The sequence below is a fragment of the Schistocerca gregaria genome, chromosome 8, assembly GCF_023897955.1.
Source record: "Schistocerca gregaria isolate iqSchGreg1 chromosome 8, iqSchGreg1.2, whole genome shotgun sequence".
Classification (NCBI taxonomy): Eukaryota; Metazoa; Arthropoda; class Insecta; order Orthoptera; family Acrididae; genus Schistocerca; species Schistocerca gregaria.
Window position 1 is genome coordinate 60,793,188 of NC_064927.1, and position 288,358 is coordinate 61,081,545.

Here is a 288,358-nt window from a genome sequence, read left to right on the forward strand (position 1 = left end):
GACTTAACGGCTGTCCGTGTGTCATAATCTACTACGAGTCTGTTCTTGATACAACGCCTGCTACGATGCGAGTCCTGGGTAAGGAACGGTTCCCTGTTGGTCAGACATTCATCACGGAGGCCACTCGGAACGACTCATCGAAGTAGAAATGGAAGCGGTTCACACGATGCTGTTCTCCACCCGCATATGTCACATCAATTAAGGCATCCGCAGACTGTAGTTGGGGATTGGACAAGGCCCTGTTATCCGTTTGCATAAAACCAAATGTCACACGTCGGTTCCCCAGAATAGATTAGCAACATGCCGGAACTTATGATGGATATTATTACTGTACTGTACAGGCAACAGAAGCACAGACATTTACCACGTGCCCTTCACTGCCTCACCATTACGCTTCTCGCCGGAAATCATACCATGACACCGCCTCTACACTTGTCTACTAGAGCTGTCACGTGATAATGGTACTCACAGAGCAGATAGCGCAAATACTCTTAACGTTGCTGCTGCTGGTACCTTAATTTCTGAGACTCTACAATTTGAGTGAAAATTAAATTTAAATTATATTACAAAGTAATTTAGCGACTTCGTTTGATGAGACCAGGGACACTCGATTATAATACGGTATAGATACAGGACCATACCAAAGGTAATAATGACAAGAGGATGATGACGAACAGTATATGCAAAGACTAATTACGACACAATGATGTTATTATTGCTGAATCAACGAACTGAAACGGCCTTTTAAAAATTAAATCATCCCGTCAGTTTTAAACGCAGCGGTGTAGGTGGCGTCGGATGATGATCGCCTTCACCAGATCAACGGCTTCCCATGTACACCTCTTTCGTTCGATGCAATAGGCCAGAGGTTGATTCTGCCTTCGTGGAACTGTTGTTATATAGATTCTGGCTCGCTTCGGCGCATGGACATGCCTTATATCGCTAATATTGTCTGACTCTAGCACCAATTATGACCTCCACCACAAGAATCTCCGAATTCCTCGGCTGTCCTCTTCCATGTCTGAGAGTGTATCCACCGATAATTAAAACCCGTGCCTTCCCGCGAATGTCCCCTCATCAAATTCCACATTCAGTCACAGCTTAACATAGCAACACTTATTTTCTGCAACTTTCGTTGAAATATACTGTCCTCCTGAGACAAGCGCTGCATTCTGCTTGGAAGAAATATTTCCTGTTTAATTTTTAATTTGGTTTATGCGAAATCGAGTTCTTTAAACACAAACACTCCCGTGTCTCACATTCTAAAAACGTTTCAAAGCGTTCTCAACTGTCTCTGTGCCTGCTTTAAATTGGTAGAGTACTTCCCGTCGAGTAATATTCTTACTCCTCAACTCGAACTTATTCGCCTAAGTACCAGACCAGTGCCCTTCAATGTCGACAACTACAGCCTACATATAATAATCAAATTTGTCCATACCTTCTTTTGACGCTAGTGAATAATAGGTCAGTGTGCAGGTGTACAATGGATGAGCGCTTTTTACTAGTAGTGTAATATTTTCTCCATTTTATATTGCGACTACAAGTTAAAAGCTAATGCAGCGTAAAATTATTTTATGTTTCTCTCCTCGAGGCTAGAGTCCCGACAGAATTGACAGATTATGAGCTAGTTCTTTGGACATTTAGGAATATTGAATATTATACGAAATGCAGACGAATATGTTGTCTTTACAGTGATGCGAAATTTACCCCAATGGCAATTGTTATAGACACAGGTCTGATGAGAGAGACACTGCAGTTTCCAAAATTCGGCTATTCTGTTGCCTGGTCTATATTTACGGCTTCACTGTGGTTTCGTTTTCGTATCTCAGAGGCAAGTCGTGTCAAAATGGTTTTTGGAAATTCCTCGAATTACTTATTATGACAATAAGATCCTTATCAATTACAGAGTGTTGCAGTTCTGTACCACTCCAGTCAACATTCAAAGCTGTCGGACTAGTAAGCTGAATCACTATATTCACAAGACACTTTCCTCTATCGACCTAACATACACTGTCTTATCACCCAACAATTCTTGTAATACATCATCAAAGTAATGCGGCTGAGCCAAATGCTGACTTACGAGTAGTAAAACTCAGTGAATCTACAAAAATTACGTAAACACTGATCAGACCAGCGATTCAGTGAAACGAGCAGGTTTAGTTTTGTTAGATAACTATACATCGTCGTAACGCACTACCTCAGAACATTGTACCAGCAGAAGCCGAACTAGTACCCGCATGACGTGTGTCCTCGCTGAATCAGATGACACGCAGCACACGCATTATCCTATGGTACACGCAACAATCAAAGACAGCCGACGGTCGATACGTTCATTCCCGAGGAAACGATCCCTGGCAGTTGGTTCATGATGGCCAACGCGATACGATGTGTTCCCAGTGCGGATCGATTGCGAACGTTGGAGAAATACTTCCTCCGCTGGAGGCAGTACGCTAAGGTATGCCACATTTCCAGTGATGCTCAGAATTACGTCCATGACAACTACTTACGTCTGCACGTTGAGTTATGCGAGAACAACATTTGATTCTGTAGCGAATGACATGACAATGTCGGTAGAGGCGTATACAGCAGTTGCTTGGCATTTAGCACATCGGAATACGATATGAAAAACGTTTTTCGCTTATCATCCAACGATATTACACATTTTCCAGAGACATACACCGACTCATTAACTATATTTATTTTTTAATTTATTTGACGTTAGTTGTTTGTGAAGGCTGTTATTGTACTGCGTTTACGGGAGTTTGTGGCACATAAAAGGAAGATGTTGATGTTCTGAATTTGCATCTCATGAAGCGAAGTACGAACGCCGGTAACTACTTAATGAGAGGCAGGAAATTTAAGTTCGTTTTATTATTCAAGTGTCCCATGAATCCTCGTATTTAGAAGTGAACGGTCATGAAGATCATTAGTGGGTTTTAATAGTTGCATTCGGTATGTGTTAACAACAGCTACAGAGAGGTCTCATGTGAGTATTTATATCGTTATGCGCCTAAAGTCATGTAGAGAAATATTCGTATATATTTAGACAGTTAAATTTTGCACCTACGTTGTACACCTCTCTTTCTCGATCGGTATATCTGTTACCTCTTCACTCATGTTCACAACCTATATCTCTTCCATTTCCCACTGTTTTAGATTGGATTAATATATTATTTATTTGTTGCAGTCCCGGTAACAGTGTCTCATAAGATTACAAGTTTTTCGATTCACGTTACAGTGGCCTGTACTCAGGTATGACCGTTGCTGAGATATTAGTTCCTAATTCACTATCTTCGAACGTATGCATTAAATCAGTCTGAATGTTTGGTATCTTCTTCAAAATTCATCATCAGTATTTGTGTTGTCTCAATAATGTTTGCTATTCTGGGTGCATTCGTGTCGCAAATAGTGCTTCAGGAGAACATACCTAGACCTGAAAATAATTCTGCCATTTTACTGACGTTGCTGAAGTTTGAATTGTATTGAATCTGACATGTTTAATTGTTTTGTAGACAGGAGGTGGACTGGTGGAGTGTCCGGTTGTACCTCTAGTACACACTTACTCCCGTGAGGAGCTGGAAGCATATCTCAGCTCATTTCGCTGCTCCAGTGGCGACCCCTGTCCTGTGGAAGAGGATTAGAATCCCTGGGATGGAGACTAGCCAGGTTGGCCAGAATATTACCGTAAGTACCCTCAGCTCCACAAGAGCACAACTTTTATCTTAACTGAATTGTAGTGGTGCTAAATAATTGAAAACTGTACAATGTCATCTAATATTTCATACGTCGTGTATAGTTTAGAAATTTTTTATTTGATTGTAAAGAGTAAGCTTAAACTGTGATGTACCGGGTGAACAAAAAGTCAGTATAAATTTGAAAACTAAATAAACCACGGAATAACGTAGATAGAGAGGTAAAAATTGACATGGGGTTTTATTAGAACAAAAAAAAAACACCCCTTATTGCTAGACGCGTGAAAGATCTCTTGCGCGCGTCGTTTGGTGATGATCGTGTGCTCACCAGCCACTTTCGTCATGCTTGGCCTCCCAGGTCCCCAGACCTCTGTAAGGTGTCAGGCAAATCCAACACCTTACATGAAAACCCCGACATGATAAGCAAATCCAGTAGTATGTCACATAGCTCGGAATAAATCGTGACATTAAATTAACCAAAGTAATACGAGTAACGAGTGAGCAAATGGAATACCACAGACTAACACAAGAATGCCTAAATGCATGTCGTACCTTCCCACCGTGAGGCAGACGCAGTTCCGAGGGGAGAAACGAGGACAGAAGCCGAGAGCAGAACCGTGTTAAGCTAGATAAGGGAGGGGCTGGGCACCCACGCCGCGAGCCTACCTGTACGACTATACAACCTGCAAGTTTTAGCGTGAGGCTTTTTCGCGTCTCAGGTACGTCAAGGATCACCCACAGCCCATGTTAAAAGCTAGAGCCCTCCAGAAAAGCAATATAGATCTTACGATAACACAAAAAGGGCCACTACCACCCACAAGTTTTAGCGTGAGACTTTTTCGCGTGTCTGTTACATTAGGATCACTCCCCAGCCCATGTTAAAAGATAGAGTCCTCCAGAAGAGCAGTATAGATCTTACGATAACGCTAAAAGGACCACACTAGCTGCAGGTTTTAGCGTGAGACTTTTTAGCGTCTCTGTTACGTTGCAAACTTTAAAAACATTGCCCCACCACGAAAAGTATAACGTTTCTCATTGGATAGACAGAATTTTTGTAGGCGGAGCTTAAGGTTAACATTGAGACCCTGATTGGTCAGATGAAAACATAGCCAGATAGTTTTTTTTAACTAAATTCGGTAAATTGTAGTAAGGAAAAGTTAGAGAGTTGGTTCCGAGACGCCGAGCTGGATGGCTGCTGCGCCGGCCGCTGCCGCCCTGACGCTGCTTAAACACCGACAATGTAATGAATGCACGCGATGCCGCATTTTTGAGTGCATAAGGCTTCACTCAGAACTGCAGAAGTCTCATCTGTTACACCTCCTTTTTGCGTAATACTAGTGTCGATCGTTAATTAAAACTCATGGTGTTCACATTTGCCACTTGAAGAACAGATCTGAAACGCGATGATTTTTCTTTTATATAGTTATTGAGAAGCCATATCAGCCACTGTAATTTACGACAAGTTAGATAAGTTATTAAAGATAATTGAGGGTCACTGTAGACCATTTTGATAGTTTTCTCTTTTGTGAAACTTAAATTAAACCTAGATTATAGATGTGATATGGCATAGGTCATCCTTCGATCGATTGTAGAACTTGGAAACCCATTCAGGGAATATTCGTTCACATTTTTGTTGAACGCAGTTGGTTTTTACCATCCTGTATTAAAACATTTCCTTTTATCAATAGTGCAATTTATAAACGATGTTTTGTGAGTAGAATAAAATTTCCAATGGTAAACTTAACTGCTTTTTCGACGTTATTTTACCAGCTAACTAAAAATAGGAAAGCCTTGAACCCTTTCCACTAAATTTAGTTAGTATTAAGATTCTTTTACAGGGAGTGCAGTGGAGCTGACGTTGAGATCATTTAGTATTTGGTCATATCATCGCTAGTCTCACTGAACTCTTCTGAATTCTACATGTCATGTGTGGTCTGGCGTCTCCTTACCAGCAACAGGTCCCAGGTTCAAACTAGTTAATTCCCTAAAAAACACACTCAGAGCGTCGTTGCGCGAAAGTGGTAGGGAGACACGATATAGAACAATCAGACACCACCATCAATGTTTAGACCTCAGTCCGTGCGATTATTGGCTTTGGGGTTACCTGAAGTCGCAAGTGTATCGTGATCGACCGACATCTCTAGGGATGCTGAAAGACAACATCCGACGCCAACGCCTCACCATAACTCCGGACATGCTTTACAGTGCTGTTCACAATATTATTCTTCGACTACGGCTATTGTTGAGGAATGATGGTGGACATATTGAGCATTTCCTGTAAAGAAAACCATCTTTGCTTTGTCTTACGTTGTTATGCTAATTATTGCTATTCTGATCACATGAAGCGCCATCTGTCGGACATTTTTTGAACGTTTGTATTTTTTTGGTTCTAATGTGTGTCAATTTGTACCTCCCTATCTACATTATTCCGTGATTTATTCAGTTTTCAAATTTATGCTGACTTTTTGATCACCCGGTATTTAGAGACATATTTGAGTTGTGGAAGTGAGCGATGCCTTTACCTAATATCTGGAGGTATATTATCCCTACACTAGCTAGAGGACTCTGAAGGAGGCAGAATATTGAGTTTTCCGAATGCGGACAGAGAAGGCGTTGTTCGTAATTGTGGCGCATCTCAAAACTTTCTTTCTTTGTCTCCATTCTGAGGATAGTACAAAGATAATTATTCCTTCATTTCTTAGTGAACGGGTTATATATGTTGTTTAATGTGATTTGATTAACTATAACAGAAATGCCGCAGCTGATATATGGCCATGAGGACATTAAGTTGCGTAATAACGTCAGACAACTATAAAACTGTCCCATCATTAGTGTGATATACCAGGCAAATGACTACCTAGCACCTACACTATTGTCATGTGATACTGTAATTCTGTGAGACCGCTAACGTGAGAAAAAATATTAACACTCTAGTAGAAATGATATAATTAACTATATCACACGTATCTACAATTCAAAGAGAAATAACTTGTCATAAATTTGTGTAATTTTATTATTGTTCCTGAGGAAGATATAGCTTTTGAGATACACTCTGTGGGAAAAAGTAGGTAGGAATTGTGTATAAACAGTATCTCCGTGTCACTGTGGCAGAAAGCAGGGTAGTCTAAAGCTCCTTGATCAATGATTCTGTGAAGTAACTTAACTGTAGTTAAAGCGAGACAGAGGATTGTTGGTCAGTCCCAAACGTGCTCGTGTACGTCTCTAGTGTCTGTTTAGGATGTCAGACCATTAAGATTCGCATGTATTTACACTACTGGCGATTAAAATTGCTACACCAAGAAGAAATGCAGATGATAAACGGGTATTCATTGGACAAATATATTATACTACAACTGACATGTGATTACATTTTCACGCAGTTTGGGTGCATAAATCCTGAGAAATCAGTACCCAGAACAACCACCTCTGGCCGTAATAACGGCGTTGATACACCTGGGCATCGAGTTAAACAGAGCTTGGATGGCGCGTACAGGTACAGCTGCCCATGCAGCTTCAACACGATACCACTGTTCATCAAGAGTAGTGACTGGCGTATTGTGATGAGCCAGTTGCTCGGCCACCATTGACCAGACGTTTTCCATTGGTGAGAGATCTGGAGAATGTGCTGGCCAGGGTAGCAGTCGAACATTTTCTGTATCGAGAAAGGCCCTACAGGACCTGCAACATGCGGTCGTGCATTATCCTGCTGATATGTAGAGTTTCGCAGGGATCGAATGAAGGATAGAGCCACAGGTCGTAACACATCTGAAATGCAACGCCCACTGTTCAAAGTGCCGTCAATGCGAACAAGAGGTGACCGAGACGTGTAACTGGAGATTAGAGTTTAACGTCTCGTCGACAACGAGGGAGACGTGTAACCAATGGCTGAAGCGGCCCTCAACGACCTTCTTACACAGCTCCCCCAGCCATTCATTATTTGTGGTGATTTTAATGCCCACAATGTGCTTTGGGGCTCTGGAATTACCTGCCCCAGGGGTAGAGCAATTGAGAGGCTTCTTCTGTCATCCTGTGCCTACTTGCTCAATGGAGGACAGAGTACTCATTTCTGCACGGCGACTGGATCGTTCTATGCCATTGATCTCTCACTTTGCTCTCCTGCTCTTGCTGCCAGTGCTCACTGGGAAGTGGTCGCTGACTTGCACGGCAGTGATCATTTCCCAATCTGGATTCACCTGCCAGATGACGTGGCCCCCGAAAGGAGACCACCACGATGGGTGCTCAATGGAGCTGACTGGACAGTTGGCCCAATTCGAACACTGTGTGATTGCTGAGGTGTGGGTGGATCATATTACCGAAACGGTCCACCACGCCGCTGCAGCATCCGTTCCACAGTCCACAGGCCACCGGAAGAGGCCATCTGTGCCTTGATGGAGTGCCGAATGCCGCTCTGCAATCAGGACCAGGCGTGCGGCTCTGCGTCGGTTCAAGTCTCGGCCGACTGCTGAGAATCTTGCAGCCTTTCGTGTGGCGAGGGCAAGATGTCGCCGTATTATTCGTGAGAGCAAGAAGAGGTCGTGGCAAAAGTTCCTGAACACCATTAACCGTTCCATCAAAAGTTCCATCGTGTGGGAGACCATCAGGAGACTTTCTGGCAGAGGAGGGAGGTGCCCCATAGCTGCTGTAATGAATAACGCACTCTCCACACAGATCCGCGAGACATTGCCCAGACTACGGCAGCGTATTTTGCCACAGTTACTGCAACAACCAGTCAGGATCCAGGTTTCCAGCGCCATAGAGCCGTTGCTGAGAGATGTAATCTGGACTTCCAGTCCACCTGTCATGAAGTTTACAACTGGCCATTTTCTATGTGGGAGCTGGATTCTGCATTGTCTGGAGCTCGTGACACATCCCCTGGTCACGACAGGATCAATTACAGTATGCTATGGCACCTCACAATGCGCAACAAAGAAATCCTCCTCGCACTTTTTAATGCCATTTGGGCGTCGGGTAACTTTCCTGACGCGTGGCGTGAGGCAGTTTTAATCCCTTTTTTAAAACCTGGGAAAGACCGCACGAGTCCAAGTAGCTACCGTAGTGTTGCCCTCACTAGTTGCATAGGGAAGACCGTGGAGTGGATGGTCAACCGCCGCCTTGTCTGGATGTTAGAATCCCGGCAACTCCTTAGTCGCTTTCAGTGTGGGTTCAGGAGGTTTCGTTCCACCTTCGATAACCTTGCCCTCCTGGAGGCGGCTATACAACAAGCTTTCCTACGCCATCATCACCTTCTAGGTGTATTTTTCGACGTCGAGAAGGCCTACGATACTACTTGGAGGCGTCTCATCCTGGAGCAGCTCCACGAATGGGGTTTTCGTGGTTGTCTTCCTCTTTTTATTCAGTGTTTCCTCTCGCCACGATATTTTCGATACCGAATTGGTGACGTCCTGTCTGATCGCTTTGAGCAGGAGAACGGTGTCCCTCAGGGTAGCGTTTTAAGTGTGACTCTCTTTGCCATCGCTATTAATAGCATTACGTCCATAGTGAAAAGTCTTGTCCAGTGTTCTTTGTTTGTGGATGATTTCTCTTTGTTTTGCTCTTCTTCAAGCCTTGCAACGACAACTCGTCAGTTGCAACTTACGATTAGGCGTTTGGATGCCTGGGCGCGGAAGAGTGGTTTTAAGTTTTCCACCGAGAAGTCGGTATGTGTTCTTTTTAACCGTTCTCGTTCGATTTTAACCTTTCCTGAGTTGCGGATGAGGGACACTACTCTCACTTTTAAGGACACTGTGAGGTTTCTGGGGCTCATTTTAGACTCGAAGCTCACGTGGTTACCTCATCTTAAAAACCTGAAACGGCGGTCACTTAAGGCTTTAAGTATTTTAAAATGTCTTAGCCACAGTACATGAGGAGCTGACAGGACTTGTCTGCTCCAGTTTTACAGGGCGATTGTGTGATCTCGGCTCGATTATGGGTGCACGGTGTATGGGTCTGCGAGGCCTTCTTACTTAAAGATGTTGGACGTTGTGCACCATGAAGGGCTTCGGTTCGCCACTGGGGCATTCCGAACTAGCCCCATACCAAGCCTCTGTGCAGAGGCTGGTGAACAGCCACTTCCTATGCGGCGACGGCTACTTACAGAGCGCCAGGCGTATAAAACTTTGTCCACGCCATACACCCCTGCATACCATACGGTTGCTCAGCCTCCTCTGGCACAGTTATTTCATAACCGGCAACGGGCGACGCAGCCCTATGGGATTCGCGCACAGGATTGCCTCGGCTGCGATGTCTATGGCTGGTCTTCGTGTTTTGCGTCGCGGTTGGAGCAGATCCCCACCTTGGCTCCTCCGGAGACCCAAACTTATTTTAGATTTGACTAATTTTAAGAAAGATCGCACACCAGATTTTACATTCCCATCTCTGTTTTTTAACATTTTAGATGTGCATCACGGTTTCACTGTCGTGTACACCGATGGCTACAAACAGGAGAATTTCCTTGGCTGTTCTGTAGTGTTCCCTGATAAAGTTACCCGGATTCGCCTTCCTGCTGAATATACCGTTTCCGCAGCGGAGCTCCACCCGATCCTGAAGGCACTGGAGCAGATGAATCGCGTTCCGGGCGATCGATTTCTTCTCTGCTCCGATTCTCTTAGTGCCTTACAATCACTGCAGAACCTGTACCCGACTGAGGCGATGGTCCAGCTGATACACAACCAACTGTACTTATTCCAACGGCGGGGTACAGAAGTATCCTTCTGCTGGGTGCCTGGTCATGTCGGCATCTGGGGCAATGAACAGGCCAATCGGGCTGCCAAGGAGGCCTGTAGAGAGCAGGATGTGGTCCAGTGTCCTGTTCCCTTGCAGTCAGTAATCGCTGCACTCCACAGGAAGTGCATGGGGTTGTGGGAGGCGGTGACGGCCAATAAACTGCGGTTGATAAAGTCAACCACTCGACCGTGGCGTTCCTCCTGCCGGTTGCTCATGCGAGAGGAGGCCCTCACACGTCTTCGGATCGGGCACTGTCCTCTCACACATAGCTTTTTATTACGGCGGGACGATCCACCGTTTTGTGATGCTTGTGGTGTGCACATCTCTGTCCGGCACATTTTAACAAACTGCATTTTATACCGTGATGCACGGGCAGAAGCACAAGTTGATGGGGATCTGCCTTCTGTTTGAGCTAATGATGAGACGTGTGTGTCTAGGGTTTTTAAGTTTTGTGATGTGTCTGGACTCTGGCCTAAAATTTTAGGCTGGAGGTTTTAGTACATTGCAGAGTGGCTGAGTCCTCCCCTTTTTTCCTTGCGGTCAGCCAGCCACTTCCATCTGCTACATTGTTTTAGCTTCCTCTATCATTTTCTTCCTGTGTTGTCCATGTTTTACTGCTGACGCTCTGCTTCATCCCACGCTTTGGTGTGGGTGAGCACATGTTTTTCAACGATTGTTACCCATGTTTTCTGTTCCGTTTTATATTCCTGTTCTGGGATTTTTCTTGACACCCGTCTCACTATGTTACTGAACGGGCGCTGAAGACCTTGCTGTCGTGCGCCCAAAACCCCTCTACTACTACTACTACTATTATACCATCACGTCGGTTGATACGCCAGTATGGCGATGACGAATACACGTTTCCATTGTGCGTTCACCGCAATGTCGCCAAACACGGATGCGACCATCGTGATGCTGTAAACAGAACCTGGATTCATCCGAAAAAATGACGTTTTACCATTCGTGCACTAATGTTCGTCGTTGAGTACACCATCGCAGGCGCTCCTGTCTGTGATGCAGCATCAGGGGTAACCCATGGTCTCCGAGCTGATAGTCCATGCTGCTGCAAACGTCGTCGAACTGTTCGTGCAGTGGTTGTTGTCTTCCAAACGTTCCCATCTGTTGACTCAGGGATCGAGGCGTGGCTGCACGATCCGTTACAGCCCGTGCGGATAAGATCCCTGTCATCTCGACTGATAGTGATACGAGGCCGTTGGGATCCAGCACGGTGTTCCGTATTAGCCTCCTGAACCCACCGATTCCATATTTCCATATTCTGTTAACAGTCACTGGATCTCGACCAATGCGAGCAGCAATGTCGCGATACGAAAAATTGCAATCGCGGTAGGCTACAATCCGATCTTTATCAAAGTCGGAAACGTGATGGTATGCATTTCTCCTCCTTACACGAGGCATCACAACAACGTTTCATCAAGCAACGCCGGTCAACTGCTGTTTGTGTATGAGAAATCGGTTGGAAACTTTCCTCATGTGAGCACGTTGTAGGTGTCGCCATCGGCGCCAACCTTGTGTGAATGCTCTGAAACGCTAATCGTTTGCATATGACAGTATCTTCTTCCTGTCGGTTAAATTTCGCGTCTGTAGCACGTCATCTTGGTGGTGTAGCAATTTTAATGGCCAGTAGTGTAGATGCGTGAAATTCAAAATATTAGAAGAGTAAATCACTTGTGATTTGTTAGTTTCTTTAAGTGGCACACTTCTTGTTGTACAGGTGCGGGGTTCGAGCAACAGCCTCCACAGGAGGGAGCAGCGGCTTTGGCGCCCAGACGCAGCCGGCTGCTGGAGGTGGTGGCAGGGAGGACGAGTCTGAAGAAGACTGCGAGGAAGGACAGAAGGTGTACTGGGCACGATGTCCTTCTGGCCATGTGCGCTGCCAGAAGAGCTGGTGGTGGGCGAAAGCTATGTACAGGGCGAGGCTGATGATGTAAGACGTCGTTCAGGTCTTGGTCTCTGGTAGCCGCTAGAAAGCCTGGCAATAAACGAAAGTGACGAAGCAGAAAAAAACTGATCAGTGCCAACCTAGGAATTATTTAATACAAGCCATGTGCGAAATTACCTTTGTGAATAGTGTCATTTCAAATGAAGGTGCTTTCGTGTAACGTAAACGCATAAAACAGCCAGAGAATGAGACCTCATTCTCATTATTGTTCAAATGTGTGTGAAATCTTATGGGACTTAACTGCTAAGGCCATCAGTCCCTAAGCTTACACACTACTTAGCCTAATTTAATCCTAAGGACAAACACAGACACACACACCCATCCCCGAGGGAGGACTCGAACCTCCGCCGGGATCAGCCGCACAGTCCATGACTGCAGCGCCCCAGACCGCTCGGCTAATCCCGCGCGACCTCATTATTAATACGTGAAACGTTATTCTAAGCATTTAGCAAAAATTAACATTAGCAATGAGTTCTCACCCGTCCGGATAGCCGAGAGCATTAAAGTGCCAGCTTCCGTGCACGGGGAGGCGAGCGAGCCCCGGATCGATTCTACCTCAATGGTTAAGGACGAGAGCTGGTGAGCCGGCCAGCAGGGGTGTGATTTTAGGCGGTTCTACACATCGAACTAGGTGGATGTCGGGCTGGTACCCAGGTCTCGCCTCATTTACACGCTACACAAACACTCTGAATACGTCGTCTCACTTGAACACGTTTTCTACACTAGATACAGACAAATTGAGTACACAGATTTCTTTCCAGGTTGAGTAATGGTGTCAGTGATTGCACCCAGATACCAATAGTCGTTGACGCTTCCAAATCCGATATAGCAACGTGTATCCTGTAGCTAAAGAGGGAAAGGCAATAGGTGAAGATTAACAGGCTATTTCTTCAATAAAATCTGCACTTCACAGTCAGTTTTATTCCTTATCATAATTACTCACTGCGATTAAGCATAGGTTTGAATTTTAATAAGATGAGACACATCGTTAAGATAATGACGAGGTTAATCTCAGAGTCATTTCGTCTACTGTGCGTACAAACTATCGGTTTCAAAGACAGAAAATGAGACTCAACCCAAGCAGCCTTAACAGTTTCAGCAATATATTGCTTTTGTTGTGTTTATTCTGATATCTGATGTGATACAGCTCTCCATATTACTATCCTGTGCAAGCCTCTCTCAGTAACTACTGTAACCTATATCCATTTGAACCTTCTTATTGTATTCAAGCCTTGGTCTCACTCTACAATGTTTACTCCACATAAGTCTCTCAATTATCCAGTTTTTGATACCTTCGTGCCTCAAGATGCGTTGTATCAACCGGTTGTTTCCTTTACTCAGGTTGTGCTGTTCAGTTTTTGCCCCACTTCGATTCCATGCCTCTCCATCAGTTACTCGAATTATCTGTCTAATCTTCAGCACTCTCCTCATGCATGCAGCAAGCTTTCAAAAGCATGAACTCTCGTCTTGTTTGAACTGCTTATCGTCTATATTTCTCATTTCCGTATCAACCTACACTCCAGACAAATACTTTCACAAAAGACTTTATAATAGTTAAATTTATATCAGATGTTAAGAGATCCTTTTCCTGTCGTGCTATCACCAGTCTGCATTTCATATTGTCACTATTTTGGCCATAATTAATTATTTTCTTGCCCAAACTGGAAAAGACATCCATATCTTTTAGTGTCTCATTTGCCCTTCTTACTGCTTCAGCCTCACGTGATTTAATTCGACTGCGGTCCACCACGCTTAACTTCAATTTTTTTCATCTTCCTACTTCTTTCCAAGTAACAATTCATTCCACAAGTGCTCTTCTATGCACCTAACTGTCTCTGATAGAATTAACTTGCCACTGGCAAAACAATTTCTTCTCCCTGAACTTATATTCCTTTTCTAAATTTCTCATAGGTCTTCTTTACTGGCTACTCAGTATACAGAATGAATAACATATGGAGATAGGCTACAACACTGTCTCATTCCCTGTTCAACCGCTGCTTTCCTTTCATATCGTTCGGCTGCACCTTTGGTTCTGCAAAAGTTATAGATAACCGTTCGCTCGCTGTGTTTTGGCCCATTTATCTTTCCTTTAAGTATGCACGCTCCTAAATCCTTGCGTTACTCTTATAGACGTTCCTGCTTCGATATTTTGCACTTTCTACCAAATGTATTTTGTTAGACGTCTCTATTTCCCTTTGCCCACTTCATTTGCTTATTTTCACCTTTTGTCGATTAGATTCAGTATCTCGTTCGTTATACATGGATTTATACTGGGGTATACCTTTGGCCCATTTATTCGCTGCTTTCAATACATCGTCTCTCAACTCTACACATTCGTCTTTTAGTTTGTTCTTTACTCCTTCTTTAGCCAATCATTAGCTAATGTAGGCATTGTTCCACTTAACAACCGTTCAGTCTCTTTAATATCCTAAATTTCTGCAACTTCTTCAGTTTGAATCCGCTGTCTATAAACAATAAATTGTGGTCAGAGTCCCCATCTGTACATGTTTTAGAATTTAAAATGTGATTTCGAAAAGTCTGTTTTACTATTATGTCTTCAGTTCGAAACTTTACTGTGTTTGCATGTCTCTGCCACGTTCACAAACTGCTTTCATGATTTTAAACATTACTCATTACATTGTTACACACATTACATATTGCATTATTAAAAGGTAATGCATAAACAATTTTAAATACGCTACAGTACATCACAAAAATTTTCATTTATTGTCCTTACTGCTTCTTACTTACATTAAACATTAACTCTGTAATCGAAAAAAATATCCTTTTTTCAATTTTTATTAAAAATTTTCTGTTACTCAAGTTCTAAATTGCTATTTACATATTTCAGTTGGCTTTCGGACCACACTCTAGCCCACGTGTACCTATTATTTATTTCATACGATGTGTCGATATACAAAGCCATCTCAAAGCAAGTGTTAATAATAACCCCTTGAGTATCTTACGTTACGGATCATGTGGGTCCACTATCTGGGTGGAAATGGCTTAATAAATTGTTTTCCTTACCCTTTGAGTGAGGTGATGCGGAATGTGCATTCCTGTTGTGAGACTTTTATGTGTTAAATTCGAAATTTGCGCATCAATCAACGGAAAATCGGATGGAAAAGAGTGAAGAACATACCAGAAGATCCAGGGAGAACGTTTTTGATATTCTAATGTCAGCAAACGTCGATTATTTCATTCCGTAATGGATCATCACGTCGTTCGAGGCGCACACGTGTTTGTACACTTCAAATACTTCACAAATACAGTATAATAGGAGACGAGTGAAGATGGAGCTTCTTATCTATCAGCATTATAAAACAATTTTACACATGAAACGAAATAAATTTAAAATATGTTTTAAAATTAATACCGTAACAATGGCTAACGAAATATTTTAATGAAAAAGAACATGAATTACTCAGGTAATGGCTAAACCGCAGTGCAAGGCCCAGATTGACCAACAGTAATCTGAGAAACTTCATCATACACACTAAGAAGTCAAATGACTCAGTAGACCTAAACAACATTGAACAGTTTGACTCAGGAAAAATACAAATAAAGTCACCCACAAGGAATTAAGGAACTATAAAGGAAATCACAAAGCTGTTTCTAAGAGGCAAAGATTTTAAAAAGTTCAAATGTGAAACTCAATAATGCCATGATTGTGTGAGCTGACTAAGGAAAACATAACACATAGACATCTCTCAGATATTAGGGATAAGACGTGTTCTGACTCGCAGAATGATACATACAAGAGAGTGCAAAGAACGATCTATGTTTATGGGACATGTGATCAGTATGTCGTCAGTCTTTCCAGTAGATTAATCCTGATACCGCTGGTTCTTCAATCAAGCAACTCCTCACTTGGCATCAAGAGACACCTCACTCCCTCAGAAAGCGTACCAGGAAGCTAACACAGGTCTTTCTGCACCGAAGAGAGTGAAGCTTACCATTCAGTTGTGGAAGTGGTTCTAGTTAGTAATTATGTAGTAATTATGAAAAATCGTGGATATATTACTTTCACATTGACTTCCTCTTTTAAACAGCAGCGTAACTGATCTTAAATAAGATCCAAAACTAAAATCAGAATGCTTGATAAGTGCTATTTTCTGTTCAAATAATGAAAAGTAAGAACTTGTATTATAATGAGCCCGAGTAGCTCAAGAGTGAGAGTTCAACCCAAAATCAGTAGACTTGTTTATCCAGTAAGACCTACTGTTAAGCACATAAACTCATCTTTCTACATATTACTGAGTGAAATTCTGAAACAATAATAAACTTTAAATGAGTCATACTCTGTAAAGACCACAAATGACTGTCGCATTAAAATTCAAAAGTAGAACTTCCTGTAGGTAATACGTTTGCTTCTGTTGATGTAACTACCAGATCTTCTAAGACAAGGACAAAAAAATCGACGCACCATCAAGGAATTATGCGAATAGGACAGAAATCAATATATGTGACTTAAATTTACAGACAAGCAAATGATTACAATGCCAGAAACATTGGATGATTTATTCAAGAGAAAGTGCCTCAAAATTGACCAAATGAATAACACGATAATCCACATCCCGCCCTTATGCAAGAAGAAGTTACTCGGTTCGTTATTGAGTGACAGAGCTGTTGGATGTCCACCTTGGAATATCATCCCAAATTCTCTCCAACTGATGCATTAATCTTCAAAATCCCGAGGTGGTTAGAGGGCACTTATCATTATGTTCCATGTGTTTACTGCTTGCGTTAATGCTTGTCAAACCCATTAAACCCCCAGATTCTCTCTCCTATTGAGGGCCCTCCAAACAGTATGTGATTTTCACAATTTAACCCACCAAGTAAACCGAAATTGCCATGATATCCATTAGGACAACCAACAACTCTATCATTCAATGCCAAACGAATAACTGCTATCACGAGGGCCAGAGGTGGAACAGTGCATTATTGACTTCCTCAATATAAGAACTTAGGGCAGAAACAGGAGAATATATGAATGTGTCACTAAAAATGAGATTTCTTAACCTGTCAAGTGACCGATACATTACCTGACTGGTCTTGACCAGCATGCTGTGTATCTGTAGAAAATGGAAAGACAAATGAATGATTGTTGCACATACACAGCAATGTGGACACTCCAGAGCACACACTGCACAGTGGCTGTACTCAGGTATGGTGGGTAATGGTCATCTAATGTTAAGGATACCAGAACACAAAGCACCACTGAGGAATGCGTCAACTAGGGCTTCCTAGATGATGCTATAGCTGTTGCGGTATCCAGGAATGGCTAGGAAGCCTTCATTAGGCACTCAACTACAAACTAGCATGCTGCCATTCCGGTTAGACAGCATACTCTACAGGTGGAAAGAAGGCAGCTGAGGTCAGCAAGAACTGAACGAAATGGTTTTTCAAGAATGTACATTGTGTTACTGCAAATGATCACAAAAGTATGGATTCTACGATGTTATAGAGAATCATGGAATCACTTGTTATAGTGGGAACACTATTAATGTACTGCCTTATGCCCAAGGAATCTAGCAGACAATGGCTGTTGACATGTGTCATATGAAGGCAGATCCAGTAGCGGAAACAACCACTACTGATAATGTAGATGGATCATAATAATTGAACAGAAAGAGAACATATTCTGTAGTACTAACAGTTGTATTAGTAGTTGTGGAATTGGCTAAGGGGTTTTCTTGTAGTTTTGTAGTGGTAGAAAGTAGTTGCAATATTAGCATTTTCTTTAAAATAAGCTGTAATTGTGAAGAATGAATAAGGTCTTCACATGAACAGGTTTAGAAGAGTTTTTGATGTTGCTGAGCAACAGTCATACAATAGTTTTTAAATGAACACACTGCCACTTGACTGTATTGTTGTTTATAAAATTATGACCCAGGTTTTGCCCTTTTTGCCATTTTCAAGTGACTGAATTTATGTCAGTAACATATATCTCATTATCCTGTACTGATGCCAGACGTAAAATAATTGTCTTATACTGACCTTTTTACAAGACAATAATTTTACAACTGGCATTTCGTGAGGAGACAATATTTTTCTTAATTTATGACCGATTTTGAGCTTGATGTTCTGCAATATATCTTACTGACAAACTTAGTCACTTGAAACTGGCATAAAAGGCTGAAACTGGGGTCGTAATTAAATAAACAACAGTACAGTAAAATGGCGGTGTGTGAATAAAAAAAAGTTTAGAAGAGGCAGTATATGAGGACTCCTGCTGTGTACACCCTAGTTAAGTTGGTTGGTCAGCTGAATGGGGGGGGGGGGGGGGTCTAAACAGTGAGGTCATCAGTCCCATGACCTAAGATGGCAGAAATCAAGAGCAGAACAACACAAACAGCATAGTCCAGTCAAGGGAAAAGAATAACACCAAACAAAGACGGAAAAGAAATGTCAGGGCAGCAGCAAGAGGAAAGAAAAAGAGGGGAATGGGTGGGAACGGGAAGGGCAGGAGTGCTCCAGAAATGCTACACATGTTGGGGCACCAGCAGCACCACAGACCTGTCCTGACACCCACACCATAGCATTCTCATGATAGAACAGGGCCAACTCCAGGAGAAGAAGATACGCGACGAGGAGAAACAAAACTGCACAACACACCAGACAAAATGTAGGGAAATGCAGGGAGAACTTGGCCAATGTGGAAGCAAGGCCAAGGCATCTATAACCAACACCTATACTAACTGAGGGATTCAAATTCAAGGACTAAAAGCGCTCGGCCACCCCGGCCGGCTGGTGGGAGTCTCCTTGATTGTGCGAAGTTTATTAGACAGGAGCGTAGCAGCGTCGGCTGACGATTAAGCCAAAAGGGATTTGATGTGAAGCCGCAAATCTCTCCCCAGAGGGGTCATGAAGAATCGAAGGGAGGTCACAACCCCACTACCCTCAAGCCAGATAATCAGCTAGTTCATTCCCAGGATACTGGGCCAGGAACCCAAAGGAAATAAACTAAAGAAGCAGCATCACCATGATCAGTGAGAAGGCTGTGGACGGCAGAAAACAAGGGGTGGTGAGAAAAACTCTGAACAATAGCCTGAAGGCCACTCATTGACTCTCTACACAACAAAGAAACGTGTGAGTGAGGACCGTTTAATGAAACAAGGGGGCCTACAGATGCCCATTAATTCCGCAGTGATAGGCAAGAGATGGCATTTCATGCCAATAGATGTGAAGACATCACATAATCATTGAATTTTGAGCTACTAACGATAGTAATGATATTCCCAGCAGGAAACTGTGAAATGGCTTGATGATGTGTGAAATAATTCAAATGAAGCTCGTCTTTTCCTGGTCACTTCCATTTTTCTGGAACATTGTAATAAATGTCTAACACACTGCATCTCGCCAGACCTCACACTATATGTATAACAGTCACATATTAAATAGCAAGCCCGAATTTCTGCTGTCGTGATACGGTAAAATCGATATGTTGTGATAGTCAACACGTACAGTATTCCCGTGCGAATTCTAGCAAACAAATAGCGGACGCCTGTGCATATCTTTTGTGGTTGAAAGGACATGCCCACGTTTACTCTGTATATAGGTTGTCTAGGGTTTCATATCACTACATAATAAAACAAGAGTTAATGATAAGTTCGTGTTTATTACTAAATTCATGGACAACGCTTTAAACGCGGAACAGGTAAAGCAAAAAACTATCATGTTTGTGAGGTTACAAATGAATTACACAATAATACATTGGCAAAGGTTGATCGACCTGGAATGGAAGTGATGGTAATAGAAGACTGGTTGGTTTATTGTGGGAAGCGACCAGAGAGCGAGGTATCGGTTGCAGTAGTGAAGGAAATACCACAAAACCTGTTAGTGATTGCTGAGTTAATTATTGAGTTGAACTTGCTGAGTGCGTGAATGAATTAAGAATACTGCAGCATGATTCTTATAAATGATATTTGCCGCTGCCTCGAAATACATGCTTACCATGCTTTTCACAATAAGAGCCAGAAACTGACTGTGGTGTTAAAAATCTGAGTGTGCCTCGTCATCTGTAAACATGGCACTGGTGGATGTGGAAACAAATGTTCTCCTCATTAGAACATTCCTTTTCTCCTCATTTTCATACCTTATAAGAAACGTATCAGATTCCCAGTCAAGAAACGTTGTCTTCCATTTTCCGTTAAATCCGTAAACCATTTTAGGCCCTTCAAGACCACGCAATCGTGGTTTTCTGGTAGCTGTGTACATCAAAATAGTCAGTAGTTGGGTAACATGGTCCAACAGGAACTATTCTCTAGTCATGGTGTTAAATCATTAGAAACGGTTGTAGATTCAGACATATATTATCAGCTTCCTGTGTTATTTGTGCTCACTGGATGTTCTGCTTTTGTTCTGACGATTAAATTAGCATCTACGATAAATGCGGATATTGGGTTTGGAAAACATGCAAACTTCTACTCTTCCAACTCAATTCCACAAAAAATAGTGGCAATATGAGGTAGAAAAGCTCTCATAAAAGAATAATTGAGAAGCGTGGTATACAATGATTAATTATTGTTGTTGATGCAGCTCTCTGTGCTACTCTATCCTGTACAAGCTTTTTCATCTCCCAGTACCCACTGCAACCTACATCCTTCTGAATCTGTTTAGTGTATTCATCTCTTGGTCTCTTACTCTACGATTTTTACTCTCCATGCTGCCCTCCAATACTAAATTTGATGCCTCAGAATACGTCCTACCAAGCGATCCCTTCTTCTAGTCAAGATGTGCCACAAATTTCTCTTCTCACCAATTCTATTCAAGACCTCCTCATAAGTTATGCGATCTACCCATCTAATCTTCAGCATTCTTCTGTAGCACCACATTTTGAAAGCTTCTATTTTCTTCTTGTCTAAACTATTTATCGACCACGTTTCACTTCCATACATGGCTACACTCCATACAAATACTTTCAGAAACGACTTCCTGACACTTAAATCTATACCCAATGTTAACAAATTTCTCGTCTTCTCAAAAGCTTTCCTTGCCATTGCCAGTCTACATTTTATATCCTCTCTTCTTCTACAATCATCAATAATTTAGCTCCCCAAATAGCAAAAGTCATTTACTACTTTAAGTGTCTCATTTCCTAATCTAATTTCCTCAGCATCACCCAATTTAATTCCACTATATTCCATTATCCACATTTTGCTTTTGTTGATGTTCATCTTATACCCTGCATTCAAGATTCTGTCCATTCCGTTCAGCTGCTCTTCCAGGTCTTTTGCTGTCTCTGACAGAATTACAATGTCATCGGCGAACCTCGCAGTTTTTGTTTCTTCTCCATGGATTTTAATACCTACTCGCAATTTTTCTTTTGTTTCCTTTACTGCTTGCTCAATATACAGATTGAATAACATCGCAGATAGCCTACAACCGTGTCTCACTCCTTTCCCAACCACTGCTTTCCTTCATGCCCCTCGACTCTTTTAACTGCCATCTGGTTTCTGTACAAATTGTAAATAGCCTTTCGCTCCCTGTATTTTATCCCTGCCACCTTCAGAATGTGAAAGAGAGTATTCCAGTCAACATTGTCAAAAGCTTACTATAAGTCTACAAATGCTAGAAATGTACGTTTGCCTTTCCTTGATCTATTTTCTAAGATACGCCTTAAGGTCAGTATTGCCTCACATGTTACAACATTTTTACGGAATCCAAACTGATCTTCCCATAGGTCAGCTTCTACCAGTTTTCCCATTCGTCTGTAAAGAATACGTGTTAGTATTTTGCAGCCGTGGCTTATTAAATTGATAGTTCGGAAATTTTCAAATCTGTCAGCACCTGCTTTCTTTGGGATTGGAATTATTATATTGTCCTTGAAGTCTGAGGGTATTTCTCCTGTCTCATACAGCTTGCTCACCAGATGATAGAGTTTTGTCAGGGCTGGGTCTCCCAAGGCTATCAGTAGTTCTAACAGAATGTTATCTACTCCTGGGTCTTTGTTTCGACTTAGGTCTTTCAGTGCTCTGTCAAACTCTTCACGCAGTATCATTTCCACCATTTCATCTTCATCATCTACATCCTTTCCCATTTTCATAATATTGTCCTCAAGAACATCATCCTTGTATAGACCCTCTATATACTCCTTCCACCTTTCTGCTTTCCCTTATTTGCTTATAACTGGGTTTCCATCTGAGCTCTTGATATTCATGCAAGTGGTTCTCTTTTCTCCAAAGGTCTCTTTAATTTTCCTGATGGTGGTATATATCTTACCTAAAACCTATCAGTACGTTCCAATGTTAAAAACTGTGGTAGTTTAGCTGCACAAATAAACAACACTTTTAGATTCTACACACGTTGCAAGAGCTACTGCCCATATGTACCGTCGCCATCTGTGCCTCATGTAGTGAGGTATCATTCTGTATTGCATACAAGTCAGATTGACACTTGTGACCATGACACTGAGCTACTACAGTAAGCAAGGTGTATACGCTCCTGGACAACCAGGAAAACCCTGGAATTTTCATCCGGGAGAAAGTCGGGAAAACCCCCTAATTTTTTGGAATTCCGGGAAGTAGTTGTAGTTTTCAGTTAAATTTTTATAATTTTGACTGGTAAGGACTGACACTCTAACAAAGAATATTACTGTATCCCGCTACTGCAGAATAATACCGCTACTGCAGCAATAAGACAAACGAGAGAAAAAAAAATAAAATACAAGTGTCTGCCAACAGCAAAGTGTGTCAAAGGCATTAGGACTGTACTTCATAACAGACGGCTTCCGATGAGCGTGACGTCAAACTGTTTACGTTAGGTTCGTCTGAGCAGTTGGCAGCGGGCTCGTGCGCTGGCGCAGTTGAGCCACGTATGAGCAGTAGCCATCTTCTCCCGCTTCTGGGTTCCTGGCTACGTGAAGTGCGGCTTTTACCAGTTTCGGCAGTAGCGGCAAGCAGCCAGAAGCAAATGGAAAAGTTTTCTGGAGCGCCCAAGCTGCCAGATTGGCGCATTCGCAGAGCAATCTGAGCTGTATTGGGGAGGAGAGTAGTCTCCACGTGATCCGTGTTTATGTTTAGTGACTGCTGTTTCCTCTTCGTTTATAGCTTTCACATCAAATGGAAATAGTACGGGTTTCTTTGGCCGGGAACTATCAAGTGAACTAAAATACATTCGCGTAATTACGGAATGCTAAAATATGTTTCTAGTTTCCGTTTACTGATTTTATTTCAACGTTTTCGGCAGTGAAGCATTAATCGTCTTGCAAAACTGTGAAGTTATTTTTGTCGTTTTGCTAAAGAAATTTGGTTTTTATTAATCTTTTCCATTGAGGCAGTCAGTTTATTTGAAACGAAATGTTCCATTCCACACTATTGGCTAGTTTCAACAGTTCACTGAATTTCAAGTGCTCGTTTTCATCTACTGGTACGTATGGCATTAGGCCACAATAAAGAACCAAACATGAGATTATACAGTACTGGTACACGAAGGAAATTTACATCCTGTAAACAACCCTGGAAAGCTTAACATCAAGTTGGGGGCCTACTACATTGTGAATCTCGACATACGAATCTTGTCTGTGCTAATCTAGCAGAGAATACCTGGGGAACCGGCGTCTGACATATGGTGTTATGCACACAGATAACAGAACCAAGTCTGATTTCCAGCTGTAGCCTGGGTATACCTTAACTGTGGGAATAACGGCGTCACATTTCACTGTGCTCTTACTGTTAAATCTATGTGACATGTGTGGGTGGAGAACAGCACCATGTGTGCCGATTCCCATTTATAACTAGATGACTTGTTCAGAGTGGCAACCACGATTGATGTCTGACCAATAGCGAACCGTTCAATATACACAGGAATCCTGTCATAGCAGGTGTTGTATCAAGAACACACTCGAAGTAGATTATGATACACGGACAGCAGTTAAGTCTTCGACCAATGCTCGCTCTGTGAGTTATTAATGTATTTTCCAGTCGAAGTACAAAGCAGCATCTTTCGGTATGTGGAACTATACCTGACTGATATATAGGTGTGACATCCTCGACGCTTACATACGCCCTTTTATAGGTTCAGTAGGAGAGTGTTTGTCTTGTTGACGAATATCTGCAGTAGTGTACGAATCATCCATCATCTGCGCTCCCTGCCTAAATCTCAGACGGCGTAGCAAGTAAGTTCTGATGAGGTCAATTGAGACCCGGAGTTCCCTTCATGTACTGATTAATAGTGTGTGACAGAATCACCGGGTGCAAAGCTGTCACTAAACCCCAAGCACGTGGCAGTCTTCGATGAGGTGGCCGTCCTTCCAGACTTGAGTGAGGTATATTTGGTTGATAAAATACATCCTTCACGTGATCGATAGATCGTAGGTTGTAACATATATCTTGGGAAACATCCTACATAAATTTTGTGGCACATTTCTCTTCATTTTTCAAGAAAAACTTTTGTTTTGTTTCGGTATAACGTCAACCGTTTTAGAATACAACAGCGTGAAAACTACGCTGTTTGTCTTCGTCTTGTGATCACATTTCTCTAAATGTTTTTTTTTTTCTTTCTCCATAAAAATATTTCTGCAGCTCGCACTGTGCCTCTTAATATTTGATATGCTTTTAGTAAAACGATCCGTTAGTATCTGTACGAAATCAGTAGAATACGTCTTTCGGTCCAAAAATGTTATTGAATGTAGTCTGTTGCGTATATGTTTCTAAATAAAAAAATTAATTCCTGGGACTTATTGATATTAAGTGAGCATTTAAGTGAACTGCAATAAAATCTACAATATATTTACTATTATAAAATAAAAAAATATATTTCTGGTATTAATAGGAAGTAATTCCTATTTTCGCAAACGGTTTCCAAATGTCTGCAATGCAGAATTCAAGGACATATGATATGCTAATGCATTTGACCTCTTGATATGCTTCTTACCTGGAAAATGAGCGATGATACTCACTCGGTTTCAGAGGAGTGCGCTATATTTTTAACTTCCTGCACATCAGAGGATTCTAAGAAGAACATCGGTAAGGATTAAAATCAGATGTGATTTATCTAATGAAGCCACCAGTGCCCTCGTCCAGCGCTAACTAATGTTCTTCCCGCCTCCACTGGGAATCTAATTAGCGATTGTGATGGCTTCCCAAAGACGGATTTAAACGGCGTTAACAATGGACTCCCAGTCACGCAAATGTGTGATCGACAGTGTGCTCACTGTACTCTGACACTTGCAGTGATAGACAATCCTGTCTTCAGTGTCTCTGCACACGCAGAGCTCTAATGTTTGTGTTTTTGACTGAGGCACGTACGTCAAAAACGTTGTTGCATACCACTGCTTTTACCGTAATTCTTCCAGGTGACACACGCTGTGACGACGACAGTATGTGATACCGGATGTGCTATGTCGCTTTCTATACAGTTGCTTTCAGATCCATCGTCTCATATTGCCCAATGAAAACTGATAGAAAAATTTCTCTGTCTCGCTTCTTTTACTGCCACCACGTAGTACGTTATATATCACGTCTCCATAATACATGAATGTTTATCGTCTCATGTGATAAGTTTGAGCCTCAGATGCAGACAAAACGTGAATCTTTCGTGCTGCTGATTTAAAAAGGTGACTTCCATTCGTGCAAAATGTTGCAATTTATTAATTATTGAATAGGCTTTTCAGTCACTTAATAACGAGAATTTGTAGAGGTGACAAACAAGTGTATCACACTGTCACACATTCCCTCTGACCTTCCCCTACCACAAACACTCCTCCTCCCAATCTTCACCGAGCGAGGTGGCGCAGTGGCTAGCACACTGGACTCGCATTCGGGAGGACGGCTCAATCTCACGTCTGGCCACCTTGATTTAGGTTTGCCGTCATTTCCCCAAATCGGTCCAGGCAAATGCCTGGATGGTTCCTTTTAAGGGGCACAGCTGACTGCCTTCCCCGTCCTTTCCTAATCAGATGAGACCGATGGACCGATGACCTCGCTGTCTGGTTCAAATGGCTCTGAGCACTATGGGACTCAACTGCTGTGGTCATTAGTCCCCTAGAACTTAGAACTACTTAAACCTAACTAACCTAAGGACATCACACACATCCATGCCCGAGGCAGGATTAGAACCTGCGACCGTAGCAGACGCACGGTTCCGGACTGCGCGCCTAGAATCGCGAGACCACCGCGGCCAGCCCTCGCTGTCTGGTCTCCTCCCCCAAAACAACCCAACTCCCACACTTCATCCCTCACTCATCATGAATTATAACCCATGACGCAATATAATATTCCATTATCTAAATATGAATCTCCGCCTGAAGTAAACCTCTTTGGTGAATAGGCTAACCACTGCTAGATAATAGGAGATCTTCATTCTTGAAGAGTTCAACATGCCCCAAAACAGTTAAAAAGCCTGCAGGTTGTTCTAGGTCACACTCACTTTTCTCCCAATATTATTAAACACCAGCACTTGTTTAAATTAAAAATTTCGGGACGCACAAACAGTGAACAACCTTGACAACTCAGTAAGAAATCGAAAAATAGTCAAACAAGCAACTTTGATTAAGAAAAAGTTAAATATTTCTGTACAAAAACAAAACGCATTAGTTCTATAAGTTTTCCCATGTTGACCTGCACCTAGATGACGCATTTACCGCTAAGGCCAACTTAATAGCTGATGTCCTCTTCGAGACTTACCAGGGCGTATACGCTGACAAGGAAAAAAAATCCCGGATTTCCCTGTTAAGAATATATTTTTCCCGGGTGAAAATACATTTTTTCCGTGTTAAATGATAGTATACTTTCCCTTGGAACTGTAACACTTATCAGTCCTTTGCTTGGTTAATGTTTTATACACAGGCGTAGAACTTTCCAGCATTGTAGAAAACGAAACAAAAAAAAAAAAAAACACGTTTTGGAAAGACCTTTGATGTGCAGTAGCATATACAGAAGTCAATCCTAGCTCATGTCATGTGATCCCGACAGCCAATGACAGCAGACATTCACAGCATAGGACACGCGATGTAGTCAGCCACTAGCAACGTCATAGTTCAGTAGCGCGAACAGGCAAACAGAAAAACTTAATGGTTTCAATTAACGTGCATAGTGTAGCTATAAGACAAGCCAAGCTTTCACATATGATATTGATCACGAAGATTAATGAGCTACAAGAGAAGCTACGTTTTCACAAATAATATTGGTCCTTTTGCGTGTGTTACACAAATATGCCAGTAAAATTTAAAATAATGATATAAATTTCTGGGCTCGAAATTCTTCTAACACGGGTTGTCCTCAAAGTGACTATTAAGTTTTAAACTAGAGTCAAACACACTGTGATTTAAGAAATTCATTGCGCATTCTCACCGATAACATAATTCATCTTGGGTAAAAGAAAATCTGCTTTAAAAGTAACGCTTTTCAAACCACCTTTCGCAATATTGTCCCACGACCTCTTGGAAATAGCAGTTGCCAGAAAACAGGCGTTACTGCGCGTGCGCAGCTACGATGGCGTAGGAGCACGTATATTCATATGTGTAAAGCATTAAGTATGAAGAGGATACTCCAAGAGCATTGCAATTTCGTAAACCATAATAAAATCCATAATTCGGCTGAAAGTCCTTTGTCATATGTCCAGATTCACAATGAAGTAGACCCCCAACTTGATGTTAAGTTTACCAGGGTTGTTTACAGGATGTAAATTTCCTTCGTGTACCAGTACTGTATAATATCATGTTTGGTTCTTTTTTGTGGCCTAATGCCATACGTACCAGTAGATGAAAACGAGCACTTGAAATTCAGTGAACTGTTGAAACTAGCCAATAGTGTGGAATGGTATAAGGTATGAAAATGAGGAGAAAAGGAATGTTCTAATGAGGAGAACATTTGTTTCCACATCCACCAGTGCCACGTTTACAGATGATGAGGCACACTCAGATTTTTAACACCACAGTCATTCTCTGGCTCTTATATTGAAAAGCATGGTAAGCATGTGCAGCACTGGTGAACTATATTTCGAGGCAGCAGCAAATACCATTTATAAGAATTATGCTGCAGTATTCTTAACTCATTCACGGACTCAGCAAGTTCAACTCAATAATTAACTCAGCAATCACTGACAGGTTATGGGGTATTCCCTTCACACTGGAACCGATGACCTCACTCTCTGGTCCCTTCCCACAATCAACCAAACAATCATCCATTACTATCACTTCCATTCCAGGTCGATCAACCTTTGCCAAAGTATTATTGTGTAATTCATTTGTAACCTCGCAAACAAATTGCTTTACCTATTCCACATTTAAAAGCGTCGTCCACGAATTCAGCTGACCAACCAACTTACTTAGGGTGTACACAGCAGGAGTCTCTCATATACTGCCTCTTCCACAGTTTTTTTTTCTTTTCTTCCACACACCGCGGTTTGACTGTACTGTTGTTTATTTAAGTAGACCCCAGTTTCAGCATTTTATGCCATTTTCAAGTTTGTCAGTAATATAGGATGCAGAACATCAAGCTCAAAATAGGCCATAAATTAAGAAAAATATTGGCTCCCCACGAAATCCCAGATGTAAAATTATTGTCATGTAAAAAGATCAGTATAAGACAAGATTTTACATCTGACATCAGTACAAGATGATGATACATATGTTGCTGACATAAATTCAATCACTTGAAAATGGCGAAAAGGGCAAAACCTGGGTCATAATTTTATAAACAACAATACAGTCAAGTGGCAGTGTGTTCATTTAAAAACTATTGTATGACTGTTGTTCAACAACATCAAAAACTCTTCTAAACCTGTTCTTGTGAAGACCTTATTCATTCTTCACAATTACAGCCTATTTTAAAGAACATGCTAATATTGCAACTACTTTCTACCACTACAAAACTACAATAAAACCCCTTAGCCAATTCCACAACTACTAATACAACTGTTAATACTACAGAATATGTTCTCTTTCTGTTCAATTATTATGATCCATCTACATTATCAGTAGTGGTTGTTTCTGCTACTGGATCTGCCTTCATATGACACAGGTCAACAGCCATTGTCTGCTAGATTCCGTGGGAATAAGGCAGTACATCAATAGTGTTCCCACTATAACAAGTGATTCCATGATTCTCTATAACATCGTAGAATCCATACTTTTGTGATCATTTGCAGTAACACAATGTACATTCTTGAAAAACCATTTCGTTCAGTTCTTGCTGACCTCAGCTGCCTTCTTTCCACCTGTAGAGTATGCTGTCTAACCGGAATGGCAGCATGCTAGTTTGTAGTTGAGTGCCTAATGAAGGCTTCCTAGCCATTCCTGGATACCGCAACAGCTACAGCATCATCTAGGAAGCCCTAGGTTGACGCATTCCTCAGTGGTGCTTTGTGTTCTGGTATCCTTGACATTAGATGACCATTACCCACCATACCTGAGTACAGCGCACTGTGCAGTGTGTGCTCTGGAGTGTCAACATTGCTGTGTATGTGCAACAATCATTCATTTGTCTTTCCATTTTCTACAGATACACAGCATGCTGGTCAAGACCAGTCAGGTAATGTATCGGTCACTTGACAGGTTAAAAAAAAATCATGTTTAGTGTTTTCCTGGTGTAAGAGACACATTCATATATTCTCCTGTTTGTACCCTAAGTGTCTCACTCATTTTGCCACAGTTGTAATATGTAATATCATATTAACTCTTTTGTACGGGCTTCAATTCTAAGTATCCTTCATACACTCATTTGACTGCCTTTCTTTAATCAATAAAAGGCTCCCCCGTTCTCAGTGTTCAAGTCCAGTGGACATATTCTTGTTGTTGTTGTTGTCTTCAGTCCTGAGACTGGTTTGATGCAGCTCTCCATGCTACTCTATCCTGCGCAAGCTGCTTCATCTCCCAGTACCTACTGCAACCTACATCCTTCTGAATCTGCTTAGTGTACTCATCTCTCGGTCTCCCTCTACGATTTTTACCCTCCACGCTGCCCTCCAATGCTAAATTTGTGATCCCTTGATGCCTCAAAACATGTCCTACCAACCGATCCCTTCTTCTAGTCAAGTTGTGCCACAAACTTCTCTTCTCCCCAATCCTATTCAATACCTCCTCATTAGATACGTGATCTATCCACCTTATCTTCAGTATTCTTCTGTAACACCACATTTCGAAAGCTTCTATTCTCTTCCTGTCCAAACTAGTTATCGTCCATGTTTCACTTCCATACATGGCTACACTCCAAACAAATACTTTCAGAAACGACTTCCTGATACATAAATTTATATTCGATGTTAACAAATTTCTCTTCTTCAGAAACGCTTTCCTTGCCATTGCCAGTCTACATTTTATATCCTCTCTACTTCGACCATCATCAGTTATTTTACTTCCTAAATAGCAAAACTCCTTTACTACTTTAAGTGTCTCATTTCCTAATCTAATTCCCTCAGCATCACCCGATTTAATTTGACTACATTCCATTATCCTCGTTTTGCTTTTGTTAATGTTCATCTTATATCCTCCTTTCAAGAAACTGTCCATTCCGTTCAACTGCTCTTCCAAGTCCTTTGCCGTCTCTGACAGAATTACAATGTCATCGGCGAATCTCAAAGTTTTTACTTCGTCTCCATGAATTTTAATACCTACTCCAAATTTTTCTTTTGTTTCCTTTACTGCTTGCTCAATATACAGATTGAATAACATTGGGGAGAGGCTACAACCCTGTCTCACTCCTTTCCCAACCACTGCTTCCCTTTCATGCCCCTCGACTCTTATTACTGCCATCTGGTTTCTGTACAAATTATAAATAGCCTTTCGCTCCCTGTATTTTACCCCTGCCACCTTTAGAATTTGAAAAAGAGTATTCCAGTCAACATTGTCAAAAGCTTTCTCTAAGTCTACAAATGCTAGAAACGTAGGTTTGCCTTTTCTTAATCTTTCTTCTAAGATAAGTCGTAAGGTCAGTATTGCCTCACATGTTCCAACATTTCGACGGAATCCAAACTGATCCTCCCCGAGGTCTGCATCTACCAGTTTTTCCATTCGTCTGTAAAGAATTCGCGTTAGTATTTTGCAGCCGTGGCTTATTAAACTGATAGTTCGGTAATTTTCACATCTGTCAGCACCTGCTTTCTTTGGGATTGGAATTATTATATTCTTCTTGAAGTCTGAGGGTATTTCGCCTGTCTGATACATCTTGCTCACCAGCTCACTAAAAGTGCATCGGTCAGGGTAGTGCAATTGGCGTCCATTAATATTAGCAGGACTTTTCATTGAACTCTTGTGACTACTGAAGCTAACTTCACAAGCTGCTATCTACAAGCCCAAACGCTCGCACTATATCATATGACTGATGCTACTATAATCAATCTTATTTTATTTGGCAACTAGTTTCAGCACTTTACTACACCATCTTCAGGCCCCTGACTGACGTAGGAAGAATCTGCCTCGGTCGTGATCAAAACAGGGGCCAGCAATGCTGGTATTAGTAGATATTTGGTGCAGTGATCACTTCAACCATCACCTGCCAACTGAATAGAAAGCTAACTTTCTGACAGTCTTTTTGTTGTGCCTTTCTGTGACTCAGCATCTCGGCTATATGGTGAGTAGCAACTATCCTCTTCATAATACTGTCACATTCCATCCTGGATTTTCCATTGTTTGGGTAGATTACAGATTATTTCATCTTGATTTATTCTACAGTGTTATATCTTTATAACTTTCCTTGATTCACAGTGTTACTAGAGTAGTGTCTTCGTACAGCTAAATGTACTGCTGCAGAATTGTCTCTCTATATGTACCTACACTTTTACTCTCTTATGTATGGTTAGTGTCAATTCTTGCAATTTAAAATAAACATCACCACCCAAAAATTGATTTTCCAAGCTATGAAACACTCCTCATTTCTTCCAGAATGTAATACCATAGGAAACAATAGAGTCAAGATAATCAAATTTGCCTCTCTAGCTGGGAACCCGAGTAGGCACTAGTACACTGTCAGCATCTGAATTGGTGGTAATCCAACCGTGCAGTCACCACATTGTGCTGCAGGCAATGGGAAATACTACTCTGTCACAAAAACTTATGGATATATGTGCTGCCACATTGTTAAGAACTTTGTAGGGACGTGATATAGTTGAAAGGAATCAGGAATGACAACATTTTCTCACACACAGGAAAAAAGATGTGAAAATATTTAAGGTCTCTAATATTTTGATGTTATTGTTGTTCTAGATGGTGTGACCTACAGTCTGATGACTGGCTCACTGCCGCTCTCTGAATTAGCCAAAACTGTGACAGCCTCTTCACCTCTGCATAACTACTGCAACCCACATCCATTTGAACCTGCTTACTGAAGTCAGCTTTTGTCTCCCTGTACAATTGTTACTCTCCAAACTTTTCTCCATTATCAAATTGACAATTAGCTGTGAGAAGACAAAGGAAAACGCCACTGAGTTTCTCCTGACAGAATAGAAGGAAATTCTTGGGAAGAGACTGCGTTCTAGGGGTCCGCCTCCAAGACTACTTCAAAATACATGTGGTCATGTAAGTTTAAAGTGTAATAAAGGTCTGTTGTTTACAGTTCCTGGAAACTTCCTTAATTGCAGACAAATTAGGAAAAACAATTTAAATAAAACACTGCATCATTTTATGCACTGGTCATGTAAACTGTTGCCAGTAGGTTAGGAGGCAGCAGGGGAACTACCAGCTTGAAGCAGTAAACACATCAATGTCAGCAACAGCAGAGATTATCTCTGTAGTGAATAGAGCAGCATTTTGTTTTTATGAATGTTCTTGAACATGATGTTTTCAAGAAAGCTTCCCATTCATCTTCAGTCCAAGAAATTTATAAAATATTTGACTTAACTCACAAATGATCATATAATGTTTATAAATGTTATGCGTTAAAAATTGTATGCACTGTGTTTTGTCACCATTATGTGATAATGTTTTCATATCATTCATGTGCTTAGCCACTAAACCTGCTAATTATACCAATTACATTACATTCCACATCTTACGAAATGATACTTGTGCACTGCAAATAAAAACCTGTTTTCACTTGTTAGTGATTATGATGGCAGATACATAAATAAGAATGATGTGCCATAATTAGAAATGAAATGTTCACCTACTTTTAAACACTGTATATCAACTGGCGAAGAATTCTCGGGCTTCAAAACGTCACAGTTTGAAGACACCACCACCCATCTGGAAGCCCAAGAACTCTTCGCCAGCTGTATACGTGGTGAAAGCATACGTTCACATTTACTGTATATCAATTTTTCCATTTTCTACACATCATAGAACCATTAACACTTTTTTCTCTAATTCCATGATGTTGCAACTTACATGATATATTGTTATCCAAAGTATGAGTGCTTTAATACTTTATTGTATTATTTTCAACCAAATATGTTTATTTTCAATAAGATATAAAATTGGACAAATCAAAACAAGCTTTCTGGAACCAATTGTTCTTTCACAGGAAATGGGGATAATCATAATAAATGAGGGAGACAATAGCTGATTAAATGTTGCACTCTAACAAAAAATAGTGGTGGATGAAAAAGTGCAAATAAAACTAAATTTTAAGAGAGCTCAAATACTGATAAGAGAACTATAGTGGTGAGGCTGTGAAGTGTTAGGTATTCTCCTGAGAACTATGTGGCATTTTAGTAAAGCACTTGCTCCTGACTGCTGTTAGAACATCCATAAGAATGTTAACTGTCATGCAGAAACAGTATTTCACGTACGCTAAAGCAGAATGTCATATATCTGCTAAATCAAAAGGTGCTGCTAAGCAGTGGCTTTTTAGTTTGTTTGTTGTGTCATCATCCACAGTTTCCTTGATTTTAGTACATTCAGTACCGGAGCCCTCTTCTTTACCCTGTTCTAATTTTCTTTGGTATTGACAGCTATGACGGAAGTAGTAGGGTGAAGCTGATGATGAAAGCCATTTCTATACAAGACCTGAACTGCCACCACTGCAACATGTCCCGCTTGCACTATGCTGGAGTTTCAGGCAACTAGCTGTCCTGTCTGATTGTTAGTTGTGCTCCGAGATATATGTTTGTTTGTTTTCATCTCTTACATTTCAGGGTTAATATTTTCTCCAATATTACTATTGTTTCTTGTGCAATGCTGAACAATATTGGGAGCAAGGTTGTCAAATGTTATTCAGTGGCAAAACCTATGTCACTTCTCGGCCAGGGGACTGCCGTATACAAAGTCAGTACAGAGAAACGGTTTACACCCACACTGTCAACATCGGTTCTTGATAATGCTACCAATCATTAAGTTGTTAAGATGCCTACAGTGGCAAAGTGGAAGGAGGAGACGGTAGGGCTCAGTACTGAAATATCAAAGTGATAAATTTAAACAGGCATGTTAAGGATTTAATAACTCTCCACAAACCGCAGTTCCCCATGCACGAAATTGATGAGCTGCCAAAAATAAATGGGCTTACAGTCCCTAGGGTGCCACCTTGTTACTGCCATATCAAACCCAGTAAAACTGACATGGTCTGATATCAAAGGCTTTTGATAACAATTTTAAAATAATTTCACTATTTGTGGAGTCACCGCCAGACACCACACTTGCTAGGTGGTAGCCTTTAAATCGGCCGCAGTCTGTTAGTATACGTCAGACCCACATGTCGCCACTATCAGTGATTGCAGACCGAGCGCCGCCGCACGGTAGGTCTAGTCTAGAGAGACTCCCTAGCACTCGCCCCAGTCGTACAGCCGACTTTGCTAGCGATGTTTCACTGTCTACATACCCTCTCATTTCCAGAGATGACAGTTTAGCATGGCCTTCAGCTACATCATTTGCTACAACCTAGCAAGGCGCCATATTCTTCAAGAATGTCTTCTGAACAGATAATATTGTGAATCATGTATCGTTAAGAGCGACGTTCATTATTAATGGATTAAAGTTAAGTATCAAACTAATTATGTCCGCTTTCTGAACTCTCATTCTCTGTCATGTTCCAGACCTCACATCAGTATAGTTCTACCCTCCTCATGCCAGCCTGCGTGAGCTAAAATGCATGCATTTCGGCCTCCAGTTGTAACACGGTGTTGGCTCTTCAGCCAACACAACACTATTCACAGTTGAGGCAATCTGTATTCAAGCCACTAGGAAAGTCACCTCCAATGACTGGAAGAAATGAAAGAATCATACACAGCACATTATGGAACAAAGCATGGCAGAGTGAAAGCTATGTTGATAAAATTCGTCATAGAAAATTATCACATTATTTAATAATGACAGGGACAGAGCTACTTCCGGCATTTGTGATAACGACAACAGTAATATCAGTCAAGTTTTTACATAATCATCACAAAAAAGATGTACAGGTGGATTCAGCAGAATGTAGGTGGTTTAAATACCTGCATAGCAAAATTATGTTTCTATAAGTTTTGACTCCCCCCATTAACCATGGAGCTTTCCACTGGTGGGGCGGCTTGCGTGCCTCAGCGATACAGATAACCGTACCGTAGGTGCAACCACAACAGAGAGGTACCTGTTAAGAGGCCAGTCAAACTTGTGGTTCCTGGAGAGGGGCAGCACCCTTTTCAGTAGTTGCAGGGGCAACAGTCTGGATGATTGACTGATCTGGACTTGTAACATTAACCAAAATGGCCTTGCTGTGTTGGTACTGTGAAGGTATGCAACTTTACTGTATGGTTAAATGATAATGACATCCTCTTGGGTAAAATATACCGGAGGTAAAATAGTCCCCCTTTCAGCTCTCCAGGAGGGGACTACTCAGGAGGACATCTTTATCAAGAGAAACAAAACTGGTGTTCTATGGATCGGAGTGTGGAATGTCAGATCCCTTAATCGGTAGGTTAAAGTTAGATATAGTGGGAATTAGTGAAGCTTGGTGGAAGGAGGAACAGGACCTTTGGTCAGGTGAATAAAGGGTTATAAACACAAAATCAAATAGGGGTAATGGAGGAGTAGGTTTAATAATGAATAAAAAAAAAAATAGGAGCACAGCTAAGTTACTACTAACAGCAAAGTGAACGCATTATTGTAGCCAAGATAGACACTAAGCTCACGCCTACCACTGTAGTACAAGTTTATATGCCAACTAGCTCTGCAGATGACAGAGAGATTGAAGAAATGTATGATGAGATAAAAGAAATCATTCAGATAGTGAAGGGAGACGAAAATTTAATAGTCATGGGTGACTGGAATTCAATAGTAAGAAAGGAAGAGAATGAAAAGTAGTAACTGAATATGGAATGGGGGTAAGGAATGCAAGAGGAAGCCACCTGGTGGAATTATGTACAGAGCATAACTTAATCATAGCTAACACTTGGTTTAAGAACCATGAAAGAAGGTTGTATACGTGGAAGAGGCCTGGATACACTGGAAGGTTTCAGATAGATTATGTAATGGTAAGACAGATTTAGGAGCCGGGTTTTAAATTGTAAGACATTTCCAGGGGCAGATGTTGACTCTGACTACAATCTGTTGATTATGAACTGTAGATTAAAACTAAAGAAACTACAAAAAGGTGGGAATTTAAGAAGATGGGGCCTGAATAAACTGGAAGAACCAGAGGTTGTAGAGAGTTTCAGAGAGAGCATTAGGGAATGATGTACAAGAGTGGGGGAAAGAAATACAGTAGAAGAAGAATGGATAGCTTTGAGAGCTGAAATAGCGAGGACAGCAGAGGATCCAGTAGGTAAAAAGATGAGGGCTAATAGAAATCCTTGGTTAACAAAAGAAATATTGAATTTAATTGATGAAAGAAGAGAATACACTCCTGGAAATGGAAAAAAGAACACATTGACACCGGTGTGTCAGACCCACCATACTTGCTCCGGACACTGCGAGAGGGCTGTACGAGCAATGATCACACGCACGGCACAGCGGACACACCAGGAATCGCGGTGTTGGCCGTCGAATGGCGCTAGCTGCGCAGCATTTGTGCACCATCGCAGTCTTTAACACTGGTAGCATGCCGCGACAGCGTGGACGTGAACCGTATGTGCAGTTGACGGACTTAGAGCGAGGACGTATAGTGGGCATGCGGGAGGCCGGGTGGACGTAACGCCGAATTGCTCAACACGTGGGGCATGAGGTCTCCACACTACATCGATGTTGTCACCAGTGGTTGGCAGAAGGTGCACTTGCCCGTCGACCTGGGACCGGACCGCAGCGACGCACGGATGCACGCCAAGACCGTAGGATCCTCCGCAGTGCCGTAGGGGACCACACCGCCACTTAACAGCAAATTAGGGACACTGTTGCTCCTGGGGTATCGGCGAGGACCATTCGCAACCGTCTCCATGAAGCTGGGCTACGGTCCCGCACACCGTTAGGCCGTCTTCCACTCACGCCCCAACATCGTGCAGCCCGCCTCCAGTGGTGTCGCAACAGGCGTGAATGGAGGGACGAATGGAGACGTGTCATCTTCAGCGATGAGAGTCGCTTCTGCCTTGGTGCCAATGATGGTCGTATGCGTGTTTGGCACCGTGCAGGTGAGCGCCACAATCAGGACTGCATACGACCGAGGCACACAGGGCCAACACCCGGCATCATGGTGTGGGGAGCGATCTCCTACACTGGCCGTACACCTCTGGTGATCGTCGAGGGGACACTGAATAGTGCACGGTACATCCAAACCATCATCAAACCCATCGTTCTACCATTCCTAGACCGGCAAGGGAACTTGCTGTTCCAACAGGACAATGCACGTCCGCATGTATCCCGTGCCACCCAATGTGCTCTAGAAGGTGTAAGTCAACTACCCTGGCCAGCAAGATCTCCGGATCTGTCCCCCATTGAGCATGTTTGGGACTGGATGAAGCGTCGTCTCACGCGGTCTGCACGTCCAGCACGAATGCTGGTCCAACTGAGGCGCCAGGTGGAAATGGCATGGCAAGCCGTTCCACAGGACTACATCCAGCATCTCTACGATCGTCTACATGGAAGAATAGCAGCCTGCATTGCTGCGAAAGGTGTATATATACTGTACTAGTGCCTTGGGAGAGCCAGCACTGACAAACCTTTACCATTTGGGGAGCAAGATGTATTAAATACCCTCAGACTTCAAGAACAATGTAATAATTTCAATCCCAGAGAAAGCAGGTGTTAGCAGGTGTGAAAGTTACCGAACTATCAGTTTAATAAGTCCCGGCTGCAAAATACTAACACAAATTGTTCACAGACTAAAGGAAAAACTGGTAGAAGCCGACCTTGGGTAAGATCAGTTTGGATTCCATAGAAATGTTGCAACAGGTGAGGCGATTCTGACCCTATGACTTATCTTTGAAGACAGATTAAGAAAAGGCAAACCTATATTTCTAGCATTTGTAGACTTAGAGAAAGCTTTTGATATATTCTCTTTCAAATTTTGAGGGTGGTGGGGGTCAAATTCATGGTACGAAAGGCTATTTACAATTTGTACAGAAACCAGATGGCAGTTATGAGGCGAGGGGCATGAAAAGGAAGCAGTGGTTGCGAACGTGACGAAGCAAGCTGGGACAATTTTTCTTCCCCTCTTGTTCTGCCATCTGCTTCCTTAGAATTCACTTTTTCACTTTTAATTAATTACCATTAACATATGTGAATATAATCTGCATTTTCATAAAAGAGAAAAGTTGGCCCCCAGTTTTAAAGACCATAACAACAGATCCAACTTTGTGCTTAGTTTTATGTATGTAATTGATTTTCTAATTTATTTTGATTATTCTTAGCTAGTATCTATTGTTATAGGGTGAACTCAGTGACTGTTTTGTAACAAATTCTATTCTTGACTTATAAACAAATATAAACATTTGGAGGAACAACTAATACTATTCTTAAAGGATTTATTTGGCTCTATTCGAAAACGTTAGCAAAGCCAGCCTTTAATTAATTCCAAAGTAATTAACAGTTTTGCCAAAAGTATTGTTTGCATAACTATATATGTTAATATCATGATTTAAACAAATAATTCGACTTAAGTCTTGCAGTAGAGGAAACTGTTAAAAAGAACCAATTTTTCGATGTATTCAGTTAATCTAATGAGCTAAGTTTTAATTGTAATTTCTGTAAATTTAACTTCAAACAACGTGTAGTTTCAGTACCTACAATTGTGACAATATATAAGGACCCAATTTTTGGTCCTAAGACACTCAGTCCATGGTCAAGTTTCAGGTGAGACATCTGTGTTGGTTAGAACAAGAACAAACTGTTGTAGCAGTATGTGGATGTTTGCCTGCAACCTGTTAATGAGGCTTATCGAAGGTTAAACAATAATACTCTGGCCTTATAACTGTGTATTATTGGGTGTTGTGAACAGTGACAGTAAATTATTGAGAAATGCAAATGTGGATCTGTTGGCTACATCATTCAAAGTAATCAGTGTTGTACTTCCACAACCTATTTTTCAGCCAGTGTAGCAACACAGTTAGTCGACACCAAGGACAATCAGCGAAGAAATAAAGCACATTTGGTACCCCAGGTGAGGACTGTTGTATGGGGGCATAATAAACGACGACTCATTAACTTTGACATTGAAATCAAGTGTGGTTTACAATGCAGTGATGCAACTGCCAATTAACGCTTGGGTTTCATGGCCACAGTAGGACAGCAGCCAGTCAGCGAATGGGTTCTACGGAAGCAGCCACTGAGTACAGGAGCAGCCAATCAGCACACAGGTGGACGCAGCTTACTGGGATAAACAAGACGCTTCATCGAGAGAATTGCAACTAGCTGCACTGTGCAGAGGATGGACCAATATGACAACCACAGCAGCAGCAACAACAGCAGCAGGAGACGAGTGACTGAAAAATAAGGTATTTCATAGCAAAAGCCATTCTATATTAAGTGATACATAATGAGTGATCTTAACGAACAAGAAAGTGTGATTTAAAACAAAGCTGTAGAGGTTAAGTTTTTAGATAAACAGAATGACTTAATAGTGGTTACAGAAAATTGGAAGAGATGTTAAGGCAAATTATGAGTAGTATATGTACGAAAAGAGACATTAATAGGTTGGAAAAGGACATCAGGAAGTTGGGAAATAGTATACAGAAAGTAGTCCATAATACTATTGAGAAATTAACATTAATTAAATGAGTAGGAGGGAGAGAGAGAGAGAGAGAGAGAGAGAGAGAGAGAGAGAGAGAGAGAGAGAGAGAGAGAGAGAGAGAGAGAGAAGCTTTGCAATGACTGTAGTAGGAGGGTGGAGGCTTCCGAGAAATTTTGTGCTGAAAGTAGAGTTAAACTTGAGAACCAAATTGATCACATTAAAAGTGATTCGAAACTGAGGTAGAAATCAAGTGTGCAGTAGTGGTAGAGGTAAAACCGGTAAAAGTAAATGAAAATGTAGATTCAAAGTTGACTGAAGTGGAGAAAAAGATGGAATAGGTACAAAATCTAAAGCATCTAGAAAGTGAAAGTGGATATGAATCTGACAGCAGTTGTAACGAGGATAGCAATGACGAATCCAGTAGTGGTGAGGACGAGGTACTTGAATTTATGATTGATAACGAGAACAATGTGTTAAGTAAAGAAGGAATAAAGGAGGATAATGTTGGGCCTAACGAAGAGTTATAGTTTGAGAGTGGTACTGAGTTAGAGGACTCTGCTATCTGTCATTTGACTGTGTTCAAATGGTTCAAATGGCTCTGAGCACTATGGGACTTAACATCTGAGGTTATCAGTCCCCTAGAACTTAGAACTACTTAAACCTAACTAACCTAAGGACAGCACACACATCCATGCCCGAGGCAGGATTCCAACCTGCGATCGTACCGATCATGTGGTTCCAGACTGAAGCGCCTAAAATTGCTCAGCCACATCGGCCGGCTATTTGACTGACTGATAATCAATTTGATAAGTAGGATGATAGTTTTTCCAGAGAAAGGATTAATGAGGATTTGTTGTATGAAGAAGATCACATGGTGAGGAAAAAGTAAGTGTGGCACCCTGTAATAACAGCAAGTGTACAAGGTATACATGTTAAGTGTTTACTGGATTTTTTGAATCTATTCAGAACACAGAGGGTATAGTAGTCATGCACATTCCTGGAATAAAAATTATTGATGCTACTGGTAAATTATCAAAGAGTGTGGAACTAGAGGTACTATTAACTGTGGAATTGGCTGGACAGTTGTTGGAGTACAATATATTGGTGATTCAAAATCTCCACTTGATGTTAGATTTGAGACTTAATTTCCTGTGCAAATAGCAAGTAGGGGGTTCAACATTCTGTGTTGGATTCATTATGTGGCTATAATGCTTACCCCAGCTGTCTGTCTCATTTTTCGTGTTTCCTGAGTCAGTCAAACTCTTCTCCTATCCTATCTGTAGTTTATAAGTGAATCACAAGCACTCTATCTTCGACTTTACTGTAGTTTTGTACAGTAGGATGCTTTAGTATAGGAATATTTTAGAAAAAGTTTCTCCAGAGAGAGAGAGAGTGTGTGTGTGTGTGTGTGTGTGTGTGTGTGTGTGTGTGTGTGTGTGTGTGTGTGTGTGTGTGTGCGTGTGCGTGTGCGTGTGGAAGGGGGGGGGGGGGGGGGGGCGGTGGAGTCATAAGAGCATGGAAGAAAGTAAAGTGGTACAATGATTAAAGATTTTCTGTCAAAGAGGTAAAGTAAACAGAAAATGAAAGGTGTCAGCATATGTGGAGGACAATTACCATCTGAAATAACCAGCTCATGGGTGTAGCAGCAGCAGTAAAATGCAGTATAAACCATCTTGAATCTTTGGTATTAATATTAATTGGGGTATAATATAAGTGTGTGTGTTCAGTGCAAAAAGTATATGGCGATAACTATCTACTTATAGAAGAGCGTCATGGTACAGCCTTTTCTAACATTAAGGAATTACAACTTTAAACATAGTTGCCTGGGGTAATGTGTGGAAAGAACAAGCAAGATTTGTATGTATATCGCCGTTCAAGCAATTGAAGTGATAATTTTGTCTGATCGGTACTGAGAGTTACGCTTGCCTTAGCAGGAGGAGGAGGAGATTAGTGTTTAACGTCCCGTCGACAACGAGGTCATTAGAGACGGAGCGCAAGCTCGGGTAAGGGGAGGATTGGGAAGGAAATCGGCCGTGCCCTTTCAAAGGAACCATCCCGGCATTTGCCTGAAGCGATTTAGGGAAATCACGGAAAACCTAAATCAGGATGGCCGGAGACGGGATTGAACCGTCGTCCTCCCGAATGCGAGTCCAGTGTGCTAACCACTGCGCCACCTCGCTCGGTTTTTCCTTAGCATAAGGATCTGTTACTGTGGAGTGTTTTTCTGTAGAGTCAATTTTGCATTAGACAAGCAGAGCAGGTGTTTGTTTATTAGATACTGAAACAATACTGGAACAATGAATGAATAATGTTACAGTCTTAATGGTTAGGAAGCCTGTCTCTGCAGTAGGGATTATTTTCGAGAATGCACTCCACTAGCTAAAGAGGTAAGAAAGGTAAGTAAAATAATGGCACTGACAGACATGATTGAGTAATAAAAAAACTGTATACAAACAAATGTGATGTAACTGTATTGATGATCTATTTTTGAACTAGGCAACATTGGGTACTGTTTATATTGTACAATTCATGACACTGCAGCTGGGAATGAGACCTTAGCAGAACAAACAATATTTTAATGAGGTACAAGTCGTATAACTGCATTATCGGATCTATAGCTTATCTGAAATCTTCTATTTGTGTTCTGATGTTCTGAGGAATTATGAGCTTAAAGTGGCAATTCTGGAATGAAGAACAACAATTCCGCTGATTAACTGATAACTGTGGTGCAAGAGTGATGTGAATATTCGGACAGGTCAACTATTTGTGATTTAATTTTCTGGTTGGATGAGAGTAGTGCTCAGAGTTGAGTAGACAAGTGGGGCTATGATTTGGTAAAACTTCAATCCCCTGAATTCTGATTTGAGTAATAATTAAGTTATGTGACGGTGATTCTATTCTTTTTTCATAACGTAATGATTAGTAAATCTATGCTACTGCACATCTTTAGTTTTTGCTATTTTGCAAATGGGAAAGAAACAAAAGTCTTTCAAGTTTAACCTGTTTTGGACACTTATGACTTAGAGTAAGGTTTTGTAGTGTAATGTGCATTTTGACTTTAAATTTTTACTAGTCCACACCTTTCGTATTATATTCAGATTTAGTGCTAATTGTTGTAATGTTAGGAGAACTATGTAATCTATTTATTTATGATATAATGACTACCATTTGGCATTAGTGTTAGTTAGAAGTAAAAGTAAGTGTACTAAAGTAGGGTACTTCATCTGATTTTTTTCCTGTACTGTGGCAGAGGAGAACCACCTCCAGCAGAACTGATAGCAGTGCATTTCCTTACTAACTGCCACTTGGACCTGTTGAAGGCATGACAACTTGGTGAGAAAATGTGAAAAGCTCATTAAAAGTGTGAAAGTGCTTGTGAAAACCACTAAACATTGAGCAAGTGAAACTTTGTCAGAAACAAGAGAACTGCAATTCCCAGTGTAATTGAACTTACTGCAACCAATGAGGATTTCTTTTTTTTAAGCAAGACAGGACTTGTATAAAATGATATGTATTTTTTAATTTAATCCTTGTTTATCCAAAAAGGACATCACTTATGGTGAAGATACATAATTTTTGTTAAAAGTATAATTTGTGGATACTTTGTGCGATTGTACAGTACACTGTATGTAAATATTTTATATGGGCATTTTCATATGGCCAGTTCATACACAAGTATAAATTTGAAAAAAAAGAAAAAAACGTATGTACTGTAGTTTTGATAATATTTCATACATAATATTTTTTGTGTGTGTGTAGATTTTTAACCAATAGCCTGAGGTCATTTGTGGTCATTAAATTGCCCAGTTAGCTATTTGCAACATCTATCTGATCAATCCAATGAAGGGGTGATATGATGAAGCAAGCTGGGATAATTTTACTTCCCCTCTTGTTTTACCATCTGCCTCCTTAGAATTCACTTTTTCACTTTTAACGAATTGACATACGTGAACATAATCTGCATTTTCATAAAAGAGAAAACTTGCCCTCCGTTTTAAAGAATATCTCAACAGATTCAGTTTTGTGCTTAGTTTTACGTATGTAATTGATTTTCTAATTTATTTCTATTGTTCCTAGTTAGTATCTTTTGTTATAGGGTGAAATCAGTGATCGTTTCGTAACTTAAATTCTGTTGTTGATGTATAAACAAATATAAATTCTGTACTAATTACAAACATTTGGAGGAACAACTAATACTATTCTTAAAGGATCTATTTGGCTCTATTCGAAAACATGTTAGCAAAGCCAGTTCTTAATTAATTCCAAAGTAATTAATAGTTTTTCCAAAAGTATTGTTTACATAACTATATATGTTAATATCATGGTTTAAACAAATAATTCGGCTTAACTCTTGTAGCAGAAGAAACTGTTAAAAAGAACCAATTTTTTGATGTACTCAGTTAATCTAATGAGCTAAGTTTTAATTGTAATTTCTGTAAATTTAACTTCGAACAGTACCTATTATTGTGAGAATATATAAGGGCCCGATTTTTGGTCATGAGAGAGTCAGTCCAAGGCCGAGTTTCATGCGAGAAACCTGTGTTGGTTAAAACACGAGAAACCTGTGTTGGTTAGAACAACAATAACAACAACAACAACAACAACAACAACAACGCTTCAACTTAACTGTGAAATAAGTGTAACACAATTAGGTGTGTTAAAAACAATGACAGTGTCTGTTCCATACGTACCTTGTTATTCTTCAATAACTGTGTGGTAATGTTTTATCTGCTCGATGTTCAACAAGAAATTAATGTAGCAGTATGTGGATGTTTGCCTGAAACCTATTAATGAGGCTTATCGAAGGCTAAACAATAGTGGCCATATAACTGTATTATTGGGGGGGTTGTGAACAGTGACAGTAAAGTATTGTGAAATGCAAATGTGGACATGTTGGCTACATCATTTATAGTAGTCAGTGTTGTACTTCCACACCCCATTTTTCAGCCAGTGTAGCGATGCATCAACGAAGAAATAAAGCAGGGAACATCATCACAAAGAGAGTGAGGCAAGGATGTCCCTATACCCGATGTTATTCAATCTGTATATTGAGCAAGCAGTAAAGGAAACAAAAGAAAAATTTGAAGTAGGAATTAAAATCCATGGAGAAGAAATTAAAACTTTGAGGTTTGCCAATGTCATTGTAATTCTGTCGGAGACAGCAAAGAACCTGGAAGAGCTGTTGAACAGAATGGTCTGTGTCTTGAAAGGAGGATGTAAGGTAAATATCAGCAAAAGCAAAACGAGGATAATGAAATGTAGTCGAATGAAATCAGGTGACGCTGAGGGAATTAGATTAGAAAATGAGACATTTAAAGCAGTAGATGAGTTTTGGGGAGCAAAATAACTGATGATGGTCGTAGTAAAGAGGATATAAAATGTAGACTGGCTATGGCAAGGAAAGTGTTTCTGAAGAGAAATTTGTTAACATCAGGTATAGGTTTAAGTGTCAGGAAGTCTTTTTCAGAAAGTATTTGTGTGGAGTGCAGCCATGTATGGAAGTGAAACATGGACAATAAATAGTTTACCCAAGAAGAGAATAGAGGGTTTCAAAATGTGGTGCTACAGAAGAATGCTGAAGATTAGATGGACAGGTCACGTAACTAATGAGGAGGTATTGAATAAAATTGGGGAGAAGGGGAATTTGTGGCACAACTTCACTAGAAGAAGGGATCAGTTGGTAAGACATGTTCTGAGGCATCAAGGGATCACCAATTTAGTACTCTAGGGATACCAAGAGATGAATACACTAAGCAGATTCAGAAGGACTGCAGTAGGTATTTCGAGAAGAAGCAGCTTGCCCAGGATAGGGTAGCATGGAGAGCTGCATCAAACCAGTATCTGGACTGAAGGCCACAACACACAAGTTTTGACTACCGATAAGAAGGCTATTATCAGCAACTGAGTTTGAATTAACTTCAACACAGGAACTAAGTCTTAGCTGCACAAAAGAAACCCCTCTCACTGCATGCACTACAGTTGTTGCAATACTGAAATAGTGTATTTTGTATCACTACTCTTTTCTGTTCTATATTGACAGTTTCTTCACCTCTATTAACACACAATTTTTTAATGTTACAAACAAGCACACAGTCTGATCAGAAACACAACAATGCATTAATTATAATCAAAGTGCTCTGTTTCTCACAATGGCATCTAACAGGCAAATTCTGAGGTTTTAATATGAGGACAACTTCATGTTTAACTTGAATTTTTATATGTGAGTGATATCTGACATAGTTCAGTTTCGAGCAAATGAAAATACGGTGTATTTTTTAAGATTCTGTTTGCATAATGTGTTCATCTAAATTCAATAACATAAAACTTTCCCCACATGTTGAAACTCAGTAACACCATCAGGAAATGCATATTTGTAAACTTTCTATGTATCATCTTAAGAATTGTTCATGCAGATAAAACTGACAAGAAACATAGTGCAGCTCTTCCAGGAGAGAGCGACGCTATTTTGATCTCTTTACATAAAGTAGTTTGTGAGTGCAAATGAGTTGAACGAAATTTAAGGTTACATGCGTGTGCTGTGTGGATGTGGCAACTCAGCTATGCGTTTCCATGTATTCCTCCCCAGCAGTCAACCATGAAGTAATTCTAAACAGACTTTTCTAAGCTTTAGTGGATTCAGGCAACATGTTTGATAGCGAAGCTGCAGCAAGGCTGGCTGATTACAAAAGCACCAAGACCATTTCTTCAGATTTGGCAGTAAACTTTGTTTATTTTCACAGCTTTTCTTCAGATTGCACTTTTTTGTGGGATGAAGAAACAGTGAGCATGGCTCCAAAGATCTCAGGTTCATTCCCAAGTCAGTCCTAAGATTTCTATCACGTATCACTTTTGGCAATGTTTGTTAATGTGAAAAATGAGAAGTTCCACCATTGTTCAGAGTCTAAATTAAACTACAAGTTCTTCTGTAACTGGCTGGGTGAACCAGTTCAAAGATCAAAGGAAAGCAATAGCATAGCACCTTGCACAGTAAAGCACTATGATGTTCACATCAACCTTCTAGTTGTTATACTTTTACGGCACATGCAAACTCATGTTCTGCCACAACAGCCGTCTGCCATAACAGCCAACATTAAGATGAATTTGATGATCAGGTGCTTCATTCAGATACTTCTATTTTAGTCTTAGTGACAACATATGACATAATACTCGAGATCCTCTGCAACAGTTATTTATATATACATAACAAGTATTGTACAACACAGTGCACAAGACTAGGCTAGAAATGAATATATTGAGGTAAGGTATGTAACACAGACTAATGTAAATGTCAGACCATGTTCTCACAAGTTCACCTCAAGACTACATCATTGTCTTGGCATCAATGTCAAAATGGCATTTCACTTTCTAGGTATGGAAATTTCCCTTACCAATTTAAAATTCAAGACAACAGAATCACACTGTTAACTTTCGAATATTAAGCTGTTACCCATACCTCAAATACTCAGTTAAGTATACAAAGGTTTGGATTACAGGACATGTATATCTCTGTCTAAATAATATCTTTTTCACTATACTTTAACCAAAAAGGAACAAAATGATCAAGTAACACCAAGAATTGTTTAAAATTTATGAATTTTATCTGTGGTCATTACATAATATTAATATTAAAATTACAACAAGTAACAAGAACTTTCTTTGTCAATAGCAATCTTAAACAAGTCTATTACTAGTGCATGCACAAAGCTGTATGCAAAACATACAAATACAATACAGGCTCAAATACATTTTTCAACAATGTTTCTCTTAAAAATGCATGTCTAGAGATCACTGGATCCAGATAAAGTCTTTCATTTTATTTAAAAAATTAAAGCTAGTTTATTATGAGCTTATTGCATTTTTAACATTTTAATATTATCTTAACTGCCATTCCAAAATCTATGGAAAAATTCTCATAACACTGGTATCAAATGAAAGTTTGTCACTAGTACATTAATCCTAAAAATTTATCTGAAGATACTGAGTGACAAATCATTTCACAATCATAAGTGAATAAGAAAAAAAGGAAAATCACTGAGGTACTAAATTAGAAACAAAATAATTCTGATAAATAGAACAATAAATGCTTTACTGAGTCATCAACCGACATACTTCTTGTGGCATTGGCACATGGCAAAATAATGAACCAAGTGATTTTAAAACAAACTACTTCAAACTATGGAATAGCCACAACACATTCAGAAAATTACAATAATAAGCAGATGTATATAATATTGGTCAACGTATGATCTCAAGGTCCCATAATTGAGAAGAGCACGTTACAAGTACTGACAATTTCATTATGTATGATATAGAATGGTTTATGGCTCTACAGCCAGTCAGGTTTATAGGAATACCATATGTTAGTCACTTTTCTGCCAGCACTTTTTAATACGAAAATAAAGGCAACAAAATCCAACAACTTGGGCAAGAACAATCTCATGAATGTCATTCCAAGTAATTTAGTTTTAGACAACAAAAGAAATGCCGCAAGTTGATAATATTTTATTGCAGAACATTATCTGGTAATCTTCGCAATGTTTAAATCCATATTATTAGACTTATGTAGTATAAGTGTGTATAAAATAAAGTTTCCACAGAAATGGCAGTGACTCAGGCTGGCTATTATCAACATTTGCAATGACAACTTTACAGCCAATGGGAAATATGATTCGATGCTTTTTTGAGGCACTTCTGTGGGGGAAAAATAGGTAACTCAGAGCATTACACACAGATTTCAAGTGGTAGAAAACTCTTCTATTCTAAGTTACAAAAGCATACAATTTGGATCAAGCATGAATAATTCGTATCCTTATCGACCACATGTATGTTGTATACAAGAGAGATACTGTCACTTATTACAATCTCACTCTCTTGTAACCAACAGTCTTATCAGGCTCCAAAGCCCTTGTGAAAAGAATGATTGAAAGGTGATGAAAGAATGCAGCATTAAAAGAAGGAAAATACTATTTGAAGAATGGAATGAAGCACAGAAAAACAGCATTTTGAATACCATAAAATACATGCACAAACATGAATCAGCAGTAAGTAGCAACAGGAAATAAATGGAAAACATGTTTGTATACAAAAACATGTTTCTATACAAAATAGAGCAGTTTGCTCTTGCAATGAAAGTGTGCGCAAAATACTAGACATATTAGAAAGAACAGTCAATTTGAAATTGTACTTTCATTGCATGATGCAATATTAATCTTATTGCCTGCTGAAATGCTGCATATATCTTAACAATTCTAAAACCTCAATCTTTTCTTGAATAGAGCAACTGAATAAATCCCTGGGGAAAAGCTACCACAATAATTATTCTCCTTTACTTAGTCTGGGGAGGCAGGGTGGGGGAGAGGAAAGCAGGAGGGAAGGGAGGGGAGAGGAGAGGAGACCATGCTTTCTGCCATACAATGGTATAATGTAGTGTATCAAACAGTACAAGATCCACCTTAGCAGGGATATACAGAGCACTGTGGAAGTTGTATGCGGCAAGGCATAATATAGTCTTCCCTGGTGTATCAAATATGTCTACAATTCCTTCCAATAGTCTCACAGGACTACCACAAAATTCACTGATCTCTTTTTACAGTGTCAGTAATTTAACAGGCAAAATTTGGAAGAAAAATCACAAAAGTGTTATAATACAATTACGTTAAAGTACCAAATCATCTTTGAAAATATCAGCTGTCTTAGAATTTTTGTTTAAACAAGGAAGGGGCCTTAAGCAGTAGGTTAACAGTCTCAACTAATAATATTTATACTATTAGTTTTCCACAAAGTTTCTTCAGTTTTCTGAAATTCTAAACACTGCTTCAGTGAATTTTAACCCTTTCATTTCTACAATCGAAATGAAATTTCATTACTAAATATTTATTATCAATAACAAATTTCAATCTCAAGTTAATCTAGTCTCATTCATGCAGTCCAGGTAAAAACTATTACTGCCAACACTATATCACATATGGAAAGACTAATGAATGAAACTGGTTATGTTTCGCAAATGTGGGAATATCAAACAGATTATGCAGTCCGTCACATACTCTACACGTTACAAATCTGAGGTACCTTAGTTATCACAACAGAGATTCACAACCTACAATATGTATTTCTGTTTAGAAAATTCTTGTTTTTGTTCTGAGAAATACAAGTTCAAAGCAATTTTCATATTCATATGCAAGTAAGCTGTAATACACATTAAAGGCTCTCATCTGCAATGCCTCTGCAAGTATAAGACTAAATGCCAAAGGCTGAATAATTTTAAAGCTTTCTGATCTCTAACAAACCCTTGGTCAAATAAAAGCAAACATTACTTATGTACAACACAATGGGTGGTGCAAGTTCCTGAGTTTTCAATATAAGCTATAATGTGGGAAACACAGTCAGTGTGCTGCTTCATAAAGTATTTCATGCTATCCTTTAATTCAAACATTTTCTCATGAACTAGCAGGCTTTTTAAAATGGCACAAATGACTAGAATAAGAATATTAGCAAATATTTTTAGTGTAATTAGCAACAGTAGAGCACAGGAGCTTGTAAGTTTATTTCCTTTGACACTGATAGTGACATGGAATCGAAGATGGGGATAATACCATCCACACAACAACATACATTAGATGTAAATACACGTACACCCATCTTTTAACAAAAATCAACGAGGAATTGCATAAAGTCTTTCACAATGAACTCTAATACCTCCTTGTCAACCAGTAATATCTATCAGTAATAATAATTTTTCCTTCTTATTGAAGACAATAATAATACTTAAAAATGGCAATAATATGTTAAATGTGATGCCTCTCATGGGAAACGTTAAATAACAACACAGTTACAGCAAGCAATGAACATAGAGGTGGAAAAAAATTACATAATAACCATTCTTGCACGAAGAAATGTGCCTTTCTACAGTAATAAATTATGCTTAAATAGGTAAAATACTGATGGTGTGGAACAAATATGGCCATAATTGGGGATAATGCTAAAATAGTAACACAAATGACATCAGCCAGAATCCAGCATGGAAGCAAGTCTCCTTATCTGATTATGGATATCTGAAATGTCTTCTCTGTTGCACAGTGTCATCATTGCAGAAGGTACACCATTTTCCACTAAATGCTTCTTTATCAGCTCTAAAAGAAAAGAAATCACAAACTAAGTTCAGAAGTTGCATTAACAAGATGAGCTACTTACTTCAGTCAACTTCACTGATAAACAACCATGGTGGTTTCAGAAAAACATAGTGTTTCTACTGTGTTCTTTTTCCAGTCACAAGATTACAAATTTCACAATGTGGGAAAACAGGAATAAGTCAGGAAAAAGTTAGTACTAAGCCACGGATAAAGGAAAAATAACAAACTAAAATACAAGGAGTCAATTATTACATCAGGATAAGACGTTACAATTGTTAAGGTACTGCCATAAAAACATCATTATCCCAGTTGCAGTGAGAAATGAAAATTAATTTGTAAGAAATATCACAAATATAGTAAATTTGGATAACCATATTGACCACAGAGTACGTGAAGAAAGATAAAGAGGAAAACTATGCAATTTTTTCTAGAAAAATGGGGAACATCGAAGTTTACTTGAAGAAAAGAAACACAAATTTCTGTACATATCAGTCTGTAGCGGCAGATGAAATTATTATAAAACCATAATATTCAAGAGATATACATTAATCAGACAAGTCACAGGTAAGATCAAAAGGAAAATGTGAATCTGAAGGAGAAAATAGGTGGGAAAAGGATATCAAAATGACAAAAGAAGATCACTTGAAAGAGGATACAGACAGATGGTGAATGATGGTACGGGCAAGTAGTTACAAGTAAGAGAGCTGAAACACAGAACTGAAATAACTGTACCATATGGCTACTATAACACACTTACGTGTCACTGTGGGCTATTTGTGTAAACCACATTTCTTACATGAGATTTTGCTTATGGAAATAATTTATAGTGGAATCATTGGAAGTCTCAGAGTTAAAGCAAACCATATGGAAATTGTTCCTAGATCATAAATTTTATGTATTCACTGAGGTACGTTATATCTTTTTTTGTTTTTGGTTTTGCCACGGGCTAAATTCATAATTATGACTATAAAACAGTAACTGAGGATCAAAGTTTAACAAAATTAGTGATTTTGCCATTTATTAGTATACTTTTATTTTTATAAGCAGGACTGGAAATGTTTCAAAACTGCTGAATGTTAAAAACTGAACCCAAAAGTTAAAACAAGATAGAACAAAAAATGTAACAGAAGACAAAGGACACTACCTGACACAGAAAGCTGCTCCAACAGTGTCATAAGATTCAGAATGACTTCTCGTGCCAGGGAGCTGCCGCTGCCAGTGAGTAAGCGTGCCACAGCAGGACCGATGCCTGCACTTTCTATGCGCTCTGCTGCTTCTGATATGTGCCTCACTGACGAGGCCACCAATGCCAGTGCCAGAAGTGCCTCATTCTGCATAACAGTGTGTTCTGCAGTCACCATAGCAATAAGGCAAGGCAAAGCACCTGCTGCAACCATAGTCTGCAATACTTTCTGATCCCTGCAGAAAGTGACACCAACTGTAATAACATACAGTACAACTAAAAACTACAAATAATACTAAAAAACTAAATCCAGGGTCCTGCTGGGCACAGTCTTCTGTAGCCATCAAAAAATTGAAAGTTCTGGACAGAGTAACAACAATATTACGAAAAGGACAGATTTCTACTCACCACTTATGGGAAGCACAGAATTGCAAACATGCACATGCTCACTGCCTCCAGTCACTATGGACCCTACTTTAGCAGTCTTTTCATTGTGACTGACTGTGACTCAATGTCTCCTCTCTGTGCTAATGTAGCCATCTAATTCATCATATATTACGAGACAGAAATCATATGGTAACCAGTAATTTAAGTGAGCCACCTTTTAGGTTTTTACAAATGACTATTAATAGGAGCTATTGCAATGTGAGAGACAGCTTTGTAAAATTTTCACTCATTATTGTTAAAACAATGGCACCTCACAAATGGTCAAATAATTCATTTAGTGTGTGCGTTTCAAGAAACAGTTGTGAAATAACTGAAATTTCAAATGTACTTTTCACTGGATTTACAATTTTCGTAACAGCCTATCAACAACAATGCCTCTTATTGCTTCATTCATCTTTAGGTAATTGTATAATTGCTTCATTCAACTTTTATCAATGAATCACATACTGAAAAATCTATTTCCAATTGGTTTCCAGAATTTCATTGTGGACATTTCATCGGTGATTAATTTCGTGACTAAATCAGTTTTAAATTTAAAAAAAATATATCTATAAGTAGCTAATTGAAGGGCATTGGTGTGCCTTACTACAAGGCAGAAGCATCCTACAGAAGACAGTAACACATTCAATATTGCACGAACTCCGTGAATATTTACCTTTGATCTGTCTGTATGTTTGCTCCTCAAAGGTAAAGTGGTTGTTTGCATGCATAAAACTGATTAAGGTGAGCGAGATGGTTGTCATAGGTTTGGAATCAGGTGGGTGCTGGTTGAGGTAACGTTCAGTAGCAAACAAACTGTGTATATGGGATGTATGGGGTATGTTAGTATAGTGGGAGTTGGCATCAATTTTGACAAGCAAGTTGTGCAATGATAGTATTGACAGGTACAGATTTCAGACGATCTAGGAAATGGCTTGTGTCTTTTATGTAAGAGGGGGTCGTTGTACTACACCTTACAAGTGCTGATCGACTAAGGCAAATATATGTTCAGGGGCACAGCCATTAGAACCAAGATGGCTCCTTCCTGTGCTCACCTTTTCATGGGTTACGTGGAGGGAGCATTCCTGGGATCCATTAGCCTTCACCCTTAGTTTGGTTTAAATACAATGATTACACCTTTGCCATATTGAGTGATGGTGAGACTGACCTCTTAAAATTTTTGGAATCTCTAAACACATTCTCCCAATTCAGTTTCATGGTCCTAGTCCAAATCCCATGTCACTTTCCTTGATGTTTACCTATCGTCATTGAGGATTAGCTACATACTTCTATTCACATTAGATCTACTAACAACTAACAGCACTTACATTTTGACAGTTGCCATAAGTCCATATCAAATGTTCCCTCCCATACAGCCTCAGTATTCAAGGCAAATGTATTTGTTCAGATGCAGACTCTTTACAGCAATACACCACCATTCTCACCCCATCTTAGTCCAGAAGCAGATTTCCTGGGCCATCACATCCAATCCTCATCTGCTGAGCCCTCCAAAAAACAACTTAGGCGTACAATTCTCATCATCAATACCATACTGGTTCTGAATTTTTTAATCAGGTACTTCAACAAAGCTATAACTTACTAAAATCTTGTCCTGAGATGACATTTTTTTTTGCACCCTCCCCCCCAAAATCTTTTTTCAAAATGTCACAACAGAATGACCTTAGAACTTTGTACTGTATAGTAATTTCCCCATTTTCGAGATATGTATTCTAGGTACTCAACAAGTTGACCACTGGATACTGTGCTGTCACAACTCTGTATAACACTGTGAAATCCAACATCACAAATACAGAGTTGCAGTAAAAGCATTTTGCAGGGTTTCAGTTAAAACTTTTCCTGCAGCAGGAGGCTTTAGTATTGTTTCACACGAGTACTGGAACCATTTAATTTTGGTTTTAAGATAGGAACCTTTTATCACTGGCTTTTTGTTTTTCCTTTCCCTTTTCTCTACAGTTTGCTAGGGAAAATAAAGGCTGCAAGACTGGCATGGCTATGTGGATCATTCACTATGAATTTGAGGGCAGAAACTAAATCTCCAATGTCACTTGTAATAGAATGTGTAGTGATTATTAATTGCTTTACATTAAACTTTTTATCTTTTTCTTCCCCTGTCTTTTGAAAGAGATGACACAATGGGATCTCTAGGAATTCATATCTGATAAACATAAAAACTGTGATTTTGTTGTGACGGATTCAACTGTTAGCCTCTTTTCACAGTCGTACTTCCAGGTAGAGCACTCAACTGGGTCGATCTCTACTGAGTCAACATCATCGATCACTGGAGTTTGCAATTCTCTAACAAGGATGTCGGAAAGATCAGAGACTGTGTTGGCCTGAATTGCTTCTTTGCTTCATCACGACGTATATACCTTACAACTTTAATTTATTGGTTCCTCCTTTTCTCTAGCAACAATGGTTATTGTTATGTCCAAGTTGGATGGTTATTTGGGTAAAAATTATATTCTTCTGGGAATGTTCAGACAGAGGAGAGATGGAAGATTAGGGTCCTGTCATTCACAACAAGCTTGGAATCGGGGGAATATGAGCAAAAAAATTCAGCATTTTCTTTCTGAAGGAACTATCACAACATTTGTCTCAAATGGTTTAAGAAAATATGCAAGTTCAAGCAGTATCTGGCTCATGAACACCCACGCTTCACTTTTACCAAGTCACTTGAACATTGCATTTGAAAGGAGTTTTCCCAAATTTCTAGCACTTTTAGCATATTGGCTATGGGACACATGGTCACATGGTGAGGCATATAAAACTTGCCTCTCTATACTACTACTACTACTACTACTACGGTAGGTAGCTAAGAAGAGAGCCTGTGAGATGTGAGGCAGAAAGCAGGGAAACAGGGAAACAGTCCTTCCCCTTGCTCCCATCCATTCTATGGCTGCCCATGGCCTATATTACTGGTCACCCTGAAAATATAGCTTATATGTTCATTGTCTGCTTTCTTGAGCTTCGTTGGTCTTTTTGGTTTGCCTGTCTGTTTCAGTTTTTATGTACAGCTCCAGTGAGAAAGAAGAAAATTCTGGTGGACGTGAATGCAAACAAAATCTGCACTGTGAGCATGAAACAAAGGAGAAAACTCTACCACTGGTGATGTTTGAACCAATTAATATAAACCATGTGTAGTGTGGAAATTATGCATTTCAGCAGCTGCATGCAAATTAGCAGTATTAATTATTGTTCCAGCAGCCGTACACATAAACAGATGTGAGCTCTACCATCCAGCAGGCTTAACAGCCTACCTGAATCACTGAGGGTGTTTTAAGGGTCAATATATGGGTCATATTTATGTCCCACAATAACCCAGGTGGAGCCCTGTGCAATTGGATACGTCTAATAGAATGGATAAGCCTAATGCAACTAGGGTTCAGTAGGTACTTTAGAGAATGCCTGACAGTAACTTTTTTTGCTTCAACAGTCATACATCTCTGAGCTTGCAAGTCATCTCAAGTTTTGTGCAATATTCAGCAACAATGAGGTCGAGATCAGTAGCCACAAATTTTTTTCTGTTATATGTGTGTGGTAATCAGCTGTGTTCTAAATAAAAAAACTTATACCATTTACCATGATTAAAACTGTTGGGGAAAAAATGCAATTACGAGGCTCACTCCAAAAGAAATGCTCACTATTTTTTGTAAAAATACAGTTTTCATACTGCATGTGTGAAAGTTTTAGTTTTTTTTTTGTGGTTTTAGGGCGCACAACTACAATGGTCATTAGCGCCCTGACTAATTTAGGAACAAGGTTAAAACAGCAACTAAAAGGGACAACACTATAAAAGACGTGTTAACAGACATAGGATAAAAAAAAAAACTACAGCATAATCAAACGTCCTTAGACAGGTGTGTCAAGTTGATAAAACGAAGAATGCGAGCAGCAGCTCCTGGGTCATCCGCTATAATGGCATCCAGAGTACATGGCAGGCCAAGATCAAGACGCAGCGTAGTAAAATCCAGACAGGACGTTAAAATGTGGCGGACCGTCAGCAATTGCCCACATGGACAAAATGGCGCAGGCACTGCCGTCAGCAGATGGCGATGGCTGACCTGGCAGTGTCCAATTCGTAGCCGGGCCAAAACGACCTCCTCCCGCTGGGAAGGACGTGAGGAGGACATCCAAGCTACGGGAAGAGGTTTCAAGGCCCGAAGCTTGTTGTCCCTAAGTGCAGCCCAATCGGCATGCCACAGCGATAAAATGCACCGACAAATGATCGTGCTACAATCTGATGAAGGGACACAACAAGAAGCCGTCCGAGGCTGGAGGACCGCGGCCTTGGCTGCGGCATCTGCAGCTTCGTTCCCAGGGATACCGACATGGCCAGGAACCCACATAAAGCTAACTGGAGACCCAGCATCCACCAGCTGCTGAAGAGAGCGTTGGATCCGGTGCACGAAAGGGTGAACCGGATACGGATCACTGAGGCTCTGGATGGCGCTCAGAATCGGATCAGATGACATAAGCAGAATGTCGGTGGCGGCAGACGTAAAGAACAGCCTGGTAGAGGGCAAAGATCTCAGCTGTGAAGACCGAACAATGGCCATGTAGCCGGTATTTGAAACTTTGTGCACCAACAATAAAAGAACACCCGACCCCGTCATTGGTCTTAGAGCCATCTGTATAAATGAAGGTCATATTAATGAACTTCGAACGAAGTTTGACAAAACGGGAAAGGTATACTGAACCGGGGGGAACCTGCTTTGGGAGCGAGCGGAGGTCAAGGTGAACATGAACCTGAGCCTGGAGCCAAGGTGGCGTGTGGCTCTCGCCCACTCTAAAGATTGCAGGGAGTGAAAAATCAAGGTGTTAAAGGAGGCGATGAAAGCGAACTCCAGGGGGTAGCAGGGCAGAGACATACAACGCGTATTGACGATCGAGAGAGTCGTCAAAAATGGAACGAGTGACAGAAGCCGACAGGCATAACGACAAAGCAGCATATCGCGCCGGTAGGTGAGTGGCAATTCACCGGCTTCAGCATGAAGAATCTCGACGGGACTAGTATAAAACGCTTCGATCGCAAGCCGTAAACCCCGACGTTGTATGGAGTTGAGGCGGCGTAAGATGGACGGCCGTGCAGAGGAGTATACAAAGCACCCATAATCCAGCTTTGAGTGGACGATCGACCGATATAGGCGAAGTAGGACTGTTCGATCCGCTCCCCACAATGTGCCAGTGAGAACACGGAGGACATTTAGAGAACGGGTACAACGGGCGGCCAAATATGGCACATATGGAGACCAACTAAGTTTCCTGTCAAATGTAAGACCTAAAAATTTTGTTGTCTCCACGAATGGGAGAGCAACGGGGGCCGAGTCGTAAGGACGGTGGGAGAAACTCTTTGTAGCGCCATAAGTTAATACAGACCGTTTTCTCGGCAGAAAAACGGAAGCCATTGGCGAGACGGTCAAGAGAACGCTGAAGAAAGCGCTCCAGGAAACATGTACGCTGCACGCTGCAATAGATGGTAAAATCGTCCACGAAAAGTGAGCCTGATACATCATCTGGGAGGCAATCCATTATTGGATTGATCGCTATGGCGAAGAGGGCGATGCTCAAAACGGAGCCCTGTGGCACCCCATTTTCCTGGCGAAAGGTGTCTGACAAGACAGAACCCACACGTACCCTGAACTGTCGATCCATTAAAAAGGAACGAATAAAAAGAGGGAAGCGACTGCGAAAGCCCCATGTATGCATGGTGCGGAGAATGCCCGCCCTCCAACAGGTGTCGTAAGCCTTCTCCAAATCAAAGAACACAGCCGCGGTCGGGCGCTTCCGCAAGAAGTTAATCATAATGAAGGTCGACAGGGTAACCAGATGGTCAACAGCAGAGCGGCGCCTACGAAATCCACATTGTACATTGGTAAGTAGGCGTCGAGATTCGAGCAGCCAAACCAACCGAGAGTTAACCATTCGCTCCATCACCTTACAGACACAGCTGGTAAGTGAGATGGGTCGATAACTGGAAGGCAAGTGCTTGTCCTTCCCCGGCTTAGGAATCGGTACAACAATAGACTCGCGCCAGCATGCGAGAACATGTCCCTCAATCCAGATGCGATTGTAAGTACGAAGAAGGAAACCTTTACCAGCAGGAGAAAGGTATTTCAGCATCTGAATATGAGAAAATGAATAGAATCAGGCCCCGGAGCAGAGGACCGTGACCGGGCAAGTGCATTTTCGAGTTCCCGCATGGTGAATGGGGCATTGTAGTTTTCACAATTCGAGGAGTGGAAATTAGGTGGCCGAGCCTCCTCTGCCTGCTTTCGGGGAGGAAGGCAGGGGGGTAATGAGTGGAGCTCGAAACCTCTGCGAAAAAGTGGCCGAAGGCAATGGAGACATCCTCAGGGGCCACAAGGACGTCATTCGCGACCGTCAAGCCAGAAGCTGGTGAGTGGACCTTAGTGCCAGATAGACGGCGCAGGCTACCCCAGACAACAGGAGGAGGAGTAAAACTGTTGAAGGTGCTTGTGAAAGCAGCCCAGCTGGCTTTCTTGCTTTCTTTAAAAATATGACGACACTGTGCACGTAATCGTTTGTAATTGATACAATTCGCCACTGTAGGGTGGCGTTTAAAGGTGCGTAAAGCACGTCGACGAGCACGTAAGGCGTCTCTACATGCTGCGGTCCACCAGGGGACCGGTACGCGTCGTGGAGAAGAAGTAGTGTGAGGGATGGAATATTCGGCAGAAGTGAGAATGACTTCCGTGAGGTGTGCGGCCTGACTATTGCACCTTGTGAAGGTTTGATCCTGAAAGGTCGCCCTGGAAGTGAAGAGCCCCCAGTCTGCTTTGGAGATGTTCCAACTAGTTGAGCACGGAGAGGAGGTATGATGCAGGAGATGGATAACACACGGGAAGTGGTCGCTCAAATATTTATCAGAAAGCACATACTACTCAAACCGGCGTGCAAGTTGGGTAGTACAGACAGAGAGATCCAAATGGGAATAGGTGTGAGAGGTGTCTGAAAGAAAAGTAGGGGTGCCAGTATTGAGGCAGACTAGATTGAGCTGGTTGAAAACGTCTGCTAACAGGGAGCCCCTCGGACAGGATGCTGGAGAGCCCCAAAGAGGATGGTGAGCATTGAAGTCTCCAGTTAACAAAAATGGTGTAGGGAGCTGAGCAATAATTTGCAGCATGTCTGCCCTGGTAACGGCAGACGACGATGGAGTGTAAACGGTACAGACGGAAAATGTAAAATTGGGGAGAGTAATGCGGACGGCAACTGCCTGCAGGCCGATGTGCAATATGATGGGATCATAGTAGATATCATCCCGGACCAGCAACATAACCCCTTCATGAGCCGGAATACCTGCCACAGGGGTAAGTCAGAGGTGTAGTGTGTCAAGGCAATTTGATCGCATGGGCGTAGCTTCGTTTCCTGGAGGGCTATGACGAGCGAACGGTGCGAGCGGAGCAGCAATTTCAAGTCCTCTCGGTTGGAACGAATGCTGCGAATATTCCAGTGAATAAGTGCCATCATGAGAAGATGAAGATGCAAGAAGGGGTCATCGAGAAGGCCGCTGAGGGCCCAGCTTCGAGCAAGCACTGCCGCCGCTAGCAGGAGGCGGACAGTCATTGTCCATTTGTTCTATAGGTTCATCGGCCATCTTGTGAAAATGGCCAGAATGGGGAGCTTCCTCCACTGGTGAATGGCCAGATGTTCGGCTACCAGCGGTACGGCCAGGCGAAACGGATGACGGCCAGGGGCGGCAACTGCTGGGGGGCGCAGGAGGAGAAATGCGCCGTGGCAGGGAACTGTGCTTCCTATGAGCCTTCTTGGAAGGTCGTTTTGTGGAAGGATTGGTCGATGGCTGAGGGTTCGAGGTACGTAGAAGGTCTGCACGAGACGGTTCATTCTTGAAGGACCGTGCTTCTGACTTCTGGGTCTTCGTCCTGGCAGAAGCTGATGAAGATGCTTGTGTCGGAGGGGCGACGGGAGGAAGAGGAGACGTCGACCGGGCGATCTTAGCACTGGCCGAACGGATGACCGTAGTGCTGAAGGTCAGATCGCATGTCTGCGTCGCCACCTCCCTGGTAGTCCGAGGAGAGGCGAGGACAGTACTGTACTTCCCCGCTGGGAGCAACGTGGGCTTCCTGCTAGTGAATAGCTTGCGAGCAGCCGAGGTGGAGACTTTCTCTTTTAACCGAATTTCTTGGATACAGCGTTCTTCCTTGTAGACGGGACAGTCGCAGGAGGATGCTGCATGGTCACCGCAACAGTTCACACAACGAGGAGACGGAGGTAGACAGTCACTCTCATGGGCAGCCCTGCCACAAGTCACACATGTAGCCGCATTGGAACAAGAATGGCGAATGTGATTGAAACGCTGATACTGGTAGCAGCGCGTAGGTGTCAGGACATAGGGGCAACAGAAATAACCTCGTAGCCCGCCTTGATGCGTGACGGCAGCTGAACACTGTCAAAGGTCAAGAAAAGTGTCCGGGTCGGTACAAGGTCATTGTTGACCTTTTTCATGACCCTATGGACAGCCGTCACGCCCTGCTCAGCGAGGAAAGACTGAATCTCCTCGTCAGTCAATCCGTCGAGTGATCTAGTATAGACCACTCCACGAGACGAATTCAAAGGGCGGTGAGCCTCCACCCGGACAGGGAACGTGCACAGGAGTGTGGCCCGAAGCAGTTTTTGTGCCTGAAAGGCGCTCTCAGTTTCTAGTAACAAGGTACCATTATGCAACCTGGTACAAGACTTGACAGATCCGGCTATGGCATCTACGCCCTTCTGGATAACGAAAGGATTGACAGAGGAAAAATCCTTTCCGTCCTCAGATCGAGAAACTACGAGGAACTGTGTGGCAGGCGGTAGTACTTTTGTCACTGCTGGCTGGTCAAGTTTCCGTTTGTGGGCAGAAGTCGAGAGAGAAGAAGAATAAGAGGAATCCATTGCGGAGGAATCCCCCATGATTGCCAGCATCTCCGATGGTGCGCTCCTTCCTTGTGGGGACCCTCTCAGAGGGCACTCCCGCCTTAGGTGATTGTTCACACCTCAGGTCACACCTCCCGAGAAATGGACGGAGAGACCAATCGGCACGGTCGGAAGGTGTCAGCTCAGGCAATCATCCCTCCCTGGGCCTGGCCTTTACCAGGGGGTACGTGCGTGCCTTACTTGTCTACCCAGGGCGGGGAATTACGCGTTACCCCGTCACCGGCTACGCGTGCGAACGCGTGGGTCGGCCTTCAGGCACGCACAGTGAGGAAGGAAGAAGAGGAAAAAGAAAGGAGAGAGGGAAACAAAGGACATACTGTCTCAAACATCGAAGCAGAGACCAGAGAAGGAGAAGAAGGCAAGGAGAAGAAGGCAAGGAGAAGAAGGTAAGGAGAAGAAGGCAAGGAGAAGAGTAAGTAAGACAGTAAGATGGAGAAGAACAAAGAAAGGAACCAACCAAAGGATGGAAGAAACCAGAAGAAGTGAAAAACCAAAATGAACGCAAATATAGGTCGTGAAACCGTCCGTCTCTGGATGCAGGCGCTAACTACCCCCTTGAGGGGGAGGGACTCCTTTTAGTCGCCTCTTACGACAGGCGGGAATACCTCGGGCCTATTCTAACCCCCAGACCCGCAGGGGGGGAAAGTTTTAGTGTGTAGATACATCCTTCCCGCTTGTTTTCAAACTTAGTTCAACCTGTTCCCGTGAGTGGCATCGTCACAGCATGTCTTCAAGATTGCTGCTACACTTGACGTTCGTCAGAAGCAACGTACATAAGGTGTGCCCAATACTCATCAAGCAGTGAAGGGGAAAAATAAATGAGAAATAACACTATCAAGTAGAGTGAATTTATATTGACATGAAATTATCAATATTTGCAAGCTGTGGAGCACCACAAGTACAAGACAAGAGGATGTCCCTAATAATGGTGACATAAAATTTTCTTGTTAGCCATCCTGAAGATATTTGTAGTCCAACTCCTATGACAACTTTAATTCAAGTCTTTCTGAAATTATTGGCCATAGTTAGAGCTGCCTCAAAAAATTATAAAATCCAAAATAAAATTCCAAGGCTGCTTCTGCGATTTGAAATTAGAAGTGGAATGAGACAAAATCAAGAGGCTTCTCTATTACTACTTCTGTTCTCAAAAATAATAAGATATACTATATTGGGACTGCGTATTTTTAAAGGGGCTTAAGTCAACCAAAACACAGTTGTGTGAAATTGAGAAAACTGTTTATTTTGTATAATAATTTTATATGGGCATCTTTATATAATATGACTCAAATGTGATTTTCAGGCTGGAAACTGAATTTCTAATGTTATATTTTGGTAATCAATTCAGGGTGACTATGCAGACAAGAAAAAAGAAGTTCCTGGGTTTTTCCCCGTTAAAAAATACACTATACCTTGGGTGAAAATACGCTATACGCTGGGTGAGAGTACTTTTTTGTGTTAATTGACAATATACTTTCCCATGGAGCTGTAAAATTTGTCAACAAAACCTGTAGGAGGAGGGGGCAGCAGCGATGGAAATGAATTCCACCAAATACAGCACATTTACTTCCAAAGCATGAAATCGAGACTGAGACATGCTTTTGTCAGCCAATCATAACTCTTGTCATATGATCTCGCCAGGCAGTGACAGCATACATTCAGAGTGATGAAGTGATCACAACTTCATTGTTAAAATAACATGAACATACAATTAGGAAAACTTAATGGTTTAAATTTAGATACATTCAGCATAGCTGCAAGAAAAGATAAGCTTTCACATACAAATATTGGTTGTCACTTTTTTTTAAATACATGTTCCATCAGGCACTTTGACTTTTCCATAGGAAAGCCAATTACATGTGAAATTGTCAAGAACTCATCACGTAACTTTTTTAAGGATAACTATACATTTTGCCATCATTATTGCATAAGTTTTTATCTATGAAAGAACTAAAAGAAATATGAAAAACTAACTATGAAGTTTTAAATAAAACAGAAAGAAACTTCCACATGGGAAAAATATATTAAAAATAAAGATTCCAAGACTTACCAAGCGGGAAAGCGCCGGCAGACAGGCACATGAACAAAACACACAAACACACACACAGAATTACGAGCTTTCGCAACTGGCAGTTGCTTCGTCAGGAAGGAAGGAAGGAGAGGGAAAAATGAAAGGGTGTGGGTTTTAAGGGAGAGGGTAAGGAGTCATTCCAATCCCGGGAGCGGAAAGACTTCCCTTAGGGGAAAAAAAGGACAGGTGTACACTCGCACACACACACACACACACATATCCATCCGCACATACACAGACACAAGCAGACATATTTAAAGGCAAAGAGTTAAGGGCAGAGATGTCAGTCGAGGCGGAAGTACAGAGGCAAAGAAGTTGTTGAAAGACAGGTGAGGTATGAGCGGCGGCAACTTGAAATTAGCGGAGGTTGAGGCCTGGCGGATATCGAGAAGAGAGGATATACTGAAGGGCGAGTTCCCATCTCCGGAGTTCGGATAGGTAGGTGTTGGTGGGAAGTATCCAGATAACTCGGACGGTGTAACACTGTGCCAAGATGTGCTGGCCGTGCATCAAGGCATGTTTAGCCACAGGGTGATCCTCATTACCAACAAACACTGTCTGTCTGTGTCCATTCATGCGAATGGACAGTTTGTTGCTGGTCATTCCCACATAGAAAGCATCACAGTGCAGGCAGGTCAGTTGGTAAATCACGTGGGTGCTTTCACATGTGGCTCTCCCTTTGATTGTGTACACCTTCCGGGTTACAGGACTGGAGTAGGTGGTGGTGGGAGGGTGCATAGGACAGGTTTTACACCGGGGGCGGTTGCAAGGGTAGGAGCCAGAGGGTAGGGGAGGTGGTTTGGGGATTTCATAGGGATGAACCAAGAGGTTACGAAGGTTAGGTGGACGGCGGAAAGACACTCTTGGTGGAGTGGGGAGGATTTCATGAAGGATGGATCTCATTTCGGGGCAGGATTTTAGGAAGTCGTATCCCTGCTGGAGAGCCACATTCAAGGTCTGATCCAGTCCTGGGAAGTATTCTGTTACAAGTGGGGCACTTTTGGGGTTCTTCTGTGAGAGGTTCTGGGTTTGAGGGGATGAGGAAGTGGCTCTGGTTATCTGCTTCTGTACCAGGTTGGGAGGGTAGTTGCGGGATACGAAAGCTGTTTTCAGGTTGTTGGTGTAATGGTCGAGGGATTCAGGACTGGAGCAGATTTGTTTGCCACGAAGGCCTAGGCTGTAGGGAAGGGACCGTTTGATATGGAATGGGTGGCAGCTGTCATAATGGAGGTACTGTTGCTTGTTGGTGGGTTTGATGTGGACGGATGTGTGCAGCTGGCCATTGGACAAATGGAGGTCAACATCTAGGAAAGTGGCATGGGATTTGGAGTAGGACCAGGTGAATCTGATGGAACCAAAGGAGTTGAGGTTGGAGAGGAAATTCTGGAGTTGTTCTTCACTGTGAGTCCAGATCATGAAGATGTCATCAATAAATCTGTACCAAACTTTGGGTTGGCAGGCTTGGGTAACCAAGAAGGCTTCCTCTAAGCGACCCATAAATAGGTTGGCATACGAGGGGGCCATCCTGGTACCCATGGCTGTTCCCTTTAATTGTTGGTATGTCTGGCCTTCAAAAGTGAAGAAGTTGTGGGTCAGGATGAAGCTGGCTAAGGTGACGAGGAAAGAGGTTTTAGGTAGGGTGGCAGGTGATCGGCGTGAAAGGAAGTGCTCCATTGCAGCGAGGCCCTGGACGTGTGGGATATTTGTGTATAGGGAAGTGGCATCAATGGTTACCAGGATGGTTTCTGGGGGTAACAGACTGGGTACGGATTCCAGGCATTCGAGAAAGTGGTTGGTGTCTTTGATGAAGGATGGGAGACTGCATGTAATGGGTTGAAGGTGTTGATCTACGTAGGCAGAGATACGTTCTGTGGGGGCTTGGTAACCAGCTACAATGGGGCGGCCAGGATGTTTGGGTTTGTGAATTTTAGGAAGTAGGTAGAAGGTAGGAGTGCGAGCTGACGGTGGGGTGAGGAGTTTGATGGAGTCAGGTGAAAGGTTTTGTAGGGGGCCTAAGGTTCTGAGGATTCCTTGAAGCTCCGCCTGGACATCAGGAATGGGATTACTTCGGCAAACTTTGTATGTAGAGTTGTCTGAAAGCTGACGCAGTCCCTCAGCCACATACTCCCGACGATCAAGTACCACAGTCGTGGAACCCTTGTCAGCCGGAAGAATGATGATGGATCGGTCAGCTTTCAGATCACGGATAGCCTGGGATTCGGCTGTGGTGATGTTGGGAGTAGGATTAAGGTTTTTCAAGAAAGATTGAGAGGCAAGGCTGGAAGTGAGAAATTCCTGGAAGGTTTGGAGAGGGTGATTTTGAGGAAGAGGAGGTGGGTCCTGCTGTGATGGAGAGCCACATGTGAAAGCACCCACGTGATTTACCAACTGACCTGCCTGCACTGTGATGCTTTCTATGTGGGAATGACCAGCAACAAACTGTCCATTCGCATGAATGGACACAGACAGACAGTGTTTGTTGGTAATGAGGATCACCCTGTGGCTAAACATGCCTTGATGCACGGCCAGCATATCTTGGCACAGTGTTACACCGTCCGAGTTATCTGGATACTTCCCACCAACACCAACCTATCCGAACTCCGGAGATGGGAACTCGCCCTTCAGTATATCCTCTCTTCTCGATATCCGCCAGGCCTCAACCTCCGCTAATTTCAAGTTGCCGCCGCTCATACCTCACCTGTCTTTCAACAACTTCTTTGCCTCTGTACTTCCGCCTCGACTGACATCTCTGCCCTTAACTCCTTGCCTTTAAATATGTCTGCTTGTGTCTGTGTATGTGCGGATGGATATGTGTGTGTGTGTGTGTGCGAGTGTACACCTGTCCTTTTTTTCCCCTAAGGGAAGTCTTTCCGCTCCCGGGATTGGAATGACTCCTTACCCTCTCCCTTAAAACCCACACCCTTTCATTTTTCCCTCTCCTTCCTTCCTTCCTGACGAAGCAACTGCCAGTTGCGAAAGCTCGTAATTCTGTGTGTGTGTTTGTGTGTTTTGTTCATGTGCCTGTCTGCCGGCGCTTTCCCGCTTGGTAAGTCTTGGAATCTTTATTTTTAATAACTATGAAGTTTGGTCTTTTTTAGTGTGTGTTGCCTTTTAAGACATATCAAACACAAATGCTCCTGTAAAATATTAAATTGTGGTATAAATGGCTGGTCCTCTGGGCCCAAAATTTTTCTATGTGACTAGTCCTCAAAGTGGTAAGTTAGTTTTGGGTGAGAGTCAAATCCTTCAAGATTTAAGAAATTTGTCACACATTCTCACACATAATTCACCTTGTGTAAAAGGGAATTTACTTCGAAAGTAATACTTCTCAAACTGCAACTCACAATATTTTCCCACAACCTGTTAGAAATGTAAACAGTTCTGACATCACACTCACTGAAAGCAATTTGTTGTTACAAAGTACTGCAGAGTCCTTGTCCTAAAGCATTTTGAAACATTTTGCTGTCAGCAGTCACTTGTGTGAACACTGTATTTTGTTGTTGTAAATGGTGTACTTTCTTTGCAACTAAAGTTTTATTTTGATGTTATTCTCTCATTTACATTTTATTGCTTCAGGATTATTCTGCAGTAGTGAGATAAAGTAAAATTCTTTGTTGGAGTATCATTTCTTACCAGACAAATTACAAAAAATGTAACAGAGAACTAAAACAATGAAAAAGTCCCAGAATTCTAAAAAATCCTTCAGGTTTTGCCATATTTTTCCCGGATGAAAAAATTCCCAGGTTTTTCCTGGATTTCCTAGTTGTCCCGTGGCAAGTAAACCCTGTAATTATTAAACCTGGAAACTGATACCTTAAAAAAATATCCAGATATAATAAGATAATGAAATCACACACTACTTTTTTCACATTATCATCATCTCAACTGTACGCAATACTAATGCCTCATTGAACAACAATAACCAGTGTTTGACTCTTCATTCACTAGTTGTCTCGCTTGTCATTCCTCATAAACAACTTCAGAATTTCCTCACAGAATGATAGGTGTTCATCCTTCGCTATATTTGACTTAATTTGAACCTTTTCTGATGTATAAGCTAGCTTTTCTGGCAGAGTCAAAGCATCATATTCAGAGACCTGCACATAAAGTGGGACTGATCAATCCTTGACCATTTTACAAGTTGTAATACAACCTTTCCTTGTATTATCAAATACAGAATGTGAAAAAGTTCTGATAGAAAATATCACCTACCCTTGCCTGCCAAGTTTCTTCAAAAATTTTGGTCTTCTTGTAGTGCGGCTGCCACCATGACGAAGTCTTCTATTTCATTAGCAGCAATCTCTCTCATGAGAAATTTACTTGGTTTTGAACCCGTAAGAATCATCCCTGCAGTGTCATGCACCATAAAAAATCCATCCTGTTTCCTTAAATCTATCCTGTTTCCACAATGCCAAAATCCCTATCAGAGTGTAAAATGTGTGTGCCCTCTCACTGGCGAATTTGTTCAATCTCCCAGAACCAGTTGAGTACACTCTTTTTATTCTGAGCCGAGAAGTTCTCCAAGAACAGACAAAATTTGGAGTATTACTTTTGTATGCTCTAAAAAGCACTCATCATATTACAAATAACCAGAAAACACTACTGCCAACCTATAATGCAATGCACTTTTAATGGCATGGATAACACTGTACAACAGTTGCAGCATATTATTTTTCTTGAGGACACTACTGGTAACACTATCTAGAAAGTAGAAAATATTAAATGGCATGCAGAATCATCAGTGCATCTACCTACGCATTATTGTCAATGGGGGCATGAGTTACAACTTATGCCTGTTTGCTTTTAAAAGGACACAAGTCACTAATGCCTCTACAAAAATAACATTGTTTTTCAAAATCCTGTAGAATCTTCACTGAGGGCTTGGTAACTCATTTTTAATATCAGTTTGTGCAGTTCCAAATGTAATATCTGAAGCAGTAGCAAACGCCAAATTACAGACTGATGCCCTTTTAAAAATATGTGACTAATTTATGCATTTGACACTCTCATCGAACACAAACTAGGGAATGGGGTAAATGATGGCTGAGAGAGTAATGTCAGTCCTCTCAACCCCTCACTTTTCCTTCCACTATAGCTGCCAATAATAAGACTTTCACTCAGTCCAGCTAGATCCACAATCGAATGCACACTGTTGCCACAGTGTCATTTCTGTATATGGATGCTTTACTTGACAAAAATGTGCTTCATACATGCTGCTGTCAGATGTGGGTACCGCTTTGTTGCAATCAATCAACTGCTTGTGTGTTTGCTGTATGGTAATGTTTGCTTACTATTATCCTGCAGAGTCATCAAAACATGCAAAGGTAATATTTACACCCAACAAATTTAATTATTATCATGAGCAGATGAATAGTGATGTGCTTAATTTAATATGGTTCAGAGAAGGGTCATCGATAATGCACACCATCATTTAAAATAATAATAATAATAATAATAATAATAATAATAATAATAATAATAAAAAGAGACAACTTCTAATTACAATACACAGAAGAAAGAAATAGTGCAGTGGCTAGAAAGAAGAATAACTCAATTTAGTAAAATTTCTTAAAAGGCTACTGTAATTTGGGCTTGCTGTACAAAAGTAGTGACATAGGAAGTAGTCAGGCACAGTAAGCATCCTTATAACTAGTTCGAATTTAATTGCAAAGCAGCAGAAATGGGCCATTATGTTGCAAAGCCTCCCCTCTACCTCTGCCAGTAAAAACTAATAGACAATATATATGAGACTAAGTGAAATGCAAAAGAGTCACATTCAGAAACTCCATGGCCAGAATTATAGACATGCAGAATTTACTTCAATGACTCATTGGTACTGTACATATTGAAGACTGGGTTGAGTGTGTAAGCCATGCTAAACGAAGGAATCAGAGAAAATTCTGTAGAAGACACTCCCGTTGCTTCTAATGACTGCTCAGACTCTGAACTGCCAGATACGCTCATATCTTCATGAACAGAACTGTTAAAAACAATAAACTACAGCAAATGTTATGTTTCTGATTTCTTCTTTTTCTCTAAATTTGCAAACGCTACTCCCTCTCTTTTCTTGCTTTACAGATTTTTCCCCTTTCGTCTCTTCCCTTAACACATTATCACTACACGACCGAACAGCTGTTGTGCATCTACACATACACATTTGTCGACTTCAGTTGCAGATAGCACAGCAGACGACTCATTATTTTATGATTTGTACCAAGGTTATGACAAACAAGCAGTGCTATTGAATTCTTAAATGCTCACATAATCAACAATGAAATTACTTTATAAGTAGAAATTCAAACAACAATACATTAAACTTGGAAAGACTCAAGAATGGAGCTTTGGCTGCTTTTTCATTGCAATATTTTCAGGCATTTTCTTCATGTGTTGTTCCACAATCATAACAAATGCTTTAAAAGAAGACACTGTCAATTTATAGATGTAAAATCTTTATTGCAATGTGCTATTAGCCAATTTTGATCAATTTTTTTATCCAGCGACCACTTTGTGATTCATTATGCACAGCCTATCCTTACATCGGACAGCATTTTGCACATTACTGTTCACTGTCAAAGTTTGGCTCAAAATGTGTGGGAACAAGCTGTAAGACTTGCGATTTCTGACAACAGAGGTCTCCCCTGCAGTTATCGTTTTTGTTGCTCCTTAGCATAAAGTGCTGTGGTATCTCCACAAGTGATTTACTTACCTGCTATTTTTAATAAGCCAAGCAAGAAGCCTGTTGGCTTCACCCTGAACACCAGGGTGGTCCTCTGTTGCACACCAAGAAACTAGTCTCCTAACGAGCTCCGGTTGTCCACCCAGTTCACAAGCTGCTGCTACTGCAAAGGAAATTTGAGGCCTGGTTCACTGTTCCAAAAAATTTCATCAGTCATGTAAGACAACATTTTTCATAAATATTGCTCAAATTAAATTATGTAAATTCAGTGCAGTGAGTGCAACCTAGCATTACATGACAGATTGAGATTTAATTTTGATACGGCAGATTAGTGACCATGATCACCATCAGTAAAATCAAACTGAAACATAAACTTTTGTGTGTGTGTGTGTGTGTGTGTGTGTGTGTGTGTGTGTGTGTGTCACAATTAGGTTGACAGAATATGTAACTAACTAACTAACTAACTAAACAGTACACAGCAAAGTGAAGAGAAGCATTCACTACTCTCTGCATACAGGCAGGATATGAATATTAGAACATATTCTTTGCATGTATTAGTACAGATATTTCATGGATACTCTGTAAATTTATGCAAAGATTTTGGGTTTCCAGCCACGTGGCAGTGTTGAGATACTGCGGTGTTCCGATGAGCATCTATTCACTCTTTTTGAGGAGAAAACAAAAACTGAAAATCTCAGTAGTATGAGTAACCATAAATTCATATAAAAGTCATTATCCATTTGCAAGATCTTGAAACATATGCTGCAGGAACTTCCAGAAACAACTGAAGAGCTCAGAACTTCAGGAGGGCAGTCCTTAACCAAGGACATAACACCATTTTATTGCAAGGATTGCCCAGAAAATAATACCTTACCTTCTTTTTCCTTTGGCTGTTATTTATTTCACACAATGAAAATTACATACATAAAAGAATGATGTTCTATCCACACACCTGATTTTTCCATGTAATCTCCTTCCACAGAGACACAAAGGTCTTTATGGTCTTTCAGTTCCAGTTCTTGTTCTTGTTCTGCTCAGGAAGACATTCCTAACTGTGTGAAGCGCTTTGCCATCATCCTCAAAATGGCCCAGACAAGGGGATTCCAGAATGAGCTATGTCAGGGCTGTAGGATGGATCGGGTAACACTGTCCAATCTTGCTTCACAATGTGTTCAGAAAGTCTCAAACCTGTGTGATGTCTAGCATTATTGTGTCGAATCAAAGCATATCCTGGACCATTATGGTGTGGAAGCTGCTGAAAACACTTCTCGAGTGTGGTTAATGCATTCACATGTGCCTCCGAATTAATGTTACTGCTCCTTGGCATTGCATCAATGAGTACCACATCCTCAAAGTCTTAAAACACAGTCATTGTGATGCCATCAGCAGAAGCACTCACTTTGATTTTTTTTTTTCCTCCTGTGAAGAGTGAGGACGATGCCATTCAAACCCCTGTCTTCTTGTTTTGAGCTCAAAATGGTGAATCCAAGTTCCATCACCTGTCACAAACCGGAATAAGAAGGCATGTCCTCAGCTTCAAAACTTGCAACAACAAATGGTTCTTTTCTGTCAAATTTGTGTTCCATCACAAAACACATTGCCGAGTACCTGAGAATGCAGATAATCACACTCTCAGTTCCTTTGGCAACTGACAGCAGAAGCAACACCACCACCACCACCACCACCACCACCACCACCACGTCTTAACACATCAGCTGATGCAAATGAGAACTTAAGTATACTGCAGCAGGACAGGTGTGACAGCCACACATGATCTCCCTGCTTGCTGCAAATCATAAAGGTCCACCAGACCACCTTCTGTTGGCCTCAAGCTCTGTGTCCATCGAGCAACTGTACTACAGTGTCTTTCTCCACAGCAAGGAATGCAATGCCTACACACTGCTTGTAATGTACATCACTTATGGACACCACTTTGCAACATTGCCAGAACTGCACTATCTGTCAGCGGGAACAGAAATTTCGCACACACTCTGAGAACTTCAAAGAATTTGTACCTAACATTTTGCATTTGTAACATTGTTGTCAAATGAGTAAAAAATGTGGGACATTACTTTCAGACAATCTTTGTACAGGTAGGTAATATGATTAAATTGGGTTTGAAAAATTTAGATACATGTGGGGCAGGATTCATTTCCTCATCACATAAACAATACCTGCTCCTACAGCTATTATGGAGTAATACATCTACACAGCAACAGAGACAATTTTTGTTCAACATCAAAGAGGTGTAACTTTACATTTCCACAGTTGCTGAGCTTTTCAACATGTTACATAGTCCTTGCCAGTCTCATCCAATCCAACCTTGAGCTCTATCTCCCTTTCTTTTTTCTTTCCAAAATTAATATTTTTAATATACTGAAAATATTTTCAGCCAATACTTGTCTTTGATCCTCATTTCAGAATAGAGCAATACAATTCTGTTACTATCTTCTTCTTCTTCAAGCAGAAAGAAAAAATATGAAAGCAATGAACTGCAGGGCATTTAAAACACAGACAGTAGAAGTATATGATACCTCAGCAATATGTAAATATGGGATTACAAAGGCAAAAATTTGTTAGTAATAAAAAATTTAGACTGGGTAGAATTAATTAGTCACTAAAAGGCAATAATTCTTTGTCCATTTCAGCTGTGTTTTGCCATAGTTGTTATCTCATTGTCATTGTTTATATCTGGCATGTCCGAGTACAATCAACCTGACAGTTTGTGAGAGCTCATGCAATTTTGGGCATCTTATTATCAAATGGTACATTAAGTAGACAAACTTTTAACAATATGAAAGGGAGGCATTGTGTGGCAGACGGGCAAACTCAAAGAAGATTGCCAGGTATTAATAGCTATCGGGCTAAGTCCTTTATCAGAAGTATAACTTATCAATTTATGCAAGCACTTATGAGTTCAAACAACATACGTTTAAATAAGCTGTTCTTTTTAGAACCTGTTCTGACAGTTATTTCAGTAAATATTGAAGGCATGTCGCAACCTAAGCAGCAGCTATTTCATGAACAGAAGTGTGATGTACTGTGCAAACAAGAAACTCACAGATACCCAGCAAAGATGACAGAAAATACCCAGTTTACAGCTAGCTGCAGAAATACCTCATGCTAAATATGGAAGTGCTACTTTCGTCAAGCCAGGAATCCAAGTCTTGAGTGCCTATTATACACATGACAATAACAACGAGATCATCACCTAGGAATTCAGCAACTATGTGATCACATCAGTGGACAAGCCTCCTTCCAAAAAATTCTCCTCTGTTCCTCCTAGAAACTTTGATTCACAGAAGGTATCCGTGGTAATATGGAATTCTAATTGCCACAGCCATGCTTGGGGATACACTTAAGAAGATGAAAATGGTGAAGCCTTTATATCCTGGGCTTAAACTAACTCCCTCTCCCTCATTCATGATAGTAAACTACCTCCATCAGCAGTGGAAGGTGGCAACGAGGGTCAACCCTGACCTCTTATTTGTGAGTGAAGATGCAGCGCAACAGTGCCGCAAATCAGTGTGTCATGCCATACCTAACACACAACATGGACCAATAATGTGCTGACTTCTTCCATAATAAGACCCCCAGAAATTGGTTTTAGATGAAGGCATAACTTCAAGAAGGCAGATTGGCTGAAATTTTCTAAAATGCTGGACAATAAAGTTCATACAATTAAGCCTGTGCCTGAAGAGTATGAACACTCTGTTGAGCTTGTTAAATAATGCTCGTGAGCATGTATCCCAGAGGCTGCAAGACAAACTACCTGCAGGACGTAGCTTCAGAAACAGCTACATTGCTCAAGGAGTATTATACAAATAGCTAGATCTGCCCTCTCCTCAATCTCCGAGGCAAAGACAACACAGTGGGAGAAACTGGCGGAAGACTGTGATACTAGTAAAGGTAGTCACGAGGCCTGGAGGCCTCTGAAACGCTTGAATAATGACCAAGCGATTATGCATGCAAATGTCCAAGCCGAGCTGATTGCACACCAGCTCATACAAAATGGGAAACCACCTCCTTTAACCAGGCCTGGTAAGAAGACATGTGAGATACGACCTGACCAAGAAACAGATACTCTGCTTCAACCATTTACCCAGGCTAAGGTGGAACTCTCTCTGAGTAAATGCAAAAATGGGAAAGCAGCAGACCTTGATGATATAAGGGTTGAGCAGATACAGAACTTTGGGACGATAACAAAAGTATGTCTGAGAGACCTAATGAACAACTGTGTCCAATCCTGCAAGATTCCTAAACTTTGGAGGAAAGCCGAAGGTTATAGCTATCCGCAAGCCAGGCAATGACCAAAATGATCCTAAAAGCTACCGCCCTATATCTCTCCTATGTCATCTGTATAAACTTCTTGAAAGACTCATCCTACACCAACTAACTGAGAAGCTAGAGACAACATACATTCCACAGCAGGCTGGATTCAGACAGAGAAAGAGCTGCACATCTCAAATGTTGAAACTAACACAGCACATCGAAGATGGTTTTGAAAGGAAAGAGATCACAGGAGCTGTATTTATAGATCTAACAGCAGCTTATGACACAGTTAATCATAGAAAACTTCTTATGAAGCTGTACAATGCCACTAGAGACTACCAGCTAACCTGTTTCATAAGGAATCTCCTTGAAAATATAAGATTTTTCGTTGAATTCCAGGGCAAAAGAAGCAGATGGAGATCACAGGAATACAGATTACCGCCGGGAAGTGTGCTTGCTCCAGCTTTGTTTAACATCAACACAAATGATCAACCACTACTTAAACAAACACAGAGCTTCATCTATGCAGATGATTGTGCTATCACTGCCCAAGCCCACTGCTTTGAAACTGTTTAAGAGAATCTGTCCTAAGCATTGAGAGAACTGTCAGCTTACAACAGGGAAAACCAGTCGAGACCAAATCCTGGAAAAACACAGACTTGCGCTTTCCATCTTAAAAACCGGCAGGCAGCTACAGCCCTCAAAAATCACCTGGGAAGAAACATCACTAGAACACTGTACAATCCAAAATACCTAGGGGTCACCCTTGACAGTGCATAAACATATAGGAGGCACTGCCTAAATGCCAAGCAAAAAGTGGCATCCAGGAACAATATCATCAGAAACCTAACAGGCACAACATGGGGATCACATGCCAATACTATGAGAACCTCTTCCCTTGCACTGTGTTACTCTGCCAGAGAATACGTCAAGCCCAGTGTGGTTCAATTCTTGCCATGCCAAAACAGTAGATGTCACTCATGACCCTTGTCGTATCTTCACTGGATGCCTGAAGTCTACTCCTCTGGATAAACTGTACAGCCTCACGGGAATTGCACCCCTCGGCATCCACCGAGAGGTAGCAGCAAAAAGTGAGAAGAAAAAAATCAGAAACTTCTGAAGGTCACCCCCCATATGGTTATCAACCAACAAACCCACGACTAAAATCCAGAAAGAGCTTCCTCAGCTCTACCGAGGTTCTAATTGGGGCACCACAGCAATGCCGAATTGAACTATGGTGTGCAATGCTTACCAGTATTGTAGGATGGATTACACCGAGCAAAAGACTACCATCTAGCTACACAGATAATTGGAGTACAAGGAGTTCCCTCAACAGACTACGCTCGGGTGTCACAAAATGCAAGAGCAATTTGACTAAATGGGGTTTCCTAAAGGAGCCGCCACTCTGCGAGTGTGGAGCAATGCAGACAACCTTCCACCAGCTCCAGTGTACCCAATGTCCAGCAACATGCACAACAGACTTGCTACACGCAACACCAAATGCAATAGAGGTCACTAACTTCTGAGTGACAAAAGAGTAAATAATTGTCTTGTAAATACACACACACACACACACACACACACACACAAATATTGTATATTATTTTATACATCGTAAATGCCTCTGACATGAATAAATAAATTTAAGCAAAATAATTAAACTTGCCTTTATCTAAAATTTTGCAAAAGTATTCAAAACACTATAGCTACCCCAGAAACAAAATGGATTCTAGCACATATGGGCCCATGAAAAACAACAGACTTCAGTTTTTCAACAGAAAAGATAAGTGCATCATTGGGTAGTGCCTATTCAACGTCTTGAAGTGTTTAAATTCAGCTGAGTGGCTCCAAGAATGCAAAACACAGCCACATTTCTTTTTGAAAAGAACTTTTTTAAATTAATGACAATGAGTTGTATATAAGAGGAAAAACTGAAACCTATAATAACTACAAAAAAATTACTGAGTGTGCTAGGGCTCATAGGCTTGAAATAGAGTACTTAAGACCTCCGAAACCACACACCCTTTCTTCCAGATTTACAAGGAAAATACAATAGAGAAATCTGTGATGCAGTAAAATAATTGGGATAATAAACTAAAACTGAAGAAATATTAAAGAAAAATGTGGCTTTGACTACATCACATAACTCATTTCCATTTTTTTAACATCCTCACCCTCTGTTTACAGATGATCTGTGTGTTATTATAAGCCTCAAGATTTCAAATGTTAAAAGTGTTCTAATAAAATGCTGCTGTTATCTTTAATCCTGTTAAATTTGCTGTTTGCCAACCTACCTCATTACTACCTTTTCTTTATTGTCTGCCTTTTTTACATAATACCACGCATCCACTAACACAGAATTTACTTTTTACCCAACAACTGCACAGACAGACCGACACTAACCTTGACCGTCGACAACCATTCGTAAAGTACCTAACAGTTTGAAAACAACAGGGAACGTTGGGATCTCAAGCATAGGTATCACAGCGTCAACAAGACCATCCGACAGCACTGCTGCTTTATTCTGGGCTGGAATCACCAAGTTCCTGCAACATAAGAATTCACCACTTGGCAACTGCTGCAAGGGAAGTATGAAGTTTATTTAACACAGTGGTAAATTATAATAATAATGGAAAATAACAGATAAAGCAATACATTATATAAGGGATGCACCGGCAAGACATCTTGTCATGGCCACAGTAGTGTGTGTTTGGGTATCTGTGTGTATGCGTATGTGAAAGTGTGTACTGTTGCTATAAAAAGAGCTAGTGCTAGGAAACTAATGTGAATGCTGTTTTCTGTTATGTGTTTCTATGCACTGAACATTAATTCATTATAGGTGAGTGGTTGGCTCAGACTTATTTTACTAAGTGGTAATTTACATTCATGACAAAGTATTTCTGTTTATTCCTTGAAATATATTGCGATTACTAAAAGAAATGAAATGACACACCACTGGAAGAAACATTTGCAATTATTTTTACTTGTAGCCACAAATCCACAAAAAGGGCATTTAGTATTATTCCGTTTCAGTAATAAATAAACAAAGCTTTACCTGAGTGCACTGAGAAGTGCATGCTGCAGTCTGATATCACCATCAGGAGTATTGTTTCTTTTCAGTAGAGCCAGGAGCTTCTTGCCAACGCCAGCTTCAACCATCTGGATGCAATGTTTGTCTAAGACAAAAGGTAGGAGTAAGACATTTATTTATTTAAACAATGGAAACTCCAGGCTGGAATACAAACAATAATAAAAAAACTTCCTTCTTAAATTTAGCATTATAATGAAAGCACTTCATAACAATTTACTAACATCAGCACTTCACAAAATTTGACGAAATAAAACATAAAATCAGAATGAGCCGCAACTTACCAACTCGTACAAGAATCCTGAAGTCTTAGGCACTGTGGGTATTTATGGAAAGAAATTTAATTTTATTGCTACAAATATTTTGAAGGTTGTTACTTTTGAAGAAGAGAAATACTGAAAGGGAGGGGGGGAGGGAGGGGCGAGCTAGAAGACTAGTCTTTATTTTTACTAGCACAGAAGTTTTGACGTCAGTATTTATCTCTGCACCTGCAAAGCCCGCCTGTGTGGTTCTGCTTCTAATCGATGACAGAAGTTGGTTACAGCAGCTTCTAATGCCATTTTCAGAACTTCCATTTGCTTTGCACTCAACTGTAAGCCACAGACAGTTTAATGGATCCAAAAAACTGGAAAAAATGTGTGGCTTAGATATGGTAGTCCCTGCACACATTGCCAGACAGCTCTTACCCCACCCGTGCACAGCTATCCCTTCCCCTTCCCCATCCCCATCCCTCCCCTACAAGATTTCTGCTTCTGTTCTATGTGACAGTTGAATTCCAGTCTGAGTTAAAGAGGTGTGTGTGTGTGTGTGTGTGTGTGTGTGTGTGTGTGTGTGTGTGTACAAGGGTGTGGTCAAAAGCTAATGTGTAGTGTCTTTTAGTTGTGCCTGTCTGCAACTTAACTTATTATTTATTTAGTTACATATCTTGCATGGCTTCATGAATATGATTACTTTTTGCAAACATGACACATGAGGATCCTAGCTGTTACATGCAATAATTATAACAATCAAACATAGCAATCAAAATTCAGTAAATTCTTTACACACATTAGTATTACAATGATCATTAGTTTACCATGTACCATAAATCCTAATTATTACAAAATCATTTTATTTATTTATAAAGACACTTGAAACAACATATGTTTAACTTACAAAATATAGTTTTGATGTGAAAAGCATATGGTTACTAATTTTCAGGGAATCTTGCACCTTTTTATGCCATATCAGCCCATTCCTGTACAGGTTTCAGTCCATCATTTTTTTGTTGTTTGTCTAGAGTAGGTGCATTTGGATCTGGTGTTGTGGTCATGTATATCACAACATTTACTTTAGTTTTCTGGCAGACAAAGAATGTAATTAACTGATTGAAGTATAAGGAGTAGATTGAGTGCACATTTGTGCTGTATGAACACTTCACAAAAAGATTCTCTAGAGCCTACTCCATGTATTATATTTTTGCTCTTTTTCATAGCAACAACACTTTGTTAAGATGTATATCTGCAACACCATCCCATAATTCTATGCAGACGTTAAGACAGGGAATAGATTTTATATGTATATCATTGATATTTCGCAGTCCACCTTACAGCGGATGGTGGAGGATACCACTAATAGTCATTTGCTTTCCAGTTCCACTCAAAAATAGAACAAGGGAAAAACAACTGTCTGCATGCTTCCATACAAGTCCTAATTTCTCGTGTCTTATCTTTGTGGTCCCCTAGAGGCAATGTATGTTGCAGGAACAGAACCATTCTGCAATCAGCTTCAAATGCCAGTTTTCCACATTTTCTCAAAATTTTCCACGAAAAGAATGTCGTCTTCCCTCCAGAGATTCCCACTTGAGTTCCTCAAGCATCTTCGTAAGACCTGCATGTTATTCGAATTTACCAGTAACAAATCTAGCAGCCCACCTCTGAATTGCTTTGATGCCTTCCTGGTATGGATCATGAACACTCAAGAATATGTCACACTAGTATCCTATTTGTGGTCTCCTTTACAAATGAACCACACTTCCCTAGAATTCTCTCAATAAACTGAAGTCAACAATTTGCCTTTCCTACCACAATCATCACATGCTTGTTCTGTTTCATATTGCTTTGCAATGTTGCACCCAGGTATTTGAATGATGTGACTGTGTCAAGCAGGACGCGAAAAATGCTTCTTCCAAACATTAAGGGCTTGTTTTCCTACTGATCCACATTAACTTACATTTTATACATTTAGCTCTAGCTGCCATTCACCACACCAACTAGAAATTTTGTCAAAGTCATTTTGTATCCTCCTACAGTCACTCAACTTGACACCTTACTGTACAACACAGCACCACCAGCAAATAACTGTAGATTGCTGCCCACCCTGTCTGAAAAAATCATTTAGGTATATAGAGAATAACATCAGTCCTATCACACTTTCCTGGAGCACTCCTAACAATACCCTTGCCCCTGACTAACACTCAACATTGAGGAAAATATACTGGGTTCTATCAATTAAGAAGTCTTTGAGCTCACATCTTCTTTAACAGCCTGCAGTGGGGCACCATGTCAAATGCTTTCTGGATATCTGCAAATATGCAATCTGCCAGTTGCCCTCCATCCACAGTTCCACATTACACCATGTGAGAAGACAGACAGCTTAGCTTGGCACAAGTGATCCTTTCTAAAATCACAATGATTCGTGGGCATAGTCTTCTTCGCCTAAAAAAAAGTTGTTACATTCAAACTGAAAATATGTTCAAGGATTTTGAAGCAAACCGATGCTATGGATGTTAGTCTGTAATTTTGTGAGTCTGTTCTTTCACCCATCATATACAGACGAATCACCTGCACCTTTCTCCAGCACTTTGCTCTGGCTGAAAGATTTGTGATAAATGGGGGGCAATGCCATAGAGTACTCTTTGAAAAACCGAATTGGGATTCCATTCAAACCTGGTAACTTATTTGTTGTCAACTCCTTCATATGTTTCTCTATGCCAGGGATGCTTATTACTATGTCGTCCACACGGGAGTCTGTTTTATGGTCAAACGGCAGTATGTTTGTACAATACTCGTGCATGAATGATTTCTTGAACGTGAAATTTAAAACTTTGGCTATCATTTTGATATCTTCAGCTGCCACATCAGACTGATGAACAAGTTATTGAATGGAAGTCTTGGACTCACTTAGCAACTTCACATAGGACTAGAATTTTCTCACATACTCTGCCAGATGTTTTGCTAAGGTGTGAGAGTGGTACTAGTTGTGCTTCACACACAGATCGTATCACAGACACACCAATTTCCACTAACCTTTGCTTGTCATCATTTGTGCATTCTCGTTTGAACTGAGAGTGCAACAGCCCCTGCTTCCTCAGAATTTTCCAAATCTTGTTATTAAACCACGGTGGGTCTTTTCCGTCCTTAATCCACTTACTACGCACATAATTCTCCAAACCACAATTTACAGTCTGTATAAACTTTACCCATAATTCCTCTGCATCCAGCTTACTGAAACTAAATGATGCCAATTCACTGTACAAATGAGCTGCTGACAACTGCTTTGTCTCGAAATAGGTATAAGATGAACATCAACAAAAGCAAAATGAGGAGAGTGGTATGGAGTCAAATTAAATCAGGCGATGCTGAGGGAATCAGGTCAGGAAATGAGACACTTAAAGTAGTAGATGAGTTTTGCTATTTGAGGAGCAAAATAACTGATGATGGTCGAAGGAGAGAGGATATAAAATGTAGACTTGCAATGGCAAGCAAAGCATTTCTGAAGAGGAGAAGTTTGTTAACATCGAGTATAGATTTGAGGATCACGAAGTCTTTTCTGAAACTATTTGTATGGAGTGTACGCCTGTATGGAAGTGAAACATGGACGATAAATAGCTTAAACAAGAAGAGAATAGAAGGTTTTGAAATGAGGTGCTACAAAACAATGCTGAAGATCAGATGGAAAGATCACATAACGAATGAGGTGGTACTGAACAGAATTGGGGAGAAGAGAAATTTTTGTCACAACTGGACTAGAAGAAGGGATTGGCTGGTAGGACATGTTGTGAGGTATCAAAGAATCACCAATTTAGTACTGGAGGGCAGAGTGGAGGCTAAAAGTCAGAGGGAGACCAAGAGATGAATACACTAAGCAGATTCAGAAGGATGTATGTTGCAGTAGGTACTTTGAGATAAAGCTTGCACAGGACGCAGTAGTATGGAGAGCTGCATCAAACCAGTCTCTGGACTGAACACCACCATTACCAAGACGTTGCTCATACACCTCCTACGTCTAAGTTCTTTGACCATAGCCTACATGTTTATATGTAAACACAGTGTATTTCATGAGTGCACATCGCAATAGTGAGATATGCAGTTAAACTTGATAAAACTGAAATATGAATGTGAAAATGACAACAAAAAGTCCAACTAAGTGCAAATAATTTTTGTGTGTGTGTGTGTGTGTGTGTGTGTGTGTGTGTGTGTGTGTGTGTGTACAGTGATCTCCAGCAATGTAAACATGTACATACCTGAGGACAGGTACAAGCCTGAAACTGGTCATGTGACAAATAGATAATCTTTTATTGTGACTGGAAGCAGAAATTTTTCTACACCCTAAGAAGGTTTTTTGGCTCGAAGCTTACTTGTCTAACAGTCTTTTTGTTATACCTGTCTGCATCTCAATATCTCTACTATATGGTGACTAGCAATCTATCCTTTTCATTATACAATACTGTAATCATTCCATCCTGGATTTTCCATTGTTTAAAGTTTTAATTTATGCATACCACAGACAGAATAACAGGTCTAACGTGTGAACAAGAGAGTATATGTCCATTTTAATGGAGCTGATGTAGGAATTATATGCCCATTCAGTTTTGTAAACAAAGTGTGTGATTTTAGAGCCAGGTACAGCCAACAACAACCACTGGAGAACGCTGCAATTGTAAACTATGATGAGTAGGAAGTTGCATGTGATGCACCAACTCATTTCTAAAATGTGCACCAGCCATGATGGAAACCACGTTTGGGCTACTTCATAATAAGTAACACGTCCTGTGTGAAGACAGCTTCATATTTTGCATTCTGCATAAGACGTGGATCACACAATTGGTTTGACTTGTTACATAGTTGCTATCAAATGATATGAATCAAAGAACAATCAAATAGACCAATGATTACATTGTGAGTATCTCTTGTGGCCTGATCAATTGTTCTTTGATTCAAATCATTTGGTGGTGATATCTAACAAGTCAAAACCCCTATGCAATTCGAGACTGGAAAAAATCAATAAAAGAATTTCATAAACGTAAGTGGTTTATGGCTTCAGGGATATTACTTGTCAGTATGACTGTCATCAAAATATTGTGGTTTCTCAACAGTGGCACCTGGCTGAAGGTTTGAAAGCTTTCACCAATACAATGTATATTTAAAATTACAATGAGAACAGTCAAAAAGTCAGAATATTATGTAATTACAATAGGTTTACCACAGAGGCACAATAAAAATAAAGTACCAAATCATATCCCTATAGGAGCAACCTGCCTCCATAACAAAGATTATTAACAAATGCCTATATAGTGGCACTTTACTCCGAGGTAAGAATATTCTAATCATGGTGGTGAATGAATGGAAGGAGAGGCTGTGGCATAAAGTTCATGATCACTACTCACTGTGACAATGTGCTGGATTAAATTCAAAACCTCTCCACAGTGTATAACGAAGTGAGACACAGAACATTGTCAATGGTGACCTGTCAACCAGACAGGGCTCTCTCAGCACATTTGTGAGGAGCAGATTGTGCTGGCACTGGGTTTCGGGCTCTGTCTCCACTTCATCCATAACATCATAAATCTAACACTACACTGTACAAGCTCTCGTCACAGTCACTCACGACACAGACACACACTTGACACTTCATAAAATGTCAGAGGAAAGCAATGGCAAACCACCTCCACCAAGACCTCACTGAGCATAGTGAAGCAAGTTTCCCCGTATCTACTCTCTTATGATCATTTTCCGAGTACTGGACTACTTTGATTTCTGACCTACAGCACCGACTTTCACCTATAGTGCCACCTGCCAAATTCGATCAAATTTACTGCAACAGCGGACAGTGCAGTGAATAAATAAATTTAAATTATACAAAACTGTGGATACATGGACAACAAAAGGCACACATACCTGTTCGTGCAAAGTTCCCCATGGCAAGGACACCTGTTATCTGCAGATCTTCATCATCTGATTCGATCCAGTTTATCATGGATCTGAAGACGTCACCACAACCTTCTGCATATAATACATTCATACTGTCATCTGAAAAGAAGTTAATAAAAATATACATTCAAATAACTCTCACAGAATCACAAGTCACTCTTTCCCATAAGCAACGTTATAAATAAGTTCACTGAACAATAAATTGGTCACCCCAGTGCAGACACACAGACGAATCGTTAAGCCTTTACAGACGGCACAGCAATCAAGTCATGTGTTCAACCATGCACACACCACCTCTACTGAGCATAAGGCAGTAGCAATCTTGAGACATTTATGTTTTGAGTGGAGATTTATATAAACACGGTAAAATGTAAGGATGTGACAGAGTGGCAAAAAGGAGCAGTTGTGTTTAGCTGTGGTGTAACACACGTGGCCACGAAACACATCAGAAATGTGGATGCAAAAAGATCCTGACCAAGGAACCAGATATGCGTTGCACGGCTGTGAATCAAAGTTGCTACCCATCCCGACAGGTATTGTTGCAAGCAACGAATGACGGTCCATCCCAACCCGTCAGTGAGAGAACAATGAGATGGGAACTGTATACAATGAACATTTCGAGTCAGTCACTGTGCACGAGGCCATCATTCACATCTACTTTCTGAGACAACAACAGCAAAGTTCATCATGCCGGATGAATATGTGACTGGTTTTCTGAACACTTCTCCACCCTATTACATTTTGACTCACCTGCAAAATAATATGACTTTAATTACACAGAAAACCTGTGTGAGATGTCGGAATAGCACACAAAGTGCTGACATCACCACACCCACAATGGGGGGCGAATAATTTTTTGTCTGGTAAGCTTACATTGATGGTATGTGAAGCAGCAACTAATTACATTCAGCCTACTGCAGGCAATCTTTTAGAGGTGTCATTACTTTTACAATAAAAGCTATCTACACCTACACAATTCTCTGCACACCACCATACAGTGCGTGAAGGAGGGTACTGCACTACTAGTCATTTCCTTTCCTGTTCCACTCACAGCTAGAGTGACAGGAAAAATGACTATTATATATATATATATATATATATATATATATATATATATATATATATATATATATATATATGCCTCCATATGAGCCCTAATTTCTCGTAGCTTATCTTTGTGGTCTTTGCGTGAAATGTATGTTGTAGGCATTAGATTCATTCATCAATCAGCTTACATCCCAGCTGTCTAAATTTCCTCAATAATATTCCGGAAAAAAATATTCTTCCCTCCAGTGATTCCCCTTTGAGTCCCCAAAGCATCTCTGCAATACTTGGAAGTTGTTTGAAACTACCAGTAACAAATCTAGCAGCCCACCTCTGAACGCTTTGATGTCTTCCTTCAATCCAACCTGGCACGGATCCTGAACACTCGTGCAGTACTCAATAACATGTTGTACCAATGTCCTATATGCAATCTATTTTACAGGTGAACCACACATTCCTAAAATTCTCCCCATAAATTGAAGTCAACCATTTGCCTTCCCTACTATAGTCCTCACATGATTGTTCCCCTTCATATCACTTTGCAACCCACGGCCTGGATATTTAAACTACATGACTGTGTCCAGCAGGACACTACTTATGCTGAATCAGACACTACCAGTTTCTACTTCCTACTCATCCAAATTAAATTACATCTTTCTACATTTAGAGCCAGCTGCCATTCATCGTATCAACTGGAAATTTTGTTTAAGTAATCTTGTATCCTCCTACAGCCACTTAACTTTGACTCCCTCCCCAACACCACAGCACCATCCGCAAAGAACAAAAATCTGAAGAATTAACAGTGCTCAATGGCGTGAAAATGCAGAAGGCAGTGGAAACCACTGTATAGAAGACAAAACAGTTCACAATTGAACAGCTTCATGTCAGTGTCCAACAGGCGCTATATTTTGGCAAGCGACCACGTAACTATGATCACGTATGCTTGATGAACTGACTGTTTAGGGGCCATGTTAGAAAGCTAGAAAATCAGAAAAGAGAAATGACGGGCTCAATCTAAATATAGTGCGGGGAGGAGGGGTGTGAATGGAAAGAGGTAAGGATTTTGGTCAGATGAATATCTAGTAATGTTAACAGCAGCAGAAAATGGTATAATGGCAAGTAGATTACTTTATGAATACGAAGGTAGGACAAGAGTGAGTTGCTGTGAATATTTCAGTGATAGGATTGTTCTCATCAGAATCAACAAATAAACTAATGCCCACCACAGAGGTGCAAGCATACATGCCAAAGTCACAAGCACAAGATGAAGAGTTGGAGGAAGCATATGAGTGTACCAGTGGAAAAACCCTCCTGTTAGAGCACAAAAAAGGTGAATAGAATTCTCTTTAAAAAAAACTCTTACAGAAAAGTGAGAAACCAACTGTCTCGATCCTCATTCTGCCTTCCTCACCAAAAATTTTGGCATTTGAACATATTCACACTCTCTTAACATAGAACATTCCAAATCCTTTTACACAGTTTGTCTTCGTAGTTAGGCCTTCATACTCACTTCCAATGTCTATGTGTGTGTCTCCCACTCTCTTCTTTTCCTCATTCTCTACATCAAAGAAGCAATGACAGAAGTATAAGAAGGGTTCAGGACTGGGATTAAAATTCAGGGTGAAAGAATATCAATAATAAGATCCACTGATGACACTGCAGTATTCAGTGGGAGTGAGGAGGGATTACAGGAAATACTGAATGGAATAAGGAGTAAGCCGAAGAAAGATGGATGTAATAAGAGGTAGCAGAAATGAGAACAATGGGAAATTACCACTAAATTTGGGGACCACGAAAGACAAAGTGAAGGAATTTTCCTACCTTGGAAGCAAAATAACATGACAGATGAAGCTAGTAGGATGGAAAAAGCAGATTAGCACACGCAAAGAAGACATTCATGGTCAAAAGAAGCCCACTAGTATCAAACATCGGCATTCATTTCATGAAGAAATTTCTGAGGATTTACATTTGGAGCACACCACTGTATGTAAGTGAATCACAGTCTGTAAGAAAAACTGGAAAAGAAGATAATTAAAGCATATGAGATCTGGTGCTACAGAAGGATGTCGAAAATTGGGTGGACTGACAAGATAAGAAATGGGGCTCCAGGTTTCTACAGAATTGCCAAAGAAGGAAGATATGGAAAACAGTGACAAGAAGAAGGGACAGGATGACAGGAAGTGTTAAGACATCAGGAAATAACTTTCACTGTAGTAGAAGGAGCTGTAGAGGGTAAAAACTGAACGAGACAGACAGACATTGGAATACTTGCAACAAATAAATGAGAACACAGAGTACAAAAGCTGCTCTCAGATGAAGAAGTTGGCATAGGATAGTAATTCGCAGTGGGCCACATCAAAACAGTCAGAAGACTGATGGCATAATAATAATAATAATAATAATAATAATAATGAGTGAATGGAAAGAGGTACGGATTTTGGTCAGACGAATATCTAGTAATGTTAACAGCAGCAGAAAATGGTAAAATGTAAAGGTAGGACAGGGGGTTAGTTGCCGTTATAATGTTTATTTCAGCACTACAATTAAAGTTACACAGCAAAATGTACGCTAGAAATCTGTATGAATACATATTGAGATGAGTCCACAATTCTTATGGAGCCAAAACAGGTTCACAGCAAAATGCATGACTGAATACTGTCTAGTGGTGTTGCGAGTAGGTGATGCTGTAAGAAAACTTTATAACTGGAACATCAATGAAAGGTGAATCATTCTAGCAACAATACAGGTGGAAAAAGGGAAAAATCCACTGACATAAGAGGCTTTGACAGACACAGGATGGAGGAATGAGCATCTATGGAATGGTGAAGCTGGTTAGCTGCTTGTATGTTGTGCTGAACATATATGACAAAAGGTTGAAGGACAGTGAAAGCAGGAGCAGGAGGAAAGATGTCAGACATCCACACCTCATCACAGAAGTGGAGCTTGGAGGCTTGCTGATTATGTAAACCAGGATAGGTAGCAGTATACGGCTGATCTAATGACAGTACAATGCCGGTGTGGATCAAGTGTTTCAGCAGAAAACTACTGTGTGTTTCCATGTTGACCCAATAATTTCCAGTGGGCCCAGGATCTTTGGCATCAAACCACAGATCAATAGAAACAAGTTTCCCAGTCAAACACCAGGTCTACAGTTGTCTCTTGTCATTCACACTGACAGTTGCTCGAAACATTCACCATGGCACGGTTCACAATTTACAGGCATGGCATGACCTTGTAACATTACAGGACATATTGGGACTTATTGAAGTATTCGATACTGTAGACTTTTAGGGGATGTCGATACAGATATGCAAAATGTAAAGGGAAACTTTGGTGATGTTTAAATATTGTACTGTGTCAATATTAGGACATTTTGCACAGAAAGAACAAAAATAGAATTAATGTAAATATATATTAGTGTTAGTAACCTATTTTCATTCAATTTTGTAATTATATTTCATTTTGTAAAAGAAAGACTCACTGTTTGCTGTAGCTCTGATTAATTGTATAAATTATCAGTTTTGAGATACTTTTAAAAACTCACCAGCTAAAGAGAAAGTCTGTAAATGAACGTTTAATGCACACTTCTGGAACTTTCTATGGAGAAATTCTATATTATGATCGCAAAAATACGAAAACTTGTGAAAACTGTTTCATAAACTAATTTCGAAAGACGATTTGTATCAAGAAATATTGCTAAAAAGATTTATTTACGTTTTGAAACACGATTTAAATCATTTTACATATAAATAGTTGTTCTAAATCACTCAAGAAATATATCCAGAATCAAATGTCAAGATATTTCTGGAAACATCGGTACAAATCTGGTGAAGGTTATCCAGAAGCTGGTAGAAAAATGTTATAAAATCTATTTGGAAATTATGCTTGTAAGAATTTATATGTACTGATCCTTTTACTTACTTTAATCTGTACTAAAATTCTGTAATGTCTAATTTAGTTTTAAGTCGTGAATTGCTATCGTATTGTAAACAAAACATTGTCAAAGACTCTCATTCTTTGGAAAGATATTAATACACCTAGGAGTTGTCAGTTGCCAGTTCGGATATGCAGTGTGGTTAGCTCGGAGAGTCAGTTGTGGAGTCTGTGAAGTCTGTCAGTTCTGTTTGTAAATAAACGTCTGTAATGAAGTATTACTTGTTGTCATCAATATGAACTCAAGACCTTTTGCACGAAGCAGGCACCTCCTAATGCAACGTTTTAATTTGGTGTTGAGGAGCTGAAATGTTATAATTTGGTGGAGGAGCTGGGATGTTATAATTTGGTGGAGGAAGCAGAGGATATGACGACCACCCAGTGATTCTTCAAAATAAAATACGTCTCTTCTGGGATCACAAGAAGAAAATACGTCTGTTTTGGGACCACAAGAAGAGAAGAAGAGGATATATGACGGACCAGTCATTCTTCAGAAGTAAATACGTCGATTCTGGGGTCACAAGAAGAGGAGTGAATCAACCGAGCGAAACCATCCTGGAATTGAAGAAATTTCGCAAAACACGGACACCAACGACCGCTGATGGACACTAAGATAAGTACCTGCTTCCTAAAATAATGGAAAAAAACGCAGATTTCAGTATTGACAGCGGTGTAGCGAGTACACCTATTAGGGAAAGTGCTTCTGACAGTGTAGGAATGTTGGAAATGTTAAAACAAATGTTTTCAGAGTTAAACTCGAAGTTGGATAACATAAACTCGAAGATGGACGATTCTTGTGCCAAATTACGTCAACAAATTGAACAGACACAACAGATGGACAGGTCGATTTCGAAGGCTGTGTGTGATTTAAAATCAGAAATAAATTCAAATACAGAACAGATTGCTCACACTAATCAGGTTCTCGAAGAATGGCGAATTACTTTTGAGTCAAACCAAAAAGAACTTAGTTGTCGTGTGGACACAGTTGAGAGCAAAATTTCTGTCCTTGAAACTGATTTAAGTAACAAAATTTCAAATAACCAGTCAAAACTTAAAAAAGTTGTTGATTTTGTAAATGAGGAAAATTCTCAATTGAGAAATGAATTTGACCAGACAAAATGATTTTTTGAAAGCGAAATTGAATCTTTCAAATCTGATTCTGACAAAAAGGTCACAGAAATTTGTAGTAGAGTAGGTAATGTCGAAAAAACTGTAAACAGAAAATTTGTAGAAATACAAGAAACTATGTTGCAAAAAGGTTTTAGTAATAGTTGTAATGGGGTATGGGGAAATTTTCCCATTAAAACTTATCCCGGTGACAAGAATATACACCCAAAAGACTTCATGCAATTCTGCAAGGAGCAGTTCACGTCCATGACAGATAGTGTTAAGATAAAATTTGTAAAGAAATTACTTGATGGTGAGGCGCTTTCGTGGGCCAATCAGAATTGTTCCGCGGAAATGTCCTTTGAAGATTTCGAAAAATGTTTTCTAACCAAATTTTGGTCTGAAACTGAGCAAGCTCGAATCAAAAGTGAATTCTTGAATGGTCCTAGTTACAGAGAATCTGATGGATCAATGAAAGCCTACTGTGAGAAACAGTTGCAAAAATTAGTGCATCTGGATAAGCCATTTGATGAGCTAACTCAAATTGATGCACTAAAACGGAGACTTCCGAAAAGAGTACAATGGGGTTTAGTATATGGTCCAGATGAGTCCATAGAACAATTCTTGAAATATGTGGACAAACTTGATAGAGCCTTTAAACAAAACAACAGATTTAACGACTTTGTAGGTTCATCACACAAAGGGTGGGAACCGAACTGTGGAAATAATAACAATAATAGTGAACGAAGAAACTTTAACAACAACAGGGATAATTATAATAGCAATGACAGAAGAAATTTTGGTAGGAATGATCAGCACTTTAATTCAAACAGAGAATGGGAAAATCGAAACAGGTTCTCGGGTAATGACATGAGAGAAGGTAACCCGAGGCAGGGAAACGACAGACATAGGCCTTTAAACGACTAAATGCTCCACTGGGAGTCTGTCAGTTTGGGGCAAGGAATTTTCAAAATCAGGTTAATTTCACCCGGAACAGACAGCACTATAATCAAGACCTAACCAGTATAGACAGTATGCTTATGATCGATCTGTAGATAGAGGTAATGAAAAAATTAAATTTGACAGGAAATTTTGGAATGTCATCAGAGAAAATACTAGAAACAACTGTAATAGGAACCAGGCTACTTTTGATGAGGTAGGCTTAGAAGATGATATAATTGCAAATTTATATAATCAAGAAGAAGCACCTAATGCTGAAATGAAAGGTAAGGATAACTTTGATAATTTTGGATTGTACAAACTTATGTGTGGTGATGTTTTAGATGTAAGTTGTCATAATGATGTTCGTACTGAAGTTTCTGGAAAGTCTGATATTCATGTGGATGTGGTTGGTGAAGATGGTGTTGTGAGTAATGTTGGTGATACTAGTAGTGTTTGTAGTGTAAGCTCAGGCAATGATGATGATAATGTTGATGTTAAGGCTAATGGTGATTATGTACTAGAAGATTTTGATGGTGAATTGGATGGAATAGTTTATGTTGAAGTTAAGGAGGATGTTATAAGCAATAGTGTTGAGAATAGTTGTGCCAGGAACTCTAACTACATTCCACATGAGAATCAGATTGTGCCAGTTCAGCTTAGTAATACATCAGGAGACAGGGGGGTTGATTGTGCTGATGCATCTGAGATTATTTTGAAATCTGTTTGGGACAAATTTAAAGATTACAGTGATGACAATGATGTTAAGATCAAATTAAGGGAAATTTGTGAACCAGTTTCTGCTTTTGAGCCTAATGAAATCATCAAACGGGGTACTAGTCAGGATGTGTGTGAGGTAAATAGTAATCCAGACATTCCAGTAAATTCCAGTAGACCTAGAAGTTTGAAGAAAGTATTGCCTAATAAAGAAAACCTAAATATGGAACAGAGGTATGATGAGATAGCAGAAGATCTTTTGTATGAAGAACAGGAAGAAAGGGAAAACACCACTATTGGTAGTCCATACATAAAAATTAAAGCTGCAGGTTGGGAAGGGTATTGTTTGATTGACACAGGGAGTCCAATTAGTGCCATTTCAAGCAAATTAAGAGATATAATTAAGCATGATCCTGACTTTGTTGAATTACCAGTTGTTGGAATAAAAATTAGAGGCATTACCGGCAAACTGAGCAAAATTGTTAATAGACAGGTGTTGTTGTCCTTCAGTATAAATGATGTACAGTTTACTCAAGAATGTCTTGTAATAAATGACCTAAATGAGAATGTACTGTTGGGTATGGACTGGATATTAAAAGCTAATGCAGCATTTGATTGGGAAAAGAGTTTGTTTACCTTTATTGATCCTAAGACGAGAGTATGTTCCAGTACTGACATGTCGGTTCAAAACTGTGCTGATAAGGGAATTGAAATTAGGGACGTTACATTTTCTAAAGACAGTGGTTATTGTGTAGAGGAAATTACTGAGGATTATGATGATGGAGAATATGGGGATACAGTTCAAGAAAAATTACGGGAATCAGATAATTTGAACCAAGAACAGAAGGTAGAGTTAGAAAGATTATTGTGGAATTACTGTGATGTTATTGATGATAGACCTGGCAGAGTAAAGAATTATCAATGTAAACTCAGATTAAAACCACATGAGCCATTCTTTATAAAACCTTATAGTGTACCCATTGCAAAGAGAAAAGATGTAGAAAAGGAACTTCAAAAGATGGAAGAGTGGGGCATCATTGAGAGAAGTAAGAGCCAATACAATAATCCTTTGGTAGTGGTTGCAAAACATGATGGCAGTGTCAGGCTTGTACTAGATTCAAGACACCTAAATAAGTATCTGGAAAGAGAGACCGATCATCCCGAGAATATAGACAAATTACTTCATAAATTTGAAAGAATGAAATACATGACCAGTTTAGATCTCACATCAGGATTTCACCAAGTAGAATTAGAAAATGATTCCAGAAAGTATACTGCCTTTTTGTATGGGGGAAGATGTTACCAGTATTGTGTGGTACCATTTGGGCTGAATGTCTCAGTAGCCGAATTCATTAGATCACCTGACTTTGTTTTGGGAAAAGATCTTTTATCAAAGTTAACTGTGTATGTAGATGACATTTTGATCACTGGAGAAACTTGGGAAGAACATGTTAATACTTTGAAGGAGGTTTGCAATAGATTAAGGAAAGGAGGAATATCACTTAAATTATCTAAATGTAAGTTTGGTATGAAAAAATTGAAGTTTCTGGGGCACAGTATTTCTGAGGAAGGTATTTTGCCAGATCCTGAAAAACTTGAGGCAATTGCAAAATTCCCAATTCCAAAAACCAAGAAACAACTAAAGTCATTTTTCGGGATGTGTGGTTACTACAGAAAGTTCATTAGTACCCAAGCTCTAAATGCTCCAAGTCTTAACAGATTGCTGAAGAAAAACACAATGTGGGTTTGGGATCAGGAATGTGAAGCTGCTTTTGAAGAAATAAAAACACAGTTATGTAACAGTCAAATTTTGTACCGTCCTGATTTAAGTTTACCTTTTTGCATTATGGCAGATAGTAGTGATTATGGCCTAGGTGCTCACCTTTTCCAAGAAGTAAATATAAATGGGAAAATAGAACACAGGTCTATTGCTTTTGCTGGTCGAACCTTGAAAAAATATGAGAGGCAATACACTGTTACCGAGAAAGAGCTTTTGGCCATTTACTGGGCATTTTCTAAATTCAGAAATTATTTATTGGGAAACCAGGTAGTTGTCTACACAGACCATAAGGCATTAATTTATATTCAAGAATGTAGGTTGCATCATGGAAGGATTACCAGGTGGGCACTCTTGTTACAACAATTTAATTACTCAATAAAATATCTTAGAGGACCCGATAATGTAGTTGCTGATGCTTTATCTAGACTACCTGTGGGGGGGTGACTTTGAAGATAACAGTGGGGAATGTGAAAAAGAATTCAAAATTATGTATTTAAGAGGGGTGGACAATGAACAAGAAATCAGAGACATTTGTAATGACATCCGACGGAATCAGAACCACGATGAGAACTGTAAACTGGTCAAAAGTTACTTAGGGAAAAAGGGACATGAAAAAGTGGGAGATTATTACAAAATCTACAAGGGGATTCTATTCAAGAGAAACAGTGTAGATAGCGATGTATGGAAATTATGTTGGCCTGAACAGTACATCAATGTACTCATCAAGTACATTCATGAAAGTTTTGGTCATTGTGGGATTCAAAAGTGTATCCAGAAAATCCAAGAAAATGTGTACTTTAACAACATAGCCAGGAGGGTTAGAAAAATTTTGACGGGTTGTGACAGGTGTCAAAGAGTAAAAGTATCCAACCAAACTTGTCGAGGATTGATGCAAAACATCTTACCAAAAGAACAACACGAGTTAGTCGCTGTCGACTTATATGGACCATTACCGAAGACAAGAGGAGGCTATTGCTACACTTTTGTTATGGTTGATGTTTTTTCAAAATTCATTAAGTTATACCCTCTTCGCAAGGCAAACAGTAAGAGCAGTATTTCAAAAATCAGAGGAGACTATTTTGGCAGGGTTGGAAAACCTCAGAAAATCTTATCAGACAATGGGACTCAATTTACTTCTAGAGTATGGAAAGCTTTTGTTGAAGATTAAAATATAAAATATAAGTCACATTCTTATTTCAGCTTATCATCCGTCAGGAAACCCTTCGGAGAGATACATGAGGGAAATTGGGCTGCTGCTGCAATACTGATCATGCTAGTTGGATTGACTATGTTGAGAAATTCGAAGATGTTGTGAACAGCCTACAGCATTCCTCAACAGGGTTTTCGCCTTATGAAATACAGTATAATAGCAAACCACCACATCCAATTAGTGATTTCATTGATTTTCCAGTCTGCAAACCATTAAGTACTCAAGAGAGAGAGAGGAAATAGTGAGAAAGACCATGAAATCTCAAGGTGATAAGAGGAAATGTAGACATGACAAAAGATTGAAGCCTACTCAATTTAAAATTGAAGACTTGGTCCTTGTTAAAACACAAGAGAAGTCTAAAGCCATCAGTGGTGAATTAAAAAAGTTTTTTGACATATACATTGGACCTTTCAAGATTCAGGACAATCCTCATCCGAATGCTTACCGTCTAGTCTACCCAAATTCTGGCAGACTGTTTGGCCTACGAAACGTGACCGAACTGAAATTGTATAAAAAAATGTAAAAAAAGTATTTTAGATAATAGATGTTTATAGACTTTTATATGTACTCTTACCAGGATATTTTTGTATACTTTGTTATGTTGTATTTATCTGATTCCTCAGGGGAGCATACATTCTTTGTGTGCTAAGTGTTTGGCGTGCATTAGGTCCCCTAGCTATGCAATTGTCATATTTCATTTTCGTATTCTGGCATTGCATCTTACACTTATCTGTGATCCTGTATAATCAATTTTCTCCATCTGTCAGTCTATCCTCTCTTAGCTTTAAGAAATTATTTAGAGTAAATTTTCTTGAGTAATTATAGAGAATTCAAATTTCTGTGTCCTTAAAAAACCGGTCCACCGACTATTAAATGCTTTTGCTAATGTTTAACTGGGTTTGACCACTGCATGCTGTATATTCATAGCGGACTGTGCTATTGCAGCCTGTGATAGCCTGCAGTGTATATGGAAACCATACGGACTGTGAAGATGAGACTGAAATACAGTGTGTGGCATTGAGGTATACCGACCTTTAAGGAAGAAGATCACCGACCTTCAAGAAAGAAGATCACCGGTCTTCAAGAAAGAAGACACCAAAGATATGTGTAAAACTTTTCTGTTTTGTAATGTAAGGACATCAACCCTTCCGTGTTTCATGTGGAAGTGCTGATGAGGGGGTTGTGTAACATTACAGGACATATTGGGACATATTGAAGTATTCGATACTGTAGACTTTTAGGGGATGTCGATACAGATATGCAAAATGTAAAGGGAAACTTTGGTGATGTTTAAATATTGTACTGTGTCAATATTAGGACATTTTGCACAGAAAGAACAAAAATAGAATTAATGTAAATATATATTAGTGTTAGTAACCTATTTTCATTCAATTTTGTAATTATATTTCATTTTGTAAAAGAAAGACTCACTGTTTGCTGTAGCTCTGATTAATTGTATAAATTATCAGTTTTGAGATACTTTTAAAAACTCACCAGCTAAAGAGAAAGTCTGTAAATGAACGTTTAATGCACACTTCTGGAACTTTCTATGGAGAAATTCTATATTATGATCGCAAAAATACGAAAACTTGTGAAAACTGTTTCATAACCTAATTTCGAAAGACGATTTGTATCAAGAAATATTGCTAAAAAGATTTATTTACGTTTTGAAACACGATTTAAATCATTTTACATATAAATAGTTGTTCTAAATCACTCAAGAAATATCCAGAATCAAATGTCAAGATATTTCTGGAAACATCGGTACAAATCTGGTGAAGGTTATCCAGAAGCTGGTAGAAAAATGTTATAAAATCTATTTGGAAATTATGCTTGTAAGAATTTATATGTACTGATCCTTTTACTTACTTTAATCTGTACTAAAATTCTGTAATGTCTAATTTAGTTTTAAGTCGTGAATTGCTATCGTATTGTAAACAAAACATTGTCAAAGACTCTCATTCTTTGGAAAGATATTAATACACCTAGGAGTTGTCAGTTGCCAGTTCGGATATGCAGTGTGGTTAGCTCGGAGAGTCAGTTGTGGAGTCTGTGAAGTCTGTCAGTTCTGTTTGTAAATAAACGTCTGTAATGAAGAATTACTTGTTGTCGTCAATATGAACTCTAGACCTTTTGCACGAAGCAGACACCTCCTAATGCAACGTTTTAATTTGGTGTTGAGGAGCTGAAATGTTATAATTTGGTGGAGGAGCTGGGATGTTATAACCTGCGAAAAGAAATCTGTTGCTACATTCTCTAGAAACTTACCACGGGCTTATTGAATCCATGAAACACAGAACCGTGCTGTATATAGTTTTCCAAAGGAGGGGCAACATGTTAGTAAGCAAGTGATCACACAATATTTTACTCAGGAGTGTATGTCATGACAATTAAGATTACATGCCAAAACAGGATTCAAACACTATTATTTGTTTACGTTTCTTTTAGACTTGTTGAAGAGTAGCATGGAAAGAGGAGGTAATCAGCTCTACCTCTATACAAGTTGTCATATGTTATTGTTGTGGTCTTCAGTCCAGAGACTGATTTGATGCAGCTCTCCATGCTACTCTATCCTGTACAAGCTGCTTCATCTCCCAGTACGAACTGCAGCCTACATCCTTCTGGATCTGCTTAATGTATTCATCTCTTGGTCTCCCTCTATGATTTTTATCCTCCACGCTGCCCTCCAATACTAAATTTGTGATCCCTTGATGCCTCAGAACATGTCTTACCAACTGATCCCTTCTTCTAGTCAAGTTGTGCCACAAACTCCTCTTCTCCCCAATTCTATCCCATAGCGCCTCATTAGTTATGAGATCTACCCATCTAATCTTCAGCATTCTTCTACAGCACCACATTTCGAAATCTTGTATTCTCTTCTTGTCCAAACTATTTATCGTCCATGTTTCACTTCCACACATGGCTACACTCCATACAAATACTTCCAGAAACAACTTCCTGTCACTTAAAACCATACTCGAGGTTAAAAAATTTCTCTTCTTTAGAAACGCTTTCCTTGCCATTGCCAGTCTACATTTTATATCCTCTCTACTTCGACCATCATCAGTTATTTTGCTCCCCAAATAGCAAAACTCCTTTACTACTTCAAGTGTCTCATTTCCTAATTTAATTCCCTCAGCATCACCCAAATTAACTCAACTACATTCCATTATCCTCGTTTTGCTTTTGGTGATGTACATCTTATATCCTCCTTTCAAGATACTGGCCATTGCGTTCAACTGCTCTTCCAAGTCCTTTGCTGTCTCTGACAGAATTACAATTTCTTCTCCATGGATTTTAATACCTACTCCAAAATTTTCTTTTGTTTCCTTTACTGCTTGCTCAACATACAGATTGAATAACATTGGGGAGAGGCTGCAACCCTGTCTTACTCCCTTCCCAACCACTGCTTCCCTTTCATGTCTGTCGACTCTTATAACTGCCATCTGGTTTCTGTACAAATTGTAAATAGCCTTTCGCTCCCTGTATTTCACCCCTGCCACCTTTAGAATTTGAAAGAGAGTATTCCAGTCAATATTGTCAAAAGCTTTCACTAAGTCTACAAATGCTAGAAACGTAGGTTTGCCTTTTCTTAACGTAGCTTCTAAGATAAGTCGTAGGGTCAGTATTGCCTTACGTGTTCCAATATTTCTATGGAATCCAAACTGATCTTCCCAGAGGTCGGCTTCTACCAGTTTTTCCATTTGTCTGTAAAGAATTTGCATTAGTATTTTGCAGCTGTGATTTATTAAACTGATAGTTTGGTAATTTCACACCTGTTAGCACCTGATTTCTTTGGGATGGAATTATTATATTCTTCTCGAAGTCTGGCGGTATTTCCCCTGTCTCGTATATCTTCCTCACCAGATGCTCAAGTTTTGTCATAGCTGGCTCTCCCAAGGCTATCAAAAGTTCTAATGCAATGTTGTCTACTCTCACAGGGCCTTGTTTCGACTAATATCTTTCAGTGCTCTATCAAATTCTTCGCACAGTATCACATCTCCAATTTCATCTTCACTTACGTCCTCTTCCATTTCCATAACACTGCCCTGAAGTATATCACCCTTGTATAAACCCTCAATAGACTCTTTACAACTTTCTGCTTTCCCTTCTTTGCTTATAACTGGGTTTCCATCTGAGCTCTTGATATTCATACAAATTGTTTTCTTTGCTCCAAAGGTCTCTCTAATTTTCCTGCAGGCAGTATCCATCCCACCCTAGTGATATATGCCTCTACATCCTTACATTTGTGCTCTAGCCATCCCTGCTTAACCATTTTGCACTTCCTGTCGATCTCAGTTTTGATTTGTTTGTATTCCTTTTTGCCTGCTTCATTTACAGTATTTTTATAATTTCTCCTTTCATCAATTAAATTCAATCTCTCTTCTGTTACACAAGGATTTCTACTAGCCCTCGTCTTTTTACCTACCTGATCCTCTGCTGCCTTCACTACTTCATCCCTCAGAGCTACCCGTTCTTCTTCTACTGTATTTCTTTCCCCCATTCCCTAATGCGCTCTCTGAAACTCTCTACAACCTCTGGTTATTTCAGTTTATCCAGGTCCCATCTTCTTAAATTCTCACCTCTTTGCAGTTTCTTCAGTTTTACTCTACAGTCCATAACCAATAGATTGTGGTCGGAGACCACATCTGCCTCTGGAAATGTCTTACAATTTAAAACCTGGTTCCCAAATTTCTGTCTTACCATTATATAATCTATCTGAAAGCTTCTAGAGTCTCCAGGCCTCTTCCACATATACAACCTTACACGAATTCTTTACAGACTAATGGAAAAACTAGTAGAAGCCGACCTTGGGGAAGATCAGTTCAGATTCCGTAAAAATGTTGTAACACGTGAGGCAATACTGACCATACAACTTACATTGGAAGATAGGTTAAAGAAAGACAAACCTATGTTTCTAGCATTTGTAGACTTAGAGGAAGCTTTGACAATACTGACTGGAATACTCTCTTTCAAATTCTGAAGGTGGCAGGGGTAAAATACAGGGAGCGAAAGGCTATTTACAATTTGTACAGAAACCAATTGGCAGTTATAAGAGTCGACAGACATGAAAGGGAAGCAGTGGTTGGGAAGGGAGTTACACAGGGTTGTAGCCTCTCCCTGATGTTATTCAATCTGTATATTGAGCAAGCAGTAAAGGAAACAAAAGAAAATTTTGGAGTAGGTATTAAAATCCATGGAGAAGAAATAAAAAATTTAAGGTTCGTCGATGACATTGTAATTCTGTCATAGACAGCAAAGGACTTGGAAGAGCAGTTGAACGCAATGGACAGTGTCTTGAAAGGAGGATATAAGAAGTGCATCACCAAAAGTAAAACGAGGATAATGGAATGTAGTTGAGTTAATTTGGGTGATGCTGAGGGAATTAGATTAGGAAATGAGACACTTGAAGTAGTAAAGGAGTTTTGCTATTTGGGGAGCAAAATAACTGATGATGGTCGAAGTAGAGAGGATATAAAATGTAGACTGGCAATGGCAAGGAAAGCGTTTCTAAAGAAGAGAAATTTTTTAACCTCGAGTAAGGTTTTAAGTGTCAGGAATCTGTTTCTGTAAGTATTTGTATGGAGTGTAGCCATGTATGGAAGTGAAACATGGACGATAAATAATTTGGACAAGAAGAGAATACAAGATTTCGAAATGTGGTGCTGCAGAAGAATGCCTTAAGATTAGATGGGTAGATCCCATTACTAATGAGGCGCTATTGAATAGAATTGGGGAGAAGAGGAGTTTGTGGCACAACTTGACTAGAAGAAGGGATCAGTTGGTAAGACATGTTCTGAGGCATCAAGGGATCACAAATTTAGTATTGGAGGGCAGCGTGGAGGGTAAAAATCATAGAGGAGACCAAGAGATGAATACACTAAACAGATTCAGAAGGATGTTGGTTACAGTAGTTACTCGGTGGTGAAGAAGATTGCACAGGATGGAGTATCATGGAGAGCTGCATCAAACCAGTCTCTGGCCTGAAGACACCACCACCACCACCACCACCACCACCACCACCACAACAACAACACATTTCAATAAGATTGGTTTTGTTTTGCTTTAGGGTGCAAAACATATCTGGTGTCATACGTGTCAAAACTATAGAACACACTCACACAGAGGAGTTAAAAAAACGACTATACATCAGTCCCAAATGTCATAATACAAGACAGCTAAAAACAGGCACGTGGAAAAACGGCTAAAAAAAAGAAAGACACTATACTGAAACATAGGTCCAACACTAAAAATGAAATGGCCTTTGCCAAACTGCTTTGATGAATGAAAAGTAAAACACGGTCGATAGCCTGTGCATCATTTGCTAAAACAGCTGATAACCCAGACAGCAAACACTAGCGGGAATGTAAATGGTTAAAAAATTGGCATTCTATCAGGAAGTCACAGACAGTTAAAATTTGGGCACTATGTGTACAGAGTGGTGAGATAACGCCACTTATCGAATGATGATAGCTAAAAAGGCAGTGCCCAATATATAGCCTGGTTAAAATGACCTCCTCCTGGTGGAAGGTCCGAGAGGAGGTCGTCCAAGCCGCTAGGAGAGGCTTAATAATCCTGAACTTATTCCCGTGAAGGGAGGACCCTGGCAATGCCAAAGCGGCACCACCTCCTGACAGACAGCAACAAAGAGATCATCGGAGGGCACACGGGAACTCATGGGCTGAGGTACAAGGACTGCAGCTTTGGCAGCAGTGTCAGCAGCATTGTTTCCTGGCTGACAGACATGACCAGGAACCCACAGAACCACCACTTTGGCTCCACCAAGAGTGAGCAAGTGACAGTTTTCCTGGAGCCACTCCACTAAGGGATGGGCCGTGTACAATGCACACACACTTTGAAGGCCACCGAGTGAGTCTGAGCAGATTACACAACTGAAAAGGCTGCGTTGCCGCATGTACTCTGTGGCCTGATACAAGGCGAAGAGCTTGGCTGTAAATACTGAGCAGTGTGCTGGAAGCCAATAACGAAAGACACAGGTGTCAATGATGAAGGCACACTCGACCCCACAGTCAGAGAGCCATCAGTGTACACGAAGGTACTATCACGAAGTTCCACGGGAAGGTCATGAAACTGAAGGCAATAGACCGAGGCTGGAGTAGTGTCCCTAGGAAGCAAAAGAAGGCTAAAGTTAACACAGGCCATTTCATGAAGCCACGGTGGTGAAGTGTTCACACCCACCAGGAAAGTTGCAGGTAGTGTGAAGTTAATCCGCCATAGCAAGTGCCAAAAGCAGATGAGGAGGTAGCAAAGAAGAGGGACGCACCCCATACTGGTGATCAAAGGAATCATTGAAGAAGGAGGTGTAGGGTGGGTGGCCAAGCAAGGCAGACAAACGACACGCATAATTACTGAGGAGAAAGTCATGGCAGTAGCACAGTGGTAGTTCAGCAGCTTCAGCGTACAGACTGTCAACTGAGCTAGTGTAAAAGGTGCCCGTGACCAAACAGATACCACAATGGTGGATAGTGTTGAGACGGCATAAAATGGATGGTCGTGCAGACGCATAAACAAAGCACCCATAGTCAAGTTTCGAACGGACAAGGGACTGGTACAAACTGAGGACGGTGGTTTGATCAGCACCCCATGAAGTACCATTGAGGACATGTAGGACATTAAGAAATCAAGTATAGCAAGCTGCCAGGTAAGACACATGGGAGGACCAAGAGAGCTTCCTATGGAGCATGAGCCCCAGGAATTTCATAGTTTCTATGAACGGAGGGCAACAGGCCCAAGTTGTAAAGTTGGTGGGAGAAACCATTTGTGCTGCCAGAAATTCATACAGACAGTTTTGTCAGAGGAAAAGTGACAGCCATTGTCGATGCTGCAGGAGTAAAGACGATCAAGACAGTGCTGAAGACATCGCTCAGTGAGACAAGTCTGTGGAGAACTGCAATAGATAGCAAAATTGTCAACAAACAGAGAGCCAGAGATGCCCCGCGTGAGACAGGCCATTATAGGGTTCATGGTGACAACAAAGAGGACGACGCTCAGGATGGAACCCTGAGGCCAACGGTTTTCCTGGATAAAGGTGTCCAAACATGGCAGAACCCACACGCACCTTGAAAACTCAGTATTTTAAAAATGCCTGAAAGAAACAGGGCAGGCACCCACAGAAGCCGCACGTGTAAAGAGTATGGAGGATACCAGTTGTCCAGCAGATGTCGCATGCCTTCTCCAAATCGAAAAAATTCAGCCACAGTCTAGGATTTCTGCAGAAAACCATTCATGACACGGGTGGACAAAGTAGCGAGATGGTTAACTGCAGAATGCTGCACTCTAAATCCACATCGTGCAGTTGTCAGTAAACTGTGAGACTTGGGCCACCATACCAACCAGGTATGAATCATACGTTCCATCACCTTGCAAAAGAAACTGGTAAGACAGGTGGGGCAGTAGCTAGAGGGAAGGTTTTTGTCCTTACCGGGCTTAGGTGTGGGTATGATGGTGGCTTCATGCCAGCGTCTAGGAAATGTTCTCTCAGCCCAGATGCAGTTGTATGCGTTAAGCAGAAAGTGCTTGTCTGCAAGAGAAAGGTGCTGCAACATCCAAATGTGGATGGTGTTTGGCTCTGAGGTGGAGGATTGAGATGAACTGAGAGCATGACCTACCTCCCTCGTAGTAAATGCGGCATTCTAGCACTCACGATTCAGAGAAGAGAAGGGTATCACCTGAGCCTCCTAAACTCGTTTCTGATGGAGGAAGGCAGGGCGATAGTGGGAAGAGATCGAAACTTCCCACAGAATGGCGGCTCAAGGTGTGAGATAGCAATAGAGTCCACTATGACATCGTCAGCAACTGTCAGGCTGGAAATTGGGGAATGAACCTTTGTTCCAGATAGCAGTAAGAGGTCATCAGAACTAGTGAATGAAATTCAGCTAGCTCTTTTGCTATGCCAAAGAATGCGACAACACTTTGCACACATCTGTTCATATTGAATGCAGTTTGACATCATCGGATGGTGGTTAAATATGCGGAGAGCTCGCAGAGACGTGCTCTCCGCGCTTTTAACCACCATCCTATGATGGCAAACTGCATCCAATATAAACAGATGTGTGCAAAGTGTCGTCGCGAATTGCATTGAGGCATGCCTCAGACCACTAAGGGACTGGGACATGACATGGTAAAGAGGAAGTTGAACGTTCTGCAGCAGTAAGGATAATGTTTGTGAGATAGTCCACCTGGTCATCACAAGCGGGGAAATCTTGGTCTTCAAAGGTCGCCAGGGAGGAGTAAAGCTGCCATTCAACCTTAGGAAGCTGCCATTTGGGTGTGTACATAGATGGGGTAGGAGTCAGCAAGCGGATAGCACACGGGAAATGGTCACTCAAGTAGTTTCAGAAAGAATGGACCACTCAAGATGAGCTGCAAGCTGGGCAGTGTACAAGGAAAACTGCGCAAGCAGTCGGAAGGGAAAGTGGGTGCTCCAGTGTTAAGGCAGAAGAGGTTAGGTTGGTTAAGAAGGTCAGCAAAGAGGGCACCTCTCTGACAGGTCCTGGGAGAACCCCAAAGGGGATGATGCACATTAAAGTCACCAAGTAGCAAAAATGGGGAAGGTAGCTGGCCAATAAACTGATGGAAGTCTGCCCTGGTGACATCGAATGATGGAGGGACATAAATGGTACAGACAGAATACGTCAGGTGGAGAAGGAAAAGGTGAACTGCAACAGCTTGAAGAGTGGTACTCAGGAAGGTGGGTTGACTATGAATGTCTTCCCGTGTGAACAGCATAAAGCCCCCACGAGATGGAATGCCGACCTCAGGGGGTAGGCCAACACAAATTGGTAAGAAATAGGAAAGCTCAAAGTAGTCATGAGGGTGCAATTTCATTTCCTGAAGGCAGAGTACAAGGGAACACTTGTGATGCTAAAAGCAGCCTTAAATCCTCTGTGGGACCAAAAGCTGTGAGCATTCGATTGTAGGACAGTCACGATGAGGAAGAGATGTAGGGTTGTCACCTCAGTGGCTGTCAAGTGACAGCCAGGGAAGAGTCGCTACTACAGGACGCAGAAGCTGGAGGATCCTGCTGCATGGGGTCTACAGAAACATCAGCTTGCTTGTGCAGTCGGTCTGTGGAGTCCAATGCTGAAAAATGGTTGCCCGGGCCTCCAATGGCATGCTTCTTTCAACTGGGGGCTCCCTTCACAAGGGGGTCACCTTAGGTGACTGTTCATACCTCAAGTCACACCTCCCGAACACCTGACAGAGGGACCATTTGGCAATTTGGGAAGGATGCAGCTAAGGCAATCACCCCTCCCTGGTCCTGGACTGTACCAGGGGATACGTGCAAAACCTACCAGTCGACCCGGGGCTGGGAATTATGTGTTACCCAGTCGTCTGTTAAGTGTCAGATGCATGGGACGGCCTTCAGGAGGAAGAAGAAAAAAGAGGAACCTGAAATACCAAAGCAGAGGAACGAGAGGAGAAGGAAAACAAAGAAATGAAAAGGGAGCAAAAAACAAAGGTGAGACTGTTCTTACATCAACGACAGAATGCAGAACATTCCCAATAACACTCCAGACATGTTCCCCGAGGAAGGTGAAAAATAATAGCAAGAGGACAGACATGCAGCACGGAACGGAACTGCAAAGGCTGGGGGCCCGTGGTAGCTAAGCACGAACCTGCCAAAGAGTGGTGAGCTGCCTGGGGGGTATTTCAAAAAGATTTGTTGCATGAAATGATAATAAAACATCAAATGCTTCCATTAATTTTTGTCCTAAACCTCAGTATGAGAAAAACATGAGAAATTTCAAACGACAGTGGAACGAGAAATTTCAAATGAAAGATAAATGTGAAATAAATTGGAAATGAGAGAGTGAAATAAATGAGAAATGGCAAATGTCAAATGCATGTGAAAGAGGTGAGCATGGACAAGCAGAGAGAGGTGGGGGGAGGGGGGGGGCGGTGGGAGCAGAGGGAACAGAAAGCAGAGTGGGAGATGAGACCTCTTTTTCCATCTGAATGACCATTCACAATGTTTTTTGATTCATGACAAAGTCGACCTAATATGAAAGTGGTACGCCAAATCACAATTTCCGAGGATGTGTTAAGGTTGACACCTGATAACACAGCTTAAACTGCTGTGACATGTTCGAGTGCTTGAAAATCCACTCAAAGCTATAGCTGCCGTTGACATGAAATGTTTGACTCTAGTGAGCGAGTGACACTATTGAGCTCAGAAATCAACAATTCTTTGTAATTGGCTTTAGTAATTCTTGAGAGCAAAGCTAGTAGTTTTTATGATAAGAGTATTTTCTAACAAAATAAGCAAGGGAGGGAGGGAGGGAGGGAGGGGTCAGTATTGAAATAGTGACATCAGCTGTATAATTTGACAGTATTAAAAACAGAGTGTGACTTACCTCCTGTGAGTACGAGAACAATAAGATCACATGCCATCTTCATGAGATTACGTGCTTCTTCACCATCAGCCTCTGGTTTGTGCTTCTCCAGAAGTGTTATGAGCAATTCACACAGTCCTGCCACTGCCAAACAATGCTTTACTTGTTCTGGGACAAAGAAATAGAGGAGAAAGAATATTATTTTTTCCATGCTGCAAGTTTTGATTCAACAAGCACACACACAAACATTATCAGAGAACTGGGCTTAAAAGTGAAAGAAGGGAAAAATTGTTTCCAATATTAAATGCTCCTATGTTGCTCAGAAATCAGCAATTCTCTAATTTGCTGCAGTAATTCTTGAGAGCAAAGCTAGTAGTTTTAATGATATGAGTATTTTCTTACAAAATAAATGGATAATTATGAGGTAATATCTAGAATTTACATAGATTTGCTGCTTACACTGTGGTACTCAGCAGACTGTATGGCTCAGAATAGTTTTCAGTGAGGCAACAGAAGCTGCCAATTCTCTGTCATTTGTGAACACACACAAAAAAGTACTCTTGGCATAGCGGATAAGAAATGTGATAAACTGGTGATTATGGGAACCACATTTCTTTGAAGCAGTATCATGAGAAGACATTGTTACAGTGGCATTTGCTGATTATGGGCTAACTTTACAAGTTATTTCTTGGAAAAAAATCCAGAATTTACTATTGAAACATTTATTTCCATGGTATTTTTCAGTTTACGAGTTCAAGCAGAAATAATTATTCAAATTACTGATGCAATATGGGGCAATACAGTCAATATGCACTTCACTTCATGCACAATAGGGTGATACTCCATACTCCTGTCCAAGGCACAACTCAGTAACACTATGCTTGATCAAGCTATTTGTAATACGGAAGTGTTGGCAAGCCAGCAAGTTTTAATTCAATTCTGATCTACATTTTCTTTGGAAATACCTACATGAACAAAAAATAAATATTTGAGCAGAACGCAAATTATAAAAATGAATGTATTCATGAATGTGACAACACTCTGCAGCCGTTTGTCCAGAATATTCAGCATCACATTAAAAAAAATGTGTCAGACATTGGTATTTGCACATTGGTTGTGGTGCAATGGAATTCAATTAAAAGTAGGGAAACTTTTTTGGATCACACTGTACACTACAGCAGTGACAAATGTATTCCACTGTTAATTGATTAACTGACTCGCACATCATGTTCCAGAAATCCAAACAAGAAGGAGAGCTGCCAGGGATGTAGAATAAGTCCAATTATACATTAGCATCTTGGCTACTTCTGAAAAGCATACTAACAACAAATTATGACTAGTGCTAATCTACTCTAACTGACAGTTCTGGCAATTACTTCTACATTGCTGTACATATATATCTGGAAAGAACAGCAGCTACTTTCAAAAAAGCCATTGCACTCCTCCTGCTGTTATTATCTAACATTTGAAACAAAGAATTTCTGTAACTGCACACAGACCACTATTAGCTGTCTGTACAGGGTGCCCCAGTAGGTACGGTCAGTTTTCAAAGATATGACAGGAACAACCACTCAAAGCAATAAAAGTAGTAAACATGGGCTCTAAAATACATACCGTATTTACTCGAATCTAAGCCGCACTTTTTTTCCGGTTTTTGTAATCCAAAAAAACCGCCTGCGGCTTAGAATCGAGTGCAAAGTAGGCGGAAGTTCCGAAAAATATTGGTAGGTGCTGCTACGACTAACTTCTGCCGTCAAATATACAGGGTGGTCAGAATGTGTGAAATGCTTGTAGGGATGTTACAGGGCAGGTTGTACTGAGACATAAATGTTACGAAAGAAATTCGATACATTGCTCCGTTTCCGAGTTATTCAGCATAGAATTTAGCCAATCGCGGCGTTGCGCACTCGCATTCAAGTGGCCTGCCAGGGGTGGTGTTGCCCAACGAGTGCTTTGTCTCATTAGTTGAAACTTGAATTTACGCGCGCGATGATCTGATTGACTAACTTCAATGCTAAATAACTCGGACACGGCGCAACGTATCAAATTTCTTTCTTAACATTTATGTCTCAGTACAACCTGCCCTGTAACATCCCTACAATTATTTCACATATTTTCTGACCACCCTGTATGTAGCGCTACACAGGCATGCTTTGCAGGCACAAAGATAAATACTGGTGCCAAAACCTCTGCGTAAGTAAATAAATTAAAAAAACAAAAAAAAAGGTGGAAGCCGAGCTTTTTTTCTCCACCCTGAGTTTCTACCACTGCATTTTCATACGTTATCCAACGAAGTAAATAAAAATTCCATATTGTTCATCTTCGAATGTAGCAGCATGTCTATTTACTACGAAAATCCGACTGGCAAGACTGGGATGTTCGTCAATATGGCCAACTTTACATTCTGAATTTTTTCCTGCCTGTGAGGAGAGATGGTTGCTAGTAGGAACTTTTATGAATTGTGAATCACATGCAGTATTCTCTTCACCATAAGAAAAATACGAACATAAACTTTTTGCCATGTATTCTTTCGTGTTTGCTGCTATCTCATTTAAATCCTGTCTGCCTAATAAACTACGAAAGTAGAGTGAGACAACAGCAAAGGCGGAAGAATATACATATCATGTCATGTATATATTCGTAGTATTCTTATGCTTATTAGTCATACAGTCAGAAATGAAGCACCGCAATTGACTAGATTTTTAAATCTAAGATGCAGAATGTAATGTACTAAAGAGGCGTCTGCAAAGATTTTCAAACGGAGAAAAATTTTCGCTAAACTCTCGTTCAGAACATTATCTATCATACACAGTCTATTATTTGGTTTTTGTTGATCATTATCAAAGAAAGCAGCAGTGTAAGTAACAACAAGTAGCAGTCTCTTGCCATGGTTTCGCTAATGAGATAATTCCTATCTTTTTTTTATTGTAAGCGGCAGAAGCGTGCACAAAAGCAAGCCAGGCCGCGAGCGGCGACAGGCCGTAAACACTCATTATCAGAATGCGACAAACAATGCACAGTACAGTAATGCATTTTCAGCTGAGTGACGTAAACACCTATAACAAAGGGAACGGCTCTTTTCAGATCAAAGAAAAATAAGCAATCAATTCAAACCAGACGAAGCACGTGGAAAAGGAAGGGTACCCGTATAAATACGGACGGAGCGCTTGACGCATAGCTACCTGGTAAAGCTTAACTGCTGAGTTTATGACTCAAACCAAACTACTGTAGCTGTATCGTCATTCATTCGACCTAAATTGTCTCTCATATTACAATGGACCATCTTTGTTTCGATTTGGGGGTGCGGCCTAAAACTTTTCTCTCCCCTTGAATTTCGAGTCTCAAATTTCAGGTGCGCCTTAGATTTGGGAAAATATTTTTTCCTTAATTTCGAGTCTCATTTTTCCGGTGCGGCTTAAGATTCGAGTGTAACTTAGGTGGAGTAAATACGGTACCTTCACAGATGGGAGCACTTCACCTTCAATACCATGAAATACATCCCTTATACTATGACCTTTTTGCTTCCTTTATTTTGAGGGATAGTAGTACGTAACAAAACAAGAAAGGTAATGTTTTGCTTCTTGTCAAAATTTTCAGAAGCTTCTTTTAATAAATAGTAATCCCAAGCCCTTATGCCAGTCTAGTCAACTCTGATGACAACTACACAGAAACATAACAAAGACCGAAATGGTGATTTTCAGAAAGGAGGCAAAACACCCAAGAATGCAGAAATCAACATCAAAGGATAAAAAATAAATATCTCATCAGACTTTAAATACCTAGCATTGACATTGCAACCAACAGCCAAATGCTTCACAAAACATACAACAGAACGTGCAGCCCAAGCAATAATAGCAATAATAGCAATACAGGACATCAAAAACATCCACCTACTCAGTCCGGAAACAGCAGTGAAATTATTCAACGCAAAAATCTTGCCAATCCTGGCCTAGGGGATGGAGGTTATATGGGACCACCTAACCGAAAAAAAAAATCTAGAAACACTAGAAAAGGTAAAAATGACTTATCTAAAAAGAGCACTAGGTCTCTCAAAGACTACAAAATCTCAACTAGTGTACCTGATAGCGAGAGACACATTCCTAATTGAAGACATCAAACTTCGATATAGGGTGCCACACACCAAGGCTTCCAGAAACCAACTGAAGATCATGGAGGATAAACGAGAGAAGGTGTGGCCGGAGTTCTATGGCACTGAAGCAATGACGAACTGCTCATGGACAGCACCAAACTTTGAACTGTGACATGTCCTAACTAGATTACCTATTCATGGCTTTCATCATCTAACTTGCAAAAACAAAAATTATCATGACCCAGCCACAAAATGTGTGTGTGAACAGTGTAATGAAGCCTGCGAACGATATCACATAGAACTGTGCAGTAAAAGAGTGAAATCTATAAATGAATATGCAAAAATGTAAATGTAAAATGTTAAGCAAAGTAACTGTATATGGCAATTTGGCTGCAACTTTATTAAATAAATATTCAGGAGGTTTAGGCAAAGACCATCCCATCACTTCCAACAAGCCGAGGTAACCCTGCCCCCCCCCCCTCTCCCCCTTCCAATAGGAAACTGGCCCTGGCACTCACAGTAACAAAAATGACAAGTACTCAGATGCCACCAGAAAATGATGTTACACTTCTTTTATTCTGTACAAGAATTCCCTGCAGTAGTTGAGCACTTTTCTCTGAAATGTGTTATTTGTACACAATTTCAATGTTTTGTATGTTTTATTAATCATTAGTTTATTTTGTTCATAAATTTTCTAGTCAGTTATCAGTATACTATGTACTGATTTATTCCACTGCCAAGTACCTTCGCCTTGCACATTTCCATAGAAACTGATTAATTTAAACTGTCAAAGTGTGAACAGCACACTCAAATTGTGTGCTGCCAACACAAATGTGTATACAAAATATTGCTTCTTGAAAGTAGCTGTTCAAAAATTCTGGAAAGACAGAATTTATGTTAAGTGTAATATATGGATATTTTCTGTAATGCCTAGATATAAAAGGCAATGTGTTGACTGACTGACTCATCACCATCAGCTCAAAACACTAAGGATAGAAGTTTGAAATTGGGAGAAGGTGTTGGTCTTGTACTGTAGACTTCATTCAACACTGGCTTTTTTTAAATTACAACCTTAAGGGGGCGAAATAGGGCATAAAGGTGTTTTTTTTTTTTTTATTACAAATGTCACTATTAAGGAAATTTTGTAGCCAGAACTACAAAAATTGGTACTCGGTTTCTTGTTCAGAAATAAAGAAATAGGTGCTTCAAAATTTTTGGAAATTTGACCCTACAGGGATGAAATAATGGATGAAAGCCTATTTTGAAAATATGTCATTATTAAAGGACCACAGAGGTAGTTTTAAAGCTACATCTATGAACATCAGTATTTGAATTCTCGGTTACAAACCACTGTTGTTGTTATTGTTGCTGCTGCTGCTGCTGTGGTCTTTGGTCCAGAGACTGGTTAGATGCAGCTCTCCATGCTCTCCTGTGCAAGCTTCTTTATCTCCAAGCACTTCCTGCAACCTACATCCTCCTGAATCTACTTAGTTTATTTCATCTCTGTCTCCCTCTCGAATTTTTACCCTCCACACTGCCCTCCAACACTAAATTGGCAATCCCTTGATGCCTCAGAACGTGTCCTACCAACCGATCCCTTCTTCTAGCCAAGTTGTGTGACAAATTTCTCTTCTCCCCAATTCTATTCAGTGTCTCCACATTCGTTATATGATCTACCCATCTAATCTTCAGCATTCTTCTGTAGCACCTCATTTCTAAAGCTTCTATTCTCGTCTAAACTATTTATCGTCCATGTTCCATACGTGGCTACATTCCATACAAATATTTTCAGAAAGGACTTCCCGATACTTAAATCTATACTTGATGTTAACAAATTTCTCTTCTTCAGAAAAGCTTTTCTTGCCATTGCTAGTTCACATTTTATATCCTCCTTCCTTTGACCATAATCAGTTTCTTTGCTTTACAAATAGCAAAACTTATCATCTACTTTACATGTAACATTTCCTAATTCACTCACCATCACCTGATTTAATTCGGCTACAATCCATTAACATAGTTTTGCTTTTGTTGATTTTCATCTTATGTCCTCTTTTCAAGACACTGTCCATTCTGTTCAACTACTCTTCTAAGTCCTTTGCTGTCTCTGGCAGAATAACTATATCACTGGAAAACCTAAAGGTTTTTATTTCTTCTCCCTTGAATTTAATTCTTACTCCAATTTTTTCTTTTGTTTCCTTTACTACTTGCTCAATATACAGAGTGAGTAAAATCAGGGATAGGCTATGAAACATTTTATGAAAATATTTCACTGGAAAAGCATTTTAAAGCTACATCTTTGTAAATTGGTGTTTGGCTTCTCAGTTAAGAGATGAAGAAATATGTGTTTAACTATTTTTGGAAATTCATCCCCTAAGGGAGGTAAAATAGAGTCAGTCTGATTCACTGCTTCATCACCACCCAGCTCAAACTGCTAAGGATAGAAACTTGAAGTTTGGAAAGAGTTTGGATCTTATACTGTAAGCATAATTTAAAAAGCCGTTGTTCAAAATTCCACTTCCAAGTGGTTGAAATAGGAGATGAAAGGCTTTTTGAAAGTATGCCACTATTAAGGGAAATTTGAAGCTAAAACTACGAAAATCGGTATTTTGTTACTCACTCAGAAAATAAAAAATACACATTTCAGCATCTTGGAAATTCAACCACTAAGGGTGTAAAATACTGGGTGAATTTTTTTTAAATAAATAATTATTAAAGAACTAATAAAGGATATCTAAAGCTATTGGTATTTGACTTACTTATTAGAAATTAAAAAAAAAAAATGTGTGTTCCTAGAAATTCAACCCCCGAGGGAGTGCAATAGGAGATGAAAATTTTTAAGAAAATATTTCATTACATTAAAAAACTTTAAAGCTAAATTTATGAAAATTGTATTTTACTTCTCAGTTAAATATAAAGAAACATCTGTTAGTGCATGATAGATGGTATGGAAGTATCTCCCCAAGAATGTAAAAGGCATAATTAACAAAAACTTTCATTTCTTGTCAGGAAAGACCATGTTTGTATAGGCGTAATTAGTGTGAAAAGCTTAGTATGTGTTGCAATTCATGAACATTAAAATTCAATTAGAAAAAAAAAACAAAAAAAAACACACAAACTCTCTGCAGGCTGTACAATCCACACAAGCAAAGCAGTGGTCACTAAGCTACAGGTGAATAAATGCAGGACAAAGTGCACAAGAACAAAGGAAAAAAATCTGCTTTGCTATTGAGTACAGCATTAGTAGTTGGCATAGACCATATATAACATAGACCACCTATGTCCCTATCTCTGCCGTGTTAAGGTTGGAAACCAACTTCTAAGTCATATGACTCAGGGCGGAAAGCCGAGTTCCTGTCATTATGTGCTGTGTGATGCGGAGCTGACAGTTACAGTTTCTCTTATTTATAGCTGAAATCAAGCATTGATTTTGACAGTGCAGCAAACTGTAGTAAAACTCTTACACATGTAGTAGTGCAGTTAACCTAATTCCTCCGAAATTCCTGATTATAAAGCAGTGTTTATTGTTTATACATGCAGTCAAGTTGAAACGTATTGACAGTTCTTTTCAACAAGCGACAGATTCACTGTCCTTTAGTGAATACTTGCTTCTTTTGTTCCCTTTTGCATTGTGAATTCTCGTAGGTCACCACTTCCACAAGTGTGGAAGACAAAATATCAATTTTGCACACAGCTTTAGTTTTCAAACTATTCCACAAGAATATGTGTGAAATGTATTTTACTATGATTTGTAAGAAAGGAAATACATTTACATGCATAATATCAGGTATTTACACAAAATAAGCACATATATTCTCCGACTTCTGCTTAATCCAGTAGAGATCCGAAACGATATCACGATAGGAAGCGTATTATATTACAAAATGTTGATTATACTCATGTAGTGAGCTAGATATTAATGACATGTCATCTCAAAAGCTTAGACATTCAGCAAGTTTTACATCCAAGGACCAATATCCATCCTAACTTTCATTGGAAATACCTCTGCAAATATTTTAAAGTAATTCACTTACACAACAGATTTTTTTCGTTACTTTTTCTAATCTGTGGAATATAAAAAAAAAAGACTTCTCTGAGTGTATATGAAGGTCTTTACTTCTGCATCTAGTAAAAAGCACAACATTTGATTTGTAAAAAAAAAAAGTCATAAATTGTGCACTATAAACACATTACGACATACTTGGCTCTGTGCCTCGAGTCACGTAATTTAGAAACTGATTTGAGTAAAATGACGTCATGCGCAGTCTTACATTATCTATGGTCTATGGTGGTTGGTATTGTATTCAGTCACACATTAAATATACAAAAGTAACATCACAAAATTTTACATGAGAGGTGGGAGGGGAAGGAACAAAATTAGTTGTAGTTAGTATTGGGCAATTTATATCCATCAGGACAACTTCAAGTAAGTGTAGAGCACAGACATATGAGAAACCTTTGTGGTTTATTCTTCAGTATTGGTTGTGATTTTAGATCACAGAAATATCAGACACATATGCGAATTGCTAGGATTATAATCAGTTGGTTCTATCAGTGTCACTCACTCACCAATATGTTGAGGTGTGACAAACTGCCTGTTGGCTTCTGTCTCACTTTCTTCAGCCGACGTTTGATAATTTTTCTGGGGCTTCACCAGCTACTTGTGCTGATGAAACAACATAAAAATTATCAAACAAACCTCAGTCGTCCACCATCAGCAATGGAGGGTAAAACTTTGACAATGCCAGCAACTCATGCTGGCAAATCAGCAGAAAAATTGTCAAACAAACTTCGGCCAAAGAAATCATTACAGAGTTCAACAGGCAATTTGTCAACAAGTGGTCATGAAAGTGTTAACATTTACGTTCAGGTGTCTCGAAGTGCAGTTGACGGAAGAAAAATTATGTTCTTCCCAAACAATGCTATTTAGCAAATTTAAAGAACATTTATTTGGTGTGGACTATATAACAGTTCAGTTGCCTCTTCTACCATATTTATTGGGAAGAGGATTAGAATATGATAACTGAGGTAAAGATGAGATTTGGCAATGGAAGAGGGAGGTGAGGACAAACACACAAATTTATCTTTTTTGTGTCCAACACAATGGGTTTTGGGCTATTTAAAGAGATTCAGATCCAAAGTAGTGCTTTGTAAGTTTATTGAGAGGTAAAACTGAACAGTAACAAGAAAATTATCCATTTTGCAACCCTGCAACTACAGAGAATTTTAATTACTTTTAATTTTAACACAATATAACTTACCATTCTCTGCCTGAGTGTGCAGCAACTCCAAAGACATTTCAATGACATCAGGAGCCTTAGACACACTCAGTACTTTGACCACGGCACAGCACAATCTCTCATCCAAGAGCTGCTCATCAGATGGAACTGAAAAATGTTAGTCAAATACTTCAGTTCAAAATGTAAGCAGCCCACATAAATACTTACAAACATCTCATTATGCTCAAGCTACACTCCCACATTAAACTTTGTAGCCATAAAACAATGGAAAGTCCAGGTTGTAATATCAACAATTACGGAAAGGGCAGATTGCTACTCACCTTAAAGAGGACACGCAGAGACGAAGACGGACACAACGAACAGACTCTTACATATCAAGTTTTTGGCCAAAGCCTTCATCAAAAAAGAAAAACACACACAGACACACACAAGCAGCACACCTCGCACACACAAGTGCTCTCTCTGGCTGCTCAGGACCGACAAACAAATGTGAAAAATGCAAACAACAATCCTACTTGTTGCCCCCATTCAATGTGTTTCAGTCAGGTCTGAGCAGGCAGATATAGTGCTCATGCGTGTGCATGGTGTGCTTGTTTGAGTGAATGGATGTTTGTTTTTATTTTCTGATAAAGGCTTTGACCAAAAGCATTATGTGTAATGGTCTTTTCGTTGTATCTATCTGCAACTCAATGTGTCATCTTTACAATGAGTAACACTGTAATCTTTCCATAATTGTTTGCAGCCATAAGCATATCTGTAGTTAGTAGCAGCAGATATACAATAGGTGGAAGGGCGACATCAGTCAAATTTTTAATCTGTTTTTTGCAGATGATTCCAGCTACCATGTAGCTATCTTCAGTGCATTACATTTAAGTTATGATTGTTGAGTATGACTTTGTACACATCACATCGGTCTGGGAGGTCAGCTACAGGGTGGTGCAGTAACTGTCATTGTAGGAAAGTTACACATGAGCAGAAATAATTAGCGAACAAAATAACACAGCAAGCAGAAGATTTGATAATCGGTATTTCTCCAAGCGTACAAAGACTCACTACACATAATGCAGCAAAATATACACTCCAAATGTCAACGAGGATGAGGCTACCTGAATTAAAGCACAAGCAATGGAGTCTGAGCTGCAACTAGGTGGCTTCTGCACAACATCACAAAGCAAAGAGGCTCCAAGTGTGAGTGGGCGTAGTGGCTGCCACTGGCCGTCCTATATTGGGGTGGCAGAGGACGCTCTTAGTGCAGAGCTGCTGGAGGTGTGGCTCAGTGGGTGGAGATTGCACACAATTGGGTCCGCCAGATCCCGTGCGACCACTACTGGTATCTTACAGAAACTTGTAATTCCGTTGCTATCTTTGACACCTGTGGGGTTGTATTTATATGTGATATCACAATGATAGCTCATCCTAAATATAATATAATGCGCTGAAGACAGCTACACAGTAGCTAAAATCAAATCTGCAATACACAGATTAAATGTTTACAGCTGACACTGCCATTCCTCTTATTGAGGACCTCATTAATACGGTCGTGAAGTATGCTGTTCCTGATGGAAACAAACCTAACAGCAGATTGCTGAGCGTTACATTTTTACACATTCCCTCACTGAGAAATATTTCACAAGCAACTTGCTCACCTTCAGAAAAGTTACTGGATGCATTATCAGGACAACACAATTTGCATTCACCTAAGTGTGCTGTCTAAGTTGTGAAATTTGAAGGACCTGTGTAGTTGCTTGCATGTAAAATCATATGTTTAAGATTTCACAATCTAATAGTATAACATTCAATTTCAAAGAGAGACCCAATAAATTTTTGTGGCAAACAATTTTTTTAATTTAAGTAATTATGTACAATTTTTCACAACCAGTTGGATTTCATACAATTTATCAGCTCTTAAGATTATGACCCGGCTTCACACCCTGCATTCTTGAGATTTTCTATCCAGTTAATTGTAAATCTTTACCAACAACATCCACACTTACTTCCTGCATATGCCGTGCATACATGTTCCCTCATTTTCTAAACAATGTTATACCATCACATCATTTTATTTATTCCTCCCCACTTCTCGGATAGGCCAACTATGGAACACAGGCCAATTTCAATTCCTTATTTATTATTCTGTTCTTTTCTTTCAGCACACTTTCATCTGTTCACTATGTTTTTTCTTCCTGACTTCCGAATACTTCAGACCAGTTTTTTTCACTCTCCTACATTATAATCCTTTCATATTCGTATCTTTCCCATAGACACTTCTGTGTCAGTTGTTTCTTCAGCTATTTTTTTCTAAATCCTTTTTTTCCTTCACGGATCCAACGTCTTGCTGACTTTTTATCCTGCAAATATCTGTAGATTGTTTTCTTTACTCTACTGTTTTGCATTCAATATAAATATTCAAAATAATAGTAGTGTTCTTTTTTCTCATTATTTCTGATCCAATTTTTATGTTTTCAAGAATTTCATCACTACTTTGTGATTTCCAAACATCCTTACTTTCTCATAGGCCTAATATTTTCTTAATGATTCACCGTTTTGGTATTTAATGCCAGACACACTCTTGCACATGAAGATTCTGGCTTCACTACTGTTCTGTAATGGCTTGTTTTTGCATTTTAGACATATTCTTATTGTAAAGGTTTTTAATTATACTATATGCTCTTCCCATTTTATGTATCCTTTCCTCTGTAACACAATTTTCCACACCATTTTCTTGGATTATTTCCTCATGATATTTAAATTGTCTAATCTTTTATTTTTGGTCAATACCTGTTTTCAGGAATTTTGATGTATTTTTTAATGTATGTTAAAAACATTCATCCTGCAATCCCACCCCATCTCTCCCCTCCCCCATGCAAGAATGAAAACCACAGCATCCATACCAACCAAAAATAAATACAAAGAACACATATTTAAAAAATCATATAAAAATTTGCTTGGCACCTTCCTAAGAGATAGTCTCCACTCGTTCCGATCAGATTATGTAAGCACAGACCATACGTAGTCTCTGTTCAAAGAAATAGTAGCAATAGAAATTGAGACATATACCAAATAAATTAATAAGAGGTGGTACTGATCCCCCACTGTACACAAAACAGGTCAGAACACTGTTGCAGAAGCAATGCAAAACACATGTCAAATTTAAAAGAATGCAAAATCCCCAGGATTGGTGAAGTTTTACAGAAGCTCAAAATTTAATGTGAACTTCAATGTGTGATGCTTCTAATAGTTTCCACAACAAATCTCTGTCTCAAAATCTGTCAGAAAACTCAAACAGATTCTGGTTATACACATAGTTCCCCAGCAAGACACAGTAATATCTCCACTGCACAATAACAATGGTGATGTCATTGATGACAGTGCCCCTGAGGTAGAGTTAAGAAACAAGACTCTGAAGTTCCTTCATCAAAGGAGACTAAATAAATAGTCCATAATTCTAACCTAGAACAACTGCCAACATGAATAACTTAGAAGTAGATATCCTGGGTATAGCAAGGCAGCTTAAATCACTTAATGAAGGCCTGGCCCCCAATCCAGATTGTATAGCAGTCAGGTTCCTTTCACAGTATGGTGATATAACAACTCCATACTTTGCAATGATATACAACAGTTCGCTCATTGAAAGATCTATACCTCAAGACTGGAAAGCTGCACAAGACACACAAATACCCAAGAAAGGAAATAAGAGTAATCTACTGAATTACAGATCCATATCACTAATGTCAATTTGCAGTATGATTTTGGAACATATACCGTGTTTGAACATTATGAGTTATCTCAAAGAAAACAATTTACTGACAAATATTCAACATGTTTTCAGAAAATATTGTTCTTGTAAAACACAACTAGCTCTTTAGTCTCACCAAGTAATGAGTACGTAAATAAAATAGAAAGAAACTTCCACGTGGGAAAAATATATTAAAAACAAAGATTCCAAGACTTACCAAGCGGGAAAGCGCCGGTAGATAGGCACAATAAATAAAACACACACACAGAATTTCGAGCTTTCGCAACCGGCAGCTGCTTCGTCAGGAAAGAGGGAAGGAAAAGGAAAGATGAAAGGATGTGGGTTTTAAGAGAGGGGGTAAGGAGTCATTCCAATCCCGGGAGCGGAAAGACTTACTTTAGGGGAAAAAAAGCATAGGTATATCACACTCACGCACGCACGCACGCACGCACGCGCACACACACACACACACACACACACACACACAAGCAGACATATTTTCCCTTAAAACCCACATCCTTTCATCTTTCCTTTTCCTTCCCTCTTTCCTGATGAAGCAGCCGCCGGTTGCAAAAGCTCGAAATTCTGTTTGTGTGTTTGTGCGTTTTATTTATTGTGCCTATCTACCGGCACTTTCCCGCTTGGTAAGTCAAGTAATGAGTACTATTGACATGAGATGTCAAATTGATTCCATATCTCTAGAATTCCATAACCCTTTTGACCATTCCTCACAAGCGACTTCTAATCAAATTGTGTGCCTGCGGAGTATCACTTCAGTTGTGCAAGTGGATTGATGATCTCCTATCAGAAAAGTACAATTAGTAGTAACGGATGGGAAGTCGCCAAGTATGACAGAAGTAATATCTGGCATTTCCCAAGAAAATGTTGTAGGCTCTCTGCTTTTTCTGATCTACATAAACAATAATCTGAGAAACCTTTATTAGGTTCTTTGCAGAAGATGCTGTAATTTACCCTCTTGTAAAGTCATCAGATGAGTTAGAAAAGATATCCATATGGTGCAAAAAGTGGCAATTGACTATGAAGTCATCCACATGAATACTAAAAGATATCTACAAAATTTCAGTTGCATGATAAGTCATACTAATCTAACAACTGTAAATCTGAATAAATACTTAGGGATTACAATTATGAATAACTCACCATGGATGATCTCACATATAATGCTGTTGGACAAGCAAACTAAAGACGAGCAGAACACTTGGAAAGTGCAATAGGTCTATTTTAAGAGACTGCTCACACCATGCCTGTCTGCCCTCTTCTGGAGTGCAGTGTAGGATATGCACTAGATGGGACTGCTGGAGGACACTGAGAAAGTCCAAAGAAAGGCAACTCATTTTCTATGATCATGAAACAGGGGAGCGTGTGCCGCAGATATGATATATGATTTGGGGTGGCACTCATTAAAACATAGGCATTTTTCGTTGCAATAGGATCTTCTCATGACATTTCAATCAGCAACTTCCTCCTCCAAGTGTGAAAATACTTTGTTGTCACTCATCTACATTGAGAGAAATAATCATCATCATAAAATTAGAGAAATCAGAGCTCGCACAGAGAGATTCAAGAGCTCGTTTTCCCTGCACGATGTTTGAGAGTGGAACAGTAGAGAAATAGTTTTATGGTGTTTTAATGAAACACCTGCCAGGCACTTAACTGTGAACTGTAGAGTAATAACGTACAAGCAGATTAAAATGCCATCTCTCTGATAGCTGTAACAATGATAGCTGAGATATGGCCACAGACCTATTTCTTCAGGTTTATAACAGCACAGATTGTGTTAAACGCTTGACTGGACTTTCCAAAAGCCACATGTGGCTAAGGACTGTTGTCCCAGTCTACTGTCAACCAAATGGTGAATTTTTAACCATCTAATCATCTTCACCTGTTCTTGGCCTGCCTGCAGTCTACTGATGTGTCTCCTCCAGTCTATTTGGTGAATGATACTGCACCCCCATTCTACCAGTTTGGTTATCGCCACCCTATTCCCTTTCATTCTCACTACAGAACCTGCCAACCCCATCAAACATATAGCATTTTATGTCAATGATGCAACCAGAATGCAATACTGCCTGAGAGCATGTGACAGTTTGTATCATTATCGTCATCATCTAAGACTGATTATGCCTTTCAGCGTTCAGTCTGGAGCAGAGCCCCCTTATAAAATTCCTCCATGATCCCCTATTCAGTGCTAACATTCGTGCCTCTTCTGATGTTAAACAGTTTGTAGCATCATTTAAATATTTAATTGGGAACTTGTGTGTTGACTGATAATTTCCAAAGTATCATGCAAGTATACTATAAAATTTCTGTCTACGATCTTCTTTCTTCCTGCTTTGACAAAAAATTATCTGGTGTATTTTATACTCATTCTTGTCTTGGACTGTACGAATATGAAGCTCATGAAGATATGCAGAAGGGCAGTGGTGTCACATTGACATATATCTAAAAGTAATGGATTGAGTCCATTCACATTCGAGGTCTATACTATAATTAGATTCAACTCTGTCACTACTACACACTTTAAAGTATTTCTTTTCAGGAAATGAAAAAAAAAAAAATGGTCCAAATGACTCTGAGCACTATGGGACTTAACTTCTGAAGTCATCAGTCCCCTAGAACTTAGAACTACTTAAACCTAACTAACCTAAGGATATCACACACATCCATGCCCGAGGCAGGATTCGAATCTGCAATCGTAGTGGTCGCGTGGTTCCAGACTGTAGCGCCTAGAACCGCTCGGCCACTTTGGCCGGCTCAGGAAATGAATTCTGACATAATGGTTCAAGAACGTGTAGTTAAGGGAATTACGTCCGATAAATGAAGTAATCAGAAATATTATTATTAGGTTGTATAGTATATTATAGCATTCTACAGGTTTTATTCAGCACTACTGTGGCTTTGTTGCTGTGCCAAACCCAAGCTACTCACATATAAATTATTTTTAACAAGTAGAGGAGCTGGATGTAGGGCAGAGTTTAACTTGTTCGCAATGGAGTCATTGTGCATTAGACCATCCAGTTAATGAGGGTAAGGGGATTAAACACATTGTTGAAGGAACCATCCCTATATTTTCTTGGTGTCTTACAAGAAAGCACTGTAAATGTAAATAAACATAACTAGATAAGTACTGAAAGCCATTCCTCCTAAATAAAGAGTCCAGTTCAATTAGTATTGGGCCACCTTGCTCAGATCAAGATAAGAGGTGTAGCACACAGTATCATCTCACATGAAATGTAGCCGTTCAATGGAAAATGTGTGCTATTTTAAATATATTCGTGAATATTGTAGATGTAATAGAACTCTGGGATAATCAAATCTGTGATTTCAGAAGAAATCACTATTCTCAACTCATCACCAATTACAACATGTTTCAGTGTCTGGTAAAAAGAATAGCTACTGGGAACTGTCAGATAAAGCTCATTCTGAAACTAATTAAAGCATTGATGTAACACGCTGCATCCTTTGTCTGTGAAGATTGTGAACCTTACTTTACATCATATTGGTAGAACTGGGCCACATCCATTGTTAAGGTGGTTTCCTATGAAATGATGGGATTTGTTTGAACATGTAAAACAAAAGTTTTATACACTTTATTAACTTGAAAACGTGCTTGGGTCTCTTTATAAGAGAAGATATCTTGGCAGTTAAATTTCAAGATTTGAATCTGTTATATTAGTTTCCACAAGGCAGTACTTCCACCAACTCCAAATCATTTACCTTTGTATAGGCAAGCACATAAACACATCTTGAGGCAAAGATAGATGCGTATTTTTATACTCTTCACGGGTATGCTGCTGGATATCATCGTCTTCACTACACGATTTTCAGCAATCCATCTGGCCGCCATCTTCCGGCATGATCACTGAGTACACAATCACGCCGGAACTGAATGATCATCAGAAACAGCAGCTCCTCTATACCCCGACTCCAGGCCACTGTGCCTGCGGGAGAAGTGGAAGAACAGCCCCCTGCGAAGTGAAGAATTGCAGCGCCACCAGCGGCAGAAACTGGCAAAAGTGATAAATCGCAAATTAAGATATAGCGGGTTAAAAACCAGACTACTGTTGTTTTATATCCGATAAAATAGGGTTCCATATCTTGCTTAAAGGAAAACCTTTGTCTCTATTAATAATGTCATCAGATAATCTTATTTCAATGGATTCCTTGAGCACACAATCCCAATAACAGGAAGTCAGAGCAATGATTTGCTTCTCTTTAAACAACATATTATGCCCATCGTTGAGACAATGTTTGGCAACGGCAGATTTTTCAGGTTGGAACAAACGTATGTGACGCTGATGTTCCACACATTGGTCATGAACAGTGCGAATAGTTTGTCCAATATAGGCCTTTCCCACAATGGCAGGGAATTGTATAAACTCCAGGTTTTCTCAATCCCAAATCATCTTCAACAAATCCAAACAGGACCCTAGTCTTGGGCAAAGGCAAAAGAACACTTAATATATTTCCTGAGAATTCTCGAAATACTTCCAGCAAAGGGTAGAAAAGCAACTGATTTACAAGTATTTGGCACTGGTTCTCTTGATGGTTCAAACTGAAAAGCATGATCAATTTTATGATCGGTATATCTGTTGAGCTTGAAGACAGCCTTAGGATGATCCAGTTCCTGTGTCAAATTTTTTGAATAAGAAATGGCATAAGCTCTCTTGACCAATGTACGTAGTAAAACTCCCATGCACTGATGTGGTGAATGATAGCTCATAGAATGAAGATAACAGTCCATATGTGTGGGTTTATAGTATACACCATGTCCCATGGTACCATTTTCTTTTTGTGCACTGTTCATGGCCGATGTGTGGAACGTCAGCATCACACACGTTTGTTCCAGCCTGAAAAATCTGCCGTCGCTGAACATTGTCTCAATGAAGGGCATAATATGTCATTCAAAGAGACACAAATCATTGCTCTCGCTTCTCATTACTAGGATTGTGTGCTCAAGGAATGCATCAAAATATGATTATCTGATGACATCATTAATAGAGATAAAGGTTTTCCTTTAAGCAAGATATGGAACCCTATTTTATCAGATATAAAGCAACAACTGACTGGTTTTTGACCCGCTAAATCTTAATTTGCAATTTATCACTTTCGCCAGATTCTAGCGCTGGCGGCACTGCAATTCTTCACTTCGCAGGGGGCAGCTCTTTTGCTTCTTGCAGAAGTGGAGTGGCCTGGAGCCGGGGTATAAAGCAGCCACCGTTTCTGATGTTCATTCATTTCCAGCGTGATTGTGTACTCAGTGATCCCACCAGATGATGGCAGCCAGGTGGATCACCGAAATATCGTCTAGTGAAGACTATGATGTCCGGCAGCATACCCATGAAGAGCATAAACATATAACATCATATAAGGTGCTGGGAAAATAAACGGGATCACATAAATGCGTATTATTCACTTAATCATGTATGATGTTACAATACTTGGACTAACGCAGAAGACCTAGTATTAAGCAGACTTAAAAAGAGAGGGCTGAGGATTTACATATTCAGAGGTGGCCCTTTACAAACTATGCAGAGAACTGGAGACTGTATGCTGCTTCATATTTTATTCTATTTTAGTATATAAGCTTATTTTGGCTTTATTGCCTTCATCATTACATGTTCTGACATTGTAGGTGGACATACATCAACTTTGAGTATACTATTATTCCTGTCTGCAGTTGTTGGAATTTTTTTGTTTAAGTAATGTTTAAAGTTGTGCAATAGTTTGCTGTTGCACACATATCACAATACTTTTTTGCTATCTGAAACTCTTAGAAATTCAAGTTTGACAGTTTTGAAGTTTCTGTGACTTTCAGATAATAACAAATGTATCATGTGTGCAACATAAAATTATCAAACAACTTTAAAATGTTACTAAAAAAAATATACATCCAATAACTATGGGCAGCAAATAACAGTTTACTCAAAGGTGACTATGTCCTCCTAAAATGTCAGGACGTGTACTGATAAAGACAATAAAGCCAAATCAGCTTATATATTAAAATAAAATAAAATATTAAGAAGCGTACGTTTTCCAACTCGCTGCATAACATCCTACTGTGTCATATTATATGGTGCAGGTTCCACATTCTTGCCATCCTGCACCACCAGTATGAGAGTAGCAGCAGTCAGACTAGGAAATTACAGTTCCATGTGCAGACTGCCATTAACATCATAACCACAAAAATCTGCATTTAGCATGATGCTGCGACTGCGAAGAATGGACTGCTGATGAATGGCATCGCATTGTGTTCAGCAATTAATCGTGGTTCTGCACTGTCCCAGAAGACCATTTAAGGCATCTATGGCAGTGACCTGGGTACAAGCCTCTTTCTTCCAATGTTTAAAAGAGGCACAATAAATAAACTTTACAGCCTAAGCTTTTAAGTTTTATAATTACCACAGAGATAAATTGGAGAGAAGATGCACCAAGCATCAGGTTGTCATTTAGTTTCAGGTTTTAAGTATAATAACCCTGTCTTATAACCAGTCCCTATGTCACAGCTTTATGTAGTGTAATGCTGAATTTCTCTCAATATCCTACCACCTACATTTGTACTGCTCTTGCAGTGAATATGATATATAATGAAAAAAAAACTATTTAGTTAAACCTGAATATTCAAGCACAACAGTGTGTTTTGTAGATAACCCAATGTTGAAAGTCTCAGGCTCTCAAGAAGTGTGCATCACCTTTCAGATACAACTGTTCTCTTTCTGCCTCAAAAAACAAAATTCTGACTTTAGCTCTTTAATAAAAAAAAATTCCAAAATATGGTTCAAAGAGCAATTAAACTTTTTTACACTGAATTCCTTTTAACCGCCTGAAAAAAAAAGTAAAGTGCACACAAGGGGGAGGAGGAAATAAAATGAAATTTCACAGGCTGAGTGTGTATGTGAAGTTATAGCGGTGATTATAACACTGGGTCATATTTACAAAACTTGATAGTATGAGCCCACTTGTCAATACAATGTTGCACCCCCTCTGACGTGGTGCATGCTCTGATTCAGTTGGAAAGATCTCATGAGTCAAGATGGGCCACAATTGTTGTAAACAGTCCTTAGTATCTCTGACACTGGTACTGGTACACCGTTTACAAGACAGCTAGTCCTATACATTTTATTGGGGAGAAATCTGAGGATTTTACTAGCCATCGGAGTACATCATCATGCAGACTGAATAATGGCACAACAATACTGTTGCATGAGAGTTAACACATGAGAACACAGGATGTGCATGGCATTGTCGAGCTGTCAAGAGTTCCCTCATTCACCGCCAGCCGCAACCTGAAGTCATACTAGACAGCTCCTCATGCTGTGACTCCAGAAGTTAACACTGCTATGCCTCTCCTAAACATTGGAAGAAAGGGACTTCTACTACCCAAGTCACTGCCATAGATGCCAACAACAGTCTTCCGGGATAGTGCAGAACCACAATTAGTTGCGAACACAGTCCGATACCATTCATCAGCAGTCCATGATTCACAGTCACAGCACCACTCCAAATGGAAGCCTACACATGGAATCTTAATTTCCTAGTCTGCCTGCTGCTATTCTCAGACCAATAGTTCAGCATGACAAGAATGTTGCATGAAGTCCATTACTTGTTCTTTGATGACAGATGCAGACTGGAAGGGTTACAATGTTTTGTTTTAGGGTGCAAAAACAACTAGGGTCATGCACGTCCATGTCAGAACCGTAACGCGAAGACAAAAAAGGAGTTAAAAACAACAGAAGGAAAGAAAGCTAAAAATAAGGACTTGTAGAAAAGTCCATAAAATATGCCATAGCGAAACAATGGTCCTGACCTACAGGTTAAATGTCCTTTGACACATTGCTATGACAGATAAAAGAAACACGGTCAACAGCCCACGTGTCAGTTGCTAAAACGGCTGGCAAACATAAATGAGAATGTCAATGGTTAAAAAAAGGGCACTCTGTCAGGAAATGGCAAACTGTCAAAAATTGAGGGCAATGACCACAAAATTGTGGGGAGCACCACTTAAATGTTGATGGCTGAAGAGACAGTGTCCAATACGCAGCCTGGCTAAATTGATCGTCTCACGGCGAGAGGGTCGAGAGGAGGTTGCCAAGCTGCTGTGAGGCTTAATTCCCCAGAGCTTGTTCCCATGAAGGGAGGACTAGTGGTGATGCCAAAGTGACACCACCTGTTGACAGACAGAACACAGAAAGAAGAACTAGCGGGCGAAGGTACGGGGACTACAGCCTTGACAGCAGCCTCATTTCCCGTCAGACTGACATGACCAGGAATCCACATAAACATCACAGTGGCTCCATCAAAAGTGAGCAAGTGACAGCCTTCCTTGACCCCTGCACTATGGTATGGACAGTGTGCAGCACAAACTACAAAAATCCAGGCATGACTTGCACATTAGTGGGAAATGGTGAGTTTCAGATCGGTAGGCCCAACTGTTAGAAATGCCCGCAGAAATGGTCTGTTATTTTGGTAAATTTTGGAAGTCCACTAGTGTGGCCAGCTATTCATATGTGACAGACACAATGTTGATGAAATGAGACTGCAGCAATCAACCTGTGCAACGGACAATCAATACTAATGAGGATAGGTAACAACTCACTGTGAAGATGATTTCTGAGCTGCAGACAGACACGTAGAAAAGACAATCACACTCTCACAACTAAATTTTTGGCCACAGCCTTTGTCAGAAAATGAGCGCACACACATTCACTCAGACAACTTGTGCACAAACGATCACTGTCTCTGGCCACTGCATCAACAATCTCTGGGAATCAGAACCAAACAAACCACTCCTACCACCTCCCCGCCTCTCGTTGGTAGCTGTTAATGTAGCAGGAAGAAGTGGTAGCAGCACAGACTGCAAATTGAGGGGAGAGGTGGGAAGCAATAAGAATGAGGGTTAGGGATGTGGCGCACGTACTCAGCTGCACCCAGCCAGCGATGATGCACGAAATCTCAGTAAACAAATCATTTCATCTAGAGAGACAAAAACAAAATTTTTCCAGCATTCTTTTTTTTTTCATATTTCCCAGATAGCTCCTCAACATGTTTGAAATTCCCTGATATTCCTTGATTTCCAGAATTAGTGGCAACTCTGGGTACGGAAGTGAAAAGATGCTGCAAAGGCTCGGGCCCCGTGGTAGTGAAGTATGAACCCACCAAAGAACGGCGAGCCCCATAGCAGGTGAGTGGGAGAGGGGGAGGGGAGAAGGGGGGAGGAAGGGTTACTGATCGGAACATTGACAAAGAGTATGCCTGCTGTCACATTCCCATGCAGTCCAACATCAGGCCACTGTCATATATGGATGCCTCACAAATCTGGACAATGTACAATTTGACCAGCTGGCCAAATGGAGACCCACAATGAGGCCCCTCTCAAACTTTGTCAGGGGGGACAATGAAGCTGCCTCATATGAACATATGGGAGCTCTATGTCCTTCACAGCGATCGCTCAACGTCTCATGCTGTTCGCGCCCCCTATATATCCTATCAGGCCTGGTGACAACACTAAATATGAAGAACACTGTTGCAGTCTGGTGGATGTGCTACATATCCCAGTGAACTGCAACTCTAGTCATTTACATACCCCAATGGTGTGCACATGAACGAAGTTAGATTGACACCCAACTATGTCTTTTTTGCCAGGCACTGTATAATTACAAAAAATGGAACACTATAAAACAATGACGAACACTAAGCTATATAAATTCTATCAGCTTTAATTTGTTATATGTAAGATACAATTCTAAGTCTTCCTGTACGATAATTATAATCAAATTTACAAAACTAGTGAAACTATAATCCTATCTCATACCAGTATCAGCAAGAAGACCGAGTATTAGCAGGACGTGGGTAGCAGTATCTTCTCCAGTGCTTTCCACGCCATCAGTCTCCAGTAGTTTAGTCAAAAGAGATACCAAACCATTCTTTACAGCCTGTTGAATCAATAATTGTAAATAAAACACTACAATAATTATGTAAGGTAATTCAGTGCAAGTTAATGTAATATTATAAGAAAACTGTTCTCCTGCAGAGGCTTTTTGTAGCTTTCATTGCTTTTACCAGTTATAATTCCTCTTAAAATGAAATGGAGAATTATGATTTATTAGTTTCATTATGTATGTTTCAATGTATGGTAATTTATCATGGTACAGTAAACATGTCAAATGTCTGGGATAAACTTTTATCACTGGCAGCATAAAATTACTAGCAAAAAAATCTAATACAAAGATAATTCTATTCTGGAAAACAGTTACTCAAATTATCAATTCATCGCACATGAAATATTCTACTGAACAGTAACATTTTTCTCACAGAATGTCTTATAGCCTCTGAAGGAGAATCTAGCTTTATAGTAAGTATTTTTTGCTGTTTATTTATTATATATATTTTTACTTCCATAGACTGCAAATTCTGGGCATACATTTGAATCAGTGTGTGTGTGTGGGGGGGGGGGGGGGGGGGGGGTACAAAATTATTTCAGTTTTACATGTGAGCAAAATTATTTTCCTTAAATAATATTGGTCTGCTGTGCATGAGGATTTTAATTTCATAAATGAGTATGCAGGTGACAGAAGTTTTAGTAAATAAATAGTTGGCAACAACACGTTTTTTGACGTTGCAGTTATTATATGTCTAACAACAATATTATAGAAAGATAGACTACCACCCATCACATAGAGAAGGCACTGACATGCAGACAGACAAGAAAAGTCAATTAATTTGTTTCAAAATAATATTGTTATTCTGCCCTGGACTTTCCCATTGTAATTATGTATTTAACAATTTTCTTCTGGAGTTGCAGAATGCAAGATATCCAATGAGATTTTTTATCCTGTTGGTTGAAATAATAAGATAAATTCTGTAACTATTAAGTGCAATATGTGTGTGGCTTTTCATAAGAACTCTTTACTGTCAGCAAGTACTACCCACCCACTAGCAAATAAAACATTCAATACATGTTTATAACAACAAAAATAACAATGATAATAGCCTCCAGCATACATTGATGACATCTTTTCTGTATGGATTCATGGTGAGGCTGACCAATCAAAATTCATGGAATCTCTAAATATCTTCTCCCAATTAAATTTCACATGGTCCTATACCCGTTTCCACACCACTTTCTTTAATGTTGATCTCCTCGTCGAAAGCTAGCTACACACTTCTGTCCACATTCAAACTGTTGTGTACATAGTTCTGCGTAGTCAGCGTGTACACAACTTTCCCAATAGAGCGCGCCCCGCTAAGCACAACAGCACAGGCGCAGTGCTCGTCCGTCTCCGCACTACGAGATGGCGCTGTCTTACAGTGGACCAAATTCTGCTTCCACCGATCCGCTTATTAATATGTAACGCAGCCAATGAGATTGCTGCTAACGTAGAACCTTTTCTCCTTGCGGATCACACTCGCGCAGTGATACATGAACGCGCGTGGTATTATAACGAATGTACAGACCTCTGATTAGTCAGTCTGCATTTGTCTGTACCAGTCTATAGTCAAGTTTCAGTCTGCACCTAATAAGATTACCATATTCCTGTATGTAGCCATGAAGATAAATGTATAGACACTTTGTCAAGTATCAGAGATATGTGAGAATAAGATTAACGTACCAAGACCAAAGGACTTCAGATTGTCAATTGTAAATAGCATCCAGAATCAAGTAAGGTTTATGCTTTTTATTATTTTAATAAATGTGTGTGAAAATTAATCAAGTTCTGTTTAAAGTTGCTCACCATCAATCTGCTACTCTAAGCGTGCAAGTGGCATTTGTATCGTCTGACCTAATGGCAGAAGATAAACACGCCACGATAAGACCATGTGACATATTGCTGACACTCGCCTACTTCGCTAGAGCGACAAGTCAAATAATCTGATGGTGTGTGTACCGAAGGTCTTACAGTACGCACACCACACAAACCTACTAATAAACAACAGTACTTACATTTTGACAGATACCATCCTTTCCATGACAAACATTCCCTCCCTACAGCCTTGGCATCCAAGGCAAATGTATTTGTTTGGATGCAGACTCTTAACAACAATACACCACTACTCTCATTTCAGCCTTCACTGGATGTAATTATCCCAACAGCCTAGTTCAAAGCAGATTTCCTGGGCCATCACATCCAATCCTGGTACTGCTGATTCCTCCAAAAAGCAACTGCAGAGCACATCACCTATCACCCAGTATTATACTGGCCTTGAACTATTAATCAGCTACTTCGTAAAGGCCATGACATTCTAAAATCATGCCCTGAAATTAAGTCTATTCTGTCTCAGATTCTGCCCACCATACCTACAACAACTTTTCGTCACCTTACAAATCTCCGCAGTATCCTTGTCAGACCCTATGCTGCTCCTGCACATCCACGGCTCCTATCCCTACCACTGTCCCCGCTGCAAGACTTGCTCTATGCACCCTACCACAACCTCTTCCAGCCCTGTAACTGGTAAAACATACAATATCAAAGTGAGAGCCACCTGTGAAATGACACATCATATACCAGCTGTTATGTAAATACTGTTTGGACCTTTACATTGGCATGACTGCCACCCAGTTACCAGTCAGAATGAATAGGCATTGGCAGAATGTGTATACATGCAACACACAATTATCCTGATGTGGAGCATGCTGTACAACATGACAGTCATGACCTCGGCACCTGTTTCACCACACACGCCATCTGGATTCTTCCGCAAGACACCAGTTTCTCAGAACTCCGCAGGAGGGACTAGCACTACAACATGTCCTTAGTTCTCACCACACCCACCTGGCCTTAATTTATGTGAATTCCTTCCATCTCAGCATTTATTCAAAGTAACTACTTGTTTCTTCACTCAACATTAGTTTTCTACATCTCTCTTTTTCTCACTAGTCCATTTTTCGCCATATACTCCCCCCCCCCCCCTCCCGCCTCCGCAGCAATGCACTTAACTTTTCACTTTTATTAACTCGTGCACAATGCTTTAGTATCTGTCTTGCATACTCCCCTGTCTTCCACCTTTAAGCTCTCAGGTTTTCAAGCCTCATCTGGTGCAGTCCCCAACAGTCTTCCCTTCTCATCCCACATGGTACATCTCCCCTGACCTGTCGTTCTGGGTGACTTTTCTGGACTGTATCCCCTTCCCTAAACCTCTCCAGTTTTTTTTTTCTTGTTTTTTTCCTTCACCCCTCTTCCTTCCCCACCAGCTCTTCTGGCAGAAGAAGGAGCCACTGACTTCAGAAGCTGGTAAAACTTAAATCCTTGTGTGTGTGTGTGTGTGTGTGTGTGTGTGTGTGTGTGTGTGTGTGTCCCTGCCACCACTTGGTGAGTCGATTTTTTATCTATCCATTTACGTTATATTATCAGTATATATTTAGTGTTTGCATTTGTGTATGTAGATTTGAATCTGCAGCCATTGCTGTAACACATTGTGAGGAACCTCTCTAACTACCCCAAATATGAATATTTACGTATTTTATTATTCACTATAATAACACAACTTGTACATTACTGGTGCAGGTGGGGAATCTATACCAAAATAATCTTATTGGTACCTATGGAAACCACAGTGAAGGCAACTGACAAGATTCCTTGTTTTTGGAGTCCTTATTAAGCAACTGTTAGTCATTTGTTACAGTGTCTTCCCTATACAACTGGGAAATGGTACACTGCAGTCAGTACTTGAGCTGGTGTGATCCTTCCCATGTTTCAGGAAGGGGACAGTAATCACTTCCCTCCCACTTCCCTCCATAAACTGGGGTATTGGCCCACAGATTCTGTTAAAATGCATGCTGAGGTAATTCTTTGACTCAATATTCTAATGCAGTATGCCATGGTGCACTCTGTCCGATCCCAATACAGTAATGCGAGCCACAGATAGTGCATGCTCTGACTTCCTATTCAGAAATAGTGGCTGCACCCTTTAGTGTTACTGAAGCTTAAGTGCTCTCAGCTAACTCTTGTCTGCATTGGAATGCTGGAACTGCAATGACATCCAAAGAAATTGGTCTGAGGTATTTCATAACTATTTGGGTTACAGCTTCTAATGGAGTGATTACAGTACCACTGTTCAGCATGGTCATTGCAAAGCAAGCATTATCTTTCACATCGATCCTTGATTTTTTGATGATATGAAACATTTAATATATTGTTAAAATGTTTGCCACTATTGTCTTTTGCTCTCTCTGATAAGGGACTGAGCTTTGCTCAAGTGATGTGAAAGGCCACAAGATTGCAGCAAATAGATTACACTGGAACTTTCACAGAATTGCGCACAGGCCCCTGACGGTTACATAGCACTCCCAGATCCACAACGAGACTGGCCATTCACCAGGCTCTATTGATGACCTCAGGACACAGGCGGCAGCAGCAGCAGCAGCACCAGCAGCAGCAGCAGCTCTACAGATGATGGTGGTGACGTTCTCTCATGTCCTGGATGCTGAACTGATGTCTGAGTACAGCCTGGTAATGGTAAAGACGGCAACAGGCTTGTTATTACATTCATTTATGTGGCTCCGTGGTTGGTGCTGGTACATTCAGCCAGCAGGTCAAAACAGGAAAATGGTTACTTATCCAAAGACTCCTTGTTCCCTCTTTATCACAATGAGGACACACTAACAATGTTGTGCCTTGTTATAAATATAAAGGTTTGATTTACCTAATGGAAAATCTGGAGGATTATTCTGTTGAGCACTTAATTGTGAAGATTTGGTGACCTCTGCTTGTCCACTCAACCTGTTGAAATACTCTTTCTTTCTGCGAAGTTTGATCACATTCCCACAACAGCCAGGAATTGATAAAGCTCACCCAGGCAGAGCTCTGATTGTCCAGGTACACCTTCTCCAATTGGGATGTGGCAGATTCCCCAGAGACCAGCCACTAATGACTGTCTTGCCTCAGCAACTATCCATCGGTATGCAGCACATCTTGAAATTGAAGTTTTTTTTAAAGACTTTTTCCATCATGTGCAGTTAAGCCAAGACAGCTGCCCACCAAAACCACAACTTTCCACAATCGCAACCCATATTCAGAGTTTACAGTAGTAAAAGGCTGGTTATTCTGACCAGACTACAGCTCAGAAGGTGCACGTTTGCTACGCTTACATCCAGGAAAAGGACCAGAGGGTGCACTGGCAGATAATAGAGCACAATGAGGGTGAGGTACATTAATTGGGAGGAGGTGATAGGACAGAGGTGGTGGAAACTTGGTTGGGAAACTATATGTTACCATAGGTTGAAGCTGGAAAAATTTTTGGAGCATAGAGTGTGTCTTAAGGTCAATTCCCATCTGCATATTTCCGAAAAGTTGGTGGTGAAGGGGAGGATCCAGGTGGCCTGGGTTGTGAAGCCATTAATATGAAGCATTTTATGTTCAGTTGTACGTTGTGCTATAGGGTGGTCCACTTCACACTAGACCAAGGTTTCACAGTGGCCATTCATCCTAGAGGACAGCTTGTTGGTAGTCATACCAATATAAAAAGCTGTGCAATGATCGCAGCTGCTATATGGCATGGCTGTGTTCACAGGTGGTCTGACCTCTGATGGGGTAGGATAAGCCTGTGATAGATCTGGAATTAGAAGTGCTGGGTGGTTGAATTGGGCAGGTATGGCATCTGGGTCTCAGAGATATGACCCCTGTTGCAAAGGATTGGTATTGCGAGTGGCACAGGGATAGACTAGGATTTTGTGGATGATGAGTGATGGAACGCAACTTTAGAAGAGGTGAGAAGGTTTTTGGTTGCAGTGTCCCTCATATCAGAGCATGACAAGAGATAAAGCCCAGATAATGGATGTGGTTCAGTTCCTACCCAAGATCATTCCTACCCCTCCGAAAGTGGTGTCCTGTCACCCGCCCAACCTCCACATCATCCTAGTCCATCCCCATGCCACTCAAAATCCCAGGCTCTTGCCACAGGGATCATATCCCTACGGAAGACTCAAGTGCTAGACCTGTCCAACTCAGCATTTCTTACTCCAGCCCTGTCACAGGCTTACTCTATCCCATCAGAGACCGAGCCATCTGTGAAAGCAGGTATGTCTATTCCAGCTCTGCTGCAATCACTGCATAGCTTTTTATATGGTTATGTGCATCAACTAGCTGTCTACCACGATGAACGGCCATGTCCAAATCATAGCCAAGAGCAAAGTGGACCACCCTATGGCACAACATGCAACCAAACATAACATGCTTGGTTATAATGGCTGCTTCACAACTTGGGCCATATGGATCCTTCCCTCCACCATCAGCTTTTCTAAAATGTGCAGATGGAAGTCATCCCTACAACACATTCTCCACTTCTGAAGTTATTTCAGCCTCAACCTACTGTAACCTATTGTTGCTTCACCCACCATCCAAGAGATTCAAGCCCCTCTGTCCCCTCACCCTCACTGTGTGCCACTCTCAGCCAATGCACCACCAGTCCTTTTCCTTTCTCTGTTCCTCTTCTTTTTCACTCACTCCCTGCCCCCCCCCCCCCCCCCCCCCCCCCCCCTCCCTCGCTCCGTCCTCCACAGCAACCTGATGTCCCTGGCAGCCTTGTCCAGCTACCTTCCAGTCCTTGCACGCTCCACCAGAAACTGCTCTCCCCCTCCCCCCCCCCCCCCCTCATTCCATACCCTGCTAGGAGCCCTCCCCCCTCCCCACCCCACTCTGGATTGCGGCTTTCATTCAACAGGACTGTTGCATTCAAGCCATAGTGGCCAGAGATAGTAGTCATGTAGTCATGTGTGCACGAGATGTGTTGCTTTGTGTGTGTGTGTGTGTGTGTGTGTGTGTGTGTGTGTGTGTCTGTTTTTCTGAAGAAGAGTTTGGCCAGAAGCTGAATGTGTAACAATGTTTTCATTGTGCCTGATGGTAACTCAATGTGTCATCTTTATGATCAGTACCAGTATATCCTTTTCATAATTGCTGATATTCCAACCTGAACTTTCCACTGTTTAAATACAGACTACTGGTTTATTATGAACTAGCATTTCACTGCCTCTATCACAATATCCTTTGAAGTAAACTAGAATACCATGCTGTCATAGGAACTTCCATGAAATGTTTCAAGCCATATCCATTCAACAGAAAACTAAGGCATTAATAGTAAACAGTTCTGTATTCAGCTGTGATTCATCATCCTCTCACAGTATTATATTTGCTGTACTTTTTTTGCACATATTAATGACATTTCATCAGTACTGTTAATAGATGAGTTGCTAATGTCATTTTCATCAACTTTAATAAATGGTTTGTAGTTAATTTTTTGTCACTACATCTCAAAAAAGCGTACTGTCAAAGTTCAGAACCTTTCAGAGGTTTCCAGCTGCCTAAAATATGGTGGGATTACAGCTATATAATATATACTACCAACAGGAGAATACCACAGAATTTGTGAAATGCTTAAACAAATCTTTATCTGCACTGCAGATTCTGTCAGACATGATGATGCAAAAAAAAAAAGTTTTTCACACTTTGCTTAGTTACATAACATAATGTACAGTTGCGGTTGTGGTTTCTGGCCAAAGACGAATTTTAAAGTAGTTCTTCATACTAGTCGACTATGTGCAAACCTATTAATCTCTGCAATCTTCTGAACCTGCTTGGCTCTCTCTTTACAATTGTCCCCTCCCCCCTTCAAATTGATGATTAATCAGTTATTTCATCTACTCATTTAATTTTCAGCATTTTTTGGCAGCACCACATTTCTACTTACGGTCTCTTCTTACCGAAACTGTTTGCTGTCCACATTTCACTTCCATTCAAGGCTACAATACAGCCAACCACCTAAAGGAAAGATGTCCAAACATTCAAATTTCTATTCAGTGTTGAGACACTTCTCATTTTCAGAAAAGCTTTTCTCGCCACTGGTAGTCTGCCTTTTACATCCTCTCTGCTTCAATCATAACTATTTATTTTGCGATACTGTTCACTCAGAAACTGGTCGAGATGGACCTGCACTCACTGACACCAGCATTTCCTGCCACATTTGAAATAGATTGCATAAACGAAACACAACACCATCATCATGTCCCCTAGATAGGCCTTTTTAATAATCACTGTTAAGGCATGTCAACATGTCAGCGAGTGATACACAATTCCTTGCAGACACGTCAGACTGTGTGTCAATATAACAACAAAATAGGCACCATCAATCACACTGCTTTTTTGGGTGCAAACCAAACACAACTGGTCTTTTACTGGCCTACTGTCATGTTACCATGTCGACCCATCTTGATGCACTGATTACATACAAGTGACTGATTCGCGCTCAGCACTTCACTGCAGTGCAGAACAAATACAACAAAACAATTCATACTCATGTCCAAAACACCTAACACCACTTGCACACAAAAGAAAATTCATGGTTACACATGTTTAACTGTCTCCATAATAATTGGTATTTCCACAAAATTTTGCCCCATATAAGACCAGAAATGTTATAAATTCAACAAGTAGGGAATCCGACTGCTGGACAGAAAATGTGGTTGCAGTAATCATGCTACTATCACAAAGACAACAGATCTGTTAAATCTGAATGTTTCAGGACCCAGCAATTCAAATATGGCATCCTGTGAGGACCACCTTTTGAGTTTTTTCTAAAAAGTGAAAGAAATACATTTCTTTCACAATATTAATGTCACTCTCTAAGATCCGACCTGTCAGTTGCCATGACTCAGCAGAACCCAGCAGAACCAGGTCCACCTCTGAGGGTATTCAGCTCAGCTTTGACTGAAACTTCTGAATGGAATAGTTTCATGCGCCACGACTAGACAACTTAGGAAAAAACCAATGGCAACTGTCTGTAGTTCTGAATGACAATTTGTATTGTCATGAAGAAGAATGTCATATTTCAGTTATTTTTCCTGATTTCACTGATGACTTGTGGCAAAAAAATTGCCACAAATGAACCCTTTTTGTTAGTTTTGGTTCATCTTGGAACTCCTGAACACCTGACTGTTGCTCATACAAACATAACCAAGTGTTGTCTGCTGTTTTGATGTTTAATATGGATTTTGTATTTCTTATTCAAATTTTCTGAGCAATTTCTTACACCCACTGAAATGCACTTTGCCAAATTGTGCAGAATCAATCACTCAATCAATCAATAGATATCTGCACCCACAATCCATGGTTTTTTGAAACTGAAACAAATCTTACTCGACTTTCACAAGATTTGTTGCTAATGGAAGCACAACCACAACAAACAAACTTTTGTGGAAGTGGCTGATAATCAAAACTTGAATGAAGAAATTTGAGACATTTTGTCAATTTATGGCTTCACAAAACTCATAGTGAAACATGAGAAAAATTTTGAGGAAAATTCCATTTTTTTCACAATGATGTTTCTTTAAACATTTACTGTAAACATAATGCTTGGCCAATTTATTAACTGCATTTGTTTTAACAACAACAAAAGACAAATTTTAAAACTATAATAATGTCACATATCGACAGCACCACGTAATGGTCACTTGTAAAGTCTTGAAATGTGACCCTCAAATTACACTTTGCTTTCCTCTAATGCCTACCTTCTGCTGAACATTTTCTTGGCCAACAAGCAAATTTAGCAGGCATCCTGAAGCTACAGCACGTAAATTTCTTTCCTCTTCACCAGCCTCAGATGAAAACTTCTCCAAAACTTGTATTAATGGTGGCAAACAGTGTGCCTCCAAAAGAAGTGTCCTTCCTTTATCTGTAAGAAATACATTACCCGATATAACAATTCCAGGCAACATTGTAATTCACTTTTCAAACTAAGACGAGAGATAGACGGAGGTGGGGGGGGGGGGGGGGAGAGAGAGAGAGAGAGAGAGAGAGAGAGAGAGAGAGAGAGAGAGAGAGGGGGTGGGCGAGGGTAAAGAAAAGTTGAATTACGACTTCAATACATACCATTCTCATAGCAGATGTTGCCTAAAGCTCGGCAGATCTGTATAAGAAGTTTAATATCATCTTCTTTGGCATCCAAGTGCTTAACTATGGCCCCAAGTAATTCCGAATCAGCACATTTCTCACGGCCAGCGTCAGACTTCGCAAGTTCTGATATAACCTGGGCTGTTTTGCTGACAACATCCTTTGATTTCCAGTTTAAAAGAGCTTTTGCTTCAGGAACAAATTGTGTATTGGCAGAAGACTCTGTAATTTCAATAATGTGCGTAACTATATCATTTAATCAATTAATCTAATCAATTTTTGAAAATATACAAGAAAGACCACTGGCTCTATAATATTCCAAACTATAATACTTTTTTTAAATCAAACAATGGAAACTCCAGGTAGGAACATCAGCAATGTAGGAAAACACAGATTGCTATTTACTGTAACGGAGACATGTCAAGTTGCAGACAGGCACAATTAAAAAACACTCCCATATTGCTTTCAGTCCCAGCCCCAGCCTTCGTCAGTAAAAAAAAAAAAAAACACACAAACACACAAACACACAAACAAACACACACACACACACACACACACACACACCTTCTAGGAGGGGGGGGAGAGAGAGTGAGAGGGGGCAGAGTGGCTGGGGGAGGGAGAGAGGGAGGGGGGCGGAGGTGGGAGACGGAGGTGGGAGACGGAGGTGGGAGACGGAGGTGGGAGACGGAGGTGGGAGACGGAGGTGGGAGACGGAGGTGGGAGACGGAGGTGGGAGACGGAGGTGGGAGACGGAGGTGGGAGACGGAGGTGGGAGACGGAGGTGGGAGACGGAGGTGGGAGACGGAGGTGGGAGACGGAGGTGGGAGACGGAGGTGGGAGACGGAGGTGGGAGACGGAGGTGGGAGACGGAGGTGGGAGACGGAGGTGGGAGACGGAGGTGGGAGACGGAGGTGGGAGACGGAGGTGGGAGACGGAGGTGGGAGACGGAGGTGGGAGACGGAGGTGGGAGACGGAGGTGGGAGACGGAGGTGGGAGACGGAGGTGGGAGACGGAGGTGGGAGACGGAGGTGGGAGACGGAGGTGGGAGACGGAGGTGGGAGACGGAGGTGGGAGACGGAGGTGGGAGACGGAGGTGGGAGACGGAGGTGGGAGACGGAGGTGGGAGACGGAGGTGGGAGACGGAGGTGGGAGACGGAGGTGGGAGACGGAGGTGGGAGACGGAGGTGGGAGACGGAGGTGGGAGACGGAGGTGGGAGACGGAGGTGGGAGACGGAGGTGGGAGACGGAGGTGGGAGACGGAGGTGGGAGACGGAGGTGGGAGACGGAGGTGGGAGACGGAGGTGGGAGACGGAGGTGGGAGACGGAGGTGGGAGACGGAGGTGGGAGACGGAGGTGGGAGACGGAGGTGGGAGACGGAGGTGGGAGACGGAGGTGGGAGACGGAGGTGGGAGACGGAGGTGGGAGACGGAGGTGGGAGACGGAGGTGGGAGACGGAGGTGGGAGACGGAGGTGGGAGACGGAGGTGGGAGACGGAGGTGGGAGACGGAGGTGGGAGACGGAGGTGGGAGACGGAGGTGGGAGACGGAGGTGGGAGACGGAGGTGGGAGACGGAGGTGGGAGACGGAGGTGGGAGACGGAGGTGGGAGACGGAGGTGGGAGACGGAGGTGGGAGACGGAGGTGGGAGACGGAGGTGGGAGACGGAGGTGGGAGACGGAGGTGGGAGATGGAGGTGGGAGATGGAGGTGGGAGATGGGAAAGTAGTGTAGTGTATAGGTGGGGAGAAAGGCAGTGCTGTCTTGTGGAGTGTGCATAGACATCTACTAACAGGTGCAGCATCAGGAGGTTGTGGTGACAAGGAGGTGGGGAAAAAAGGAGCGAAGTGGGGAAAGACAGACAGATGCCACTGCAGAGGGCTGCAAATAAACAGTGTGGGAGATGAGAATCGGGAGCATATGATAGGACAGAGGGGATGGAATCTGTTGAGGCCGGAATAATTACGGGAGCGGAGAATTCGTTGTAAGGATAACTCCCATCTGTGCAGTTCAGAAAAGCTGATGGTGGAACGAAGGATCCAGATGGCTCAGGTAGTGAAGCAGCCATTGAAATCAACGGTGTTATGTTCAGCTGCATATTGTGCCACAGATTGGTCTACTTTGCTCTTGGCTATGGTTCGGAATGGCCATTCATCCTGGTGGACAGCTTGTTGGTAGTCTTACCAATATAAAACACTGTGCAATAACTGCAAAAGAGCAGGTAAATGACAAGGCTGCTGCTTTCACAGGTAGCCCGGCCCCTGATGGGGTAAGACATACCTGCGACTGGACTGGAACAGGACATGCTCAGTGGGTAGATTTGGCAGGTTTTGTACCAAGGTCTTCCACAGGTATATGATCCTTCTGGCAAGAGACGGGGATCGGAAGTGGCATAGGGATGGCATAGGGATGGACTAGGATGTTGTGGAGGATGGGTGATGGGACACCACTTTAGAAGAGATGGAAAGTATATCAGGTAGGATGTCCCTCATTTCAGGGCACGATGATAGGTAATTAAAGCCCGGATTGTGGGTGTGACAAGAAATGGCCACAGAGTATCTGTCTGAGGGATCGTGCCTGTCTGTGAAGGCTTTGGAGACACTCAGCATAATGAGCGAGGAAGGTTTTGTCAGAGGAGATATGCAGTCAATAGGTAGCCAGCCTATATGGGAGGGATTTTTTGGTGTGAAAGGGACGACAGCAGTCAAAATGCAGGTACTGTCAGTGATTCATGGGTTTAATGTGGAGAGAAATGAGGATGGAGCCATCAGAAAGGAGGTGGTCCATATCTAGGGAGGTGGCATGCTGTGTTGAGGAGGACCACATGAAGCAGATGGGAGAGAAGGTCTTGAGGTCGTAAAGGATTGAAGACAGGCTGTCTTGGACCTGACTCCAGACCATGAAGATATCAATGAACCTGCACCAGTCCAGGGGTTTGGTATTTTGGGAGGCTAAGAAAGTCTCCTGTAGATGGCCCATAAAAAGATTGGCGCACTACGGTGGCATGCGGGTGCCCATGGCTGTGCCATGCATTTGTTTACATGCTTTCTCTTTAAATGAGAATGATTTTTGGATTAGGATAGTGTTAGCAATGTGTCTGAGGAATGAGGTAGTGGGTTTGGAGTCTGAATGACATTGGGAAAGGTAGCATTCAACAGCTGTAAGACTATGGGCATGACGGACGTTTGTGTATAAGCAGATAGGATCTACAGTCATGAGTAGGGATCCAGGAGGTGAAGGGGGGGGGGGGGGGATGATGGAGAGTCAGTGATGGAACTGGTTGGTGTCTTTGACGTGAGAGGCTAGATTGTGGACAATTGGTTGGAAGTGTTGGTCAATGAGGGCTGAAATTCTTTCAGTGAGGGCACAATAAACAAACACAATGGGGTGTCCAGGATTTCTGGGGTTGTGGATTTTGGGGAGCATGTAGAAGGTGTATGTGTGGAGAGCCATAGGGGTGAGGAGGGAAACGGATTCTCAGGGGAGATGTTCTGGGAAGGGCCTAAGACTGTAAGAAGGGAGTGGAGTTTGTGTTGGACTTCCGGAATGGGATAACTACTGCAGAATTTATAGGCGGATGAGTCATAATTGACAGATGCCTTCTGCCAGGTAGTTAGTGTGATTCATAACAACAGGGGTGGAACCTTTGTTTAGAGGCAGGATGATTATATCAGGATATGTTTCGAGGTTGTTTATGGATGTTCTTTCTTTTACTGAAAGGTTGGTGTTTCAAGGGCCTGGGGAAGGATGGTGAGGCTAAGGTGGACGTATGAAATTCCAGGAAGGTGATCAGCGGGTGGTTAGGTGGGAAGGAGGAGGTTCACAGGTGAACAACAGTGTTATGGGAATTTTTTGGCTCTGGATTTGATGGAGGGTTGGTAGGGGGTTTTGGGGATGTGGCAAATAGAGGTGAGCTAGAAAGCTTGAGAGCACATGAAGGGCCATTCCAGACACCAACCTGCTGACATCTTGTTAACCCTTAGCTCCACAGAAGTTTCAGTCCTATCCAAGGTCCTCACCTTTAGTCCTACACCCAAATTTATCCATGCTGGGCTTGCCTACTCTCCTTTTCCCAATCACTGCAATGGAAGCACTTCTTTGTCGCCGATCCCCACAACCAAAACCACCCTATTTCCAAAATTGAATCCTGCCTCTTCCACTGCATACCATCATCCAACTGTGATTCTCTCTTCTCCCAACAAACCACCTGCTGATCACCTTCCAGGAGTTCCGTACCTCCAACCTCCATTTTCTTCTTGACCCCTATGACACCCCACACACCCACCTTCTACATGCTCCTCAATGTCCACAAACCCAACAATCCTGGATGCCCCATTGTAACCAGTTATTGTGCTTCCACTGACAGAATTTTGCCCTCATTGACCAACACCTCCAACTAATAGCCCATAACCTAGTATCCCACAACAAAGGCATCAACCATTTCCTTCACAGACTCTACACCATTCCCACTCCTTTACCTCTTGGATCCCTACTAGTCACTGTCGACACCATCACCCTATACACCAACGTTCCTCGTGCCCATTGTCTTACTGCTATTTAACACTACCTTTCCGATGTCCTTCAGACTCCAAACCAACTACCTCATGCACTTCACTTGGTCCTCCCCAACTCAGCATGCCACCTTTCTACATGTTGACCTCCTCCTTTCTGATGGCTCCATCCGCATCTCTCTCCACATTAAACCAACGAACCACCAATAGTAACTGCATTTAGACAGCTGTCATCCTTTTCACACCAAAAAATCCCTCCCACATACGCTGGTTACCAGGGGACAACATATCTGCAGTGACAAAAACTCCCTTGCCCATATACTGGATCCTTCCCTCCACCATCATCTTTCCTAAACTGCAATGATGGGGGCTATCCTTACAACACATTCTCCGCTTCCATAACAGTCCCAGCCTCAACCTACGCTAACACACTGTCCCCACACCCTCTACCCAACAGATTCCACCCCCTCTGTCCTATCACCTGCTCCTCACTTGCATCTCCCACACTGTTTATTTGTAGCCCTCTTCCAACGCATCATTCCGTCTTGCCCCACTTATATTCTTTTTTGCTCCATTTTTTCACCACCCCCCTAACCCACAATCTGATGACACTGCACCTGTTGGCAGTCTAGTCCCTGCACACTCCACAAGATAGAATTCGTTTCTCTTGCCACCAATGCACTACTATTCCTTTGTCATGTCCTCCAGACTGCTTCTTGCATCCCACGTGATGCTGCATCCCGGCCCAAGATGCTAGAGAGAGAGAGAGAGAGAGAGAGAGAGAGTACGTTTTACTGATAAAGGCTGTGGCCAAAAGCTATATGTGTCCGTCTACTACTTGACATGTCTTTTTTATGGTAAGTAGCAGTCTGTCTTTTCTTACATTCTTGAAATACGTTTGTATGTGTGTGTTCTCCTGCCATCACTTGAAGAGTAAATTATTTTTATCTACCCAATTACTTATGAACTATTAAATCATATTTTATACAGTAATGTATAACAAAAACAAATGGCATGGAAACTAAATGCTCAGAAACAGAAATTCTAGTTGCTAAAGGGCTTTACTAGTAGCCATTCTTCCCATGCACCATTTGGGAATGGAAAAGGAGAGGTGTGCTTACTGCCAAAAACTATAAGGTGAGTTGTGTAGTACAAATTTAGATAAAGGTGAACAATTTATAAAGATAAATGGTATAACTGCTTGTGGTTAATCAGACTTTTCAAAAGGCCATGAAAAATTTCTGTTTAAAAAGAAAAAAGGAAAGAGGAAACTTCCTTATATGAATGTTGAGCAACAACACCTGCATTCATTTTATGTTTGCAGAACTGTGTTATGGAAGGATGGTCATAATGATTGCAACAGCAGTGATAAATGTCTCACAGCTATTAATGACATGGGTTTATTACTGGAGGTAAATATTACTTGCAAAACTGGCTGGTGGCCAGTATTTTTCCAAGACTGGTCTCTCAAATCTATATTTACAGTGGCCATTACATGAGCAAATGTGGCATACCTCAGTGGTCAATGCATTTTTTGGCATGTACCGTAATAACTTCTTACCTTTTGGCATGTCTAGTGCACCAGCCATGTACCAGTGATAGCTAAAGCAGTTAGTACAAAATATTATCAAATGTGCAAACAGCCTGGAAAACATTATCGTCATGGGGGCCACACAGGAGTAGCATATGCGAATCCTTCAACTGGCATTTACCCGTTTAAAGGATAATGGTTGACATTGCCAGCTGGACAAGTGCAGTTTTTTTTGTATGTGCCTATCAAGTACCTAGGTCACATTCTGCAAGAGTGGTGCTAAACACATATATTAGACCATGAAGAAGCTGCAATTAAGTTACCTGTGCCTGAAAATCAAAAAGAGCATCAATCTTTCTTGGAAAAAAACAAATAAAGCAGCTTAAACATTAAAGATTCTGTAAAACAGGGGCAAAATTTGGGTAAACCTACTTCTGCCAGCAGGCTTTCACAAAACTAAAAAAAAAAAAAAAAAATCTTGTGTCTAGCACACCAGGCACATGATTAATTTTAGTAGTAGTACAAAATGGACATTGTCACTCCACAGAATAAAGCCTGGCCACATCATTAACTCGATAAGTGCCACAAAGCAAAAAGCAACTTCAGAACTTTGTTGTGGATCATGAGCTTTCAGTCACTGCACCACCTGGATCTTGAACAGGAACCAGTGCAAAATACACCACACAGCTTTTCCATACTGATCACTGTGGGATAAACAATTCTTGTGACACTGCACAAGCAATATCCAGGGCACATGCTGTACAGTCAGTTACAACAACTGCAACCATGTCACTAACTTCCACCTGGGATAGGATGTCTTCCTCTTCAAAGTGCCACCTCAAGCTTACCCAAGTTTCAAATTTCATCACCACCTTTAAACCATTTAATGACATCAGGAACACCCTCAGACCTTTCAATCAGCAACACTGTCTAACTGAAGAACCGTAATTGCTGCCATTCACATACAACAGTTCCACGAACAGCGTGCACTCCTCCTCTCTATAGTCATATTGTTCACTCATGTTACAGCTTTTCATATGACAATATTGATGCCATACCATCATACAAACAGTGAATAGTCAAACAATGGAAAATCCCAGATGGAATGTAACAATAGTATGAGAAGGAAAGTTGCTATTCACCATATAGCAGAGATGCTGAGTCGCAGACAGGCACAACAAAAAGACTCTCACAATCATAGCTTATGGCCGTCAAGCCCTTCGTTAAGAATAGACTGACATTGGCACACTCACGCAAATCAGCGACTCAGCATCTCTGCTATATGGTGAGTAGCAACTTTACTTCTCATGACATTGAAACAGATCTGTATCTGATGGCCAAAATTAGAACTAATTTTTTTCCAGCATAAATCAATTTCACATTAACACACCTAACAAGTTTCACTACCATAAGATAATTACAGCCCACACTGGACCTCTGTGAGTAGTTGTGCTTTAACCATCAAGCAGGTGTGCTCATGTATAAAGTGTGCCATCCACAAATAACATTGTTCCACAATTGTGAGCCCATACCTATTCCTTCATTATTGCTTCAGCTAACACAGTGGTAAGTTGTGCTGTCGTACATCCAAGTGAGCAGCAGCAATATACAATAAACAAACAGATAGGTGAGAAAAAAATATACAATCTGTGCAAAAAAATGACTCACATTCCAAGCGAGCAGTACAATCCCACAATGAAGCAGTTATCTACGAGATAATTAGCAATTGAATACGTAGCTGGGTGGGATCTGATGTGATTGCGTAGTTTAATGCTTCAAATGAGTCATTACTGTGGGTAACACTTGTACAAGGCAACAGATGATTCTTTAATTAAACAGTGATTTAGCTTGTATAATATAACTTTATTTTAATGTTTTTTAATTAAACTAAGATTAAGCTGTGATTCTGCTTATACATGTTTACCTTGGTAATACAACGACACTTATTCTTCACATGTACATCTACATCTACATCTACATCCGTACTCCGCAAGCCACCTGATGGTGTGTGGCGGAGGGTACCCTCAGTACCTCTATCGGTTCTCCCTTCTATTCCAGTCTCGTATTGTACGTGGAAAGAAGGATTGTCGGTATGCTTCTGTGTGGGCTCTAATCTCTCTGATTTTATCCTCATGGTCTCTTCGCGAGATATACGTAGGAGGGAGCAATATACTGCTTGACTCTTCGGTGAAGGTATGTTCTCGAAACTTTAACAAAAGCCCGTACCGAGCTACTGAGCGTCTCTCCTGCAGAGTCTTCCACTGGAGTTTATCTATCATCTCCGTAACGCTTTCGCAATTACTAAATGATCCTGTAACGAAGCGCGCTGCTCTCCGTTGGATCTTCTCTATCTCTTCTATCAATCCTACCTGTTGCGGATCCCACACTGCTGAGCAGTATTCAAGCATTGGGCGAACAAGCGTACTGTAACCTACTTCCTTTGTTGTCGGATTGCATTTCCTTAGGATTCTTCCAATGAATCTCAGTCTGGCATCTGCTTTACCGACGATCAACTTCATATGATCATTCCATTTTAAATCACTCCTAATGCGTACTCCCAGATAATTTATGGAATTAACTGCTTCCAGTTGCTGACCTGCTATTTTGTAGCTAAATGATAAGGGACCTATCTTTCTATGTATTCGCATCACATTACACTTCGCTACATTGAGATTCAATTGCCATTCCGTGCACCATGCGTCAATTCGCTGCAGATCCTCCTGCATTTCAGTACAATTTTCCATTGTTGCAACCTTTCGATACACCACAGCATCATCTGCAAAAAGCCTCAGTGAACTTCCGATGTCATCCACCAGGTCATTTATGTATATTGTGAATAGCAACGGTCCTATGACACTCCCCTGCGGCACACCTGAAATCACTCTTACTTCGGAAGACTTCTCTCCATTGAGAATGACGTGCTGCGTTCTGTTATCTAGGAACTCCTCAATCCAATCACACAATTGATCTGATAGTCCGTATGCTCTTACTTTGTTCATTAAACGACTGTGGGGAACTGTGTCAAACGCTTGCGGAAGTCAAGAAACACGGCATCTACCTGTGAACCCGTGTCTAAGGCCCTCTGAGTCTCGTGGACGAATAGCGCGAGCTGGGTTTCACACGATCGTCTTTTTCGAAACCCATGCTGATTCCTACAGAGTAGATTTCTAGTCTCCAGAAAAGACATTATACTCGAACATAATACGTGTTCCAAAATTCTACAACTGATCGACGTTAGAGATATAGGTCTATAGTTCTGCACATCTGTTCGACGTCCCTTCTTGAGAACGGGGATGACCTGTGCCCTTTTCCAATCCTTTGGAACGCTTCGCTCTTCTAGAGACCTACGGTACACCGCTGCAAGAAGGGGGGCAAGTTCCTTCGCGTACTCTGTGTAAAATCGAACTGGTATCCCATCAGGACCAGCGGCCTTTCCTCTTTTGAGCGATTTTAATTGTTTCTCTATCCCTCTGTCGTCTACTTCGATATCTACCATTTTGTCAACTGTGCGACAATCTAGAGAAGGAAGCACAGTGCAGTCTTCCTCTGTGAAACAGCTTTGGAAGAAGACATTTAGTAATTCGGCCTTTAGTCTGTCATCCTCTGTTTCAGTACCATTTTGGTCACAGAGTGTCTGGACATTTTGTTTTGATCCACCTACCGCTTTGACATAGGACCAAAATTTCTTAGGATTTTCTGCCAAGTCAGTACATAGAACTTTACTTTCGAATTCATTGAAAGCCTCTCGCATAGCCCTCCTCACACTACATTTCGCTTCGCGTAATTTTTGTTTGTCTGCAAGGCTTTGGCTATGTTTATGTTTGCTGTGAAGTTCCCTTTGCTTCCGCAGCAGTTTTCTAACTCGGTTGTTGTACCACGGTGGCTCTTTTCCATCTCTTACGATCTTGCTTGGCACATACTCATGTAACGCATATTGTACCATGGTTTTGAACTTCGTCCACTGATGCTCAACACTATCTGTACTTGAGACAAAACTTGTGTGTTGAGCCATCAAGTACTCTGAAATCTGCTTTTTGTCACTTTTGCTGAACAGAAAAATCTTCCTACCTTTTTTAATATTTCTATTTACGGCTGAAATCATTGATGCAATAACCGCTTTATGATCGCTGATTCCCTGTTCTGCATTAACTGATTCAAATAGTTCGGGTCTGTTTGTCACCAGAAGGTCTAATATGTTATCGCCACGAGTCGGTTCTCTGTTTAATTGCTCAAGGTAGTTTTCAGATAAAGCACTTAAAAATATTTCACTGGATTCTTTGTCCCTGCCACCCGTTATGAACGTTTGAGTGTCCCAGTCTATATCCGGCAAATTAAAATCTCCACCCAGAACTATAACATGGTGGGGAAATCTACTCGAAATATTTTCCAAATTATTCTTCAGGTGCTGAGCCACAACAGCTGCTGAGCCCGGGGGCCTATAGAGACATCCAATTACCATGTCTGAGCCTGCTTTAACCGTGACCTTCACCCAAATCATTTCACAATTCGAATCTCCGTCAATTTCCTTCGATACTATTGCACTTCTTATCGCTATAAACACGCCTCCCCCTTCACTGTCCAGCCTATCTCTGCGGTATACATTCCAATCAGAGTTTAGGATTTCATTACTGTTTACGTCTGGTTTCAGCCAACTTTCTGTTCCTAGTACTATATGGGCGTTGTGACCGTTTATTAATGAGAGCAGTTCTGGGACCTTTCTATAGACGCTCCTGCAGTTTACTATTAGCACATTAATATTGTTATTCCTTGTTGCATTTTGCCTACTCCTGCCTTGCCGCGTCTCAGGAGGCGTCTTGTCGGGCCTAGGGAGGGAATTCTCTAACCTAAAAAAACCCCATGTGCACTCCACACGTACTCCGCTACCCTCGTAGCCGCTTCCGGCGTGTAGTGCACGCCTGACCTATTCAGGGGGACCCTACATTTCTCCACCCGATAGCGGAGGTCGAGAAATTTGCACCCCAGCTCTCCGCAGAATCGTCTGAGCCTCTGGTTTAAGCCTTCCACTCGGCTCCAAACCAGAGGACCGCGATCGGTTCTCGGAACGATACTACAAATAGTTAGCTCTGATTCCACCCCGCGAGCGAGGCTTTCCACCTTCACCAATTCCGCCAACCGCCTGTACGAACTGAGGATGACCTCTGAACCCAGACGGCAAGAGTCATTGGTGCCGACATGAGCAACAATTTGCAGTCGGGTGCACCCAGTGCTCTCTATCGCCGCCGGTAGGGCCTCCTCCACATCTCGGATGAGACCCCCCGGCAAGCAGACAGAGTGAACACTGGCCTTCTTCCCCGACCTTTCCGCTATTTCCCTAAGGGGCTCCATCACCCGCCTAACGTTGGAGCTCCCAATAACTAATAAACCCCTCCCCCCGTGTGCCTGCTCGGACCTTGCTGAAGGAGCAGCCACATGTCCACTCACAGGCAGAGCGGGCGATGCCACACGGCCAGCCTCCACATTGACCCTCCGCCTCGTGCGCCGCGAACGCCGCTGAACCCGCCACTCCCCTTGGGGAGAGGGTGGCCCAACCGCGCCCGGTACCCGCGAAGATGTCTCGACAGCAGGGACAGTGGGTGAAGCATCTAACACCTGGGGTGCACCATGCGACGCACCAGACTCCCCACTGCCGCTACACTCCGAGGCAGCAGCCTGAAGACGGCTGACCGCGGCCATCAACACGCTCAGCTGTTCGCGAAGAGTGGCCAGCTCCTCCTGCGTCCGTACACAGCAGCCACACATCCTAGCCATCCTAAGAAATCAATTTACTATAGAGTGTTAATCAGCTTTTAACTAGACTGCTAATTCACTAAAGGCGGTTGATTATTGACTAAACTGTGATTGCTAACCACTTCTTGTAGAAACAAGGAAAATAGCACTACCTGTCTCTGGACGGTATTGAAAACAAACACTAGCACTACTAGCACTACGGCTGACTAAAGGGACTCTCTGACTGTATTTAAAACAAACACGAGATCTATGGAACACTTAATAGCACTCTACTATTAAAGCTTCCTAAAAGCAAAAACACGCAGAAGAAGAAGTGACAAGTAAGAAAAATACAGATAATACTTAAATTAAGGTAGCTCGCTGCACAGCAGACGTGAAGCAGACGGCGCTTAGGGCGACACTGACACTACTGGCACTATGGCTGACTAAAGGGACTCTCTCTGACTATTCAAAACAAACACAGTATACAAAGTATGCTGTGTGCCCTTTCAAATGTTCATTATACTCACCCAGTGTCTCCTGCTCTAAGGTATAGACATTTAATTCAATTGATAAAGTCAGCTGAGTTCTTGATACGATGCACACAGTGACCAACGCACAATGAGCAGGCTAGCGAGTTACTCGGCGAGTCTGTAAGCTGGCGATCCAACGGTGCTCTCAACAAGCAGTAGGGTTGTTTCCTTCTTACAAACTTCTGATATGTTGTCAATGTGTTTTATAGAGCAGATTCTTAATTACACACTCTTCCAGTGATAACTACTTGAGAATGTCCATTATTCTGAATGTCGGGTCCCGTGACAACTTTTGATACGTCTTCTCCTCCAACATCAACTGGATCTTCACATCATAACTGCAGCTGCATTGCCGCTGTCAGCTTGCAGACTAAAATGAGTCTTTTGGAGCACACAGAAGCCACTGCCCTCAGCTCTTCAAGTCCAGTGCTGCAAATGTAAATTTTGAAAGAATGTGGCTCATTTCTTGATCAATTTTTTTCTGCAGTTTCACCAAGAATCTTGCAAACAGTTCCACCACATTTATCTCAGCAAGAGAGATACTCCATGGCAATAGCGCAAAGTTCTTAATGAACAACATGACACCCACATTGATGTTTCTCAATGTCATGCTGATAACAGTGCAGTGCACTGTTTAACAACCTGCCGCATGCTGTTGTGACAGCTGGCTGAATTTCCCTTTCTGCCTTTCTGTGATTTTCCTCTGTGACAACATCTATTGTGCTACCATGGTTCTGACAATCTAGTCCCAATCCAAAGCTAAAAACACCTCTGTTAGCCATAGGGTACAGCAGTAAGGTAGTATATGTCTGCTTTCTAGAATAATGTATGCCATCTCATTGCAGTAGGAAGTTGGCAGGCTAAAATATTCTTCTGAGAACAGCAGTGTCAATATGATAGCTCATTATAGCAAATTGTGGAAATATCTTCTCATAGTGGTATCATAATGGGGAAGTCAAAGAGCTTAATAAATTATCCTTTATAACACACAGACTTTCCAGGTGTTCAATGTTTTACTATGTTTCCCCTTCACAAAGACATGTTATATACAAATGATAAAATCTTCTGAAGCTTGCAGCAGCAGCAGCAGCAAGTGGTTAAAAATGTGCTAGCAGGTGTGCAAGGAGGACATTAAGCTTTATTAATGTTGTCCTGTGTCTCAGTAACACGACACATTAGCTGGGCCCTAAAGAGGCATAAAATCAATTCAGTCTTTAGGCGTCTAGCAAAAATTTGACAACTTACGAGGTCTGTGACTTATTGTGTATGCCTCAAAGGCCAGGGATATACAAAACACTGTGGGTGGGGATCGTTTCATGTTGGACAAAATCCGTGTACTATTGAATAGCATTTTATAGAACACGGATGGTGTTTCTGCCTACAGTACACTAAGAAATCAGCAGAAGTAGAACATAATATAGAAAATGGCGCCAAATTGTGTCCGATGAGACATTCATTACTAAATAAAAAAGGGTTCTGGGACAGTGTTATAACAGAAGCAAGAGGGTGCACAACAGAAACATTACCATGTATGGCAAATGAGTGAGCACCAGTGATGTCACAGACTACGGTGTGGCTATATATGGATGGTGGCAGGAATCACACAGCATGGCCAAGGAATACCCTGCTGAAAGCTGACAAAATTTTAACAACATGACACGATGTATGCTTGAGAAGACATTATCTGGCTTACAACTGGTTAACAGCCAAAAAATTAACCTTCAATCTCACAAAAACCTCATATTATGCAATGCAAGGTGCTAGAATGGGTTGCTTTGATTACTTCCAGTCTGTTGTGGATTATACAACAATTTGCAGCAAAACTAATAGACAGTTAAATGAAATTTTTACATTACTGTACAGAAGAAAGTTATTCAAATCTTGACACACAATTTGGAGACCTACAAACTGGGTAACTGTGGTTACAATACACTCAACACTTTTACTAAACTATATGTGTACCACATTGGTGTCATACTTCATAATGCACTGCCAACACACACGAAAAGGCTACAGAAGGGAACAGCTTTTCGACCAGAGTTTCTGCTTGAGAAGTGTTCCTACAATGTAAGTGAATATGTTGACTTAGAATAATAATGAGCATTCATTTATAGCTGAGGTATCATTATCTGATAAAAGGTTTAATATCTTGCTGTCTGCAAGTCTTTGTACAAGAATGTTTCTGCTGTTGGTTTCTTGTTTCCTCTGTTTCAGATGCAGTATAATGAAACACCACAATGAAGGAAATCATTTGTGAAGGAAGTATTGTTGGCTAGAGCTCATGTGTGTATATTTTCCCGAAGTGTAGTGTAACAAAGTTTCATGTTCCATTAATGTCATTTTATAGTTCTTCCATGTAATGTTAATTAGTTGCGGACTACAGTTGTATGCTGTGCTTTCATTATTAGTTTTCTTTCCAATTAATATACCTGGTGAGGTGACAACATTAAGGCACTGTACTCACATTTGGGAAGTCGTGGTTCAAAGCCCATTTGGCTATCCTGACTTGGGTTTTACATGGTTTCCCTATGTTATTAAGCCGAATACTGGGATGATTCCATAACACATATAAATTATATTTACTATCTCAATCCTGACTTGTCCTATACTGTATGTGCCTAAATACATTAGAAAGGTCATGGTCGATTTCCTACCCCATCATTGCCTAATTTAATCAAAGTTTGTGTATGTTCTAAATATTTATAAATGTACCAGTAATGCATCTGATGTACCCTATACTATTATGCTGAATGGCCTAACAACAAATAATCCACAAGTATTTTGCAAGGGACACTCAACATGTGAGATTCCTCATCATCCACATGCATCGTGAACTGAGGTGCCACTAGAAAGTGGATAAGTTAAACAAGAAGCTCAGTTTCGCCTGATATGTACATTGAAATACTTCTCATTGTGTTAACATGCAGACTGGATTACTAGATTTGTCTGGACTTTGTAAGTATATAGACAATGGTTTGTGTAGTTGCAAACCTGCTTTATTTGAAGTATTAGATAAAAACAGCATCTTAGCAGTACAACAGACTGAACAGCAGCTGTTTCCAAAGTACATTTTTCCTGAGTAAAAAAAAGCATTTGCGATGTCAACAGCTGTTGCATTGTGTTTCGATAATGGTAACAAACTGACATGATGAACAACTGGAACTGAATATGACCAACTGTAAATTGGTTGTCAGAAGCAAATGGAATGCTCATACAATTTTCTACAGTTAGTAAAACAAGTTAACTATTATTTTGTTCTGTTGGATTAGAATTCATCACATTGTCTCAGCTTCTGGCAAAATTTGAAATATGACATACAAGTAGTTTATGAGAGTGCCAACAGTCTTGTCCCAGACTAGACAACACATCATGCTATCACAGTAATTGTATTTTCGTGTTGGGATTTATTGGCTTAACAAAGTCACAACCAAACTGTCACATTCTAAACTAACCTAGGTCTTGGGCCTCACCATGTGGCAGTCTGTCAGCACATCTAGCTTTTTCCCATTCGCCAACTAAATACAAAAATCAGTAAGCAACCTAGAAATTTATCAGATCAGTAAAAGTTAATCTGGTACTCTCCATACACAAATAAATGTAATCAATTCATATCTTCTGCCAAAGAAAAGCATTAGATTCTGCGATTCTCATTTGCTACCTTATACTGTCACCCGATTGGCTCTGACCAATGTCAACGAACTGTCAGCTTCAGCATACAACGCATGAGTCACTAACACCATGAAGACCACCCCAACTATTTTATCCTAATATACACATGCAAAGTAAGTTAAAAGTTATTTCCATAATAATCAGTAGCACTCAACATTTTGCCAACAGCAATTGCTATTGATAATGATATACAGCTTGATTTTTTCATGTCCCTAAAGTCTATCTTGCATGAAGATTTATGAAACACAATGTGCGAAAGAAATACTTTTTTAACTGAATAACAGATGAAAATTTCCAGTTCTATAGTGTATCTGGACTGGATTTTTCACTTACCATATTTGAATTACATGTATGACAAGTGAGTAGCACACTGTGATTACTCCTAAGAAAAAAACTGGTCCTATCTTCTGTTAAGGAGGGAGATTGTTAAGGCCCACTCTCAAAGTTTTATTAAACTGCCTGATTCGGTGCTATGGCTTACTGTACTACATTCAGGTACAAACACAGGAAATGTTACAAGCCACTCGCAACACAGAATGGAAAAAGGAAAGAAGATTAGGTTTCAAAGTCTCAGCAATGATATTGCCATTAAACACAGAACACAAGCTTAACTGCAGAAGGGTAGGGAAGGTAATTGGCAAAGACCATTTCAAAGGAACATCCCTGGCAATTGAAACATTTTAGGAAAACTACAGAATACTTAAATCTTGAAGGCTGCATCGGGATTTGAACCACAGTCATCCCACATGAGTGAGTGTACTGCCACTATCACCTTACCTGACAGTACATGGAATACAGTTTCCGCAGGCAGGGCCAGCTGTACATTGTGACTGCACCTTTACATTTCATATTTGTAGCCTTTGATCCTTGACCATAATGCACACAAACTATATCAGTTTGCTAAACTCTACACATTAAATGATACAGATAAAAACAAAATAAGATGTTCCAGTGAAACAATAATGTGAGGGGAAAAGCAAACTACTGCCAGCATTAAAGCTTTAGTATCCATGTACTCTTCAGCTCAAGTGTTATCAATCATAATTTCGAAACTTAAAGCAGTATCAACATATTCAGTTTTCGCATTCTACCCAAATCTATACAATGAGGAAATGTCAGATCAGGATTAACTCAGCACCAAGAGCATACTTATATTGCCTTATCCAATTTAGTTGTTGGTAGCCAAATGAGTATGGCAGTGTGAAAGTATTGTGACTAATATGAATATCGCTGCCTATTACACCATGACAGTAAACTGTTGTCACACATCATGGTAGACTACAATGCATTAATGGATAATGCTGGTTTGAAATTGTGTAATTAAGGGACTTAAATAAACATCTAGATCAATGACTAACAATAACCCTGGAGTAACATCAAAATGTGTGCTATTAAAAATCACACCTGCAAGGGGAATGTGATTCTACATTTCCCAATTTTTTTCCTCGTGTAACAGATACAGAGGTTCATTACAATACCACAAATGAAACGGACTGTTTACTACATAAAACTGAAAACTGAATACATGTAAATAATGAAATCCTTATACTGTATGGAAAAGATGTGAAGATAAAAATCAGCTGAGCAATATATGTAAATACAACATTGTGTTTTTGATCTTCAATTGATGGCAAACAATGATTTATGAGAAAAGAACACATGCGTCTGTATGAATGGATGAGAAAAGCAAAGGTACTTACTAAGGCAGATGTTTCCAATATGACAGAATGAGGAATATCCTACAGTGCACACACAGTTCATAAGTTCTCCTTAAACATACAACGCTCACTGCAGGCTGAAATAGTTGAATGCTGTCATTCGTCAACATACTATAATGAAATATCTACCAACGTACAGTCTCTCTCTTCGCTTCTAACTAGCGAATAATCATTAAATATAGATATCTGACATCACAATTATGTGGCAAACACTTGTTGTCACTGCTACTAAAAGTTGTTACACACAAAAAATCATGTAGACAACCCAAATACTTACCGTTGTGGAGATTTTCAGTCTGAGTAAGGATGGAATCTAGAATAGTGGGCACTTCGTCGGGATTCTTCTTGGCAGCTACAGTCAGACCTTCCAAAAGCTGCGGAAGACCGTCCTTCGTAGAAGTTGCTGACAGAGAAACGTTTTTTAATCGAGTCTTAGGATTATATTCCTCACGGAGCATTTATTCTCGTTTTACTTTATCGACTCGTTCGTTAAAAATTTAATCTATAAAATCAATAGCATTCTCTGCAATTCTAGGAACTGGAAAGACCATAGAGTGAACATTTACCTGCCATAATCTTGCCGACGTTTGGGTTGAGCAGTCATCGGTTTACTATCATTTACGCTCACACATTTTCTACGAGTTTGAATACTTTCTTCTCATGCCGCCCCCCCTTCCTACCAAACACAAGCAACATCATATGTCAGACGCTCAGAGATGCATGCTCACTTTCTCTGCGCAGTATTCAAGTTCACTCTTTAATTAGAAAATATATTTGTAAACAATCAACATCAAAAATCGACGGTATCCATCTTTAAATTCTTTGATTTTTTTAATACATAATTTATAACATGAAATCTTAGTGGATCTCGTATATATCATTACTTTTTACACATGCTCTTTTGACGCTATACGTATTCGCACTCTTCGCTGTCCCAATAGCCGGGAACCAATACCGATCAATGGATAATGTTGAAACACCATTGGCCATCCTACCCGAAAATCGATAATGGTCGTAGGTGATCGATTTTCATTATTAGGCGGCGCTGGTTCGACAGCTAACAGTTTAAATAAAAAGGTAAGTTGAAAAATGACGTTACATATTTGTTGTTGACAGACGCGAATGAAAATATTGTTTACGTTACCGGCTGGACGCTGTTTAGCTTTGTTTGCCATCCGTTTGCCTGTCGCCAGCTACTTGGAACATATCGTAACTTATCGTTCTGTTTACCATTCTTTCGATATTATTATTGTTGCGCGCTGTGCTTGAGTGATGTCTTACTTGCTATGAAAATTATTTTCAGCATTACCATGGCTATTGCAGCGGCAGATAACTTTCAGCTGAAGTGGCATAGTTACGGGACACATCTTCATTCATCCGTAGCCACTTTGCTGCGGTCAGAATTATTTTCCGACGTGTGTTTAGCAACAGTGGACGGACGACAGATATCGGCGCATCGGTTCGTATTATCAGCATGCAGTTCGTATCTTCAGCAGCTACTCAAAGCTGTGTACCCACCTACAGTCAATTTCCCCATTGTAATTGTTTTACCCTCAGAAATCCCTTACCGTATTTTGAAGATTTTGGTTCAGTATATGTACAGCGGAGAGGCAACAGTGAGCTATGGACAGCTGGATGGAATCCTGAGAGCTGCACATATTTTAGGTATAAAGGGACTGTGCCATGAAAGGACTAATACAGTAAATCAGGTGGTACAGGACAGAAATGGCAATGTCCAACCCTCAGTACAGAGATTATTTCCTCTTCAGATACAGACTGAGGCAACAGGGAAGTGTCAGAGGAAAACATCCTCAGGTTCAAGATTTCAGGATTCCTCCTCGACTGCTACAACTGACCAGAATGCATGTAACGAAAAGGAAACAGCAAGTGTAGATACAGCTTCAAATGGAAAAGAGGACAAGAATCCAGAGAAAAAGCAAGATGAAGTAACTCCTTGTGCTGTTAGCAGCAAGAGTCCTACCGAAGCAGACCTTCTGACTGACAGTTCTTCTGAGCACCCGCCTAATAATTTGCCATTGAATCCTGTCCAGTTGATAGTAAAACAGGAACCTATAGAGTGGGTAGATACAGAACTGTCTGAACCAATGGAAGAAGAAATAGCAAGTCATATGCATCCAGAAGTGACAGTTAAGTCTGTAAGTGTTGTGAAAAATGTCCACTTCATAGTGCTTTTAAGTCAGTTTCTGTGTGTGCCGTTGTTGTTGAAGAATAAATATAATCCAGTGCACATTTCAAAATTCAAAGTTTTTAATTGTACATGTTACAGGAGGAAGATGACTTCCATGATAGTGAAGGAAGGGCTGTACATGTACAGGAACCCTCTGCCTTGTATACACCCCTCACATGTGATCTTTGCCATGAAACATTTAGTCTTCCAGGTGACTGGGTACGCCATATAGAAAATTTCCATGAAAAACATGATGGTAGACGGAAACGTTATAATAGAAGACCTTCACAGGTAATTGCACCACAATTTCATTTAGTAAATTACCTCATTTACTCATTTTTAAATGTATGAATATATTGTTGAGACAAGAGTAACAGTAAATAGTTTTTGTGTAGGTTAAAACTTGTTTGCTTGTAAGTGACATTGTTAATTCGTACTTGCTACTTGATTACAGGCATAATTTAACAAGTGATATTGTTCATTCACACTTATTATTTAATTACAGGCATAATTTAACAACTAAAATCATAAAACTACCACTACTCAAGCCTTTCAGTTCGATAATCAATGTTCTGAAGAAATTAAACATAAGCTAAAAATTAGCATAATAATAGTAAATTGAAACACTGAACCTTTTTGTCAATTGTTGTAAATGGGTAAATAAGTAGGCTATGAGTGTTAATTTTCTTTTTCTTGTAGTGATTTAGAATACTGCAGATGAGAATGTTATGAGTTTATCTTGCAATTTGCATTATCCTGAAAGAGAAGCATAATAATAACTTTCTGTTTGCAGTTACAATGTATTTGTGCCTCAGATGCTATTGATTATCTGATGTGTTAATGCTTTAAATAACAACAGTATTTTGTTGCTTCCATAAGGAATTGTTGTGGTGAGGCTTGTAAGCAATACTAATGGGTTAAAAAGTAAAGATTCATATTTTGAAGACAAGAGACATTAATTTCAGAAGAAAAAGTTGTGTGGATAATAATGAGGCAGAATCTAATGAAGAGCACAAAAGCTCTATTTGCAATTAAATTATTAATAAATTCAAACTGGTATCAATCTTGTGAAAGGTCATTATTGAATGGACTCATGTTCTGCACAAGAGAAATGTACATTTAGATTATGGTTTGCAGATTAATTTGCTGTTTCGTACTGTGGAAAAACTTATAAGAATCTTAGGCATAGTCCATATCAATTCAGGCAGACTAGGAAAAAAATTTACCTTCATAGTCTCAGATAGTATTGAATTTAGCATAAAATTAAGGACTAAGTAAGGAACACATTTTTTTTTGTGTGTGTGTGTGTGTGTGTGTGTGTGTGTGTGTGTGTGTGTTTCCTCCAAAAAAATTTCTGCTCCGAGATACAGCCCTCCCAAGGTGACATTGCACATACCATTTTGAAGATGCGAATTTTGGGAAAAAATTGAAAATGCTGGTTCTCTGGAACAGTTCTAGATATTTTTTAATATAATTCCTTTATGATTATGAAGAAATCCTCCATTAGGATTTATCTGTCAAAGTTCTTTTACTATAGTGTTCTGAACTTTTTTATAATTTATGGAAAAGAATTATATTCAAAAATGCCAATCCATAAAATTTTGATTTTTTTCTGTTTAGCAGTACTATATAGTACAACATTCCCCACTTCCACTTTTAGGTTGAACAGCTTTTGTAAACAATGGAAATTTTTGCCATACATAAAACCTCTTTTATTACCACATTAATACATAACACGCTCATAAAAATCAAAACCTAACCTTATTTAACATAATTTTAGTTTTAAAAGATGAGTAAGAGAGTCAATTTCTAAGCATTTTAAACAGTTCCAAAATGTATGTGAAAGGTTCACAGACTTAAAGGTTTCAATTTATACAGCTTCTGTGGACTCTGTTTTGTGCTGAAATTAGCCAGTCAATGAACTACAAATGTGTTCCACTCCTTCAGTGTCTTCCTTTGATATAGGGTGATGCCTTCCTGTTGAACCAATAGGAACTGGAGAACTTACAATCTTCAAAACATTTTGAGCAGGAAGTGAGCACTGATGACGTTGTTACTGTGCTTCAGCTGGAAACCTTTATCCAGCAGCTGGTCCATGTGGTAGCATGAAGTTCACTACAGTTTCGTTTAACTCATAACTGGTGTCTATAATCTCTGCAGTCCACCAATGACAGTCATACAAACACACCACGTACATCCCCCTTCTCAGGTTGTGAATCTGAATATTATCCTGCTGCTTCTGAGGTGTTGGCCGAACAAACAAAATTTCTTCTTTCTTGCCCTTTAAAGTGCGTGCAATATGAATTCACCCATCACTTTGACTCCAGAAATGTGTCTTCTGAATTCCTTTCACAGGAGTAGTTGTTTGAACCATTCTTCTTGTTTCTGCTCACAAAATTCTTCGATTCATCTTTGGACAAAAGAATGATGGCTGTGGGTGTGTAAGATTTCACAACTCTCATAAAATCCGGAGCATTCTGAATCACAGTTGTATTTGGTCTGGAAAGATCATGTTTTGTAGCCTGGCGCTTCAGTCGGTCTCCTACACCATCATAAGGCCTCTTCCTGACCAGTAGCACTGTATACCCAGCCATTTGGCACAAGCAACTTACTCAATTCAAACAGCTGGTAACGATTTTTAAAATTGCTAGGAGCACCATCAGAAATAATGATGATCTTCTCAGCCACTGTTTACAGTTGAAGAATTTTGCGCATTGCTAGCAAATCATGTGCTGAGTCATGCCCTGTGTCATCACTTGTAACTGCAACACTTGTAGTCTTGCTTTGAAAATATGTCACTCCTAAAAAATTGAAACCTGGTTGTTACTCCAAAGACACTCGTGTGCTTCTTGTGGGAGAATTACAGACCAGTTTTAAGTAAAATCACAGTGAAGCACTAAACATAGTTCTTCAGCCTATACACACCCTTTCACTTCTGCAATGTGGTGCTGCAATTTCTTTAGATGCTGTTGTGTTACTGCTTTCACTGACCATTTACCAAGTTCATCAGTGTAACTGTCAAAGGCAATGGTTTTCTTAATTAGTTTATTTTCCTCCCATGCCGCATTTGTAATTTCTGCAGAGTTATCTGCTATGTCTTCCAGGCCAAGTGTCTGTAAAGAGAGTCCTCCCTTTCTAGGGCAGTCACCACATTCTTGAAACAAACAAGTCTCTCGCTTTACGTCACAGACTACTAATGACTTCATTCGCTCAACCAAGGTGTCATATGTCACGTGCTCCAGTAAGTTGTTCAAAGGTGCCACACAAAGTTCAAAATTTGTGCCATGCACACATAAACAGCCATCTCTAGGTGAATGTGGAACTACCCACTTATGCCGTAATGCATAAAATTTTGATCTTCCAGTATGTGAAGTTGTATAGTTGCTCTTATAAATTGCAAAAGTTTCTTTAATAGTACAAGTCATGTATCTGTTCACTTTCACAACTTTTTGAGCTTCAACTGTTACAGTTACAGTGTCTTTTTTGTTGGCACTCTGGCAAGAACATTTTATCTTCCAGATAAAATGACTGCACTATTTGAACTTGAGCTGCTTCTACAGGATGACCATAATAGGGATCTGGTCTTCCACAGACTTCTTTTACAGACCTCACATTTCTTGATCTGTCTACCATGTACTTTGATACTAATGGAAAGTGGTTCAAAATTGTTTTCTTTGAAAATGTCTATGGAATAATAGTTAAAGCCTGCACCTTTTCACTGTAGGATGCACAATATTCAACAGCTGAACTGATATTTGTGAAAAATTCCTGACAAGAGCTGCATGAGTGCTTTGGTTCATTTTTTTCTGAAGATGCAATTTCTACTTTGAAGAGTGTTGTCAGTTTTGCTGTAGTGAATTCATCCATAGCTTTAGTAATTTCTCTGTGCTTTCTCGATGCATAGAGCTTATGACTCGGGTTCACTGACCACGTTTCTTAACAGGACTAACCCCTCTGTAGTTGACTGATTCAGGGTATTTAATTCTTCCATCCTTACACAACCCCTGCTCCCAATCCCTTACCTCATGGCTCATACCCCTGTAATAGATCTAGATGCAAGACCTATCCCATCAAAGGCAGGGCTACCTGTGAAACCAGTCATGTGATTTACAAGCTCAGCTGCAACCACTGTGCTGCATTCTATGTAGGCATGACAACCAACAAGCTGTCTGTCCACATGAGCGGCCAACGACAAACTGTGGCCACCTGTAGCTGAACACGCTGCCAAACATGACACTCCTCCTCTCAATGACTGCTTCACAGCCTGTGCCGTATGGATCCTTCCCACTAACACCAGCTTTTCTGAATTGTGCAGGTGGGAACGTTCCCTGCAATACATCCTATGTTCTCGTAACCCTCCTGGCCTCAACCTTCGTTAGTCACTGTCTTCAACCACCCAGCCCCCTTTCTGTTCCCATTCCAGCACAGCACAGCCATCATTTCACCGCCACACTCACTCTTTTAATTTATTTTTATTTCTCTCCTTTCTGCTACTTACCCTCTCCCCCCTCCGCACCTTCTCTCCTGCCCTCCATCTAAACTGCAACACTTCACTGTCCGCCACTCCCACCATACTATCCCTCTCCCGCCCCACCCCAGCCTCCTCCTTACCCCCACCCATTCGCCACTTCCATCATGCACTGTTGCTGCCGCTCGCAGTTTAGTTTCAGCTCTCTGAAACTACAGATGTGTGTGCAAGTTGCGCTTGCGTGAGTGTGTGTGTGTGTGTGTGTGTGTGTGTGTGCGTGTGTGTCCGAACTACTGACAAAGGCGTTAATGGCCGAAAGCTTTGATTGTGTGAATCTTTTTATTGTGCCTATCGCGACTCAGCACCTCTGCTATATGGTGAGTAGCAACTTTCCTTCTCTTTTATTGTTACATTCCATCCTGAATTTTCCATTGTTTGAAGTTATCTGAGAGGTAGATATAGTCTGAAGTTAGAAGGGGTGGCAGGGGGATTTAAATGGGTTGAGAAGTTCTGGAAAAGGAAGGGGAAAAACAGAATAGTATGAGGAAACTTATGAGATTTTAGACAGAGAAGCAAGTAAGAATTAATGAAATGCAAGAAATGGTGATAACTGTACTTCACTGGCATTGAGAAGCAGTTGAGAACTGTAGCACACAGTGAAAAATCAAGTAATATTCTATTTAAAATTATATGCCAGGAAAATACAACATAATTAAGGGAAAAGGAGTGAACAAGTGTGAATATTTTTCTTTTCTTCAGTTTCTAACTTCGTTATAATTGCATGTTTATGACCTTACACACAATATTAGGCATAGATGGCACTTGTATATAAATAACTTTTGGATCCAAGACAGTGATTTCTTTTCATTTGACACCTATCATGCTGCTGACTAGACCTAAGTTTTTAAACTTCTCAGCATGACACTGCCAATAAATGGAAGTATTTGTTGTTGTTTTACAGTTTTGGAGTTTTTTTGTACTGCCTTTTGACAACCTACCAGTGATAGTTTACTTTAATCTTTTTCTATTTATTTAATCTCACCTCTTTGAGGAAAAAGAAGTAAAATGGCCTTGTGTACTGTGGCTGAAGTTGTGGTTGGTGCAGTTTGGGCTTTCTACTCCCTGATCATAACCATAACCCGACTAAGTGAAGGAATGAGACATATTCCCAGTGATTCATCTGTCAGGTGATTTGTCGAACCTCAGTGTTTTTAAATAAAAGAAAATATAATGATATTTCACCCTGGCATATGCACTCCATACAGAATGGAACTGGAAGAAACCCTGATAACTGATAGTGGGATGTACCCTCTGCCATGCACTTCATGGTGGTTTGCAGAGTATGGATGTAGTTGCACACAGATGGAGAGTAATCATCAGATGTAGAAGTAACTTCGGGTGTGCTCCAGGAAATATGTTGGGATGCTTGCTGTTCATGTTGTATATTAATGACCTTGTGGGTAAAATTAATAGTAGCCTCAGACTTTTTGCGAGTGGTGCAGTTATCTGTAATGAAGTACTCTCTGAAAGAAGCTGTATAAATATTCAGTCAGCTGTCGATAAGATTTCAAAGTGGTGCAAAGATTGGCAATTTCCTTTAAATGTTCAGAAATGGAAAACTGTGCACTTCACAAAACAAAAAATATAGTATTGTATGACTGTAATATCAATGAGTCACAGTTGGAACCAGCCATCTTGCACAAATAGCTTGGTATAATGGTTTGTAGGGATATGAAATGGAATGATCACATAGGCTGTCATGGGAAAAGCAGATGGTAGACTTTGGCTTATTGTTAGAATATTGGGGAAGTGCAATTAGTCAACAAAGATTGTTTGCAAATCACTCATGCAACCCATTCTAGTGTATTTGCTCAAGTGTATACCAAATAGTACTATTACCAAATATTGAATGTATGAACAAATGGTCACAGGTTTGTTTGACCCATGGGAGAGTGTCACCCAGATGCTGAAGAAACTGAACTAGCAGACTCTTGAAGATAGACTAAATTTTCTCAGATGTCTACTAACAAAGTTTCAAGAACCGGCTTTAAATGATGGCTCTGTGAATATACTACAACCCACTGTGTATCACTCACATAGGGATTGTGATGGCAAGATTAGAATAATTACAGCACACACAGAGGCATTCAAACAATCATTCTTCCCACACTGTGTGTGAATGGAGTAGGAATAACCCCTAATAATTGGTACAATGGGACATATCCTCTGCCATGAACTTTATGGTGGTTTGCAGATTATGGATATAGCTATGTATATTTTTGACACCTTCAAAAATTGTGTTACAGGTCACCATGTAAACAGCATGTGTTTCTTTGCACAATATATGTGGAGTCATAATGTTTTCATTAACCATTGTGTACATGTCATATATGATGCCAAATTTACTGGCCTTCTTGTAGGACATTTTCACTAAATTGTAATTCCACAGTTATTTGTTAATTTGATTTTATGTAATTGTATTGCCTCAAACTGAATATTCCATGAGAATCGTCTACAACAAGGACAAATCTTCAAACTCTTATTTAAGAAGTGTAGCTTTTCCAGACTTATCCTAGCTTTGTAGGTGTTAATGTAATTGCCATACAGAAATATGGGGTAAACTACACCAGTCATATAGCTAGTTGTGACATATTACAATAAAATTGGTGAGAACTATTTTCATTAATTATTTATATATTTTTTCTTTGGTATACTGAAGCACCAGAGGAAGAAGGATAATATTTTGATGTGCAATGCTTGTTATTTAATCACCCTTTTTTTGCATGTAACAAATGACAGTAATAATTTCGTTGAAATACTCAGCCATATAACTTTACAAATTAAGTGATGGTATAACTTGTTCTGATTATGGTCAATAAAGTATGAGAGACATTTCATAAATAATGCGCAAGATGGTGTTACGGTGGATCGTTTGATGCAGCAACAACAAAAATTACGAGGTGTAGTTGGGAGCTTGAGGAGGAAGCGTATGTTTTTGTATTTTCACTGTGTACTCCTACGTAAAATAGGCGAGAGGTAGAAATGGACCCTGCAGTGGTCTCATGTACTGTTGAGTGTTAAAGACCAGAAGTCATACATCAAGACTGAAATTTTACACAGCAGAAATCCACAGTGTGTTAAGTGAAGTTTGTGGTGAGTTTACACAGGGCTGTAGTACATTTTCACGTTGGGTTATTGGTTTTTATGGTGGTCATATGAGCATTGATGATAATCCAAGACCTGGAAGGTCAAAAAGACAACAGATGAACTAATTGTGAAACTTCAGGCAGATGCTCTGGAAGATCACGGTGCAACGTATGATGAACTCTCTGAACTCATGTAATTCCCCCAACATCGGTATTCCGTTTTCTGACAGATGATTTGAAGAGATAAAATTCTGCGAGATGGGTCCCTCAATGTTTGGCTGCCGAAGAGAAACAGAAACGCATGGACATTGCAATGTTGCTCAAACAATGATTCAACTGTGAAGCTCAAGGATTCTTGTGTCAAATTGTCACTATTGATGAAAAATGGATTAGAGCCTTACAACCAGGGTTGAAATTACAGTCCAATGAGTAGCGGGCTTCAGATTATCCACATCGAAAAAAATTTCACCGTGCTCAAAGATCAACAAATGATGATTTTTGCTCAGTTGCTCTCAAGGCTGGGCCACTCATTCTCCACGACAATGCTCACTCACATATTGGCAATGTTGTAGCCCAAAAACTGCACAAATACGGATTGGAAGTGTTGCTGCATCCTCGTTTCCAAAGTTGAGAAAAACCTATGCACTGACATCATTATCTTTCTCTGGAAGAGCATTCTACCACCATCACCTGAACCATTCAACAGATGAGCAGCAGGGGTGTCCTGGATGGAATAATAGAGCCTCCAAGACATTGAGATTCAGTCATAGAGAAGCAGGGAGGCCATATCGAAGGGCTGTAGAGAGATATTGGAAAGAAATAAACATGTAAGTAAAAAACATAGTGTGCATCATTTATGAAATGTCCCTCATATTAAGAGTTTTTGGCAAAAAGAATGACAAAACTAATGTAAAACAACTGTAATATGGTGAATACGACACACAGGGCAATGAAGATGGTCCTGAATTTCCACCATTGAAATGTGAGCTTTGTGAGCAAGTGTTTGACACTCCAGGTGTATGGGTGCGACACATCCAGGAGGAGCACACAGATGAGCAGCTCGCTGCTACCAACAGGTGTGCCACTAATATCCGAGGTGGCCACAAATTCACAGGTATGTTATATTATCAATTTTCAAGTACCCATAGTTTGATATTGGTGTGTGGATGATTTCATCATAATGGCTCATAGCTAATATGGTACTTTATTGCAAACAACTGTCATGATGGAAGTGCATTAAAACACTAGTTAAGTGTACACATTCGCAAATGATGTAAAGCAGGCCAAAACATGTTTTATTTCTTCAGAAGTACAAGATTACAGAGGCTTTTTTACTTTGTCACTTTTGAAGAGCAGGGGACAGACAGAGGAAACTCCTGTCCTTATGTACGTATTGTAACAATCACTGTGGAGTGAAGAATATGTCTCTCCACAAACAAGAAAAATGGAATTGTCATTCTCTGTTTAATGTAATCCCTATTGAGGTTAGACACATGAGCACCCTGAAGCAATGGTGTCACACGAATGTGTTTTATCCCACGTTATACAGGTCACACACCATATATGGTCATATTCACTGGGTCATACACGTATGGTAAGATTTTATTAAGCAATTAAAATACCTTGTGAAAACTGAAACCAAAAGGGTTGCAAAGAGATCATCATGAAGGTGCTAGGTGTCATTTTACAAAATAGTGTTCTTTGTGACCTCTGCCTGAAGTTGTTTCTGAGGCTGCATGTGTCCCAGACGTATAAAGGGGAAGACGTCTGGTGTTGTCTCTCCCTCACACTTGTTGTTTTTTTTTTCCCCCGCAGTTGAGAAATTGTGTTTCCTGCTCAGGAAAAATGTTACAGAAACAGGATGTTGAAAACAGTTTACAAATATTAAGTTACAGGAAAAATTAGAATGTACAAATGGTTTTCTTGCTTCAAGAATAGTGTATGTCATTTGAGGGCAGAACATTGTTCCAGATGTTAGTCAGCCGCCCAAACAAATGAAAATGTTGAGATAATTTGTGAATCTTTGGATACTGACAATTGGACCATTGAACACATGGCAGAACTAAAAGTAGATTATCATTGAGCTCACTTCAAGTAATTTCAACACAATTTGGAAATGAGTCCAGGCACTGCCAAATGGTTCTTGATGATCCCAGCGGACCTCTAGGTACAATATTGGCATCAATGAGGAAACCTGCATGCCACCAACATGAGGATCGAAGTTGATGAACATGTGAAACTTCCCTGAACAACCTGACACCTCACAGCAAATGCATTAGCTAATTGATCAGAACCTTTCCTCTTCCCACATACCAATAATATGACTTCACAGAAATTCAATTCATTGTACATATTATCTTGGAATTTCTGCTGTTGTTAATCCAGCGTAATGCTCAACACATTCAGCTTTTTCAATAGTTTTGGGATCAGTGTGTGGTTTCTACTTGGTACTCATTGAGACACTTTGAATTATTGCATTCACTACTTGCACGAGTTTTCTGCATGCCTTCTAAAAATGGTTCAGGTGCAAGGTGCAGAAAGAATCTTCCTCACATACAGAGACGTTGTGGAGAGGAGAGGGGTAAGCAAACTTGACCTCCTTTGTGCCAGTGCTGGCAACCGGAGAAATGGCAACTGTGTTTAGTTTTTTGGAGCAAATGTTTTACTCCGTGAAGGACTGTACACATACTCATACACTTCTCAGTACACACAATTAAAAACATGTAGTCTTCTCATGCCAATAAGAATGCGAGAATAATGGAAGTGGAAAACTTATCACACAGGGATCTATCACATTCATCTCCGTGCAATTCTTCAGTCATCACTGCTTTTCAGAAGTGGGAGCACTTGTAATTTCATGTTTTTGAGACCTATAGTTCCAATATACTTTTACGTTGCTTTACTGTCCTGTTGCAATCTTTGGCAGTAATTGTTTGAAATGAATCAACTGCAAATTTCTGCAGATTTTCTGTTTGTTTCCCCCTATGATATTGTGCTCCTGGAAATATATATTAATTTTTGTACAGGTTTAATCCAATATTCAGGTCACATTTTGACAATGGAAAACTGACAGTTTTGTGGCTTTTCTCAGTAACCATAACATTGACACAAAGAATTTCCAAATTTTATGTTGTACAGCAGTGGAGAAAACACCAGCTGTTTGCTGCAGTATGTGGCATTGCTTATTTCAAATTCTTTATACTGCTTTATTATTGGAGGGCAACTAATTCAAGTATTTATTTTTATTAAGTGCCAGTCTTCATTTCCAGGCCACCATTAACTGACAACTAGCTAACATCGGATATGATAGAATGCTGAATCACAGTGATGTATGGGGCACAAAACATACATTCCTAACCAATGTCAAACAGTAGCATAGGTTAGAGGGTTTTTTACTCTGTTCGATTGCTAGCCTTTTTTACATTTGGGCAACAGCAGTTAAAGTGAGTAATCTCTACCAGTCTTCTTCAATTGTAAATCATGTTGGAGTTTCTTTAGTTGTTTGGGTAATCATATCCATTTTCGATGGGTTCTGTTATGGTTTTACTGGGAGAAGATAGGTAAATCATTTTTGGCTACTCTGTTTCTGTAGTAAAACAGAACACTTGCATCTTCAAAATAACACTTCCATATACATTGCTGCAGCAGTCAAAGAGTAGTTTCATATGTGCACGCAGATGAAATCTCTGGCCATTACAATGTCAAAATTTTAATACAACAGCCACAGTAGCCAGTTTAAACACTATTATATTGTATTACTGGGTTTAATTGCAATTTTCTTGGTTAAATACATACGAAAAGCAAATCACAGTAAACATCATCATGTAAGGAACAGATGCTGTGCTGTTGGGTAATCAGTACGGTTGAAAATGAACATACTTTGTATGCCGTGATCAGAATATAGGCACATTTATTGTTCCAAGATGACCAGTTTCAACAATCTTACACTCTCATCATCTGGTCTTATGGAACTTATAAAATTGCCATGTTACATTACATGAAGACAAAGCATAAAAGGCACTCCCCACGTGTACATGTCTTGATAAAAATCCAGTCAGCGTCAAGCTTGTGAGTACCACGTTCATCACCAATGTGCATGGACAGTATGAAGACTTTAACAACTGTATGCATTTTACAATGTGTGTGCATTTTATCAAGGGGATTTTTATGAAGGTGTGTATATGTGGGGAGTATAAAAAGTTTTATAAGCTCAGATGATGGCAGCGTAAGACTCTTGAAACTGGTCTCCTGGAATAGTGCGAATTGTGTTCTTTTTCAATCATCATCATGACTGCCATGCTTTACAAACTACGTTCCTTGGGGGAATTTGAACTCTGATGACTTATACAAATTGTCTGCATGACAACTCTCTACTCATCTTTAACCTATCAAATGCCAGAGTTACCATTCAGAATATTTATGGTTACTGTAGACTCCATTGGAACTAAAGCGTTATATACAAAATGTGACTGACAACAGTACAGCATTTGTGTGTGTTGGTCTTGAGGCAGATTCAAACTGTCTAACATTGCCATTCAAAATATGAAATTTTTCTTCTCCAGTTATGTACAAGTTTTGGAAATTAGTCATACTTATTTGCATATGCTGCCCAATACAGATTACTTTTAACAGTTATGAAAAGGATACATTGCTACTCATCATAAAGATGAAACGCTGCATTGTGGGCAGGCACAACAAAAAGACTGTTAAACACTTAGGTTTCAGCAAAAGCCTTTTCCAGAAAAGAAAGGAAAACACACACAAAACACAAGCAGGCATATCTCGTGAACAGGTCTACTACCTCCAGCCACTCTAGCCGAACTATCTGTCTTAACACTGCCAGTCCAGTCAGAGTGAATGTAGATAGCCTCAGGTATGCCTGCTTGGTTGAATGTGTGTGTTTCTTCCTTTCTTTTCTGAGGAAAGCTTTGGCTGAAGGCTTAGTGTGTAACAGTCATTTCGTAGTGCCTGTCTGCAACTCAACATGTCATCTTTACAGAGAGAACCAATCTGTCATTTTCTTTTTATTGATTTTCCAATCTGGACTTTCCATTGTTAGTATTAATTTTTTATTTATTTATTGCTGGAAAAATATCAGGTGCATGTCCAAGGTTAGTGGCATCTGCATTGCAGAAGACAAAATATCTTTCAAAATACATTTATCTGTAGTGTATAGTGTTTCATATTACTTAATGTGATTGCTGCTTTTTTATATAATTTAACTTGCCTTTTATTTAGCACATGCCAAAAAATTTGCCAGTAGCAGTCATATAATTATCTAACTACGAGTTTTAATTAGCATATTAATTATGGATCTTACGTACTTGTCAGTGGTGATGTGCTTAACATCCAAAGATATGACCGAGTTGTTTATTTCCTCTTCTCCTCATCCTCTTCTTTTACAAATGAGCCGCTATGGTCTAGAGTTTTTTCAACTGGTTCTCCTTTGGGTTTTTCCCCACATTTCTCTCTTGTTTCTGCCCAAATGGCTCCAGTCTTCTTGGGTTCGTCGTGGAAATCTAACTTATTTCTGAGTGGTAGTCAAAGCTAAATATCTCTTGGAGTAATCGAAGTTCGTCCATGTTCCTTCCAACTTCCTTGCATCATGTGTTATCAATTTTTAATTTACCAAAGTAAGTGAATAGTCTATCTGTCACTCTGTTGGGATTCATCCTTTTTCCTGGACCCAAAATTTTCCATTCTGTGATTTCCAGTCCATAATAACTTTTACAGTCATGGACATAGTCTGTTTATGAACTCAGACATTAATAAGAGCTTAGAAATAAAGATAAATTATGCACAACATTAAAAATCCTTGATGGACTACAAACATTTATCAATTAACAGTTGTTTTAATTTTGTCTTAAATGTCTTCATTTAACAGTTTTATATTACTTGGCAGCCTGTTATAAAAAGTCTTCCAGCAGAAAATGTACTATGATATGTTGTTCTGTTATTACTATCTTTAAGTTGCAATCCTCTTCTTTTTCTTCGTATTATAATTACGGATCTCACTGTTGATTATGCCATGCTCCAAATTTTCTTTTATAAATTGTATAGTCCTAAGAACATACGATGAATACACTGTTAGTCTGTTATACGTAATGACATAGTCTCTACAGGACTAACGTTTACTAATGTTAGCTATTATCCTAACTGCTCTTTTCTGGGCTCTGAAAGCCCTATCCATGTATACCATTGATGCCCTGACACAAGTCTCAATACCATATTGTAGATGGGAGTGTATGAGTCCAAAATAGGTGTGTCTCAAGACAGGTGGCTCTGTTCTGCTAGAAAGGCATTTTAGCCGATAGCTGTAACAGGAGAGTTTTAATGCATATTACTGATGTGCTCCTTCCATGTAAGATGTTCACCTACTATAATATCCAGAAATTTATATTAAACAATTGTTTCAACTGATAACTCCGGTTCAGTGTCCACTTGTTTTGATTTATAATTTAGCAGAAACTCCATCAGAATTGTCTAGTCCTTATTTAGTGCCAATTTGTTTTTGGTCAGATATTGTACGGTGAGGGTAATATTCTCTGCATTATTTTCCACTGCTACCTGTTTTGTAGAGCCCCAGCTTATGAAAGAGGTACCATCGGCATAATTTATTAGGTTTGCATTTTGTGGATTTATTATATCATTGATGTATGCAACAAACAGAAAGAAACCTGATAATGCATCCCCTGAGGGACTCCACAGTTAAGAATTTTATAAGATGATTTTACTGTTTATGCATGTCCACCAGTTGTATGATACAGCTTAACACATTGTCTCCTGTCAACAAGGAAGGATCTTAACAAATCTGATGGCACTCCTCTGACTCCATAAGTTTCTAATTTATATAGAAGAATGGAATAATTTAGAGTCAAAGGCCTTGGATAGGATGAGTTTATCCAATACCACTTGAAAAAATATTGCTGGAGCTGTTACTGTAGATCTACCCTTCCTGAAACCCTGCTGAGAGGGTTTTTCGTAGATTGTACTTGCAGAAAAATTATTTAAGTTGATCAAGAAGTAGTCTGACCAACAACTTACTTAATACTGATGTTAATGAAATAGGTGTAAAATTTTGTATACCAGTAGCTATTCCATTTTTATGCACCAATCTTGTATTTCAGTGACTTTTAAAAAGTTAGGAAATGACACATAACTGAAAGAGCTGTTAATTAGATGTTGTAATGGCTTTATTAAGCCAATGCAAGATGCTTATAATAGTTTCCACAATGAAACTTTGTCTTGAAACCTGGCTGAAAATCCAAAGAGATTCGCGTCGGATGTGATTTATGCTAGTGGCGAGACACAATAAATGACTTTTCTGTGCGATAGCAAGGGAAATACTATCAATGACAGCACTGCCGAAGCAGAGTTACTAAACACAGCTTTCCGAAATTCCGTCACCAAAGATGAAGAAAATATTCCAGAATTTGAATCAAGAAGACCTGCAAACATGAGTAATGTAGAAATAGATATTGTTGAAGTAGTGAAGCATCTTATATCACTTAACAAAAGCAAGTCTTCTGTTCCAGACTGTATACTAGTTAGATTCCTTTCAGAGTATGCTGATACAATAGTTCCATACTTAACAATCATATACAACCATTCGTTCGACAAAAGATTTGTTCCCGATGACTGGAAAGTTGCATAGGTCACACCAGTATTCAAGAAAGGTAGTAATAATAATCCACTAAGTTACAGGTCCATATCGTTAACATTGATAAGCAGCAGGATTTTGGAACATATACTGTATTCAAATATTACGCATTACCTCAAACAGAATTGTCTATTGAAGATAATGGTATACTGACACACGCGGCTTTAGAAAACATTTTTAGATTTCCAGAAGGCTTTTGACATTGTACCATACAAGAGGCTTGTACTGAAATTGCTTGCTTATGGAATATCGTCTCAGTTATTTGACTGGATTCATGATTTCCTGTCGGAGAGGTAACAGTTCGTGATAATTGATGGAAAGTCGACGAGTAAAACAGTAGTGATTTCTGGTGATCCCCAAGGTAGTGTTATAGATCCATCGCTGTTCCTTATCTATAAAACAATTTAGGAAACTACCTGAGCAGCCATCTTAGGTTGTTTGCAGATGCTGTTGTTGCTTATTGACTTGTAAAGTCATCAGAAGATCAAAACAAATTGCAAAACAATTTAGAAAAGATATTTGTATGATGCAAAAATTGGCAATTGACCCTAAAAAACAAAACATATGAGATCATCCACATGAGTGCCAAAAGGAATCCATTAAACTTCGATTAGACAAAAAATCCAACATATCAAAAGACCATAAATTCAACAAAATTCATTGGAATTACAGTTAAGGGACACAGGAAATATTATGGGGATGGCTGACCAAAGACTGTGTTTTTTTGGCAGGACACTTGGAAAATGTAACAGATCTACTAAACAGTCTCCTTACACTACACTTGTCCGTCCTCTTTTAAAATACTGCTGCGCAGTGTGGGATCCTTACCAGATAGAACTGATGGAGTACAATGAGAAAGTTCAAGGAAGGGCGCATTTTGTATTATCGCGAAATAGGGGAGAGAATGTCACTGAAATGATACAGGATTTGGGGTGGACATCATTAAAACGAAGCCAGTTTTCATTGCAGCGAAATAGTCTCACAAAATTTCAATCAACAACTTTCTACTCCGAATGCAAAAATATTTTGTTGACGCCAGCCTGCATAGGGAAAAACGATCATAATAATAAAATAAGGGAAATAGAGCTAGCACGGACAGATATATGTTTGTTTTTCCTGCGTGCTGTATGAGACTGGAGTAATAGAGGATTATTGTAATGTGGTTTGATGAACCCTCTGCCAAGGTATTCATGTAGATTTAGATCACTGCATTGTCCCAGCCACCAGATGTATTTGCTTTTAAGTCTGAAATGGTTTTCAGGACTTCCAATTCTGTAACACACCTCAGGAAGAATGAATCACTGAGATTTAGCACCTGTGGTGGGTCAATCACATCCTCCCTACTCATCTTACCAAATTGGTCTATGAATCTCTTACATACATCCTTTGAGTCACTCAGCAATTTTTCCATTGCCTTTTATTTTTATATTATTGCACACTGCATTGTCACTCCCCCTGCTTTCTTTGTTTACTATATTCCATGCTGTTTTGCTAATATTGCTGGATTGCCTCATCTGTGCTTTTAATGTCATAAGTGCTTCCCTGTAATTTTATACTGGCTTTGTATTTAGATTGGAAGTACTGCAGTTTGGTGTGTCTAAAAAGAATATCCAAGTCCTTCATATCTTCCTTAATTTTATCACGTTAGGGGGAAGTTTAAGATTCTTGGAACTGTCAGTTTTCCTTAGGTTTTTTACCACTGAGCATGCTTGATTATGGTCTTTTTTTTTAATTTGTCCCAGTTTCCATTAATATCTTCTGTTTCATATAGGCCCACCTGATTCCAGTTAGTGTGTGCAAGGGTTTCCTTTAATGTATGAGATAACTATTTCTTTGTCTGTATGGAGCTCTGGGAATAATGCACTATCATCTGAAATGTGGTTTTTAATGGTTCTAACTCAAGGTCTCCCTTGCTTAAGTTTGTAATAACGTGGTCATTACATGTCTGAGAGTCATGTTATTCTTGTTGGTGTTAAATTCACATGGGTGTAATTATAGGACTGGGACATATTAATATATCTAAGATAATTTATGCTATTAGTTAAGGAGTTAATGTTCACATCACCTAGTATTATAGTCTGTGTTTTACAAGTTGAAAATTTATCAACAAGGTCCTGCAAATAACAAAAGAATTCTTCAGTTTTCCTGTTAGGGGGATCTATACAGACTAGCTATTACTAAACTGCTAATTCCGAGCTTTATTCTTATTGAAGCTATTTCAGAAACCATCTCTCATGCAAATCTATCTACCCAGTCAATTTTTTTTTCACACGGGACATTATTTTTGACATAAATATCACCACCACTACATTGCTTCATACAATACACACTGACAGTTTTATAATCACTTGGATTAATGCTACAAATTTCTTCACTTTTGCACCCTAATCCATTCACAAGAAAAATATGAAATCTACTTCCAATAAGAAATTCGTCAATTTGTTGAATTTTGTTGGTAATGTATTGGACATTTTGCGATATTATTTTGAGTTTTGTCATTTGACATTACCAAGTACTTTACTTTCACGTATGTGTAGTAAAAGCTGTTTGAAAACAGTTAAGGGAGTATCAGGAAAGACTATCACCTAGTCTGACTAGTTTTGATATGAAAATTTCAAGAATTTTCACTTTAGAATTAGTGTTTGTTAGTGAAATCACAGCTTTAATTAAAATAACACTGAGTCTAGTTTGTAGAGAATTCCAGACAGACGTCCTACAGACAGTCATTAAGGTTTCCTGAAGTCAACAAAAAGTTTTAGATTATCTTTTCAGATACATTATTGACTATGTTGAGAATCTGTTCTGAACATGATCTAGTCTTTATAAAACCACATTGATTTTCACAATTTGAGGGTCGAGTTGTTTTGCCATAATCGATAAAGATTTTGTTGGCAGTTGGTAGGAGAGAAATTCCTCTATTTTTGTTCAATAAATTTTGTCATGTGCTTTGGGCAGTGGGTGGATTAAGGCTGTCTTCCACTCTCCAAGCAATTTTCTGTTAGTCAAATAATTTGGATGATACAGGTTAGCCCAGAAATTTGTTATTTGAGTATTTTTTAAGTTCTGCAGTTATGGAATCCTCCCAAGGTGCTTTTTCGCTTTTGAGTTATTCGATTTCATCTTTTATCGGAAGGGTGTCATGGTACTGAGTGCATTCTAATGTGAACTTAATCTTGTTTCCAAAGGTTTGGCAGAAATTAGTGTTCCCAGTCAGTTTAAAAGTTTATTTTCTCATTTCAAAGAATCTTTTCCTGTTTTCCACATTGTCTTAATTCCATTTTAGCCATGCATTTGTCTTCTTGTTATAGTTTCATCACATTCTAAATCTAATTACATTTCTAAATTGCATTACTGTGTTAAATTGCTTACTAAGGACTATTTCAGCATTAGAGGTTTAGGAGAATGTTGGTGAAATTTTTGGTTTTTTAAGTCAGTCTGTTCAAAATAATGGCAGGATGTTTTGTCAGATGTGACAGTTTCTTTTTCTTCCAAAATATTTAGCAAAACATTTTCAGAGGTGGTTGCAATTGACAGGCATTGTGTCAAGTTACTGGATGCGTGTTTTTGTTTTCAGATGTGAGCTACATGAAGGTAGGTTTATGCCAGTGAGAGTAAGATATTTTCTTAACTGTTTTGAAATTTCTTCCTTTCTTTCCTATGTGTATTTTCTCTTAACTTAAAAATCACCTAAATGGGTAAGTTTAAAGAACTGTTCTAGGGAACGACAAATTCATGACCATACTGTGTACTGCGTTCTGAAGCTTATTCTCAGATTGGTTATTTGAAATGCAAGTTTGATTTCATCTTAACATTTCCCCAGTGTAGTATGACAACAGAGCTGTTTGATTATAATGTGGTTTTGGAAGGCTACATTGTCTTTTTTTTTTTTTTCATTGCAGTAATCTTTTAGCATAAATTGTTGGCTAAATGTGGAATTAAAGCAACTGTTTTCTGGTGCTTTTTGTTGAGATGTTATAGTTTCTTTGGTTGGCAGATACCTTGTTAATCAGTATGTTGGTCCAAAAATATGCTTCCACATGTTTGTTGGTGGTAAGAACTGTTGAGAACAACGACTTGCCCCAGCCACAGATAGCACTTTTAACTAACTGGCCAGACAACTTATCTGGCCTAGTGATAAATTTCATTACAGGTGCTATGTAAACTTTGACATAAAATTCGGAGATCAGTGTTGATTAACTACATATCACTTTCATATAACAGAAATGGTATGAGCAGTGCACACCATGAAACATCTTATGAGGCATGAATGATATCTGTTACATATGTAATTGGCGTTTGAAATGGTTTCTCGTGGCAATGATTTGGGCATATCATGATTTATTTAATATGCTTACAACATTACATATAATAATCAGGGACACATATTGAGTACTGAACTTGCTTTATTGATATTAAATCTTAAGACAAGGTTTCTTTTTTCCAGGGGATCGGAAGCGCTGTCCAGTTTGTGCCAAAACTTTCCCATCACGTGCATCAATGGTAATCCACAAACGCACCCACACAGGTGAAAAACCTTATGTGTGTGCTGTGTGCACTAAAGGGTTCAATGTTAAAAGCAACCTATTACGGCACCTACGAACATTGCATGATCAAATTGTCAGTCCATCTGCTATGGACTAAAGAAACATATCAAATCATTTGCTGTGTACTTATGAGTAATCTAAGTAGAATACCAATGATTAAATGACAAATCTTTAGCAACATATCCCTGAAAGGCAATGACTATGTAAAATTTTATGTAACACCTTCTTGCAGCATTATTTGTATTGTTATCTCAAAATACAAATGTGAATGGAAAATAGAAATGTTTTGCATGCAAATCTTTCATAAGAAAAATTTATAACGAGTAGTAGTTATAGTGCTGTACTGCACTGTTTCTGAAATGAAATAATTGGTCCTAAACACCATATCTTGTTAAAAGGTTTCTGATATTGATAAATTACCATAATGCAGATTCCAATATTATCCAATGATTTGGGTTATAAAAATAAGTATTTCTTCCTATGTAGTGAAATGTGTTTCCACATTGAACATTCCTTTGTATCAAAGTGTTATATTTACAACTGGTAAGTTGCCATTTACTCAGTCAACAGACAATGAATAAAGTTCAGGATACCTGAATCCAAGCAAAAACAAAGTTTTACAACAAGATTTTAACATGTTCTGACACTCTTACATTACTGTAAACTTTACACATTAATGAAGTTTGTTTAAATGGTTTGGTCATTCTGAATTTGTGTATGGTCTTTTGTCTATTTTGATTTCAGATTTTTTTTTTAAATAGTTGCATACTTTGTGATTTGTGAAGTACCCTCTATTGCTTAACTTATAACACCAGTGAGTAAATAATAAAGCAAGTTCATTCCTTCAAGATTTCACAATATTGTTTATATTATATTTGAATGTAGATATAAAATGTATTTAAAATATCAAATCAACTATTTAAGTTTATGACATACTGTCTGTAAGTGTCGACAAATAGACACTAGAAAATGTTTTGTATAAAAATTTATTTGACTGTAAAAAAGCCAGCTACATAAATTACAAAGTTTATTACTTCACAAAGGGTGAAATATGTAATACCAGTACATTACCACGAGATTCACAGTTGAAAAATTCTTTAAAATAATTATCTTTGAATATTATTAAATCCAGCTGTACTAAAACTGCTATTCACTTTTCCTTCCACACATAATACACAGGCAAACATGATCATAAAAACTTCATAGAAGACTTTTCCTGAGTTACTTTAAAACAGACACAAAAACTTAACATGGCCTTCAAGTACGTATTAATTATTCTCGTCATCCTCAATCTTAGGTGCCAGATAGTAACGGATGTAGCCCATATCTGTTATTTTATACTCCACAACTAAAGGAACATCAGCAGACATCGAAAGCTGAACCTGGAAAAAGTGATTATCATTACTTATAACAAGCAACGTAACTTAGAATAGGCATAAAACCAGTAATTTCATATTTAATTATAAATTCATAACTGAAATATAACATTTATATGTACTCGTTTCAAGTAGAGTAAATTAAACATTTAATTGAACCAACTGCGCCAAAACAATACATCCAGAACACTGAAATGGACATTTCAACATAATTTTTCTACTGTGGAAATCACTTCCAAAAACAGTATTTTTATTTGTAAATGTTCTTAGAATTGCAGGACAACCTGAAGGCATTGGGCAAAATTTAAAGTCTGACTGGAATGCCCCAAGCAGCAGAAGCATACAGGAAAGGGGTGCAAGATATTAACTCAAATTGCTTGTCTAAATACATGAAAATGCGTTTCATCTAACGTTAGTCCTATGTTCATAAAATACAAAAAATCTATAAGAAGCATAACAGTGAGTGTGTGCTCAGCATAAATTTTCACCACTCTTTACACCTTTTACAATGTGGCCTTTGCCATGTGCCCTTGCTAGCACCTACTACAAATGAAGCTGTTATTCAAACATCTCTTACTTTGATTATATAATTTTTACTTGCACTAAATATTAACAGACCCACAACATTATAAGGATGTATCTCACTTTTTATGCAAAATGTCATGTCTTTAGGCCTAACAGATAGGGAGGTGGCAGGTGACATGCAAGAAATGAATGATGCTTCAGATTTGTGGACTACCCCAAATACACTTCTAGGTATTTTTCCTTTTATGAAAATAGTCTTCTCTAAAGAAACAAGTGTTTCAGTTTTATTCATTTAATGTCCAAGAAGATGTGTACATAAGAAAATTTCTATTTTTATTTACCTGACAGTATTTATTTCCTTACCATAACAAACCTGATTTTGCATATCTTAATATACACACCATTACTGCATAAACAGCTTAATTTTAGCTTTTATGTTCTGTAGTTTGCAAGCATTCAGGTGCGTTATACAAGCAGCAGGAACACATGGCTGCAGTAAGTGCAGCAGATAAATGGTATCACATGCACTGGCAGTTCAACATCAAATTATTACTGCACCACAATTGCAGATCATGTGATGGGAGTGTAAACAGTACTACAGCCCAACAGGTAACACGGAAATAAGTGACCCTGATATTTTGACAAATTGTTGAAAATGCACATGGAGAAAACAAAACCTCCAATAGTTGTGGGAGCCACATGCCAACTAAACAAAATTGTTGGCAAGACATTACAGCTCACCACCAGTTATGACAATATTTTATTTGCATTAACACTCCCTCTTAAGGGTACTATAATAATCCAAAATTTCATGTGAAAATTTAAACCGTTTTTTGCAAATTTCCCATACAAGGAAGCCATATGGAGTATCCAAGTCACTGACTTTACCACTAAGAAACTGAGGACAGCACAGAAAAAAAGCATCCAAGAGGTCACCACAATAATTCAATCAAGTCAATTCAATCTCTACAAAACAATTAAGAAATTTACACAGAAATAAACAGCTGTTTTCAAGAACAGTGGGATAAATCTAGAGCCACTGAATTGTTACCAGCCATGCCCTTCATCCTTTATTACTTGGGTTCTATGTTCTCATATGTTGCATGCCAGGATTAGTTTGCTAAGGAATTCAAGTATCTCCACACTTTAACTGCAGGAAATACAGTAGATAAGTAGAAACTGAGGAATTTTAATTATGAAACACATGATTACTCGATTCACCCTGAAGTGTTAATACAACCAATGACTTCTGTAACTTGTCAAAGAAACATAAATGCCAAGGAGCAGGAATGTGGTGTTCCAACAGAAAAGTTAAGCTGCCACAATCTCTGTGAACATGGCAGAATCCAAGCATTTTATAAAAAATATGGGCATGTAATCCAAGCTTTCAAGTGACATCAATTGGCAAACCTACTAATAAGGTACAGCCTACATTTACAATGTTATCTGGATGAAAAACTGAAATTTGAAGGATGAAAAACTGAAATTTGAACACTGGTGCTTCATGATCAGAATAAATAGAGACTGAGCAATGTTGTTGCAATATTGCCCCAACTTTTGACAAGAAATCAAATATGTGGAGTAATTCATTTGCTCAACCAGTTGGTAATGTTTCAATAGCATTAAGAATACAATACATCAATGTTAACAAGTAATAAATGATGATGTAAATAAAATAGAAAGAAACTTCCACATGGGAAAAATATATTAAAAACAAAGATTCCAAGACTTACCAAGTGGGAAAGTGCCGGCAGACAGGCACATGAACAAATCACATAAACACACACACAGAATTACTAGCTTTCGCAACCGATGGTTGCTTCTTCAGGAAGGAGGGAAAGACAAAAGGATGTGGGTTTTAAGGGAGAGGGTAAGGAGTCATTCCAATCCCGGGAGCGGAAAGACTTCCCTTAGGGGAAAAAAAGACAGGTGTACACTCGCGCACACACACACAAATCCATCCGCACATACACAGACACAAGCAGACATATTTAAAGGCAAAGAGTAAGGGCAGAGATGTCAGTCGAGGCAGAAGTACAGAGGCAAAGAAGTTGTTGAAAGACAGGTGAGGTATGAGCGGCAGCAACTTGAAATTAGCGGAGGTTGAGGCCTGGCGGATATCGAGAGGAGAGGATATACTGAAGGGCGAGTTCCCATCTCCGGAGTTCGGATAGGTTGGTGTTGGTGGGAAGTATCCAGATAACTCGGACGGTGTAACACTGTGCCAAGATGTGCTGGCCGTGCATCAAGGCATGTTTAGCCACAGGGTGATCCTCATTACCAACAAACACTGTCTGCCTGTGTCCATTCATGCGAATGGACAGTTTGTTGCTGGTCATTCCCACATAGAAAGCGTCACAGTGCAGGCAGCTCAGTTGGTAAATCACGTGGGTGCTTTCACACGTGGCTCTCCCTTTGATCGTGTACACCTTCCGGGTTACAGGACTGGAGTAGGTGGTGGTGGGAGGGTGCATAGGACAGGTTTTACACCGGGGGCGGTTGCAAGGGTAGGAGCCAGAGGGTAGGGAAGGTGGTTTGGGGATTTCATAGGGATGAACCAAGAGGTTACGAAGGTTAGGTGGACGGCGGAAAGACACTCTTGGTGGAGTGGGGAGGATTTCATGAAGGATGGATCTCATTTCGGGGCAGGATTTTAGGAAGTCGTATCCCTGCTGGAGAACCACATTCAAGGTCTGATCCAGTCCCGGGAAGTATTGTCACAAGTGGGGCACTTTTGGGGTTGTTCTGTGAGAGGTTCTGGGTTTGAGGGGATGAGGAAGTGGCTCTGGTTATCTGCTTCTGTACCAGGTTGTGAGGGTAGTTGCGGGATGCGAAAGCTGTTTTCAGGTTGTTGGTGTAATGGTCGAGGGATTCAGGACTGGAGCACATTCGTTTGCCACGAAGGCCTAGGCTGTAGGGAAGGGACCGTTTGATATGGAATGGGTGGCAGCTGTCATAATGGAGGTACTGTTGCTTGTTGGTGGGTTTGATGTGGACGGATGTGTGCAGCTGGCCATTGGACAGGTGGAGGTCAACATCTAGGAAAGTGGCATGGGATTTGGAGTAGGACCAGGTGAATCTGATGGAACCAAAGGAGTTGAGGTTGGAGAGGAAATTCTGGAGTTGTTCTTCACTGTGAGTCCAGATCATGAAGATGTCATCAATAAATCTGTACCAAACTTTGGGTTGGCAGGCTTGGGTAGCCAAGAAGGCTTCCTCTAAGCGACCCATAAATAGGTTCGCATACGAGGGGGCCATCCTGGTGCCCATGGCTGTTCCCTTTAATTGTTGGTATGTCTGGCCTTCAAAAGTGAAGAAGTTGTGGGTCAGGATGAAGCTGGCTAAGGTGACGAGGAAAGAGGTTTTAGGTAGGGTGGCAGGTGATCGGCGTGAAAGGAAGTGCTCCATTGCTGCGAGGAACTGAACGTGCGGGATATTCGTGTATAGGGAAGTGGCATCAATGGTTACAAGGATGGTTTCCGGGGGTAACAGACTGGGTACGGATTCCAGGCGTTCGAGAAAGTGGTTGGTGACTTTGATGAAGGATGGGAGACTGCATGTAGTGGGTTCAAGGTGTTGATCTACGTAGGCAGAGATGCGTTCTGTGGGGGCTTGGTAACCAGCTACAATGGGGTGGCCAGGATGTTTGGGTTTGTGAATTTTAGGAAGTAGGTAGAAGGTAGGAGTGCGAGGTGTCGGTGGGGTGAGGAGTTTGATGGAGTCAGGTGAAAGATTTTGTAGGGGGCCTAAGGTTCTGAGGATTCCTTGAAGCTCCGCCTGGACATCAGGAATGGGATTACCTTGGCAAACTTTGTATGTAGAGTTGTCTGAAAGCTGACGCAGTCCCTCAGCCACATACTCCCGACGATCAAGTACCACGGTCGTGGAACTCCGGAGATGGGAACTCTCCCTTCAGTATATCCTCTCCTCTCGATATCCGCCAGGCCTCAACCTCCGCTAATTTCAAGTTGCCGCCGCTCATACCTCAGCTGTCTTTCAACAACTTCTTTGCCTCTGTACTTCCGCCTCGACTGACATCTCTGCCCTTACTCTTTGCCTTTAAATATGTCTGCTTGTGTCTGTGTATGTGCGGATGGATGTGTGTGTGCGCGCGCGCGAGCGAGTGTACACCTGTCCTTTTTTTCCCCTAAGGGAAGTCTTTCCGCTCCCGGGATTGGAATGACTCCTTACCCTCTCCCTTAAAACCCACATCCTTTCGTCTTTCCCTCTCCTTCCTGAAGAAGCAACCATCGGTTGCGAAAGCTAGTAATTCTGTATGTGTGTTTGTGTGTTTTGTTCATGTGCCTGTCTGCCGGCGCTTTCCCGCTTGGTAAGTCTTGGAATCTTTGTTTTTAATATATTTTAACAAGTAATAATATGGATATACAATGCAACACATACAACCTTTAATGATGTGACTGTGGTCATTGTTGGTCTGAAACATTATCACTGTGACAACTATTCAGAGATGAAGACAAAAAGTGCAGTGGGTTCCAGTAACACACAATTCATGTTACCAAGCTGTATCCTCCAAGCATGAGGTCTTACCATTTTAACATCACACTGATCCTTGTCCAAAAAATTGTTAGAAAGTTTATATGCAGCAAATCTCATTATGAGAAGGAGCAACAAACCACATCTTAGAAATTTGGCAGATCTTTCACCAATGTATCATGGATGTGCAGACCACCTTTAAAGTTTTCTTCAAATGCAATGAAATAAAACTTGGTTGGTATGTACAAATCATTGACACATTCCACAAGATATTCACATTTAAAATGGATACACTTTTGCACGAGTACCTTCACCTGTAACCAACATAATCGTGTCCATATTTTTCAAATCTTGCTAGTTTATCACCAAAAATTTATTTTCCTAGAATCACAAAGGCATCTTGAAACTACCAATATGGAATAGAGGTATGCCAGCATTACAATACATGCCTGATATTTTTACACAAAATGTACAACAGGAAGACATTCCAAATGACATAAATTAAACTGAATATTCTGGTAGTATGAATTAAAAAATGTCTTTCATCACAAATTTTTGCATTTTATTAAATACAAGATGGATTTCAGACCTCGTGAGTCCTATCATCAAGTGTAACTTGCCTTCATACACAATTTACTTTTGCTCTTAAATGAGTGAAATGCATTTTCCACATAATCGTTAAAACCATTTTAAACACTATCAGGCATTTGTTTCTCCACCCAGTTCACGCATTACTCTTCATTCAAAGGATACATCTGCATACACATTTTTTTAAACACTTCACAAATCTGCAGATACACAAAAATGTGTATGCAGATGTGCCTCCTGAGTGAAATGATATGCACGAACAGGATGGAGAAGTGAATGAATGATTGTGTTAAAAAGTTAAAAATGCTTTTCTTCGATTATATGGAATATGCATTTCACCTAATTCAAGAGCGAAAACAAATTGTGTATTAAGACCAGTTACACCCGATGATGGACCCACAGGATCTTAAATGTATCATGTATTTAATAAAACGCTAAAGTTTGTGATGAAAGGCATTTTTTTTAATTCATACTCCCTGAATATTTAGTTTTATTATGTCATTTGAAATGTCTGATATGCACATGACACCACTGAAAAGCCTCTGTAGCCAGACATACTGCATGGCCTGATAGAGGGCAAGAAGCTCTGCTGTAAATACTGAGCAGTGTTCTGGAAGCCAATACTAAAAAACATCAGTCCCAATGACAGAGGCACAGCTGACAGCTGACACCAAGGTCAGCCCGAGAGCCATCAGTGTACACAATGCTACTATAGCTAAGTTCTGTACAGAGATCGTCAAACTGAAGGTGATAAAGCGAGGCTGGAGTGGTGTCCTTAGGAAGTGGATGAAGGCCAAGGTGAACACGGGCCAGCACACAAAGCCAAGGTGGTGAAGGGTTCACACCCACCACAAAAGTTGCAGGCAGCGTGAAGTTAAGCTGCCGGAGCAAGAGGCAAAAGGCAACTCAAGAAGGTAACGGAAGAGGGGCACACCCCATACTAGTGGTCAAAGGAAGCATCGAAGAAGGTGGCAGAGGATTGGTGGCCATGCATGGCAGACACACAGCACGCATATTTGCTGAGGTGGTCTCTGTGGTAGGACAGTTGTAGTTCAGCAGCTTCTGCATAGTCTCCCAACCGGGCCAGTGTAAAAGGCGCCACAATAGTGGACAGTATTGAGAACTGTGTAATAGGTTCAGACGTGCATATGCATTAATGGAACATAATCTAGTTTCAAACAGACAAGGGACCAGTACAACGGAGGAGGGTGGTTCGATCTGCTCCCCAGGAAGTACCACCGAGGACACGTAAGACATTGAGGAACTGCGTACAGCGAACTGCCAGGTAAGACTCATGTGAGGACCAAGGAAGTTTCCTATGAGCCCCAGGAATTTCGTATTTTCACCAAATGGAAGAGCAACAGGCCCAAGACCAAAGACAGTGGAAGAAACCAATTGCGCCACTAAAAATTCATACAAATGGGTTTTTCTGTGGAAAAATTAAAGCCATAGTCAATGCTCCACGAGTGAAGACAATCGAGACATAGCTGAAGATGCCGCTCACTGAGACAAGTCCATAGAGAACTGCAGATGGCAAAATGCCAACGAAAAGGAGCCAGAGACACCTGGTGGGAGACAGGCCACTATAGGTTTAATGGCAATAGCAAAGAGGACGATGCTTACAACAGAACCCCGAATCACACTGTTTTCCTGGATAAAGGTGTCCAACAAGGTAGAACTCACATGTACCTTGAAAACTCTGTCTTTTAAAAATTCCTGAAGTAAACAGGGTATGTGGCAACGGAAGCCCCACATGTAGAGAGTAAGGAGCATGCCAATCCTCCAGTAGGTGTCTTAGGGTTTCTCCAAACTGAAAACAATGGCCACAGCCTAGAATTTCTATATAAAACCAGTATGACAAGGGTGGGCAAAGTGACGAGATGATCAACCACTGAACGGCCTGCTCTAAAGCCACTCTGCAGTGGTTAGTAAATGGCAAGATTCTAGTCACCGTACCAGACAGGCATGAATCATATGTTCCATCACCTTGCAAAAGCAGTTGGTGAGAGAAATGGGGCGGTAGCTAGAAGGAAGGTACTTGTCTTTACTGGGTTTAGGTATGGGTTTGACAGTGGCTTCACACCAGCATCTAGAAAACTTGCCCACTGACCAGATGCAGAAAGAGCTTGCCCACAAGAGGAAGGTGCAGCAACATCTGAATGTAAACATTGTCTGGTCCTGGGGCAGAGGATTGGGCTGAAGTGAGAGCATGACCTAGCTCCCTCATAGTAAAGTCAGCATTGTAGGAATCACGATTCTGTGAAGAGAAGGACATCACTCAAGCCACCTCCACTTGTTTCAGATGGAGGAACGCTGGGTGACAGTGGGAGGAGCTCGAAATCTCCCGAAAATGGTAGTCCAAGGTGTTGGAGATAGCAACAGGGTCGACGACGACTTTGCTACCATCAGGCCCAAACAACGGAAAAGGTAGTGGAGCTGTTAAAGGAACTAGTGAATGAAATCAGGTGAGCTTTTTTGCTATCCCAAAGAACACAATGACAGAGTGCCTGCAACTGTTTATAACAATTGCAGTTTGCCATCATAGGATGACGGCTAAAAACGTGGAGCACATATCTCCCCACACGAACAGTCACTGCACGCCTCAGCCCACCGAGTGCTGCGACAGTGTGATAAAAGAGTAAATGTGAGGAATGGAAAATTCTGTGGCAGTAAGGATAACATTTGTAAGATATTCTAGCTGGTCATTACAACCGGGTAAATGTTCGTCGAAAGTTGCCAGGGAAGAGTAAAGCCTCCACTCAGCCTTAACGAACAGCCTCTTGGGCACGCGCATAGGAGGGATAGGAGTCAGCAAATAGATAACACACAGGAAATGGTCACTTAAGTAGCTGTCAGAACGGACCACTCATGAGAATGGGCAAGCTGGGCACTGCAGAAGGATAGGCCCAAATGGTAATAAGTGTGCGTGGAGTCTGAAAGGAACATGGGTGTTCCTGTGTTAAGGCAGATGAGGTAAGTTGATTAACGTCAGCCAAGAGCGCACCTCTCAGACAGATTCTGAGAGAATCCCAACGAGGATGGTGCAGCAGAGATGAGCAAGGTAGCTGTCCAGTAAGCTGGAAGAAGTCTGCCTTGGTGACATCGAAAGATGGAAGAATGTAAATGGTACAAAGGTAAAAGGCCAAGTGAGGAAGGGAAAGGTGAACTGCAACAGCTTGAAGGCGGGTAGTCACAGAGATGAGTTGACTATGATCATCATCCCGTATGAGCAGCACGATTCTCCACAAAAAATGCCGGAGATCAAAGCTGTCGAGGACACAATTTTGTTTCCTGTAGGCAGAGAACAAGCAGATGCTGTGATTCTAAGAGCAGCCATAAAGCCCCTGTCGGATCAAGGGTCATGAATGTTCCGCTGAAGAAGTCATAATAAGGAAAAGGGAGGAGGGAAAAATTGAAGGGGTATCACCTCGGTGGCTGCCGAGTGCCGCCAGCCTTGAAAGACTCATTGCTACAGGGTGCAGGGGGCTGGAGAAACCTGCTCCACGAGATTTATAGACACATCGGCAGTCTCCCCCTGTTGATCTGCGGAGTCCGGGGCAGAAAAATGGTGGCGGTGCACACTGGCGGCATGGAGAGGGCATCATGTGACAAGTTTGACCTCTTGGAGCCTTTCCATTTGGCACAGGAAGACTCAGATGTTTGTTGGATGGAGGGATGTAGAAAGTCTTTGTGGGGGGTATTCCTTCTGTCCTTTCTGGCCTGCCAGTTGTGTAGCAGGTGACTTGTTGCACAGCTGGTTGAGGAGATGGCAATGCTACCATGACACTGGGTGATTTCACAACTGCAGTGGCGAATTTGAGATCGTATGTCTGCATGGTCATGCCCTCTATGGAACGGAACTTAGCAAGAACAGTACTGTAGGTGCCAGATGGTAGACACATGGTTTGTGACTAGCCAATAACCTGTGAGCACCAGACCTTCAGGAGCACACAGGAAGGACGGGAGGGGGGGAAGCGTACGGGGGGGGGGAAGCGGACGGGGGGGGGGAAGCGGACGGGGGGGGAAGCGGACGGGGGGGGGAAGCGGACGGGGGGGGGGGGAAGCGGACGGGGGGGGGGGAAGCGGACGGGGGGGGGGAAGCGGACGGGGGGGGGAAGCGGACGGGGGGGGGAAGCGGACGGGGGGGGGAAGCGGACGGGGGGGGAAGCGGACGGGGGGGGGAAGCGGACGGGGGGGGGAAGCGGACGGGGGGGGGAAGCGGACGGGGGGGGGAAGCGGACGGGGGGGGGAAGCGGACGGGGGGGGGAAGCGGACGGGGGGGGGAAGCGGACGGGGGGGGAAGCGGACGGGGGGGGAAGCGGACGGGGGGGGGGGAGCGGACGGGGGGGGGGAGCGGACGGGGGGGGGGGAGCGGACGGGGGGGGGGAGCGGACGGGGGGGGGAGCGGACGGGGGGGGAGCGGACGGGGGGGGGGAAGCGGACGGGGGGGGGGGGGAAGCGGACGGGGGGGGGGAAGCGGACGGGGGGGGGGAAGCGGACGGGGGGGGGGAAGCGGACGGGGGGGGGGAAGCGGACGGGGGGGGGAAGCGGACGGGGGGGGGAAGCGGACGGGGGGGGGAAGCGGACGGGGGGGGGGAAGCGGACGGGGGGGGGGAAGCGGACGGGGGGGGGGGAAGCGGACGGGGGGGGGAAGCGGACGGGGGGGGGGAAGCGGACGGGGGGGGGAAGCGGACGGGGGGGGGGAAGCGGACGGGGGGGGGGAAGCGGACGGGGGGGGGGGAAGCGGACGGGGGGGGGGGGGAAGCGGACGGGGGGGGGGGGGAAGCGGACGGGGGGGGGGAAGCGGACGGGGGGGGGAAGCGGACGGGGGGGGGAAGCGGACGGGGGGGGGAAGCGGACGGGGGGGGGGGGAAGCGGACGGGGGGGGGGAAGCGGACGGGGGGGGGAAGCGGACGGGGGGGGGGAAGCGGACGGGGGGGGGGGGGAAGCGGACGGGGGGGGGAAGCGGACGGGGGGGGGAGCGGACGGGGGGGGGGGAGCGGACGGGGGGGGGGAGCGGACGGGGGGGGGGAGCGGACGGGGGGGGGGAAGCGGACGGGGGGGGAAGCGGACGGGGGGGGGGGAAGCGGACGGGGGGGGGAAGCGGACGGGGGGGGGGAAGCGGACGGGGGGGGGGAAGCGGACGGGGGGGGGAAGCGGACGGGGGGGGGGAAGCGGACGGGGGGGGGGAAGCGGACGGGGGGGGGGAAGCGGACGGGGGGGGGAAGCGGACGGGGGGGGGAAGCGGACGGGGGGGGGAAGCGGACGGGGGGGGGAAGCGGACGGGGGGGGGGAAGCGGACGGGGGGGGGGAAGCGGACGGGGGGGGGGAAGCGGACGGGGGGGGGGAAGCGGACGGGGGGGGAAGCGGACGGGGGGGGGGAAGCGGACGGGGGGGGGGAAGCGGACGGGGGGGGAAGCGGACGGGGGGGGGGAAGCGGACGGGGGGGGGGAAGCGGACGGGGGGGGGAAGCGGACGGGGGGGGAAGCGGACGGGGGGGGGAAGCGGACGGGGGGGGAAGCGGACGGGGGGGGAAGCGGACGGGGGGGGGTAGCGGACGGGGGGGGAAGCGGACGGGGGGGGGAAGCGGACGGGGGGGGAAGCGGACGGGGGGGGAAGCGGACGGGGGGGGAAGCGGACGGGGGGGGAAGCGGACGGGGGGGGGAAGCGGACGGGGGGGGAAGCGGACGGGGGGGGAAGCGGACGGGGGGGGAAGCGGACGGGGGGGAAGCGGATAGAGGCAAAACAGTGGTGAGACTGTTCTTATGTCAGCTACAGGAAATGCAGTATACATTAAAAAAAAAGACATGTTCCCAAGGATGGGGAAAAGATTTGGAGGAGGATATAGACATGCAGCACAGAAATGGAAAAAGTGCTGCAAAGACTGGGAACCCATGGTAGAAAAATACAAACTCGCTAAAGAGAGGCGAGCCACCTGCGGGGGACATGTATCATGCTGGGATTGGATGATACAATATAAAGGGCAGCAAACATCCAATATTTGATAACAATTCTAGTTTGTCAAATCTTCAATATAGTGTTGAGACCTCACACTATTAACATTTTGCTTGGTTAAGATGTGCAAGTATATTAGCTGTAGCTTCTGAGCAACAGAAAATAATGAAAAGGATGAAATGGGCCTGAGGGGAGGGTGGAATGGAGTGACTGGTCAGTTGTTAATTTACTAACTGAACTCAGAACTACAGGTGCAAAAAATGTCAAATTATTGTCAATGAGTCATCCTACATCATGCATCAAATTATTAGCGTTGATAAAAGATAGAGGAGAGAAGGAAGCAAAATACATTAATGGCAGCGGCAATCACAATCAATAAGCGATTAGAAGAAACAAATTTCTGGTATCATGCAGTTCATTTTAATACTCAATTTAGTTCTCTAGTATCAGCCAACACAATTAGTAAAATTTTGTGGAAACCTGCAAAGGAATTATATCTGCCTGTCAAGAACCTCTTCAGGTAATTAATGCAAAAACTCTTTCCATATTGTGACAATTCTGTGAAATTGCATTTCACAGATCTCTTACTAGTATATTTCAAAATGGTAGCATTTTTCCAAACTTCTATGTAATACACCAACCAATACAATATTTTCATATTACTGTAGTAAGCAGTGTCACAGTGAATCTGTTAACTATCCTAAAGTGGTATACGCAACGATTACCCTTGCAGAGGCCTATTGTGTGAAGACTCCTTAAAAATGATCTAGGTGTTACAACTGTGTACTGAAAAATAAACAGTGCACATTAACACCATGTGGCTTGTCCTTGAGGTTCTGTCAACATCTGTCTGGAAAATATTGTCAAATCATCAATACTGCATCTCACATGTATAGTATGTATTGGCAATACTGAGAATATTTTGAGAGCAATACTGCTCATCAATATTTCTAGTATTGACAATACATCAATATACATCTTCAGATGGTCAATGTATAGACAGTTTGTATTACTGGACATGTGTGGGTCCCTTAAGGAAACTGAGCAGGTGCCACGTTGACTTGCTTCCAAAAATAAAGTTTCATATTTTGTGGTTTCTGTGCATAAATTTGAGTACTACAACATGTTTAACCAATGCGCCAATTAAAAATCCTCGTGATGTGCATCAAGCTTGGTACGGTATGTACAAAAACACGGTGTCCACAAAGAAGTTTTACAAGAGTTCTGTAAAATAAGAATGGTGGAGCTACAGCATCATGCATAATTTCATGACCTATTGCCAATGAGATTTCACATCTAAAGCTGCATAGACAAAAATCCCAATAACTGCAAACACTCATTGTAGCAGCAAACATGCAGCATAAAAACTGCCTCAGCTTCAACTTTTCACCAGCATTTGCATATCACAATGTATGCTGTAATGGATGGAAATTTAGCACTTAGTTCCACACTTTTAACAGAGTTTATGCTAGCAAAACAGCCACTTCTGCAACTAGTACATGCCTCAACTGCTACCAGTAAAAGTTGTAGCCCAAAACAGCTGACAAACTCTGAAAACAACAAATCACTAAATACTTTGGTACTTACAACAGGTGACAGAGGTGAGGCCTTTGTAAAAGATGATAGGTATCTGCATGCAAATGTCAAAGTGACTGGTTCTTGCATTTCAATGGTCACCGCTTCTTCCTCTTTGTCAACATTAGCTGTCTGTGCCAATTTTATATTAGCTGTAAAATAATTATATGTCGCTTTACTAGTAATAAAAGTAACTTCAGGAAACTAAGTACCTGTTGCAATATTGCAGTTAATGTGCCATAAACATTATCTGGACTAAAATAGGAAAATATCAAATAGTTAAAAACAAATATGATACCATGTGGATTGCTTTGTTTTACAGTAACTTACATGTTAACAAAATCATTAAGATAACTGTTGACTGCAAAGTTCACTTCAAACCATTGATGCTATGCACTTTGTGCCTAAAGAAATAAAGGCATTTTACATATTTAGAAATTTCTCTGGTGGCGAAAAAATTCCACTGTCTATTTATTTTGTAACTTACAAGAGCAAGCTTTCCATTATAGCCAATCTGAAAGACCAAATACTGCCAATTCCTTACCTGAACCAATGTCTCCTGCTGCAGAAAACTTTACTCCCTCTTTCGAACATGAAATTACACACGATTCGCCAAACTGGCTCAAGTCTCGGCAAATGCGAGTAAATTCTGCTGATGGAAGCCTTATTGTGCAAGAGTAATCAGTCTCCTGTGGACAGTGATAAATATTCCATTAACTTTACATAGTAAAGAACATAAAATGTTGAATTAATCCCCATATAGAATAACGCCCTTCAGATTACAGTTGAATGTATACAGATGACAGAATACAGAAACAAGCGTTTCCAAAATACCTAAACACTAAATGCATTTAACAAATTGGAAAAATTATGGTACTGTTTAGCCCTAATTTGCACTCTCAATGAACAGTGCACCTTCTAAGAGCAAACATTTAATCAACAGTACAAACTTCTAATCACACTTAGCAACTCCAACTAAAATGCAATATTAAAACAATTCACTAGAATCAAACTTAATGGGATCTAGCCATGGATTTTCAACAAGGCTCTCAGTTTGCAGCATTGTCGCCAAAACTGATATGGCCCCTTGCTTCAGAGTCAAATGGCAGGACTGAACCATACACGTCAAAAGTTCGGCAGCAAGCTAGGCTGCAACTTCCTGACCTTGCACCATAGGTTTGAAGACTGTATGGGCCCTTAAATGGGTCAGGTGTGCACTACACATCACAGGCTGCTGCCCTGGTAGCTGACTATGTGGGGAACACACAAGCATTTATTTAGATTACACGACTCACCATTCCATCCACATAACAATAGCTGTAGGAAAAACAGATGTATCAGTGGAAGATTGAAAGAAACGCCACCCACAGATGAAGAGTATTCAAATGTTATTGGTTAACTGCCAAAGCATTCCGAACAATGCGTTAGACTTTGAAGTGTCGCTGAAAAGCAGTGAAGCTCTCATAAAACCATGTACAGATAGCTGGTTGAAACCTGAAATCTATAACAATGAGATTTTGGGGGGAACATTTAAGTGTATATCAAAAAGGTAGTCAAATGGGAAATGAAGGTGGTGTATTTTTCACAGCAGACAAATTCAAATCCACTGACAGAAATTGGAGCTACATGCAAGTGATTGCATGTTGAGCACTGGATCCTATGACCCATTAGACTCATCTCCTGATATAAGCAAAAACTTTAGAGAAAACATCAGTTCACTTGTATTTCAGTTCCCCAATCATACTGTAATCACTGGTAGAGACTTCAATCATCCAATAATCAATGGGGAGAATTACCACTTCGTTACTGGTGGACATGCTAAGACAGCCTGTTAAACATCACTAAATGACTTCTCTGAAAACTATCTAAAACAAATATATGACAATACACCGAATCTAATGGGAACAAATTAAAATTGGAATCAGTGTGCACGACACAGGTGTGGCAACAATTATTACCAAAATACAAAGGACAACTAAAACAAGCAGAAATATCTATATGTTCAGTGAACTACATAAAAAAAAAATCAGTAGTGGCATTATCTCGGTGAGGAACTTCAAACTTTCAGCAGAGGGCAAGAGCATGCACAGGAAATATGGATCAAGTTTAAAAGAATTATTTACTACACACTGGATGAGTTGGTTGGTTTAAAAGAGGAGGGGAAGGGGGGGGGGGGGGGGGGGGAAGAAATCAAACTATGAGATCATCGGTTCCTGCCACAAGTGTGAGAATAAAATAGACAAGACATAACAGAAAACGGAAAGAAAGGAAAAACCACAAGAACAAAGGAAAGGCAACCAACCCTAAAATGAACAAAAGCCGACAAGAAAACAACAGATGCTAGGAACAGAACAGAGTAAAACAAAAAAGCAGATTACAGTGGCTGGCAGGCCACAAGAATAAAAAGGACAAGCCAGCCACTCTGCAACACACAAACTTCCACCCTAAAAGCACTAGGGTGGAGGACGCAGAGGGACACAGACATGGGCTAAAACCTACATAGAAGTATAAAACCCATTCTCAGGATAAAATGTAAAACTAAAGCTGCTGCTGAGGCATTGTCACTCAACACCGAAGGTAAGGAAGCTGGGAAAGTTAGAAGTCCACCGAAGAGCAGCTAAAAGTGGGCAATCCAGCAAGAGGTGGATGACTGTCATTTGTTAGTCACAGCGACACAGAGGTGGGTCCTCACGACGGAGTAGGTAATCATGTGTTAGCAGTATGGCCAATGTGGAGCCGGCAGAGGACAACTGATTCTCTGTGAGAGGAATGCATGGAAGGCTTGCCCACATCTGTCATCTCCTTAATGACACACAGCTTGTTCTGCATACTGTTATGCCATTCCGTCTCCCGAAGCATGAAAACCCTGGAGCGTAAGACAGAACACAGGCCAGCTTTGGAAATGCCCATCTCCAGAAGTGGTTTCCACGTTGCCTGTTTGACGTCGGCAAATTCATTGCCTGGGATTCCAAGGTGTCCTGGGGTCAACACAAACACCACTGAGTGAAGGGACAGTTCCAGGGTATAGATGGACTCTTGGATGAACGCTACTAGAGGACGGCGAGGGTTGATAGCTTGTAGGCTGCTCAATGAGTCAGTACACAGGAGACATGACGCGCCAGGGCATGAGCGGATGTGCTCAAGAGGACAAGATATGGCCGCCAGCTCCGTGGTGAAAACACTGCAACCATATGGCCAGGATTGCTGTTCAATATGTCGTCCATGAACATACACAAAGGCTTCGTGATGATCAGCCATCAAGTCATCAGTGTTAACCACGTCAGAACCCCAGAGTAAGTCAAGAATCGAAAGGAAGTGACAGCGGAGAGCTGTGGGGGTAACAGAGTCCTTAGGGCCATGCAGAAAGTCCAGACAAAGCTACAGCCGAGGCATACACCATGGAGGCATATGTGAATGGACCGCAAGTAGAGGTGGTAAAGGGAAGGACTCCAGTTTGGAGAGAAGGGACCACACACGAACTGCAATCGCTAGCCCCAACTTGGGCCACCAGTGCGGGAGGTGGACTGCCAAGGGTGGGAAAAGGAGACAGTAATTTGGATACTCAGGAGAACTACGAATGTGTGCAGCCAGTTGTGCACGTCTGATCTGCAGTGGAGGGACCCCAGCATCCACCAGCAAGTTGGTCACTGGACTTGTCCTAAAAGCTCCTGTGGCTAGTCTAACCCCGCAGTGGTGCACAGGGTCGAGTAAATGCTACGCTGAGGGTGCTGCTGAACCATAAACCACACTCCCACAGTCATTTCGGGATTGGACAAGGGCTCTGTAGAGCTGCAGCAGCGTAAAGTGATCTGCAACCCAATTGGTGTTGCTCAGGCAACAGAGGGCATTGAGGTGCTGCCAGCACTTCCACTTAAGCTGACGAAGATGAGGGAGCCAAGTCAATTGAGCGTCAAAAACCTGTCCTAAGACACAATATGTCTCCACTACAGTGAGTGGATCGTCATGAAGGTAATGTTCTGGGTCTGGATGAACGGTAAGGTGCCGACAGAAGTGCATTACACACAACTTTGCGGCTAAAAACTTGAAGTAGTGGACTAGAACCCATGACTGCCTTGTGGATGGCTCCCTGTAGGTGCTGCTCAGCAACACCAATAGTTTAGCAGCAGTATGAAATGCAGGAGCCGTCTGCATATAGAAAAGGTTAGACAGAGGACCCAACAGCTGCTGCTATACTGTTAATGGCCACTGAAAAGAGAGAGAATCAATACAGAGCCCCGAGGGACTCCATTCTCCTGGATATGGATGGAACTACTGTAGTCACCAACTTGGAGCGACAGTAAGTTTTGGATAAAAATTCGGAGCGGGCCCCAGAGAGCACACACATATAATGTGGCAAGGGCATGATGGCGTTAGGTCATGTCTTAAACTTTACAGTCAAAAAATATGGCAACCAGTTGTTGGCACCTGGAAAAGGCTGTTCGGAAGGCAGACTCGAGGGACAAAAGATTATCAGTTGTAAAGAGACCCTGGCGGAAGCCACCCGGACATGAAGCCAGGACACCTGACTCAAGGACCCAACCAAACCACTGGCACGCCATACAATCCAGAAGCTTGCGAAGAATGTTGGTGAGGCTGATTGGCCAATAGGTATCCACATCAAGCAGGTTTTTACTGAGTTTGAGAACCGGAATGGTGGTGCTCTCCCACCACTGCGATGAAAAGATGCCATCGCACCAGATTCGGTTGAAGATGAGGATGTCACTTGCAGTCAGATGAAAGATTTAAAATCATCTGGCTGTGGATCCGATCACACCCAGGAGCTGTGTCAGGGCAATGTGCAAGAGCACTGAGGAGTTCCCACTCTGTAAATGGAGTGTTATAGGATTCACTGTGGCGTATAGTGAAGGAGAGTACTTTCCCTTCCAGCCGCCATGAGAGTGCCAAATTCTTAGGGGTGGGGTTGGGGGGTGTCCTCCGACGCAGAGGCTCGAGCAAACTGCTCAACAAACATTTGCATTGGTAGATAACACACCACATGCCATTTATGGTAACACCTGTTGGGGTCTGGTAGCCGAAAAGATGTTTGATCTTTGCCCAGACTTGGGAAGGTGACATATGGCACCCAATGGTCGACATGTATCTCTACCAAAATTCCTGCTTCCATCGTCTGATAAGTTGGCGAACGTGGGCACGGAGTCGTCTAAAGGCTATGAGGTGCTCCATGGAAGGGTGCCACTTATGCCATTGTAGAGTTCGCTGACCCTCCTTAATTGCTTAAGCGACTTCCAGCGACCACCAAGGGACTGTCTTTCACCGGGGAGAGGGGGCGGCACCCTGAAGAGCGAGACATCATGTTTTGTTTTCTGCCACAGAGACAATTGTTGTCACTTGCTCAACCATGACATTGATGTTACCATGTGGTGGAGATTCAACCGTGCCCACAGGTGAAACTATCCCAGTCCGTCTTGTTTAAAGCCTGCCTGGGTAGGCGTCCATAGGCCTGACACCAGGGCAGTGTGAGAAAGATAGGGAAATGGTCACTACCACACAGGTCGTCATGTGTTCTCATGCAGATAGACGGGAGAAGTCTTGGGCTGCAAATTGATAAATCAATGGTCGAGTAACTACCATGAGCCGCACTGAAATGTGTGGCTGCTCCATTTTTTAAGAGGCAGAAGTCTAACTGAGACAGTAAAGTTTAGACATCTCTGCCTCGACCAGTAAGCACAGTGCCACCCGACAAGGTGCTATGGGCATTATAATCTCCCAAAAGTAGGAAAGGTTTAGGGAGTTGATCAATCAGTGCAACCAATACATTCAGGGGTACTGCACAATCTGGAGAAAGATATATATTACAGACAGCTATTTCCTGCATCATCCTTATTCCGGCAGCCACGGCTTCAAGAGGGGCTTGAAGGGGCACAGTGTCATTACAGACTGAGTTTAGGACATAAACGTAATCTCCACCTGACACTATTACAGTCACTACGGTTCCTGTAGTATCCCTTATAGCCACGGAGGGCAGGGGGTCCACATTGCCGGGAAGCAGGTTTCCTGTAGGGCAATGCAGATAGCAGGTGTAAAGCTTAACAGTTGCAATAGCTCAGCCAGGTGGTGGAAAAAACCGCCGCAATTCCACTGGAGGATGTTATCGTGAGACTGAAGGCATGGAACATTCAATGAGGCATTTTAAGGCTGTCACCTGCTGCCACCGACTTTTTGCCTAAGCAGTCGGTATTCATCGATGCAGAGCTTGTAGGTTGCTGTTGTTGGTTTAAAAGAGAGGGAAAGGACCAAACTTCCATTTTCTTTAGCGCACAACTACAATGGTCATTATTGCCCAGACTAAGTTAGGAAAGCACCAAGATGCACAAAGTTAAAACAGCAACTAAAAGGGAAGACACTATAAAAGATATTAACAGGCATAGGATTAAAAAACAGCATAACCAAATGTCCTTAGACAGAACGCGAGCAGCTGCTCCTGGGTCATCCCCTATAATGTCATCCAGAGTACATGACAGGCCAAGATCAACGCGCAGTGTATTAAAATTCCAACAGGACATTAAAACGTCGCATACCGTCAGCAATTGCCCACATGGGCAGAATGGCACCGGCGCAGCCGTCAGCAGATGGCAATGGCTGAACCGGCAGTGTCCAATTCGTAACCGAGCCAAAACGACCTCCTCTTACCGAGAAGGGCGTGAAGTGGTCGTCCAAGCCGTGGGAATAGGGACACAACAAGAAGCTGTCCGAGGCTAGTGTGCCGCAGCCTTGGCCGCGGCATCTGCATCTTCGTTCCCAGGGATACAGACATGGCCAGGAACGCACACAACGGTAACCGGAGAACCATTGTCCGCCAGCTGCTGATGAGAGCATCCGGTGCACAAAAGGGTGAACAGGATACGGATCACTGAGGCTCTGGATGGCACTCAGGGAATTGGAGCAGATGATATAAGCAGAATGTCTGTGGCGGCAGATGTAAGGAACAGCCTGGTAGAGGGCAAATAGCTCAGCTGTGAAGACCGAACAACAGCCATGGAGCCAGTATTTGAAACTGTGTGCCTGACAATAAAAGAACACCCGACACCGTCATTGGTCTTAGAGTCATCTGTATAAATGAAAATCATATTAAGGAACTTTGAACAAAGTTTGACAAAACGGGAGTGGTATACCGAAGCTGGGGTAACCTCCCTTGGGAGCGAGCTGAGGTCAAGGTGGATGCGAACCTGAGCCTGGAGCCAAGGTGGCGTTTGGCTCTCGCCCACTCTAAAGGTTGCAGGGAGTGAAAAATCAAGGTGCTGAAGGAGGATACGACAGCCAACTCCAGCGGGTCCAGGGCACAGACATACAACCTGTATTGACGATCGAGAGTCGTCAAAAAAGGAACGATAAGACAGGTGGTCGGGCATTGACAATAGCCGACAGGCATACTGACAAAGCAGTATATCGCGCCGGTAGGTTAGTGGCAATTCACCGGCTTCAGCATGAAGACTCTCGACCGAACTGGTATAGAATGCTCTGATCGCAAGACGTAAACCCCGATGTTGTACAGAGTTAAGGCGGTGTAAGAGAGACGGCCATGCAGAGGAGTATACGAAGCTCCCATAATCTAGCTTTGAGTGGACGATCGACTGATAGAGGCGAAGTAGGACGGTTTGATCCACCCCCCACGACATACTGCTGAGATCACGGAGGACATTTAGAGAACGGGTACAATGGGCAGCCAAATATGACATGTGGAGACCAGCTTAGTTTCCTGTCAAATGTAAGACCTAAAAATTTTGTTGTCTCCACGAGTGGGAGAGCAACGGGACCGAGTCGTAAGGACGGTGGGAAAAACTCTGTAGCGCCAGAAGTTAATACCGACCGTCTTCTCGGCAGAAAAACTGAAGCCATTGGCAACACTAAAGGAGTCAAGACAATGCTGAAGACAGCGCTCCAGGAAACATGTACTCTGCGTGCTGCAATAGATGGTAAAATCGTCCACGAAAAAGGAGCATGATACATCAGCTGGAAGGCAATCCATTATTGGATTGATCGCTATGGCAAAGAAAGCGACACTCAAAACTGAGCCCTGTCGCACCCCATTTTCCTGGCGAAAGGCGTCTGACAGGACATAACCCACACATACCCTGAACTGTCGATCCATTGGAGACATCCTCAGGGCCACAAGAACGTCATTCGTGACCATCGAGCCAGAAACTGGTGAGGGGACCTCAGTGCCAGATAGCTGGCGCAGGCTACCCCAGACAACAGAAGGAGTAAAACCGTTTAAGGTGCTTGTGAAAGCAGCCCAGCTGGCTTTCTTTAATAACGACACAGCACACGTAATCGTTCATAATTGATAAAATTCGTCATCGTAGGGTGGCGTTTAAAGGTGCGTAAAGTATGTCAACGAGCACGTAAAGCGCCTCTACATGCTGCGGTCCACTAGGGGACCAGTATGCGACGTGGAGAAGAAGCAGTGTGAGGGATGGAATATTCAGCGGCAGTGAGAATGACTTCTGTGAGGTGTGCGACCTGACTATCGCAGCTTGCGAAGGTGTGACCCTGATAGGTCGCCCTTGAAGAGAAGAGCCCCAGTCTGCTTAGGAGATGTTCCAACTAATTGAGCACGGAGAGGGGGTATGATGCAGGAGATGGATAACACAAGGGAAGTGGTCACTCAAATACGTATCAGAAAGTGCGTACCACTCAAACCGGCGTACAAGTTGGGTAGTACATATAGAGAGGTCTAAATAGGAATAGGTGTGAGTTGTGTGCGAAAGAAAAGTAGGGGCACCCGTATTGAGGCAGACAAGATTGAGGTGGTGGAAAAAGTCTGCTAACAGGGAGCCTCTCAAGCAGGATGCTGGAGAGCCCCAAAGGGGACGGTGGGCACTGAAGTCTCCAGTTAACAAAAATGGTGCATCATGTCTGTCCTGGTAACGGCAGACGGCGATGGTGTGTTATCGGTACAAATGGAAAATGTGAAAGTGGGGAGAGTAATTTGGACGGCAACTGCCTGCAGGCCGGCGTGCAATGTGATGGGATCGTAGTAAATACCATCCCAGACAAGCAACATAACCCCTCAATGAGCCGGAATACCTGCCACAGGGGATAGGTCAAAACGGGCAGAGGCATAGAGTGCAAAGTCAATTCGATCGCTTGGGCGCAGCTTTGTTTCCTGGAGATCTAAGACGAGCGGACAGTGCAAGCATAGCAGCAACTTCAAGTCCTCTCGGTTGGAGCGAATGCTGCGAATATTCCAATGAAGAAGTGCCATTGTGAGAGAAAAACGGAGAAGCAAGGAGGGGTCACCTCGAAGGCCGCTGAGGGCCTGGCTTCGAACGAGCACTGCCGCCACTATCAATAGGCGGATGGTTCAATAGGTTCGTCGACCATCTTGTTAAGATGGCCGGGAGGGGCAGCGTACTCCGCCGGTGAACGGCTAGATGTTCGGCTATCAGCGGTGCGGCCAGGCAAAACGGATGACGGCCTGGGGCGGCAACCGTTGGGTGGCGCAGAAGAAACACGCCGTGGCAGAGAACTTTGCTTCCTATGAGCCTTCTTGGAAGGTCGTTTAGTGGAAGTACTGGCCGATAGCTGAGAGTTCGAGGTATGCAGGAAGTCTGCACGGGACGGTTCCTTCTTGAAGGCCCATGCATCTGACTTCTGGGTCTTAGTCTTGGCACAAGCTGATGAAGATGCTTGTGTCTTAGGGGTGATGGGAGGAAGAGGAGACGTTGACCGGGCGATCTTAGCACTGACCGAACGGACGACCGTAGTGCTGAAGGTCAGATCGCATGTCTGTGGAGAAGACTGTATTTCCCCGCTGGGAGCAGCGTGGGCTTCCTACTAGAAAATAGCTTGCGAGCAGCCGAGGTGGACACTTTCTCTTTGACCCGAATTCCCTGTATACAGAGTTCATCCTTGTAGATGGGACAGTCGCGGGAGATTGCTGCGTGGTCACCCTGAAGTTCATGCAACGAGGAGACTGAGGTGGACGGTCACCCTCATGGGCGTCCCTGCCACAAGTGACACATTTAGCCGCATTACAACAAGACTGGCGAGTGTTATTAAAATGCTGACACTGGTAGCAGCGCAAAGGTGTCTGGACATAGGGGCAAACAGAAATAACCTTGTAGCCCCCTTTGATGCGCGACGGCAGCTGAACACTATCAAAGGTCAAGAAAAGTGTTCGGGTTGGTACAAGGTCATTGTTGACCTTTTTCATTACCCTACGGACAGACGTCACGCCCTGCTCAGCCAGGAAAGACTGAATCTCCTCGTCAGTCAATCCATCGAGTGATCTAGTATAGACCACTCCACGAGACGAATTCAAAGTGCGGTGAGCCTCCACCCGAGCAGGGAATGTGTACAGGAGTGTGGCCCGAAGCAGTTTTTGTGCCTGAAATGCGCTCTCAGTGTCTAACAACAAGATACCGTTACACATCCTGGTACAAGACAGATCCGGCTATGGCATCTACGCCCTTCTGGATAACGAAAGGGTTGACATAAAAAATCCTTTCCGTCCTCAGATCGAGAAACTACGAGGAACTTTGGGACAGGTGGTAGTACTTTTGTCACTGGTGGCTGGTCACGTTTCCATTTTTGGGCATAAGTCAAGAGAGAAGAAGAGCAATCCGGTGCGGAGGAATCCTCATGACTGCCAGCGTCTCCGATGGCACGCTCCTTCCTTGTGGGGACCCTCTCAGAGAGCACTCCCGCCTTAGGTGAATGTTAGGCATGGTCGGAACGGGCAGTCACCCCTCCCTAGGCCCGGCCTTTACCAGGGGGTACGTGCGTGCCTTACTTGTCTACCCAGGGCAAGGAATTTCGCGTCACCCCGTCACCAGCCACGCGTGCGAACGCGTGGGTCGGCCTTCGGGCACACACAGAGAAGACAGAAGAAGAGGAAAAAATGGGAGAGAGGGAGAGAAAGGACAGACTGTCTCAAACGCCAAGGCGGAGACCAGAGGTAGCCAAGGAGAAGGCAAGAGAAAAAGTGAAGAAGACAGTGAGAGGGAGAAGGACAAAGAAAGGAACCAAACAAAGGAAGGAAGAAACCAGAATAAGTGAAAAACCAAAATGACCACAAATATAAGTCGTGGAACCATCCGTCCATTGACGCAAGCGTAAACTACCCCCTTGTGGGGGAGGGACTCCTTTTAGTCGCCTCTTACGATAGGCAGGAATACCGTGGGCCTATTCTAACCCCCGGACCCACAGGGGGGCAACTACAAGGTCTTCGGTCCCTTGTTCCTAATAAAACAATGCCACAAGTGTGAGAATAAAACAGACGAGACATATAACACAAAACGGAAAGAAAGGTTAAACCACAAGAACAAAGGGAAGGCAACAAACCATAAAAGGAACAAAAGCGGACAAGAAAACATGCTAGGAACAGATGAGTAAAACAAAAAAGCGGATTACAGTGGCTGGCCAACCATGAGAATACAAAGGAGAAGCCAGCCACTCTCCAACACATTAAAACTTCCACCCTAAAAGGGTGGGAGGACACAGAGGGACAAAGGACATGCGCTAAAACCTACACCGAAGCATAAAACCCACTCTCACAGATAAAATGTAAAACTAAAGCTGCTGCTCAGGCATTGTCACTGAACACCGAAGGTAAGGAGCTGGGAAAGTTAAAAGTCTACCTAAGAGCAGCTAAAAGTGGGCAGTCCAGCATGAGGTGGAGGACTCATTTGGTAGTCACAGCGACATAGCGGTGTGTCCTCGCGACGGAGTAGGTAATCATGCATTAGCAACGTATGGCCAATGTGGAGCCGGCAGAGGGAAAATGATTCCCTGTGAGAGGACCGCATGGAAGACTTCCAACATTTGTCATCTCCTTAATGAAACACAGCTTCTTGTGCATACTGTTATGCCATTCCGTCTCCCAAAGGCTGAAAACCCTGTAGCATAAGACAGAACTCAGGTCAGCTTTGGAGATGCCCATCTCCAGAAGTGGTTTCCACCTCACCTGTTTGACCAGCCTGTCAGCAAATTCGTTGCCTGGGATTCCAACGTGTCCTGTGGTCCATACAAACACCAATGAATGACGGGACCATTCCACAATATAGTTGGACTCCTGGATGAACGCTACCAGAGGATGGCAAGGGTTGATAGTTTGTAGGCTGCTCAATGAGTCAGTACACAGGAGAAATGACGTGCATCTAAGAAGAAAAATCAGACCCTTTTACATGAAGTTAGCTGAACCTATGTAATTTGTTACTGAATTTATGCGCTCTATACCACTATGTCATCATTGACTAATGTAACCAATAGCATACCTACATTTCTTTCAAGCTCAGCACAGTGGAGTAGTTCAGTAATTGGGTTGAAATTCCATGCCAACCCCTCCAGGGTCTTTCTTATTGTGACAGACTTATCCGTAGTGCAGCCTATGCTCTTGATTAGGTTGGAAGGTGACAATTTATATGAGTTGGCAAAAGCAGAATATCTGGTGGTGGTAAAAAAATTGCCCTGTAGTGAAAACTAAATTTTATGTCCATGCCATACTGAAAAATGCAGTGGGGATCCAACACACAACTTACATACAATAACTGTAATTCCTGTACTCAGGAGTAAAATTACGAAGTCTCAATTTGACATACAATGAGGCACAAGGCTGTAGCATGTAAGACTGTAAAAATCTATTTCCCAGGTACCACATATTTATCTCTAGCTACAAAGAAAAATACGTATACTGTTTGACCAGGATTTCCCGAGATGACATTAGCTAATGCTTTCGTCTCAGAAAACAAATTCACACAATCTAACAGAAAATTAAAAATATTAAGTTTTATTAAAGGTATCTGTTACTGTATAAGCCAAGATGTAAATACACGGCAATGCTTTCAATAACCATAAGGAACTGCAGAAGATCAGAGGTGGCACAAAATATCCTTTCTATGTAAGATACGATAAAGCAAATATTTTTCTACCTGTTAGTCGTGCATGCTCTAGTTTAACCAGTAAGTAGGCCCTATATGCACACTGTCATCAAAGTCAGAACTTCTGGTACTTTAACAATTGTCAGCAAGAATTACATAAACTGATATGAATCTATCCTCTTCTAGGTTCATGAAATCAGAGCTGCCCCAAAATATGACAGTAATACGTAGTAAAACCCAATGTTCAACACTTCAGTATTCCATGTAACAGTCTATCATATAATTTTTAACATTCATCTTTGCTATCACTTAATCTTTCTCTGCTAATGAAATTCTACAGTGGAAAATTTTTTCTGGTGCAGCATGTCCATGAAGATTCAATTCAAAATATTGTTTCCATATTGTCAAAAGTGTACATAATTGTTCTGTAATGTGGCATTCAGATGTAGCTTTTCCATACTTCACTTCTCTACGAATCTGTGCAATTAGGATAGGCTACTTGTAAGCAGAGAAATTAACAATGTCTCTTATTTCTCTATGCAGATGTGTACACAAATTCGTATGCTTACAGCTCCATGAAATGTCTGTCTAAATATGATCCATGGATAAATAAATTACTATGCTTGAAAAACTTTGAAACATCAATTAACCTCCCTCTCTTCCACATCGAAATGAAAACTTAAAAATTTGGTCGGTGTATAACTCACCGGAATTCCCAAATGCTCCTGATCCAAGTTCATCAGTTTCATTTCATAGTCTGAGACTTTCTCCTGATTTGGAGATTCGAAGACAAAAGTTACTGTATCGGCATTATCTTGGGCTTTGATGGTAACTATATCATCGTTTGACGCACATTTAAAAATCTTTGTTAAACTGGAAGAGAAAGAAAATACTGAACAATGCAATGTGATTGAAAATAACTTATGAGATAGACAATTAATAAAAAGAAATTCCTCTACACCAAGTATAAAAACTGGTTTTTCCTCTAGCTTACACACAACATACATTACCTTGCCAAATTCATTCCCATCGACAGATTTCTATCGCATCGATATTTGTCGAATCCGTCACTTCTCATATTGAGTGAAACCAAGCTGACGTGAGAGTTATCCATGGCCTGTAACTGTATTCCGGAATCGGAGCAATCAAATGTTGCTTCATTTAGCAATTCTTTGATTGCCTCCAAAACTTTCTTCAGGATTGAACTCTGCACAAGTCTTGCTTCGAACATTTTGACTGCAATGTGGAACACTTGCTAACAAAAGCTCTAAACCTGCCCGGCTTCCTACACAAAGACCTGTACCACGAGACGCCCTTTCACTGAAAATTGCGCGGGAATAACATCAGCGATGTTATTCGTTAGTGTTTTGAGCGCGAAACCTGATTACACATTTTTAAAGGATCTTTGGCTAACATCAAAATAAATAAGATCGTCGCCGCTAATTTTGCGATGTTAATTTGTGATAAATATATAGAAGTAGACTTTTCCTTTATAGTGTGTGAGCTATTGTTCATTAATATCACAATTTTGCATAATTTTTGATAGCTAGTGGTACAAGAGACACGGACAGTGGACCTTTCGCGGAGGGAGGAGGTCTCTTCGCCAATGTTGAAATACAAGTTCACGAGTTGCAGGAGACAGAAGCTCTCATGAATACCAAACGTCAAGATCGGCGTCAAAGCGTAGTGATAAATGCCGCAGTGCAAGCTATCGTGGGTGGGTGGTCAAACTGCAATTCTTTTAGAGAAATGCTATACCATACAAATTCTATAAGACGATAAAGGAGTTAGGCCTCGTTCCAAATTTTCCTGTTCACAAACAAGAAATCGTAAAAGCAGTTGGCGTTACGTCCTGTGGGATTAGGATGCTGGTTTTTGTGAAAAGCTGGGGACTGGAGTGATAGAATGGCCAAACATAGTAATTGATCATTTAGTTACTTACTGCCTGAAGGACCTAGATTTTTTGAGAGACAGATACATATTTGATGTCTCCTTAGGAAAATGTTTCTTGACAGACAATAGCGAAAATATTGAAGTAACTGACAGATTAAAGTTACATCATCGCATTTACTCCCAGAACCATCACATATAATTCTTAACCAATGATGCCAGTCATAACGTTACCCACCATGTAAAGAAAGATGGAATATCAGACTGAAAGGAACTTATAAGCAATAAAGTGATTGGATCTACAGTAGCTACAAAGAAACAACAACGTATGTTATACACACCCCAAAAATAGTTTTGCATCACCTCGGTTCCGAGAGTTCCGGAACCTGTGCAGAAAATTGGAATAAAGATCAACATAGACATCATTTCTGCCCTTTTTATTGCCCATGAAAACCACACATTGCATGTTGTACTACCATACAACGAGACCTTCAGAGGGGGGGTGGTCCAGATTGCTGTACACACCAGTACCTCTAATACCCAGTAGCACGTCCTCTTGCATTGATGCATGCCTGTATTCATCGTGGCATACTATCCACAAGTTCATCAGGGCACTGTTGGTCCAGATTTTCCCACTCCTCAACGGCGATTCGGCGTAGATCCCTCAGAGTGGTTAGTGGGTCACGTCGCCCATAAACAACCCTTTTCAATCTATCCCTGGCATGTTCGATAGGTTTCGAGCCTGGATAACATACTGGCCACTGTTGTCGAGCTATGTCGTTATGCTGAAGGAAGTCATTAACGAGATGAGCACGATGGGGTCGCGAATTGTCGTCCATGAAGACGAATTCCTCGCCAGTATGCTGCCGATATGGTTTCACTATCGGTCAGAGGATGGCATTCACGTATCGTACAGCGGTTACGGCGCCTTCCATGATCACCAGCGGCGTATGTCGGCCCCACATAATGCCACCCCAAAACAGCAGGGAACCTCCACCTTGCTGCACTCTCTGGACAGTTTGTCTAAGGCGTTGCGCCTGACCAGGTTGCCTCCAAACACGTCTCCGACGATTGTCTGGCAGAAGACGTATGCAGCACTCATTGGTGAAGAGACCGTGATGGCAATCCTGAGCGGTCCATTCGGCATGTTGTTACTGCGTTGCATGGTGCCGTGGTTGCAAATATGGACCTCACCATGGACGTTGGGAGTGAAGTTGAGCATCATGCAACGTATTGCGCACAGTTTGAGTCGCAACACGACATCCTGTGACTGCACGAAAAGCATTATTCAACATGGTGGCGTTGCTATCAGGGTTCCTATGAGCCATAATCCCTAGGTAGCAGTCATCCGCTGCAGCAGTAGCCCGTGGGCTACTTGAGCGAGGCATTTCACCGACTGTTCCTGTCTCTCTGTATCTCCTCCATGTCCGAACACCAACGGTTTGGTTCATTCTGATACACTTCCCTTGTTGAGAGCCCTTCCTGTCACAAAGTAACAATGCCGATGCTATCGAACAACCGTCTAGGCATGGTTGAACTACAGACAACACGAGATGTGTACCTCCTGCCTGGTGGAATGACTGGAACTGATTGGCTGACGGACCCCGTCCGCCTAATAGGCTCTGCTCATGTATGGTTGTTTACATCTATGGGTGGGTTTAGTGACATCTCCGAACAATCAAAGGTAATGTGTCTGTGAGGTAATATCCAGAGTCAACGACTATCTTCAGAAGTTCTGGGAACTGGGGTGATGCAAAACTTTTTTTGACATGCGTAATTGTACAACAGCTGAAAAGCTTGATCAGGAGTTACAAAAGTTCCATGGTGTCAAACATCTTACAGGTACTGATTTAAAAAGTTCATATTGGCACGTAAAACCAACACCAGTATCTAGAAAACATATGGCCTTTACCTATGGCACCATAATTTATGTTTTGTGTCCTAGCTTTTCAACTTAATGTTAATTCTGGAGTGTTCATCACTGTTTTAGACGCTGTACTAGGTCCATAACTGCTAGAAAGTTCAGCACTGTATGTTGATGACATAGCAACAAATACTTGGGATGGGCATTTGCACATTCTAGAGAAAACAGTAAAGATTTTCTCACAAGCAGGAGAAACGGCAAATTACAAAAATCTAAGTTTGCAAGAGAGAAAATCAATTTTGTAGTCCATGTAATATCCTAACAAGATCCTGATAAGATTAGCACAGTTAAGAAACAATAAAGGTATTTTTCGATCTCTGCTCTTTCTTCCAGCACGACGTGGCATGGACTCGACTAATGTATGAAATAGTGCTTGAGACATGTGACACCATGAATCCTGAAGGGCTGTCCACAAATCCGTAAGAGTATGAGGGGATGGAGATCTCTTCTGAACAGCACGTTGCAAGACATCTCAGATATGCATAATAACAGTCATATCTGGAGAGTTTGGTGGCCAACGGAAGTGTTTAAACTCAGAAGAGTGATCCTGGACGTGTGGGGTGTCGCATCATTCTGTTGGAATTGCCCAAGTCTGTCAGAATGCACAACAGCAATGAATGGATGCAGGTGATCAGGCAGGATGCTTACATATCTAGATGTATCAGGGTTCCATTATCACTCCAACTGCACGTGCCCCACATCACTACAGAGCCTCCACCAGCTTGCACAGTCCCCTGCTGACATGCAGGATCCATGGAATCATGAGGTTGTCTCCATGCCCGTAGACGTCCATCTGCTTGATACAATTTGAAACGGGGCCATCAACAGTCCAGTGTCGGTGTTGACAGGCCCTGGCGAGGAGTAAACTTTTGTTGTGCAGTCATCAAAGGTACACAAGATGGCCTTCAGCTCCAGAAGCACACATCGATGATTTTCGTTGAATGGTTGGTATGCTTGTATATGGCCCAACACTGAAATCTGCAGCAATTTGTGGATGGGTTGCACTTCTCTCATGTTGAACGATTCTCTACAGTTGTCATTTGTCTCATTCTTGCAGGATCTTTTTCCGGGCGCAGCGATGTCAGTGATTTTATGTTTCACCAGATTGCTGATATTCACAGTACACTCGTGAAACGGCCATATGAGAAAATCCCCACTTCATCGGTACCTCAGTATGCTGTGTCCCATAGCCCATGCGCCACTTGTAACACCACGTTCAAACTTACTTAAATATTGATAAGTTGCCATTGTAACAGCAGTAATCGATCTAACAACTGTGCCAGTCACTTGTTGTCTTATATAGGAGTTGCCAACTGCAATGGCCTATACTGCCTGTTTACATATTTCTGTATTTGAATGTGCATACCTATAACAGTGTTTTGGCGCTTCAGTGTATTTTCTGATGAAGGTAAAAGATATCCATGAACTAATAACACTGAGCCAATGGGTAAAATGGCAGAGAATGATGTCCTGTCAATACATGAAAACACTTATACAGATACATTGTACTGTGTGACATGTACCACCTATACTCAACACAATCACTTGCATGTACATAATGTACTAGTCTATTAACAAAGTAAACATCTGTAGCACTCTTACACAAAATTCGGTAAAACAACATGAATGGTAGTGTACTGCTGACATGAAACTTGTAACTATAGGTTTTTTTCCGCCACACCCTTTGATGAGCATTTGTTTATTTTGAAATTGAATCACTTCTAAAAGTAGGTACTTTGCTATTTTGCACTCACATACTTTGCATATTGACTTGTAGTAATGACTTTTTCTGACCTGACTTTTACGTGTATATAAGTACGTGAAATATTTACTTCATAACATATAAACCCAACACCCAGACTCTAAAACATAGTTTAAAAGGCTGAAAGAAAATTAAATGAAATTTGTAAAAACATGTGACTCGTAACAGAAAAATTTTAGTAGGTCAAATGACTTGGACAGGAAATCAGTAAATAGTAAAGCCCATAGTAAATCAGATATGAAGTACACAAACATCTAGACTTTTAATGGTGAAAAACAAAATAACAGTGTTTATGTAAACAGTTGCCAGTCATGTGCTGGGGTGGAGAATTTGTGCATTGTATGTAATTGCAATAACTGGTGGCGTGCTAGACGAATATCAGGACAAGTAAACAGCATTTTTGCTGCATACAAAGATTTGCACTTTCCAACTAATAAAATTGAAGCCGTTTCCCCCTGGAGGAACAGCTACCGAAATGTTGTCAGTGAATCCCAGTGTACAAGAACTCAAAATGCATCTCCGACATGAATCTTCTCTGAAAACCTATTGTTCCCATAAGAGGACTAAGGCCACCTGGGGATAATCTTTTTTTTCTCTGAAACCTCCCCCTACCCCTTTCCCTCCTCTTCCCAACGCGCCGGGAAACCTCCAAACCTCCACCTCACCTTCGCTGATACAAGTACACTTTGTGACCTGAATTATACGAATACCCCTCCCACTCTATCAATTTGATTGACTACTTAATTTCATTGATCAATTAATTAACTCCCTCTCTGGTAAACCCAAAACCCTCCTCTCCCCTCTCCCCCACCTCACCAGGAAACTGGAGGCCCTGTGCCGACGAGGAACGATCTCACAACAGGAAATTCAATTCCATAGCAGAGGGTATATTGTTTATCTACAAAAAGTTCAGTTTTTAGGGTTTGGATCACTCTTGCCCATCATTTTCTGCAGTTTGGGAAGATAAAGATCTTGTAAAATACATTGAAAAGAAGTAATTAAATAGATCGCTTTTCATTGCAGAGAATTTCTTAGGAAATCGATCACAGTATAGAATATTCAAACAATTGCAGCGCTTTCCTGTTCTGCTGAGTAGGCTTAGTTTATATTTTCTGCCATAGACAGGGATGTTAAGGCTCTTATTATTTATTTTCCTCACTTTTCGAAGCACACAGGTGTCTAAGCAAAGGAGGGAAAAATTGAAAAATCATATATCTAAAATTCATGACATATTTCGAAACACACCATCCATTCCTGCAGACGAACAAATAATTAGAATCTCAGGTCCAAACTACTTTTTACAGGTCGAGAAACATACATCAGTCATACTGCACTGACAGTTAAACCCTGGAAAAGTGGTCTACAAATCATGAATTGAATGAAGTGCGGTATAGTAGCCACCCTCTGGAGCCTCCCGTGGGGTGTCTCTATCGTCAGGGAACCGTAACGAAGATCAAAGCCCACTGAGGAACAGTTACAAGAAGCAGAGAAATTGTCTAAAACCACGTTGGAGTTTTTCTGTAGCAGATAGATTCAAAAAAGGTGATTCGTTTCGAGGTATGAGAGAGCCATGAATATTATTCAGCAGTGGCTGTATTCGTTAAAGAACGCCTCCATAGGATCCAACGCAAGTATGTGGTTGAATGTAGAGACTTGATTCCAAAACACTGTCAGCATTTCCATCAGAAACCGTTACGCTATCAGCGATTCTTGTGCCTGTAAACCAAGACCGTTTCTTATGTGCGGTGATGGTGAGATCCTACTACTGAAAAAGAAAAATTACTTTCCATGCAAAGTGACTCTCATGATCAATTTAATTAATTAGCCTGTCAATTTGATATCAGTGATATGCCGCCTGACGAGTGTAGGCGATGACTAGGACACCACAGATACGATTCTTCACTTAGTGTTTCTTTCGTTGCAGCTATTTTTTAAAGATATTTCAATCGTCCACCTATACAGGGAGAGACAACCATCATAATAAAATCAGATGTGTTATCGAATTTATAATGTGATACGTAGTATTGACAACTTCACTGTGAAGTTACCTTAAGCGATTTTGTATGTGCCGAGACATTTGGCTACCTTAAGAGAGAGTTCGACAGTTAGGAGGAGTCCTGTGACGGTGGTAGATCTTAGCACTCCGTCATGAGCCAAAAATGAGTTTAATATTCTAGTCCAGTGATGCCAGGACGCGACAGATAACAAAAGATATTTTTCTATTTGAGGAAAGAATACTTAGAGGGAATATAGTCTATAACGTAGTCCTGTACAGGATTTTCACAACAAGGAACGATACTTTGTCGACTTGAAGACGCGTGTATTTCTCGATTTGTTCTATTTACGAAAATAACTAGTATAAACGGGAGGAATTACACTTTGCGTGAAAAATTCGAGTTACATAGTTAACAACATCGTTATCCCATATTGGGTAAAGTAGACTTTTTAAACTGGCGGGTCTATATTTGGGTGGAATTGTTTATAGCTACTGTATACGTCCAAGGTGCAGCTGCTTGTTTCTCAGTGCACCACGGCTGCCTGCTAGTGCGGTCACAAGGAGTCGGCCACGGGATGTAACGGATTAGCTCAGGCTTTGACGTGTACAATGAATGGTGCTGTCTGTCTGATCTTGCTCACGGCAGCAAGGGCTGGCGAGGCGACCAGTGTGCTTGGTGAACACGACAGAAGTGGAAGTGTGTGTGCTACGTGAGAGAGAAGATTCAAAATGAGGGACATATTGATAACATCCGAATTCCTACCACGCCAATCATCCTCTGATAGCCCCATGGTTGGGGGTGGAGAACTCTGGCATTCACGCCCGTCCACGGCTGCGGCTGAGGACACGGCGGTAATTTTCAGCGACATCATTATGCCGTGCTGGCGGTGTACATGAGGACTTGTGGACCTCAGGACAGGATCGCGCGTAATATGCAAATCTTCTCAGCTATCTCTGACATCTAGTCATGAGAACTACTGCTACGGACTGGATCGTGGGTTAAAGTGCGTCGTGTTTAGTGTTTCTCAATACAGGGCAGCGGACTCTTGTCTTGCAATAGTGTTTCTGTTGTCTCTGTCCTAGCATGCAGTAGACATTTCTCTTTCCGAATGTAGTGGAGAGAACCAATTTAGAAATTCTATAGAGGTTGAAGCAACCAATCGCGACGTCAAATTTCCGACTGATATCGATCTCCAATACCAACAGACTGGATTATGGTTTGTTTGTGTCTTGTTTAGTAGTTCCCAATAGAGTGAACTCTGCCTTGCAGTGGTATTTGCTGTTGTCTCCATCGTATCACTCATTAGAACCTTTCTCATCTGCCTTCTTCCGAAGGTAGCAGAGAGAACCAATTTAGGACTTCTACGGCACTTGAAAAAAATCTATCGCGACATCAGATTCCCGACTGACCAGTGTATTGTGTTTAGTGGGACGGGTGGAGGAGGGCGTCTGTGGTCTCAAACGTCGGTGCATACAAGACCTTAGATCTAATTGTGGTGGGAATTTCATTACTTGACTTGCCTTATGTTTGTGTGTGGTAATCAATGGTTGAAATTTTTTTTAATGAAGAATGATCATCGTAAGCTGCAAGTGAGTGTTTGAAGCGATCCATTTAACACCTGTAAATTTTTAAACAATTAATTTGAAAGGGCAGTGCAAATGGCTTATTTCACTCTATTTTTGATATCGAAATTGCATCAACTCTCTCTTTGTTACCAGCACTTGAAAATAGGAACACTGTATTCTCAGGAGAGATGCAAACCTCTGTCTACATGTTTCAGGACGTTGGTTCACACAGACAGTCAGAGACTGGGTTCTTGGGAAAGAAAGGGATGGGAAGCGAGTCTGGAATTTCCCAATCAACAGAATGCAACCACTTGATGCTTTGTTTGGAGGCCACAAGATTGAAGGAGGCTGATATGTGGCCGTGTTCAGTGATATTTAGTAACATGATCTATAATTAGGACGTTGGTCGGTTTTGATCTTCATGGCTCTGCTAGACCACTTTTGCAGGGTTTAACTGTCAGTGCAATATGACTTATGTATGTTTCTCGGTCTGTAAAAAATAGCTTCCTGCTGAGATTCTAGTAATTTGTCTGTCTGCAGGAAGTGACGGTGGGTTTCGAAATATGTAATGAACTTTTAGATATGTGATTGTTCTGTTTTTCCCGTGTTCACGTAGACACCTGTGTACTTCTAAAAGTAAGGAAAATTAATAATAAGAGCCTTAACATCCCTGACTCCAGCAGCAAATATAAACTAAGCCTACACATCATTTCAATGCATGACCAGAATAAAAAAGCATGGCAATTGTTTTAATATTCCATTCTGAGATGGATTTCCTGACAAATTCTTAGCGACCAAAAGCGATTGATTTAATTATTTCTTTTCGACGTATTTAACAAGATCTGCATCTTGCTAAACAGCAGAAAATAAAGAGGAAGAGTGGTCCAACCCTTAAAAACTCAACTTTTTGTAGATAAACAATATACTCTCTGCTATGTCATTGAATTTCCTGTTGTGAGATCCTTCCTCTCTGGCACAGAGCCTCCAGTTTCCTGGTGGGGTAGGGGAGAGGGGAGGGGAGGGTTTTGGGTTTACCAGAGAGGGAGTTAATTAATTGATCAATGAAATTAAGTAGTCAATTAAATTGATAGTGTGGAGGGGGCTATTTGAATACCTCAGGCCAGAAAATTTACCTGTATCAGCGAGCGTGAGGTGGGAGGGTTGATGGTTTCCTGAGGGGTTAGGTGGTGCAGGGGGAGGGGAAGGTGTAGGGGGACATTTGTCAGAAGGGCAGATTATCCCGAGGGATGTTAATCCTCTTAGCAGAACAATAGGTTAAGTAACCTGTCAGTCAAAAGAGAACAATTGTTTTGCCCCTGATTGTATCCTTGCCCTTGATGTAGGCAACTCGCACTAACCATCTGTGCCCGTGTCCTTATTGCCCTGCTACTATCACATACAGGCTGTAGAAGAATGAAACTGGAATTTGGTTGCAGTAATGACATGTCTGTTGTTGTAACTGATAAACAATATTTTATTAAAAATATCTCCATTACCATTTATACATTTCTCCTATCTGTGAATGCCATGCCAAAAAAGCAGTTCTCCTTTTGGAGTGTACCAATCAGAGAGACATTTTCGTACATTTGCATACGAACTGAAGCGTTGTTCAGCGAGAGCGTGTCCAAGTGGTGCAAATAGAAACAATTGAATGGAACCAAGTCTGTAGAATAAACCGCACTCTCTAGTATTTCCCACCTGAATGCCTCGATCGTTTCACTGACCCATTCTGTTGTGTGTGATGGGTCATTAGCATGGAGAAATATGACATTGTGTTATTTTTTCATCTTCCGGTTGATTTTCAAATAATGCTTGATTTAAATTGTTCATTGGCTATTGGTAATGGTTTCTCCATGTTTTAGCAGTTCATAATATATGACACCCTTCTGCTCCCACCAAACACAGAGCATTGTCTTATTTCTAAAGCGATTTGGCCTTGCGGTAGATGTCGATGGTTTGCCTGGATTCACCCATGATTTACGACTCTTAGGGCCCATTTTTCATCACCTGTCACTATTCGACGGAGAAACGACTTTCTTTTGTATCTGGGGAGCAGCATTTTGCAAGTGATCTTTCGATTCACTTGCTTTCTTTCATTCAGGCCATGCGGAACCCATTTTCCCACTTTGTGCACCTTACCCATAGCTTTCAACCAAAGAGAAACGGAGTCTGCGTCACATCCAGTTGCTTCGCGAGTTCCTGTTGAGTTTGAGTATCATCATCATCCAATAAGGCCTGCAAGTTGTTGTCTTCGAACTTTTTCTGTGGTTTCCCGCGCTCGTCGTTTCTCACGTCAAAATCACCACTTTTGAATTTTTTGAACAACTCGAAAAGCTGTGTTTTCCCAATAGCATGTTCGCCGAAAGCTTCGACAAGCATTCGATGCGATTCTGCAGCAGTTTTATTCAAATGATAACAGAAAATCAAAGCTGTCCGAAAATCGTAGTTTATAGGCACAAAACTCGACATGTTTATTGGTTTGAAACAGATACCGATGTATGGAACTTGGGTTACTGTGTGTTGACATTAGTCGTCAGCCTTTACAGGAAGCAGATGGCACTGCAGATGCGACTTCTTGGGCCTTACACTGACGGCCAGCACCATCTACAGGGAAATTCCACTTTCATACTTCTACACCTGGTACACATTATGTGCCATGTCTAATGGCCACGTATGAACCAAGCTGCTGGCGCGCTACCAGTAACATGTAATTGCCGCAGGTGTCTGTAAGGTGGACAATATTTAACATTCAAATGCGCACGCTAATTCGTGTACAAGTAAACAGAATTATGAACGTCTTGATATTTGTTGTTTGTATTTTGACCTTCGCATGTAAACAGTGTATAATCATGAAAAAGAATGAACTGTCAGCTCTGCCTGAATTTACATTATTCTTATGCTGTGATCACGGTCTAAGTCTTTCCAGTTAACAAAAATTCTATGAAAAGACGAGTAATTGTACATCATGGCCTTGTGTCATTATCTAATATTAAGAAACAAATCCAAATTTTTGTCTGTTGTGTAAGTATTCTGATTCTATATGCACCATAGTTGTGCATTCTTTTAAAAGACTGATGTCATGGTACCACCGTTTCATGAATTATGGAGCCCCAGCACTGATGCACAGACATAAACACATATGAGGAGACACTAGGGTAAGAACTAACAACACAGCACTGTGTGTGTGGACTGCAGGTGCACCGAGGAAACACACCAGCGTATCTGACGCCGCCTAGGTGACATCACGCAATTAGCTTCTGACGCCGTAATGGGTGTCTGACATCGCAATCCGCATCTGCTATCACTCCTCCAATAGACTTGCAGTCAACACTGCATCACATACACAAACAGACGTTTGGAATCAGTGCTCACCCTCAGAACATTGTGTTGCTCATATGCCACACTAATGTGTGCAGATAGGCAAGCCTGTGACAAGGACTTTGTAATGGATGAATTGTATAGTAATTGGAACTGCTTTATCTAACAATTAAAATAACTGTACGCATATTAATTTTTCGTTCCAGATGAATGATTCCTCACAATGAAGCAACAAATTGTCTCATAGTCATTCAGGAGACATTGTAATAACCCTTCCTCAATTTTTTTTTCATTTGTAGAACTCTTGAATGATCCAGAGCCAGAGATTTAATGCACAAATACTTGTGAAATAAAGTAATAAAAGAATGCATGGCCTTCAGATTTTTCAAGAGAGCAGCTAGGGGAAGCCTTGTTCACATTTGTGTTTCCTCGTCCAGGCATCGGAATTTAAGAATCATGGGCTGTAATTATTAATGATTCTAAAACATGAACAGACTTTGAGTTAACAATGTGTTGCATCTTTATTAATTCACCAGATCACGATATCATGAGATTATTTATTGTGTTACAAGTCCTATTTTCCAGATTTTCTTGCAGGGAAAATGCAACACTTCGGTGAGACATTGATGCGCCATTGACAATATTTTATCACTAATATGTGGTGTTCGTTTTTGGTTATTACATCAGCAGAACATGGACTTATTCAAGAAACAAGTCCAAGATTTTCTTGTTCGATCATTCAGTACAGAGCATTTATGAAATCGCTATTTGCAGTTAACGTTTTCTAAGATTCAATCAGTCCACACCATCTGTTGCTCTGCTCCCAACACCAACCTGGAACACTTACATACTTCATTCTGGTAAAATTTGATGGAGGTGCAAACCGACTCACAAAATATTTCTTACTTAATCATAATAGAGAATGAAAGCAAATTCACAAATTTTCTTGTATTTGCTAACTTTGAACAATAACTTAGAATTGGTCATAACTTTTGAAGGATGTGATGTATGTGTTTGAAAACTGAAAACATATGATATTTTCAAGAAGTGAAGAAATGTTTCCTTCATCGTTTCACTGTGCTGAGAATAGTCAATAGATATAGATAATATGCACCATCTGATGACCACATAAACATAATTATTGCATTGTGGTTAGGAAATTTGTATAACCTGACAGTAACATGTGAAATCATGATGGCTACGTACAAATTACAGCATAAAGATTGATTTATATTAGTGCATTTATATGTACAAAGGAAATGAAGCCAGAATGATACAATAGCTAATTTTTGTATGTCCAGGATTGCACATACAAAAACTTCAGCTAGTGCACTAGGCATACTTTTGATTATTTCATAAATTTGAACTTTGTCAGATGAAATGCATATAGAGCAATTTTTAACATATCCATTTATTTTCAGACTGCATTTACTAAATTAGGATTTTGTGTGATAAGCTTAGATACTTTGCTTTGCTTCGCTTTTTTTAGTATGGAAATTAATCATAATTTAGATTTTAGGAATAATGTAGTAATATTTAGCAATATATAGAAGTAATTAACTAAATATCCTGCAACTTTAACTGAATTTATGAATTTCCTATCTTTTAAATATTTTTATACCAAAAAGAACTATTTCAAAAAATTAAATTTTCTGCTTGATCGAGTTGTAACACATGTATCTCTATAATCGTTATATAGCACAGGATGCATATTCATTTGTGTCAGGAGTACATGCATGGCAGCTGGATCTGCTTGCCATTGTCAGTTCTATTCAAGTTCTCTTTCATCAACTGATGTCTTGGGCTGGCAAGTGGAAGTTGTATCACAGCACTTCTGATGAGTCCCCAAAAGTACCACAAACCACCTTGCTGTGGTGTCCTCTGAACATGGTCTACTTGGGGGTGTTACACCATGTTGTGTAAGACCATGTATGTTGTGTTGGCAAAGGCCCTTGCCCTGTGCTCCTAGGTTTGTTTTCACTGCAAGAATTACGCTCTTGCCATCTTCAAACTGTGTCCAGCATAGAGAATCCTTGAGTGGCCTGAACAGTGAGATGTTTCGTGGTCTTAACTTCTGTTGTGCGCACTTCAAGCACATTCTGTATCCAGTAGCACATCTGTTCACTTTAACTGCCGGCCGCAGTGGTCTCGCGGTTCTAGGCACGCAGTCCGGAACCTTGCGACTGCTACGGTCGCAGGTTCGAATCCTGCCTCAGGCATGGATGTGTGTGATGTCCTTAGGTTAGTTAGGTTTAAGTAGTTCTAAGTTCTAGGGCACTGATGACCACAGCAGTTGAGTCCCATAGTGCTCAGAGCCATGTGAACCATTCTTTCACTTTAGCTTGTAAACAGATTCCAATCGTCATTCTTGTAGTTAATCACTCTATGTGGTCTCGCCATGCAGTGTCATGGGCTCATGTTGTAGGACTCCTCCTTGTCGTGCTGTGCAGGTGCTGCAAGAGAGCTTTAATCTGCCTTAGAAATGCCTCTTCGTTGACCTAAAACTGATCCAACAGTTTAGATGAAATGTCTTTTCTTTGGATCTTGTGGTCTGTTGAGGGCATTCGTGGAACCCCCTTCATCTAATTTACGTGATTACTCTGTAATTCACACTTAAATGCGGTTTATTGAACTACCTTCAAACTATTTCTGTGCCATTGCACTACCGACCTGCATGCAAGGAAAACGAACACTTAGGTCTTTCTGTGAGAGCTCTCATTTATTTTATTATGAAGATTATTTCGTCCTATACAAGTTACCGTCAGTAAAACGTCCTCGCAATCGGAGGAGAAAGTTGGTGATTGAAATTTCGGAAAACATATCATGCAATGAAAGCCAGCTTTGTTTCAATGATTGTCATCCCAACTCACATATCATATCCGTGACTCTCTCCCCTATTTCACAGTAATAAATAACAAACTGCCCACTTCTGAACTTTTTCGATGACCTCCATCAATGTTACCTGGTGTCCAGAAGAGAATGGACAAGTGATGTTTAGGCAGTCTCTTTAGTAGAGCTGTTGTTATTCGTAAGTGTCCTGCCAATAACGTTCGCCTTCCCCATAACATAACCTATGCCATCATTCCAATTTTAACCATTCTTAATGGTAATAGCTAGATGTGTAATTGAAGTGACTGCCTTTAGATTTGTGTGATTAATCAAGCAGAATTTACGTCCAGCACTTTTGTTAATGTCTGTATTCGGGTTATTGTCAATGATAGATTTTGTTTCACTGACGTACTCGTTAGTTACAGTTGAGCTTGTTGCCACTGCAGCAACGTTTGGATTTTCATCAGCGCCACTTCTCGTTAGTTTAGCAGGCTTTTTGCTATGGTACTGTTTTGATTGGCGTTAGTGGTAGATGCTGCTTCTATGACGGCCTCCAGTCTTGCATCTGGATTTTGCATCAGATTAGCATGTTAATGTGTTCAGTTTCGGTCAAAACATATGGCACGTTAGTTTCAGCAACCTTCACACATTGTCTTTCCACATTTATCGAAGACTGTGATGCTTCTTCACTATTTGACAACAACATTTCTAATCTATAGCTTGTGGCAATCACAATATAATTTTTTTCTTTTATTTGTTTTTATCACTGGTAAGTTTTTTCACTATTTTATTAAGCTTACTCACTAACGCAACTAAATCAACATCACCTTGCTCTCCTCTGAGATTTTGTCATCTATAATCAGTTCACAGTTTCCACAAACGTATTTTAACAGATGTTTTGAGCATTTTCCAGTGATATCTTCACTGCTAGTAAGTCCACACATTCAGTGTGAAACGTACTGCACTAAAGACCACAAAAGACACTAGATGAGATTAGATTAGATTAGTACTTGTTCTATAGATCATGAAAACGACACTTTGTAATGATGTGGAATGTGCCAGGCTAATAAAAGGTGTCTATACAAGATATTACATTAGACAAAATATTACATGACACTCAATTTTTTTTTTTTTGATGGAGGTTGAGAAATTATCCACTTGCTATATCCAAAAATTCATCTAATGAGTAGAAGGAGTTGCCATTAAGAAATTCTTTTAATTTCCTTTTAAATGCTATATGGCTATCTGTCAGACTTTTTATGCTATTAGGTAAGTGACCAAAGACTTTTGTGGCAGCGTGATTTAACCCCTTCTGAGCCACAGTTAGATTTAACCTTGTGTAGTGAAGATCATCCTTTCTCCTAGTGTTGTAGCCATGTACACTGCTATTACTTTTGAATTCGCTCGGACTGTTAATAACAAATTTCATAAGTGAATATATATATTGTGCGGCTACAGTGAAGATTTCTAGCTCTTTAAAAAAGTGTCTGCAGGATGATCTTGGATGAGCACCAGCAATTATTCTGATTACACGCTTTTGTGCAATGATGAGTTACCCCAGAATATGATGCCATACGAAAGCAGAGAATGAAAATAGGTTTGGTAAGCCAATTTAGTCAGATGTATATCGCCAAAATTTGCAATGACCCTAATAGCATATGTAGCTGAACTCAAACGTTTCAGCAGATCCTAAGTGTGTTTTTTTCCAATTCAACCCCTCATCAATGCATACACCTAGAAATTTTGAATATTCTACCTTAGCTACCGATTTCTGATCAAAGTCTATGTTTATTAATGAGGTCATTCCATTTACTGTGTGGAACTGTATATACTTTGTTTTGTCAAAGTTTAATGAGAGCCCATTTGCAGAGAACCACTTAATGATATTCTGAAAAACATTGTTTACAATTTCACCAGTTAATTCTTGTCTGTCAGGTGTGACAGCTATACTTGTATCATCGGCAAAAAGTACCAGCTTTGAATCTTCGTGAATATAGAATGGCAAGTCATTAATATATATATTAAGAACAGCAGAGGACCCAAGACCGAACCTTGCGGCACCCCATTCCTTAGTTTTAACCCTTTTATCTCATTTAGCCCAAACCAGTCTCTCACTGCATGGCATAGAAGAATAATCACTTTGGTATTGCTGTAGCACTTCATAAGAACATTTTGGAAATTTATAATGTGTTTATTTACTTAATTGAAGAACAAGCCTACTGTTTTGGCACGACACATATACAGACAATTCTAGACCTGTGCTGTCTAACGAATAAGAGTAGAACGAGAGCAGATCCACCAAGCGGTAGCTGCTGAAACTCGTAGGCGATGCTGGGAGGAAGCAAAAGTAGAGCACCTGTTTACTTTCGTAACTTACGCGTAAGATGGCATGACAGTGTGCAAGTTGGGTGTTCCCGCATGTATGCACTGGTGGTACTGGGTTTTGCTGTACTTTTGTGGTTTTTCGAATAAATGTTTCAATTCAAAACGGCATTTGGTATTTTGTCAACTTGGAAGCAGTTGTGTGTGGTCGATAAATTTTTCACAAAGCGCCACAGTTTTGGCCGATTTCCACGATAATTTGACGTTGCAGCAGTGTAAAAGAAGAGAAAATGTCCGACGAAAGACAATAAACTGAAAAACTCACTGGCGAAGAAATTTAAGGGACTTGAAGAATCATAATGAGAACTACCTGAGAATCTGACGAAATCTTTGACGTCGTAAATGCTGAGATGGTTTAGTCAGAAGATAGTGGACAAAATTATGAAACTGATCTTGCTAAATGGATCATGGCTAGTGCAAAGGCAAGGAAATGGCTAATTCTATCGCTTGACACGAAACCTTTACTTTGTGTTAGAGAATGCAAGACTGCTAAAGAGATTTGGGATAAGCTAAATAAAATTTATGGTGTTCACTCAGCTGAAAACATTGATCTGCTTCGATGCAAATTTCATAACACTGTGGAAGGCATCTGATAGTATACAAGGCCATGTAGCCAAACCTGACGAAGTACAAACTCAACTTTTATTGTTAGATTAGCCGATTGACGATGGTGTCCTCTGTGCACGATTTATGAAACTTTGCCCAAAGACTTCGTTTACATTTATATAAAGCTGCTCGATTTACCTACTGAAGAGAAGAAGTGGAATAACTAACAAAGACGGTGTTTCAAATATTAATTGAGGATAACAGATTGTGATGACGAAACTGTTGTTACAGCAGTGATGTCGAAAATGAAGACTAAGAAACAGCAACCACGACACAAACAATCTTTATCTGAAGCTGACACGTTAAAAAGTCTCATTATAAAGGGAATGAAGACAGAAAATCAAAACAGGGTTGGTTTGTTCGAAGTGTAAGAAAAAGAGCCATCGGTGAAATGCATGTACTACGACAGACAAAAGAGAAAACTGTGCTATGTTGTCAAAAAATGTAAAATCAATGGAACAGTGAGGAAGTCTTAGTTGCATACATAGGGTTACTTAAAGAACTGAGAAAAAAGTATTAATGGTAGGATGCAACGATTTTTCTGTAAATGTAATTCACTAGACTGCAATGAGCGATTCACTGACAGAAGTGCGACACATCATGTAACAAATCTATTTGATTGGTACATTACATATGAACCTTTTGAAACTTCGAGGAAGATGAATAGAGCCAAGAATGGTGTGCAAATGGAAGCATTTGGTACAGATCGTTTTAATGTACAGGTGTTCAATAGATAAAGATAGACAGAAAGATATTTCGAAGACATTTGGTTTTCTCCTTATAGATCCTGTAACCTGTTTACCGTTAAAAAAGCTGCACAAAAAGGAATAAATCAAATAATAGAAAATGATGGCAAATTGTGGGTATTTTTCAAAAACAATATTACAATTGCTGTTGCTACATCCAGTGTCGAAAATGAATTTTATCGTTTAGATGTGAGGGTTGTTCATCAAGAAAAGTCTTGTGTTGTTGCTGAAACTGATGAGACTTTCAAGAGATAGTATAAAAAAATGGGTCTTCAAAGTAAACACTATGTGCACCAGTTTTTGAAGGATCCTGGTATAGAATCAGAGCTGTAGTGCAGCTTTTGTGAGGGATGTGTGTATGGCAAACATCGCCTGTTAATGTTTGGTGAAAGAGTGCAAAATCCCACAAAACGTGGAGAATTAATTTATGCATATGTTTGTGGACCAATGGAAGAAAATGATTTAAGGGCTCATCGATACTTTGAAATTTCTAAAGGATGATTTTTCCAGTTTAAAATACCACACTTTTTGTGACACAAAGTTGAATTTAAAGAATAATTACGACTGTCCATTAAAATTATAAAGACTCAGGCTGATGTTACAGTGAAAGAATTACATACAGACAGTGGCTGACCATTCCTTAATAAAGATGTACATAAGTTTGCTGACTCAAATCGACTGAAACATTCGATTACTGGACCATTTATTCCTCAGCAGAATGGCGTTCCTGAGTGGGGAAACAGAATACTTCATGAAGTAGCACGTTCTTGGCTCTGCTCTACTGAATACCTTCTAAAATCATAGTGGGGTGAGACTGTTCTGGCTGCAACATACATCCATGCTATGCTTGGATTAAAAAAAAGGAGGAAATTTTAAGTTAAATCTTTAAAAAGATATGTGGTTGTCTATGATGACTGTGGATACTGTATTCACTTTTCTGAAAAGATGTGTATGTGTATGTATGCAGAGATGTAAAATTCAACTGCAGAGAATTATAGAAATCTGTTACTCAAGAGACTAAAGGGATTGTTGAAATATGAGATGGAGATAAATGAAAATGTTACAGAAAATGAACATGAAAATGCTGATTTTGAAGAGGATAGCCAGCTGGCGTGGCCGAGCGGTTCTGGGCGCTTCAGTGTGGAACGGCGTGACCGCTACGGTCGCAGGTTCGAATCCTGCCTTGGGCATGGATGTGTGTGATGCCCTTAGATTAGTTAGGTTTAAGTAGTTCTAAGTTCTAAGGGACTGATGACCTCAGATGTTCAGTCCCATAGTGCTCAGAGCTATTTGAACCCATTTGAAGAGGATAGTCAATGGGATTGTATGAACCAAGTTGCAGCAATAAGTGACATAAGAGTTACTAATCACCCACATGACACTGAAAGACAAGTTGGAAGAAACTTGGAAGCAAGAAATGAGAACAAAGGAAGCTACAATTTACGCGAACGGCGAAATTTGAAGAAACAATCATGTGACTGTGAAGATTCAGCCCACTAACCAAGAGTGTTGCTTCTTTGTGAGACATCGAACTGTAAACAAGCAGTACAGTCAGAAAATTCCTAAGAATGGAAATAAGCAATGGAGGAAGAAGTGAGTGATCCATAATAAAATAAGACAAAATTAAAACAAACAAAATGACTGAAAGCCGATGGGTCTTTGCTACAAAATTAATCAAACTAATCAAGCAGTTCTATATGCGGTTAGACTAGTGTCAAAAGTATATACTCAAAGTTCTGGAATAGATTATGTTGACATGCTCAGCCCCGTTACAAGATTAGAGACAATGACAGCCAAATTGAGTGTTGAAATTCAGCATTATTTGTGTATAAGGCAAGTTGATGTAAGAATGGCATTTTTCAGCAGTATTCTGAAGGAGGAAATATACATATATCAACCATAAGGCTTTGAAGATAGTACAGGACGTCTATGTAAATTACTGAAGAGACTATGGTTTGAAGCAAGCACCCGGAATATTGGTATGAATGTCTTGTTCAATTTCTTATTAAAGTAATATACGGGACTGCTGCTCAGATCCATGAATGTTCTGTGGTGAAAACCTGGTACTGCTGTTTCATGTTGATGATGAATTGGCCATAGGCTGTAATGATACAACTAAGTTTATTGAGTAGTTGGGTAAACGTTTTCACATCGATGTAGAAAAGACTGATTTTTTCTTGGGATTACGAATCAAGAAATTTGGCAACCATGTTCAAATAAATCAGGCTGCATATGTGAAAAGAATTTTAGAGAAATATAGTATGGTGGATGCAAAACCATTATCTTTACCCATTGAACTAGGATGCATACTATATGAGTCATCTCGTTTTAATAATACTAAACTCTATCGAGAAACGGTTGGAAGTTTGATGTATTTAATACAAGGTACAAGAAAAGATTTTTCAAATCCTGTTAATACTGCATTAAGCTCGGCAACACAGGCACATTTTGCATTGCTCAAGGTACCGAGTGATCAAAAAGACAGTATAAATTTGAAAACTGAATAAATCACGGAATAATGTAGATAGAGAGGTACAAATTGACACACGTGCTTGGAATGACATGGGGTTTTATTAGCACCAAAAAAATATAAAAATTCAAAAATGCCCGACAGATGGCGCTTCATCTGATCTGAACGGCAATAATTAACATAACAGAGTAAGAAATGCTCAATATGTCCACCATCATTCCTCAACAATAGCTGTAGTCGAGGAATAATGTTGTGGACAGCACTGTAAAGCATGTCCAGAGTTATATTGAGGAATTAACGTGGGATGTTGTCTTTCAGCATCCCTAGAGATGTCAGTCGATCACGATACACTTGCGACTTCAGGTAACCCAAAAGCCAATAATCGCACGGACTGAGGTCTGGGGACGTGGGAGGCCAAGCATGACGGAAGTGGTGGCTGAGCACACGATCATCATCAAACGACACGTGCAAGAGATCTTTCACGCGTCTAGCAATATGGGGTGGAGCGCCATCCTGCATAAACATCGTACGTTCCAGCAGGTGTTTATCAGCCAGGCTGGGGATGATGCGATTGTGTTGGAAATTCGCCCGTCTTATACATTTAGCACAATTCATCTTAGAACGTCTTTGTCGAAATTTGTGACAGGCTTCTCACGACTGACGCTTTCCTGACTATCAGAAAACTGGACGTCCACTGGTCTGGACAGATAAATTATCTTCATAGGCTACTGCTGAATGGTTCTCGAGCAGGCGCCACTTACTTCTGCAGTGTGTTCTTGAGATCTGGCAACATTCGTAATAGGTTCACCATTTTATACTTTGCGCTTGCAGAAATCATGTATCCTGTAAATTGTGTATCTTGCTTGTTTATGAAGAATTTTTCTTTTACTACCACCTTAGGCCACGTCAACTCACCACAAATGGAATAAAACTTCACCAAATAACGCAATACGATTATGTTTAATGCTCGCACTGGTTACTAGATTCACAGTAGAGTGCTGAGAAAAGTATTCAACGCTCATTGACTATTAGAAGATGTGTGACATAATATGTGCTGAACGAGCATAATCTTTACTACGTTCGATCGCGACTCCAACGCTATATGTGCACGTATACTAGTTGCTGTGAAGAGTGCCACGCCTTTGTTTGTGATTGATTGCGCAAGTCGTCCAAAACTGCCGTCCCCAGACACTCACTACCGTGGAATCGTGATGTAAAAAGTGTGGCTTCATTACCGAGAATGTCATGAGCCGTGCCTTGTGAGAACAGCAGCAACAAATTCTTGAGTTATTTGGTCTTATTTCTCATCCCTATGTGGTACTGAATCGTTCCTACTACCCCAGGAATAAATAGGTACCGAGCTATGTAGCGGCCCCAACTTACATATTTCATAGTTTATGTACGATATATGCACACTGTATGCACCAAATTAATTGGTGGAGGTTTGTCATATCTAACACAGGTTTTCTGAATTTATCTTCTAGTTTTAGTTTCACTAACAAAACGTGTGTTAAATATGACTGGCTGTGTTATATATGGCACAAAAGTAGACATCAGGTAGCATTACAAATCAATGTGTAACCACAACATTATTTCGCTCTCACATACTTTGGTTCACCTGCTCGTAACTAAATTGTCATCAACTGGATAAAAGGGAAATTGTGCTAGTAGCCATTGGCTTTGACCAGTAACATCATGTAGTGAAAATGCATTGGACGACATTAACAATATGATGGCCATAACATCAAATTTCTTCCCATATTTTGAAATTTCAGTAAAACACCCATTTTTTATTATAAGAATTTAAATCACAGGGAAAAGAAATAGACTACCTGACAAATATCTTGAAGCACCCGGAAGCCATGATTAGAGTTGCAATTCTCTGTAAACCAGCAGAGTACATTAGTGCTATTCATGTTTAGTACCCTTATCAGGCTTGGTAGGGTATAGAAAGGATATGAATAGTGTTGAAGTAGAGTCATCATGGTGAAGGACACTGAGATGCCATGTTCTCGTTCAAGACAGTATTATTGGCACCTCACAGAATTTGCAAGAGGACTCACTGTAGTGTCCGTTTGGCCAGATAATCGAATTGTGCCATATGCAGATCTGTGGAAGGCATTCAGATAAGACAGTAGTCCAAAGCTAGATTTCACGAGAATGTGCCAACCGGGGTGGACGAGCGGCTCTAGGCGCTGCAGTCTGGAACCCTGCGACCGCTACAGTCGCAGCTTCGAATCCTGCCTCGTGCATGGATGTGTGTGATGTCCTTAGGTTAGTTAGGTTTAAGTTGTACTAAGTTCTAGGGGGCTGATGACCTTAGAAGTTAAGTCCCATAGTGCTCAGGGCCATTTGAACCATCATGAGAATGTGAAGGCAGGCATACTTTCTGTTAAGGTTCTGGTTGAACACATCTCATCTGACCACTGCAAAGGAGGACTGTCATATTGTGTGCCAAGCACATCGTCACTCCTCCAGATCTGCACCTGCCATTGAAGGATGAGTAATAGAATCCATGCAGCACTCTGTGTCACCCACACCAATGGTCAGAGACCAGTAGAATAGGCTGGTGTTAACATTACAAAACAAACAGTTGTGTTTGGAGTGGTGTTGTGACTAGGAAGTATCTTCATATATTTAATACTCCGCAAGCCACCGTATGGTGTGTGGGAGAGGGTTCCACGACTAGTCATTTCCCTTCATGTTCCATTCACAAATAGAGTACATGAGAAAAGACTGTCTGTATGTCTCCATGAGAGCTCTAATTTCTCTTCATGGTCCTTACATAAAATGTTCTTTGGTGGTAGTAGAAACGTCCTGCAGTGAATTTCAAAATGTCAGTTCACTAAATTTTCTCAATAGTGTTTCGTGAGAGGAACAGTTTCTCCTGGAATTCCATTGAGTTCACAAGAATGTTCATAATATTCGTGTGTTGAGCAGACCCACCAGTAACAAATCTACCAGCACTCCTATGAGTTGCTTCGATGCCTTCCTTTAATCTGACCTACTAGGAATCCCAATCATTCGAGTGGAACTCAAGAATGGGACACGTTTGTGTTCTATAGTAGCCTTCTTTATAAACGAGTTACAGTTTCCTAAAATACTCCCAATTAAGTGAAACCTTCCCTGCCAGTGTCCTTATTTGCTCATTCCATTTTACATCACTTTGAAACATTATACAAACTTCAAATGAATGGTATTGCATTGTGTTCCATATTTAATTGCGGCCTTTCACTAACCCAGATGACTGTTATTAGTGAGTATGGTGCAACTTGGGGGTTGGTCCCATTCTTCAAGTGTTCTGGAGAGCCACAGTGGAGGTATTCCTGGTGTCTCGGTGTGAGGAGCCATTGGAGATCACTTCCGGTCATGGCTGGTAGTGATTGAGGATCTGGTGGCACAATGCTCTGTCGTGGACATCATGCATCCTCATATGGTATGTTTCTTGCAACAGTGTTACTGTGACATTTTTCAACAGGACAATGCTCATTAACACATGTCAAAAGCCTCTATGAACCACATGTGTAATATTGAGGTAGAGATCATGCAAGATTACTTGGCTTGTGTGCAGAAATGCATTTTCTTACTTAGCACCATGTGAGAGTGGGACTGAACCAGATACTTCAGAGATAATGTGACAAGCTGGGCTGCGACTTCCTGGACTTGCATTGCAGAGTTAACTGTAGGATCCCCCTAAATGAGTCAGCTGTGCACTACACATCAGAGGCTGCTATGCAGATAACTAACTGTGTGCGCAGTCCACACAAAGAGTTTTTTACTTTAGGCGAATCTCCAACAAGTCCAAATAACAATAGCTGTAGGAAATTCAGAAGTATCAGTGAAAGATCGAAATCAATACCCCCGCACCCCCACCCCCACAGTTGAAAGTATGAGGTAAACTGCTGAACCATTCGCAGCAAAGTGCCAGAGTTTGGAGTTCTCATGAAAAACCGTGAAACTCACATCATGGTAGCTACAGAGAGCTGGTCGAAACTTGAAATTGATAACAGTGAGGTCTTTGGGGAAAATTAAGTGCATATCGAAAATATAGGCATATGGGAAATGGAGGTGATATATTAGTCACAGCGGAGAAGAAACTCTAATCCACTGAGGTAGGAATTGCAGCTGTGTCTGAGATTGCTTGCACAAGACTCAGTATCAGAGGTGGGGACAAAATGATAATTGGATGCTTCTGTCACCCACCAGACTCATCTCCTGATGAAAGCGAAAACTTTAGAGAAAACCTCAGTTCACTTGTATGTAAGTTCCCTAACCATACTATAATCATTGGTGGGGACTTTAATCATCCAACTGTTAAATGGGGAAATTACAGTTTCATTAGTGGTGGGTATGATATGATCTACAACAGATAGTTAGCAAGTACACTCATCATGGAAATATATTTCATCTAATGGCAACAAACAGACCTGACCTCTTTGTGGATGTCCACCTCTAACTGGAAGCAGTGACCATTATGAGGTTGTGAGAATAATGATTATCAAAGTAAAAAGGACAACTAAGAAAAGCAGAAAGATATACTTGTTCAGAAAATTAGATACAACAATCGGTAGTGCATATCTCAATGAGGAACTTTAAACTTTCAGCACAGGGCAGGAGTGTGTAGAAGAACTACATCTCAAGTTTAAAAGAATTGTTGACCATGCTCTGATAGATATGTATCCATTAACAGTCCTCCATGGTATATAGTTACTGCAAAGAAACAGAGATTGTTGTGTAATAAGTGTAAAACAAAGTGTAGGGCTATAGGTATCGGGATGCTGAAAGAAACATGTTTGCCTGTCAAGAGCGCACTGTGTGTCGCCTTCAATGACTGCCATAGTAGCATACTGTCAAACGACCTTTCCCAAATTCAAAGAAATTCTGGTCATGTGCAAAGGATGTTAATGGCACCAATGCACCCTAGAGAATGAGACAGAAACTGAAATTGAGCGTAGCAAAGTGAAAGCTGAAACGCTTAATTTCGTTTTTAAATACTCCTTTATAAAGCAAAACTCAGTGAAATTGCCTCAATTTAATCCTTGTAGAACTGGAAAGATGAGTGAAATAAGTATTAGTGTCAATTATGTTGAGAAACATCTGAAATCGTTAAAATTGAACTAATCTCCAGCGCCCAATGAAATCCTCATCAAATTCTATACCGAATTTGCAGCTGATTTAGCCCCTCTTCTAACTATAATCTGTCGCAGATGCCTCAAACAAAAAACCATACCCAGTTCTTGAAAAAAAGGCGCAGGTCACACCTGTTTATAATAAGAGTTGTAGAAATGATCCACAAAACTACCATCCAATATCCTTGACATTGGTTTATTCTAAAATCTTAGAACATATTCTGAGTTCAAACATAGTGAGGTATTTGGAACTTAATGTCTTCCTCTATGCCAACCAGCATGGATTCTGAAAACGTCAGTCATGTAAAATTCAACTCCCATTTTTCTTACGTGAGATACTGAAAGCTTTGGATTAAGGTAGGCAGGTAGATGCAATACATCTTGATTTCCGAAAAGCATTTGGCTCAGTAGCAGACCTAAGCTTACTGTCAGAAGTACGATTATATATAGTCTCCAGTAAAATTTGTGACTGAATTGAGGACTTTTTGGTAGCGAGGACGCAGCATCTTATCTTGGCAGGACACCCATCATCAGATGTAGAAGTAACTTTGAATGTGCCCCAGAGAAGTGTGTTGGGACGCTTGCTGCTCATGCTGTATATTAATGACCTACTATTAATATAATAACAACCTCAGACCTTTTGCAGATGATGCAGTTATCTATAACGTAGTACTTTCTGGAAGAACTTGCATAAGTATTCAGCCAGATCTTGACAAAAATTTAAAAGTGGTTGAAGGATTGGCAACTGTCTTTAAATGTTCAAAAATATAAAATAGAGCACTTCATAAAAGAAAAAAAGCGTAATATCCCATGACTGCAATATAGATGAGTCTCTGTTAGAATCGGCCAACTCATACAAATACCAGGCTGTAACACTTTGTAGGGAAATGACTGAAATGATTACATGGGCACAGTAGTGTATTAAGCAGGTGGTTTATTGATGGAATACTTGGGAATTGTATTCAATTTACAAAGCAGATTGCTTGCAAATCACTCGTGCGACTCGTTCTAAATATGGCTCAGGTGTGTGGGACCCATACCAAATAGGGCTAACAGGGGTTATTGAACATATACAGAGAAAGGCAGCAAAAATGTTCACAAATTTTTTTGATCCATGAGAAAGTGTCACAGAGATGCTATAGGAACTCTTGAAGATAGAGGTAAACAATCGTGAAAAAGTCTGTTAACAAAGTTATAGGAACCAGCTCTAAACAATGATTCTAGGAATATACTACAATCGCCTACGTATCACTCACATGGGAATCGTGAAGATAAGACTGGAATAATTACTGCACGCATAGAGACATTCAAACAATCATTCTTCCCTCGCTCCATATGTGTAATGGAATGGGAAGAGACCCTAATTAGTGGTACGATGGGATGTACCATTTACCGCCGGCCGCTGTGGTCGAGCGTTTCTAGATGCTTCAGTCCAGAACCACGCGGCTACTATGGTAGCAGGTTCGAATCCTGCCTCAGGCATGGATGTGTGTGATGTCCTTAGGTTTTAGTAGTTCTAACTGATGACCTCAGATGTTAAGTCCCTTAGTGCTTAGAGCCATTTAAACCATTTTGTACCACCTCACGGTGGTTTGCAGAGTATAGATGAAGATGTAGAATTACGCCACTTTTGAAAGCCGTACCGCAGATTACTCATGAACGTATTTCTCTTAAAAAGTGTTTTCATTGTAAATGTTAACATTCTGTACAGGAAATTATTCCTTTTATTAAACTACATTTCACGATCACTGTATTACAGAAACTATGCCTCTATACAGAAATGTTCAAATACATTTAGAAATCTCAACCACTTCCCCAACAAAATACACACATGAAAATACATCTCATTGACTACAACCAATTGTAACTTATTTCCAACAGTGGCATGTAACGAACGTCCGCCGGCATCGTAAGTGCGCTTAATCTGTGCACAGAATTGTGTTATACTATTCGTACTTTAGTTTTTTGTATTTTGAGCTGAAGATCTATGGCTTCTACATTCGAAAATATGTCATCAAAAATGAAACACATTGTTTTGTTTAACCGTTCAGTATGCATAATAGATATTTGTGTAAGACCTGAAATTACATCGAATGTGATTTGTGCGTGTGACATCCTCCTGGACAATATTTGGACTCGAATTTATAATTCGACAGTACTATGAAATAATTTTTTCGGTACCAAAAGGAAGAGACGTCAGCTAATTCTTTGCAGAAAACAGTAACCATCAGTAGAAACGTACGCTTTGCCAGTACGACACAAAATGTCTTTCCCGACTTAGACTGTAATGACTGTTCCCCTAGGCGATCAATCAAGAGAATTATTTGACGAGCTGAAGTCCGATTTCAGCCGAAAGCTGCGAACTCTACGTCAGTCGTACTCGGTGTACTTGATTCGCAAAGCGATATACAAAAATCATTTGTTATTCTTGCTTAGGGCGGTAGATTGTTCCATGTTTTGAATGCGGTAGCATTGCGCTGTTCGATGTTGAGCTTCGTGCAGCGACGCGGTCTTCCGTGTTTGTGAAGCGAGCACTTGCAGAAAAAGAAAATGCGTATCGTGGTGCTCTTCGTTTTCCTTTTTCTAGTGCATGAAATTCGCGCGAATCACGAAAGTCATGTTCAACTTGATTTGGATATTGGCTCAAGCAGGGAAGCATTGAGAACCGACGATGAAGTGATAAAACGAGAAGAAGAAGCAATCAAAACTGATGGCCTTAATGTGTCGCAAGTAAAGCAGATGAAGGAGGCGGTACAAAAATTTACTTTTCAGGCGGAAGTTAGCCGAATGATGAAACTCATAATTAATTCCCTGTATCGCAATAAGGAAATATTTTTAAGAGAGCTTATTTCCAATGCTTCTGATGCACTTGATAAAATTCGTCTTTTGTCTCTGACAGATGATTCTGCCCTGAGTGCAACAAGTGAGCTGGTCATAAGAATAAAGATTGACCAAGGTGATCGGATTGTTCATATCACTGACACTGGGATTGGGATGACAAGGAAAGACCTCATAAACAACCTTGGAACTATAGCGAAGTCCGGAACTTCAGATTTCTTTGGTAGAATGCAAAATTCATCTTTCACAAAAGAGGAAATGAGTGACCTTATTGGACAGTTTGGTGTTGGGTTCTATTCTTCTTTTCTTGTTGCTGATAAGGTAGTGGTGAAGAGTAAGCATAATGATGACAAGCAGTATATATGGGAATCAGATGCAGGAAGCTTTTCCATCACAGAGGATCCTGATGGTGACAGTTTGAAACGAGGAACGACAGTAAGTCTTCATCTGAAAGAAGATGCTTATGAATACACAGATAGAGAAACTGTCAAAAAGTTAGTCCAGAAATATTCACAGTTTATAAACTTCCCTATTTACCTTTGGCACCAAAAAACTGTAGAAGAAAAGGTCATTGAAACTTCTATGAAGGAAACAAAAACAACAGAAGATGATTTGGGCGTGGAAGAAGAGCTGCAAGAGAATGAAGCTATAACTGTAAAAAAATTAGTAGATGACTGGGAGCTACTAAATGTTGATAAGCCTATCTGGACTAGGAAGCCATCGGAAGTGCAAAATGAAGAGTACTACGAATTTTACAAAGCACTGACAAGAGATACAAAAAATCCGTTAGCAAAAATGCATTTTGCAGTAGAAGGTGATGTTGCTTTCAAAGCTGTTCTGTTCATCCCACAAGAACAACCAGAAGAGATTCTAAAAAATTATGGGAAGTGGACAGATAATATCAAGTTTTATGTACGTCGGGTGTTTATAACAGACGAGTTCAAAGACATGCTGCCAGACTATATACAATTTGTGAAAGGTGTTGTTGATTCTGATGACCTGCCACTTAATGTATCTCGTGAAACACTTCAGCAACATAAATTAATAAAAGTCATTCAGAGAAAAGTTATTCGGAAAGCAATTGATATGATGCTTCAGCTTGAAAAGGAAGATTACATGAAATTTTGGAAGGAATACTCTACTAACATCAAACTAGGAGTTCTTGAGGACAGTATTAATCGAGCAAAATTGGCGAAACTGCTAATGTTTCATTCTTCTTATAGCAATAGTATGACAACCTTGTCAGAATACATAGAAAGAGCAAAACCAAATCAGGATCAGATCTATTACATTGCAGGGGCTACACTGGAGGACCTGCAAACATCACCTCTTGTGGAGGGTCTCCTCAGAAGGGGCTATGAAGTTCTGTATATGATTGAAGCAGTAGATGAGTACTGTATAAACAAATTGCCAGAATTTGGGATGAAAAGATTCCAAAATATAGCTAAAGAAGATTTTATAATGCCGATAGCAGAGGATGATAACATAGACTGGGGAAAAATTACGGAAGAATATGAACCACTCATCCATTGGTTAGAAAGAGATGTATTAAAAGAGAAAATACAACGCGCAAAAATTTCTCAAAGGCTCATGGAATCTCCTTGTGCTCTGGTAGCTAGCGTATTTGGCTATACAGGGAACATGGAACGCTTGGCTGTATCAACAGCTCACAGAAAATCATATCAGAATGACAACAGAAGCAAAATAAAGACAAAGAAGATAATGGAAATCAATCCCCATCATGAATTAATTAGGGAGTTACATAGACGATTTAAGTACCAACCAGGAGATGAAACTGTGAAACAAATGGCCATTATGTTATACCGTCTTGCTGCTTTGAAGTCTGGATATATGTTAGATGATACCTTCGCATTTTCTCAAGAAGTAGAAAATATGATGGTAAAACTACTTGGCACTGGAGAGTTCAAGAAAGATTCTGGAAGGATCAAAACTGGCAGTATTGAAAATGAAGATATTCATGAAGAGCTATAAGTTTTTAAAATGATGTGTTAGCCTTTCCAAATTTTCTGGATTATCTTAGCAGTGAGGCATGCACAACACAGGCATGGATTAAAAATAAATTACTTTCAATAAGTTGTATATGTGGGTTTTATAGTGCAAAATCAATGGTGATAATATTGTTTGTGTCATTAGAGTTCACCTTGTGTTAAATAAACAAATAAATCATTTTAATTAAAAGAGTAATTTCTGTGTAATAAAAATTACTAAGCAATTTGTATAATAACTTAACAGTTCAAATATTAGAATCTCCAATGTGGTACCCACTGTAGAGTGCACTCTGGCAGATATTTTACACGATAGAGAAGATATGCATAAGTAGTAAAATTCCTAAATTTGCCATGCAATACTCTCCGTAGAAATTTCAGAGAGTGTGACATAGTGTGAAGTAATGCCCATCAGAAATAATTAGGTAGTCACACAGATGAGTTAACTACCACTAGTTGTGAACTTACATGTGAGCAGTCTACTGTTCAGATTTTTTAACATTTCCTTCTTCACCTAAGTAGATCAATATGGAGCAAAATCACAATATTCAGCAACATTCTTTGACTCATACAAATGTTGTAAATTAATTATAAAACTATGCTTAGGCCTATGCTACGCACCAGTCTGTTCCAGGACCAAGGTTTAGGAAGGCATGGGCGGTGATGGGTATGGGTTTGGAGGGAGGAGGGGGGGGGGGATAGGAGACAATCACACTTTTGTACCGAAAAAGTAATAACGCAACCCGCAATTAAAAGTTCTAATGGACTTCAACTTATGCAAAATGAGTCATTAGGGGCTCACAGGTTTAACTGATTGATTGACTGATTTTCATTTGGTTCCATTTGATTTCATTACATCCAGAATGTGTAGTTGAAATAATATGGGACAGCATTTGTCACTGATCATACATTTTATAAATTGATTTTTAAAAGTAGTCTTAAGTGTTAATTAGTATGAACACTAGAATTTAATGTGGCATCTGATATAAATAAATCATAGCCTACTTTCACAAACTGGCTATATAATGTAGTTAAACTGAGACTCACATGAGCAGCATTTAATAATGCTTGAGACTATATACACACAGATATGATAGACATTGTAAAAGTAGCTCCTAAGCTGAATATAAAGTATGTTATGTATTAACAGTGACTGTTCTTCCTGTATCTCCCTAGACTTGCAAATACTATGCTAAAGCATCATCATAAGTAGAATAGTGGCAGTTTTTCAAAAATTACTGAATTACTAGCACACACATCCAGTAACAATCTGCTTTTGATGTGTGTGTGTGTGTGTGTGTGCGCATGCGTGCGTGCGTGTGTGTGTGTGTGCGTGCGCATGCGTGCGTGCGTGTGTGTGTGTGCGTGCACGCGCGAAGAAGAGACAGAGACAGGGAATGATGTTTAATGTACCAGTTTTACATAGCTGTTCATAAATGACTCTTGTACCTGCATATCTGTCACACAAGTGCATAAAGAAAATTAAGAAACTTCCTAAAAATTAAATTTCATTATGAAAATTTGTGTGTTATGTTTTCTGCAGCGTTTGGGCTATTGTATTAACTTGCTAAGTTTCAATTTGGAACTATATGTGATAATCTTTTGTATGATCTAGCTGAAAATATGTGGCTGTATAGAGCAGAAATCAATGACCTGCCAGTCTAAAACGAGAATGTTTTATAGTATTACTATGTAGCACAAAGATATCACTGTTGCTGCCCTGGCATACTCCAGAACGGAAGTATAAAATATTGATGATATAAAATTCCGTTTCATAATTTCAACCCATGCAAAGTCCATGTTGAAATATCAACAATATTATGAAAGGGATAGGTTATCGAACATAATCAGTTTTTGGAAATGTAATGAAATTGGATAGATAAGAAACCTACTCGCTGTGCGGCAGCTGGAGAGCACACTTGTAAAGGTACTGCAGTTTGCGAGCTTTTGGAGTCAATGGCTCCTTCTTCTTGCAGAAGCATTGAAGAGGGTGAAGGAAAAGGACTGGTGAGGCTTAGGAAAAGGGGAAGTGTTCAGAAAAGATGCCCAGAATCCCATGTCAGGAGAGACTTAGCAGACAAGATGAGACAGAGAGAGTCATTCCTTCTCATCCCATCTGGTAAGTCTCCCCTGACCCAAGGTTCTGGGTGACTTTTCCGATCTCTACCCTTTTCCCTGAATCTCACCAGTCCTTTTGCTTCACACCTCTTCCTTTTTTTTTTCAACCCTTCTGCCGGACCTTTTGCTTCACACCTCTTCCTTTTTCTTCAACCCTTCTGCCGGAAGAAGGATCACTGGCTCCAAAAGCTCACAAACTATAATACCTTTTATATGGGTGCTCTCCCATCGCTGCTTTTTTTGTATCTATGTTAAAAGGATAGATTGCTGCTCATCATAAAGGTGGCACCTTGAGTTGCAGACATGCATGATGAAAAGACTTAACATTTCATAATTTTATAGTTTCCTTGCGAGATTTTGTTTATATAATACATAGATCTAGGTGTTTGTACAAAAATGGTACATAAAAAAAAGATGTGGGTGTTGACCACATTGTTCACCATACGACATAAAATATGATTTTCTTCATCATTCTTCAGAAAAGAAATACTCACAGGTAAGCATAGACCTGAAAATCAAGAATGCAGCTTGTTGTTGTTGTTGTTGTTGTTGTTGTGGTCTTCAGTCGTGAGACTGGTTTGATGCAGCTCTCCATGCTACTCTATCCTGTGCAAGCTTCTTCATCTCCCAGTACCTACTGCAACCTACATCCTTCTGAATCTGAGCTCTTGGTCTCCCTCTATGATTTTTACCCTCCACACTGCCCTCCAATACTAAATTGGTGATCCCTTGATGCCTCAGAACATGTCCTACCAACCGATCCCTTCTTCTGGTCAAGTAGTGCCACAAACTTCTCTTCTCCCCAATCCTATTCAATACTTCCTCATTAGTTATGTGATCTACCCACCTAATCTTCAGCATTCTTCTGTAGCACCACATTTCGAAAGCTTCTATTCTCTTCTTGTCCAAACTATGACATAGCACGACTTAAAAATGCACTATATGCAATATTGCAGTATTCTTAAGTATGCCGTCAAAGAGGCAGAAACCATGTACTGTGTAAAAAATTCAGAATTCCAGGACTAAGGCAGGGACACCAGACATCAGTTTTGCCACCTCATTTCATCTGCTAGAGAAGTCACAAAAATCATTAGTCCACTGAAAAGTATTAATTCTTCCGTTTATGATAGTATCTAAACCAAAGTACTAAACTCTTGTGCTGACTTGGTAGTGCCACCTTTGAATTACTTTCATAATCAGTTGAAGAGTCAGGGAGTATTGCCTGGAAGACTGAAGTACACAGTAGTGACACCAATATGCAAAAAAGGAAAACAGAATCTCATTCCTTCCCATGTTCTCGAAAATGTTTGAGAAAGTAGCTTACAACAGAACTAACTTTTTGAGAATAGCTTCTTAAACAACTCGGTTTCACTGCCATAATGGTTTCACTGACCTTACAAATTCAATTCTAGCAGGACTAAACAACAAAAATTATGCAGTTGGCATGATCTGTGATCTTGTAAGAAGTCTTTGATTGTACAGGTTCTGCTAAGGAAATTAAAATAGTACAGCATTATAGGTCTTCTGTCTGCATGCATGGAGTCGCATCTTAGCAAATGAAAATAGTGGGTCACTTTAGCAACTGATACAACAGAAATGAGATTAAATTCAGAGTGGGGTAGAGTGAAATATGGTGTGCCTAGTCCATTCTGTTTTTAGTCTATATAAAGGTTTTACCAGCGACACTGAAAGAGTCTTGAAACTCTGTAATGTTTGATAATGACACAAGTATATTGATAAAAGATCCAACCACACCCCTACCAGACACACTCATGATAATAGTGGAAGAGTCTTACAACTGGTTCACAGCAAGGATGTTAACTCTTAATCTTGCAAAAATTAAATTATGCTGTAGATACAATTTATTCATTTGTCCATATAAATCTCTTTTCCAATATATGTATTGTACACATGATATTGGATAGAAAAAACTTTTTATCTGTTGATTTTACAACCATCAAATATACACCATTTATATTTTTATAACAAATTGAATCAATATAGTGAATAATTACAAATTTGACCCCCCTCCCTCCCTTGATCCATGGACCTTGTCGTCGGTGGGGAGGCTTGCGTGCCTCAGCGATACAGATAGCCGTACCGTAGGTACAACCACATAGGAGGGGTATCTGTTGAGAGGCCAGACAAACGTGTGGTTCCTGGAGGGGCAGCAGCCTTTTCAGTAGTTGCAAGGGCAACAGTCTGGATGATTGACTGATCTGGCCTTGTAACAATAACCAAAACGGCCTTGCTGTGCTGATACAGCGAACAGCTGAAAGCAAGGGGAAACCGCGGCCATAATTTTTCCCGAGGACATGCATCTTTATTGTATGATTAAATCATGATGGTGTCCTCTTGGGTAAAATATTCCAGAGGTAAAATAGTCCCCCATTCAGATCTCCGGGCAGGGACTACTCAAGAGGATGCCATTATCAGGAGAAAGAAAACTGGCGTTCTACGTATCGGAGCATGGAATGTCAGATCCCTTAATTGGGCAGGTAGGTTAGAAAATTTAAAAAGGAAATGGATAGGTTAAAGTTAGATATAGTGGGAATTAGTGAAGTTCAGTGGCAGAAGGAACAAGACTTCTGGTCAGGTGACTACAGGGTTATAAACACAAAATCAAATAGGGGTAATGCAGGAATAGGTTTAATAATGAATAGGAATGCGGGTAAGCTACTACAAACAGCATTATTGTGGCCAAGATAGATACGAAGCCCACACCTACTACAGTAGTACAAGTTTATATGCCAACTAGCTCTGCAGATGACGAAGAAATTGAAGATATGTATGATGAAATAAAAGAAATTATTCAGATAGTGAAGGGAGACGAAAATTTAATAGTCATGGATGACTGGAATTTGAGTGTAGGAAAAGGGAGAGAAAGAAATGTAGTAGGTGACTATGGATTGGGGCTAAGAAATGAAAGAGGAAGCTGCCTGGTAGAAATTTGCACAGAGCACAACTTAATCATAGCTAACACTTGGTTTCAGAATCATGAAAGGAGGTTGTATACATGGAAGAATCCTGGAGATACTAAAAGGTATCATATAGATTATATAATGGTAAAACAGAGATTGTAAGACATTTCCATGGGCAGATGTGGACTCTGACCACAATCTTTTGGTTATGAACTGTAGATTAAAATTGAAGAAACTGCAAAAAGGTAGGAATTCAAGGAGATGGGTCCTGGATAAACTGAAAGAACCAGAGGTTGTACAGAGTTTCAGGGAGAGCATAAGGGAACAATTGACAGAAATGGGGGAAAGAAATACAGTAGAAGAAGAATGGGTAGCTTTGAGGGATGAAGTAGAGAAGGCAGCAGAGGATCAAGTAGGTAAAAATATGAGGGCTAGTAGAAATCCTTGGGTAACAGAAGAAATATTGAATTTAATTGATGAAAGGAGAAAACATAAAAATGCAGTAAATGAAGCAGGCAAAAAGGAATACAAACGTCTCAAAAATGAGATCGACAGGAACTGCAAAATGGCTGAGCAGGGATGGCTAGAGGACAAATGTAAGGATGTAGAGGCTTATCTCACTAGGGATTAGATAGATACTGCCTACAGGAAAATTAAAGAGACCTTTGGAGAAAAGAGAACCACTTGTATTAATATCAAGAGCTCAGATGGAAACCTAGTTCTAAGCAAAGAAGGGAAAGCAGAAAGGTGGAAGGAGTATATAGAGGGTCTATACAAGGGCGATGTACTTGAGGACAATATTATGGAAATGGAAGAGGATACTAATGAGGAAGTATTGAATAGGATTGGGGAGAAGAGAAGTTTGTGTCACTACTTGACCAGAAGAAGGGATCGGTTGGTAGGACATGTTCTGAGGCATCAAGGGATCACCAATTTAGTATTGGAGGGCAGCATGGAGGTTAAAAATCATAGAGGGAGACCAAGAGCTCAGATTCAGAAGGATGTAGGTTGCAGTAGGTACTGGGAGATGAAGAAGCTTGCACAGGATAGAGTAGCATGGAGAGCTGCATCAAACCAGTCTCGGGACTGAGAACAACAACTGTATGTTTACAACTTACACAATTTCATCCATAAAACACTGTGAGACTGAATAAAATCTGTTTTTCAGTAGGTAGGGTATCACAGACTTTCTAAAGTTTTGTAGTTCAGGAAGAAATCTTATTTGTGTGGGTTGATATCATGTGCTAACTGAATACTACACTAAGCCAGTCCACATCTACAGGGTGTTTCACAATTCAAGTTACACACTTCTAGAGGGTATGACATAGTTGATCAAGTTTTACATAGAAACCCATGCCTGGAAATGTCACCCCACGATGCTACAGAGCATCATAGTCACAGGCGCTCGCACCTGTAAATGTATGTATATACAGGGTGATTCTGTGGCAATGTTAGAAACTTTCTAGGATGATGGAGAAGGATAAATGTATCAATTTAAGATAAGAATTTCTGTACAGGAAATGAATGAGTTGTAAGTTGTAAATGAAAATCGTTCTCATACCTCTGACTGTAAAACATGTACTGGCGCTGTTGTTGCTAAGATTGTATGGTAATTAGCTTTCGGTGGTGGCAGTATGGAGCAAAACAAAAAGGAATGTCTAGTGAACATGGGCTCTGAAATGCGTACCTTAAGAGCTATGAGCACTTGTTCAACAGATATGTTCGCAATAGTGAAGATGAATAAGTGCTCATAGGTCCTCAGGAATGTGCTTTAGAGTCTATGTTTACTGGACTTTTTTCTTTGTTTTGGTCCATACTACCACCTCTGAAAGTTGCCCACCACCCAATTGGAACAACAACAATTCCACAGTACATGTATTTCACTGTCAAAGGAACAGAATGGTTTTTGATTATAACTTTTGACTCATTTGTTTCCAGTACTGGGACCCTTACCTCAAATTGATACATTTATCCTTCTCTATCATCCTAGAAAGTTTGTAACATCATCACGGAATCACTCTGTATATACAAGCATTTACAGGTACCAGCACCTATAACTTTGACGCTCTGTAGTGTCGTTAGATGACATTTCCGGACATGGGTTCCTATGTAAAACTTGATCTACTAAGTCCCCTCTACAACCTCTAGAAGTGTGTAACATGAATTGTGAAACACCCAGTAGAATTTGGTAGCAGCCATATGACTGCACTGCCAATCTGCGGCTGGCTCCGAGACACATCCTCCACAGCATGTGTGGCCAATGCCACCACAGAGCTGACATAAAGGATGCAGCACTGATTGCTAGTCTAGTCTTCCTGTTACTTCAGTTCTGCCTGTGTCATCTAAGCATTATCACTCAGCTTCTGTCACTATTGTGGATGTCGGCCTTGGCCTATCTCAAGGACTTGCATTGGATATTGATCTAGATTGTACTGGAAAACAAGTTCAGTAAAAGAAGATTATTGAACACCATGTGTACGTCTTATTATTTTGCTCTTTGTTGTAGAACCCACCAACTGTTTGACATTCAACAGTGGGCCGACCACACATCTGGTGACGAGGATGTTTTCTGCAGGTGTTCAATTGCATTTTGTTGCCCACCATACGAACATCTGGCAATGAGGAAAAACTACATTTGGTTGCTACCCAGTTCTACTTCTTGCCATACAGACAACTGGTGATGACATTTGCTGTGTGTATTTCTTCTAGAATTGTGGACTTAGCTATTCTCACCCGCCACATTGCTTCAGTGTTGTTGTGTGGGTTTTAGAACATTCTGCTGCAACTGTCTGTTTCTTGTGTTTGTCAGATGATATTGCTAGCAAGTGTAACTCGTAGTTTCTTTGAGCATAGCTTAGTGTTTGAGCTTTATTCTTTGTTCATGTGTAATGTTTTTGTGTGTTTTATCACGGCCAGTCCCCCGCAAGAATAGTCAGTAACTCAGATTGTTCAATTTCAGGTGAAGAAGATGCTGCAGCTCATGGAAATGATGACCAGAGTGCTACACAAGCAAACACAGTGGCACCGCCAACAGTACCAGCATGGTGAGCAACTTCTGTTTCTGTACCCCCATTCCATGTATATGATTCTCAGCAAGAGGAATGGTTTGTATACTGCACATAGCTGTAGTCACACTGCACAGCACATCACATTGAAAGTAGGAACAGGCAACCATATTTTCCTGCAACAGCTGGAGTGTCAGTGTATCAGTAAGCCTGCAAACTGTTTCCCACCACTAGCTCTGAAAGTGTTCCTTATGCTGCCCTAGTTGTTGCACTAGACAAGTACTATGATGGACAGATTAATGTGCCAACTGTGTGTTACAAATTCTTTCGCTTGCATAGGCAACCCAGTCAGACCCATAAGCAGTGGGTGACTGACACACAAGGACTTATATGCCACTGCAAATTAAAGAGTGAGTGTGGACATTACTGTAGTGATGCCACAGTTAGGGTTGCCATTACTCAAAATGTGTCAGATCTTGACATAGGTAAACAGGAACTTAAGCATCCTTACCCTAGCTTGCAACAGGTTTGGAGGCATAGGAGCATCGCGATTCATATGGTAGTGCAGTGGTAGACATTAATTCCGCTCCTCTTTGTACAGTTCAGGGTAATTGTAAACAGGTTGGACCCTCCATTCACAAGCTGCGGCATGTAAAGCCTCAGCCAGGACACCATTGTAAATAAAACCTGTGTGCTAAGCAGCAGGATAGTGGAGTTGACCCCTGCCCCCAGTGTTTCACGACACACGAGCGGCAAGCGTGCCCCTGTTGTGACACTAAGCACTATCATCGAGACGAGCACGGGCACATTCATTCTGTTTGTCTGCAGAAATGCAAGTCCAACAAGCGTCCTGCATGTTCTCCAGTTTCTCAGCCAATCACTGTCAATACAATATTTTCAAAGTGAAATAGTGATTCCAATGTCTGTCAGTGCAAATGAAGTGCAACAATGAAAAACTCATACACTCCTTCCATCCAGCATCAGGCTAGTTAATTGTTTGTAACTTTGCAGACTGTGAACAACAACATATGTATGTAATTGGATACTGGTGAATCTGTGGCCCTTGAGTAGGAGCACATATGAACTGTAAGGCAAGCCCAAGCTACATAAGTCACAGGCAGCTCTTTCTGGTTACAATGGACATGACATTCCTCTGCTGGGTATTTCCAGCTTACCTCCCACATTTCATAACATTACTAAAATGATTTCATTCACAGTTTCATACTCATGTGAAAGTGAAAATATTTTTGGTGTGGACTCTTTTGATCTGTTTGGTTTGAACATTGAAGACAACGTTCTCTCTGTGAATTTCTCTATGCCTACAGACAGTGTTTTGAGGTATCGTACGCAAAGTTAATAATTTTGAGGCAATATTTTGCTGAGTACTTCCTGTCTGTCATGCTACCAGAGATCAAGTGGCACAGGAACTCTTATCTTGGCAGGAAAATGGAGTGATTTCCTCTTTATCAGCTATCCTTTGGTCATCTCCTATGGTGATTACGAAGAACCCTTCAGGCAAAATACCCTTATCTGCACGTTTCAAAGCGAAGGTAAATCCACAGATTGTGATTGACTCTCTTCCTTTGCTGCGGACTGAAGAACTCATGGACAAGCTTAGTGCAGATCGCTTATTTTCTATTATTGATTTTGATGATGCTACTTTGCAGCTTCCCTTGGATGAACAGTCACAACAAGATTTTGTGATCAACATGCACATGGAGTTATTTAAGTCTTTGCAGTCACCCTTCGGCAATGCATTCACACCTGGAATTATTCAGCATTACTTACAACAGTTGACTGTTACAGTTCCTTCTTGTTTGAACTATTTGGATTACATAGTAGTTTTGGGTCATACACCCAACAAACATCTTTCCAGTCTCAGGAATGTTTTTCAAGTGCTCTCAGGTGCCGGGATAAATCTAATAAATGAAGTGCTCCTTCTTCCATACTGAGAGTGAATATTTAGGACATTATCAAGAACCCTAGGCTCTCTTGAGTAAAGGCACTTATTACATTCAGTTCATCACAAGCTCTGCATAGACTGTGGTTCCAATGCGTTGTCTTCAATGAAAGAACATTCCATTTGAGTGCACTAGGGAGTATCAAGTCGCATTTCAGATGGTTCATTGAGTGATCACGGTCTGGTACATTTTGATCTCAGTAAGCCAGCACGACCAGCTGGCAGTTGATGTGTCCTCTTAACAGGATTGACACTGTTCTCTCACACAGTGCTGGATCATTGGAGAGACCAACTGCCTTCACATTCAAACTCCTCAACAAAGCAGAACACAGAGATTGAAAAGGAAGGCCTTACTGTCATATATGGGGTGACCACATTCCATCAATATTTGTATGGCAGAAAATACTACTTGGTGATGGACAACAAGCCTCTCACCTCACTGTTCAGCCCTTCAAAGGCAGTCCTTCCATGCACAGTGCAAAAGTTGCAGTGTTGGTCTCTGGTCTACTCCGAAAATCAGAACAAAATTGTGTACATGCCAATGGCTAAGCATTTGTATGCGGACACTCTTTCTTGTCTACCAGTTGGCACTGATTTGGCATTCTGACACCTCAAGAGTTTCTTGCTTTCACACAAATAGTCAGGACAATGAAACACTTGGTGGTTTTCTCATTCACCACTGTCACATTGCTCAGGCGATACCTGCAGGCCCTAGTCTCAAGTTTCTGTTGCAGTATCTCTGCACCAATTGATCGCATTCACTTAAGCAGATTAGTGATCCACTTGTATGCTGTTATTTGGTGCTCCAGCACAGCCTGTCAGTCCAGGAGGGCGTCATCCTGGCACATACAGACAATTATGTCTCTTACGGTAGCGTCACATTTACATCAGAAAGAAATTTTTCGCTTTCTTCACAAATGCCTTTGGGGCATCGTATGTGCTAAGCAGCTTGTCCAATGCCATTGCACATGGGTCGGCACATGTCCGGCGCTTTTAGAGCACTGGGCTGCTCTACCACAAAATTTTTTTATTGACTCGAGCCCAGTGCCCCTGGACAATGTCTGACTATTGAATTTGTTTGTTCTTACTGTAACTTTTGTTGCCGTATTGTGGTAGATGCCTTTAGCAAGCTTCTGTTCACGGTGCCCATGTGCTAAATCACAACATGTAGCACTGTCAAGACTCTGATGTCAACCTTTTGCATCAAAGGGTTACTTGAGGTCCCAGTTTTGGACAATGGGCCACAGTTCACATTGTTGGAATTTCAGCAGTTTTGTGATGCCTGTGGCATCGAGCACGTTACGACAGCATCATTTTGTGCTCAATCCACTGGTGAAATGGAAGCTTTCTCAGAACATTCAAGTGACAGATGAAAAAGGTATGTGCTTCCCATGTACGAGAGCAAGCATTAGTGCTCTTTCTCTCATTCTACCATCCCCAGCCGTGCAACTTCAAATCACGGGTGGACCTCATGCATAGATGCCAACACTGCTGCATCCTCCACAGTGATTGGCCCATCCTCCACAGCTTTCAAGGTTTAATGTGCACGATTTGGTCTTTTTCAGAGTTTTTGTCAGACACCAGTGCTGGGAACAAGGTGGCATTGCCAAAGTCTTGGGCAGCTCATTGTACGTAGTACAGGCTTCCACCGGGCTGCAGAAGTACCATAAAAAACAGCTTCATTTATTTGGGCTGTGTGATCCTGCCACAGGATTTTCATATGCAGACCCTGTGTCCAGGAGGACCCCCACAGCCTCTGCCAACTTTTCCTCCCTCTGTCCCCAAGTCACTGGCACTGGACAAGGACCTGACAGGCACCGACACAGCATTGTTGCTGTCAGTGCAGCACTGGCAGCACCAGCTATGAGGGGAGGGCCCCTTCACTCTGCTGCTTGCCAGTGGGTCATTGTGGACCCTCTGGTTGTTGTCATTCTGCCATCGACAGAAGAAGGTGCTTGGTCCCCAGTTGTGGTTGCACACATTTCGGCTTTTTTTTTTCAGCTGGTGTTTCCACCATTTGTAAGACAATTGTCAGGGAAGGGCGGGTGCTTGACATCAGTTGAAGTTCCAGCTGTTGCCTCCTCAGTGGCATCTTTACTCAGAACTCAACCAGTCCCCCACCTGTCCACAGCTATTTTCAGCAGTACCAGCACATGACAATGTCATGAGTTTTGAGGGGGGGGGGGGGGGGGGGGGCAGGCATGTGGTACCGTGTGCTATTGATACTATGCCACACCAGCCCTTATCTAGAAGTTGGCAGTGGCCATGTGACTGCACCACCAATCTGCATCCAGCTCCTCCGCAGCCCACACTGCCGGTACCCCAGCCACAGTGCTGACATAAAAGATGCTGCACCGACTGCTATTCAGGTCTATCTGTTACTTCAGTTGTGCCTGCTTGGTCTCAGTGCTGTTACTCAGCCTGTTACTATTATTAATATTGTATTCAGTATATCTTGAGGACTGTCATTGGCTATTGCTCTGGAATGTACTGGAAGACGATTTACGTGAAAGAAGTTTATTAGACACTACATGTGCATATTATTATTTTTCTCTCTGTTGTATAACTCACCAGCTCCATGGCATCCACCAGAGGAATGACCAAAGATGGGTAATGTGTTTTATAGTTTTGTTTCTGCATGGTATTACCTTTTTGGCATAATTTGGTTTTGCAGTGACTAACATGGAAGTCACTGTCTGACCTGGTACTGTATTCATGGATAATTTTGTTCTGAGAAAAAAGATTTTTCTTTTCTCAATATACCTTTTTGACATGCATAACTACTGATATAAAAATCAAGGAAGGAGTAATATTTTTAGATCTTCAAAGAAAGGTTTCCCTGGTTTCTTGCTGCTTGCTTGTTTCACTATTCTTATAACTACATCTTGTTTCCTGAAAACTGTTTTGGTCTGGTGTACATTTCCACAGACAATGATACTGTATCTCAGTAATGAATGTACACAGGCAAAGCGTTGCAAAGAATTCTTACTACATAGTTCATTTTTGCTAGTTGTGAATTTAGGGATATAATATGAGAACTCCAATTAAGATTTTCTTGAATATGAAACCCAAGAAATTTAGTTCCAGTAACAGCACTAATGTTTTGGTTATCTACACATATTACTGGTAGTACTGCATTTTTGTTTTGATCTGTATGGAAATTCAAGAGAACTGTTTTCTGCGGATTTACTATTAGCCTGTCTATGGTAAACCGTCCAGACACTTCTTTCATAATGTCTTTTTGCAGAGATAGCAAGACCTTCATTGTTTCCCTCAATCAACAGAATTGTATCACATGAAAATAGTGCTGGTTCTGAATCCCTGACACACAATGCGAAATCACTAAAAAGAAATGGACCTAAAATTGGCCCTGTGTAAACCATTTCTTAGTACACATGGGAGAGCAATGTTCCAAGCATGATTTAATCAACTCATTTGGCATGCCTCTTACACCATGCCATTCAAGCTTTCTCAGAAACACAGAATATCAGATGCTTTTGCCAGATCAAAGAATAACCCTGCAATTTTTCTTTGATTGCCCACAGCATTTATGACACGCTGTATCAGGTTTAAAGTTGCTGTTTCAGTTGATTGCTGTGGCCTGAACCCATGTTACAGCCAGAAGTAATATTATTTTTATTGAAGAATGTAGTGAGTTGTGAAAGGAACACATTTTTAATAATTTTTGAAAATCTAGACAGTAGTGACACAGGCCTATAGCTACCCATACAATGATGATCGCCTTTTTTTTTTACATAGGATATCACTTTTTCTTTTTTTATAACAATGAAAACAATAAATTTTTCATAATATACTATAACTGGATAGAAAAAAATCTACTCACCAAGCAGCTGCAGAACACACACATAAAGAAAGGTTATAATTATGCAAGCTTTGGAGCCAGTGGCTCCTTCTTTTGGCAGAAGGGTTGAAGGAGAAGGAAGAGGGGTGAAGGAAAAGGACTAGAGAGGTCTAGGAAAAGGGGTTGATTTTGGAAAAGTCACCCAGAATGTCAGGTCAGGGGAGACTTACCGGATGGTATGAGAAGGAAGGACTGATTGTTGGGGACAGCAACGGAAGAGATTTGAAAACCTGAGAGCTCGAAGGTGGGAGGCAGGGTAATATGCAAGAGAGAGATAACTGCTAAAATGTCATGAACAAGTTAAAAGTGCATTGTACATAACAGAGGTGGGAGGGGGGCAGTAAAAAATAGACAAGTAAGAAAATGAAAGATGTTGATAAGTGAAATGGAGTGAAGACAGGGGAAGTTACTGCAAAGAAATTCTGAAACACAAGAAATTAAGGCTTGGCCAGTGGAAAAAATCAAGGACTTGTTGTAGTGCTACTTCCCACCTGCAGAGTTCTGAGAAACTGCTGCCTAGGGAAGAATACAGGTGGTGCGTGTGGTGAAACAGTCACCAATGTCACGACTGTCATGTTGTACAGCATGCTCTGTAATAGGATAATATGTGTTGCCAGAATACACCCTCTGTCTTTGCCCATTCATCCTAACCGATAATTTGGTGGTAGTCCTGCCGATGTAAAAGGCCGAACAGTGTTTACGTAACAGCAGGTATATGAAACGTGTTGTTTCCCAGGTGGTTCTCCCTTCAACAGTCTATATTTTACCAGTTACAAGGCATGTATAGGTGATGGTAGGAGGGTGCATAGTATGAGTCTTACAGCAGGGATGATCACAGGTGTAGGAGCCATATGGTAAGGAGACGGGTGCAGAAGCAGCATAGGGTCTGACAGGGATATTGCGGACATTGGGAGGGTGATGAAAAGCTATTCTAGGTATAGTGGACAAAATCTCAGACAGAATGGATCAAATTTCAGGGCACGATTTTAGGAAGTCATGGTCTCGTTGAAGTTGCTGTTTAATGCAATCTAGACCAGCATAATGCAGACTAACAAGTGGTGTGGTCCAAGGTTGTTTTTTGATGGGATCAGCAGTACCAAGATTGGATCTAATGGTCTGGAAAATCTGCTTTTGAACTAGGCTGGTGAGGCAGTTACGTCTAGTGAAGACTGTGGTGAGAATGGTCGTGTCTGCAATAGCAATCTGTTTTAAGTTAAATATCTTGAAAACGAAGATTGATAGTGAGTGCTACAAAAGGTACTTTTATTGTAAAAGATGTCAGAATTTTATACAAAAATTAAACAGAAGCTTTGAAATAGTTCAGAAAGCTGCTAACAGATGGTGCTGTGTGTTGTGCAGCTCTTACAATATCAGCATGCATAATGACTTGTTCTCTGCAAGCAATCTTTGCAGTCACATCACAGTTTTATCAAAGTGCACACCACTTGCAGTGTAGAGGAGGAACTAACAAACAATGAAATTCCCCATTACATCATGTAGTGTCTCAACAGAAATGTATTCAAATGCCACACAGGCTGTTACTTCATGGTCATACAGCACGGAGGGTGGTTCCAGTAGACAGCATCTTTGAATGTGCCACACAGAAAGCAGTCATGAGGAGTCAGATTGGACAAATATTGAGGGCAATCCATCCCTGCACCGATAAGTTTGTAATAACACAGTGCAATGACTCTGTATTCCCAAATGATTCATCAAGAAAACAAAACACCTGTTCTGTGCAATGTGGTCTGGCCCCATCCTGTGTAACCCTCTTAGGCTCTAGTTAGCCCTCAAAAGCTAGCTATGTGGCGACAAGATGTTCAAAATTGCAGTGTAACATTCACTAGTGATTGTTTCTCTCATGACAAAAAGATCAATAATGCTTCTGCTGCATGCTGCAGCCCCAAGCAGTAATTTTGGGAGAATACAGTGGTTTCGCTTCACACAAATGGGGGTCTCGGGAGATCCAAAACCACTGTTTTTTTTTAAACTCATATGACTCCATTCAGGTGGAAGAGTGGTTCATCTGTGAATTACATGTAGCCAACATCAAATCCTTCACTATCTGTCATTGTGAGAATCTGGTTTGCAAAGTCAGCCATCTGTCACTTGGCTTGAACAAGTGTGGCCTGGTGGGTCTGGACTTTGAATGGAAACGTGTAGGCTGTGTCTCAGTATATCTGCATGTGTGAACATTTCAAACCAGTCTCTGCTGCACTTCTTCAGATGGATTTTCTTGGATTTTGTTGAATGATTCCAGCAACTGTGGTGACATTTTCAAAAGTAGCTACAGTTTGCCTGGGGCCAACATTCCCTGCTAGATCATCAGCCATGTTGCGCAAATGGATTTCACGTTGGATTCTTTTGGAACATTAAATTGTGTCTGAAATTTTGCACCGTTGCCATAGGTCAGTGTTTCTAACCTGTGGTATTCCAGTATCAAAAACATGTTGTTCAATGGAATACACAATTTCAATCTCTTCTTTTGGTATGCTAACCCCCTTTCACGTTTCAGTACTGGAACTGATTGCTTTGAGCTCCTGCACACTATTTATAGGCACCACACATTGCAATTACAGCACCATCTGTTAGCAACTTTTTGAACTTTATTGAAACTTCCATATAAAATTTTTACAGCTTTCACAATAAGCATAATGGTTGTTGCATTCATTTATCTATCTCGGTTTTCGAGATATTTAATTTTGAAATCAGGGACTGGTTTGCTAGACACCCTGTATATATACAGAAGTAGCCTCCTATGGTAGCTCCTGCCCATTAGTGTGTAACTTAACTTATTCCATATCACTGAAGGCTCTCCTTATTACAGGATTGATGGAATATTATGTGTGAATGAATGAATGGAAGATCCCTAAGGCCTCTATTGCACTTGAGTTCTTTTGTGAGTGGGTGGTGTGTAGTATGTCATTGAATTTAATAACATAATTCCACAGAGAACTGTTTGGATTCTGCTTTTCAGGATAGACGCCTTGAAGCAAATCAGGCACAAGCCAAGGTCCCAATGTTTGAAATGCCACAAAAGTAATTTCTACAATTTTTCAGTGGCTCTATGATACTGAAAATATTCATGGTAGGACTGATAATTGCATTACCTTACTGAGAAAATTCAATGATGTCTGAAAGACAATTGTTTTCACAGCTTGCAGATTCCTCAAGAACTGCAGTTTCTTACAAACTGTGAATCTGAGCAGTTAGTCTGTATGCCAGACATCTAAAGCAGCATTTATCCTATTTGTGACAGTGCAGAGCAGTGCATTTTTATTGTGAAGTTAGCAATGCCACAATTAGATGAGGGAAGAATGCGGTCTTCACAGGTGAAACACACTTTACTTTTCAGAATCATTTTCCCTGCATTGCCTATTATTTTCTATTTCAGGATATTTGGCCTACTTTCGTCTAATGATCTCCTTGCCATTTTGCTAGTGTAAGTGGCTGCATTGTTAAAAGCTCACCCTCCATTGCTGGCGGTGGACTGGAGATGAGCTCAGCTGGCGATTGTAGATATCTGTCACACCAATATCTGATAGCTTTTCCTGCATCACTAATACTGTGATTCTCCACTTGTGACATGCAACAGTTGTTCCTTTACCTCAAGTCTTTTTTCTTTCTTTCTTGTTGAGACTGTTGACATAATTGTGAATTTCTATGGCTTCCCTGACAAAGCAGGTATGGTGGCTCTTCTGCGCAGTGAGAACCTCTGTGTCGGTGGTTTTTATTATGTGGCAGACTCGCAAAGCGTATGCTCTGCCACGGACAATTTCTCCACCATCCTGACATGCAGTACTATTCATGTTCAGTAAACCTGTTACTGATGGATCATCTAGTGGTGGTGGTGGTGGTTAGTGTTTAACATGCCGTCGACAGGGAGGTCATTAGAGATGGAGCGCAAGCTCGGGTTAGGGAAAGATTGGGAAGGAAATCAGCCGTGCCCTTTCAAAGGAACCATCCCGGCATTTGCCTGAAATGATTTAGGGAAATCACGGAAAACCTAAATCAGGATGGCTGGAGACGGGATTGAACTGTTGTCCTCCTGAATGCGAGTCCAGTGTGCTAAGCACTGTGCCACCTCGCTCGGTGATCATCTAGTCATTCCAACACATTTCACATATACACAGCATATGGTATATGCCTGACACTGTAAGTTGATCTGTCTTGCCCTTTGCAGTTTAAGACATTCTTTGATCTTCTTGATCAGTTTGTAAATAGTCTTTACTTTGTGTTTGCACAATATACAGCTGATTCTCTTCATCAACCTGGAGGTGTACGGCAAACAGACCATACCCATAAATTCTTTTTTTGTATCATTTTGCTGAGCGATAGCTTTTGTGACATTTCTTAAGGAACTGGTAGAGCACTCATTACTTCTCGGAACACATTCCAAGTGTTGCAACTCATATCCAAGATTCTGCAGCTCACATATTTGTCTTGTGTGCACTTTGATTGTATTAATCATTCCCTTTTTCTGGCTTGGGTGGTGGCTTGAATATTGTGTGTGTCAGTTTTCAATGCACACAGTGACTCATATGAATATTGTGTGTGTCAGTTTTCAATGCACACAGTGACTCAGGTTTGTCACTATTAATGATAACCAGTACATTTAGAAAGGCTCCTTTTCTGTTACTATGGTAAATTTTGTTTGCATAGAGACTGTTTGAATGTCTTAGGAAGTCACCAAGCTGTTCCTCACCATGTCTCTAGCCGATGAAGGTGTCACAATGTGTGTTAGGCTTACAAGGTGCCAAGTCTAGTGCCTTTTTTTTTATTGTGCACACACTGTGCAAAGACAATTTACAAACTGACCAAGAAGGTCAAAAAGCATCTTAGACTGGCAAAGGAAAAAAAGGATCCACACACAATCTTGGAAATATGTCGCTTATGTTGGTACGGTATATGTCAGAGAAGTCTGTGTCAGAATGACTGAACGATTCATGTTTACATCATCAAACATACTGTAAACATGTTGCAGGTTGGAAAATGTGGAGGAATTGGACACAGTGGAGCATGTGCTATATGACGCTGACATTCTCGCTGTGGAAGAGAGTTACCTAGGTCCCTCATTCAGGGAGACCATGGAAATCCACAAACATAACATGACAATTGTCTCAGCAAGAAAGAAGAAAGCCTCAAGGTAAATGGATCCCATGCTCCCGTGTTGCAGTAATGACTGTTGCAGGTAGCAAGAGGAGAATCAGAATGGTAATGACCAGGGAAAAGCCCTCAAATGAAGGTGCAATAGTGATATACAATATCTGAATGCAGGTTTGACTCCAATCCACCACCAGCAAAGGAGGCTGAATCTTTGACAACGCCAAACATATGTACTGGCGAAATGTCAGAAAAATTGTTAAAAGAACATTGATTGAAGATTCCAAGACAGAAGCCAACAGGCAATTTTCCACATTTTAAATGCTGCTGTGCTATGTACACTGCTGATGGTACAAGACAAGATTATAAGGAACCTGATCACGGTGTTCAAGGATGCAGCACTACTCCAGATATGCACACACTATGACTCCATTTGTACAAGCATGTTGGAATCAATGTGCATCAATTATTGTGTCATTGTGGCATCCACTTGGACACAAGCCTTGTTTCTGTCCCTGTGAAGATTGCCCTTTTGGGTGCAGTTCTGAAAGGAAGGCAGGAGGAGATAGTGGGTAGTGGCGTCCTGTTGATGACAAGGCTATTAGTGACTCAGCAACAACTTGAGCTGGACAAGTGTGGGACACAAATTCAGGCATTCAGGGGATGCATCCCAATAATGGCCCTAGTTGGTTTGGGGAAACCTAAATCTGTACGACTGGAAGAGCATCTGCAGGAACTTATGGAGGCTGTAGAATCAGTGATGAGTCAAATATGCCTTAGCAGTTGACTCGAAATTTGTCAGGTCATTTATTGATTTAATTTGTGGGGGAAGTTTTTTATAAATGACTTTCTCATAATACAGGGTTCCTTTTTTTTAATCAGGGTGGTGTTGGTGAGCTCTAGATGAGAGTCTACTTTTTGCCTGGTGTAATAGGAGTGGATATTTTTATTTTTCTGGAAGAGAGTGGGGTTTTCCATTGAATATTTTTTCATAAACACAGTTACCTCATACACATATATGCATGGAAGTCGGAGGATTTCTTACTTTTTAGAGTGGTCTACAGGTTTTGTTCCATTTTACACCTTCCATTATTCTTATAATTCTTTTTTGTAGCTTAAAGAGCTTTTGGCTATGAGAAGAGTTACCTCAGAAAATAATTCCATATTTCAGTTGTGAGTGTATATAGGCATAATACATGCTTTTCAGAGAATTTTTTGGTGCAGCATACCTCTAATATTCTCATTAAATAGCATTTAGTGCTTAATTTTTTTAAAGACTTTTTCAATATGCATCCCCCATTTAAGATTATCATGGGGCCATACTCCTAACAACTTAATGTTGTCTACATTCTGAATGTCTTTGTCAGATATTTGAATCTGAGTAGTTTGCTCACCTTTTGCACATTATAGAAATTTAGTGCCACTGTCTTACTTGCATTTATTACCAATTTGTTGTGACTGAACCAGTTTTCAATATTGTTCAGTGTCTCTGTTGTAGACTTCTGAAGCATTTCCATTTCTTTCCCACTCACTAACACACTTGTATCATCAGCAAACTGAATGATGTTCTTGCAGAATTTGTTTAGGTCATTCACATATAACAGAAATAGACTGGATCAGACACAACTGGATGATGTTCTTGCAGAATTTGTTTAGGTCATTCACATATAACAGAAATAGAAGAGGTCCCAGAACTGAACCTTGTGGCACTACATATTTAATGGTTTCATAGTTTGAATTGTGTTGGGTGAGTTTGATGAAATTTTGATGTTACTCTTCAATCACTTGTTTTTGATCACTTAGGTATGACTTTATCCAGTTGTTAGATGTTCCTCTAATCCCCATGTTGTCAAGCTTAGGTAATAGTTTTGTATGATCTATGATATAAAAAGCCTTAGAGAGATATAGACGTATTCCAATGACATTAGTTGAAAAATTGTTGTATCAGTTGATTGGCCTTTCCTGAAACCATTGGTGTCTGTATATTTGCAGATGGATATGTGTGTGTTGGCGAGTGTATACCTGTCCCTTTTTCCCCCTAAGGTAAGTCTTTCCACTCCCCCGATTGGAATGACTCCTTACCCTCTCCCTTAAAACCCACGTCCTTTTGTCTTTCCCTCTCCTTCTGATGAAGCAACTGTGGGTTGTGAAAGCTTGAATTTTGTGTGTGTGTTTGTGTTTGTTAGTGTCTCTATCAACTTACCAACGCTTTTGTTTGGTAAGTTACATCATCTTTGTTTTTAGATACATTTTTTCCCACGTGGAATGTTTCCCTGTATTAGATCCATAAGTATTGAACACATTTGCTATATCCTTAGGATCATTAATTTCTACATCTACATTTACATCTACATCCATACTCCGCAAGCCACCTGACGGTGTGTGGCGGAGGGTACCCTGAGTACCTCTATCGGTTCTTCCTTCTATTCCAGTCTCGTATTGTTCGTGGAAAGAAGGATTGTCGGTGTGCTTCTGTGTGGGCTCTAATCTCTCTGATTTTATCCGCATGGTCGCTTCGCGAGATATACGTAGGAGGGAGCAATATACTGCTTGACTCTTTGGTGAAGGTATATTCTCGAAACTTTAACAAAAGCCCGTACCGAGCTACTGAGTGTCTCTCCTGCACAGTCTTCCACTGGAGTTTATCTATCATCTCCATAACGCATTTGCGATTACTAAATGATCCTGTAACGAAGCGTGCTGCTCTCCATTGTATCTTCTCTATCTCTTCTATCAACCCTATCTGGTATGGATCCCACACTTTGAGCAGTATTCAAGCAGTGGACGAACAAGCTTACTGTAACCTACTTCCATTGTTTTCGGATTGCATTTCCTTAGGATTCTTCCAATGAATCTCAGTCTGGCATCTGCTTTACCGACGATCAACTTTACATGATCATTCCATTTTAAATCACTCTAATGCATACTCCCAGATAATTTATGGCATTAACTGCTTCCAGTTGCTGACCTGCTATTTTGTAGCTAAATGATAATGGATCTATCTTTCTATGTATTCACAGCACATTACACTTGTCTACATTGAGATTCAATTGCCATTCCCTGCACCATGTGTCAATTCGCTGCAGATCCTCCTGCATTTCAGTACAATTTTTCATTGTTGCAACCTCTCGATACACCACAGCATCATCTGCAAAAAGCCTCAGTGAACTTCCGATGTCATCCACCAGGTCATTTATGTATATTGTGAATAGCAGCGGTCCTATGACACTTCCCTGCGGTACACCTGAAATCACTCTTACTTCGGAAGAGTTCTCTTCATTGAGAATGACATGCTGCGTTCTGTTATCTAGGAACTCCTCAATCCAATCACGCAATTGGTCTGATAGTCCGCATGTTCTTACTTTGTTCATTAAACAACTGTGGGGAACTGTGTGAAACGCCTTGCGGAAGTCAAGAAACATGGCATCCACCTGTGAACCCATGTCTATGGCCCTCTGAGTCTCGTGGACGAACAGCGCGAGCTGGGTTTCACACGACCGTCTTTTTCGAAACCCATGCTGATTCCTACAGAGTAGATTTCAAGTCTCCAGAAAAGTCATTATACTCGAACATAATACGTGTTCCAAAACTCTACAAATGATCGACGTTAGAGATATAGGTCTATAGTTCTGCACATCTGTTCGACGTCCGTTTTTGAAAACGGGGATGACCTGTGCCCTCTTCTTTGCTGTTACAATTTAATTTAATATTGGAATTTTGAGGAGAAATATTGTCATTTTGCTGTTTCACTATACTCCACAAAGCTTTCATTTTGTTATTGGCATTATTTATATAGCAGTAATTTGTCATTACTTTAGCTTCTTTGATCACTTTTTAAGTACCATATGCAAGGAATTCATTAGATACTATGGAAGACTTGGAGATCAAATATTCGTTTTTAAGCACATGATTTTTTTATACCTGTTGTCAACCAGCAATTTTTTCTGTTAAGCCTACTTCACTTGATTTTCTGAATTTTAGCTCTAAATGGCATGTGAAAATAATGTGTAAACGTATCCATGAATATGTTGAACCTCTCATCTGTGTTTTGTATCTGTTCATTTCAGTCCATGTTTCCTTCTTTAGTAAATTCCTAAAGTATTCAGTGTTTTGATGGCTGAAGGTTCTTCCTGTTTCTGTTGTCTCTGTTGGTTAAGTTCAGCATTGAAGATATTTCAAGAAGCTGTGCATAGTGGTCACAAAGCTTTGTTGAAGATTCTAGCTGCATATTCATGGCTTTCTTTGTTTATCAGTATCATATAATAGTGGTGCTGGATACACTTGTAACTCTGGTAGGGAAATTTATAATTGGGAGCAGGTCATATGTTGCACAAATAGTCATAAGATCATTTCTATCTTTTGAAAATTTGTGAAAGTCAATTTTAAAGTCTCCACATAATATAACTGTTTTGTTTAGGACCTTGATACTGTCAAGACTACCTTCAAGTTGGTTAAAGAATATTTTTATGTTTCAGTTTGGACTTCTGTACAGGCAAATGGTGCTTGTTTTTTTTTTTTTAGGTTAATTCTACCACAAAGATTTCAAAATTGCCTTCTTTCCCTAAATTTTCAAGAGATTGTAGGCAGCAATAGCTGACACTGTCTTTCGCAAATATACACGTTCCTCTATGTGTAGATATTTTGCTACTGAAATGAGATGTCATAACATAAGCCTCTATACTTGTGATTGCTAACATCTCATCAGTTAGCCAATGGTCACTAAACCACAATACAGATACTTCTTTTAATTGATCTGACAGCAATTCTTCTAGCTCATTAATTTTGTTTTGCAATGACTGCATTTTTTGGTGGACAATTATAAAGCTGGGGTTTCTGCTTGGGATATCTGACTCATCACTTACCTTTATTTGTCTCTGCCTTCCTTTCGTTTTAATCTGAAGAACACGTCTGGGATGAACTATGGAGGTGCTGTCTTTATCTGTGGCCAGCAAAAATCCTCACTTCTTACTTGTGGTTGTCTTGCTCTAGCAGGTTGTGTCCCCTCACTGTTGTTGAAAGGAAGCTGATAGATTGCTCTGTTCCTTAGCCAACTTTCTTTAATTATTTCACTAACACAATCATAGATCAAATGCATTCCATGCTTCGTGTGCAGATTTCGATGCAGCTTGCTTATATCTAGTACATCGCACTTAGCGTATTGAGAACACAGGTTTCTTATTTGAATGTTTGTTTCCTGAATTTATTTGTTTATACATGAACTATAAATTAGATCATACCCATGAGGCAGCACGGCAACTACTGTTTCTACATTAGTTAGCTTGTAGAAAATTCTGCAGCGTTTTTACGCAAACCTCTGCTTCATTTTTTGTCACATCGTTTGAACCCGTTATACAGAGGATAAAGTCATTTTCCTGCATTAATTTTGTCTGAGAGTTAGTGTCTATAACATTTTTATATCCTGCTCCCCTGGTTCCACTACACTAGTCACTACTATGTCACGATTTTTCTCATGGAGCATGTTGGATTGATTTCTGCCATGACTATCTGTTAGTAATAGTACATTACACTTTTTCCAGAAGGTAATGTGTGAACTGTAGATAGACTTTTGTAGACATTCATTCTTTGTATATTGTTGGTAACTGTGATGTATAATGATGCATAAGAGAAACTCCTGTTTAGAGATTTTAGAGGCAGAATTTGGCAGTAGTAAAGTAAAAATGTTAGGAACTAAAAGTCCATTTGAAAATGTATAATATTTCTATATTGTCTGGAATGGTAAACAATATTTAGTTTATATAGACAATAATATCACTAAATATTTTATTTCATAATAAGCTGTGTAGCGGGGAAGTGTGAATGGTATGCTACATTCTAAATAAAATAGAATAGATGGAAATGTAATAACACCTGCAATTTGTTAATTAATGAATTCATACAGTTTTTATTTTTCCTGCTTGCATTCTTAACCCCACACATGCACCACTTACACACATTCACAGATATGTCTGAATATTGGAGCACTGGCATAATTTTCACACCTGACAAAATACCCTTATCTCTATAAAGTCAGTAAGTAGTGTCCAGTTTCAGATCACACAGTGCGTGTATGAGCTAGGTGACTGTGAGTATGTAACCATAAGACAGGATTCTGGAATGTTGGTACTCTGCATTTACATTTACTGCATCTGAGCTGAGAAGTGGCTGCAGTTGCCAAAGTATCTGTTTTTCTCCTAACATACAGAGTTCCATAATTAAGATTACACTTTCAAAACACTGTAGAAAGAGGATCATTGCTCAGAGTGACATCAAATTTAATTGGTTGGTTGGTTGATGTGAGGGAGCAGACCAAACAGTGAGATCATCAACCCATCAGATGAGGGAAGGATAGGGAAGAAAATTTGCTGTGCCCCAGCATTCATCCGAAGTGATTTAGGGAAATCATGGAAAACCTAAATCTGGATGGCCGGACAGGGATTTGAACTGTCATACTTCCAAATACGACTCCAGCACACTAACCGTTGCGTCACCTCACCAGTATCGAATTTGAAGAGCATATTATTGATGCAGGGGGAATGCTCTAAAGTACTGGAGGGGACTAGGAAATGCCATTAAGGTCCTAGACCCGATGAAGGGAAACTCCTGATCTACACCTCCAAGCGGTAGAGAGTGGGCAACATCACTTCATATGATGGCTAACGTAGACAGGGACCGAAGGATGACCGGGATAAGTCATCACCCCAGCATCTGCTGGACAGGGCACCCTCTTGCCCTGGAAATGAGAAATCATTTCCAAAGGCGGAAGAACCAGCTGATGGTCAACGGCATAGGATGTGGAAGGCAACGGGAAACCACCACATTAAAGAACTACGGTTATCCCAAGCATCAGCAGTAAACCATGTCAGTATCTTCTGTAAAATTTTCCGGAGATAAAATAGTCCCCCAATCGGATCTCCGGGTGGGGACTGCAAAAGATATAGACAACGTGAAGGAAATGAATCCCAATTTTAACATAGCCACTTGGAATGTGAGAACACTGCTTCAGTGTAGCAAGCTATAAAATGTAAAACTTGAAATGGAGCGACTGGAAATCGATATCCTGGGCATATCGGAGATGAGATGGCCCCAACCAGGTGATTTCTGGTCTGGAGAATACAGAGTCATTCACACCGGAACTGACCAAGATAGACCGGGAATGGGAGGAGTTGGAATAATTTTGAGGAAAAACTATGGCTCACGTGTCAAGGGATATGTGCAATATAGCTCTCGAATAATACTAGTCAAACTTGAAACTAAACCAAAGGACACTGTGATAATACAAATATACATGCCAACATCCAAAGAAGAAGATGCAGTCATTGACGAAATATACGAAGAAATAAGTGATGCGATGAGAAATGTTAAGGGAGATGAAAACCTGATTGCCATGGGGGACTGGAACGCGATTGTGGGTGAAGACCCGGAGGAAGGAATTGTTGGCAAATATGGACTTGGAAGAAGAAATGAAAGAGGTGATCGACTGATCGAGTTCTGCTCAAAGCACCAATTAGTTGTTGCAAACACACTTTTCCAACACTACAAACGAAGAAGATATACATGGAAGGCCCCTGCAGACCTGAGGAGACAACAGATTGACTACATTCTAGTGAAAGCACGTTTTAGGAACCAGATAAAAGATTGCAGGAGCTATCCATCTGCAGACATAGGCAGTGATCATAACCTGGTCATGATGAAAAGTTCACTGAGATTCAAACGTTTGAAGAAGAAGCCAGTAAAACTTAAATGGGAACTAGAAAAACTGAAAACTGAGGGACTGGCAAAGCACTATGCTCATGAAACAGACAACCTAATTAAAAATTTTCAACATGGTGGAGTAAATGAAGACTGGAATCAGATTAAATCTGGTATATACAAAGCAGCAGAAAAGATAGTTGGAAGAACTGAACCCAAAAACAAGAGGAAATGGATTACAGCAGATATTATTGAGCTTATAGAAAACAGAAGATTATACAAAAATGCAACTGAGGAACAAGGAAAAGCTGAATACAGAAGACTAAGGAATTTAGTTAATAGAGAAGCTAGGAAAGCAAAAGAAAATTTTCTTGGAGAAATGTGCAGGAAAATAGAAGAAAATACAAAACAGAAGAACTGATTTAGCCTACAGAACAGCAAATCAATTTTTTTTTAACAAACGTAAAACAGTACTCTCAGGCACAATAGAAAATAAAGAGGGGAAAATGCTGTTTGGTGAAGACATGCTGAAGAGATGGAAAGAATACATAGAGGAGTTGTATGCTGGAACACCTCTTTCGGAGGAAGTAATAGGAAGAGAAGAGGAAGTAGACAAAGATGACAAGGGAGATGACATTCTTCAAGAAGAATTTGACAGAGCTCTAAAAGAACTACAGGACAACAAAGCAATGGGTATTGATGACATCCCTGCAGAACTAATAAAGAATGCTGGTGACGGCATGAAAATGATGCTGCTTAAACTTATTAGGTCCATCTATAACACAGGAGAGATACCGACAGACTTCCAGAAATGTATCATTGTTCCTATACCAAAGAAGGCACCAGCTACAAAATGTGAACAGCACCGAACTCTTAGCCTAATATCACATGCATCAAAAATTCTCATAAAAATAGTTCTGAAGAGAATTGAAGAGAAGGTGGAGGATATGCTGAGTGAAGATCAGTTTGGTTTCAGAAGGGGATTGGGAACAAGAGAGGCGATTCTGGCACTAAGACTCATTATCGAAAAGCAATTACAGAAAAATAAACCAACTTATATTGCCTTTATAGACATGGAAAAGGCATTTGATAACGTTATCTGGCAAGAGATGTTCAGAGTGCTGAGGAAAATTGGAATAAAGTACAAAGACATCTGCGTGATACTCAGTTTCTATAAGAATGAGGTGGCAGTGATTAGGAACTGTCACCAGGAACAACAAGCAAATATTAGAAAAGGGTAAGACAAGGATGTGCTCTCTCTCCTCTTATATTCAATGCTTACATCCAGGAAGCTATAGACCAAGTTCGAGAAACTACTGAGGTGGGGATCAAAATTAATGGGCAGAAGATAGACATGGTATGTTATGCAGATGATATTGCTATAGTCACGGAGACAGAAGAAGATCTAGAGGAAGTCCTCAGAACAACGGAAAAAATTCTATACAATCAGTATGGAATGAGAATAAACAAGAAAAAGACTAAAGTGATGGTATGCAGTACAGGAGCAGAATATGAACCTCCGAGAATTAGAATTGGAAGAGAGGAGCTGGAAGTGATACAGGAATTTACTTACCTGGGAAGCAAAATCACAATGGATGGTAGAAGCCGGAAAGAAATTGCGACCAGAATACAAAAGGCCAAAATTGCATTTAATCGGAGAAGGAACTTACTCACCAGCAACAACATCAGTCTGAAAATAAGGAAACGCATCATGAAAGGTTTCGTTTGGAGTGTGGCCCTATATGGATGTGAAACTTGGACAGTTGGAAGAGCAGAGAGAAGACGGCTAGAGGCCCTGGAGATGTGGTGCTATAGAAGGATGATGAAGATCAGCTGGACAGACAAAGTAACAAATGAAGAGGTGCTTAGAAGAGTACAGGAAACCAGATCTCTGTGGAGGCACATCCAAACAAGAAGAGACAAACTTGTAGGGCACATCCTACGACACAACAATATCATTGGAACAATAGCAGAAGGAGTTATTGAGGGAAGGAATCGGCGGGGGCAACCAAGGATATCATACATGCAACAGATCATGAATGATGTTGGATGTAACACATATGTGGAAATGAAGAGGAAAGCAGACAGAAGAGAGGAATGGCGCTCTGCTGCAAACCAACCTCAGGGTTGAACACTAAAAGAAAAGAAGAAGGGTGAATGCCATGGAACGAAAACAATTTAATGAAAATTTGACAAATATATGAGCTGTAAGTGTCAGAATATGCACACCAAAAGATTCACAGCACATGGCTATTCCTCAGTTTGCATCAGAGATGCCAAACATGACTTTCTCCATGAAGAATCATGTGCTGCTGGAAAACTTCCTTCACAAGAACAGTGACTGTACACCTGTAGCTCTGCAGAAGTTTTGGACACTCAAGTGTATGAAAAAGGCATTAATCCAATGACTGCTAAAGGTCTGGAGAAAATAATTATAAAGTTTGAAAAGAAAGAGTCTCTTGAAATGCAATGTCACAGAGGGAGAAAAGCAGTTGATCAAACGACTGTCAAAGATGTGGCCACAGCTTTGCAGGAGGGGCCAAGCAGTGATATGCAACCACGCAGTGCATGGGGAATTACCAAAACTTTGGACATGCCTGTGACTCCAGTGCATAAGATCTTACAAAACATCCTGCATTGCTATCCATACAAAATCACCCATGTTCAGGGATTCTACAACCATATCTGTACTCTGCAGACCTGCGTGAAGTCCATGGCAGAGGGTACATTGCATTGTACCAGTTATTAGGATTTCTTACCATGCCATTCACGTATGGAGAATTGAAAGAATGTTTGTTTGAACACCTCTGTTTGTGGTGTAATTATTCTAATCTTATTGTCACAATCCGTATGTGGGTGACACATGGGGGGGTTGTAATAATTCCTGGAGCCATCGTTTAAAGCTGGTTCTTGAAACTTTGTTAGTAGACTTTCTTGGGATAGTTTACGTCCACCACTTTAGTTTCTTCAGCATATCTGTGACACTTTCCCACAGATCAAACAAACCTGTGGCCATTCATCCTGCCCTCCTCTGTATTTACTCAATATCATCTGTTAGTCCTATTTCGTATGGTCCCACACACCTGAGCAATATTCTAGGATAGGTTCCACAAGTGATTTGTAAGTGATGTCCTTTGTAGATTGATTCCACTTCCCCAGTATTCTGCCAATAAACTGAAGTCTACCAGTTGCTTTACACATGACTGAGCCTATGTGATCATTTTGTTTCATACCACTACAAAGTGTTACACCCAGGTATTTGTATGAGTTGACCAATTTCAGAAGTGACTCATTGATATTATAGCCATAGGATACTACTTTTTTCTGAAGTGCACAATTTTACATTTATGAATGTTTAAAGCAAGTTGCCAATATTTGAATCCCTTGAAATCTTATCAGGATCTGACTGAATATTTATGCAGCTTCTTTCAGACAGTACTTCAGTATAGATAACTGCATCATCTGCAAAAAGCCTGAGGTTACTATTAATATTGTCTGCAAGGTCATTAATATGCAACATGAACAGCAAGGGTCCCAACACACTTCCCTGTCAGTACACCTAAAGTTACTTCTACATCTGATGACGACTCTCCATTCGAAATAACATGCTGCATCATCCTACCAAAAGGGTCTCAGTCCAATCACAAATTTCACTTGATACACCATATGATTGTACTTTTGAGACACTGACTCAAATGCTTTTCAGATATCAAGAACTATTGTTTCTACCTGCCTGCCTTGATACAAAGCTTTCAGTATGTCATGTGAGAAAAATATGAATTGAGTTTCACATGATCAATGTTTTCAGAATCCATGATAGTTGGCATGGAGGAGGTAATTCTGTTCAAGATACCTCATTATGTTAAAGATTCTACAACAAATTGATGTCAGGGATATTGGACAGAAGTTTTGTAGATCACTTCTACACCCCTTCTTGTAGATGAGTGTGACCTGTGTTTTTTTCCCCAAGAACTGGGCATTTTTTTTTTTTTTTTTTTTTTTTTTTTTTTTGTTCAGGGGGTCTATTATAGATTATAGTTAAAAGAGGGGCTAACTCAGCCACAAAGTTGGAATAAAATCGATAGGGATTCCATTGGGCCCTGGAGGTTTGTCAAATTTAAACGATTTTAGCATTTTCTCAACAGCACTGACACTAATACTTCTTTCACTCATGTTTTCACTGGTACGAGGATTAATCTGGGACAATTCTCCTTGGTTTTCCTTTGTAAAGCAGCATTTGAAAGTGGAGTTAAGCATTTCAGCTTTTACATTGCTACCCTCAATTTCAGTTCCTGTCTCATTCGCTAGGGACTTCACACTAACTTTTGTGCCACTAACAGTCTTTACATATGACAAGAATGTGTTTGGGTTTTGTGAAAGGTCATTTGACAATACTCTGCTATGATAGTCATTGAAGGCTTCATGCATTACTTTCTTGACAGCTAAAAGTGTTTCACTGAGCATCTGTCTATCTATAGTCTTACGCATTGCTTCCTGCTGATTTACCAGCAAGACAGAGGTTTGGTTTGGAGTTTCTTGCTCACATGGAACTGGACAATGAATGGCCATGGAACATGCTGTGGACAGACGAAGCCCATTTCCATCTCCAAAGACATGTCGGCATGCAGAACTGGAGAATATGGGCAACAGAAAATCTGCATGAACGTTAGCTGATACCAATGCATTATTCAAAAGTTAACTTTGTGTCTGGTTTGATGCCATTGTCTACCATAGAATTGTATTTTCTGAGGAGATGAGTCCTGTGGGTCATTTTACTTGTACCAACACTGGTAAACACTGTGAGAGTCTTTTGTGCTCCAACATCATTCCAACTCTCCTATAGCATGGATGTGTGGGTGGGATCATTTTTATGGAAGCTGACACTCCTCCACACATCGCACAGCCAGGGAAGCAGTCGCTGCAAAGCCATTTTGGAAATGCCAATCAATCAATCAATCAATCAATCAATCAATGCTAAAATTATCAGCCACCATTTTCCTATTGCCTGGCTGTCTAGATTACCTGGTCTTAACCTTGTGACTTTTGGCTGTGGGCTTGACTGAATGATGTTGTGTTCAGTGCTCCAGTTACAAACATAGCTGTATTGAAAGCACGTATCACGCAATGCATTCTGCGCATGACACTCACCGCCCCTCCCTCTCTCCCTCCCCCCCCTCCACTCCCACACTGGCATGATGGCCAGGATGTGTCACAGGATGTGGGTACTGCGATGTTTGCATACGTCTGGTTAGGGTTAACTATTAATACGCACTCATCTGGAGATAGATTGGGTCGAAACCAAATGAAGGGTAGCAGTTTGAAGGGCACAGGAAAAAAAGTGCCAAGGCAAGAGCCAAGGGAAAAAAACCTCTGCCATAGTTAGGTCGGGTGGTAAGAGCAGTAGCGGTTGTCTTGCTGGCTGCAATAGGTCGTGCAAGGATAGGCTTTGTTAGTAGTTGGTATCATGCATGTTGATACCTTGATGTTGTGCGCATGTGCTGCTCGGCGGCTGGCACTGGGTGATGGTGCTGCAGAGGCCTCATTCAGTGTCAGAAACCTACAACAGTTAGGTTTATTATCGATCTTGAATCCAATAGGTCATTTACTGGAAGCACATTGTGAGGGAATGTTGACGGATTGTTCGTGCGTCAGTGGGTGAGCTCGTCGGTGTCCCTGCTGTGGCCTGTTGGTCGGCTCTAATAGCAGCTGGCAGTACCAGTCAGTGTTGCTGATATGCAGGGGCTTGCCGACGTTTGTCACTTGTTTGTGTATGTTAGTTTATCATAAGTGGCTATGCCCTAGCTAGCAGTGTCTTTGGCCGCTTGTGCTTCCACCTGTGGTTGTGATCGTAGTTTCCCAGAGTGAGGATGAAAGGATTGTTCGAGTGTCTCGAGTTCTTGTAAAGTTGTGTGGCATGTTTTTTGAATACTTCCTTGATGGTATCAAGGCAGTATTCATGGTTGAGATCCACAGTGCATGTGTAGCATGGAGCGTTGCTAATGATTCGTAGCACGTTGTTCTGTATGATCTGCAGGCGGCACAGTCGTGTAGGAGCTGCATATTCCCAGACGGGAGCTGCGTACGTCATCAGAGGTCTAATCAGTGTCATGTATATGGACCTCGATAGCCTCCTATTCAGTGTGCTTTCCCTGTTGAGCATTGGGTAGAGCTGTTTGAGCCTCGCTTGCACTCGGTTGGCTATGTACTCAATGTGGTCCCCCCATGTAAGTTTCCGGTCCAGCCAGACACCAAGGTATCTGACTTTCTCTTGGAAACATATTGGGCGTATATGTAGTGTTATCGGTCTGCAGTGTTGATGTTTGTGCAGTAGTTTTGGTATGCGTGTGAACAGAACTGCTTCGCACTTGTCTACGTTTACTTTAATATGCCATTGCTCCACCCAAGGCTCAGCTGTTCTGAGTGCTGTCTGTATTCGTGAATTGATGTTCAATGGTTTCCAATCTTGCGCAAGGAATGCGGTGTCATCTGTGTAGATGACTGACGTCGTGTTTTGTGTTGCTGGGAAGTCATTAATGTACAGGTTAAACAAGATGGGCTCTAGGATGCTTCCTTTGGGTACTCCAACTTGGATACCATGTTGTGTTGATAGTTTATCCTGCACGTTAGTGTTGAAACACCTGTTCATGAGATACGAGTGTATGAGACGTACGAGTCCATCCAGGAAATCAGCTTCGCTTAGTTTGCGTATGAGTCCGTTGTGCCAGAGCCGGTTGAAAGCCTTTTCGATGTCCAGGAACATGGCCCTTGTCGCTTTGTTCATATTGTAGCCGTGTGTTATATGTTTGACTATACGGAGGAGTTGTTGTGTTGTCGAGTAGTGATTCCTAAAGCCGAATTGCTCCGGTCTTAGGGTGCCATTGGCGATGCAATGCCTAGTGATACGTTTTAATATTACCTTCTCAACAATCTTGCTGAGCGAACACAGCAGACTGATGGGTCAGTAATTTTGTGGGAGGGAGTGGTCTTTCCCTGGCTTCCTGAACATCGGAGCCTTGGCCGCCTTCCAAAAGTCAGGGAAGTGTTGGTGTTTCAGTATGGCATTCGTTAAGTGTGTGAGGTATTCTATGGCTTTATCCGTGAACTCCTGGAGGACACGATTTTGAATGCCATCAGGCCCAGGAGCTTTTCTTGCATTGGTGTGCTTGATAGCCCATGTGATTTCATTTGTGCTAGTATGTCTAATTCCATTGTGCGAGGGCTGGGCTACAAGTTGTGTAACCTCCTGGTCCATTTCAAGTGTGAATACTGGGTCTGAGGGAACCAGATTCGGCATGAAAGACATTGCAAGTGTTGTGGCCATAAGCTCTGCCTTCTCCGTCATAGAGTAGGCTGGGCCGTCTGGTCCTTGTAACATGGGAACGTAATGTTTCTCCCTGGTGAAGTGTCTGGCCAGCTGCCACACGCCAGGACGTGCGGTATCTAGCCCAGCGAGTTTCTGTCCCCATTATTCGTTTTTGAATGTTTGTATTTTACCCCGTATTATCCCCTGGAGTCTGTTACGTGCAGTTTATAGAATGGGCACCTGGTACGCTGCCGGTATCTCCTGAGGTGGTTTCAGGATCTCCTGTGGCAGGGCCGTCAAGTGTTGTCTTGGTGTTTTATATGGAATGGCGTCAGTCATTGCGCCTTGGACAGCAGTTGTGAGAGCCTCAATAGCCTCATCGATTTGCTGTGTGTTGTTAATTTCGTGGGTGTCAGGAATACGACTCTCAAGCATTTCCTTGAACAGTGTCCAATTCGTGCGCTTGTAGTTAAGCATCCTGCGTGGTTCGATGTCCTGCAGTGTCTCTTCCGTGTGCAGTATTACAGGCATGTGGTCTGATTCTAGATCCTTTTCAACCGTAAGGTTGAGTGTGCATGTGATGCCCTTTATGAGAGCTATGTCTAACACGTCTGGCCTATGTCGAGCCTCTGTAGGCACGAACATGGGAACGTCCGGCCGAAGTATAATGTAGTTTCGGCCTAGTGCGTGTTCGTACAGTTTCTTGCCATTGGAGTTTCGTATTCATGAGTTCCAATCGGGGTGTTTTGCGTTTAGGTCTCCAGCGGTGATTACCTTGGTGCTAAGTTGAGTACTGTGCTGATATTGCGTGTTACTATATTTTTAGGAGGATTGTATATCGATACCAGTGTGGTATTGGCTCCGTTGAACTTGACCTTGACAGCTGTGGCCTCTAGTCTTTCAAGTGCAGGGAGCTCGATGTTCGTGTGTTCTATATCTCTGTGTATGATGATTGCCGTGCCACCTCCCCTCCTGCCATCCACTCGGTCGATACGATAGATGCAATACCCTGGGATGTTTAGTTGTTTGCGAGGCGTAATCAGTGTTTCGTTCACAAGAGTGATTCGGATACCCTTTCGCGGCCATTTCGGCTTTTTTGCTTGTGATCCCATTGGCATTCCAAAACAGGATCTGCGTTTCGGGGCTGGTGTGGCGTATTATCCACGTAGTAGTGTAAAAAGTGGTGTGATAGTGGCTTGAAAGCTAGTCCAGTTGAGCGTGCTCGACATGAACTGCATGAAAAGTTGTGAGACACAACCCATAAACTTTGTGAATATTTCAGTGGTCGTGTGTCCGGGGAATAATGTTTCCATTATTCTCTGGAATGTTGACATAATGTTAGGCATGACGGCCCGTGTGTTGTTGGTCGTGTTAGCGGCCACTTGGTCCTGTGTTGGCGTCTGGTGAGGCCTGGCCTGTGTGTCGGCTGTTCATGTGACAGTTGTGGGTGCCTGTGTATTCTCTGTGGTGAGTGGGTGTGTTGTGTGGGTTGTCGAGTTGGTGTCTGGATTGTGTTCGTGAGTATTGGTGTCCTGTTGCCTGTGTACTTGTTGTGGTGCAGTCATGTTCCTCCTATTGTGGCTGTTTCTCCTTCTCCTCCTCTGGTGCTGTCATCGTCCCTGTATTGGTGCATCTTCTGTAGCCTGTGGTGGGCAGCAGTCCGCAATCTCAGGGGGTAGGGTGGTGTTGTTGCTGGTGTCGTGTGGTGTGCCCAGTGCTTGTGTGGTCTTAGGTGTTGTGTTTGTCTGTTGTGTGTCTGTTGCTGGGGGTGTTTGTTGTGCGTGTCCTGAGCTCTGGGGCTCCTCTGACCGTCCCACGCTGCTGTGGCTGCCAGCGACCACTCCAGCGAAGGACAATCCACTTCTTACTGGGTGCGGGGGTGGTTTCGGAACTGTGATGGCGGTAGGTTTAGCATGTTTGGCTCTTTTACACCTCAGAGGTGCTTTGAGCTGCTTTGTATAGTTTGCTGGATGGGCAGCACCACAGTTGGCGAACTTGCGAGGTGCTGTATGGGGGAGTTTGCAGTGTTGGGTCATGTGACGCCAGCGCAAATGCGGCAGTGGGGAGCGAGACCACATCAGACACCCACGTGCACAAAGCGCTGGCAGTTATGGCATTGTTGGAGGGTGCACGGCATGTTGTAGATCTCTACATTGACTACGATGTGAAGAAACAACTTTAACTTCAACGGGTTGCGAGACTTGGCCGTGTCAGCCAATTCCTCCATGTAGTTGTGTGACGGTCTTGCTGTGCTGAACTCTGACATTTGGTTTACCTGGATGCACTCCCACACGAGAGCAGAGAGTTCTTCATTTACTGTGTCGTTCGGAGTTCGTGAATCTATCCCCTTGACCACGTACTGCTGTCTTTTCAAAGACTGTTCTGTACGTGGAGTGCTCTACCTTCCTTTATTTAAGAAAGTCCAGCAGATTCGAGGAATCTGACTTGTTTGCCACGTACAGTGCGGTGTGTTCCCCAGCGAGCTTTGAGTAGTATGTTGTGGGGTTGTGTTTCTTATTAAATTCCTTGTTTAGGAGACTGAGGTCTCCATAGTTGTGTATGATGACTGGTGGGAAGCCGGTCGCGGTATTGTTTGGGTTCTGCATAGCTGCTTGTGTGTTTGTGGATGCTGCAGTCGCAGGGTTGTTCTTGTTGGTCCCTGTGTTGCCTTTGTTGTTAATTTGCGGTGTGTTTGGAGTTGGCAACAGCACTCGGCCATTGCATTGTGAGTTTGTGAGCTCACTTGTTTGTGTGTTTGGCGGCTGTTTGCATCTTGGACTGACCTGCTGCCACAGTCCATCTTCTTCTGTGTTAGCTCTGTCTTCCGTCGGCTCTGGCTCCAGTTCTGTCGCTGCCTGGGCCACCAGAGGTGAAATAGAGGGCATGTCCTTTGAGTTTTCAGCAGGCGCCTGTGTGTGTGGTGTGGGTCTTGCTGTCTGCGTGTGTTCACTGCCCGTCAGCTCTGCAATCAGCTCTTGCTGTTCTGCAATCTGCTTGTCCTTCAAGGCAACCTGCTCTTGGAAGGTGGGCAGTGGGACAGAAATGCTGGCAGGTTTTGGCCCCAGGACAGTAAAAATTGTTGTCATTTCGTTTTTTACACAGGTTTTGCTCTAGAACAATTAGAAACGAATGCCATTTGCTTTTAATGTGGTTTTTGGCCTCGGGGCTATTAAAAACCCATTTTCTCATCTGATGTGATACGACCTTGCCATGGTGGATGGGCTTACCTAACCAACAGTGTCACAACTGTTGACTACCAGATTTGTGCAGTCGTGCACATTGAATGATATGCTGGTGTAATGTGTAAGTCAAACCATAGCCATTGTCTTATGATTCATATGTCATTTGTAGCTGACCCAATTTAAGTTAATATGCTTATAGTGCCATCAATTTGTAAAATATTTATTTTTTTCCATGATTTTTTTCTCCTGCATCAATATATGCTGTTCAAATTTGGTATCATTCTGAGGAGTGGTTCTCTTTCTACAGAATTTTGACACTGGAGCATTAATTATGTATACAAAGTAATTTAGAAATGCTTAATGTAATTATGGGTGTGAATAGATTAATCAAGATTTGTTTTAGTATACTTTGTTTGGTATACTTTGCTTTGTATACATTACTGAAGGAACCTCCAATGCTTACTTCTGCCTGTTACTGTATAATTTGTCTTGCTCTCATCTTGAAAGATTTCCATCATTACGGAATTTACAGAAATGGCATATGAAAGAAAGAATGGATGAATGAATGGAGGCATTGTGTTGGATGGTCATACAGAGTTCCACATTGTATTTTTGTGGTATAGGAATACTGTTAATGCCCTCATGTATATAACTGAGATACAGCAGCCCACGTGCAGTTTCCTAAAGCTGTAGTTAATTCAGACTTCCTCTTCACGTACACTAACATATGTCTGCATAATGTAGCTCTGGTGGATGAATTTTTACCGGCTGGTCAGCAAAGTTTCTACATGTGAATCAAATATATCACATCTGGGGTGCATTGGGGAGATGGCACGGCCTGTCAGCTGCAACACAGACTTTCTCAGTGATTGAACTGTCTGTCAATTTGTATTACCTCAGGGAAGTTAAACCATGTCACTAACAGACGTGTGATAGCTAGGGGTAACTGTGCAGCTTATGAAATGTTCTTTTGCAATGGAAGGCATGTTATTGTTTTCTTTTCTTTTTCTCATCTGTGTGTGTTTTGGATCTCTGAACATTTCAAATTAGGCCTGAATGTGTTGCAAACTGTTGTATGTCATATATGTACTGATTTCTACCCTGTTCTGTAACCATTCTTACACATTGCTCTGAAAACATGCAATAATTTCTTGATTATGCTCTTACATCTTTATGTGGGAGTAATTATTGGAGTAAATCAAGGATGGCAATATGTATTATGGTTTAGTGCCAAATGCTGTCTATCAGTCTCTAAAACTACAGTCAGTATTGTCAGTGGCTTTACATTCATATGCACAGTGTGTGCTGAAAATTCTATCATGAAGGAAAGCCTTTGCACATATAGAGCAAGTCAAATTATAAATCAGATGGCAGAAGCAAATGCTGCAGTTTACATCTGTAGGGTAAACCAATAACAAATGACAACTGATGCCAATCAATTAACGTATATGATTATAGAAATTATTTATAGAATACTTTGTTTTTTATATTCACCTGCATGGCAACCAGCACAGATTCTATAAATATTGGTCATGTGAAACGCAACTCTTGCTTTTCTCATATTCAGTATTTATCAACTTCTGAAAAGTGTCAGTTTGTTATTGGACTCAGAATTTGTTTGTAGAGAGGATGCACAGTGTTGTCTTGGATGAAGAGTCTTCAGCAGATGTACAAGCCATTTCAGGTATGCCACAGGAAAGTCTGTTGGAAGCATTGTTGTTCGTGTTCTATATTAATGGTCTTGCAGACAATATTAGCTGTAATTTCTGACTTTTCACATGAGATGCGATAGTAGCTGAAGTACTGCCTGAAGCAGACTGCACAAATATTCACACATTGATAGGATTTTAATGTGGTCCCAAGATTGTCATCTTGCCTTATATGTTTGGAAATGCAAAACTGTGTACATTTGACAGAATTAAAACTATGGAGCCTCCTATAATGAAAATAGCAATGAGTCACGACTGGAATCAGCCAACTGAAGTGTTTTGTGGTGTTACCTCATGCTGTGGTGTGCCTCAGGCACAATCTGTCACCCAGAAGCATGTATATTCACTTTAGCATGTAATTAATTTCCAGTTGCTGTTCTTGTAGTTAATTACTTTTGTAATCCTGCCTTGCCTTCTTACCCTCGATGTTGTAATGTGTGGATGTTGGAAGAGATTCAATCTGTCCAAGCTACCAAAAGATGCAAACAATTTGGCTTCATCTCTTCTGTATTTTATGCACAACATTATATTTGTACAGTCTTGGTTACAATAGAGAATGGGCAGATCTATATAAATTAGTTGTTCAATGACAGATTACAGTCTATGTGGCTTTTGTTTATATCAGCTATCCTCATTCAATCAATGACATTTCTCATTACTAACTTTCAACGTTTTTTATCACTTACATTCTTGCACATGCTGCTTATCCCCTTGGCCTCAAAAGCACCATCAAGCCACCATGCCCAAAGGACATGCACTGCACCACAGCAGGTCGAGGGGTTTACATACTGCCATGCCTCGGTGGTGTCCGGAGCTAATGTGACTTACACTTCACCTGCACATTCATAAAACAATATATCTTTTGTAGGCCTAAGAGGATAAAAGTGTAACATGCTGTCCTGTAGAACCCCATGTTACACTACAGATCCCTCCAGTGAGATAAAAGATGTCATGTAATCCAACTTATTCAGTCAGTTACAAACATATCACATCAATAATAAAAACTATTCTTTATGTAACAAAAATTTTCTTTCATTTATTTGTTATTATCCTTTCTTAAGACCCAGTTGACTTGCATTTCTTTTAACATACAAGCATGTGAATATCAAACAATGAATGAAACAATGAAATGAAACAGTATTATGAAGAGCAAACAATGGAAATGACAGAGAGGACTATAGCATCACTCTATACAGCATCCATTCTTTCTCTCCTTTCCTGTGTTTATTCACTGCCTTCCAAAGTGCGTCTATTTCCGAGCCACACTGTATCAATGATCATATGTGCATAACACATGCTTTGTGACAATGTGTTTTGTTGGTGCTCTATGACACACCACATATACACCTACATGCTCCCCGAGAAAATCCACAAACCCAACAATCCTGGATGCCCCATTGTGGTTGGCTATTGCTGCCCCATTGAAAAAAGTTTGGCCCCAATTTACCAACACCTTCAACCAATTGCCCTTAATGTAGCCTCCAACATCAAGGATGCCAACCACTTCCTTCACCAACTCTCCACCATTCCCATCTCTTTACCTCCTGGATCCCTACACATACATTGACATCCCTCATGCCCATGGTCTTACCACTATTAAAAACTACCTTTCCCAACATCCTTCAGACTCCTTACACACTACTTCATTCCTAATACTCCTTACTTACTTTATCCTAACCCACAATTGCTTCTCCTATCTACATCTACATAACTACTCTGCAATTCACATTTAAGTGCTTGGCAGAGGGTTCATCGAACCACAATCATACTATCTCTCTACTATTCCACTCCCGAACAGAGAGCGGGAAAAACGAACACCTAAACCTTTCTGTTCGAGCTCTGATTTCTCTTATTTTATTTTGATGATCATTCCTACCTATGTAGGTTGGGCTCAACAAAATATTTTCGCATTCGGAAGAGAAAGTTGGTGACTGAAATTTCGTAAAAAGGTCTCGCCGCGACGAAAAACGTCTATGCTGTAATGACTTCCATCCCAACTCGAGTATCATATCTGCCACACTCTCTCCCCTATAACGCGATAATACAAAACGAGCTGCCCTTTTTTGCACCCTTTCGATGTCCTCCGTCAATCCCACCTGGTAAGGATCCCACACCGCGCAGCAATATTCTAACAGAGGACGAACAAGTGTAGTGTAAGCTGTCTCTTTAGTGGACTTGTTGCATCTTCCAAGTGTCCTGCCAATGAAACGCAACCTTTGGCTCGCCTTCCCGACAATATTATCTATGTGGTCCTTCCAACTGAAGTTGTTCGTAATTTTAACACCCAGGTACTTAGTTGAATTGATAGCCTTGAGAATTGTACTATTTATCGAGTAATCGAATTCCAACGGATTTCTTTTGGAACTCATGTGGATCATCTCACACTTTTTGTTATTTAGCGTCAACTGCCACATCCCACACCATACAGCAATCTTTTCTAAATCGCTTTGCAGCTGATACTGGTCTTCGGATGACCTTACTAGACGGTAAATTACAGCATCATCTGCGAACAGTCTAAGAGAACTGCTCAGATTGTCACCCAGGTCATTTATATAGATCAGGAACAGTAGAGGTCCCAGGACGCTTCCCTGGGGAACACCTGATATCACTTCAGTTTTACTCGATGATTTGCCGTCTGTTACTACGCACTGCGACCTTCCTGACAGGAAATCACGAATCCAGTCGCACAACTGAGACGATACCCCATAGCTCCGCAGCTTGATTAGAAGTCGCTTGTGAGGAACGGTGTCAAAAGCTTTCCGGAAATCTAGAAATACGGAATCAACTTGAGATCCCCTGTCGATAGCGGCCATTACATCATGCGAATAAAGAGCTAGCTGCGTTGCACAAGAGCGATGTTTTCTGAAGCCATGCTGATTACGTGTCAATAGATCGTTCCCTTCGAGGTGATTCATAATGTTTGAATACAGTATATGCTCCAAAACCCTACTGCAAACCGACGTCAATGATATAGGTCTGTAGTTAAATGGATTACTCCTACTACCCTTCTTGAACACTGGTGCGACCTGCGCAATTTTCCAATCTGTAGGTACAGATCTATCGGTGAGCGAGCGGTTGTATATGAGTGCTAAGTAGGGAGCTATAGTATCAGCGTAATCTGAAAGGAACCTAATCGGTATACAATCTGGACCTGAAGACTTGCCCGTATCAAGCGATTTGAGTTGCTTTGCAACCCCTAAGGTATCTTCTTCTAAGAAACTCATGCTAGCAGATGTTCGTGTTTCAAATTCTGGAATATTCCATTCGTCTTCCCTGGTGAAGGAATTTCGGAAAACTGCGTTCAATAACTCCACTTTAGCGGCACAGTCGTCGATAACAGTACCATCGGCACTGCGCAGCGAAGGTATTGACTGCGTCTTGCCGCTTGTGTACTTTACATACGACCAGAATTTCTTCGGATTTTCTACCAAATTTCGAGACAATGTTTCGTTGTGGAACCTATTAAAGGCATCTCGCATCGAAGTACGTGCCAAATTTCGCGCGTCTGTAAATTTTAGCCCATCTTCGGGATTTCGCGTTCTTCTGAACTTCGCATGCTTTTTCCGTTGCCTCTGCAACAGCGTTCGGACCTTTTTTGTGTACCACGGGGTATCCGTTCCATCTCTTACCAATTTATGAGGTATGAATATCTCAATTGCTGTTGCTACTATATCTTTGAATTTGAGCCACATCTCGTCTACATTCGCAATAGTCAGTTCGGAAGGAATGGAAATTGTCTTTTAGGAAGGCTTCTAGTGGCACTTTATCCGCTTTTTTAAATAAAATTATTTTGCGTTTGTTTCTGATGGATTTGTAAGAAATGGTATTGAGCCTAGCTACAATGACCTTGTGATCACTAATCCCTGTATCAGTCATGATGCTCTCTATCAGCTCTGAATTGTTTGTGGCCAAGAGGTCAAGTGTGTTTTCGCAACCATTTACAATTCGCGTGGGTTCGTGGACTAACTGCTCGAAATAATTTTTGGAGAATGCATTTAGGACAATCTGGGAAGACGTTTTCTGCCTACCACCGGTTTTGAACAAGTATTTTTGCCAACATACCGAGGGTAGGTTGAAGTCCCCACCAACTATAACCGTATGAGTGGGGTATTTATTTGTTACGAGACTCAAAATTTCTCTGAACTGTTCCGCAACTGTATCATCGGAGTCTGGGGGTCGATAGAAGGAGCCAATTATTAACTTAATTCGGCTGTTAAGTATAACGTCCACCCATACCAATTCGCACGGAGTATCTACTTCGACTTCACTACAAGATAAACCACTACTGACAGACACAAACACTCCACCACCAATTCTGCCTAATCTATCTTTCCTGAACACCGTCTGAGACTTCGTAAAAATTTCTGCAGAACTTATTTCAGGCTTTAGCCAGCTTTCTGTACCTATAACGATATCAGCTTCTGTGCTTGCTATTAGCACTTGAAGCTCAGGGACTTTTCCAGCGCAACTACAACAATTTACAACTATAATTCCGACTGTTCCTTGATCCAAGCACGTCCTGTAATTGCCAAGCACCCTTTGTCATTGCAGCCCATACCGCACTTTCCCGAGGCCTTCTAACCTAAAAAACCGCCCAGTCCATGCCATACAGCCTCCGCTACCCGTGTAGCCGCCAGCTGAGTGTAGTGAACTCCTGACCTATTCAGCGGAACCCGAAACCCCACCACCCTATGGCGCAAGTCAAGGAATCTGCAGCCAATATGGTCGCAAAACCGCCTGAGCCTCTGATTCAGACCCTCCACCCAAGGTAAGATACACAAACAAATCCAAGGTGCAGCCATGGGCATCCACATGGCATTCTCCTATGCCAACCTGTTTATGGTCCATGTAGAGGAGACCTTGCTAGCCTCCCAGGTCTGGTTCAGGTTTGTTGATTATATCTTCATGGTCTGGGAGCAGGACCAAGACATTCTATCTTCATTCCTTCATCACCTCAACACTTCTCCCATCTGCTTCAACTGGTCCTGCGTAACCCAGTGTGCCATTTTTCTAGATGTTGACCTTCTACCCTCTGATGGCTCCATCCACACCTCTGTCCACATTAAACCCACCAACCACCAACAGTAACTGCATTTTGACAGCTATCATCCCTTTCACACCAAAAAATCCCTCCCATACAGCCTGGCCGCTTGGGGATGGCATATCTCCCTTGTCCAGTATGCTGAGAGTCTCACCAAGGCTCTCACAGAAAGGCATTATCCGCAGACCTAGTCTGCAAACAGATCCTGGTGCCATTATCCCTTACATCCCAAATCCTCCCACCACCCCAACAACCAGCCACAAAGGAATGCCCCCTTGATCGTCCAGTACCCCCCTGCACTGGAGCAACACAACCACATTCTTCACCAGGGCTTTGATTACCTATGCTCTGAAATGAGAGACATCCTACCTGCGATCCTTCCCACCCCTCCTAAAGTGACGCTCCACTGCCTACACAACCTCCACGATATGCTATTCCATCCCTATGCCACTCCTAATCACGACCCCTCGCCACAAGGATCATATCCCTGTGAAAGACCCAGGTTCATGACCTGCCCAGTCCGCCCACCCAGCACTTCCTATCCCAGTCCTGTCACAGGTTTATCCTATGCCATCAGGGGTTGGCCCACCTGTGACGGCAGCCATCATTGTACAGTTTTTTATATTGGTATTACTAGCCTCCAGCTGTCTAGCAGGAGGAATGACAACTGACAAACTACAGCCAAGGGCAAGTAGACTAACCTGTGGCACAACATGCAGCTGAACATAACATGCTTGATTTCAATGGCTGCTTCATTGGCCAAGCCATCTGGATACTCCCCTCCACCACCAGCTTTTCTAAACTGCACATTTGGGAGTTATCCTTACATCACATCCTCCACTCATGTAATTATTCCAGCCTCAACCCACAGAAACATATTGTCCCGACATCCTCCCCCAACAGCTTCCACCCTCTGTCCTATCATCTCCTCCCCATTCTTGTTTCCCACCCTCTTTGTTTGCTACCCTCTGTCAATGCATATGTCCATCTTTCCCCCTCCTCTCCTTTTTCACTCCTTTTTTCCCCACCTCCCTGTCCCTCAACCTGCTGATGCTGTGCCTGTTGATATTCTAGTTCCTGCACACACTGCCAGACAGTGTTGATCTCTTCCTGCACCAGTACACTACTGTCTCTTTGGGCGCTGATGACCACGCTGTTTAGCACCCGTAAACCTCAACCACACACACACACTACTGTCTCTTCTGCTTCCCCGCCCCCTCCAGATTGCTGCTTGCATCCCGTGTGGTAGCCGCATGTTGGCCTGAAATGCCCAAGTCAGCAGTGACATGTGCATGAGGTGTGCTTGTCTGTGTGTATGAATGGTGTGTGTTTCTCTTTTGCTGATGAAGACTGTGGCTGAAAGAGATGTGTGTCTTTTAAGTATGTCTGTCTCTCATTTAAAATGTCTCCTTTATGATAAGTAGCAATCTATCTTTGCCTACATTGTTGATATTCCTACCTGGAGTTTCCATTGTTTGATTTTGTTACTGCCTTTTATTTTGTTGTAAATTTTAAACCCCATAGACTCTGGTGTTTGGGCATAGAGTTTTAAGTGGTGTCTCAGGAGTTTAAAATTCTCAGTGTGTTGAATGCTGTGGTCGTGGTCAAAACAAAGAGAGTTTACTGTATGCTGATTTTTTATATAAGAATAACAACACCTCATATATGTAAAGGGGGGGAATACATAGTATTGTTAATTCTTTTAACAGTGGTCAACAGGATACCTATTGTTTGGCAACAAACATGTTCCTAATTATTTTCTTTTGTATTACTGGGAGTTTCATGACATTTGCTGAATTTTCCCAGAACATTATGCCATGTGAACAACTGACTAAATTATCAGTGATAGATTACCTCTCTAGTGTCTATGTTTGTGGTACCTGCCAAGATACACGTTGCAAATGCTAAATGTTAAGTTTATTTGCTATGTAGTCAATGTGTACCTTCCACTTTAGACTTTTATCAAGATTTATGCCTAAGAACTTTACATGGTTTGCTTCTGTGATCTCCTGATCGTTGCACCCCTGCATAATTTGGATTTTAGTTACATTTCGTTTTAGTCCATGTTGATGAAACCAAGGTTCAAGTTTTTCTGGAGTATTTTTGATGCTTTCTGGAATTCTTTCAGGAACTTCATTTTCTATCAGAACTGAATAAAACTGAATGATCATCAATAGCAAGTGGTAGATCATTTATGTAGAAGTGGAACAGACAGAGACTTGATATCGAACCTTGTGGGGTTCCTTGGAAATTTTTTTCTAGTTTGAGGAGTAATTTCTTGTATTTTAAGTTACAAGTACTCTCTGTTTGCTGTCTGTTATGTAAGAGATGAAACACTGTAAGGCAGTGTCTTTGATTCAATATATCAGTAGTTTTTCGAGAAGTAGGGAGTTGTAGAGAGTGAGAGAGAGTCATACAAGCCCAACCATACTACTTCATGGCATAGAAAAGATGTAACATTCCCATTATGTCTAGCACACATAATACATCCTGTACACACCAACTTGGCGTTGTGATATACCATAACTGAAATACGTTTTGTTCACTGTTTCTAAATTTACAAGAGATCTATTACAAGTTTCTCTGTAAAGAATTTGGATTATTTCCTTGGTGTTTCACAACAGAATTGTGAAATGATAGTGGAAGAAGTGATTAGGTTAAAGATCAAAGAATAGAAAGAGAAGGAGAAATTGTTTCAGAGAAAATGAAATGTGAAACACTGAAATAGGTAAGTTGGGCACCTTACAGCCATTACTACACTGCACTTGGACAGGTTACAGATTCTGCTGTGTGTTTGTATTTCTCTAACATGTCAGTATCGTACATACCTTTTTCTTGCTCACTGTCTGGGTCTATTAGATACATTGCATGATGATGGATGAGGCAGACCCAGTACTTTAAAGGGCCCTCTGTACTGTGGAGAAAACTTGCTTATTTCTTTTCTTGAATTCGAGCTAGGACGTAACTCCTTAACCAATTCTAACTCATCAACCTGGAATGCAGGTATTATTGCTTTCTCATCATAGTTCCTTATTGCCATTTTATAACGTAAACGATCAAAATAAAGATGGAATGCTAGTTTGCGTTTTAGTTTGAAGGTGGGTTGCATCAGAAAGGGTACAGAGGGAATAAAAATAATCATGTTTAGTCTGCAGTTAGGACTGTATTCAAACAAAACTCCACACTGAACCTGAATCAGCACTTTCTTATACGTTAAATTTCATATTGTGATGAAACCAGATGCAGTAGGAGAGCAATAAGTTCGGGAGGACAGACCCCTGTTAATATGTAGTACAATGTAACAAAATATGTTGCAGTGTACAGCAATTAATTTAGACTGCAGGTTCTAATAGAAAGGAAACAAATCTGCATGTAATAGCACGCTGATGGTGCATAATTGGTGCATCACCAAACTTTTGTTTCCCAGTGGATTTAAGTTGCTGAAACATAAAATAAATCTGTACAGATAATTAGTGATAGTTAAAACACATATTCAATACAATAATAGCTTGCTTTAACTCAATATTAACATTATTATTCACATTTAACTTAACAAAATTGCTATCTTACGTTTCTAGAGGCAGAACAAGAAGTGGGTAGCAGTAAGGACTCTAAGAGAGCCTCCTTTGTTTTTTACAACATAATAATTCCATTGACTCTAAAATTTTGAGTCCAAGGATACAAGTATTTCCCCCTATGCTAATTAATTATGTGACAAAATTTAACTTCTTATATTGCACCCTTGAATCGCTACAACAAGGGCTGGAACAACTTTGAATAGCCATTCAACTGCACTCTCAAGCACTGGTTAGGTTGGTGCATAAGTTTGTAGCATTTTTGGTTTGAATGCTGGTTTTCTGGTTGCTAAGGGTTTATTTATTGATTTTCATTTTTATTTGTACTTCACTGTTGCTATTTGACTTTATATTTTGTCATTGGAGATGGTGAGTGGAGTTGTAGATGCCATAAATTGTCAGGTGGAGAAATCAGAACATTTCCAACATATTCTTCTGTTTCAGTTCAATAGAGGGGTGACAGTGGCAGAGGCAGCCAGAAACTTTTGCACCACATATGGGGATAATGGCACTGGACAGAGCATAGCAAGAAAATGGCTTTCTCACTTTAAGGAGGATTGTTTTGACATTAGTGACTCTCCACATTCTGGAAGACCTTCAGGGGTGTGATGAAGATTGTTTAAACACATTAATCCATGATGATCCGTATCAGTGTAGTCAAGAACAGACAAATGTGATGAACTGTGATCATTCCAACATTTTGTGACATTTTTGTGCATTGGGGAACAGGTGTATGCGTAACACGTGCTTTAAGCCAAAATCACAAAAATCAGCAGGTGGCAATATGTGCACTGCTGCTTGCTCATTATCAATTGGCTCATGAACAATACCTACCATCCTATCCTGAGTGGTTAGACACTGGACTCGCGCTCGGGAGGACGACGGTTCAATCCCGCGTCCGGCCATCCTGATTTCCCTAAATCACTCCAGGCAAATGCCGGGATGGTTCCTCTGAAAGGGCACGGCCAACTTCCTTCCCCATCCTTCCTTAATCCGATGAGACCGATGACCACGCTGTCTGGTCTCCTTCCCCAAACCAACCAATCATCCTATCCTGAATCATTTCTGGTGACAAGAAATGATGTCTCTATGCTAACATAAGGAAAAACCCAAACAAAGCTGGAAATCCCATACAAAGACCTGTCTGCATGCACAAAGGATAATGCTATGCAGCTGGTAGACCAGTGGTGGTGTGGTGTACTACGAATGGCTTCACCAAAGTGTAACCATCACTGCTGATATTTGTTGTCAGCAACTGAGATGTTTGCAGAAGCAGTCCAAGAACAATGACCAGGAAGACTGTGTGAAGTGATGCTACTCCACAACAACTGACCGCATTCAGCTAGACTTACAGAAAATCCTGTACCGTAGTTGAGTTGGGAAGTCATTCAATGAGTGCTTCACCTCAAAACTATATGATTTCTACAGCTATTGAATCAAAATGTTACCTCAGCATTGGCAGACTGTTGTAAATAGGGAAGGAGAATATATTATTGTTGACTGAAGTCTCTGTTATGTGTAACTTTTGTGTTTATTAAACTTACGGAAAAACACTGTGAACTTATGCAACAACCCGATAGAATGTTTACACATTGGTTGCAGTGTCATGGTCACAATTAGTTGAAACATAGTTGTGTTGCTCAACAAGTGGCTATTGACTGATGGTTTTCAAGGGTCCATCTTTGTATTCCTGTTTCAAATAATTGCTGTGCATATTTTTACTATGGTGAGTTAAGTAGGTAAAATAGTCATTACATTGTAGTTTAAAGATCTTTCAGACATGGAATCTGAAAACAATAAGAGTGATTGTTTATTCTGAAGTATGATAAAGCTCGAACCACTGATCAGTATTGGTGATTGAGAATTTTTTATAATCAGTGATGTAGTATAGTCCTCTGCACTTTGTAGTTTAAATTCTTACTATAAGCTTATTGTTTACTACAAATAATTTATATATTTCATTATTACTTTTGATGTTTCTTCAGTTTTCTACATCTACATCTACATCCATACTCCGCAAGCCACCTGACGGTGTGTGGTGGAGGGTACCCTGAGTACCTCTATCGGTTCTCCCTTCTATTCCAGTCTCGTATTGTACGTGGAAAGAAGGATTGTCGGTATGCTTCTGTGTGGGCTCTAATCTCTCTGATTTTATCCTCATGGTCTCTTCGCGAGATATACGTAGGAGGGAGCAATATACTGCTTGACTCTTCGATGAAGGTATGTTCTCGAAACTTTAACAAAAGCCCGTACCGAGGTACTGAGCGTCTCTCCTGCAGAGTCTTCCACTGGAGTTTATCTATCATCTCCGTAACGCTTTTGCAATTACTAAATGATCCTGTAACGAAGCGCGCTGCTCTCCGTTGGATCTTCTCTATCTCTTCTATCAACCCTACCTGGTGCGGATCCCACACTGCTGAGCAGTATTCAAGCATTGGGCGAACAAGTGTACTGTAACCTACTTCCTTTGTTGTCGGATTGCATTTCCTTAGGATTCTTCCAATGAATCCAATGAATCTCAGTCTGGCATCTGCTTTACCGACTAATTCTGAATAACACAAAGTCATAGTGACACAATACATAGTGATGGAAAATTCAGAATTGAGTAATGTTCGCTGAGGATAAGTGTTTCAGATCTTGAGATGCAGAATTTTAGGAGTGGACAGATGTTGCAGTATACAAAGATCAGGAGTTTTGGAACCAGGGGAAAGTTACAGGTGATGTAGTTCAGTAGGGTTAGGACCCATCTTGGTACAAATAAATACTGAAACTCAAATATTTAGGCCAAACGGCAACATTTTGAATCTATATAACTTTCCATCATACAAAAAAGCTGTATAACATTTCAAATTTTTATGAAATTTTACTTGCATGTATCCAGCTGTTGAACTGAAATATTTGGCTTTTTCAAAGCTAGCTAGCAATTCATCGAAACACACAAGTCTCTTTCAGTTTCTATATGCTTATTTAGAGTTGACATATTTAAAATCAGGCACACTCTGCCTCTG

The 288,358-nt window shown here is 40.9% G+C and overlaps 4 protein-coding genes across 5 annotated transcripts; 2 read left to right on the forward strand and 2 right to left on the reverse strand.

Annotated features, from left to right (window-relative positions):
- Positions 1-47,896: 47,896 nt before the first annotated feature.
- Positions 47,897-157,777, reverse strand: LOC126284028 (GTPase-GDP dissociation stimulator vimar). The gene is made up of 13 exons (XM_049982581.1): positions 157,626-157,777; positions 157,337-157,462; positions 139,356-139,598; positions 138,995-139,158; positions 129,311-129,431; positions 115,764-115,889; positions 106,437-106,583; positions 84,296-84,427; positions 78,105-78,225; positions 77,453-77,595; positions 70,808-70,940; positions 52,596-52,870; positions 47,897-51,451 (listed from the first exon to the last, which is right to left on the reverse strand). The coding sequence occupies exons 1-13, from the start codon at positions 157,630-157,632 to the stop codon at positions 51,324-51,326; spliced, it is 1,866 nt and encodes a 621-aa protein (XP_049838538.1). The 5' UTR covers positions 157,633-157,777; the 3' UTR covers positions 47,897-51,323.
- A 235-nt stretch (positions 157,778-158,012) lies between these two features.
- LOC126284029 (zinc finger and BTB domain-containing protein 17-like) lies at positions 158,013-179,913 on the forward strand. 2 transcript variants are annotated; one of them, XM_049982582.1, is made up of 5 exons: positions 158,013-158,136; positions 158,363-159,215; positions 159,347-159,538; positions 167,807-167,975; positions 178,966-179,913. In XM_049982582.1, exons 2-5 carry the CDS (start codon positions 158,370-158,372, stop codon positions 179,160-179,162), a joined length of 1,404 nt encoding a protein of 467 aa, XP_049838539.1. In that variant the 5' UTR covers positions 158,013-158,136; positions 158,363-158,369; the 3' UTR covers positions 179,163-179,913. The 2 variants fall into 2 exon arrangements, with proteins under 2 accessions (XP_049838539.1, XP_049838540.1); XM_049982583.1 differs by having other exon boundaries at positions 158,048-158,136; positions 167,877-167,975.
- A 122-nt stretch (positions 179,914-180,035) lies between these two features.
- Positions 180,036-207,768, reverse strand: LOC126284030 (proliferating cell nuclear antigen). Its single transcript, XM_049982584.1, has 5 exons — positions 207,431-207,768; positions 207,128-207,293; positions 194,123-194,267; positions 193,591-193,730; positions 180,036-180,447 (listed from the first exon to the last, which is right to left on the reverse strand). The coding sequence occupies exons 1-5, from the start codon at positions 207,649-207,651 to the stop codon at positions 180,334-180,336; spliced, it is 786 nt and encodes a 261-aa protein (XP_049838541.1). The 5' UTR covers positions 207,652-207,768; the 3' UTR covers positions 180,036-180,333.
- Positions 207,769-234,950: 27,182 nt separating this feature from the next.
- On the forward strand, positions 234,951-238,115 carry LOC126284602 (endoplasmin-like). The gene has a single exon (XM_049983649.1). It carries the CDS (start codon positions 235,589-235,591, stop codon positions 237,866-237,868), a length of 2,280 nt encoding a protein of 759 aa, XP_049839606.1. The 5' UTR covers positions 234,951-235,588; the 3' UTR covers positions 237,869-238,115.
- Positions 238,116-288,358: the final 50,243 nt, after the last annotated feature.

What these genes read in the sequence shown, in the direction of transcription:
- LOC126284028 (XM_049982581.1), bottom strand. An exon ending in AATGGTTGTCGACGGTCAAG is followed by an intron (nt 70,941 to 77,452) that starts GTTAGTGTCGGT and finishes TTTCCTTTGCAG; the next exon opens with TAGCAGCAGCTTGTGAACTG. An exon ending in GGAGCAGCTTTCTGTGTCAG is followed by an intron (nt 51,452 to 52,595) that starts GTAGTGTCCTTT and finishes CTTTTCTTTTAG; the next exon opens with AGCTGATAAAGAAGCATTTA.
- LOC126284029 (XM_049982582.1), top strand. Translation starts at nt 158,370, where the DNA reads ATGGCTATTGCAGCGGCAGATAACTTTCAGCTGAAGTGGCATAGTTAC. An exon ending in ATAATAGAAGACCTTCACAG is followed by an intron (nt 159,539 to 167,806) that starts GTAATTGCACCA and finishes TACGACACACAG; the next exon opens with GGCAATGAAGATGGTCCTGA. An exon ending in AGGTGGCCACAAATTCACAG is followed by an intron (nt 167,976 to 178,965) that starts GTATGTTATATT and finishes TCTTTTTTCCAG; the next exon opens with GGGATCGGAAGCGCTGTCCA.
- LOC126284030 (XM_049982584.1), bottom strand. Translation starts at nt 207,651, where the DNA reads ATGTTCGAAGCAAGACTTGTGCAGAGTTCAATCCTGAAGAAAGTTTTG. An exon ending in ATGGGAATGAATTTGGCAAG is followed by an intron (nt 207,294 to 207,430) that starts GTAATGTATGTT and finishes TTTCTCTTCCAG; the next exon opens with TTTAACAAAGATTTTTAAAT. An exon ending in CCTCACCTCTGTCACCTGTT is followed by an intron (nt 180,448 to 193,590) that starts GTAAGTACCAAA and finishes CACTTTTTCCAG; the next exon opens with GTTCAGCTTTCGATGTCTGC.
- LOC126284602 (XM_049983649.1), top strand. Translation starts at nt 235,589, where the DNA reads ATGCGTATCGTGGTGCTCTTCGTTTTCCTTTTTCTAGTGCATGAAATT.